The sequence below is a fragment of the Astyanax mexicanus genome, chromosome 7, assembly GCF_023375975.1.
Source record: "Astyanax mexicanus isolate ESR-SI-001 chromosome 7, AstMex3_surface, whole genome shotgun sequence".
Taxonomy (NCBI): domain Eukaryota; kingdom Metazoa; phylum Chordata; class Actinopteri; order Characiformes; family Acestrorhamphidae; genus Astyanax; species Astyanax mexicanus.
In genome coordinates this window covers 37,227,045-37,515,402 of record NC_064414.1, presented here as the reverse complement: position 1 = coordinate 37,515,402, position 288,358 = coordinate 37,227,045, and the positions used below count along the sequence as shown (strand labels likewise).

Sequence of the window (288,358 nt, the reverse complement as noted above, 5' to 3'; positions counted from 1 at the left end):
CAGAAAAAAACAAACAAAAAAAATTAACTTTAACTAAATCAGATATAGCTGCTTACCAATTCTAGTTCATCCCACATGTCTTGAAATGTGGGTGTAATCAGATGTAATGCAAAGAGCTGAGTAAAGAAGCCTAAACCCATCCAGTGATGAACTAAGAAGAAAAATCTAAAAGTAACAAAGTTATCCACTATGACAACCTTACAGGTGGTATGACATTTGCTTCCAAAATTAATTGGTATCTAACTAAATCTGTTCTTTCCGGTACCCATGAAATGAACTGGCTGCAAAACAAACTGCTTTACTCTTTCTTAACAGTTGGAGGGGTGTTCTTTTCATTATAATATGTACCCTTTTTTTCTCTAAACACACAGTGGCTTTCAAAGGTTTGGAACTGGTGGTAAAATATTCTCAGTAGAAGGTTAACTGATATCAAAGCATGTTAGTATGTCTTTTTGCAGAGTTTCAGTGTCAAATAAAAAGCGTAAAATGTGCTGTGGCCAGTTGAAAATTTCTAAATTTAAGAAATAGTCTGTCTCCTTAAACCTTGTCCCACCAATTACCAGCTATGGGCTCCTTAGAGCAATCTGATATTTTAAAATGAATATTTTTTTTTTTTCCAAAAAGCCTATTGTATTTTTGTATTTATATATTATATATGTATGTATTGCAACTTATAGTTTTTATTATTGGGAGTTCTGTTTAAAGACAGTTTATAACTACTAGTCTACAGTATGTAGGATGTAACACAAGACTTAAGCCAATATATTACAATAATAATAATAACTACAACAACAACAACAATAATAATAACTATTATTATTATTATTATTATTATTATTATTATTATTATTATTATTATTATTATATTAATGCCTCTTTTTACAATGCAAGAACACAGTACAAACTATATGAATAGAATACAAAAGCAGATATACATTTTTAATGTATATAACGTTTAATACAAACAATAAATATAAATACTGATATACTTCTGCACATTGTTGGTGATCAGCGTTATTTTAATGAATAAAAGAAAGAAAATAAAGGTTAATTAAACATACTGCACATTTGCTATCTGTGATATGTGACCACTGTTTCACACGACTCCAAGCGGAGTAAAATTTCTGGCGCTGGCAACACACTCCACTACAGAAAACCAGCAATAATAATGTATCAGGTACATGTACATGTATAAAATGTTTGATACATGTGTAGGACTTAATGACAGTGTACATGTGATACTAGTTTCAGATGCAGAACTCACGTGGAAAAGATCAAACGCACCCACGTGTGACAACAGCGTCAGAAACGCGTCTTATAGCGCATACTAAAACCAGGAGCTTCGCCCAGACTGACGCACTTGGACCGCGGTTCCTGAAGCCCAGTGCGATTAAACTGACACTGCGGGGGTTGAGGGGGCGGGTGCTGCCAGCTGCTCTGTTCTGTAAGACCCCTGGTGTTGAATATAAAAGTGAATTTTAAATGTAAGGTGTACGTGTGCCACAGACCTAAAAGCTGTGTAAAGTTCCGCAGCACTCTGTCCTTTACTTTAACTCATGAAGCCTCTAAGTTACAAACACTCAACATCCTGAGAGCATCACTACAAGACAGTGTGTGAATGTATGTTCATTCTTCTGAGCTTATTTACAGAATGTAGGAGTGCTGGGTTAGGGCTGGAGATAAAACTAGCTTATTTAAAAAGTCTATTTGCTTCTACAGTTCTGTTTTAACCATTTAACAACTCAATTGCTTAACTAATGAAATGTTTTACATTCCAAATAACCATTTCTGACCTGATTTCTAGAATAGAACGTTAGAAAGTTATGAAATTGTTGTCTTTTTATTTACGTTTGATCAGGGTTTAATCTTACAATATTTTCTGTCATTTGCCCAAAAAAAAAAAAAAAAAAAAAAACGAGCAGCTCACTTAATTTATCTGATGTAATTTTGAAATAACACATTCACATTCAGAAATGGGTCTGGGCTCTTATGGCTTAAATATATATTGCTTTAAATTCTTTGTCAATTCAGAATTCAGTTTCAAATGCCATTGGACACTTTTTTGTATTTATAATACTCAATCTAGATTTAAAATGTAACATTTCAAATTACATGACTTTACATGGGATACACACAAGTCAGAAAGAGCAATTAATTGTACATTTTCCTGCATGTAACTGAGATGTCACTATAAATGTAGTATAATTTGTCCTCCAGCAGAGGGCATGCTCTCTCTTCTGTGACCAATATTATATGATGTTTTATTTTCCACTCCCCCTTTCCATGACATTTGGAAAGCAAAACAGAAAAAAACACTGGTAATAGTTCACTAAAGTGTGTTTGTGTGTGTTGTTGTTGTGTGTCTATGCCTCATAAGCTGTTAAGCATCTTTTAGAGTTATATATATATATATATATGTATTGTTTGTATTAAAAGTTACTTACATTAAATGTTTATATATATTTTGTATAACTCATATTTCTATTATATTGTTGTCAGTTGTTTGCTGGATCAGCGTTTGCCTGAAAGCATTGTGAGTGTATTTACAGAGCCCAAACCATTCAAAGCCTTTAAATTAACGTTGATTCAATGACAGAATGTGAACACTATCCGAGGCCTATTAGGCAATAATGCTATAATAAGGGTTGTTTAAATGTTCTTTTATCATCCCTATTAAAATTATGATGTAATCAACCAAAATGAACTGTTATTCAAGGTTCTTTACTATCAAAGTCTGCTTGGGAAAATAATTTATAGACTATTTATTTATTGTAAAATAAAAGTTAAATAAGAGTTAAATTGTATGGTAAGCAGATGGTTTAGGTTTAGGCAGGTGTACTTGTTATTGTGGTTCCCCTCTGAAAGTGTGCACAGATGAAAAGCAGAAGTGAACCATGTGACCTGGGTGGAGAGAGAGAGAGAGAGAGAGAGAGACACAGAGAGAAAGAGAGTAGGAGGAGAAGGTGAAATAGTTAGTAGCCTCCATGTTGTTATTTGGATTATGGCCAGATACAGCTCTCAACTTTGACTTCCTCCTGCCACAAGCAGAGAGATAAAGATCTTTCAAGATGACACAGTGTATGTGTGTGTGTGGGTCTAGGGTCTTCAGTGACCTACGTGGATCTAGAGCATGTTGTTTGGTGTGATCGAGGGTTGTGGTTTTGTCGGGCTTGAAAATGTCAAGCTGCGTTTACACTCTCTCGCTCCCTCTGAGCCTCCCCCATCCACCGGCTCTGACGCACATATGGCTTGACCACTGCTGTCATCAGGTGAAGAGGGCAGGCACACTTTCTCAAATCCAACCAGAGGCCTGCCTGAGATACCATCTCACATGAAACAAAGTGAAACAGGGGGGCGCTGCCAGTGGGCTTTTCCTGTCACAACAGGAGGCATGCAATCTGATAAAAAATGGTGATAAAGGACCTTTAATATATAATATATATATATATATATATATATATATATATATATATATATATATATATATATATATATATTATATATATATATATATAATATATAAGATCAATATTGGGAATTAAAGAGAATAAGTATGTAAAGGATCATGAAATTCTATGACAATCCCAATATAAATGTATACGTTTACAATTACTCAGTTTTTCAAGTGTTCTTAAAGAGATTAGTAAATAGATACGTGTATATGACTGATTCAAATGTTCCACTTTCTTCTGCTCAAAAATCACCTTCAACTTACAATTACTTGATGGAAACTGAGACTAAATAAAAATATGATACATTTCAACCAGACACCACATCTTTTTACTAGATGGATTGTTTTTATTTGAGCAAAAGAATAAAATGTCATCAGTACAATAGTACAATCTCTTTCCAAACATTTTTTTTTATTATTTTTTGAGAAACTGAGAAATTGTAAAGTTTTTTAAATCTCATATTTAGAAAAAAAAAATCCTGAAATAATCTTTTATGACAGTGACCTGAATTATGCTGTAAATCATGCAGGATCAGTAAGTGTTCTTACCTGACCAAACTGATCATCTATGTCTTCTTATATCTTTGGGCCACAGGTCTCTGATAGTCAGTGATTATCATCTACTAATTGTAACTTACATGGCTCACCTATTACACATGTACAGACATTAATGTGTATCACATTACTTAAACTGATATTCTGAATATTCATAGTCAGATTTTACTTTCAAAACAAGCAAAACAAATATATTAAAACATATTACTTCGCTGTCCAATATATAAACAGTAATGTTTTGAGTTAATACGTGTCTGTACATGTGGTTTTCCATATATAGTTACCTCAGTGTACATTAATTTGGATAATAATTTGGATAGTTTGTGCTACTGTGTGTATTGAAGTGAATTTGCTTCTTTTAAGCTTTCTTTCCCTGCTCACTGCTTTACTGCTTTAACATAAGATTGTAGATTGTGTTTAATTACTGATACATTCATAAGGGAAAGAAATCATTCAAACTATTTTTACATGGTGTAAGAAGAAAAAAAAACTGTTGTACTGTAGTATGAAAAAGTGTGGGCCTCCCTAATCAAATGACATGTTTTGCTAATTTTCTAAGTACAGGAAAACAAACTCTCCAGCAAGAAATAAAAAACATGGACCCCAACTAGTTCATTTAATGAAAACAGTCAAACAAATGTCTTTAAACTGTCTTTATATGTATCATTCTATATTTATTCTCATGGGACCATGAGCTGTTCGCCAGTGATGTGCGGCCTTTGCACGTCACTCTACTGACTCACTAATACAGATTAGAATCACTATTCAAATTCTGCAAATTGTTCTTCTCAATCTTTTGAGGCTTTAGAAAAAATATTTTTCTTTGCTGGCATAATCAGCCATATTCATATTCATGTTCGCTAGAACCCTGAGACAAATTATATTTTACTATTTACAATCCTCAGTTACAGCTAGAGTTGATGTGGTTGGTATTATCCCCAAAATTTAGGTTCTAACCTTACTTTAACTTAATTCTGTTGATTTACAGATCATAGTGATTTTGAAACATACTGTTACTTAATAATATAAATAAATGTTTTTTTTTCATGTTTATTTGATTAATTGAACATAGTGTAAAAACATTTCCATTAAATGCAATATGCCGTATTTGAGCATTTTTTAACCCCTGAAAAAATGCTTTGTTCCATATATAGATGATACAAAACCCTTATTTCCTGCAGTAAAATAACTTATTTACATTCTGAAAATGTGTGGGCTTTGAAATCTCCTACAGAACACTTGGAGAAGCTGAATGTTTTCTATCTACTCCACTTAATAATTTCAGATCAGTAACAGGATTTAACCCATATTTTGCCTGTGTGAAAATAGATGTAAATCTAGAAAAACATAACAAAACTAAAAGTTTAAAGTACATGAACTGTTTGATTTGTATTCTGGAAAATATTGATTTTAAAATGAAGTTATGGAAACAGCCAATTTTATGATTTTATTAATTATGTTTTGACATTAGCAGATTTATTTAAATATTTTTCCATGTTTTCTACTACAATTACAATTATGCTTTTCAGTAATGTTCCTTATCAAACATGAAAGCTTTTTACGTAATGCTTGAATAGAAATCCTCACGATTTAGTGGTGTAATGTCAGGCAGACAACTGACAAAAATCCTGGCCTGTGTTAACCTAAATTAACAAAACTGTTACATAAGTAATATGATCTTAGAAATGCTTGACTTCCAAAACTGGATGTCAGAATCAGTAAACAAGCAATGTGCTTCAAAATTATCTGGCAAAGCTGGCACAGAAACACACGTGTGTTCTTCAGTCAGAGCCACCTGCGAGATATAGGGATTTTCCCTGGGTACTGAAATCTGAGATTCACTGTATGAGGTAAGCATTTCATCCAAACAGACAGCAAGTATGTAATTAGACAGAGCTTCAGTAAGATTACTTTCCACCAACTGTCTTTTTGGACAAGAAAAAACTATTACCAGAGCGCTGTAAGCCTCTGAGAGCTCTCATGTCTTTACAAGAAAAGAGAACTTAAAAGTCTGGTGTAATCCAGCAGTCAATAATGGCATGTACAGTACACTGCATGCAGTTCACTCTCAGTATGGTTACTAGATCAAAGTCCAAACTCGAACAGATTTTAATATCTGACCAATTAGATTGTCCACATATCATGTGTTTAAGGGGTAAAGTAATTAGCATGTTGGATTTGATTAAACTGCTGTACCTAACAACTAACACCAACATCACATACTGTAAAGTCCCAGTGCTGAGTGCAGACCTCTCATGCACAAAATTAGTGTAACCTGTATGAGTTGTAACATGATCTCCTAACTTCCTCATTCTCTTGGAGAGGCCCAAAGCACACAATGAGCAGGTTTTTTGAGAACCACCATAAACTACTGTGTGTGTGGGCCTGCGACGCAGCACATAGGAGGAGCTTGACTGGAACAGAATAGATAGAGCCGATTGAAATGCTGTTTTTGCCCTGGCAATCTTCCTATTCATGACTAGGTCACTACTCTTACAATACCGGCATGTCCTCGTAAGAGTTAATCACATTAATCACACATACCTAAATTACACTTCGTCTTGGTGCTCCTACACCTTGTAAAATGTCATCTTGTGAGATGTGTTGAAAATATATTAAAGAACAAGACTACACACTCGAAAGCATTATCTCATTCTTTTATTGCTTTTTTTACTCAGATTCTTACACTACAGTTACTTAACAAATTTATCTTGTTGGGAGTGATATTCAGTTGGGTTGTTTTGATGAAATGCAGTTGAGTTGTCAGACTTGCCTAATAAGTGCATGTTTGGTTAATGAAACATTGTGAAGTAAACTTTGTGAAGCAGCCTTTTTGTCTCTCCTTATTCTGAACATACATGGCCACACCCATAATGAATTCCACTGGCCAGTTAAGATCTTTTGATGAATAAAAATCATACCCATATTTCACATTAGCTCCTGACACCATCTATTTGAAAACTGATCATTCTCCACAACCCCCACTTACCATCAGTGTGTGGTCATTCCCTTCTAGACTACCGCATTTTATGGACTATTAGGTGCACTATTTTCTGGTCTATTTTCATGCATAAGGTACATCGGATTATAAGGTAAACAAAACTGTAATTCTTAAAAAAAAAAAAACATTTTCTTTTAAGCTCTGGATGTTAGTCTACACATATTTCTCTCCTGAAAACAGTTTGTTTGGTTAAGTAAAGCACTTCTGTTTATTTACAGTAAGTTTAGGTTTACAATATTTTTTTAACAGCAGTGCTTAGCACAAATGCCCCCCGATAGCACTACACTGAGGAACCCTGAGTGTTAGCAGTTAGCAGTTCGTCCCACGTAGCTTGTTTTAACATTGTAAACACGCAGGCTACAGTCTGATATACTCACCTCTGAACTTCGAAGGAATTAGCACTGTGGTTAGCGGCTAACGCTAATACTGCTCCAGCTTCTGTGTCGGAGAATCTTCACTGAAACTCCTTTATAATGCTGTACTTTAGCGGAGTGGCTTTACTTTTAGAATTCTAATATTAGAATTGATACATGAGCGTACCAGATTATAAGGCACACTGATGATTTTTGAGAAAATAATGAAAAATAATGTACCTTTTCTTAGATATATAGCTGTATAGCTGCTTTTATCTATTCATTGGTTATCTGCCGAGTTTCAGTGTTGTGTGCTGTAAGAACAAGTTGCCCTTTTCTGATACTCTAGGCTGCTGAATACTGCAGTGTTCACTCTTGCATTACTGCAGGATTATGTTGATCAGTTAGTTGGCTAGTCACAGAACTACAGTATTAAATAATCCAAGCTAGCAAATGAATATGATTTAATGAGATTTACTAACAACAATATGTTGTTGTAATTAATTGCATATTACACTCTAAAAAACAGAGGTACGATATGAGTACTTTTTTGTACTCAAGGGTACACTCTTCATAATTGTACCCTCAAAGGTACAATATTGTTCTTTACAGGGTCAGATTTGTTCCCTCTGAAGTACAAAGTCATTCCTAACAGCAATAAGTACAAAATTGTACCATTTAACCAGACAAAAGGTACATTCAGTATTCTGTATCACTGTACCAATAAACAATATATACTTTAATTGCACATTTTTTATTTAAAAGCCAGACAATTTTGGATCATCAAGTTCTTGACACATATTCAGTTGATGAAAATGTTTATAATGTTTATAATCTTTATTGGCACAAAAACCATGGGTACAAAAAAGGACTTTCACTGAAAGGTACTTTTTTGTACCTCAATATAAGGTACAGCCCCAGCGACAAGCTTTGTACTCTTTTAGGTACAAATCTGTACTCATATTTCTTAGAGTGTATTTCTCCAAACTAAACAACCTCTGCTTGTGAAACTGGTTGGCCTAATCAGATAAAGTAAATATAACCAGCTTAAACCTGTTCTCAGAAACTAGTAATCGTTTAGCTGGAGCTTCATATTCAACCAGACAACCTTGGATCGAGCCAGCATCTTACCTTACATAGCTTCCACTGATGGCTCTTGTTTACACCAACGTCACATTCGGCGCAGCTTATCAACTATTTCTTGTACACAGAGGCCAAGTAAAGAAAATCCTATAGTGACGCCTTCGTTAGAAGAGCAGCTTTCCGCTAATCTCCCTCTCTGTGTTTATGAACTGCACATGGCTTTTGTTTGTTGTGTGTGGTTTGCTCGACAGACAGGAAGCTACGATTTTAAGCTGAAGTCTTCTTGATAAGGCGTAAAAGGGAGACGTGTTGTCGTGTGTCTCCTGAATTCTCAGGTAATGACGTCTTTGAAGGGAAGAGACTTCTCAGTTTCTGATTCACACAGGTTAAAAAAGCACCACATTACACAGAATCCATGTAGCATATCTCTGGCATCATTTCATTCACTGTGCTATATCCTCAATTAGAATAAAATGATGAGTAACACGGATTTCTCTGCAGACACTGTTTACGGGTATTACCTTGGTAGAGACACTACGTAAAAGCATCCTATGCCTCTAAAAGGTATGTTTTACTTAAATTTCATAGTACATTAGGAATATGAAACTGAAACTTTATAAAAATATTTTTTTAGAGTCTTTTTTTGACTCCTTCCACCAACTCTTCAACCTTTACTGTGATTTGTACAATCTTGCAATGCCCTCTGAGACTGGGATTCACAAAACTGTATATTAAATGTTATAAATCTGCAGAACAGGAGACTACTACACAACATGCCGGATCCTGTTTCTGAGGCTCTGCAGATGGTGCGTCATAAAAGAACCATCAAATAGGCTGCAAGCCTTGAATGTCTAAATGAGGTGATATTTGCACATCAGAGGAAATAGCAGAAGTAAAAGCAGTCTTATGATTGGCTTACAGCATCATTGTCTGAGAATAATATAAACAATTCTGTGCAAACATCAGAAACCATGGCAAACTATTTAATATCATCTACTTCGGAGAGATAACAGAACTATGATCTTGCGTTACTTTAACAACAAGCATTTTTGAACATTTAAAAAAATCTAACAATAACACCTATAAAATACATAATAAAATACATTAAAGCAGTTGACTAAGGCCTTTCCCTGCAATTGCACAGAAACAGGCAGGGACAGGGAAAACGTCACGCTTCCAGGTTCTCCCTCTGCATTCACTGAATCCCTAAACTACATCTCCCATAGTCCATAATCCCATTACATCACAGTCACATGTTCACAACCAACCAAATGTGAATTGTTTTCACATTCCTGCTCACCAGAATACAGATTTGTTTCACCTGTTAAAAAGTTCCCAGTATGTAAATATACCTGTTCAGTTTGTATATACTGTATACCTCTTTCCAGTTTCTACCAATTTAGTTAGGCCAATTGTCACACCCATGCAGCTGCTACTCAGCTATATATCCCCCATCACATGTGTGTGAGGTAGCATTGTCAAGTAGCCAGCACGTTTGAATTAAGACGCATTGTGCTGGCCGACATCACCCTAGTAGTAATGTAGGGAAAAAACGCCATCTACCCAGAGTGAGCAAGTCCAATTGTGCTCTCTCAGGGCTCTAGCAGCTGATGGCAAACTACATGACCGGAATTCAAACCAGCGATCTCCCGATTGTGGCAGTGCTTTACACTGCTAGACCACACTGTGCCCCAGTGTGCAAACAATCCTTGCAAAGTATTGCCAACCTGTCCTATTGTGTAACATTGTGTAGCATTTTAATAACATCTTCTTAATCTGTGTATGTAAATACAAATACACTGCATCTACTTTACTCTCTGTATGATTCCAACATCAGAAGCCGATCTTAGCCAGAGTTGAATGTTTGACCAACCAGTTTGTCTGCGTTATATGTTTGAGGTGCAAGGTGTCAAAAAAGAAAAAAAAAAAAACAGAGAATTATCAGAAGAAAATATTATGAAATGTTGCAATGCAGGATAGTCTGGATAAGCAGTTTCAAAGAGTTGCAAAGCTGTCCTGCAGGCTCAGGGTGCATCAGTGTCAGTACTGAACTATCCCTCGACATTTGAATGAAATAAAACGCTATGGCAGGAGACCCTGAAGGACCCCACTGTAGACATAGAGACATAAAGAGGTTGGGGAGATGGGGCCTTTTGATGTAATATCAAATGCCTATAGGAACATGGTGAGGGTCGCATTCACCCCAACACCTCTCTCATCAGAATCAATCATCACAAGACCTCTGTCTTTTGCATATAAATCAATGAAAAAAGGAAAATACAGGGTAAAACTAAGAATGCAAGTAAAAATAAAGAATGCAAGTAAAAATAAGACTAATATTTTTCTCATTTGTAATTAACATGTTGGATTTGACTAGACCACTGCACGTAACACCTAAAAGATACTGTAAACTCTGTGCTTACCTGTTTTAACTTGATCTCCTAACTTCCTTATTCTTCTCTGTTTTGTATTTTGGTTTTTATTCTTTTGGATTAAGAGCTTTAATCTTGCTACTGGATTGGTGCTTTTGTTAACACAATGCGCAGTTTTTGTTCACCCACTCCTCTACATTAAATCAGTTTTGCAGTTTTACATCCACAGGCTACCTCAGTGCCCGAAGAGCAACTGGCAGTTACTTTACTGCACTTGCCCACACTTCTGATTCAGATCTTCCGATCCCAAGCCTGCTTCTCTAAACGTTAGGCCACAACTACCCACAAATGGTTCCCTTTACGTTGCTCAGCCTCAAAACCTGGGATTACGTGCAGAGCAAGCCATGCTACAGAACCCATGGAGAAGAAAGGATTAAGGGGCTTGTTTGAGGGCCCATGGGTACAGAATAGGGCTGCACAATATATTGTTTAAGCATTGTCATTGTAATATGGGCATGCGCAGTAGTCACATTGCTGGAAATGCAAAGTCAATCTTAATTTCATGTTAGAATGCTAATGGTGTTCAGAAGAACACTGAACAACAATTGCAGGGTGTATGGCAGGGTTGCAAAGAGAAAGTCTCTGCTCTCCAAAAAAAAAAACTTTGAAGCTTGTCTGCACTTTGCTAAAGATCACAAAGACAAGCCAGAAGTCTATTTCAAGATTTTTTGTTGTGGACGGATAAGTCCAAAGTAAAACTTTTTGTTTTAAAAGAAAGGAAAACACTGCATTCCAAAATAAGTACCTTATCGCAACTGTAAAACATGGTGGTGGTAGTATCATGGTTTGGGCCTGTTTTATTGCACCTGGTCTAGTACAGCTTGCCTTTACGGATGGAACTACGAATTCTGAATTCTGTCAGACAATTCTAAACGAAAATGTCAGAAAATCTGTCCATGAACTGAATCTCAAAATAAGATGGGTCATGCAGCAAGACAACGACCCTGAGCTCACAAGTTGATCTACCAAAGAATAATTTAAGAAGAATAAAGTTAATGTTTTGGAATGGCCAAGTCCTGACCTTATCCCAATGGAAATGTTGCGAAAGGGAATTAAGCGAGTCATTAATGTGAGCAAACCCACCATATCCTAGAGTTGAAGCTGTTCTAGACGGAGAAATGGGGTAAAATTCCTCCAAAGGGGAAATCACACCAGATACTGGAAGCAAAGATTCACCTACATTTACCACTCACAAATATGTAATATTGGATCATTTTCCTGAATAAACAATAAATAAGAAAGTATAATATTTTTGTATAATTGTTTAACTGGGTTCTCTTTACCTACTTTTTGGACATGTTTATACTAAGTCATATTTATATAGAAATAAAACAAACTTTCAAGGACTACTGTATAATGTAGAGTAAAGAACTACTACAATGTCAGTTTATTTCCAATATTGTGCAGCCCTTATACAAACCTTACAATTCTTAAAAATTCTACAGGTATCTCAGAAGGAGAGATTTAGAAATGGCTAAGCAAACACATACTAATTTCTTAGTAGCGATTTTCTGGACTACAGTAAATGTTACAGATAATAAATGCCTACTGTACTAAAAATAATTGTTTGAATAAAATGTACTCAGGTGAGTAAGACTTACAGCCCTGCACTGTAAATGAGGAACAGCCGAATGGAAACTGATATTGCTGATTGCAATGATCTTTTTGCCCTGGCGAGGTTCCAGGGCAGATCAGCTTTTCATGCTATTTACTCTTGAACTGACTGTGATTATGTTTTTGCCCTGGCGAGCTTCCAGAGCAGACATGCAATTCATTCCTCTCACAATGTTCCTAACACGAATAATGAGAAGATCACATGTGTGTTATTTGATCTTCTCTCTGAAGTGTGCTTAAAAAAAGCTGTTGTCATGAAGTTTGGGAGTGCCAGAAACCTAAAGAAATTAGACAAAAGAAACATTATTTGTACTTTATACATTATTTATAATATACTTAATATTATATATAAGAGAATATAAGAAATATTTAAGAAATATAATATATATTTCCTCAGTAATTTCTATTTTTGTTTCTTTAATTAAGTATTATTTTAAAGCTGTGTGTATTTTACTTTGAAATCAATAAAACATTTTTGTCAGTTGAATTTTTTAAGTAACAGACATACACTCATTGCTGTTTCTAGTTGATAGACTATTCTCAGTCCAGCAGTGACAGTGATGTGTTTAAAAACTCCAGCAGCACTGCTGTGTCTAATCTATTTCTATCAGCAAGACACTTACTACTAACCACCATCTTATCAGTGTCACTACAGTTTTGAGAATGACTTACCATCCAAATAATAGCTGCTCTGTGGTGCTCCTGACTATTAAAGAACAGTGTGAAAGCAGAATAATAAATTTGCAGAGAAACAGATTACTGGACTATAGTAATTAACAGTAGTAATAGTAATAGTAATTATAGAACTACAAAGTGCTGTTATATAAGACATACATTACCACTGTACTTCCTGTTTTTCATTGGAGCTTAATAAAGAATAGTTTTCTTTACAAATCTTTAAGATTTCGTTATTTATCTCTGATGAAATTGTGTCCAAGTTAATTAGATGTGGGAAAATAAATAAATAAATAGAAGGAGGGTCTGTCAACTTTTTAAATGTATGTTAAATATATTTAAATGTAGATGAATTTTACTTTCAGTCAAGTATAGGTTTATATCTTTGGCTCTGTACTTCCTCTATTTATTAAGAAATATTTTACTTTCAATTAAGTATATTCTTGCTGTACTTTTCCTACAAAGGTCACGGCAAAGCAGCAACATTTTAAAAGTTCTTAGTGGGAACTAATATGTTCCTCATATGTTCTTATTTATATGAAAATATACTACTACTTTATAATAACTACTTCTTAAGCTTTCTCGGGAAGTTTTTAATATGCTCCGAATGTGAAAGGATATCGCACAAAAGAGAAAGTGAAAGGGAAATGCACTCGGGTTGATCTAAAACTGTCATATGACAAACAATCTAGTATTGCAAAAGTGATTGGGCAACTGACCAAAACTGGTATTTTATGGTGCAATGCTACATACCATTAGATATGACTTAACTGCTGGAACAGGGAGAACACCAAACAGGATTTCTGATTACAATAGTATTTCACAGGTACCTTCTTAGAACTGCCAAACCATACTTAACTATGCAAAAACACTGATCAGCCACTGATCAGCATTCCTTGTGCTCCAAAAATTGGATTGGACTCTTTGTTCAGCACTTGTTTGTCCAGATGCTTGGTCAGATTTAGATCTAAGCTATTTGGAGTCAGACCACTGCTAAAACAATGCTTACTGTGTCCTATAGTTTGGCAGGATTAGCCACAATTACCTACTGAAAGAGGTAACTATCATAATACACAGTCCAGTTCGATCATTATGCCCACTCTTATTGTTTCTACAATTATTGTCCATTTTTTCAGCTCCACTGAGCATACGTGCGCACTTTGCAGTACTATGATATAATGTTCCATAATTTAAGACTCTAGTCTTTCTGTTTCTCTGCATACTTTATCATCCTCCTTTTACCTTGTTTTTTTACAGGACTGCCAAACAGTTATAGTGTTGAAGTGTGTTTCGCACTGGTACAGGCCACTGGCATGGTGGTGGTGTGTTAGAGTGAGTTTTGCTAATATGTGGATCAGACACAGCAGTGCTGCTGGAGTTTTTAAACACTGTTTCCACTCAATGGTGTTTAAAAACTCCATCAGCACTGCTAATATCTGATATGTGGTGGTCTACTGGGGTCCAGTTCCCTGAAGAACAGGGTAAAAAAAGTCAAGTATGCAGTGAAACAGATGGTCTACCATCTGTAATTAGAGAACTATATATATTTATATATACAGCTCTGGAAAAAATTAAGAGGCCACTGCAGCATCTAAATCAGTTTCTCTGATTTTGCTATTTATAGGTATATGTTTGAGTAAAATGGACATTGTTGTTTTTTTCCATAAACTACGGGCAGCATTTCTCCCACATTCCAAATGAAAAGAAATTGACATTTAGACCATTTATTTGCAAAAAATGAGAAATGGTTGAAACAACAAAAAGATGCAGAGCTTCAGACCTCAACTAATGTAAAGAAAAAAGTTCATATTCATAAAGATTTAAAAGCTCAGAAATTAATATTTGGTGGAATAACTTTGGTTTTTAATCACAGTTTTCATGCATCTCGGCATGTGCTCTCCTCCACCAGTCTTACACATTGCTTTTGGATTAATTTATGCCACTCCAATTGCAAAAATTCAAGCAGTTCAGCTTAATTTCATGGCTTGTGATCATCCATCGTCCTCTTGATTGTATTCCAGAGGTTTTTTAATTTGGTAAAATCAAAGAAACTCATAATTTTTAAGTTATATATAAATACAAGGGAGCTGATAAAATGGACAGAGAATGTAGAATCAAAAAAGATGATTGTAAACTCTGTACCTGCTCACTTATTAGGAAATACTGTTGCCATAAACAACAGGGTGCTTGGCCTGTAAAAAATGTTTAGCTGGGTGGTATGTGTGAAAGTAAAACCCACACAAAATTCAGATGTTTCTTTAGTAGTCCATCAGAACCGTTTACACTCTTCCACTGCCCCATGGTCCAGGTCTGATGCTCAGGTGCTCACTGTAGAATTTTAGAGGTAGACTGGGAAAAGCATGAACACTCTAAGCACTCTAACAACTGCATACCAGAAACACCACCGCTTCAATCAACTTCAACTTCAACTTTAAGACTTTTCCCTTGCTGCCTAATCAACCCCACTTTTTCACAGGTTAAAAAGAGTCAATCAGTTAATCTGTACTTCATCTGTGGTTTTAATGTTATGTCTGATGGGTGGGTATCTAACAACAGTATTGTGTTGCAATGCCATTCTTGTATCACAGAGGAAGCAATGAAACACATGTTGGCTGGTCTTATGGTTTGTGTGGTCTTATAGAGGTTTAACAGCAGTGGTCCAAAGATTTATATAAAAAAATAGGCAATGTTTTTCCTAAACTCCATTTTTATTGTATAAAAATAACCGAACATTCACAAAAAAAAGTCACAATGCATTGACAAAAATAACATGTACACATGAAAAATCATCTTCTGTTCATTGTGATGCTCAAATAAGTAAAACAGAAATAATTAAAAAAGCAACAAACTCCTCTTAATGTATATCTCTCTCAGCCAGTGAATGTAAAATAGTACAAAACATCATTTAAAGGCAAAACACAACTTTTTCTTTTTTACTTTTTTTTTTTTTCGAAAGGCCTTGTCTAAGAAACCATTTTTTTAGACATAGTATTCTGAGAACTTTCAGTGGAACATTTCTTTAACATGACATAGTCATTACCAGGGTCTGAAGACCTCTGCGAGTTCCAGAGAACACAAGTACTTCGCCACACTTAAGAAAACTTTCCAGAAATCCCAAATATGACCTTTAAATTCTATGTACATAAATGTTTATAGAAATCCTGCTGCCTTTTTGATCTGACAGTGGTTTCTTACAGTTTTTGGTCCCTCGTACTTAAACTTAATCTGTTGGTAAGGAAAAGATAAAGAAAAACATAAAAATAAACCAGAAAGCATTAAATGGAGCCTATATATTTAAAGCAGAAATTATAGATTTGGTCATCTAATGTCAAAAGAGCAAAAGAATAACCTACATATTGTGCTCCTTATGGTTCAGTGCAGTGCTAAATTTACAACCCTTTTTAAAAAAAAAAAAATCTGAATTCTGGTGTGCAGTCCTGTTACTGTCCTGGATAGTATGGCCAGTTCAGTCCATTCCCAATGCCAGTCATGGAGTAAGATGGGGTTTGTGTGTTTCTTTGCACTGGCATGTTGGTCCCGCTGGCTGCCTGCCTCATGGCCTCTTGGCCACTGCCATTGGCTGAAGGGTAGTTGAGCAGGGTGAAGACTTGTGTGCAGTCAGAAGTGACTGTGTTGGCAGGTCCCAGCATGGTCAGGTTGCTCTGGCTTTGAGGCTCTTGTTTTAAATGAACACCTAACTGAGAGCCCACCAGACTCTGTAGCATCTCACTCCCATCCTGGCTGTCTGAGTACGGGTAGCCCATCCCCATCATCCCACCTGTGCCCTGTGCCCCATTCTGCGTCCCTGACGTTCCCTGGGTTTCAAAATTATACCACATGGTGTCTCCACCATGAGCAGGCATAGCATCTTTTCTGTGGGGTGGCTGGTGTGCAGGCTGGGCATGCTGGACACTCTGGTCCTGTTGCTCTTGCCGAGGCTGGCTGGCTGAGGGGCCTTGGGGGTTCAGTATCTCCAGATCAAATGAACTCAGTAAGGGGAGACTGTTTCCACTTTCACCTGTGGTGTTGAGGGTGGGAACTGTGTTAACTGCGTTAACGGGGTTAACTGTGTTGATCTGCTGCATGCCGACCCCATTACTGGGCCCAGGGCTGTTGCTTGCTGGGTTGAAGTTAAGTGGATTGCTCCACTGAACAGGGTTATATGCTGACAGAGCTGGAGATGCTGAAGTTGATGGCATCATGGAGTGGGAAGAACAGGTGCTTTGCATCATGTTTTGATGACTTTGTCTCATAATGCCATGGCTTTGGAGCTTTCCAAAGAAATTTGTTGGTTCTGTGAAAGATAAACATTGATGAGTATGACAATTTACATGCATAGTTCTGAGAGGTGACCTTTAAGACTCAAAATAAATAGAATTGAAGCAGATCAAAAAGTCAATTTCTTACCAGTTTTAATTCTATGGCTGCCTGCTTTGGTTCTGTTCAGAGAGCTTATAGGTCCAGATGAAAAGCCAGACAGGGATTTCATTAGACTGTCTATTTTCCGCTTCTTCTCTTGACATCCGTAGGGATCTAAAAAAAAAAAGGAAAAAAGAAAAGAAAGATTTTGAGCATGGGCACAACTTTAATGCAGATAGGAAAGGTGATGTATCATATCAGACTCTAAAAGTCAGTTTTTGGACATCAAGTGTACAATGCATGTACAATGCATGTTCCTTTCGGTGAATAATATCTATTTAAAATGTAGTACAGTCTAAGATGGGGCTTAATCTTGGGAAATTGTCCCTACAAAGCAATTTTCTTTTTGGAATAAACTGTCCATCTTAATTTGAATAAATTTTAACATTACATAAGAAAAACTATCCAGTGAATTAACTGTAGGATGAAGTCACACTTTGCAGTAAATAAAATAGTAGCTTGCTCTTATGGCCTAAAACATAACAGAATTTTCAAGGAAAGGTTATCCACGTTGGAAAGACTACACACTGATGGTATGAAAATAATTGATGCCAGGAGCCAGTAGGAAAGATGTACTTTTTATCTAATGTATCTTACATTTGTTATATTTAGTTAATATTTACTCAAAATATGGGGGGACTTACAATATGCAACAAATATGTAAAACTGAATCAACACCTGGAGTGTTGAATCACGCTCTTCAACAATACTACACTGCCAAGACACTTTTTTCTCTAACACATTTTTTCTCCAGATTATCAAACTTAGTTGTATAAATGTTTAAGTAAAAGCAAAGGAAGTCATACCTTTATCATCAGGCAGGTATCTGAACTCCATGGGCTCGCTCACTTCCTGGTCAGTGGGACGGCGCAGCTGCATGTGAACAGTGACAGGAGACGTGATGGAGGTGTCATAGTAGGCCGGTGTTCGGAACACAATGGCCACCTGCCTGTGGACGTCTGCCTGAGAGAAGGAGCCTCTAGCCTCCCAGGTTTGGTTGAAGAAGCGCACCTCTATATCATCTATAGTGTTAAGCAACAGGAATGGAAGGATGAGGTGGTTTAATGAGGTGGTTTAAGATGAGTGATTTAATGAAATGTTAAGAGAAAGCATGAAAAAAGCATGTCAGTGCTTTGGTGCGTAATGACAAGATAAATGGAAGAATGAGGAAATGACCAAATGGGTGGAGGATTGAAATATTAGAATAAATATCATAAAGGGATGTATTTTTCAGACCACAAATTTTAGCAAATGCATTGAGTTCCTCTATATGAGGAAGGCAGGTATGTACCTTTCTGCACTTTATCACAAAGCAGGAAGATCTCGTCACCGCCCTTCACACTGCCGCTATTCTTGTTGACCCGGCAAATGCGCAACTCCGCGGTGTTTGGGGCCCCTGGAAAGAGGGTAAAGCGGTCAAAAGATTAAAGGTCAAATCTTTATTTGTGACATTATGAAGGCCATTAAAACACAGACAAGTATAAGTGATGATAAGCATTGATGAGAAGAGCTCATCTTTGAATTCATCTCTATCAAGCAGAAAGGTCTTCAACGCTCTAGTGCACCAGGAAGTGTGCAATGTAGCTAAATATAAGTAGGCTGGTAAGTCCTGTTTTAGAAAGTGAGGGTGGGGCCTCAATTGTGTATGTAGCTGACTATGATGGAGGGGTTTAAAGTGTCTTAAAAACAAGAAACACTTTAGGACTTTCCACACGGCTAATTCTGCCTTTTGGAATAAACTCCCTGCTAATCAAAATCAGATCATGAGTTTAAGTGTATGTGTGACTATCAAATAGATTGGCAGATTAAAGTAATTGTGTAATCCTTTTTAGAAGTTAAAACACTAAAACACTATTTAGAGTAAATTATAACTCTTAATTTCAGTTAACTTTAACATTTACAGACATTTTACCTTTACAGAGTTAGGAAAAATGATTCAAATGTACAGTATGGGGGAAATTCATCATAGCACAGAGTTTCTTTATTTAAGTTCCCAGCCAGCATGAAGTCCCACGTAGCATTAATGAAAAGTGAAACTTGCTCTTATGACCTACAACATCAAAGCCAGGTAGCCAACCATTACTTATTACTTAAATATAACTGATACCCACTGAAAGGTTGCCCTGGTGGCCAAGACTACACACTGATGATTCGTGAAGTTTGACTGGACACGTCCAAATACACAAATTATTGATTCCAGGAGCTAACAGAAATGAAGTACATGGTATGTGATGTACTAAGAAATGTTAGGCAGACATTATTATTTACTCAAAGTATTGGGTGAACTATACCCAGGGCCATTTCAAACCATTTGGGGGCCCCATACAAAATGGATACCATTACCATTGCGTCTCTGTCTTGGTCAAAAATGTAATAAATTTATTAAATAAATAAAGTCGGATCAAGCGTAGTTCAAACAGCAAAGCAATGGTATAAAACACTACAGTTTAGTTAAATAATTATTGTATATAGTTAGTATAGTTAATCAAATATTGAAGTGTTGTTTCTATGATTGGAAAGTGAAACTAATGTCAGTTAATCAGTAGCTTTATCTGTTTAAGTATTAAAGACAGTAAACAGCTGGAGTGCATGGATACTGCTGAACATGTTCCAGTTTGGTTGTGTTGTACTTTCCTGCATTGACTGTCACAGAATTTAAACAGTCTCTCACACAGTTTGTTGTTGCATTCAAGCACACTAGCCTATAAAATTGCCTGTGCAGCGGCTTCCGCTGTGCACTGTACTCACACTGCTAGCAACTTAACTCAGGAAGTGCTGAATGGGGCCATGCTCACTTCCTGTAATGTAATATGCCCCAATGACAGCAGCATGACTTCTGAAACTTCACACGTATTGTCAAGCTATGTTCTACAACATTGTCTTTATTTGGAGGCAGCCACCCTCTCTGGGTCCCTTTTTGGCCCACACTTCTGTTCCATACTCAACTACAACTTATATCACAACTTACATGTTATGTATATTTTAGTTACTGATTAATTCTACTAATAGTACTAATAGTGAACACTACATTTTAGGATTGATAAGGTAATGGGTTATATAAAGGCAATGGTTATAAATATAAATTAAACTGATTACAAACCCAGAGAAGCAGCACCCCTATCATCAGTATTCTTTCTAATATTTAGCAAATAAGGAATCCTTGTGCTTTATCCAAAAAACTGTGTTTTTGGGCACTCACTGTTGTCATAGATGGGATTAGAGATGACAGGGGTTAATCCAATGCTGTAACGTCCAGTTTCGTCCTGTAGAAAGACTTGGAAACACAGTCGCACCACGTTTAGGTCGTACTCCTCTGTCAGCAAGAGCTGGTCCCGTGGAACTGCATGGTCAAACACACAAATAGAAACAAAATATACATTAGTCTAGGCTCCTCTGGCACTGAGGTGGCTGCTCATTGCCGTATGTGTGTGTGTGTATGTGTGTGTCTCTCGAAAACTTATGTGCAATAGCTGTAAACTATTATTGCACTTTATTGTTACGTCAAATCATTATTACGAGTAAAGGATTCACTGAATATTTTACCATGATTATGATTAATGATTTAATAATTTATACATTGTATAAATTAACAAAATACAACGAGAAGTAAATGGTTAACATAGGCAAGATTACATTGGTTAGATCTCTGAATGTCGTTTTTGATTTTTTTCATAAACTTTCAAGGCAGTGTTTACATGGTTCTAATTCTGGTGCCTAATTTAAGTGGGCTTTGGAAAGGAACTATGTTTAAATTAATTTAATCTTTTTTGTCCAATATGACACTCTTTATCATGATATTTTTGTTATCATTTAAAAAAACTGCGTATTCTTAGCAAGGATAACCCATTATAATTAAAGAGAAAGTGGGGCCTATCTTACACCCAGTGCAAAGCAAGTCATGATGCTCATTGCTATCTTACACCTCTTGTGCCTGCATTGTTTTAATAGTGAAGGTGCTTGTGAATATGTCTTTGTGAAAACACAGATGTGACACTGACTGAATACAACCTAGACAGACGTCAACAATCAGACGTTCATAGCTATCTTGGTAACACAGGCACGCTGCGTGCACTCATTACAAACATATGGAAACGAAGCAGTGCACATATACTACACATATAGTACACATCTTAATATTTAATGTAGTTTGCTATTTAAAGTGTGTAAAAAAATTGCAATATTATGTCATAATATTATCATTATATGAGTGGGAAAAAAATACAATAACATTGTTTAGTGCATTCATTTCTGGGACAACATATTATCCAAAAAATGCACAATTAGCCTTTTTAAATTGAATGTACTGGTGCAAATACATAATAAAACTCGTTCTCATTAGTCATCATCATTGTTTTGAAATGATAGTTTTTAAAATATGGTACATCTAGTGCATTTGGTCTGTGTGTAAAAATATTGTGATACATTGGTAGGTATTTCGTAAGTTTTGCAATATTTAATTCATGCCACTATAAGAGCCTAATGGAACGCCATAGATGGATAGTTCAACGCAAAAAGGACAAAAACAGCCCCAAAGTCTCTATCGTCAGCAGTATGACAGCGCATGAGATTATCTAGATTTAAAAAATGACTTAATTTAAATGTGTGATTATCTCAGATATCTCTGAGTGACTCTCTCGCCTCTCTCTCTACACGTCACACCTCTGTATATACTACTCAGCGGTATCCCCTGGTATGTCACCGAAATATGCCCACACACACACTGAAAGGGAGAGAAAGAAGAAGACGTACACACAACCACACATACACAACCACACACACACTCATATCCTACGCAGAATGCTTGTGAAGACGTTTGTCAGTGCGATCGGCCCACTTTTTCTCTCTTTCAGGACTCTGTATAAGGCCATGTCGTGAACAACCCACCCACTGCTGGTGTGACGTGAGGTGAGGCCACAGGTGGAAATATCACAGCGAAGCAAGAACTTGGTGACGGGTGACGACTCTGCAGTGAAGAGGCTGCTAAACCTGATGCTCTAAACGCACTGCCTCTGCTTAAACCACAAAGCACCCGGGAGGAAAAAGAGAGGGAGCGGTGGATAGATTCTAAAATGTACTGTAAAATCAAATTTGCTGACCTTACTTTAAAAAAACAAGGTGCAAACCAATTGTCTTAAAAACATTTGAGAAAATTTCAATATTGTATTCTATGTTGCTTTAATTAATGTGTTTTAGTTAAGTTTACTTACACTTGAGTTTAGGTAACTGTATAGTATCCAAAATAATCATTTACTTTAAATGCATTTCTGACTTTGTATAGATTACTCAGAATTACTATATTGAACAACTAAATAATAGCAAAAAAAAAAAACAAATACAGGCACATCTCAAAAACATTTTGTATCATTGAAAAGTTATTTTATGTCAGTATAACACAGGACCATGGACCAACAACAGCGAATGACATGGCTCTCCAAACCATTACTGATCAGTACATTTTGCATTTTATTTGAAAATAAAGGGACCAGAATCTGGAGGAAAAGTTGAGAGGCATGCGGTCAAAGCTGCTTGAGGGTATATCAAGTATGTTATCACTGTGCTATATCAAGTCAAAATCAGTGCAATGTTTTCCCGGTAAATCTTAAAGCACTTCATGCTTCCCTTTGCTGACAACTTTTATGGAGATGTGGATTTCATTTTCCAGCAGGACTTGGCACACTGCCCAGCCTCCAAAAAGTACTAACTGGACTTATATAACATTCTAATTTTCTGAGATACTGACTTTTGGATTTTTTATTAGCTGTAAGCCATAATCATCAACAATAAAATAAATAAATGCTTAAAATCGATCACTCCATCTGTATAATATATGAGTTTCACATTTTGAACTAAATTACTAAAAATAAAGTAATTCTGCAATAACGCACAAGTGGCCTATGTAATATTGAGCCAACATAATTTCCATCCAATCATGTTTAAATCAAAGTTCAGTAATCTAACCCTCTATCTATCTTGGGCTATAATGCTAATATGTAATGAAAACACAGCGAAACGCTCATATCTGGCCATCTGCAGTTGTTATTTTGGCAACGTCAGCACTCTCTTTTTTCCTTCATCACTACACTGCCTTCTAAGTGAGAGACTGTGGGCAGCAAGGCATCAAGTCAGCTTTTCTTACATTTCAGACACAGGGAACATTACTTACTGCAGCAGGCAAATGGGCTAACTTGCTCATACAGCCCTAAACACAGAATATATGGAAATCTAAAGAGAAGACAGCTCAGAGCAACCAGCTATGCATTAATGACGAGAGGGGCAACCCCAGTATGCAAAAATGGTGCAAAAAGCCAATGGGATTTTTTTAAGCGTTTTACTCATCAGGGTTGCACTGCCCAAACATAAGGCACTCCTTGAAGATGATCATATTTAACCGAAAGTGCACAGTTCATGATACAAGACTGAATAATCCATTGGCCACTTTGTCTGTCCTCAGCTTGCACAATATGAGCATGCTCACTTCACAGTCTTTGTTTCTACTTGGTTGTTATAAGTTATCTGCACTCAAAACAATCAGTAAAGTGGTTTTTCACCCTGCAAGTAACTGGATGCTCAAAACAGCTAATATGAAGTCAGTCTTTTTGGTAACTGAGTAAAGTTTACCTATGTATTTAATTAATTCATGACAGGTATTATATTTTACAGTACAGGAGTGAGTGTTTATCTAGGGGTGTGTCATATTGTATTGTGAAACAGTAAAACTGGAATTTAAAAAATCCATATTGTAATAATTACAGTATTCTGTCTTGGAAGTAGTGAATTAATACTGTGAAACTTTAAGGTTGTTTTGTCAAACTGTTTAGGTTTGCAGTTTATATGTATGTACTAAACTGTCTGCACTTTAGTATTTTGGTCATTTTGTTGCTATATTACATTACCATATTTTTCACATTATAAAGCGCACTTAAAATCCTTTAATTTTCCCAAAAATCCACAGTGTACCTTATAATTCGGTGCACATTATGTATGAATTCAACCAGTCAGGTTGTGAGGAGCAGTAAAGCCACTCCACTGAAGTACAGCGTAATACAGAAGTTTCAGTGAAGCAGTATTAGCATAAGCTGCTAACTGCAGCGCTAGCTCTTTCAATGCTCAGAGGTGAGTATATCGGACTGTAGCCGGCATGTTTACCTTGTAAAAACAAGCTACGTGGAAGGAACCGCTAGCTAATAGCGTTCGAGCTTACCGAAACACTCAGGGTTCCTCAGTGAAGCACTGTCTGTGGCATTTACTAGCGCTAAGCTCTGCTAACTATGGCTAGCGCTGTTGCTAACCGTGCTGTTGAAAATATTGGAAATCTAAGCTTACTGTAAATAAACAAAAGCGCTTTACTCATCCAAATAAAGGAGAGGAATCTGTGTAGATTAACATCTAGTGCTCATTTGACTTTGAAAGAATTTTTTTTTTAAGAATTACAGTTTTGTTTATTTAGACACCCCCTCTAGCAACGAGACCTGCTGAATTAGAAGAAAACCTGGAAACACCCTTGTTCCTTACTATTGTCACTTAAAATACGCATTATAATCCGGTGTGCCTTATATATGAAAATAGAGCAGAAAATAGACATTAACTGATAGTAGTACACCTCATATTACGGTGCTCTTATGTTACATTATTTCTTTCATTATATTATTTCATTATTGTATAGAAATATTTACAAACATTATACTGTTTTATATTTAGATTCTGTTGCATTTTTTTAAATAATAAAATATTTTTTAATGTTTTTTTCATTTTGTCAAGAATATCATTATCACAATAATATGCTTAAAATATCATGATATCATTTTAGGGCCATATCGCAAATCCCTAGGAGAGAAGCAGACTGAGAGAAAAAAGGGCTAAGCAAACAGATAGCTGATACATAGAGAGAAGGTGGGTAGCTGTGAGTGGGTGTAGAAGATAGAGGCAGAGTGTGAAAACGAGGGGGTGGTGTGCGTGCATGCTTTTTTGCATATATATGTATGTGTGTGTGCGTGTGTGAGTGTGTGTGTACGTGAAGGGACAGAGAGGAACGCACAGAGGAACACAAGCCTTGTGGGTGTCAAGAGCATTTGGGTTAGTGTGGGCAGGTGTCGGACCAAATACAGAGAGAGGGAGTGCATGACGAGAGCTGCAGAGAGCGAGCTGAGGGAAAGGTAGATCCTCCATCCAGTGGGCACAGTGCCATTAACAGCACCTACACGCCTCTACAGACGCTGCACTCTGTACACACTTTCTCACATCACTCATGGTTCTGCTTTACCGCATAGTCTCACACCCAAACGTCATTCCTTTAAATACCGTTCAAATATTATTCAAATATCTGTAAAAAATAGCTAACTGATAAACACACACACACACTGCCACCACATGAGTCAAAAAGGCCAATAACAGTGGGACAGCATTAGTGAAAGTGAGTTCATCACTGGCTCATCCACCCTTATAAACACATGACCAAACATTACAGCTAATATCAAAAGTGTTCTCAATACAGTGACGCAGCCAGCAGAATTATGATTCATATAACTGAATTAGACACTATGGTCTAGAAATGGGTATGATATGATATGATAATATGATACATGATATAGTAAAATTCATTATTTCAATACATCACGAGTATCAACACTCATTAACTGAACATATCATAAAAATAAGGACGATAAATGAAGATTTTTTACACCAGTTACACACAGTTTTTACAATTAAAGTGATAATCGTGTGGACAGAAACTACATTTTTATTACTGAGCAAAGCAAAAATCTCTAAAATAAGTATTTTATAAAAGAAGAAGAAAACAATCTATGTAAAAAGATCTAAGTTATCCTGGATCATTTCTATTAGTCAACTCATAAAATTTGAACACAATGTTGAGAAAAACATAATGCCAGATTTGCACTGTCAAAAAATGTGAGGTGAAAAACTGCACAGTAACAAGCAGAGAAATGAATACGGAGTCCATTTAAGTATTGTCTTATTTTGAATTATACTTTACTATTTGATATTTGCTCCTGTTCGGTTTTATAGTATTTTTTTTCTGCATATACGAATTTAAAACTTTGCAAAAGTACATTTGTGATTTTAATTTTAAATAGCCAGTTAAACTACAGCATTTCCCTGCATTTTGTCTGTTAAAACCGGTTAGAAGTTAAAAAAACAACAGTATGTCATGATTGAATATGATTGCAAAAAAATCAATATTAAAAATAAAAAAATTCAGTATCACAATAGTGTCGGTTCACAGATTGATTCACAGAAGTAATGACTTCTGTAAGTAAAACCTTCTATAAAATAATGCATACATTTTAATGTAATGAAAGCATATATAACATTATAACATGTAAATATATTTTATAAATAATTGTACAATAAAATACTTGATAATATTCAACATTTTACAAAGCTGTGTACTATTTTAACCACTTTTAGTGCACACTAAGAATTCTCTAAGAACTAAGAAACCAAAGAGTTTAATGGTCTCTGTTTTTAACCTGCAGCACATCAGATAAATTTGTATTCGGGATATCCACAATTTGCTCAGATGCTCAGTTTCTCCCATCAGCAATATAACACTGTCTTCCTGGATACCCCTATATGTGATATGTTACATGTATGCCATATTTCCCGCCCTTTACAGACTCTTCTGTAAGCTGTGCATACTGTATCTGAACAGAAGCGACGAGAAGGTTTGGTTATAGGAAGGAACAGAGTAGTACATATTGCTGGTTCAGGAAGTTCTGAGGCCTCACAGCAGAAGTGAGAGCAAACACCAAGTCACCTTGGAGACTAAATGGCCAAGAGGAAGCTATAACAGGACAACATACTGTCTGTTGTGAAATGTCCTGTTGCAGAGATCAACTAACAATCAGATACTGAGACTCTGAAAGGGGTTATTAAAATATTATAGGCTTATGGATAAAATTTTTCTAACTATTAATCCTAAGTGTAGCCTGCAGTTTAAAGATATGGGTCATCAGGGCAACATTAAAGAACAGTAGATGCTGAGACATGAGCTTTAACAGTGGTAATATGTTGCTAAAGAGTCTCAAAATCCCAACTCATTTCTAGATCAAATACTTTTTTTACCTAATAAATCAGAATACATGTACATATCATTTGTAGATATTACAATACAATTCACCACTGTATTTAATCATTGTGTTCATGCATAAAATACTAATTTGCACTCAGAAAAAAGGGCGCAAGATTACAGTCTCACTCATTAGGTACCTCTCTTGTTACTGGGACGGTACCTTTAGTTAAGAAACATATCCTTATGATGTTCTGTTGTATGTTTCCCTACTTCTGAGTGACACAGTTTTATAAGACATGAAGTATCACATTGTTCTGTAGTAATTATGTAACTAAGTATGTTGAACAACATGTATTACTGTAGTACCTTCTTCTGTCTGACCGTGTGCTTAAACACAAGCTAGGGAGAGTCTATAACATCTGAGGGTTTAATGAACCCTTAAATGTGGAAAACCTACCAACGGTCATATAAATACACTACCCATGCTGTTTCACACTAAACCTTGTGTGTGAAAATATCCTATGCTGCCTATTACTGCTGCTATATGTTTTGGGTTTTATATTAGATTATATTCTATTAAATTTCTATGGTTTTAAAACTTGTTGAGTTACATTGTGTCATGTACACTAACAATAAAGCTTTATTCTATATATTTTTACACAGAACCATGTAAAAGAAATATCCATGGTTTCTACTTCCTCTGGATGTTTTCAACCAGCACAGATACAGTTTTTTTAGGAGTGGGCCTCTATTCCTGCTCTGAATAAATTCCCCCTGGTCACATGCAGTGCAACACCGCAGCCAGTTGTGCAACAGTTTTGCTTAAAAAAAAAGAGAAGTGACATTTTTGTTTCTTACACTAATGATACCACCGTAGTCTGAACACAATGACTATAGGAATAACATAAAGGAAGTCAGTCACTGGTCTGTATGGTGTAGTGATTTACAGTGAGCTTCTTGTGTCAACATGCATTTGACCTATTTACTTCTCCTAATATGAACACACTTTGTGAGACTGATTTCTGACGACTAGTAAGAGCGATATAAAAAAACTAATATGAAAATCTGATCTCACCATTGTAGGGGTTGATGCCTCTGTTTACTCTCTGCATTATGGCATCCTTAACTTCTCTTCTTCTCACACACTGGATGCCCAAGTTCTGGAAGCTGTGAAATAAATACACATTTATGGTTCCATTCATTCAAAATCCAACACGAACCACATCAAAAGCAATTATATAGATTTTCTGGGTTGTGAATCATGAGAGATGGCCAGGCAGATAATTTTGGGGGATGGACAAAACACTGCAGCTCTAAGGTACGCATTTTGCATATTAGGGGAATCCCCCTGCTGTTTCCCTTCTCTGAGATCATTTTTTTTTTATATTAAAAAAAGATGGACAGAGGTCTGTAGCAGCATGTACATAGTGTTTGTGTGTGGGTGTGGATATGTGGGTGTATGGTATTCTGACATTAAGCTCCACAAAGAGAAGAGGCAGACAGGAATGACTTTGATGTAGAGCTCAGTAATGCTTTAACTTCATTAGGAAAAAATGGCAACAAGACAAAAGGAGATTTAAAAAGAAAAAAACTGTGAATCTTTTTAGTTAACAGATTTTTTTTAAACATTGTCTACTGACTCCTTCATTTATAGTACAATTTCATCTGAGTGTAAAGTAAATATAATGTATAAAACATTACGATTCAGCATGTTTTAATTCAGCCTTCATGAGTTAGCTAACAGCTAGTGCTGACTTACGCAATCACCCTGCGTTCAGGTCCAAACTCTGCCTCGTAGTAGCCATCCTTACAGTCTTTTCCCACCAGGTCGTGTGGGTGTGGCCTGTAGGGCTCGTTTTTGGTTACCAAAGACACACGCACTTTTCCTTTTCTACAGTTATTCAAAATCTGACAAGAAATAAAGAAAGTATTTAGTAGTTAGTTAGAAAAATGGTCAATATACAGAGAAATCGTGAAGTAATGTATTGGAGAAATCTTTATTTAAAACAAAAATAATAATAATCTGTACCTGAATGCTTGGGTATGTCCTGTTATTATCAGAGCTTTTCTCTCCAGGTATACTGCCTGCTGAGCGGCCCTCACATTTATACCTGAAGCGCATGCCTCTTTGTTTGGGCTGCTCAAAGATCTGAACACAGGGCTCTCCCACTAATGAAAGACAGGGTAAGAAAGAGAACGGGAGTCAGGCAGTGAGTATTGACTGAATTAATATACAACAGTTTTAATCAGCTAATTTTAGAAGGCACAGAAACTAACTGATCCATCCATATGAATAGCCACATATCACCCCATATTCCTTTTTGCGAGTAATCTGTTTTTCTTTTTCATTATGTTCTTTTCTATTGTGTAAGTTACATTATTATAATTATTATTAAAGGTGCAATATGTAGAATTTTGCTACATGTTTGTTTGCTTTATTTTAAGCTGATGTGATGCAGACCCTATGGCTGGTAAACATTGTTTTTGTTAACATGTCTTTTTCAGAAAAACTACTTATTGTACCTTTAAGTGCCTTGACTAATAAAGAAATCTACATCGAACTAAAACATTTTATTTTTTATGTAAAAAAAAAATGAATAAGGGCAAAGATTATGATATATAGTTAATTATGGACAGGTTTTAAGCAAGCATCAAGTCAGATAAGCAGACAGCAGGCAGACAGTATAATATTGATTAGAAGAAATGTTGAGGTTGTTCGGAGACCCGCTGTATTGTAAACATCTAAACATCTGCAGACCACAGCACATTCCTCAGAATCTGCTCAAACCACTGCCAACACACAACTCACATCAAATAATTTCCCCTTCGGCTACACCTGCTAGTGTATTTCTCACAAGTGCTCCCATCTCAGTGGACCACAGTGGACCACAAAGGATGATTATGATTGTCGAAGCTCTGTTAAACACCTGTTCAGACTACACAGCTGTGTGTGGCACGAGATGACACTCAGGGCTCTCACGGCTCCTGTTGTAAGGTTCCTCTCGTCATACAGATGTGCAGATGTCTAAATAAGACAGTCTGCCTTGTGACTGCCTGTACTCACATTTCAGCACATTTCAGGCCTGTACAATTCTAAGACTGTACTTACGAGGATGAGAATGATTTGATCTGAATAAATTACACACAGACAGCCTCCTTATAGCTGTGTGTAATATCTGTGCAATATCTTCTACCTAGGAGCTAACCTCAAGCACTCACTCACTCACTTCTGCTCTTCCTGCTCTGTGTATAGCTGCGTATAGCTACGTATATACACACAGACCTTATATAGTCCTTATAACTGTGTTGTACAGCGATATATTCTACCTGAGCTGACCTCACGTACTCACTTCTGCTCTACCTGCTCTGCATGTTGCTATCTAACACACACACACACACACACATATAGACAGGAAGTGGCTGTCACTCTACTACTCTACTACCTTAACCAAGCAACCCAAACCGTGGTAGAACAAAAAAAAGAAATAAAGAAATTAAGGAAGCAGACAAAGAAAAGAAAGTTATAAAGGCAGTTATAGTTATAAGATAGTTATAAGCATGCTGGCTGTACAGAAAAGCTTTACACTTTTTTAAAAAGAATGATATGAACTTACTGTTCATTGGGGGAAAATGAGCTGTGCAAAAAAAAGAGGACAAAATATTTCAGGACATTATATAATAACAATAAGCTGAAAAATCAAGTGCAAAATCAAGGCATTTGCTGACAATACTGCAAATGGGAACTTGAAGTCAAAACCAGTAGTCTGAGGTTCCTCATTTTGATTTCCTGGTGCAGATTTAGACTAGCCTATTCGTCATGGATTTTAGTCAAATCTTTATGGCAGCTTACTTTCTACCATCAAATATTATTACTATTATTATTTATTCATGTATTTATTTATTTTTTATTTTTAATATAATTTGTCAGGAAGTTATATTTATAAACATAATATACACAACATATGCACTGATTGGTTTTCATACTGTTTCTAGTCGACACTCCCTCTGAAACATTGTGAAACAAGCAGCAATCAGTAATTTAACACATGAGAACTGGTTATTCAAGTTACAACAAGTAACAAGCTATCTAGCAACAAAACAATTACTAGAATCAAACACGTAAACACATAGAAATCTTAATCTAGCCCCATCCATTAACCTTCTGACTGAAAACTGTTTAACACCTTCATGTAATTCCATATCACATCCATTAACCAAACAAAAACAGCAGGCTATACTAGTCACAGCTCTCAGTCTGGATGATTGTGTACTCCTATTATATATAAATATATATCACAGATATTATAATTATTCTAGGAAAGCTGTTAAAAGGCGTGAATTAATTAATAGCTTGTAACTCACCATCCATTCTAGTGGAGCCCCTTGCTGCAGCGATCAGTGTGTGTACGTGAGTGTGTGTGAATGTTCAGAAGTGAATGAGTGAAGTGTTACTCCAGAGGTGAAGGGCGCTTGGGAATTCCCCCCGCCGCCTGGCTCCGCCCCCCCCGCACGTCCATAGCCAATCACACACACAGGAGACTATACGTAGCACTTCATTAAAAAAATGGATTTTATTTTGATTAAAATGTATTTGTTTTATCGCTATCACACAAAACGCATAACGTTTCTCCAAAAAAGGCAACGTAAAAGCTTAAAACTTTTAAAGGCTTGAAAAAATCAGTAGAAATCAATAAAAAATATTTTATTTTTCTATTGGTCCATTGATAAAGATCTAAATAATTAAAAAATGATGAGAACTAAACAAAATTGTCTATAAAGCTATTTATCTGATAGGTAAGCTGGGTTTAAATAAACCACGAGAAGGCCTAACAATTTTAATTCCTAATAATTTTAATATGATAATTTTAATTTCAAAAATAATTTAATTGTAAAAAATAATTTAAACAACTTCAATTCCCCCTACAACTGTGCATTTTTTAGAAGAACTGTATGCACTCGTTCACTTTACCAGTCTTAGGTTTTTAATTTTTTTTTCTCTACATTTGCACTACTGTTATAATGGTTATGTTTATACATACAGTCAAATGAAAAAGGTTGGGCACCCCTATTAATCTTAATCAGAATCAAACTTTTCATATGACTGTATCATCAATCCCTAGTTAACCCCCCCTCCCCATCACTATTGCACTATTGTCTTGTGTCTTTTGTCTCACATACGTATTTGTGCCCTTGTTGTATTGTACATCTAATGCCCCTCATTCTGTTATATTTATATTCTTATTTTCTGTACTTTCTTTACTTGTTGTAACTTTGGGAAGGAGAGTGATGTAATTTCAATTCTTTGTATGTCCTGTACAAATGCAGTTTTGACAATAAAACTACTTCATTTGACTAGACTTGAATATTTACAGTTATCCTCCACGTCCTAATTTATCCAATTTGTCCTTCACTGAAGGACCAACCAAACCAACCAAATAGTTCTTCAGCAAAGCTAATTCTTTTAAATAATTTGATACTCAGCCTATAAATAACTTTACTGACCAACAACATATCTGATTACTAACTATTGTGTATTTATATATTTTTATAATTATTCTAATGTCATACAAATGTTTTACTATGGCGCCCCTTACAGTGACATCATGTAAAAAAAATAACAAAAACTTGTGGCCACAACATATTAAGACATTCTCAGCAGTGCAGTGACACTGACCTTATGGTGGAGTATTAGTGTGTGTCACAGTTGTACAAGTGAATCAGACACAGCAGTGCCGCTGGAGATCTTATTTAGTATTCAAAGGATGCTGTCCATTGTCACTGCAATGCCGAGAATGACCCACCACCCAAATAATACCTATTCTGTGTCAGATTTTTTTATTATAGTAATTTTGGGTAGAACAACTTTTTTTATTAATAAAACACACAACTGTGCATTCTTTTGTTTTCTAACAGTGTTATATTCTCCCTATTGTTAGTTCTTGGTTACATTCACACAACCTATTGTTTGCTCCTGCTCCTTTCATTTGGGAATGATCAGTATGGTTAAATCATGTTTACAGACTGTCAGAAAGCTTGCCAAAGGGTGAAGGCTTACAGTTGATTTATGTATACGACAATATATACCATTTACTCACTACTAATGTTTGTGTTTTGCAGATTCAATTGTTGGCCTATGTGTGAGGAACCGATCAAATCTGAACTGCAGTTATCCACGCATTATCCTTACATACTTACAAAAGGGCCTTGACTGTCTGTGCCATGCCATACTAACCAACACTGTTTAATGAGTTTGGACCTTTGCTGGTCACTTTTCCTCAGAACATATGAGCAACTACACTTTTCATACCATATTTTCCCAAGAACATTTGAGTGATCTTCAAGAGTGCTGCTCTGTTTCTTAAAGATTTGCTAGTAGGATGTGTGCCCCTTCTTTGCTGCAGGAATATCCTGTATATGGATGTGGGGTGGTTTAACACTTGGGACAAGTTAACACACTGCTGGGAATATTTTGTGATTACATTCAGTGTCAAGAACAATTGAAATGCCACTTGAACTCAGATACTGGTTTAAGCAGGGCCTGTGAAAGCGCATATGCAGTATGGGTCATAAGAAATTTGAGAACATGCACAGTAATATAATACAGGATCCAATAATGAACACATGAATCAAGGATTTGACAACAATGTCTATTATCGGTTGCTGGAAATGACTTACTGTTTCAGGTAATTTAACAATTTCATGTAAAACATTTAAAATCAAAATGGAGCTTGAGCCACAATTAGGGTGAAACCACAGATTTTGTATAAATACTTATATATAAGTACAGGTCTATGGGTAAAACTTTCAAATGTAGGTTTTGTACAAGACTTCAGGGGAGAGAGAGAGATGGACTGGCTAGATGACATACAGCACATGATGTAAGTTCTAACAAGTTGCCTAAATATGTCTGAAAAAATGATTCTTTTTTTAATGTGCTTTATGTATTCATCAAGTGTGTTTTGTAAGGATACTTATAAGTAACGTTAATTATTTATTTAATAAAAATGTCAAAGTACATATTTATCTGACAACACTACAATAATGGCAACGAGGATTAGATGCAGGGCTGTTAAAAATGAGTTAATAATCAGATTTATACATTTATTTTTCATAGACTGTAACCGAGAGGGCAAATGAACATTGGATTAATCTTCATATTTTCTTCCAAACAATGTGGACCTCCAACAATTGATTTGATATTTGTGCACATTAATTTCATATTGAGCCAACATTTTGGTTTAATATGTATTGTTTACATTAAACTTACTTAAACACTTTAAATTTACATTAAATATTTATAACAATTATTTGTTATTACCTTTAAATGAATGGTGATTTAATGTAGAACTTTCAACATTAACCAATGGCAATTTGGCATTTTTTCTTCAACAACATTAAAAGATGTAATTAAACCAAAAATGAACATTTTATTTTTTTGTATGCACTTTGCCTTTTAGGATGCAGAGTTTGCATTACTTTCTTTCTTTTAATATATCTTCCTAAAATAATAGATTTTTTCCCCATGTAAACACACACACACACACAAAAAAAAAGGTTTGTTATTATTTTGAAAAAGAGCAATTAGAGGAGATTTTTCATAGAGTTGAGCACCAGAACCAAGCAGAAATAATCCTAAACATATATAAAATAAATAAATATATATTTATTGAAACGACAGAAAAAAAAGTTGTAATTTAATTATAACAGCCACGAACTGAACAGCATTTCTATCTAGCTTTATGGCCTTAGCTATGTTGCTGACTAAAATGCAGACTCAATAATAAAACACAACAGCAACGCAATATTCATAAATTTATAGCCTTTATTAAAGATGGCTCCATCTTGGAACGCTTTTACAATAGTCTTGAGGTGATAATAAAGTAGCTTAAGTAGGCCGTTATGCGAGTGGGGTAAAATCAAATGATTTGATCAACTGAGGGTCTAGGCGATTTACTAGAACTTTCTAGTTTAATATTAAGCTGTTACCTCCCTACCTCTAGTGTAATCAGCAGCTGCACCTTAATTATATGCTGTACCTCAGAATGTACATCTACAATAAAAGTGCACCATTTTAAAATGGTGCTCTTTTATTGTTGCACGTTTGCATTTTTGTCGTCTATACAGTACTGTTTGTTCCATGCTGCATCTTGGTTCATTTCACTTTGAACTTAGATGAAATGATAATAAAAGCCTCTTGAATCAAAAAAGCAAGAATATATCTGAAGAGCATTTTTCACCCGACAGTGCACGAGCCATGTGTGCAATCACCTCCTGTGCTACATTTCACATTGCGGTACCCGAATCCATCCAGGCTATTCGCTAATTGAGCGGTCTAGAGGGGGCTGTAGTAGTAGGTGTGGACCGGCTGTGGGGGACTGGATCACTGCTCTTACCCGCCGTCATAAGAAAGGGGAATCCCCTCGCCACGTCACTTGCGCACACTGGCGAATGGGAATCTCCCAGAAAGCAAACACGAACAAGGAAGTAATAAAGATCCAGCGGACTGGTCAGGTAAAGAAAATGAAAATTGGCGACTTTAAACACTTACACACCTAGAGAACTACAGCTACATAGTCAAAATCAAGGCAGAACCTTTTTCTCAGCCAATAAACAAATACAACAATCAAGTGGAGCGATGGTTTGTCCTCAAACAAGTAGCTTTAACTGAAAACTATTTTTCCCCCTTTTCTCCCGAACACGAAAAAGAAAAAAAAACATATTCAGTATTTAATTTATTACTTTTAACCTAAGAAATAAACTAAACACTAACTACTATTCTCATTTCAAAGTAATACATGGATTTACCCATCCTTTTCTCCTCCTTCCTTCACTTCCAGTAACCACAACCTCAAACTTCTTGCACCATGTGAAAGGGTTTTAATGGTTAAATCACGCTGCCAGATTAAGTACAGCTTGTCTTTTCCTCTCAGAGGCAGAGTGCCTGAGGTTTCCTTCGGCCCACTGTCCAGCGCAGGAGCAGAAAAGTATTATTCCACCAAACTTCCTATGGGGAAATATACTCTCCAATGCAACACAATGGAATTTACAGAGTTCTATAAACAGATGAGCAGTAAAGACAAACACACTGTTGATGGGGTTTTGTGAAATTTTATGGTCTCAGTTTAAAGGAGGCAGAATACATTACATACAAAAATACGTTTTGAAATACAACTTTTTGCCCTAAGAAAAAAACGAAAGAAAAAAAAAAAAAAGGAAAAGATTGGTGTGTTTACACTACTATATAATGTGTACAGATATACAGTAGTTAATCTAAAGCAAGAATATAAACAAGAATTTTCAAAACTGAGCAGTGAAAATGACATTCTGAAAAACTCCCAACTGCAATGCCTGCGATATAAAAGTTATATGGTACAAATAAGCAAATATAAATAAAAGGTTAAGGAACCCCAAAAAAATGAATAGTAAGCCTCTTTTTAAATACATATCAATGCTTCTCTGTACACCTGTGGGGCAGAACAGTGGTTTATGGAAATGTGAATGGGGAAAAAAAAGGAAAATGCAACATTTCTCAATTCGTCTCCATTTGTTCTCACTGAAATTAAGATCTGCCAAAACCAAAAATCCAAAAACCTCCATGGGAGGCGCAGGGGTGAAGCCCTAAACTCAGGGAATAAATCTGTCACTCATTCACACACGTGCACACACACACTCTGAGGTCATTCAGCAAAGCTATAAACCATTTCAGCAAAAACACAAGCCTAATAATGACCTGTTCAATAATCCCAGCCCTATAGATCAGATTATACCCAATGGCAGCCCTCATACTTTGTGACAGGCAGGGTAGATACACCTGTTATGAATCAGGAGGTTGATATCAGTAAATGGGTCATGGTTATGACAATGCAGGCCCACTAGACTGCCCCCCGGCCTGGCCTCCTTAAACCCCTTTTAGAATCAGTATATGGACAACAAAAGACTGAGGACAAAAACACTTTGACAAAACAATGGGGATTCTCTTTAACAGGAACAAAAAGGTATTTTTTTTTTCACTTTTTTCGTTAGTAAAAACTACTTTAGAATGGTATAGAAAGACGAACAATGATTTTAAAGACATTATATACAAACTACATCTACTATACAAGTTACGTTTCAAAACACTTTCAGAACAGTTTTCTCTTTGCAAGCATTTTGACACATTAAGGCTTAAAAAAAAGAAAAGAGAAGAAAAAAAAAAGGTCTCATACTTTACATTGATATTGTTTTACAAGGTCATTGCAGATTAGATGCACCCGAAAGGGCAGCCAGAATTTAAAAACACTCTTGCTGGCCACAGTAGTCAGGCTCTGTGCATACAACTGTCAGAATGAGAGTAAATTAATCCTGCAGTGGCTGTGACAATCGGCATTACCTGTAGAGAGCTCACCGCTACCGGTTGAGAGTCAGTCTGATTGAGTTCTTTATTACGCGAAGGTTGCTTGTGGGAACTGGGGAAGAGGCATCTGGCAGCTCCTTACTGGGCAGTCTCTGAAAAGACACAAAACTATGTAAGAGAATCCAGTTTACTTATTGTCCTGTATAATCAGAAATAATAGGTGAAATACCTGTGTCCTTGATGTATCAATAGTTGGAATAGGCATAGGCTTTGTCGTTGAATGAAGCTCCTAAAGATATTTAAAAAAAAATGTTTTAATTTTAGTGAATTGAGGGTATACTGACACCACAATAAAAAAAATGTTACTGTGTACTTATTTTGTATAAAAATAATATGAATGCATGGAATAACTCACTGCTGCTTGGTCATCTCCTTGATCCAGCCCATTACTGGTAGGTGGGTATGGTTCTTTAAATGCAGAATCATCTGACAGCATCTGAAGCACAAACATAACAAGAACCAGGAGATTCTTATAGGGAAGTACTTTCAGACACCACAGTTGAATGAAACTCAAATTTAAAAAGGAAACCACTTTGGTATAAGAAAAAAGGGCAAATTCTACGGGAAAATCTCCTATAGCATGGTCAAAGGTGCATAAAACTCCATTAATAAATGCACTTTAGGGAATTTATCAATGTCACACATCCTGTTTTAAAACAGCTGTTGATCGATTCAGTTACACTTACCTGCTCTGTGTCTTTGAGTTTCTTAGGAGGCTCCTCCAGAGAGGGTGAGTGGGGTCTCTTAGGGGCAGCTCCATTCAGGCCATTGGGCAGGTCAGGTGGGCTCATACGCGGAATGATGTTTCGACCAACCACCGTGGGAATAGTGCTGCCTACCGGTGCTTCTGTGGCCACCAGTGTGACTGAAGGTTCTGAAATACAAGAGAAGAGATTTGGATCAATAATATTTCATACTCCTCTCTCTCTGAGTGTGGAATGTGCCAAAAAAATGGGCATTAGGGTAACAAACACATAAAAACACTTACTTGCATCACTGGCTCCAATGACTGGTATGGACAATCCCTGCTCCTCCTTTGGAGAAGATTCACAGGCTGGGGAGGTATCCACATATAATGGCACTGGAGGCTTGGAAGGAGTAATGCTGAACAAATCAAACAAGAACATGAATCAATAACTGAAGTGAGCAGTAATCAATATGACTACATCAGTCCACAATTAGAATTTTCTAGATACAACTGCTGGAGCTACCTTTCCTCAGGGGTGGACACAGAGTTGCACGGTTTACAGACTGGGGTGGGGGAGCTGAAGGGGGTGCCTGAATCTGTATCTCTGGAACTATCAAGCTGACTGCCATCCAGCGAACAGCGTTTTGAACCCCCACCACTCGAACTGCGGTTTAGATCTCCAAGGCTCTGATAAGAAAAAAAATTATATACAATAATAAAATCATATCACGTCAATTAATGTAATTTTTCATGTCAATATTTTGATTTTATTCTTAATTTTGTTTCCTACCTTCTTCTTGCTCTTGTGCACCAGTTCAGCAGGAAGGTACTGGTGCAGCTGCTTCTTCTTCACATGTGTAGCTTCGATGGTCATCCCATCCTTCAACATGTTGATGTTGCTGGCCTGCCTGTAGACTGAATTGAAAGTAGAGCAAGTCATTGTACCTTCACCAAGATGCATTTTTTCCCCCCACCAATGGCACCTGTATAATTGTTTTTTCAACATATTGCATAAAGGAAGATAAAACAAAAGGAATTACCAGTGTCTGTAAAGGACTGGATGTCATAAGTCAGGTCAATGTTCACACAATCAGCATTCTCCAGTTTTTTGAAGTTGATTCCAATAAACCACATCGAGACAAATTCATTCCTGTAAAATCAAGTGAACAGTCAAGGAAAGAATATGCCAAAAAAGGAAACATAGCCAACTTATTATGCAGCAGTAAGACAGTTGATACATGGCATAAGCTTGAAATTATGTTTTGTGTAATCACACTTTAAATATCTGAGGTTAAAATCAAGATACTTACTCGTTGCGGTTCTCTTTTGACCAGGGGAACGACTGAGGGTTTACATGCGCAAGAGTGATGTATTCATTGCGCTCCAAATTCCCTACAAGAACTCTGATCTTCGACTCCACCAACCCAACCCTATTGAGAAAATTAACGACAAAGTTTAATGTTTCTGCATGACTGTGAGAAAGTTCTTTAAATGTCACCATACAGCAAGGTTTTGTTTTTGTCTTTGTCTTACCATTCCAAGTGGTTCTCCTCAGTGGATGCACTGGCAGTGAGGACGATATAATGTCTAAAACCAACATAAAAACAGGTCTGAGCCTCAATGTCACAGAAGGGTAGTACACTAGAACTGCAAAATTGTATAGTCAATTACTCACTTGTACTTCTGGAAGAAGTTCGGTGGCTCAAACAACTTGGACCAGTCCGCCTTACCCTGAAGGATTTCATCTGTAATTGTAAGGCCTGAAGGAGGGCAAGATGTATAACAATAATTACTACAAGTATGTGTATGTAAATTCATTAAAGCATTCTCCCAATACAAACCATATTTGAATTCCTCGCTCATGATGGTACGTGTGGAGGTGGAGACATTGTATGTGGAGTTCTGCTGGGGGTATGCTGGTGTGATGATTGGCATTAAATGGTACCTGTCTGAGGGGTTCACCTAAGAGCACACCAGATGGTAAAAGGTCACTATAAAAACACAACACTACCATTATTTAATGCAGCGCACTTATCACAAGTTAAAAACACTCACTCGCGGGTCCCAGACAGGCAGATTCAAGTTGCTGTCTTCAGGCTGTTTTAAAAGCACAGGGTTGGGCCACTCCCTGAAGCGCAAAAACACAAATTGTGTGTAGAAAACATGTTGTCACAGTTACAAAATACACAATGCATATAATTATCAGCAAGAAGTTCATTTCAAAGAACCGCACCATTTGGAAAAGACAAGGAAGAACTTGTGCACAAGGGTGGCAGCCACTGCATTCGGGTAAAGCTGGCAAGTTCTAGCCACCAGCATGGCCCAGGACACACCACCTAGGAAGCCAAGCATGTTGGAGTAGATTCCACGACCTGCAAAAGAAAAGGAGGGATGAAAACACTAATTTCCAGGAATTTGTCCTTTACTGGCTCATAGTATATTTAGATATATTTAGATACAGTAACCCAAGGGTCCTATAAAGTGTGTCCCTTGTCACAAAAATGTTGGAAGGAAATGCAAATACAGCAGAGATCTATTGCAATGGAAAGACAACAACTAATATTATTCTAGCATTACAGAGAAACATTACATTTCTTTTTGCAGATTTGCATCTGCCCTTTTAAACTTGCAATAAAAAAAGAAATATGAGCTACATTGTATAACATACAGCTGTGAACCCCTAATGACAAAACAACTGTAAACTGTGAGATTAAGAGTGTGGGTGAGATGGCAAGAAAAATGTAACATTTCTCGGGTTGTGTTGTGCAGCCCCCTAGTGGTTCTTAAAAGACATTACTACACATAGCTTTTTTTTTTGAAAACATGAAACGATACAAAAAAAAAAAGAAAAGAAAAACAGTCCAAAGAGAGGCAGAAATAAAAATGGCAGATGCATCCCTACACACACCAAAAAGTGAAGAAAGAAAGAAATAAAAGACAATAACCTCAAGACTGGACTGTGAATGCAGATTTTATAGAATTAATTTATCTGCTGCAAAGTCTCATTGCAGGATATATATATAAAATACTGTCTATACTTTTAACTGCATGTTTATTAACAACATGCTATGCTGTTCACCTGTGTTTTCTATGGTAAAATTGGTATATATTTGTACTTGTTGCACCAATTACCATGCGTTAAAAAAGATAAAATAATAAAAAGTGCAAGTTATTAATGTTAAATTCTGGGGTTACAATTAATATATGTTTAACAAAATTTAAGTTAACAAAAGGCAAGCTTAAAAACAAACAAACAAACAAAAACAAACAAAAAAAACTTACTCTTAGCCCACAGTTTGATGGCTCTCAAAGTCAGTCGGAAGTTTTCTTTATCAGGAACCAAGTGCAGGATCTCGTCAGTCACACGGCAACCTATACAAATGATCAAAAGGCGTGTCATCAGACTAATGCAGCCATTTAGAAGTAAGACACTTTTTAAACACATGCAGAGGGAAAGGAAGGGATTACCGTTTAGACTCCGAATACACCTAATGTCCAGGTTTCTAAGCAGAGAGTCTCCTCTCAGGTCCAGGTTATCAGGAATAGACTGCAGGGCAAGTCTTGCAAAAAGCAGATCAATCTGGAGAAGCAGATTAACATTTACAATTATATATATTTATATCTCTTACTGTGTAAAAGGACTGACAAAAACATGTTTTTGATACTATGAGTAAAATCACAGCACAACACAGCAACATTTAGCATTGAATCCCAAAGAAGAAGAATTCCTAATCCAAAAATTGTGATAATGAATGTGCTACATAATTATTGCATAGTAATTTCTTTAAGAATAGAAACTAATATTTAATCCTGGTCTTTTATTACTTTGATTATTAGCTGAAATAATCAAAGTTGGATTCTGAAAGTATAGAAAATTAAACTGTCATTACCTCAATACCATCAAATTTAAATTTGATCACTGGTACAAACGCATCTTCCACAGCCTGAAACAGAAATATTCAGATGACTCAAATGACATGCCTATGCACAAATGTGTAAATAGAAGAAAATAAATGGTGGAAAAAGAAATAAGGAAGACAAGTACACACCCGAAGGTCCCTGATCTCATCGTGCTGTTTCAATTTTTCAAAGAAAGATGAGAAAAAGTCACTCCTCTCAACATGACGAGGTGCTACACAAAGAGCATCTATATCCGCACCTGTAACAGAACACACAATTTCACAGTTTAATTGAGAGAGGGGGAAATTACATGTAGTGTTAATACTTGACTGTTTAGGTGTAACAATTTTGCAGATCATGACACAGCATACCTTTTGTGTGCACCCCCAGTCTGTAAGATCCAAAGGTAAAGATTTTGCCTCCAACATTCATTAAAGCTGAAGGAGGCAGATTCTGTAACAGAAAACATTAATTTAGGAACTGTTTATTGCTCATTTAAACCCAAATAAAAGGAGCAAAAATTATGTATTACCTTTGTTTCACTGATCTCTGAGATCCACTCTTTCACAAATGAATTCAGCTTTCCAAGAACAGCAAGCCTAAAAAAAGGTTAAATTTATTGCATATTTTAAAGGTCATTTTCTACTAGACTTTTCTTTGAAACTGTTATTAGCAAGGAAAGCTCTGGAGTAGCATGCATTGATACGGAAAAAACAGTGGCCATTCTTCAGGTCGGCTGAAAAGTAAAATTCTCAAAACTTATGGTCTCTCTCTTACAGGATTATTTTACCAGTGCCGTTAAGATACTTAAAGCATCTGATAAATTGTGTAAACAAGTAATTCAATGGAATACATAAGACATTCTGGAGTAATGCTCACCCCTACATAATGTCAACCACATGTTGAGCAAATTTACAAACTGCAGCGCCGACATGCAATAGCTTAATAAAAGAGATGCAACACAACACATTCTAAATGAACCAAAACCAGGGCCAGATTAAAAGGTGTTTTTCTTTAAGTCTGGTTAAGTTAGACTTGTTTTTACTCATGACACGGTTATATGGGCAGGTGTGAATACAGTAATCACACTTGGATTCAGATCACAAGATCTCTAAGAGGAGGTGGTCTTGATTCAATCCCAAACAAAAACAAGAGTGGTTTGCACATGGTGACCTTACACAGACCCAAAAAAAACAGACAAATGCACCGAGTGTGAGGTAAATGTCTGACTCCTGTAGCCACTTCTCAATTTGGAATATTGATTAAGCAAATTACATCCGACATTGGTCCATGTTAAAATGCACAAAACAGGGGCTAGACCAGAACACAATAGCTTATGTGGTTTGTGTGATGTTTTGGGTGCAAGTGAAATTTTCTTTGTTTGAACCAAACCAAGAGGGAAATGCTCCAAGTTCACATATTTGGAACATACTACTTGTTTGCTCGGATTCCAGCCAGAGCAAACAAACTGCAGGTGTGAAGTTCTGCCTGCAAATTCTGAGGTAAAACTGTCTTACACAGCATGCCATGAGCCTTCACATAACCCTCACCTGTGATTAAGCTCATCCTCATCCTCAAACACTCCAAAAGGTTTCATGGCCTCTATGAGCTTCTGAGTGTACAGGCGGTCAATCTCTCTGGGAAAGGCCAGGCTGATCGAGGATGTAATCCCATAATGTTTCTGAGGCTGCTGCCCGCTAAGCATATTGTTACTGGTTCTGATGATTGGAAACAAAACAGCACATGTTAAGACATATTTTGGTCAATCAATAAATTACCATTTACCATTTGCCTTTTGACAGAAAAACTCAATTCAATATTAAAAAAAACAAGACTGTCTAATTTCTGTTTGGGAAACTGCCCATTAGATTTAAAAAGAAGAAACAGTTAATTGTAATTTGTTTAATTAGCATTGGTCACAGACTATATTTTCCTAGTGAAAAAAGACCCTAGATGCCCATGTAGCCTAGATTGTTGAAATCTGCTTATCCAATCCTCACCTCAAAATAAATGGAATTTCCAGGAAGTATGTTCAACTTTGCTACAATAACAACAATTGTCTTGCAAATGTTGGAACACTGCTTTAAGGGTTCGACTGAAATTAGTCAGAAGAGCATTAAAGAGTTTAGGGACAGATTTTGTATGATTAGCAGTAACCATAGGCTCATGATCCACATCATTTGCATTTAGTGTTTCGCTACGAAGATTATGCAAGATGTATTTGGGCAGTTAAACACTTGTGGGAATAACAGGTCCGCCTTTAATTAATTTAATTCACATTTTTAAAAAGTGTCTATATAATTTAGGATATACATGGTTGGTATCTCAGAAAGCCTAGTCCTGAACTACAAAGCATTCTGAATGGAAATTAGACCAGAACTATGCTTCATCCTTGTCTGGGAAAATAAACCCACAGTGTATGTTGGGCACTGACTCAACTTAGACTGCAGACTATTAACAAGCAACCTATGTGCTGTTCTGTTACTTGTCACTTTTACTAAAAGCTAACATTTAGAAATAGGCAGATGAATATGGCCAGCTGTTTTAGCATAAAATGACACTCAGCTTTTACCATTCTTTAATGCAGTTTGTAGTAGTAGATAAAAGATAAATTAAATGTTAACTAGCAAAAATATCAAATCTACAGATAGAGACAATTTGATTAGCCATATTAGCAGGGCACTTGTAGAAATAGTAAAAATTTTAAGTCCAGATATCTACAAATGTAATTCCTACTAAAACATAACTATAGATATCAATATTAATAACATTAGACAAACTAGTTATAACTTGTGAAATCTACAGATACAGTTCAAATGGGTGCTTGCACTAGTTAGAATTAACTTATGAATCTACAAACCTGGACTTTTAAATAGTTTCATTTATTCGTAACTTAAATTTTTTAAATAACTGTAACTAAAAGTTATCTGCTCGGTCAAGTCAATCACCTGCATGTCAATAGGGAACAAAACACTTGTGCAAGCTAGTAAGTTAACTTGATCCTGCAATAACTTACACAACACCCTCTAACTTACTGTCTAAACGTATAAAACACCATAGTTATATGCCACAACAGCATCTTATGGGCATATGTAGCTCTAACCATAACTCTCTGTCGATGTAAGTAGAAAATTGTATAGCTAGATAGCTAACGCTTGTACACTTTTTATCCAACAAAATGTAATTATTTTTTCATCACTCTTCCATGCCTTCAAGGCAACATTTCATTACCATACGATTTTAAAACACCAGTGCAGACATGGACAATAAAACCAAACAAACTACAACTATAATCAAAAGTAACTATAGTGGATATAAAATGAATCTGAACAAAATATTGATAATCTTTAATACTAAAATGTGAGTCAGATCCTGAGAGCTCCACTGTGTAGGGCTAAATTATTGAATTGAGTTTCCAGGACTTTTCCAAAACTTCCAGGGTATTTTTATTTTTCCAAAACGTATCCAGGCTTTGAAACTGCTATTTTTTTTTTAATTCCATGACTTTTACAGGTTTTTCAACACAAACACTGCTAGTAAAGCGGCAAACGCGCTTTTATAAAACGCCAGGCTAACTTGTTGGGGTCACCAGGTGAAGTTTAGCGTTAGCTAGCCCTACGTTGCTGTGATTCAGCTAACCTTTATCCTATTTTTCACCGTATGAGTATCCACCAATTCAATCTACCTGGTGTAAAAGCAGTGATTTAGTCTGTACGCGACGCGGAAGATTTGTTGACTGGACAACGGATCGGTCCGTTAGTCCCTGTAACTTGGAGATATGATCAGTCTGGTAAACAAAGATACTGACAGGTCCAATTCAGAAATAACAGTGTGGAAGAACACCACACGATATAGATGTCATATATCTGCACTTTTACAGGCTTAAAGGACTCGCCCATATAAAAGACCGCCGTTTCAGTGACGAGCAGTTGGTTGTTGTTGTACCTCAACACGCTAACCGCTAATAAGCTAATAGCAGAGACAAACACGGTAGCTAGGTTAGCCTAGCCGCCACTATTCTCTTAACTGTTACAGCAGAGCAAGAACCGCCCAAACCCGCCAGTGCACAGGCATTGTGAGTGACTTACGCTGACATTTCTCTCATGTCCCTTCGTAGAAAATACCTAATATCTCAGACCGCAACAGTAGAAAACATAAACTCAGCCAGCAGCAGCCCCGTCCCTCTCTTTATAACAATAGTTTTACTCCAATATGGCGCCCACCGCTTCACTGTGTCCCGACACGCTTTGCGCCGAGACGGTGGTGACGTTAGAAGAGAAGCCCAGTCAGATGCTCCCTGGAGCCCTTAAAAGCGGTGGGTCAGTTTCTACTACTGAAATTAAGCCTATTCCTTTATTTGGAAGTCCCAATTCAAAATATTATGTTGCCCAGGACTAGGTTATGTTAATAACTTATGTTATGTTCCCTGTTAAGTTTTTAAAGTTTTTTTTTTATTGTAACGCTCTCAGCAGTCAACACTGAAACATATAGAGACTCCTTACTGGTCAGTGTTACATTTAGCAGGTTCATTTCCTGACTCTATAAAGCTCATTTCATTTTTCAGTTATCAAGTTTTTCATTAAAGCCTTTTGCAAATTAAATTTCAAGAAAAATGAAAAGTTGAATCTTCTCTTAATTTATTTATTTAACCACTTTTGTATCTTGTGGTATAATCTATCTTGCAAAATGTGAAAAAGCAGAAGATAAAATATTAATTTTACCTGAAATTAAAATTTTGTAGGGCAGAGATGAAAAAAACTAAAATTGAAAAATTGGATGAAAACTTATTTCTTGTACACTGCACTACATAGAAAATTAAAATCATGAGTTTTTATATTCAGTTTTAGTGTTAAGCAGTGGGTTTTGATTGGACAGTAATTACATTTCATTTTGGCATAAATACTGCACACTGCTCCTAGACGAAATGCAATCCTGTGCATTGTGACTTACTTTTGAACATTCACAGCACCCCACAGCAGAATACAATGTTATTGATCTGATTGCATTTTTAGGAGCTTTGTGTGCAATTCTGACAGGATTTCAGTGTTTCTTATTTTAAATACAAATCCACAAACACAATTTTTCTGTTAAGAGATTGGGTGACATTAAATCAGTGTACTGGAGCGTTTACTTTTTATTGTGGTATGTTTTCCTCACATCAGTGTTTTAAAGCCATCTCGGGAGTAAATTTATGTTTGAAGTATGTTATGATGAAAAAAAGCTATGCTATATTGTATTTATTCTTACACAAATTTAGCGTTTGGTTTTGAAAATGTAAATTCTGGTGTATTGTTTTTCAATAAAGAGATCATATGCAGTAAAATGTAATGCCATAGTTGTTTTGCTTTTCAATTGGGCAATTTAATTCCCTTCCATACTTATCTGATGCTCTGCAACTGCTTATATAGTGAAAGAATCCCAGCAGATTCACAGTATTTGTTGAAATTCCAGACTAAACTATACTATGTATCTATATTTACAGGAACTGGAGCATGTACAATGACTCACTGGAAAGGGGAGGTTCTATTCAATTCTAGAATAAAAAAACACAATATCTTTTTACATATTATATTGTTCTCTGCTCTTAATAAATGTCATAAGCCCATTCAGAGAATCCCAGACTAAAGAATGCAGCACCTTTCACTGCTTAGTGGGGCATTATACCCTTGTAGCCAATGCTTGGCATCCATTAGGCGCAATTGAAAATGTTTTAAAATAGAGATTCTACAGGCTATGTGTACACAATTGAACACATGTTGCTAAATGTACTAAATGGATAGGGTGCTTGAAAATTTTGGTAAGCAAAATATAATATGTTAAATATTATATGGTATGTAAAGCATATGCATTGACATCGCTTAAGACTATTCTTTTTGTTTCTTTGTATCTGCAAGGCCTGTGGCATGTGTACTCAACGTTCCTCTCTATTATCTTGTTTTAAAACAACAGTGGCCAGTTCTGTGATAAATCACACCGCTATAGATAAGGCATGGCCACAGATGACTCACTCTTCCCCCCTCTCCCTTATTGATATGCCAGTTGAGACTATACAGTAGCACTCAAGGCCTTAGTTTTGACTGAAAGTGACTTTGTTACTGAGATGCACATATTTTAGGACTGAATTTCGGCTCAAACCAATAACAGTGGTCTGGATGCAGAGTTACCATTGGAGTCATTGTAGCTATTTACAGATATCCTGTTATATTAAAAAGTTATCAGTGTCTGGATAGTGTTGACATGTGGCTTCTTCTTTGCATGATACAACATAGATCAAGGCCAGCTCAGGGTCCTTGATCTGTTTGGTTCTCACTTGTATAAAATTCTTTAAATATTAAACTATTGTAAATACTAACTCCAATGCTGTATAATTTAACCATTGTCCCAACATCTCATTCTCTGAGTATTAAAATTGCAGTTAAATAACGCCTTAAAAATTAAAACTTTACATGAGGGGGAATAAACTTTTTAAACAATAAAGTAGGACAATTATATTTTATGTTGTTAAGTAGTTTATTATAATCAGTTTTTGAACACTTCTTTTGCTCCATTCATCATAATTTTGTAAAATCTGACACTAGCTAAGGGTACATTTATACTCTGAAGAACAGAGGTACGATATTAGTACTTTTTTGTACTCAAAGGTACACTCTTCATAATTGTACCTTCAAAGGTACAATATTGGTCTTTACGGGGTCAGATTTGTTCCCTCTGAAGTACAAAGTATTTTCTAACAGCAATAAGTACAGATTTGTACCATTTAACCAGCCAAAAGGTACATTTAGTATTCTGTATCACTGTACTAATAAACAATGTATATTTAAATTGCACATTTTTTATTTGAAAGCCAGACAATTTTGGATCATCAAGTTTTTGAGCCACATTTAGTAGATGATAATGTTTATAATCTTGTACCCTTTTAGGTACAAATCTGTACTTATATTTCTTAGAGTGTACCAGATTCACATTGTGTCAAAATGTGGTTGGATGTTTTTACGTCCAGAGTTGAGATGTTATGCAGAAACCTGAGCATGTAAACCACAGTTTAAAAAAAGAATCGAGCAGCTATACCCAAAATTTCTCACACTAAAAATGTGTTATAACCCTTTGTCTTAACCTTTTCCTCCCAAGAGTGATCTAACAATGTTGTGTTTTATACAGTAAAGACCTGTTTGTCAGTAGGGAACCTTGTGTGATCTGCAGGAGTATTTTTCAAATTCTGGACACTTCTGATGTTAATAAAGATCAGTTTAAATAAAACAAACAACAGTGTTACTAAACTGTCCTCATGTGTGCCTAAAGAATGTAGTTTTACTCTGAACTTTTCAGGTTGGGTGCATTTTTACATATTTGTATGCGTTTTGTAATTAAGATTATGATTTCGGTGCACTTTTTTACACATTTTGTGCATTATTATGCATTATATATTTGTGCTGTGATATTTTGATAAACGTATGGATACATTATCATCATATCATTCAAATTAAACAAATTTCTGGACATGGTAAAATTATTTGATATACCGATATAAGCATAAGCAAACCAGTCCTACACATGTGTGTATGTTTAATGCATTTATTTTTAAAACACTGCTTTGAGATGTGCAGGTCTGTGTGCCTGTTGCTTTAGGGTGAGATGCTTGGTGTGCCATCTGCTTTAGAATGTGTTGATGGGTGTGACGGCTGCTTTAAGATGTGTGGGTTGGTGTGCTGGCTGCTTTAGGATGAGCTGGATGGTGTGCTGTCTACTTTGTAATGGGCTGATTGGTGTACCGACTGCTTTAACCCTCCTGTTATGTCACGGGTCAAATTGACCCATTTTAAAGTTTGAAGATCTAGGAAAAATAGTTAAAAGTATTTTTTTTTCAGTATGAAACTTCTTCTGCTTGCCTTAATTAGTGTAATCAACATATAATATGAAAATGGTTAACTCACATATTCGTAACAACCCCCTGCAAACACAAAAACTAAACCAAACATACAATGTTATGTTTCAATGTTATGTAATGTTATATGTTGTCTTATATAATAAGTAATAAAGTAGTGAAAAAAGTTTGAACATGTATTTTTTTATTTGAAAAACGAGTGAATTATTCTAATTGAAGCATTACCTGTTAGAGGTAAGGAACACCATTGCACTAAATATTGATAGAATAATTATTATTGGAGTTAGTAATGAAATATTCACACTGCTTTTTAGGATTTTTTTGGTTTCAGGTATTTTTCTGGATAATTAAACATGCACCTGGACAAACTGACCAGCAAACACCACTGCTGTTCATGAAAAAATGAACATAACAGGAGGGTTAAGGTGTCTGATTGGTGTACAGACTGCTTTTAGGTGTCTGAGTGGTGTACCAACTGCTTTAAACACATTTGCATAGGGTATACTGGAACCAAGGCTAGACTGTCTACAATTCATCCCAAAGTAGACCAATGTTACCAAGCCCCAGGCAGTTTATTATATCATATGTTCTGGATTTGTCCTATACTACAGACATATTGGAACTCAACATTTAGTTCACTTTCAGGCATATTGCAAGTACCTTTTCTTCCCTCTCCTATCTTTGCAATGTTTGGGGTTCTTCCAGCTACTGTCATGCTATGTAAACGCAAAACCAATTTGGTAGCGTTTCTGGCTTTTATAGGGAGGCAGCTCATTCTGTTACATATCCTCCTTTAGATGTAGATATACAGTAGATTAGGGTCTATATCTGGTTGCCATAAAGCATAGGGGGGCTTTTTTTTTTAAAAACATAGATAATGTAGAGCTCCAGGATAATCCAAATACCAATTGGGTATAATTAAAGTGACTTGTTTCAAATTTGTCTTGAGCTGTTGCCACCCGCCAATATTGTTGTTTTCCTTGTCTGTGTAAGTGTGTATGCATGTAATTTGGTTGCATACCTTAAATCAATAAATAAAGTAATATAAAAATAGATTCCTTAGGATGAGCTGGTTGGTGTGCTGGTACTGGGTAGTGGGGTGAAAAATGAAGCAACTCACTAATAAGTAAAACAAACATTTTTTGTGATTTTGTGAATGCCAGGTAATGTGTCTTTCTTTGGGTTTCAGACTTCCTAATTGAATTTCAGATCTACCTGAAAGCTTTAAAATCTTTTTTTTTTTAAAGTATCTCTAAAATGAGCTTAGATAACATGTTATCATATTTAATTACAGAAAGATGCTCAAATATGAATTTAGGAAAAGTTCACGTTCACTGAAAACGGCTTTATGCACATTCCTGTCTTTAGTGTACCTTGAGTTATGGCTCTGCTCTGCCACTGAGTGGCGCTGTAACGAACTGATTCACCCAGTTTAAACAGCTTGAGCTCTGCTTATGACTCACCTGTAGTTTAAAACAACTATAAAAACAGCAGAAGTTCACCAACGCTCAGAAGGACTACAGCCACCAAAGGTAGATTCAGAACCCTGTAAAATATGTTTCACGTGTGCGTGTCGTTCACTGAGGTGCACATATCTCGTTTAGGATTAAAATAAGTTGAAAATTCCTTGTTAACGTCCACTTTTGGTGTTGCTAGCTGCGCTTTTCCTCATGACACGCCGTGGAGGCTGTGAGCCGAGGGTAACAGCAGCCTCTGTAATACATTAAAAATTAGCATTTTAGTGTTTTTGAGATGTTCACACCTAATTAAAACATATATTTACTGCATATTTATGTTACATACTGTAATTACATACTGAGTGTCTATGTAGTGTACAAAGATATCCAGGTAACATTAAAATATTTATAAAAGCGAATGTGGAACATTTAGTTTAGTTTAACGTTTTTTTTGTTATTATTTTTTAATTTTAACCTTTTTATTTTATTTCTACCGTTTAGTTTATAATCTTAGTTTATAAACTATAAATCATGTTGCTGCTACCTGTCTACTCTCTCCATTTATATATATATATATATATATATATATATATATATATATATATATATATATATTTGGGTATTTATCTTTATCTGTTTTGTATATTTTATTTTTATTGTTCCACTTCATGTACTACATGTGATGCGAATGACAATAAAATCTCCTTGAATCCTTATTTTTAGCTATTTAATTTTTTTGCCTTCTATTCTATTTCTATTTGTTAATTTGTCTATTTTATTAATATTATTTATCTGTTTATTTGACTTATTTGTCTCAACGTTTAGCCTGTCCACCTATCCTATTATTCTGAATTATTTTATTTCTTCTTAATTAAATCATAATTGTTTGCTAGTTTTTCTTATTATTTTGCCATTTACCTTTTATTGTTTTGTTTACCAAGTTCCCTATTTAAGCTTAACCTAAGCATTTGTCTATGTTGTCATTAGCTTTTAGCATTTTAACCTGGTAAAACAGAGGGCTAAATTACTTAACTTTTAATTCAAACATGCCTGGCTGTTGAGATATTTTCTGTTAAGATTCAAATTCACTTTTTTCAGCAGCACTTTTTAAGTTTTGGACATTGTTGTTTGTTTCAAATGAACTAAGATTTGACAAAAGGCAGAACCAGATGCACCATTGCCTTGCTGCCCACACTTGCTCACTTAGAAGGCAGTGTAGTGATAACATGTCTTTATCCTGATCAGAAGGGAAAATGTATGTGTAGGTATGGACAGTTTTCTGATAGATAAATTACTGAACTTTAATTCAACTTCAGTCCTGTTTAATTGTATGATGTGCAACAAAAAATGAATAAAAATCACTGGAATCTGCATAAAAAAGTATTTAAATAACAGTCTGCCACTGCTGATGCATGTTGTCTGCATGTCAAAATATGACAAATACTGTCTATTTTTAAGGACCTTACATATTGTAATATAATAGTTTTACCGTATCATCCAGCTTTTTGAGTGTATGATTACGTACATGAAAGTGGTGGCTTTTATACAGTTCATATGGATATTGCAATTACATTGTATCGACCAAAATGAAGAAATGTATTGTGATATCAATTTTGGCCATATCGCCCAGCACTAATTGTACATTTATTTGATTTAAGTCTGTTGACTGGGACACTGACCTTACTTTATTAACTCTGTTCACATGCAAGTCCAGTCTGCTTATAATATAAAACTTATAATGCAGTCTATTATAGTAAATGATGCTATTGTAGACTAGAACAATAAAATCTGCCTTTTTAAGTTAGTCACTATTATCCACAACTAACCAGCCATGGACCATTGTTGTTTGTCTCTTGTTTCTCTCTCTCCAGTTTAGTTCTATAAGTTTTAACGATTTTGTCTTGCATTTTTTATGCATTTTATGCATATTTTCTGCACTGTAATTGGCTTTATTTTACAAACTAACAAACAAACCAAAAAAGCATTTCTTGCACCTGTATCCTTCAATTCCTCCTTGTTCAACCATGCCACCCCTGACATATAGGGATGGGGTTTATTGAAATACTTGATGATGATTGGGTTGCTTTAGTTTGAAGGCACATCATATAGTAATTAAGCCTTTTTAAAGTTTGTAAAACAAAGTTGGCTTTGCAAAGATGTGTGAGACATTCCTTATTAGCGTAATTCCTCTTGAATATGGCTTGGAATTGGTGTGAAATCCATGTAGCCACCCCATGAGATTCAGTAACAGTGACAGGTCTGCTGATTGTGTGGCGAGATTTCAGCCACTGCAGCCCTTAAAGATGCACTCCAGTGCCACATACTGTATGTTAATGACATATGTCATCATTTGAATTTTCAGCAGATGTGGAGGTGCAACCTATGTGCAGTGCAGCCAGTGTGATATAATGAGTAATATTTAAATACCCATAATAAGTCATGTAGTGGACGAGGTCCTAAAACTTGGAAAAGTGGCAAAATGTAATGGTCTGTTCTTACCTCATTATCTTACTCTAAAATAGCAGCGCATTTCAACATGCATGAACCTACCCTGTGCATGTTTGTGCCTATGACATGTGTGCAGTGATTTCACTACATTTTCATCATGGATGTAATGGAATAGTACATGTTAGCTAAATAAGATGATACCATTGGATTAATCAGGTAGAATATTACAAGTGCAGTTAAGCAATTAGTGTTTTTTTGTGTTGATAAGTCGTTAGAGCATCAGTCATTACGGACACTGTATATACAGAAACCCAGTTGTCAGTTTGCATCCATTCATTAATCTTGTTATCCGCTTCTTCCTTCCAGGGTTGTGTTGGATCTTGAACCTACCTGAATTCATGCAGGGCAAGGCAGGACACCCCCTGAACAGGGCACTAAGAAAGTGAGTACATAGTCTTTGAATTTTATTTTTGTAACTGTGTTTTCCAAAACATTACTTAAAATTCAGCAAGTTGAAAGAAAAGTCATTTTAGAATAAGTTTTTTTTTGTTATTCAGAAGGCTCTATCTACCAGTGTGTGCAAGCCTATTTTTCCCCAAAACATTATGAAACATTGGTTTCAGTGTAAGTCATGTCTACTATGAATAATGATAATAATGATAACTCTGTTATATTTTTTTGTGTAAAAGGTATGAGCACCCAGCAAAGCATAAATGAGGAGAAAATATGAAGTTATGAAGATCCCTACCACAACCTTAAAGAAGACTAGACAACAACATGGAAGCAGACCAGCGCAAAGCTAGCGCAGAGTATTATTAAACTTATGATTAAAGGTAAGATCATTACCTGACCATGTTTGTAGTAACAAATGCTCAAAATCTGAAAAATGGTCAAAAACTTGCTAAACTATCATGGTGATTTAATCGCATTTAAAATCATTTTGTATATTTTTCCAAAAATACAGATGTTTTATACACAGACTTTCCTCTTGGTACATGACTATTTACATATTTTTTCTGTCAGTTACAATCCAGGTTACTGTTATGGCTGCCTTTGAGCAGCAATTATTGAGTATGAGACTGTTGTGAGGGCATTGTAGTATTTATATTGGCTAATTAAACACGATATTGTCTCATACAAACAATGCAGCCCTACTGGATGTGGCTGAGTTTCTTGGCTGTGTTTTCTTTTCTTTTCTTTTCTTTTTTTTTAATTAATGGTAATGAAATCTGTTGCCATTTGTATCATCTTATTTTTTTACAGCACACTTTTATGTTTACCTGTATACTGTAATTGGGAACTTTACCAAGAGCAAGAGAATACCTTTTACACCCAGCAAGGCATATCCCTTCATTTATTTCAGTAAAAAAACTAGACTAAAATTCCCCTGCCATCAATGTACAGTGTAAATTGCTAAAGGAAGCATTAATATGAAAAACATTGATTCATTTATTTACTTTTTTTTTTAAACCCTAGAAATTTACTGAAGAGGGAACCTCATAAAGGCTTATTATAGAAAGAAAAGGATTATTATTATATGGTCCTTCAGTCTGAGAATTCTACTGTGCATTCAGAAAAGGCAGGAGATAAAATACTCTTATAATAATTGCACTTACAAGTACAAGCAGGAATGTATTTATGTATTCACTGCTGCAGCAAAACAAACTATGCTGAAGTTGATGAAACAGTTAATTCAAAAAGTTAAATTGTTTAACTGTAAAAAATGCATGCAGAATGTATGCAATGTAAATTATGTAGCAATAATTTGACTATTTATTTCAGTTTAATTTAACAGTTACGCAATTCAAGATATATATTTTTATTTTGCTATTAAGGGAAATTATAACCCCAAATCCAACAAAAGATGAGAAAGCATGCAAAACCCCCACTTTTATTTACAGTATGAACCCAAAATGTTATGTTCTATCTGGTCTTTTACCTTAATTTCATTTGTTAATATACACCAATTCCTGTAATTCAGCAACATATTCAAAAAAAAGTTTGGACAGTACAGCATTTACCACTTTGTAATGTTGACATTTTGTCTGTCAACATTGTTAAATACATTTTTGCACTGAATATACCAAGAGATTAAATGTTTCAGGTGATATTTTTATTGATTTCTTCCTTCAAACATGCAGCATGTGGTTTTGCATTGTCTTGTTAAAATGTATGTCACTATAAATGATGCTCCCTTAAAGTCAGCATATTTTACAATGAAATCAAGAGGGTATAAACTTCCTTAGCATAGAGCTATGGAGCAGTGGATCTGTGTTTTCTGTAAGGATAATGCTCCATCAAATACTTTTGAAATGTGTTGCGTAGTACTGGATGAGGTGTTGTGGTGATCATCCAACATCCTGGCTTTACTAATGCTCTTGTTATAAATGCAATTCAATTCTTATAGCAGTGCTTCAAAACTTACTGTACAATACCTTACTGGACAGGAAAAAGGAGAAACAGTTACTCCAAAAAAATATTTTTCTTGAGTAAATAATGAACGAGCAGGTGTCACAATACTTTTGTTCATATAGTATATGTTCCGATCACTTATTTTTATTTTATTGTCATTTTATACTTTTACACAGCCCTCTGCCCAATTTTATTCATACTCCCTATCACACACCACATCCCAATTCAACCAGGTTTTCTCTTCTTCCATACCAACATCTTTCGAACTTCCGTGAACACGCATGACAAGCACTGCACAGTACTATATGAGGAGGAGGAGGATGGCTATCCTACCACCCCAGGAAAACATCCTACCCACACAGAGAGAGCAAGGAGAATGCCAATTGTGCTCCCAAGGACTCCTGGCCACAGATAGATGTGACATCACTGAGCATCATTCTGTCAATCTTCCAGCAATAGGGCCAGTGCTTCCAGCGCTTTTTATTTTAGTCAGTTATTGCATGAACTAATTGCATAGTAGGGAACATTTGTGCTGGGTGACTTTTTTAGGGGGTATGGGGAACTGAGGACTAGATTTCGGCACGATATACTAATTGTCCTGTTCTAAAACAACTACTGAACCTGGCAATAAATACACAGGTGGAATTGTATATTCTTAAGCATGAAAGCTACACAATTGTACAGGGTCACCACCTATAACTAAAGTCGTCAAATATTGTTATCTTCTTGTTAGGTCATTTATGGAAAAATGCACTGTCTTATAATTTTTTTTTTTTATTATTATTATTTTTTTGCAACACTGTGTTCTGAAATCTACTTTGTATAATTCTGTGGTATTTTCAGGGACTGTAGCTTGTACTTGTGACACAAGGTTAAACAAACCCTGAAAGAGGATCTCAATTGATGATCAAAAAAAGGAACGTGTCAGTGATGTGAAGCTTTGAAACCTAATCAAGTACTAGCAACACCCCCTTGTGGAAATGTGTATAAATTTCAGGCCAGGCCTAGAAGTTCCTGCACATATAATGAAAATAACTGATACATTTTTTCGAAGCTTTGACTACATTTTTTTTCTTTCCAAGCTCAGTCTTGAATCTGAAGATTTTGCATGACATCTTTAAACAGCACAAAGTTAGACCAGACCAGGTCGTTTTTTATTTCTTTGAATTTGAAGACATAACGTTCAACCCCCCACCAAAACCATTCATTTGGAAAAATCCAAATGAAAAATCCAAATAAAAATAAATGTATCTTTATTTTTTATTAAATACACATATAATCATGACAGTCACACAACAGTTAACAAAGCACAGTAAGCTTATATACAATGTTTATTTTGCAATATAAATCCACCAAAACAAATTAGAATAATTAACAAAAATCATGCATAAACTCTAAAACCATACATTTGGTTATGTTTGCTTTACTGTCTGGGTTTATACTGACATGTTACTCAGAATTACAGAAATACCATTAATACAACAAGATTAAACATAGTAAAGTGTCCCCTTAATGATACAATATTGTCTTGAAGTTCCAAAGATTATTTTCATTTTCAAAGGAAAAAAAATATTTATGGCATCATCTCTTTGTCAACTTAATATAAAACATATATGGAATAAATATGGTACAATTATATTCCATAACTTAAGGAACTATTAAATATATCACTACAATAACTGTTTGGTGCTTTATTTTAAATCTGTAAAATTTAATGAATGAAAAAGTTTTGGCATTAGAGGTGAACTTGGGCTTTAATTCTTAATTTCTTGAGTCTAGCAAAAGTGAGACCTGTTAAAGTACAGCATGTATTTAGTCAAAAAAGAATGTTACAAAAATAAGAGAACACTTTAGTTGCTGAATCAGTTCTCAGATTTTGCTATTTGTATGTATATGTTTGAATAAAATGAACATGAAAATTAAAAATAAAAATGTTATTTAGAGCATTTATTTGCAGAAAATGAGAAATGGCTGAAAAAACAAAAAGATGCAGAGCTTTCAGACCTCAAATAATGCAAAGAAAACAAGTTCATATTCATAAAGTTTTAAGAGTTCAGAAATCAATATTTGGTGTAACAACCTTGGTTTTTAATCACAGCTTTCATGCATTTTGGCATGTTCTTCTCCACCAGTCTTTCACACTGCTTTTGGATAACTTTATGCCTTTACTCCAGTTCAGCTTGGTTTGATGATCATCCATCTTCCTCTTTAATATATATATATATATATATATATATATATATATATATATATTTTTTTTTTTTATTTTTTTTTTTTTTGTAAAATCAAAGAAACTCATAATTTGTAAGTGCTCTCTTATTTTATTCCCAGAGCTGTAACTATTTAAATGAATTTTGCGGTACTTTTTGAATAGCACTGTAGCACCACCACATGGATGATAATTGTAATGCACTCTTCGCGTTTTTTTTTATTTAGCAGAACTTACACTATGGCAGCGAGCCATTTTATAGAGCAAACTGCTCAATTTATATTTCTATTGATTATATGCCAAATCTAAACAGCACTTGGATTTCAGGGAGCTTCAGGTAAATTGTAGTACCGGCCACACATATTCCAGGATGATTGTGAAGCAATAAACGGCCCTGTTAGCTTACAGAAGAGTTGTTTTGACAGATTTTAACGTGGGGGATGCGAAGATATCGTCATAGCCTTAAATGTTTTTAAAGGCGAAATCTGAAGGATCTGCCAGTTCTAGAAATACCCGCAACCAACTGTTTATTTCAATCACACTTCAGAATCACAATTCAGAGACATACTGTACATATTTACTATTTTATATATATATATATATATATATATATATATATATATATATATATATATATATATATATATATATATATATATATATACATATGTCTACAAATTTAATTGTACATATATGGCATGCTGTTTTTATAATGTATACATTGTATTTTCATCGCAAATATAATGTTCGCTACACAGACAAGGGCGTGCACGCATTTTTAATATAACTTAATGACATTTTGTTTGCAATACTGAAACAACTCAAATCCCACCTTTAAAAAATATATAGATATGTAGATAGAAATATAGATATCTAACAATGAATTATCAAATAGCCTACAGTACAGCTGCCTATGAAAGTCTGACCAGGCACAAATAAAAAAACTGGTAAGAGAAATCCAAATGCAACCATCTTAAAACTGCATTTTAATGGCGTTCCACTTTTACGTACATGTTTGCGTACGTGGTTCTTTTAAGGTTTTCTGTTCAGATAAGTGTAAGTTGGAATCTTCTGAATGTATAAGGGTTGGAATGCTGTTCTGTGGTGTTTTGTACGAAAGTACTAAGCGGAGTGTTTATTCGTTTCGTGCGTTTGCGTACAGTCCGTAACTCCAGTGCTGCGCATGTTCTTTCTAGTTAGTTGATCGTTCTCTTGACATAAATGTACACGTTTCTTTATATTTAAGCTTTAACCGAAACTGTTGAGCAGCGGAACCACTGTGTAAAAACTTTGTGTACTGGCGCTGTCCGTGGTCCTGAACCTCTAAATTAATGGACGTTACAGTGGTTTAAAGTACATTCGGATCAAGCGAACATAAACTGGAAATTAAGAAATACATTTTTGAAAATAAGGTCCCCCTCCTAATATCAGTAACTCGGATTTTAGGGCGCAAAAAGAAGTATATGTTTGTTTTTCCTGGAAGATTGGTAAGTTTTAAATTTAGACTGCTTCATAGACTGCAATATTAAATACTTTAACAAGTTACGTGTAATATTTATTCGACAACGTATGTGAAACAATTGAAAAAAGCTCTGAAAGCAGATATCATTTCGCGGAAACATCACGGTTTAACTGGTTTACCTGCTCGTTTCCGAAAAAACAGCTCGCTTAAAAAAAGGTTTTACCCCTTAAAATTGAACTCTATACTAAACTTTATATGGAGCCCAATTAAACACATGGAAAAAACAAAACACAGTGTTCAATTATGATGATCAATTATAATACAATTGGTCATTAGAATTTTGGTCATTAAAATAATCATAATAAAATGTATTTAAAAGTATTAATTTGAAATAGTAATAATAACAATTATTAATCCACATATAAGCACTGCATAATTTGTTCTAACGAACTCACCCGTAACTCTTTAAATTTTTTTTCAAAGATTATGATGGACCAAAACTATCTCAACAAAAGACTGCTTAACAGTTCTATGGTCAGCAGTTGCTAAAAAAAATAATTTCGACCACCTAAAATATGCTTATAAGTTTATGAACCCCCTTAAATAATCCAAAGTACAACGTTCAACACGTTTTCAACAAGACGGCAGGCATCAGCGTGGAAGCGCTACCGGCTCTGGCTTTATTTCCAGTGTAGGAAAAAAAAGATTCTCTTGTCATACTATATTTAGGCACTAGAGGGGGCTTGGACCACGACTGATTGGTATCATGACACCACGAAACCTGCCCAACAAATCCCCATTTGCTTTTCAGAGGATAGGAGGTATAGTCCGCATAAGATTACTTATTATCCTGCCGTTAAATAAATCGATTCGTTTTGATTTAATGGACTTTAAAGGTGCGCTCCTTTTAAGATACCTTCTTAGTTCCTTTTTATACCCGATTCAAAGAGCTGGTGATTATCCCTCCTTGTCCTCTTACACACGATTATTTTCACTCCCTGGCTAAGGAGCATTGGCTTATTTCTAGATATTTGCTTATATGGAATCTTATTGTGTCTTATTTTGTGCCTTTAATAATGTACCTGAATAAAACTGTGCAGATACATTCGGTGCACCTTCCAGTTTGAAATCTGAAACCATAAAAAAGAAAGCAGGGCTGTGCGGTAGGCCTAACAGATAAACGTCCCCTGTGTGCTATCTTGGCCTCCTCATTCATCATCATAACTACCGTTTAGTGTAAAATTAACAACGACTTAACTATTATAGCAATAAACACGGGCATGCATTACCCTCTACCATAAATTGATGAGTACTTGACAGCTTCCATAACCCCGCACGTTCGATGGCCATGTGTGTGTGCTACCGATACTCGTCTGCTTGAAGACGGTCAAACGTAATCATAGTATTACAGTAGAAGTGTGCGTGGCTGGCTGTAGCACACATTTCAATTCAGACAGAACTGCGCTGTTTTTAAAACTCTATCCTCCTTTTCTCTCCAACACACACACACACGCACACACTGTGCTTTCTATATTAGAACCGGTACTCACGTTTATAATTTTTTTCCCACAGACACGTAATCCCTTTGATTATATCTAATACCTGCCAACCCCCAGATGGCATGCCCACCCATCGCTCAGTGTGATAATGCCATTGTGGAATCTACCCATTAATATTAATTTTCAGTCTCTGAATCTGTCTGAACTACTAAAGCTTGAAATTTCTTCAAAAAGGCAAGGCATGACTTACTAGGGATTTTTCAGATAATTCCTATTCCGCCTCTCTTTCTTCTTTTTGAGGTGAAATTCACATTCACTGTTTTGGCTCAAGGTGGTAAAAGGTTTCCATTTTTTTGGGTCTTTGAAAATCATGTCGAGTCCCTGTAGATTTTCGCTTTAAGTAGCCTGTTGATTAAAATGTTTATCATCGTCAAATAGCCGATTGATTTCAGGTCTGAGGACATCTCGTTTTAATGATTTCTCTACAATGGGCGTTCATTTGACTCCAGGCCTGTCACTTAAACAGACTCTGCTTAATACCACGATTGTAATCGGACGTTTGTCACGGTTTCAATGCTAAGGCTTAAGCAGTGTCTACATACAGAAGCGGAGTGAAAAGGCGAAATAACGAGCAGAATGACGTGAGATGTTCGCAGGCTGATCACGGAGATACATGACACATGATCATAATTAGATTTAGAGTGACCAGTAAGACCAGACCGAACGGTCTTTAACACCGTTCCAGGGTTGATTGGATATTTGTAGACTGTCCAACATGCACGAGCGAGCTCTTCTTCATGCATTCAAATCCACTCTATCAGGCCTTCTGTGCTCAGCGATGTCCACTAATGAACTCAAGTGTTCCGCAGGGCTCGCGCACACACACACACACACACACCTGACACACCAGAGTGTCGTTTAACAACTAAACAACTAGTCGCTGTTTTATATGCGCATTCGTTTTTTTTGGTACATTTTTTTTAATTTCTAAGTCATTTTTGTGCATATTGCGATAGATAGAAAATATGTATTTATTTTTTAGAACCGTGAAAAAAGTTTACACAGTTTACAGACAATACAACTATTCGCATACAACGTAATCAAATCCCTTACATATTGACTTAAGGCCTTTAAAAAGTTGCATTCAACCATTTAAAATGTTTTTCGAGAATTAAAATAAACATAATAATATAAATTATATTTCAACTATATTATATTATATTTAAACTATAATAATGATGTTTTTACCAATCAATGAACACAATAAATGTATGCAACAACATAATTTAAACAATAGTGGCATAAATCGCAGTGTATTAGCCTGTTTTAGTAACCATTCACGACATTGACTTTTCTTATGTGGCCTCACGGTTCTGTCGCTAGATTTAAACGATAGGAAGGTGAATTTAAGTAGTTTTCTTAACTTTTTTGTGTCGTTTTTGTTTTAATAAATTTAGTTAAAATCTCGACATTAAAAACGAACACTTCTCGTGGCGTTTGGTAGAAATGACAGGCAACTTTAAATAGTTTTGGTGAATATCTTTTCGTATCAGATTTGTTGGACACTTAAGGTAGAACTGAAAGGAAGCAAAGCAGATAGTTCGTGGTAATGCAAAATAAAAATACAAATATAATATAATAAGTTGGTGATTGAAAGGTTTTATTGACAGTTTACACGTTGACGTTGACCAAGGAAAACATATTTTAATATGCTTAAAGAACATGCAGTGAAAAGTTTTTACAGCTGGTCAATCAACTGCAACAACCACACGTTCGTGCTAAAGTCGAAGGTTTGCTGATGAGTAGAAAATAGGTAGAGAGTGGGTGAAGAGATGTATTATCGGAGTTTTGAATGCTGGTTTATGTACTGGAATGCGCCGGAAAAATCAGTCAGTCACTTTCCTATGGTGACCCAGAGGTGTTTCACTGCAAGTGTTTAGTGTTCTTTAGTGTAAATAACCATGTGTAATCTATTGATGGTTAAAAAAAAGAAGTGTAAAATATGAATTCCACTTGAGAAACAGTCATGTCTCTTTCTCTTTCTTTCTTTTCTCACTCTTTTTTTCTCTCTCACACACAATCTCTCTCTTCGCGAAAAGTGTCCCTGACTGTACGAGACACGGGTGATCCAGTATATTTGATAATGGTTGGTTCATTCCCGCTGTCGTTTACATGCAGTGCGTTCCCGCGCAGGGCTTTGTTTGCCTTATGCTCCCAGTCCCCGCAGGAGGCGTAGCGCTTCATCTGCTTTGATCAGTGTCCGCCGTAAAGGAGCAGGGCTGGCGGGAGAGGGACTGAGGACACGCGGAGAGAGTGTGAGGAGTTAGGGTTATACTTCTTCGCTTAGGCTGTACGCTTCAATACAACAGCTGACGCACTGTCGAATTTAGTCAGGTTTAAAAGTATATATATGTAATCTTAAAAGCTTTAGAAATATCTGCCTGCTCGCCAAGAGTAGTCGAGGTATAAAGTAAAAGGTCACATTTTAAAGGTTTGTAGCCTTTTCTGCGAATGGTGGGAAAAGAACTTTAAAAAATGAAAATAATTCAAAATTTACAGTATCGACGAAGTGCACAAATGCTTCAACAACAGACCATCAATAAATCATGTTCCTAAAAAAAGCTCGGGTTCTCAATACGCGAGGGTCCCGGTTGTCAGTGCACGCGGTACACTGTCCGCTCAGTTATCGACACCATCTCAAAATCACGGAATACATTAAGTAAACCAACGTATTCACATAATTCCCACCCCTCCGCTCATGAACAGTATATGTACTGTTTTAGTTAATGACCGACTTATGGGGATATTCAAACGTATTAAAACTCCATATAAGCAGGCTGATAAAACCATTAAGTATTTATTAAAGTTGACGCGTTACGCTGATTGCGTCCCTTCATCACTTCATCGCCACGACCTGGTCATCTAGAGCGCTCGATGCGCGACCCGCGTCTACTAAAAGTTTCAGACAGCTTAAAAGCAGCCCACTCCAGCATACACACACACACACGCACCGAGCAACGCCTGTCCAAAACGAAAGGAACCAAAAACAATGTAGCCTGTAAAACAATGTCACTCACTCTCTGGCCACACCTTATCTCGCAGGTTGGTCTTTCCATCCCAGCTCCTCTCACTCCCAGAGTCCCTCCTGCCTCTCTCCCTTTCCCCGCAGACTGGCGCCTATGCTCGCTCTGCCGTGGTCGTGTCGCACAGCCTCGCTAAGTCTATAGTCCTATTTCAGCTACTTGGCGAGGATGTGGCTCTTTTCCTCCCTCCTCGCTCGCGCATGTATGTGTCTGAGAGAGTGTATGTGTGTGTGTAGCCTACACGCTCCCTTGTCTCTTTACGCGGTGTTATTTGAAAATGTTTGGAGCATCTTATAGCGGAATCCGCGTGGAAAAGCCTCCATAACCCCCCCTCCCTTCCTCCCTCCCCCTGCCGCCATCCTGACCTGAACACAGCTGAAACTTGTTAAACCCCAGCCCCCTTTGTAGTGGGCTGCTCCCATCATATAGTCGTCACTGTGGTATGGGTTTTAAAACTAGGCTAGACTTGTGGAATATTTAAGTCCCACCTACATAATTCGCAAAAACATCAACAAAACCTGCGAGTGTCCACGTTTACTCTTTTTTTTACTTTTACAGGGTCCCTCGCTTAATATTTAACTCTAAGTTATTTTTGTAGTAAAGGGGTTTGTGCATGTGGCACCGCTCGGGGACACATGAGGAGCCTCCTCCGTGCCCTCGCGCGGAACCTGTCCGTCCTGTTCACGCGCAACCTGATCGTTTGTTGTTGTTTTTTTTTTTTCAGCAGCGGCACAGGTTCTCGCCCTCTCCGTCTCTCTCTCTTTTCGCGCGTCCGCGTGAACTCTGCTCTGCACTTCTGTCTGTTTGGACCACGAGCTGAACGTGTGTTTCAGCTGCTCACTAGCCCTGGTCAATGTCCACTGAAGCAGCTTCTATTAAAGGTTTCTCTCCCCCTCCCCTCGCATAGCGCATGTCCAGCCCCCCACACCACACCACACCACCCCCTCCACTCCCAGCCCCCCTGAATCTCATGGCCATTGGCTTTTCGTGGTCCGTGTTCCTACGTCCACCCCCTACACACACACATACACACTGCACGCTGCTTTCATTAAACACCCCCCCCCCCCCCACCCTCTCTCACTCTCTCTCGCTCGCTCACCCTCTCTCTCTCTCGCCTCTTGTCCGGCCCCCTGATCTTTCTGTCCATTGGCTTCTCCGGGTCTATTTTTCATGTCCAGCCCCTAATGAGTGTCCATTGGTTTTGTTATTTCCACTCCCTCCTCCCACTCCCCGGCTTTGCCCTGCCCATGTTTTGTATGTCTGTGTCCATCCATCTCCTGACGTTCAAGTTCGCAGGGACGTCACGTCCGCACTTGAACTTGCAGCTCAGGGGGGCTTTTGCCATTTTTTCATCTCTCTCTCTCTCTCTTTTCAAAAAAGCCATGACGGCTATCCCACAATTCATCTTCCCCGCGCCATCTTTGTATTATTTCTAATTTATTTTGGATGTCAAAGGCATTGATGAAGATATTTTCTCTGGAGTCTCCCTTCTAACCCGGCTCTCCCGATGTGAACCGAGCTGAAAGCCACCACCAACCACCATGTCTCGCCGCAAGCAAGGCAAACCCCAGCACTTAAGCAAACGGGATTTCTCGCGTAAGTACCGCATGTGTGTCTGTGTTGTGTCGTCCTTACCCTCTCGTTTTGTCGGTCTCGGTGTGCAATGTGCAGCAAAGAGGGGGAAAACAGCAGCTACCGTGGAGCGAAGCCCGCTGAAGGCACACTGGACAGTGGACAGCGGAGACCGCGGTCAAGTGGACTTCACTGAGGAGCGTGGCGAGTCGCTGCCGCTCGTCAAGCAGCAGCACGCGCACCTTCAGCTACTGAGAAAAGTTTCTGTTTTCGTCCGCGAGCCGCCCGCTGAAATTCCTGAGAAGTTTAGGGCTCGATTTTTCAGCGTAAGCCACGTGCGTTGGCTCCCGTGCCCCCAGTCCGTGTGTTTGGCCATCTAAGACCCGGTGTAAGGTACCGGACTGTGGTAGGTAGGTGTGCAGCTCCAGCTCTGGCTCTCAGCGCTGTGTTGTGGAGTAAACCCGTAGCACTCGACTGCGAGCGATTCTGGGCAGGATTTCCCCCCTCTCGCACTATTTTTGGAAGATTTTCAAAAAGTGGAAGTGGATTTTGATTGGGAAGGGGAAAGAAATCTCGTGTCCGACTGTTTACAAACGCGGCGTGAGCGCGCGGTGCACTACTCACCGGCAGCAGCCACGGAGAGGGTCGGTCATTGTATTGGCTATTTTAGACTCACCTCTCCAACCGAACTGGGCAAAGCTTAGATACATATAATAGGTACGCTTTTAAACTTTAAGCTGAGCTCCTTTCTCACAAAAAGCGTGATTCCTCCAGTGCTCGAGCTGATGTTGAGACTTAGCCTTATTCGTCAGGAGCAACAGGAACGCGAATGGGTCATCTACCAGTGCTTTTTCTTCCTCGTATATTTAATGTGTGTAATTTATATTTCAGTTTAATTACTAAAGAACGGTGTTGACTTAAAGATACAACAGACCGTCAGTGGCATTTAAACTACTTAAACAGACATTTTATTCAGGGATTTTTTTTCTTAATTCACCCCCCGGAAAATGCTAAACATTTGTTTTGTAAGCTCTGTTTTAACGAAACCCACGAAAAGTGTCCGAACAGGGTCGTGAATATTCTCGTTGTTGAGCAAAGTCGCCCAATTTGATATTTTATAGCTCCATAATCGTGCTCGTGAATATGACAAGTAGACTATGCAAAAGCACACCGGTTTCTTCTTATTCTCCTGACTTTTCTTCAAACGACACCGAGACCCAGAAGCATTAGGCTGCCTTTTACACGATAAACATGCTTGACACAAATCCCACGTTGTTGTAACGTTGTAACGTATCGTGTAACATTATTGGGTTCCCCCCCACACACACAGGCTGTTGGGTTTCAGTGCCGTCTCCAGGTTGCACGCCAGTCTCTCTTTCACCCAGCCGTGTGTGTCGTTCGTCGCTAGGAGGCACACTACGATCAGAAACTGGAAATGAACTTGAACCTGATCGATTTTTACCGCCACCTCTGTCTACATATTTCACGATAGGGTTGGAAGAGAGAGAAACTTGTTATGCACACCTATAGCCCGTTTCACCCCCGGAACCACGTGCTTTATTTAGGTTATACTGAGTTTTGAATGAAATCTTAAAAAGTAGGTTAAGAGAAAGTAAATCTACTATGAAGATACACACTCGTAGGCTTAATATCCAAAAACTTAACAACACCGGTACTCTGACACCGATGCTGTGTTTCAGTCGTAAACACTAATAAAGTCGTGTTTTTTTTTAGCAGTTTCACATGCAATAACTTATATTAGGAAAAAACACGGCCGGAACTCAGTACATGTTAAGATTTTTTGTTTCATTCATTTTTTTCTTTATATAAGCGATCTTCACTTTTAAATAGCTTATGTTTTTTATTTCTGAATTATTCTTAGCTATAGTTCAGTAATAAGATTCTAAAATTAAAAAAAATAGCAAGTGCTAAATTGCTCACTTTTTTAAATTTGCATTTTCAGTCCGTTTTAAGTCTCTGGATCCATTTAATTTGTTTTAGTGATGTTGAAAGTCATTTTTTTATCGCTTAAACTTAAGACTGCATGATCTTTTATTTTTATTTTTGTCAATTTATTTAGTCCACTCTTTTGCAGTTGCACTGTAAGATCTGATCTTCTTTTGAAAAAATAATAACCATATTTTTGTTTTATATAAATTGCATGAATACTTGCTTTATGATTTATCACATATTTATCATTTTTAATTACTCAGTTTAAAAGACTCCCACAAGAACCCGTGGCAGCCCATATTCTGCGTTTAGAGGATTTGTTATTTGTATGTACGTCCATTTACAGCAGCCAATTGTATACACAGATTTGCATTAAATTAATCAGAGCCTATAACTGCAATTCTCATTTCAGTGTTTGACAATCAATGGAAAAAAATGGATGTTTTTAAACCAAAGGAGCTCCTTAAACAGCCTTAAACTTTATATTCTTTAAACGTTTAGTTTAAAAAGGAGACGGTTTATTTGCTTATTGCACGGCGAGAGCTCAGGCGTGCATATGTGTTAATCCGCGCAGGTAAAACGACGCGTGGTGTTCGAAAACCCCCTGCTGTTCCCCGGAATGAGCCGAGCGTTTAAAGACGTGGGATACGGTCCAAAAGGATTTTAGTCCGCGCTATGTTTTAGTCCGCGATCACGCGCACATGTGGTAAAGGTCTGAGAGCTAAGTGTGTGCGTGTGTGTGTGTGAGAGAGATAGAGAGAGAGTGTGTGTATTTCAGCTTAAGGTAAAAAAAAAACATTTAGCCTCAAAAGATCACAAGAGCTCGATACCTTTAAAAGAGAAGAAAAAAAATCAGTATGTATCAATCTTCACTAACTAAATTGGGAATCTATTTTTTGATCCTCAGTGGTCTTAAGTCCATTAAAGTATGAGATTGGCAGCTTAGTAAAGAAGGTCAGGATGCTGTAGAGTGTTAAGGAACTCACAGACTGATGGAACTGCTTGGAGTAGTGATGAGCACTAAAAACACACTCGTTTGCTAATCTTTGCTATGTGTTACCCCCACCTTTCTGCTGCTGTAGGGAACTTTAGCACAACTTTAAAAAGTACTACAGTCACTAGTAGTGAGGCAGTGGAAGGCAGTTTGCTGGTGCCAGTTAGTAGTGAACATGGTTATAAATGAAGGGGAATAAAAGTGAGGAGTATGGTCTTGCATTGGCCTACACATATCTTTGGTTAGCCTGCACACGTGTTAACCACATCCAAATGGCCTTTTCTTCACATGTGCTTTAAAAAAAAAAATCACATCTTAACTTGGAGCAGAGGAAAGCATAAGCTGAGTAGTGTTGCACTGTGGTTGAAGCTGTCGATTCATCAAAGTTTTGGTAAAGACACATTTTATATCATTAAACTTTATCAAAATAATAAATGATGTCTAAAAGAAAATAAAATGCTGCATATTTTCCCCCATACTGGATCACTTTTAGAGATTATTTTTACTTGTAGGAATTTATAATATTTTTAAAAATAAGTATTTTATTCAAGATGTTTTACAGATGTTATCAACAAGAGAGATAATGAAAAAGAAAAAAATAATCAACACTTATTAATTTATTGCAGATGATTTCTTTGTGTAAACGACAATAACATGCAATATAAATAATTGGTTGATATAATTCTTTGCCCCAGTCACAACACTGGTTAAATTGCTTAGAAAATCTTGTAAGTTCTAATTTTTCTCTGTCTCTCTCTGTGTCTCTCTCTCAATCCTTGTGTCTCGCACGCCATCGCTTCCCACGAGCAGCCGAGCCCCTGTCATCTGTGGTCTCAGAGGAGAGGCAGGAACAGCACGGGCTGGTACAGGTCGCTCCGGAAGGGGACCAGGACCTGCTTACTTGCGGCCAGTGTCAGATGAACTTCCCTTTGGGGGATATCCTGATTTTTATTGAGCACAAAAGGAAGCAATGCAATGGCACCCCGTGCATGGACAAGGCAATGGATAAACCCCCTTCTCCGTCGTATAGCGAGCTGAGGAGAGCCTCCAACCCTGTAGAAGTGGGCGTCCAGGTCACGCCGGAGGACGACGACTGCTTGTCAACGTCTTCTCGAGGAATCTGTCCTAAACAGGAGAACGTTACAGGTAAACAAACATATAGCCCAAAAGACTATTCTATTCCAAAGGCCATGGCAGTCCATGAATGCGGAGCGATTACGTGATCTGTCGTTTGTATGTATGTATGAATGTGTATGTGTTTGTGAGGTGTGTATTAGTGTGTCTGTGTGTACTCTGGATGTAAGTGTGATACACACTTTTTTACACTGTGGACTCGTGAAGATGTGTAGGCCGCATATCGCACACATATGTTCTCTCTCCGTGGGGTTTCTCGTCCACAACTGTGGAGACACATTTCAGAGTGTTGAATATTTACGAGCTGTGGGGTTGGAGGATTGGGGGGCTTATATATCATATCATTGCATGACTCTGTTAGAGCACGAAGATGAAGAAAAAAAAAAAAACATTCTTTGTTCTGATTTATTGTCTCGAGCTCATCGCAGTTTGGAATTAGCCTGGCTCTCACTCTGCACTTTGACTGGGTGGGATTTTTTTAATTAAAATCAGTCCTACCGCATACATCATGTATCTCAGACACTGGCTCTGTGCTTGTTTTGGCACATGAGTGAGTCTAGTTTTACCTCCTTTCCTTTCAGATGTATTTGGCCTCTCTGAGCAGTTAAACAGTTAACCTTGTTCAGGTAGTACCCTGGGATTCAGTTCTGTTTTTTTGAAATTGGTACTTTCTTCTTCTATAGTAATCAAAGCCATCCTAGTGGTAAAAAAAAAAAAAAGCCCCATCCAGTCTTGACGTTATGTTGCCATTTTGTGACCGACCAAAGTAGAGCACTGAGGGTGTGTCAGGAGCACGGCACATCCACACCAAGACCAAGAGGGAATCGGGAGAGTGAGGGAGCAGCAGAGGGAGAAAGAGTAGGGACAGTTTGGGCGCTGGAGGGCTGGTTGGAGGAGATTGTGGTGTGACAGGAGAGGCCATCCCCTCAGTGTGTGTCCACAGGCCCGTGGGAAATGCCTTTCCGCGCTGCTCATACTCTCTCATGTGGTTTCCACAGATGCATCTTGATTTCAGTGTGGTTTTAACACGGCCACATCTTATCCGTGTAAATGTATGCCTACACATTTTCACTTTCTGATCAAAATAAAAAAAAAAGGAAATGAAATGAAGGGCCACTCGCTTATTTTTGGATGTGAGGGGACAGTCATTTATTTAAAGAATCTTAACACCACTAATTATTTGTTTTAGTTTTTGCGCATTTTAATTAGAGTGAGTCGAGTGTGGTTGACTTCCTGCACTAAATAAGGCATGGGAAAACATGAAATACTGCTACGGAAACAAAGAGCCAAACAAGACAGTTTATCACATTGATTGTAAACAACCTTAAAAAAGAAATGTCTGGAATTCGGTGTGTTAAAATGTGACCCAAGGTAGTCATAAGTCTCCCCGTGCCTTGAGTAGCTAACTTTAGTGAAGTAAGCCATTATTGTGCTTCATGAAACATTAGAGATGTGATCCCACTGGCCATATGAGTGTGTGTGTGTGTGTGTGTGTGTGTGTGGCTGGCTGCTGGAGGTAATTTATAGAGAGCGCTTGTTAAAAGATGAAAAAGTGTGAGTGAGCCTCTCCAGTCTGATTTTCTGCTCTGGCCTAACATTGGTTGGGCCATTCTCTGCTTTGCTATTATGGATTATGCTCTGGGTAGCGTCTTGGGCCCAGACATTACCATCCATTCATTTGGCCTCGCCCTCATTGAGGACTAATTATTGGCTATGCACTTCTATCATGGAACCATATCTATTATGGATTCTGTGGGTCTGAAGGAACAATTAAATCCCAGGTGCTGTGAAAAGACTTGGATGGGACGTGCAGTCCGCTGTGGTTCTTGTAGCCACCACATACATTAGATTGATTTAGGTTTTAATGGATCAGGGTGGTAAGGGGGGGTCAGCGGTGTCTAGTTAACCCCTTTGTTTTAAATATGTTGATGCCGTTTCAGCGCAAATTATACAACGGCTTTATATGCACAAGCTATCGCACACACGTCTCTTGTTTCTGTCAGCCGCTAAACTGGGTTATTAAACTCATTTACATCATAATGTAACAGGGTTCAGCTGATAGTGTTGGGTCACTGGTATTATGTGTGCTTCTTATGTTTTAAAACAGCTTGGTGGGAAAGACGTTAACAGCTTCTGTGTGTGTGTGTGTGTTGCTGAATGGGCTGCAGGATGACTGGTCATAAGAGATATACTGTAAATTAATTAGCCATATTGGACATTGCTTTGCAGTCAGTATCTTCAAGTGTAGGTAGAACGTAAGCAGGAACATGTAAAACAATTATAAAGTATGTGTGTGGAGAAAGCTTCTTACCTTTTATTTTATTTTATATATATATTTTTAATACTAATTAAAAATATTACGTAACTTTATTAATATTATTATTAACTAATTATACTCAGCTGCATTATATGCCTTGTATATCTATGTTCAGAATTTTTTTTTTTCAATTCATAAATTAAAAATATAACATTAAAATAATGTCAGACTCACATTTATAGCTACAAACCGCCAAATATGGAGTGCTGCATGTGTGATGTAACATCACAATTTCCATATAGAGCAGCTTAGTTAGACGAAAGGCAGTACCTGTCACAGAGGAATGGACTCTGAAAAGGGGCAGTGGTGAGGGGTGCGTTTCTCTGTGTGTATATGAGTGTGTGTGTGTGTGTGTGTGTACTGCCCCAAATAGGCCATGTATCCTGGTTGGGGGGCCCAGCCAGAAAGTATAGGGCTAATCGACTCTGCAGCCTTCTCCTCTCCTCTCCTGTCCCTCTCCTCTCGTCTCTCTCTCTTCTCTGTGGCATTTTAATGTGGACCATGGCACGTCCTGCTTAACTGTAGCGTTTTATTCTATTAATCCTTAAATGAGATTTTCTATCCAATCCCGAGATTTACTTACAAAAGAGAGGGGTGGAAAGGCGGTCAGGTTGTCAAAAACAAAAAAACAAAAAAAACAGGACAAATTTCTGTTTAGTTTCAATCAGTAATTATGTCAGATCCTCAGATTGATATGTTGACTAGAGTCTTGTCTAATGTTTCTTTTATTACTTCTCTACTTCTACTCTTTGATTACGCAATGCAAGACTGGCTAAAATGCAACAAAAAAAAAAAGTCTCCTGTTTAGAGATGCCATCATCCAAAATATGTCTACACGACAGATTGAATTTGCTTTGGCTCCGAGTCTGTGGCCATTTGGAGTGGTGAACTTTTTTTAACAGGCAGTTTTCAAGACTGTCTCCTGCCATGGTGTGCCTTTGGAAATGACGAGTGCTCTGCAATAGATCAACCGATTAGTTCAGACGAATGCTGCAGCCATGCAGAATGGACCTCAATGCAGATAATTGTTTTTTAAATGGTCTTTGCTAGGCTGGCTTTCAACGCTTCCCTCTCTCACTTACTCTCTCTCTCCCTCTCTTTCTCTCTCTCTCTCCCTCCCTCTCTTTTTTTTCTTTCTTCATACGGCTTTAGCCGTCAGTGTAAATCAGGGGCATCCAATTAATATTGAATCAATTACACTGTGTGCGATTGCCTGGTGCATGAGCTGCCAGCAATTTTCAGTGCCAAAATGTGACCTGGATGAGTGACTTAACAGAGACCCCTGCAATTTGAGCATTCCCCCCCTCTTTATTCTTTATTGTCTAGTTTTGTCTTTTTTGGAAATCGCCTACCGATTCAAACACGCTCGTCTGTCATGATCGTAATTATCATCAAAGTAGAAATCTTTGGGAAGATTGAGGGGACTGAGGAACTGGCACAGCCATTTTTGTAAGTGGGTGCAAAGTTGTCAGTACTGTTCTGTACTGTGCTATGCTGTGCTATGCTTTGCTATGTTGGTGGGCTAGAATAGTGTCCTAGCACTTTTCTGTCACAATTAATTTATGCTTCAATCTTCAGTCATTTAATATCTGCAAATCGTGCAATGCCCTTTCTGCATTTGCATGCAGTTGTGTGTTTGTTTGTTTGTGTGTGTGTGTGTGTGTGTGTGTAGGAGTGTGTGTGTGTGTGCATGTGTGAGTGCATTTGTGTGCATGGCATCTTTGTGGTGAGCGCCAGGATAAACAGCTAGGGATGTACTTGCTGTACAGGCACTTGAAAATGTGCGGAAGTGTGTGTGTGTGAGTGTATGTGCATGTGAGTCGTCTTGGCATTACAAGAGCGAAAAATCCTTTTATTTGTGGCGAGACAGGGGCACAGACGTACCCGTATGCGTGTATGTGTGTACGCCGCCGAGCTTTCACCTCTGAATACACGCAGCCACCCATACACCACATCTTCCAGCATGCCTTTTTCCCCCACTATCAGGAAAATGAATTATCAGGAAGTGGCTCGCCGCATGACAAAGAAGCATGTCTTCGCCAAGCCGCGATAGCGCACAGCGCCTGCAAAGATGCTCTTTATGAATATGCATTGAAATGGAAGGTCCCCTCTAATTTTCCAAAGAATGCCAGATTTCATTTCTTTTCACCGGCATGATTGCTCCACTGGCTCGGGCTCTCGGAGTGCTGTCTTCCTGTCTGAGAAAACTAAGGCCCTAGACCTTGCTACTGTATGTGTGTGTGTGTGTTTGTGCATGCGTATGTAGATGTATAGGCTGAAAGATGTACCTGTGTGTAACTGTGTGTGTGTGATATGCATGTATATTTCAGTATTGCAAATGCGTTACAAGCCAGGTGTGTGCATGTATGTATGTATGTATGTGATGGAGAGAGAGAGAGATAGAGAGAGATAGAGAGATAGAGATGCTTAACAGTGTCCTGTGGGATAAGGTTTAATAATGGCAGCTGATAATGTGTAATTCTCCAGTTCTGGAGCAGTTAGCTATTTGGGTGGATCTTATTTGGAGCATCGCTCACACATGCATTGTGATGTCCAGCATCCTCAGCATTGATTTGCATGATCTAGACGCCTGTGTACTGTGTGTGTGTGCGTGTGGGCATTGTTCATTTCTTGCTTGCTTTTTTTTTTTTTTTCCCTCATTTAATTGGCCATGGTGCACACATTTGTGGCTTTTTAAAGATTTATTTCTTAAAAAGGAATTAGGTGATGCACCTCTTAAAAATAAAAAACAACCCTCTCTAAAGAATTACATTCTGTAATATTCCCATTCAATTATTTTTGTGAAGAGAAATGAATACAAATGCAAGCATTTAAAAAATAATATTTTATTTTTAAGAAAAAAATCTTCTATTCACCTGGTTTCGTGGTCCAAAGCCAGCTTGCAGGAAACAAAGGTATTTAGCAGCCAGACGGGCACTGCCTGGCACAGTGCCACCCTCTCGCTCTCACCACCCAGTGACGCTTCTTCCCTGAGACCCTCCCACCACAGGACAATGGCGGCTCCTCCATCGTGAGAGGAGAAATCTCGCCGGTGTGCACCCATTCGCTTCTCCTGCATCTCCTCCAGAATGCCTGGATTTGCGTGTACTGCGTTTCTCCACTGAGCCGGGCTGTTTCAGTGGTGTTTATAGTCTTGTGCCTTTTTTTTTTTTTTTTTTTTTTTTAACAGAGGTACAGCTGGGCTATTGATTCATAGTAGTCAATAGGAAGCACTTATTGCTGTGCATGTTCATGTGCAGGCTAAGAGAGTTCGTTGCCTGTCTTTTTTTTTTTACATAAAGGAGATGGACAGGATTTGTACACCAAGCGTATATATATGTGTGTGTGTGTGTGTGTGTGTGTGTGGCTTTGCCCACTCACATGTCTGTGTATGTGTGGATGGATGTGTGTATAGACCCACCAGGTCCCGTCACAGTGTAGCTCTCAAATTATGTCAGATGTTTTAGAGAATGAGTCCGTAAAAATGTTTATGTACTACAAAGTGTATTTATAAATCCCAGTGGATTACAGAGTGGGCTTTTGGAAACACCGGTGCAGAATTACTGTGCATCATGCATATGTGTGTGTGTGTGTGTGTGTGTGTGTGTGTGTATGTTAGCTTGTGTTTGTGTGACTCTGTACTTGTGGATACTAAGAACGGTGTGTGTGTGTGTGTGTGTGTGTGTGTGTGTGTGTATATGGATGTGTATGTATATTGTATATGGAAACAAAATATAGTATAAAATGTGTGTGTGTGTCGGGTGGGACGCGCGGTACAACATGAAAGGCTACGTGAGTTGGCAGTGTTGCAACAGGACATCCCTCAGTGGATGCTGCCAGGGAAGAGTTGGCACAGAGCAGGGCTGGCGGCCTAGGGTGGGCTACAGTGAGGCCAGCTTTTACTACTGTGTTTACCTTTACTGTACACACACACACGCATACACACACACACACACACACACACACACACACACACACACACAAACATGTGTGTTCAATTACGCTGCTCTCATGTTATGTTGTGGCAGCGGCGCTGGCCTTCAGGAACATGACTGTCACCGATCTTGTCTGTTTATTCTTTATTTTCTTCTCTTTCTCTCACAGACAGACACACACACACTGCTCCCCTCTTTCTCTCTCTCTCTCTGTCTCTGTTTCTCTCTTTCTTTTCAGTTTCAAAGGGCAGCTAAAGCTGCACAGAGTGGGTGAGGTCACCTTGACCAGCGCAGTGCCACTCACTTTCAGCTTCTGCCAGCCAAGACGCTCAATGCGATCAATTCATCTGGGCTATAATGGTTACAAATGGCAGAAGCCTAGTCTCTCTGCAGACACCTTCAGGGCCGTGCTTTGTTCTTTTCTCCTTTTCCTCCAAGCCTGCTCCTCTCAATAGGCCTTCTCTTTAATATCCATAGCTTTACACACTACACAGGTAAAGGCAGGGCACTGCTTACCAACTTATTGACTGCCCTTCACACCGTTTAGCTTAACTTGTTACTGCCTTTCTTTGCCTAAACAGTCCAGAATGAGTCTTGGCCCATTTTAGCTGGATCAACATGGGTACTAATACTACTACCCATTGCTTAGGCTTTTAAAGGGCCTTGTCCACTGCACTTAGCTCAACTCCAAGTCCACAACACACCCCTCGCACACATGTGCCTGTTTAAAAGTGTGTGTGCGCCAACTGTGTGTGTGTGTGTTTCTATTTGCGTCTGAACTGGTTGATTGCCTGCTCTTGTTAGTATTGGGCAGTTGCCTAGATTGAGCAGATTTGAGTGTATATGTGTGGAAGTAAGTGCGTATTCATGGTGTGTCTGTGTTGTGGCCTGGGTACAGGAGGTAAACAGAGGCAGTGTGTCAACTGAAAACCCTGCCGAAGGAAAAGTGGTCTTGGAGCACTTGGAGAAAAAAAGCTAACAGTGGGAGAAAATGCTTTGAAAAAAGTGTACATAGTTATAATCCCTAGTAACACTTTTTTCCATTAGCATCAAATAAACACAAGCTGAATGAAGACTTTTTAACTTGGCGGTTATTCTTTACATGGTGTTAAAATAAGTATAACTGCTCAGAATTACATGAAATTAAACCTTTGTACATTGACTTCTGTTGAAATTTAATTTAGTTTTTTATTCTCCTGTATAGTTGCTGTTTTGATAAAACAAGGTTTCCAAATAACAGCAGCAACATTTTAGATGCTTGTTAGTTCACTAACTGGCCCTCTGGAAGCACACTGTAAAGAGAGAGTGAATGAGAGAGAGATAGGGGGAGCGAGAGAGAAGGAAGTCATATGTGCAGGTCCTTCCTAGATTAACTATGTTTATTGTTTCTATGATCTGCATGACATGCAAAGTCAAATCCTAGCACTCTCATACGTTTGAATAGAAACATGCACAGATATTCAAATATCATTGCAATTTAGAGAATGTTATTAGAAATTATGAGAACGAGGCAGAGCTTTCGAAATAAGTAACTGAAGTTGTGATCTATACCAGCTGATCTGTTGAATATGTAAATTAACAGGAGCATGTGTGTGTATATACATGCGCTGATTGTGGTGATTGTGACAGTTCCATGCTTAGCAAGCTTTGTTTAGTGTCTTGTTTAGAGCAGCAGCATAATCCTGCAGAGCACCGATTGGGCCTTTTGAGGGTCATGACCCCTCACCCAGCTCAGGAATGCCTGTCGCACTACCTCCCCCCTGCTCACCAATAAGTTAATTGCTTTATTTTTAGGTGATTGTAGGATGAAACAGGCCAAACCCTGCTGAAGGATAGCAATTTAATTACATTTTACATTGTAATATAATCCATGCATTTATTTATCTTTTAGTGACTTTACAGAATCTGTTTTTTTATGCCTCTGAGGAGAGTTTTTTTTTATACCCATGGTTGTAGCATGCCATTATTGCAGCATTTGCAGCATTCCTATACTGACTGACATCCTCTAGTACTCATGCTACTCCATACTGTTGTACTCGTAGTGTTTTATAATCACTGTTACGGCCACGGATGTCACTCTTGTTATATCTGCTGGACTTTACAGTAGATTATTGAATACTTTTCAGATTATCATCCGTGATGACTTTATCTCAGCACTCAGAATGTGCAGTGTTAATGAAATACCATTTCTCTAGTTTGAAAGAGCCGAAACGATAAGAGAGGGACTCTGAGTAAGGTTGATAAAGGCTGGCTTTGCAGTGTGTCTGGAGCTAATAATATGGAGATGAAGAATGGAGAATTATTGCAATGAGGAGTCTCTTAACTTACACACACTCTGGTGATTGCTGTTTTCCTGTTAAGTTGAGGAAGATGGAGCAATCTCTGCTTAGCTACACAGGAACTAATGTGTACACACACTCTTAAAACAAAGGTGCTGCCAAAGGATATGAGTGAATCCTTAAAGGAGCCTTTTTTATTTTTATTTTTTTTGAGTATGTAGAACATTTAAAGGGTTCTTTCCACACATCTCCTTTACAATTTTTTTTTCTACAGCATTGCTCAAAAACACTTTTTCTGCATCTGGTCACTTGATGCACCTTGAGTATTAGTATTGTATCTAGTTCTTTTAAAATCCTTTAAACCTTTAAAACCGTAACCTAAAAAACTGTACCTAATCCCTTACTTATTTTTTTTTTCTTTCTATGACTACATTACTAATTATTATCAACCTTACTGGCCCTACAATAGAACCCTGTGGGTCTCCACAAGATATGCTAAACCAAGGAAATAGGAATAATGGCTGAATAAAAAAGCTAGAATTCAATGAGTTAAAGGGTTCTCCACAAAAATATACCTGTTTTATATAAAAAATATATATATTCTTGGTTATGGAAGCACAAAATGATCTTTAATGGCATGATTCAAGAACCCTTTGTAGCGCCTTTATTTTTTCTGCATGCATCCACATTCACTCAGACTCACACGTGTGTACACACATGCACACACACTTACACACACACTCACATACATACACATAGAGCCGCTACTTCCTGACTGAATCTTACTGATAATTTGCTCGGGCTCATTTGAATTTTAAGCACTTCTTTAATCTTCAAAGCCTAAATTGCTTTATGAATATGCATGGTATGGGCAGACTTTAGTTCATTACCTAGTTGTAAATTCTAATGACCATTAGATCCTCTCAGTAATTGCCAATTGTTTTGCATTTTTGATTGGCCTATTACCATGTGCATTCCGAACACATCAGCACGGCCTGTCAGACCTTCTGCAGGGAGCGGTGTGTGTGTGTGTGTCTGCGTGTGTGTGTGTCTGTGTGCGCGCCCTTACACAGGGGAGGGGATACTACAAAAAAACAGAAAAGGTGGAAATTGCTTCTACTTGCTTGCATTTTTTTTCTTTTCTTCCTTTTCCCTGCAAAAATGCAGGATGTAAATGAAAGCAGCGTTTTGCACGTGAAGATTGAAAGTTCACCAGGAGATTTGACATATTTAATTTACATGATGACTCTGCACCCCTTCATTAATGCGCTTTGCATACGGTGCTGCAGTTAATCACTGCTGATCAGCCTCAACACACTCGCACACACTCTCACACACTCAAACACACACACATAGAGAGCAACGTGCCTGCCTGAGCTCTCTCATGTAGCCATTCTTCTTACAACACAAACATGCATACATGCATGTATATACACACACACACACACACACAAACACACACACATACACGCTAGGTTCTGCATTCTACATTCTCCATGGCTGGGGGATGTATATGTGTAAAGCTCAGCAGACAGCGAGACCTTTATATGTAGCCTCCTTCTTCTTCTGTGTGGAAGCAGATGTTGACCAGCCTCCACAATCTCTCTCTCTCTCACTCTCTGTCTCTTTCTCTCTCTCTCTCTCTCTCTCTCTCTCTCTCTCTCTCTCTCTCTCTCTCTCACACACACAGCATTGCTAAAGTTCTAACCTGTGTGCTATTTTTCTTAAATAATAAATAAAAACAAATAGAAGAATTAAATAATGTTTTTTTTTCTCACAGTAGCATCTAAGTAATCTTCACATAGGCATGTGTGGTGGTAATGAGACCATAGCTGAAAAAATGCAGTTGCACCGCTTGACCCACACACTCTCTCTTACACTTACACACACACACACACACACACACACACATACATACCCCCACATGCATGCCTTACTATGTATCTGCCTGAGCAGTTCCCCGAAGACAATAACTTCCATATGCAATAGCCCAACCAAAGGGGGAGGTGGGGTTAGAGGGGTAGGGAGGGGGTGTGAAAAAACCCAAAACAAAACAAAGATGTCAATCAAACGAAATTCTTGCATATTCTATAATGAGCTGAAAATATCAGAAAACTCAGCCAAACAAAACAAATAAAAAAAAAGAAACACAAAACAACAAAACAAAAACTCAAGGGGGTAATTTTTCCCTTTCATAATTTTTTTTCCTCGCTGTATATTTTGTTGTTTTTTTTATTATTATTATTCTCGCTCGTTCTCCTTAGCAGCTTTCTGTGAAGTGCTTCAAGGGAGTGCTGAAACCTACATTGTGATGAAAAGGAATTTTTAATCAGGGGAAAAAATAAGTTGTGTATGGCGCGGTGGAGCACAGTGCGTTTCTCTAATGGACACGTTGGCGGAGGGCGGGAGAGATGGAGGGAGGGGAAGCGGAGGGAGTGTGTGTGTGTTGGGGTGGAGGGTGGTGGTGGTGGTGGTGGGTGGTGTATGTGTGTGAGAGGAGGGGGGGGGGGGGCGGGGGGGTGCCTGGGCCAGGGGGACCCAGCAGGCACTGTTTCCTCAGGACTCTTTTAGCCCTACCCTGGCTGTGAGCACGCTTCAAAGTTGTTAATATTCAGCTGGGAAACCGTATCCAGAACACAAATAAATTATTAAGTGCATGAACTTTTTAGGCAGTAAGATGAACTGATGGGGCACATCTGTGAGATCCAGGGTCTTTTTTATTTGTGTGTGTGTGTGCGTGTGTGCTTGAGCATGTGTGTTTGTATATGGATGTGTTTCTGTGCCTGTGTGTGTATATGTGTGTGGTTTGCAGTGGTGTGAGTTTCTTTCTGTGAATGTACTTATGTGTGTGTTTGAGTATGTATTATACGAGTGAGTGTGTGTGTGTGTGTGTGTGTGTGTGTACATGTGTCTGTGGAGTGGATCTGCCCTCTTCGACTTCCCGGCCCTCTGGTCTCCGGCCAAGGGCATGCATAATTGATTCCACACACGCTATCATTTTCTTGATGTAATTGCCTTAGTAAGATATGATGAAATCTAATGGATAATTTATCGTTCCAAAATGGGTAAAGAAACGGTGAAATGGCGCTGGAGGTTTAGTGGGCTCAGAGAGAGTTCTGTCCAGCCTCTCTTACTCTCCACTGCTGATCTCTGTATTACAGCCTGATTAGCCTTCTGTGCTCCCTGATTAGTTGACTAGAAAATGGCTCATTCTTATTCCCTCTCTCTCTCTTATGCGCGCTCTCTCTCTCTCTTGCTTTCTGCTCCTCCTAGCTCGCTCTGTTTGTTTACTTCTCGTTAGTGTGCTTATGTCCGTCTCTTTGTTTCTTTTAGATTTTTTCTTTCTTTCTTTTTCCTTTGTGACTCCATCGTTCTTGATCTCTTTGCTGATAAACTAATCTCTTAGAAGTGTATGCATTGTGTATCTGTTTTGTTATACATTTAATTCATATTACATAATTATTTTGTTATACCCAATTACATCATTACATTGTTTGTTTTTTGATTGCATGAATTCCATATATTCCATATATTTAAACACATTGTTTTAATGAGGGTGCACTTGTGGTTTTGTACTGTAATGTTAAAATACAAATGTGACTGTAATGTTACAGTATTGTAATTGTATCATTATGTATATAATACATATATATTGAAATCATTTAAAAAAGAGTAGTTTTTTTTACCCATTTTACTTTTTTTTTTAACCTGATCGAGGTTAAATATTTCGCTCCAAAATTACTTTTTACATTGACTTACACTGAGAGTTACATTATTTTTGGAGACGAGTTCCTGAAATTAAGGCTTCTTGAAATGAAAGAAAAAATGTGACGAAAAAAAACTTCAAACATTTTAGTAACAAAACGAGGGAAAAATGGAATATAAAAAGTAAAGCAGATTTAATTGGTCTCATATGTGCTTAAAAAGATAATAAATGCTTTCTGCAAAATTGCGTTAAATTTGTAAAAAGCACAGCTTCTATTTGAGTGTGAAATGAGTGAAAAGTTATTTAAAAAATACTATTATTAAAAAACATTGTAAAAAAATATCATTTTAAAATGGAAGGGAAACCAAAACCTTCCTAAAAAAAGTCACACAAATGTAAGAATCTTTTCACTCACAAATAAAATATTTTTTCTTTAAAGAACCATTCATGCATTCTATAAGAAACAAAGCGTAGTGCTTCTATGTCTTGCGTCTTTTTGGCACCTCTATTTTGGTTATAGGAGGACTTGTGACTTGGAAGAAAGCTGTTTGTTTTTGAGTGCTGTGTCCTGCTCTGAGTCCTGGACAGACTGTACGTAGCAGGGTTGTAGCTGCAGACCATACTGTGAGTGTGTGCGTGTGTGTGTGTGTGTGTGTGTGTGTACTGTGTGCTGTGTGTGTATGTGTGTGAGCAAGACAGGTTTAGATCCTGGCGAAGACTCCGAACTGTTTGTTTCACAGCGGTGGGTTGTGAACCGTGTCTGTTTGTGCTCTGAACAGGAACCTATCCCCAAAGGACACTGCTGCCTGTAGCCTGTTCCCTGAGCTTAGAGTGTACACACACACACACACACACACACACACACACGTGCATATACACACTAACGCACACAAATGGTATGAACTTGTCCTGCACATTCTTCCTTTCAGCTCGCAGAACACACACCACCAGTCTGGAGGACGCTTTATGTTGTTGTTTAAAGTACAAGGGGTGCTTTATGTTTTTCTGCCCTAATCCTTGTTCGGTATCAGATAGCTGCCGGAACAATAGGCCCAGTGCCATGTCAGCCTCTGCTTGTTGACAGCAGCCAGTAACAATACTCAGCACCGGCGCGTCCTGTCGTGAGCAGGATCGTTTGGAGAAAGTGCTGACCTTTTGGAAAACTTGCCAATTGCTTTAACGATTATTTTTGAAAAACGAGACTGTCTTATGAAGTAATGCATTATGGAGCAAAATTCAAGAACAGGGACTTGTAGTACCGCTGTTGGTTGCCAGATGAAACAAAAAGAATTGAAATGATCCTCTTCACTTTTTAAAACTTTGTATTTCATTTTAAAACTTATTTTTTCTTTTCTTTTTCCTTCACCTCTCATTTTCTCTCCCTCCTCTCTTTCATTCTCTCTGTTGCATGTCATTCCCCGGGAAGATCCAGAAGCTGCATGTGTCTCAACACGTCTGGGGCTCATGCTAACCAACTGCTCTCACTCAACCAACTTACTTAACTCAACTCTTTCCCTCACTCTCTCTCTCTTTCTCTTGTTCTCTCTTTTTCTCACTTCCCCATCATAAAGTTGAAGTTGGTTGTGTGGGCAGAGAGACACAGAGAGACAGAAATAGATAAAGAAAGAAAGCGAGAGAGGGAAAGAGGGATATATCCAGACCTCAGAGGGACTGGTCAAGCACATCTGTGTCTGTGAAGGGCCATTGAAACGGGGGCGCTGGAGCAGAGGGGGCAGCCTCACAAAGGCAAAATTGTCCAGCGTTCCCATTAGTCTCCTCAGGCTCAGTGTGGTCAGACTGGCTCAGCCAGACAGGATGATAGATTGCTTTGTCAGGGGTCCCAGGGTGTGCCCTGAACCTGAAGCACTTTGTTTATCTTGAATAGAAAGGGAAAAGCACAGGAATAATCTATGTCTAGCTTTTTTTTTAACTGGGAGAAAAGGAGGAGAGAGAGAGAGAGTTTGGGAGAGTTGAAGAGAAAGAGAGAGAGAGAGAGGGAGGGAGGGGAGTGTGTCGGTTGGAGGGGGAGGGGTGGGGCCCTACGGTGGTTGTCCATTAACAGATGAACTTGGCTGAAGTCCAGGCATTTGATGAGACAGTGTCATAGCCTGTGCTCTCTTTCTAGCTAGCCTTTCTAGTCGCTCTTCCGCTCTTGCCCTTTTCTTGCTGTCTGTCGTTCTTTCTGTCTTTCTCAGTCTTTTTCTCCCTTCTTTCATCCCTTCTTGTGGTCATTTCTTTTCCCCTATTTTCCCACTCTCACCCCATCTCATTCTCTCTCTTCGCTCTCTCTCTTCCACTCGTACCTGCTGACGATACGTCAGCGGTTCCTTTTTTGGCTAAAGGCAAAAACGACACTATACTACTCTCTGCCAGCACCCCCCTCCATGCCAGAACCAGTTTAAACCGGTTAGCTGGCCTTGTAGCCAGGGCTCTGTCATCTTGCCTTACCTTGGAGGACTTCTGGAGAAGAAAAACAAAACGGCCTAAAAAAAAAAAAAGAGAGAAAGAAAATGAAAGCCTGGTCCCGATAACGGCAGTAACCTGTGGATCCCTGACAGTGAGTGAAAAGAGAGGAGGAAGTAACATAGGAACTCAATTTAACATGAAAAAGGGCTTATCGGGAGGGGGAAAAAGTAAAGTTACTTTGTAAAAATTACATTTCGCTCGCCAGTGCCCGAGGTGCAGCAGTTTTACTGTGAGTGTTTAAAGTCTTTAAAAACTGTCAGGCGGGAGGTTGGAGGCTGGAGCAGGCGAGCGCACAGGACACGACCGGGCTTTAGAGCCATGTGTGCTGAGCTGGAAAGGGCCACATATTGAGCGTGCCCTAGCTGGGGCATTTCCTCTTTGCTGCCTGTCACTGCCGGCTGTGCTCCAGCATGACTGGCTGCCTGGCCGGCGCTCGCTAAGCAGCGCTGGACCCCCGGACCCCTGATGTATGACCCACTTACTCCCGTCAGTTGCGGACGGCATTGATTTCTCCTCTTCCTCTGAGGAATGACCAGTGAACCCCTTGGCCAGTACTGACCCAAGCCCAGTTATTCATCACCCCGGTCCACTCCCCCTCCCTTCCCAGGTCCAGCTGGAATCTAGTTTCATGACTCAATCATTTCTTTGCAGCCCGGGCCCAGGTTTTATTTGGGATGGAAGGCGCTCAGAGGAACTCTGTGCCAGTTCAGAGTTTGGCGAAGCTCTCTGTTGCTATTGATTGAGCGGGCCCAGTTCTGTAGCATAGGCCACTTAACCTCTTCCTCTGGCCTTCCTCTTAGCTTTGCCGTTGTTGATTAACCAGGTCTGCCTCTGTCCCTCTGAGGGCCATGCTATGGTCCTAATGGCTACTCTGACTCCTCGGAATGTGTGGTGTGGTGGAGTGTCTGCGGTTGTGATCTGAGTGGAATGGAGGTCATACGGAGGGAGAAAAAAGAATAGGCAGGTTCCTGTCTTCAGGAACACAGAGTCATAAATGTGTTCCCTCTTATCACAGTCACGCCCCTCATCTCCACCTGCTGCAGAGCTGTGGATCAAAGGTGAAGTGCACAGAGAGTGCAGAGGGCAGGACTGGCCTGAATGGTGGTAAACACCTGCCTGACTGCTGTATACCTTTTGTCTTCCAGACCTCCAGAACCTACACTTATTTACAAACCCACAGTTCTGTCCACCCAGCAGATTACATATTTTGAACATTGTATTGTAAATGTGTGAAGTCTGGACACCTATCACATTATGTGTATGTGTGTGTGGTGGCTAAATGGGAGCAGTTGGTCGAGAAGACTGATAGATGGTGTGTCTTTTTTTAGCCAATCTTTTTAGAACCGGCTAAATTTAACTGCAGCATTCACCAGGGGCAAGACTCACTGACATATTAACATATTAACATATCTATGTTCAGACCAACTGTGGAATGGCTGTAACAGGGTAAGTGGTTGTGAATGTGTACATGCTGTAAGGTGGAATGGATTAATGACAGAGTAGTCGTGCTAAACATTATTCTGTATCTATATATATATTCTATATATATATAATATATATATATATAAAGACATGAAGACAGGTTTGGCAGCATTGTATTAAACGACTGCAGTACTTGCCCAATGTGAGTGTGTATGTGTTTGTATATGTGTGGGATGTATGGCAGCTGGCATTACAGTGAATGTTAATGTTGCGGTGTGAGGAGAGAGCCGCTACATGGCTGCTATACATGTAATGTGATCGGGGTCAGATACAGCTCAGCCGGCCTGGTCTGCCAGCGTACTGGACATGCAGGGCTTGTTGCACAAAGAACACTGGGTATCGGTATGCTGTGATTGACACAGAATAGAATGAAGCCTATTGTTTTTTTTTTCTCAGATTTAACTGTAAATTAGCATCACAAACTGTTAATTGGTCCATTTCTAGGCTATACCTGGACAATTTGGAAAGCAGGGATTGCTCAGCTACCCCTTTTTGTTTCTGCACTTTTTGCATCCATGGTTATTCTTCCATCCTTTTTCCCTGAGAGCATGAGCGGGAGCATGGAGGGCAGGGAGTGATCATTGTCCACCGCTCCACTGTGAGCCGGGTGTACTGCTGCTAATGCCAGGAGGGAGGCCAGGCTAATGGGGTCGGCGGCAGCAGAGGGTGATGTATGGATTATGTTTACTGTGGCATATTTGGTTGTTTCTGCATGGGGGCCAAAAGATTGGGCCTGATGATAAATGCACATGCCCTCCAGATCCACACGGCCACCTGTGGTCTCTCACTGGCCACAGTACAACCTGCCCCCCTCACCCCCTTGCTTTCCAGTGCAAGGGCATTCAATGAGGTGTAATTGGCTGGAATTACAAAGTGGCTGCTTCTATTCTTGGTTTAGTTTTGGGCTATTCTAACCTTTACGAGTTATTTACTGCCAGTATCGCCTGGCTATGTTACAGAGGTGTGTTGCTCTTGGACGGGGGCTCTCCCAGTGTTTGATGAGGTTTCTGTTTAGATAAGCGAAGATGAAGTCTCTCACTCCTAATGTACCAAATACCACATTATACCATTGCGTATTTCCATTGGAGCTGCTCTTCATTCCTGGGGAGCACTGAAGCTGTGATGGAGTGAGAGAAGTTGGAGCAGGTTTTTTGTTTATTGATCCTTTCTTTCAGTTCATTTCATTCGCGCACCCTCTCTCGCCCTTGCCTTTCTCTCTGTCTTCCTTTCTCTCTTTTTCTCTCTGAGCATTCGCTCTCGCGCTTTCTCTCGGTTTGCTTAGACGAGTTTGGGGGGAAATGCTGAAGTATTTGCAGCATGCCTGGTTTCAGCTGCTTTCAGAGGCCAGAGGATCTGTAATGTTTGCTTTGGGCTGTGTGATGTCTTGGTGAAGTGCCTTTTTATTAACAGTTTGCCCAAACGAGGGCTCTCTGGCCTCTGAGCTTGTGTGTCTGTCAGCGAGTGTGCATGGGTGCGTGTGTGTGTTTGAGCACACTTGCGTTCTTGTGGTAATCCTCTTGCAGAAGGGCTATCAGGAGTCACATCAGTGCCCTTAATGGAACCTGATAGCTTCATCACGTCTGCCAAAAAAGTCTGATCCTGCATACGAGAGTTACTTTTATGCATATTCAGATGAGTGCAGAATTTGTTCAATTTCACAGGGCTGTTTCTTTCGGTGAGTGGCTCAAAGGCAGCCTGAAAGGGCCTGAAAGGACTGGAGCTTGGGCGATATGGTTTGAATCAGAGCAGGAGCCGGTGCCAGTCTTTGTGGAGTGGTGGAGCAAGTATGTGAGTTTGATCCTGCTCCATTGTCCCCCCCACTCCCCCCTCCTTCCAGAGTGTTCTCCAGCGAGGAGTAATCAATAGCAACAGTGGCTGACTTTCTGCCTTTGTCTGCATCCCTCTGTAGCTGCTGAGACAGTTTTGACATCTTGGCGTGCCGCGGGCAACTCATCCTCCCTCCCTCTCCTTTTCTCTCTATCTCTATTTCTCTCTATCTCTTTCTCACTGTCTCTTTCTTGCCTTCTCTCTCTCTCTCTTTTTCTCACTCTATCTCTCTCTCTTTCTCTCTCACTCTCTTTTTCCTTCTCTCAGCGTGCCAGCCTGGCTGCTCTTTGTTCACTGTTTTACGGCTCCGGCTTCCCGGCGCACACACACACAGGGGCCTGTGTAGGAGTGTTTCTCCCTCTCTCACTCTCTCTCTCTTTCGCACCCTCTCTCTCACTTTTTTTTCGAAACTTTCCATTTTTATAACCGCGCACTGTTAAACGCATTACTCTGATTCCATAAGCCACACTGCTCCGCTCTCCAGAACTGACAGCGTGAACTCTGACCCCTGCCAGACTTTATAGCCTTTTAACAGAAAGTTGTTAATGCCTTTGATAACTTGCTTGTCGGTCGAATGTGCAAGGCGGCGGGCGTTGAGGGGGAGCTCTGGTTAGAAGGTGTGTGTCTGAGCGACTGTGTGTCTGTGTGTGTGTACTGGTGTGGGGAGGGGGGAATGACCTCAGTGCTGGAACTCATGCTGTATCAGTAGCTGTACAGTCACCGCTGCCTCTCCAGCTATTTTTACAGCTGCACTAATGCTTGTGCAGCGGTGCAGTGGTGCACTGGCGGCAGCGACTTTGCCTTAACTGCTCTTGCACAGCATGGCTACTACTGACAGTCAGTTCTATAACGGATTGATCTATAAACTTTAATCCGATTAGCTTGGATGATCATAAAGAGTGTAAGGGTGATCATCATGAGAGTTAGGGTTCTAGGGTAAGCAGTTTGACCAGTGGCTGCATGTAGATTCAAGTATGGTGGTGGTGACAATGCATGACTTTGCAGTATAATGTGAAATCTTCTCTAAATTTGTAAAAATCCTCCAAAATGACTTGGTTTTTGCCCGATAGTGACCTTGTAAGTTTATGGCACATCAAAACAACAGAAAGCATATCTCGTTTAGTGTTTCCTGATTTGTTTTACAAGAATGACCTTATATATCACATATTATTGCTCCCAGAACAAACCTCTGTATCTCTAAACTGGCAACTTTTTGCTGGTAGTAGTAAGGTAGTAGTAAGGCAGTGGGGTCCTATTCCAAGGAATACTGTAACATTTCTGTTGGTTAAAAAACACCCATCCCATTGACAGCCGCTGTTCTTAAATGGTGGTTTTATTATGACTGACAACATAAACATTTTATTCAGGTTCTCAAGAGGGCCTTTGTTTCTGAACTCGACTTTTCCCATACCCACCTCTGTGTATGCCTAATCAACTTTGGCGACTAATCATTGTAGTCCTACTCTCTGACTCCGGAGCTTTTCTGGCGAGGAATTGGGGAGATGGCTACGGCAGATAGGCTGAGGGGGTTCTCTCTCTCTCTCTAGGCTGGAGCTGCATGGCTGCTGTGTTCTCCAGTCCCCGGCTCTCTCTGGCCCTCTGTGGCTGGCGGCCTGTTTGTTTGCGTTGTGTGAGGCTGAATGGGGTGGCAGCAGTGATACTGGCCCCTTTCATGTCCTTAAAGGCCAACTGGTCACTGGGGCCCAGCTCTGTGCCAGAGAGAACTCTGAAAGCCTGTCTGAAACTGACACCGGCCATCGCGCTGCAGAGCGGCACACACAGGCAGACAGACATACACACATACACGCCGCACATACACTCTTTTAGCACCAATTGGGGAACCAATCGCTTACTGACCATTGTTTGGTTCGTTTTTACGAAAAACATTAAAAAACTTTCAGTTGGCTCAAATTTGAACGTCCTGTGGTTTAGGCAGGTGTACGGTCCCTTTGGGCCTTCAATATATTTGTGTTTGGATGAAACAGGCACACACACATACACACACACTTACACACACAGCTGCACAGGATGCTGTTCTGCTGTTGCACATGGTTGGTTCATGATGACCACTGGGGTTTCGCTTGCTCTGAGCTGAGCTTCTCCTCTTTTCTCTATGCTCTGTACCTCTTTCCCTCTCTCTCTCTCTCTTTTACTCTGCTCTCTCTCTCTCTCCACTCTCTCTCCTTCCTCTGTTTTGTTTTTGTTCTCCTGGCCTTTTGTAACATAAAATACCCCTGTTGCCATACACAGATGCACCTTTCTACTTGACCAGGCAGCTCTGTGTGAGCCGTGTTGGCAGAGGAGCGCTCAATTCTCTGGTGACCCTCTCTGCCCCGCAGTCTAAAGGACTGGCTAATACTCTTCCCTTGCCTTTCATCCCCCTCCACTCCTTTCTTTATTTATTTATCTCTTACACAGAAATGGGAAAAAAGAGGTTTAATCTTTGACACTGAGTCCGCCCAGGCCCTGGCGCAGGTGAGCGAGGAGGTGGGGGGTGCGGGGGGAGGGAGAAGTGATGGAGTAAGCAGGGAGAATAAAGGAAGTGTATGTGTAGTAGTGTGTGTAGAGTGGAGAAAGGCCCTGTCCGGTGAGACCAACTAACTGTTCAGCTGGCTGCCTGATCAATAGGCTGTGGGCCATGTCCCCTTTGCCCTTCAGAGAGGACTGACCTCATCCATCCATCCAGTGTGCACACACACACACACCCATAAATACACACATTCACACACCTATGCACAGGTGTGAGCAAAAGCAGTGTATACCCACTCAGCTGGGCATTCTTCATTGGCCGTCATTTAGATCTCAGAGGATGTGTGCCATCATGCAGCTTTCCAGTAGAAGCCCGGACAAAAACCGTAAGAGCTATTATGGATTCTTAGGGCAGACACAGTTCATGATTGATTTTTCTGAGAGAGAGCAAGCGAGAGACACAGGGAGAGAGAGAGAGAGAGACACAGAGAGACAGAGAAAAGTGTGAATGTGTGGATGCAGAGCGATGTGGTGGTGGTTGTAACTTTTTTTCTCAGACGCTTTTCTGTTTATGAGCCCTCTACTGTATTCATAATTTAAGTGGAGACCTTAGCCGCTCGAACGAGGGAATGCATCCCCATCATTATTCATGATCCTCATCAGATAACCGCTAATAACGGCCCTCTTTGCTGGTCGCTCTCTTCCCCCCCCTCTCCAGCAATATTCATTGTGTAATAGACCTAACCGCCTTAAGCAAATTATCTCCCATGTATACATGCCACAAGGCTAATATAGCACAACAAATTTATTGCAGGGCCGAGTAGCCCCGTGCCTTCTAATGCAAATAAATCCGGCCTGGCCGCCTCTCATTAGCCGGCGTGTAGAGCACGCTAAATCCTGCTTCTATCATGTACTCCACCCCCCCAGTGACCACGATCTGCCAAGTTGGAGAGGCAGGCTGCCAGTATTAAGCCTGTGATTCCTCTCCGCCGTCATGTGTCAGCACAGAGCGAGTGAGCGAGTGAGCGAGCGGCTGGCTCGTCCGCAGCCAGTGACACTGCTTTAGACGAGGAAGGTTAATTTGCCTAACCCGGCTCCCCCCATTCCACTGTACACTCCGCAGCACCGGCGCAAACACTCACTTCTGCTATTCTATATATACCAGACCCCAAGCCTGGCTAGTGTTACCTAGCTGAGGCCTCGGACACAGCCGAGAGATAGACAGAGATTCGTAAGACCAGTGGTTCTGCTAACGGAGGTAGCAGAGAGAGAGTCTTTATCATTAGTGTAGCCTGTGTGTACTCTTTAAGGTAAAGGTGCTACCAAAAGTTGTGTATGTGATGCCATAGAAGAGGCACTTTTGTTTCCATAAAGAGACATTTGTTTGTAAAGAAATGAGAGAGTGGTGAGGGAGGAACCTTTTAAAGCCTTCAAGAACAATGGTGTACAGGTTCTTTACCAGTTTAAACTTTGTTCACGCCATCAGTGCTTCTTTAATGGCATTGCTCGAAGTACCTTTTGTAGTACCTTAATTTTTAGGTGTGTGTGTTTGTGTAGGGGATGAGGGTAAAGTATGTAGACATGAGGCTAATGTAGAGGTGAAAATGTCTCCCTAAGACATTTATAAAGTAGTAAAGAAAGGATCTTATCTCATCTTGTCTCCTTATTTTCTTTTTTTCTCTCCTTTCTTCTCCTTTTTTCTCTTCTTCCCTCCTCTAAACTTTTTTAAAAAATTACCTTTTCTCTTTTCTTCTCATCTCATCTTGTCTCCACCCTCTCCTCTCTTCTTCTCATCTCATCTCATCTCCTCTCCTCTTTTTGTTTCTTTTCTTCTTCCCTCTTCTTCTTCTCATTCCTTCTCCTCATACCCTCTCGTCTTCTTGTCTAATCTTCTCTTATCTGCTGTTCTCTTCTCTTCTCCTGTAGCACACAGTGTTGTAAAATGTGTTCTAAGGAGCAGTGGCATGTGTATGTATGTGTGTGTGTTGGTACATGACTGAGTGTTTGTCATGCTTGTCTCATTAAAAGCCTTTACTGTTTAAGGCTGCCTGGTGTGGACACTCCTTAATTCAAAACACTCGCTTGTGCTCACTCTCGCTCTCACTCTCTCCTCCTCTCTCACTCTCATTCTCTTTTTCTCTCTCTCCTTCCCCATTCTGAAACCCATGGGGAGAGGTTTTCCTGCCAGACGCGTCCACTCCAGACGCCGCTGCTCTGAGCACCTGAGTGGCAGAAAGCAGAAAACAGGTAGTGAGAATCAAAACAGAGAGTGTGTGTGTCCTCTGCAGCCACTGAGCTGCAACCTTTTTTTCTGCCTGTTGTTTCCTCGGCCTTTTCACGGCGCGTGCGTTTATTTTTCAGTCGCTGGGTGTTTCCTCATCTCTATAAATACTGGCCTCTCTCTTTCTCTTTCTCTCTCTCTTTTTCTCCCTCTCTCCCTCTCTCTCTTTCTCTCTGTGGGAGAGAGAAACCGTGTGCATGTGTGTCTTCTGGGCATTTGGCTCTGAAACACATGGCGGTTTGTGTGTGATATGCTCTTGCTCGGGGCACAGCCCTGGACCTGCCGGGCCCTGTCTCGGATTCCCACGCTGGGCGTGTTAGGACCTTGTGTAATGACACCACACAGCAAAAAGCTGCTCAACCTGTCCCCCCCTCCCTCTCTTGCTCCTTGACCCTTTCTCCATTCCCCATAACCTCTCTGTCTGCCCCGGTCTTTCTATGCCCCTACTGTTTCTGTTCCAGATACAGATCAGATCAGCACCCAATTCATCAGACAGGTCCTCCACAGGAATTAAGGTTTTTGTATCTTAAGAGATCATAGGGCCTTCACCCAAAAGGATAGTTTTTTATATTACCTGTAAACTTCCTTGTTTACTCTCATTTACTCTTCTCCCTCCCTTCCTCCAGTCTTCTATCCCTCCCTTCTCACCCCCACCCACTTTCCCTCTGTCTAGCTCTCCTCACTCTCTCTTTTCACCCTCCGTCTCCTCCTTGCCCCCCAGACCTCCAGACAAAGGCGCACTGGGCTATTGTTGCCTGGGCGGCTGGGCCTGAAAGAAAGGGAAAGGGGGTCATTGGTGGTATTAGCGCTGGCTAATCAGGCCGGGGGGCACAGGCGGGTTTGGTTGAGGGCCTTGCGAGGGGAGCCCAGCGGCGGGGGAGCTGGGACCGTCCACTCCCCCGTTTCCCAGGCGCCCACGGTCCCCTCTACGGTTACACAAAATGTCCGCCGTGGCTCCCCTGTTGCCAGGGGTCTATTATTAGCAAGTGTCAGTCAGTTATCTGAGAGTAGTGCTTTTAGCTGCCATTTAAGTGGCTGACACTCAGGTTTTGCAGCAGATTAAATGAAATTTTAGGCGCAGTTTGGCTCGGCTGCGACTGGACAAAGGAGGCAGCTGTTGTTGGAAATGTAATCTGGCACCACCAGGGAAAAAGGGTGCCACAGCCGGCACTGCCCGTTGCCCTAGCTAGCTGTCCTGCTCTCCGCCGCCCTGCTCCTTATAGCGGAAAGTTCTCACCAAGATATGCTACTGTACGTGAAAGCTTTGGGTGACCATATTTTGAGTTTTTTTGAAAATGAGGACACTGGCGATACATGGATGTCCACTGTGGGTAGAGTGGTGAGGCCGGGGGGCTTCAAGTAGGCCCAAGTTGTAACTGATGATCAGGGAAAATGTGTATGGTCACCCTAATAAACACACCAACAAGCAGAATCATTTGTAATATTTTAGTACCTTAATAAAAATCCCAATAAACGAAATCCCACACACGAACCTTTGCTGTGTTGTAAGCGCTCATTAGCACACATTGTGTGTGTGCGTGTATTTACATATTTGTTGGCTTGATTTACTGAACTATGTCCACAAACTTTTTCGGTGTACCTTTTAATGGTTTCCTTTGTTAAAAGTATGAGCAATGGCCCACACCCTGTATAAGAGTATGAGAGTCAAGACACCTCCTCTTTTTAAAGGCAGATCCTATTATGGGCTTTATGCTGCTAATGTACAAGTGAGTGTTTTCAGTAGGCATAGGCTGGCAGTAGGAGTAGGTGTATATGTGTGTGTGTGTGTATGTGTGTGTGTGCAGCGTGGGGATTTCCTGGTCGCTTCTTCGGTACACTGCCTAGAAGAGTGTGTCACTGCGCTGTGCCCACAACTCCTAATCCACCAACATTGCATTGTCATTCACGGCACATATATTTCTCTTAAATGCTTTCCTACTCCTCTACCTCTCCCTCCTGAGTGGCATGCTGCCAGGACAGTGTGTGTTTTTCTATTTGGTATGTATGTGTTATATGTGTGTGTGTGTGTTAGAGTGAGTGTGTGTGTAGCTGTTAAAGAGGGGTCGGTAGTTAGTGGAGAGTCTTATCAGCGCTCCCGCGGCCTGCTCCAGCCCCTGCTAAAGGTGTGAAAAGTGACAGTTGTAAATGACTGTGAAGAGTGGCTGGGTTTTGAACTGCGAATGGCATCAATTTTACCCCGCGCACTTCCTCTAGCCACTGCGCGGACGAGAGTATTGATGTCAGTCGGCGTTTGAAGCCAGACTGCACTAAGTGCTCTGCTCTGTGACTGGAATTTGATTGTCTCTTTTTAATGAAATGCTTTCGTTCCACTAGTCCAGTGTGAAACGACAACGCTTTGCATCGGTTCGGAACAAGCTGGGTTCATAAGCGTGGTGTGATCCCGTATTTACCAATAGACTAGCTATGAATGCCGCAGCCTAAATATATAATATCAGTTTGACTGTCTGCCACACAGCCCGTTCTGCTCTACTTATAGGTCCACTTATATAACTGTGGATTCGGTGATGCAACACAGGGGTCGAGGATCAAATTCAAGGGTGCAGTATCTGGGCTGCAGCTCAACTGCGATCATATATGCAGATGCACACACGCACACAAAGCTTAACCTACACACACTCGAAGAGAGAGGTAAAAATAAGGTTGCCTCATTTCAAGGGGTGACATGCAGAACAGAAGCTTGTGAAGCTTGCGCTTGTGAGCCGGTTACGTCAATGAGGACAAGCGTTGGACGCATGGTTTGAGAGAATTTGAACCTTTCTGGCCTTTGTTCTTTCACAGTACACAATCCTTTGTCAGTCACTTAAGAATATTCAGACTCAAGTCTTAGAACAACAGACAGGAAGAATGTGTCCTCAGACATACTTTACATAAGTGAACTAGCTGCTTAGGCCACATCCTTCTTTTAACAGAAACACTTATTGAGACCAGTTTCTGGAACCCAGCTGAACTTCAACATTACAGGAACTTGAACATTTTTCAATTTTTGACATAAGGTGAATCAGACAGTTCTCTATTGTGTGTCCTTTTTTCTTAATGATCGGACCAAGAAAAATGTTAAAAAATGATTTGGTATAAAATATTTTCATATTAGTTAGATTCACATTCATATTAGTTACATTTACCTTTTGTTTGTTTTTAGGAAAGTAATCTTTACAGCTAGTTGCAATCTTTTTATGGCTGAACTCTAAAGACAGTTCTAGTGAGCTGGTCAGCATTTCAGAATGTTGAAAGCAATGTGTGAAAATCAGTGGGTCGTGATTGGACCATCCTTAGGGCCAGACCTTTCTCCAGTCATGGGCCTCTCATGCCAACTTATAAGAGAATCATAAGAAAATTGCCATTGCTTTTTTTGCGAGCTGAAAGCTTGTGTGGAGTCTATGGTAGTGGGAAAATGATTAGCTTCAGTTCATCATTTTGTATACACTGTGTGTCTTCACTCTTTTTCTCAATTTGTCTTAAGCATTTTTTTTTACTTTTAAACCTTGTTCTAGGGTAAAATATTTGTTTGTAATTTCTTTTTTTGTTTATGGATTTTTTTTCTTCTTTTCTAATTTTGGCATTTTTACATTCAGGTATTCAAACCTAATATTAAATTACTCTGAAAATTAAGACATTCTTTTCCTTTTTTTTCTTTAAAGTTTTAGCATCCGTTTTTTTATGGTTTAAGATTTTTATTAATGTAAAAGTTCACTATTCTTTCCATATTTAGTCATGCACATAAATTTGACACATTATTTCTCCTGATTTTAATTTCAATGTTATATTTAAAATCAGAAGACACTCTCACAGCTTCTAATGTTGCTCCAGGCGCTTGTCAAAAAAAGCTTGTGTATTTCTTTTTCTTTTCCTTCTTGGTACTTGAGATAAGAATCTGAGATATGCTCCCTCAACCCAAGTGACCTGGGGAAAAGAACGCTCGGCCCTCCCTTTCTCCGACCCTTGCGTCTCATGCTTCCCCTATAGATCGGCCCTCTGATCTATAGGGCTCTGGACACATTTTTGGCAGGGCGTGCAGGTGGCGTTCCAGCATGCTCTGAGGTCCCGCTCTTTGCCACGTTAAAACCTGATTTATTGACTTCAGCTGCCTATGAGGGCTTGCAGGTACAACCGCCTTAATTAACATTTTTATAACTGTTGTGTAAGCGCCTTGGACTGCAACGACAGTTCTCCGCTGGCTCTGTTCTCTGCTTCTCGTGTTCTCAGCTTCTGAAGAGAAAAAGAAAACAAAATGCTCTGTACGGCTCCGTGCTTGGCCTTGTGCTCTGGTCACAGTGCCTGTTTGGAGTCCGAGCGGAATACGGGGGAAGACAAAACAAATGATAGTAGTTTGTTTAGAGAGGAGCCAGACCTCTGGCGAGACGACACACTAAAGGGCAGTGTTTTGCAGCCCCATTGCTAAGCTACCACCGGTAACATATGATGGCATGATATGGATTGGAACACTTGTATTGAATTATGTGTGGGGCTGCGAGAGAATGCAGGGAGAGGCTGCAGCGTGAAGAATTAGTGCGAACAGCAGCCGCCACAGCACTGCACGCACTGCATCCATCTTACAGCCCCGTTATTGATGGTAAATGTAATACTTTAGTATTAACGGCTGCTTTCTGCACCATTTCAGTCCTGGTCCTCATTCATACACACACACACACATTTACACGCATACACACACTCACACATGCACACAATCAAATGAGATGATATTCTCCTGTCATATATAATGGGTGGCATAGGGGGAGGTTTCTTCATGTCATCACGAAATTGAGGTTTCACACTTTCTTTTGTATTTTCTGGTGCTTTCGACAGCGCATACTGTAAAAAACAAAAACAAAAAAAAAGTCAAACCAACTTAAACTAATTACACAGTGTCATTTAAGGAGTAAACTTAGATTTAGACTTAGAGTAGTCAAAAGTAAATTAAGACTCATTTGTGAGAGCCCTTCCTGTAATTAGAACTTCACATAGTCTCTTCACACTGGATGAGGAGGCAGTTAGACTGTTGTGCCACTTTAAAACTGTGAAATTACACTGTGTACAATCACAGATTAAACTAAATAAAACATATTTTTTGGCATGTAATTACACATGGTTTAACAACTTTAAAGTGGCGCAACTGTCTAACTACCTACTTGTCAAGCGACAGGGCATCATAAATCCAATAATCACATTAATATCACTGCCCTCATAATCAGGTGAATGAGAATAGGAAGGCCTCCTTCCTCCTTCCACCCATGTGATAGGTGGCAATACAATATTGTAATGATAATCTCATCAATTTAATTTACGCTGAAATTTGTTGAATAAACTGAGATGCAAAAAGAGTTAGAACATTTGACTAAACTTTGTTGAGTTGACTCAAAAACTCTCTGTAAAGTTAAAACAGAATTCTTTCCCATGTCCTCTGGGTGGCTGTGAAATACTGTGTGTGTCTCTCTCTCTCATTATCACTGTCCTCTGATTACCGTCCAGATCACTGTCCTGAGAGTATTGACACATGCGCTGGATTGTTTTATGATCAAGTGGAAGCTGTTTGTTTCCTGCCCTCTGCATTTATGCCTCTGTTATCACTTTCACACCCTTCTCCCTGTGTCCCAGTTCTTTTTTTTTTCCTCTTCCTACCTTTCCACACCTCCGTGGCCTTGACCCGAGACGAGTCTTTGGCAGGGTCAGTAAAGCTGGCCCATTCTCACGTTGTCCTCTGGACGCTCTCTCTCTCTCTCTCTCTCTCTCTCTAGCACTCTTCTTCTTCTTACTTTTCCTCGCTCGGCCAGCATTCAGCATTGTATGCTTGAAGTGAACATATATAACATAGTGGAATGCATTTCAGCCTCAGAGCACAGGCCTGAAGGAATTGGAGACGGAGGAGAAAGTGCACATAGCAGGCCTGAAAGAGAAGAGGACGAGTCTGCAGGCCTGGACTCGAAGCACCCGCTTCAGATTCTCCACAGCCGAGCGCCCGAAGGGAGGCATGAAATCGGCCTGTCTTTCGTCGCCCTTGAAACAGTGCACTTTTTGTGTGTGGCTATGTTGCTCTGCAGCACTGCTCACACACTCAAGTGCCCTCTCTTAAAGCATGGGTGTCACATGCACGAGTCACGTAGCTGAGTTTTGTCTGCTTGGCTGTTGAACTGTGGAGTGGAGAAATTCTGTTGGAGAATGTTTTATTGTGGTTTGAATTTCACTGGAAGCGATTGCTTTGCATGCTGATTATTTTTTTTTGTGAAAGAAAAAATGATTTTATTTTATTTAAAGTGAACCTAATGATACAAAATATAAAAATCAGTTGTTAATAAAACTGATTAATTACAGCTCAATACAATAACAGATATTATTGTGTAACATAACATTAGCTTCTCTACTATTGTTGTATTGTTGTTATTCGCAAAGTCATGTGGTGGTTACGCTAAATGGCACGGATGGGAGTGAAGAGTGAGTTTAGGGGAGATTTTAAGAGTGGGGAGTGTTTCTTGGACTGGCAGTGGTTGCTGGGTGGGTTTTGGCTCTCACTGGCCTAGACTGACATCACACAAAATCTCGTTCCTGCCCCGACATATCCAGCCTGCCCCGCACACTGGCTCCTGGGCCTTTATGTTTTTTTAGGAAAGCCAGGTAGGGGAGGGGTAAGCGCAACAAAGAAGAGCACATAGTAAACATGTGGATCCCGGGTGTGAGGAGAACAGTAGAAAGGAAACCTTAGCAAGGGTGGAGTGAAACGCTCCAGAGAGAATTCCACAGAAAACCGTCTTCCGGAAGTGGAGAAGTGTTGACGTTCAAGTTTGAGCCCTTAATTGTGAATCAGGACAGCGTCTTTGTGAATCGGTTAAGATGTGCTAGCCCACACACTATTAGCACTGGAGTCCAATGGAGGCTGAATTTACGTGAATAGCTATTTAATATCCCAGTTTTAATGGGATATAAAACCCCTTCCCGGACAACTGTCCTCTAATAGGTCTTAAAAGTTGTTTGTTGGCGTTTAGATGGGGGTAATTAGTGGACCCGTAGCTTTGGGAGAGGGCGTCAGTGGTTGGGTTGGGCTCTCCCATTCGGCCGGGCCATCTTTTGGGCCTGGCTAAAAGGCGCTGGCCGCTCCTCAAAGGGAAGCATTTGGAGGTCTTGCGACCGCTGCGCTGTGGCGGACGGGAGGGGGGAGATGTGTGGTGTAGCACTTAGACTCCCTCTGATGGGAACATTAGCCACATTAGGCCACTCTCAAAATGCCCTAATGGAGTACTCGCTCTCAAGCACACACACACACATGCTATGTGGACACACACTCTCTCTCACACACACACGTACTTGGACACATACACACATGAAATTGAAAAAAATGTTGGCCAATAGTTTCTGGAACTTTTAATGTGTGAATTTCTTTAATTTGCTTGCTGCCTGAACTCGCTTTCTTTTAAGTAAGATAAAAAACCCAAGCAGGACAGGAGCTCATTCCTCCCAACGCTGGAGGATAATAAGTGAAGTGGGAAGAAGGAAGTTAAGCTAATGGATCTCCAACACCTCTCAATCTCCTTACATGCCCGCGCTTTAAATCGGCTCGGGTGAAATGAACCCGTCCATGCCGCTCGAAAAAGCTCCTCGCTTCTCGCGCTCGCCTTCCCTCCTACTCTTGCCTCTGCAGGAGCGAGTGAGGGTGCAGTGGGCTGTCTTTGAAGGGCGTGTGTTTGGGGATGTTTGTTTGGTGCTGGTGGCGAGGCCTTCATGTTTGTGTAAATGTCAGAGGCTGTGTCGTTATTGACTGCTCCGCTACGGCCCTGTGCCTCTGTGTTCTGTTGCACAACTGGCCCCAGGCAGCCTTCTACTGGAAAACTGCCTTTCATCTGCTGTTGATCAAACTTCTGCTTCTCTCTCTCTCTTTTTCTCTCTTGCTCTCGCTCTCTTTCACTTTTACTCCCTCTATCCCACTCCTTTTCCCTCGTTCTCTCTCTCACATACTCACTCACTTACTCTCTCACTCTTCCTCCTAGGATGTGTTCTTTTAGGACAGAGCTCAGTAGATGGGTGGCCGTCTGTTCTGAATAATTTAAATAACTTTTTGTCCGGCTCTGTGAGACGAGCCTGGGGCAGGGGGAGTGATGGGTCTGGATGTGTTCAGGCTTGTCTTCTCCTCTCGCTGCTCAGGCCGTTCTCCAAACTGCTGTGCTGTACTTCGCGGTCTAAGCATGAACATTTACACATCTTCCTATGTAGACTTTTAAAAAATGTCTATGATTATTCTAGCAAGCATAAACCATCACACAATGGTAAATGTATGTTTATCAGTAGGTCATGTTTTAAAATCCAATAACCTCATCTGTAAAAGGCTGCTGCCTTTAAATGGCAACTGTTAATCCAACGCACTGTGTGGAACTGTTCTACTGCATGGTACCTACACTACTCGACCCTGTACTCCACTATCGAAAAAATTTGCATTACATATAATGACTATTCTCTTTGGAAAAGCATCACTATTTGAATTACTCGAAGCCACAAGCAATGAGATACCAGGTACCACATTTGTCTGTATGAAATGAGTGTAGGTACCATGTAGTGGAAAAGCACCCATAAAAAAAAAAAAAAAAAAAAAAAAACTTTTATTACTTCATATTACTTCTTGGAAAAGGTCTTATTATTGCAAAACATGAACCGTTAATATGAAAAAAGAAAGGCTGGTCATCATTCTAAAGCTTGCTAGTGTTAGCTCCATTGATATTGATCCAGGTATTAACTTGAGTTAACAGAGAAACCAGGTTTTCAAAAGGGACAGATCAGATCTACAGTAACTCTGCTACTTTAGAAGCTTGCCAACATGTTAACTCTCCTAAAACACAAATACACTCTCTCTATATCATACACACACACACACACACACATACTGCCTCTTGCTCTCCTCTTTCTCTGTCCGTCTCTCGCTCTCACACCTCTCCCCCCCATGTCTGTCAGCTCTTCAGACCTAGAGAAGAAAGGGTCAGCAGCACCAGGAGGCAGTTTGAGGCAGCGGCGCGAATAAACTCCTCTGTATCTGCTTTCCCCTTTCGCTATCAGGAGATTCACACACGGGGCCTTTTGTTATTGTTGATGTTATGCCTTTTTTCCTGTCGATGTTATAAATCTGTGTTAAAAATGTCCTTTTATCGATTGGGTGCTCTCGGATGAAAACGCTTAAAGATGGTTTCCTCATCAGAGACTCGGAGAGAGAAAGAGTGAGGGAGATGGAGTGCGAAAGGGAGAGGGAGAGAAAAGGTTTCTGGCAGGGTGAGGTTGGAGCGCCGTTGCTGCCAAAAGCACAACAACTGCAGCAGGCGCTGCTGTTTTCCTAGCAGCAGGTTCTCAATGACTCAAACCCTGATCATCTTTTTCACCTCCCTCTTTTTCCTGTCTTCTCCTATGCTGCTCTCGCGTTCTCTCTTTCTCTCTTACTCTGTTTCTCTCTTGCGACCGTGCTCTCTCTAGCTTTTTGGCTCTTAAACTCCCTCCTTTACTTATTTGTTATTTTCAACGCTCTGGACGGCAGCGAGCCAGAGAGAGAGGGGTCTCTTGGCAATGCTGAGGTGGAGAGGTGTGTGGCTGGATGTGTGTGTACAAGAGTGTGAGCGTAAACGAGTGTGGGGGGTGAGGGGTGGGGGGCTTTGGGTAGGGGGTTAGTGGAGGGGTTAGGTGGGCGAGGTCACTCTTCCCCAGGTTTCTTTCCTAAAGAGCTTCATACTCCTCTTGAGACAGCGTTGCAGAAGAGGCCTGTGGGTTAGGGGTTGAACTTCTCCTTTTGCCCCCCTCCATCTCTCTACATGTCTGTACTCTCTCTCTTGCTCTTTCTCTCTCCCTGAGGCTGAGTCAGAATGGGCCTGCTGCCTGGAAGCTGCCAACTAAAGCCTGCTTCGCTCCAAAGATAGTCAGGGTCAGGAAAAACAAACACCTGTACACAGCCTCTGATGGACAGATGGAGAGCGTTGGAGGGACGAGAGGAGAAAGCAGTGAGCGAGAGGAACAAGGGAGGAGAAAGAGAGTTGGAAAGTGGGAAAAAAAAGCGATAGGAACAACCTCTCCCAGTTTGCGACACTGAAATAAAGGGCGAGGAGATTCTATTGTTTCTTTTATTCTTTGTGTTTTTTTTTTTTTGAGAGAGAGAGGGGGGTAGAAGGGTTGTCAGATGGAAAGTATTTCTGCCGTTTGTGTGTGTGGCCAGCACCCTGTGTGTGTTTGCTCTAGGGGATGATGATGGTACACAGTGCTGTAAAGCTGATGACTGATTCCCTCTGGCCGGCAGCTGCTGGGGCTAGCCAGGTCTGCAAGTCCTTGCAGGTCCCCATTCTCTACACAGCTCTCCTTCTGCTGCCTCCTGCATGTTTTTACCTCGCCGTTTGCATGTGTGTGCTTTCTTTTAATCGACTTCTTCACAAAGCGCAGACATGTCCTTTTAATGTCCTTTTTATTCACTATGAGTGCTTGTGTAGAGAATGTGTGGTCTGAAAGGAACATATTGCTAAACATATTGCTCAAATGAAACAATAGAAAACATTAATAATTAGATACCTTTATTGATTTTATTTCTGTTCTTAACCCTCTGGGGTCCACAAACTTAACAATGTGTCAAATTTAAACGTTCTTGATGTTTAATTAAAATGTTTGCGCATGATAAGACACATTTGAGAAATCTGTAATTGTTGCGATTAAGCATCTATCTTCTATGTTTTGTGTAAAACTGACCAATGAACTGGAGAGTTTAACCAACAATATAGGCTTCCTGTGTCTAACAAACAAAGTTTAGAACAAATATATTAAGTTTAGCAGATGTTGGGTTTAAGTCTTCATATCTTCACATCAACATGACGTTGGTATTTGACATTTGCAAGATGCTTTAGTTTAGTTATTTAACCACCATCACCGCTTAAAACCAGTCAGAAAAACCCAAATATCTTCATATTTCAGTACTGTACTCAAATTGACTTTAGTATTAGATGTCACCCTACATTTGTTATTGAATTTTGTTCACCCAATATCACAGCATTCATTTAATCAGGTAACAACTACCTATTGACGCTGGTTGTCATATTTTACCAGAGTTCACATTCTTTGTCACACCCGACACTAGGACACCATAGGACAGCATAGGACAAAGGAGGAAGGGGTAGGAGAAAAGTTGTCGAGATGTACATTAGAGTAGCTTCCAGCCGCCTTTACTGCGCAGCTCCTCTCGCAGGGCACTGTTCCATTCCAGCGTTCTATAAGAAAATATATTCAAATTGAAAAAGGCCAAAAAAAAAAAAAAAAAAGCCTTAATGGAAATATGAATTGCCAAAGCTGAATGTGGAAGGGACAAAAAGGGTGAATATGCTGAGTGAAGTGCAATTATGTGAAAGCAAATGTTATGGAGCCTTGGAACTGGCTTTGGTCCTCTAATTAAAATGGCTGAAAATGTTTTGACAGTGTCTGAAGCCATGCCCCGGGCCTCGGCTCTGCGCCGCTCCAATTTCTCCCTCTTAGTGATGCAGCGATACATTTATGCAGAACGTGCCGCGAATATCTCCCTCACTCCCTCCCTCTCTCTTTCTCTCTTTTCCTCTCTGAGAGAGAGGAGCTATGATCCCTGCAGCAGGAGTGCGAGTGCTCAGGCCTCAGCTGTAGTGCAGTGTTGGTAGCTGTGTCTCTCTCTCTCTCTCTCTCTCTCTCGATCGCTCTCTCTCTCTCTCTTTGATGATAATGTAGTGCTGGTGGAATTTTTGTCTTATGTAAGACTTCTAATGTTCCATGTTTGAACAACTTAAATGAGTTGTCACACTTAATTATGGGCAGATTGTTAATGTTGACGATGGTCTGGACCTTGAATGAAATCGAGGGCCGGCCTCATAAGCAACAGCCATTCAGCTAAAATAATAATTATACCTTTTTTATCATTAATTTGTCTCCCTTTGAAAATCCTTAAGGTTGCCAAGGCCAAGTGTTTTTAAAAACTCTTTAGGCCTTACACATGCTCTCGCTTTATTACCTTTTCATGCAGTAATGGCTGAAGGTGTGGAGCTGGTGGGGTTTTTTTGGCCGAACCCGGAGCAGTGCTCTCTACATGAATAAATGAATCTCACTCTAATTAAATGAAGCATGTGGAGCAGTGTAGTTGGTGCAGTGATTAATTAGGCTATTTATGAGTAAAAATCTCTCTCTTGGATTCTCTTTTTCCTTCTAGTTTTTTTTTTCTCAGCCTCTCTTCTATTCTCTTCACTTCTATTCTGTTTTTCTTTCCTCTCCTGTCTTCCCTTTTCTCTCTTTGCATTTATCTCATTTTCTCTTATTTCTGTTTTACTTATTTTCTTCATTCATATTTCCCCTTTTTATTTCCTGTATTCTCTTGTTTTTTTCCTTCTCTTGTCTCTTGCTCCCTTTTCTCCTCCTCTTTTTACTTCTCTTCTCTTTATATCTCTTTTCCTCTCTTTTTCTTATTATCTTATCTCCATTTTTTTCATTTTTTATTATTGTCTTCTGTTATATTTTGCTATCTTCTTTAATCTTCTTCTATTTTCTCATTTTCTGTTCTTTCCTCTTCTCCTCCCATCTCCACATTTCACCTATACACATGTGTGTGTTTATATATATATTACATCTATATATATATATAAAAAACAATATCTCTATATATTACCTATATCCATTCTTCACCAGTAGTTTATCAGTAGTGTGAATGTGAGTGTGCAGGCGGATATGAAAGTGTGTGTGTGTGTGTGGGACGTTGAAGTGTATATCCTATGCAGGTGTGTGGCAGTTGTATGGGGGTATACTAGTAGTTTGAGTTATATTATATGTAGCTTTAAGGTTTGGGGAAGAAAAAATGGAAACACACACCAGCCCTTCATACTGTAATTTGCGCTCTCTGTAATTTTGACGATTTGGTTTTTAAAGCTGGCTAAAGTTCCCATCAGTAAAAAGAGAGAGAACGAGAGAGGGGAAAAAGGAAAGAGAGAGAGAGAACAAAAATGAGATGCGCACACACACACAGTGTTATACGCTCCAGCGATTATATAACGATTTGGACATTTAATTGCAATCATAAACACAGTTTAGTAGACTCTGACTGTAATATTAAAATGATGTTTACGAGCTAAGGCAGGAAGCATTTTTTCCCTCTCCTCCCTGGTGTGTGTTCAGGGTTTCGAATCTCTTTCTGTCTCCTTACATTCGCCAGTCCTTGCATCACATCAAGCAGTAGTTCATCACTCGCTTCTTCACACACAAACACAAGCACACGCGTGCATACACACTGTGTCACACACACACAGCGTAGGACCAGTGGGGCTGGAGACGTTACATTAATCCGAGTGACAGAGGCAGTGTTTTGTTCATTGTTCATGGGTGTCTCCGCCAAGCGTACTCCCCCATAAGAACCATCTGTCCCTCTCCAAGCTCCACAGCTCGGCTCCGCACGCGCTCACATGCGCATTCAGTCCATCCCCGGCCCAGTCCGGTGCGCTGGCAGAGCTCTCTACCTTTCCTCAGCATCCTCTCTCTCTCTCTCTCTCTCTCTCTCTCTCTGTATGAGTGGTGCATTCAGAACATACACTGACGTCACGCAGGGTTCTGATCTGGACTTCCTCTGTTCCATACGACCAGAGGAAGCTTCCGTTTAAAGTAGCGCTGACATTTAAACACTGCATCTAAAAAGCAGGCAGGATGATGTCTGATGAGGCTAATGAAGAAGAGGAAATTTGAAGAGAAAGGGCCACATGTCCCTTCTGGGCCAGAATACACACACACATATACACACACACACACTCATATATACACATATATACACACATTCACTGCATGTGTCCTGTATTGCTGTCAGAGCCAAGAAAGAACTAGGGAACATGGTCTGGAACACAACAGGGGGCCAAGATTATTGACATTAGTCTCCCTGGCCACACACACACATACACACACACACACAAAAAAGGAGTAAAACACACATATACATTGTTGCCACTGTCATACATAAATCCTAACATAAACCCTTTATTTTTTAATGTAATTTTATAACATTTAAAAACTCTCAAAGCTGCACTTTGTATTGTGCGAAAATAAATATACCAATAAATACACCTTTTCTCATTTTTTGATAGTTATTATTTCTTATATACATTTTTTGTTATGGCAGCAATCAAACACAATTGCTGCTGTTGCACATAAATCTTGTGTCTTCAAAATTTCATATTTACAGCTTTTTTTTAAGCTTTTAATGTAAAACCATAGTAAAAATATTTCCTTATGCATCGTTTAGTAGGATTTCTATTGGTTCATTCATCTAGAAATTCTGATGCAATGAAAAGAGCAACTGTCTAATTCATAACATAAAAACAAAAAATGAAAATTCAGTTTTTTTTAGCATGACACCGACAATATATTTCCTATAAGCTTTTTTGTATGAAACTATATTCCTCCACAAATCAAATCAGTATCTTTTTCCACATCGGGCCTGTAGCTGCGGCGAGCTAAATTGTGTTTTGTCTTCATTTGTGCACCGCAAATTGTAGTGCCGCACTTCATAACGCAGCAGAAATTAGTCTCATTGTTGCTTTAAATACTGAAATCATTTTCAAGTGTTCCACAATTACGGAGTCTGTGCTTACAGTATTCCGTTTCCTCCGAGCAAAAAGCGCAGGCCGGCTGACGCTGGGTCTGGATGCAGCTGGAGTGGGAGAGTGATGTGTGCATTGTTGCGCTGGTCTAGCGAACTCTCAACTGAACTCTGATTTCTCTGCCTATCATTAGGCAGGCGTGCACATTGCAGAGATGTGTGTGTGTGTGTGTGTGTGTGTGTGTATCTGTCTGTGTGTGTGTTTCTGTGTGTGTGTGGGAGATTAGAGGGGGCACGCATGTATCTCCTCGCTGTAATAATAAGGCAGGGGAGTCAGGTGTGTGCAAATCTCCCCTGCTCTTAATTGCATTTGTGGTGGTGCAGAAGCAGCAGCAGCAGGAGCACCCACAGAAGCATAAGTGCGAGAGAGAAAGAGCGAGAGAGTGAGATGGTGAAAGTGAGAGAGAGAGAGAGAGAGAGAAAGGGAGAGCAAGACTATATGTGCAGGATCCGGCTATTGCTGGGATTACACGCATAAGACTGGGAGGAAGCGCCACTAGGACACAGATCCTTCACTGATTTCAACCCCCATTTTCTGCCCGGACTGACTCACCCTGTTTACAATCCACAGTAATGGGTGATGCACACTGAATCACGCATTTATGTCAGAAAAACAGACCTGTAGGAGTTTGAGCTTTTAGGATGGCGTCATTCTCGGGGGGGAAAAACATCTTGCTTCTATGAAATTGTCGTTTAAAAGTGGAAGTAAAAAGTGCTTGCGATTAAACAATTCAACTTCTAGGCACTATGTCAGTATTATGATTGATAATTAATGCAATATCTTAATAGTGATTGATAATTGATAAGTACATTCAGACATTGCACATCAATGCACTAGGATGCACAAAATCTTAATTAAATTGTACAAGTTTTTATATCAATATTTTTTTTTAACCATTGTATAATTTAAAAATGTTAAAATAATTTTTGTCTTGCTTTTCTTGCAGTTTTTTTTTTTAAATAATTATTTTCGCTCAAATAATTTCACTTGACAAATATTCAGAGCATCCCTATAAATAAATACAAATATAATAAAACCCCAACTCGTAAACACAACATGTAATATAATGTAATATCATATGTAATAACTCAGCAGATCTCAATTATTTTAGGTTATGTTTATGTATTGCATATGTATTGATAAACGTTGATCATGTAATAATTGTGGCATCTCTGTAAACATCTATTAATGTTATTTTTACGATTAATATGAATCACATTAATCATGCAGCGTTCACACATTTGTTCTGAAGGGTTCTGCTGTATCTAAATGATTTTTTATTTTTTTCCCTTTGGAGGTTTTTCATATGACAGTGATGAAATGTTGCATATTCATCTTCTTGCATGTCCATCCTCCTATCCATGCACTCCTCCGTCTGCCTCCCTCCATCCCCCTCCCTCAGTCTGTTTGATATGTGTCTGTGTCTGGATTGAGTGAAAGGAGCCCGGGGTCCAGGGCTCTGAAGGTCATGAGGCGAGACACATGGGGTGGGCCAGGGTGGGCCCCAATGAGCCCCACGCCAGAATGGGACATTTCTCTCTCTCACACGTTCAGCTGGACTCATTGGCTGTGCGAATGGAAGTAGTAGAGCAGGCGCAAATGCCTGCGTTTCACGGCCGCCTTATCTGGGTTCAGCAACGTGAAAAGTAATAAGTGCGAAAGTCAGATTTTTGCCAGCCTGCCCAGGTTAATTACTGGCACGCTTGCGCCCAGGAGCGTTAGCCTCAGTTATCACAATATCTCTTTCAAGTGATTCCCCCCCCACCCTCTCTCTTTCAGCCTCTCTTGCGCTCTCTCTCTCTCTCTTTTTCTCTTTTTTTCTGTATGTGTACAGTCTATAGTTGATAGTCAGATTAAACGGCAGGGTTTGTATATTTATGTACTTGCTTTTTTGGCACAGGCTGAGAGAGAGCGTGAAAGAGAGAGGAAGAGAGAGAGAGCGCGAAAGCAAGCGCGCGAGAGATGCATAATGTTTGGATTGGGCACAGAGACGGAGATAGAAGCGATTCAGACTCTTGTGCTGGTCTTTATGGAACTTCCTCCATCCAGCTTTGTCTGCGAACAAGTGTTGGTCAAACAGGGCTTTGTTTGTGGTCAGTCACTCGGCACACCACAAAGAGTCTGGGCCAGGACAAAGAGCTGAGTGTGTGAGAGCAGCGCTGGGTCGGCTGGGCCACGGTGCTCCGGAGAATACTGATGCAAGACAGGCAGGCAGGCAGACAACACACAAACACAACTCGCACACACTCGTGTACACACATACAGAGACAGTCACACGACTGTGTGCATGGATACACACACACACACACTATACTGATCAAATGACCCGTGCGCTAATGTACACAACCTGAACATGCACATCCAGTCTTACGCAGGACCTGAGTAAAGATAAGTAAACACACACACAACACACACAAATTTATGTGGCACACACTTATTGTACATTACAGTACAAATGGGAGAGAGATTATGAGAGTGGCTGGGCATTCTTTTCATAGCTTTTTAAAGCCTAGTTGGGAATTCTATAGGAATTTTATTGGAATTCAGTGTGGAATTCTACTCTTTCTGTGTGTATCCAGTCTGTGTGAAGCGCTTGATCCCATGTGAAATAATATCAATAGCAACGTTAACATGGCCCAAACTTTTGGCCCAAACCTGTGCCACATCCTGCACTTACAAGTGGCCCACATTCAACGTGGAATGATGAATGATGAATCTTTGATTTTGAATTTTAAGTTCTTTATATATACTTTATATATACTGACCCGCCAATCGACCACAGCAATAATATATTATCTGCTAGACCAGGTTGAGATTTTTCACCACACTCATCTGGCCCACTTCTGGGCCATCATTCCAAGTGATATGTGGGCCAGAAGTAAGTACCAGATGTGGCCCAGGTTCGAGCCAGGTTAATGTTGCTTTCAGGGTATGTAAGTCCGGGAACTTCAGAGCCAGCAGGTGTGGGCTAAAGAGACAAGCCAGACACAAGCAGCATATACTACTGTACATAAGCAGCAGCTCTTGAAAGCATAAGCGTCCGCACAATTCCGAAATGATTTTACATGACATTGTCCTTTCTGCCCCTGCATTCGCTAATCCTGTTACTGCATTGTTCCATTACCTCAATAACTATTATCGCTGAGTGCTGTTGAATCTTAACACAGTTGTCAAGGACGAAACAAAAGGAGTCAGTCTGTGTGAGTGACAGCCAGATCGGTGCTGGAAAACTGCAGAGAATTTAAAAGGAGAAAAAAAAAGAATAGATCCAGAAGTGGCCTGCAACTGCCCAAATGTCCTGGACTTTTGAATAGGTGTGTGTGTGTGTATGTGTGTTTGTGTGTTTGTATGCATGTGTCCGACGCTTTTGTTTGGTGTGGATTAGATTGTGTCTATGTGGGGGTGGGTGGGGGGTGGTGGTGGTGTTGGGGTGTTGGTGTGTGTGTGTGTGTGTGTGTGTGTGAGAGGTGGGAGGCAGATGAACAATGGGTGAATCTGCATGTCGGGGATACAGGGCTGCCCAAGCCGTTTTAATCTGGCATCCATCTTAGTCTGCTGCCGCCATCGATCCAGACGGCACACACTCACACACATATACACATATATACACACACATATACACATATATACACACACACACACACACACACACACACATATACACACACTCACCCACATACACACACGCACACATGTATACAGATATATACACATACACAAATGCACCATGCTTTCACAGTGAGGCCAACTAGAGATAGGGCTCCAAATATTCACACTCTTAATTTATTTAATTTAGTCTCGCTCACACACACACACATACGTGCGTGCACATCTCCCAGAAATGTTCAGAAATCTACACAGAATGCTTTTAACACTTACACACACAAATGAAAAATGACAGTTTCAATACATTTAAAAAACAATTTTCCTTCCTCAAATGCTGTTGCATAACCAGCATGATTCCACATATCAAATCCCGGCTTTGTCTGCACACTTGTGTGCGTTTGTGTGTATATGCACGCATGTGTGTGTGTATGTGTGTGGTCTGTGTTTCTATATCAAAAGAGAATCAAATGCAGCTGATCTGTCCTGAGGCGGAGTTTACCCAGAGCACAGAGGCTACTATAAAAGTAACAGAACAAAAACAAAAAAAGGCAAACGCGCCGGATCCGGACGAACTGTTGGAAAAAAAATCGCAAGTGTCTCCACAGCTTTGAAACAGTCTGCTTTATTTTTTAAAATGATTTTTGCAGTGTAAATCTTGCTGTTTTCAGTGTGCTGCAGCTGAGAGCTGAGTGAGAGTGAGGCTTGTGATAGTGAGGGAGGGGGGTGGTATGGGATAGGATAGGATAGGGTTGGGGTGTTGTGGTGGTGGTGGTGGTGTGATGTGTGCTGGGTGCTAGTGGGCGAGGGAGGAGGCGCCTTACAGCATATTTCCTTCCTCCAAGTGTCGCGTTTCTCCGCGGGCACCCGTCGCTCTGTGCCAAGCCATCAGTGAGCTGTAACTCAGCCTCACTTTTTTTTTTTTTTTTTTGTGGAGAGCATTTATTTCAGCGTGCCTTTATCTAAAATATATCCTTGTGTGTGTGTGTGAGAGAGAGAGAGAGAGAGAGAGAGAGATGTAGCTGGATTAGTAATTCCTTTGAGTATGTGTTTGGCAGTGTATGTGAGTGGTGGTTTTGGTTGGGGGGGGGGTCTCCTGTTTAGCCATGTTTCGGTGCTGTAACATTGCTCTGACATTTCCCTGTGTTAAAAACTGGCAACAGGCAACACACACACACACACACACTCTCTCTCTCTCTCTCTCTCTCTCTCTCTCTCTCTCTCTCTCTCTCTCTCTCTCTCTCTCTCTCTCTCTCTCTCTCTCTCTCTCTCTCTCTCTCTCTCTCTCTCTCTCTCTGTCTCTATATCTATCTCTCTCTCTCCTTCATGTGTGTGTGTAAGTGTGTGTGTAAGTAGTCGGCTGCCAGTGCCTGTGGACCGGTCCAGAGACTGTCACCAGCTGCCTCAGCCTCGCAGCCTGTCCATGCTGACCTGCATTCGCCGCAAATTGGAGAGGCTTTCTAATTAACTGAGGAATCGGCAAATTAGAGCAAGCCCCGCTCTGCGACTTCCCCATAAACGCTTAAAAGTGTCAAGCCACAGATTATCATTACGTCTAACAAACTCAGCCGCTATGAGACCAAAAACAGCATGGAGGAAATCTCCATCTCTTTCTCTCTCTCTCCCTTTTCTTTTTAGCTTTCTCTCTCTCTCTCATTTTCTCCCTGTCTCTCTCACTCACTATCTCCCTCCCTCTGTCTCTCTCTCTTTTCTCGCTCCTCTCAGTCACGCATATTAAGCAGCTGGGAAGCCGACAGTGCCTCCCCTGCTTTTACTGCTCGCATGTCTCAAATGCACAGCTCTCAAATTCTCCCCTTAAAAAGACAGGAAATGACACAAAGAATATTCTTTTTTTTCTCCACCTCTCTTGAGAAAATTAAAATTAGACCAAAATCGAGGAGGAGGAGGAGGGAGAGGGGAGGTAGTGGAAGCGGGTGCTGTGGGGGGGGTGCTTAACTTCTTTGGCACATCACTGCTTTTAATTCCTGCCTGTAAAAAAAAAAAAAAAAAAAAAATGTTTAAAAAAGCTCTTCAATGCCTAATAGCAGATTATTGGAGTACCTGTCCGTGGCTAGCTGACTCGCGTCATTAAGACAGATTATGACAGTTTTGTCAGCGCAGGAAGCTGGACGCGGGTATGCCAGGCGCAGTCCCGGCATGCCGCGCGCCCTGTGTCTGCCAGAGCCGTGCCAGTCAATAATACCGCAGCCTGCACAAAGCTATCAATTATTGCCGCAATTATTTGTCTAGTTGGATATTCAAAATGTCATGTGAAAAAGATGATTACACATTCTGCCGAGCCTTGCCATGTGTAATCAAATGAAGCAAGCCCTTGTTAAACATGGCGCTGCAGTAACGCGTCCTTCAGCTGCGTCGCAGCCAGTGGCCAGCGGACTGGCAGCTTCTGTACACAGCGCACACATATATACATACCATCAGATCTTCTAAAGATTTGCACTCTTTCCATGCTGATTCTGCTTTTACAGAAAATTGCTTATTATTTGTTGCTATTGCTATTTTTTTTTTACTGCCATTGATGCACATCAGCAACTTCACGCTGTCTTTTTTTTGTTGCTTTTTTTCCCTTTTTTTATCTTTTAACAAAACAAGTAGCCTAGTACCTTTCATGAGATACAAACTAATATCATGTCGCATTAATTTTGCCATGTCTCATACATAGAAGCTGCTTTTTTACCTGTGGATAGGAGTGTTAAGGCCACTGCATGAAATGGGATGTGTAGCGTTTTTGTTAGCACTTTTTTTTGTTAGCAATTCTAGCCATATGACACCAGTGGTCCCGATCATTACTACTACCTGTTGCACTGTTCACTGTGAAAAATACAATAAAATATTCTTTATACACACATGCAACACCGTGGTTCAACGAATGTTAAATGTCTGCATTTAACTAAACAGGACAGCCCCATCCTTCTGACAACCACCATCAGGCCTTGTGCAAACTATTTGATAATTCACGTTGCTTCACTCAAAACATGGCTTGGGTGTTCCCAAGCCATTCCCTGAAGCTGTAACAATTGTTTATGATCATATCTTTACACACTGTGCTGATTATTATTATTATTTTTTTTTTTTGCATTTTGCTTTTTAATGTATTCTTTACATTGTGTCACATTTTTATTATGAATGGTGCTGATGATACTGAAATAAATCCTTATACAGAAATACCGTTTTTAGCATGATAGCATAATAGCAATGACATATTTTACCTTTACTGCTTTGTTGCCGTAGAACAAAGCAATATGCATGATTAATATTAACCGCAGTCAGACAATACTGACTTTATTCAGAAGTGAGTGAATCATTGAATAAGAACAAGCGTATGCTGTATGCGAACAGGGACCCAGCAACCCCTCAATCCCTCAACCTTTAACAAGAAACAGCCATTGTAATTTCAGTGATGCAGAATTGTGTAAAATAGCCTTTGCATGATAATAGAAAAATGTATAGTAGGTTAAACCTCTGCAGGTGGCAACAATTAACTGTAATTTCTGCAGATTGTAATGATCCATAATTTACCGTCCATAGTTGGCCTTCGCATCAACCCCCTGATATAAAGTTGTGTGCAGTCTTGATTTGGCACTGAGCTTTCAGCTGTTGGTCTTTAGTTGGATTGTCAGGAGGCAGTCGTGGGTGGCAGAGCCGTGGAGCCGAACAGTGCTGTTATTTCTCTCCGTTCAGCGGCACCACCTCTCTCTCTCTCTCTCTCTCTCTCTCTTTCTCCCTCTCTCTCTCTCTCTGTCTATCCAGTGGGTCCTTCTCTGTTCGAGCAGCTTGGATCGACTAGTGTTGATCACTTTCTCCAGGGAAAACGGGTCATTAAAATGATCTTTTTCTTCAACATATGACATTGATTCATTGACGTTCGGATCCAGAATGACTTCCTGTGAACACGGAGCAATTACACTCACTGTGTTTGCTCTGCGTTGGGTCGGAAAATGTCTGCCGGTTTCAAATAGTGTTCCTCAGTTTACCGTGGTCATTCATTTTAGTCTCAGGTTTCTCAGGCCTGTCTGGAGTTGCGGAGCGCGAGCGCTGCTCGTACGCGTTCCTTCACAGGAACAGGAAAGGCCCCAGACGCACACACACACATATACACACATATACACACACATCCAAAAAAAAAAAAAAAAAAAACGATGACAGCACAAAAGGGTGCAGGAGTGTCTGGAGGAGACTGTGTGCGCCACTGTGCAGAGCCTTCCAGAACCGCCCTTATTTGTGTGCATTAACAGGATTATCCTGCGAGCCCTCGGTGGCTCCGGCCTGCCTCCCTAACACACAGCAGCACTGCCCGCTCGCCTTGTTACATGCTTTGCTGCCTATTGAAGACTTCAGAGAAACCCCCTCTGAGGAAAACAAACGAGGAGATGAAAGAGTGCACGCTGCCTGTTCAGCTCCATTCTGCACTCGTCTCTCTCTCTCTTTTTCTCTCTTACTTTCTCTTTTCCCCTAACATCCCACCATCTACCGTTCTCTTTCTCTCTCTCTTTCTCTTTCTCTCTCCCTCCTGGGATGGGCTAGAAAACAGTGTATGATAGCAGTTTAAAGACCTCTGGCTTAGGAGGAAAGTTCAATCCTCCTTCCATGTCCATTTTTCCTCTTTGTTGTTGTCCATGTGTTGTTTTTTTTCCCCCAATCGTGTGAACAGTTTCTGTTTTTTTTTTTGACCGCTCAACCTGTGCTTTTGGGGGAAGAGCAGACAGATAGTTGTGGAAGTGAAACATAAGGTGCTCTGTTTAGCAGTGCTAATTTGCACAGTTCAAACTGCCACTCATTACCCTTTGATAAAGATCCAGTTCTCTGCTTTCCAGGAGTAAACAGAACGGCTCTATTTGACTGTGGGCATGCAGGCAGACAAAACCTCTGCTTGGTCTCTTTCAGTTCTAAAAATATAATTTTTCGTTTAGATGCTATTTGTTTTATTGTTTTGGTGTGGGAATTTGTGTGATGCTGGTTTCGGAAATTAACAGCACACTTTTCCACATTGTGGACAGAAATATACAATTAAGGTATTCAAATATAATATTAAAAAATACAATATAAAAAAGTAAATGGAGGGGAAAAAAGAATATTTACAAAAAAAAAATATATATATAAATTAAAATACAGTTTTGTCTAGTACCTTTAGTCAAATTCTATGCAAAAAATGCAAAAAGTCAGAGTAAAAAGATTTTGTCACAAGTAACTTTTCTATTTGGTATTTTTATTGGTCGATTCATTATGAATTTTGGTCACAATATGAAAAACGGCATTGTCACACAGTAAAAAAAATTAATACAGTGAAACATTGTAGATTTACAAATTTGATTTTTTTTTTGTTTAAGAATTAAAGAGTAGAAAAAGATAAGTAAAAAGGAAAATGCTTCTTTGAAGACTTCTTTTGTCTTTCCTAATCATTGTTCATATGTGAGAGATGTGGCATTCATTTCCAGACTAAACTGTGAAGAGTCTCTGTAGAGACTGATGGGGAATGAGATTGACTCCTGTGTTGAAGTTGAAGAGAATAAAGCACACCTTCTTATTCCTCACTACATCATTCTCACCTTCTCGTGATTTTACACCAGGCGTTTGTGTGTGTGTGTGTGTGTAAGTAAAAGTGTGTGAGCTAATGCGAAAAAGAGAGGGAGGGGGTGAGAGAGAGAAACACGTTTTTAGGTAGGATGAGAGGAGTAGGCCATCAGTCTCTCCACTCACTATTGAAAAATCACAAAGAATCTTTTTCATTGGCGTGCAGCTTGTGCAGTGTACAGTGCTTGGCTGGTGTAAGTGTGTGTGTGTGTCTGCGTTTAATGTTAAAACACTCCCATTCCCTACCTGCTTTATTATCTAATCTTGTAAATGAGTTGGTAGAGGAGCTGAGTACATTTAATGAGATTACAAATGAATTGTGAAGCAAATCATAGGTCATTGTCGAAGTGCCATTGAAAGTCAATTATTGTTTTAAATGTTCCTTCACTGTCACAGTTGTCTGCGTACTTCACTGTGCTGCTTCTGAGGGATGAGCTTTTTTTTATCCACCGTCTGATGCTTATAGCTTTTTATTTTGGGCCTCACAGTTTTAAAGTGATTGCAAATGAACATACTCATAACATTCAGGCTGTATTTTAATCCTCTAATTAAATGGCTTCTTTCTGATGGATAAATTATAATAAACCGCAGAGTCATTCTGCTGATGGAGCATATGGAAGTTGTGAGTTGTCTAAGTACACAGTTCCTCCCTGGTTTCAGTGGGCTGAGATGTGCCAGGGCTTCAGTAACAGTGCTGTTAACACGCTGTTATTCATGCTCTCGCTGCTCCCTCCCCGGCCCTACACTGGCACTACTACTGTAGTGTTTTTATTGTGTCGGAGCCTCGCGCTCGCCTATTTCTGTACATGAATGAAAGACAGCGCTCAGCTGGGAAGGCGCTATTGTTTGCTTTTACAGCCTTGCTACTGAGCAGCGCTGCGAGTGGAAATGCCTGCGTGCAGTGCAGGCCCGAGCAAAGCGTGGGGAGGCTCGGATTCCCCGCCGCGCACCGAGACCGTGCTAACCCTTACCGGGGCGTCTTCGGCCGCGCTGCCCGAGCTTTGTTTGGGCCTTCTGAAAAGCCGAGCTCCGCCGGGCCTTGGCCTGTGGTGCCATTCGGGAGCATGTTTTTAATAAGAGCCGTGTTTACTGCCATGTGATACTTTCATTAGACAGCGGAGCGGCTGCTGTGGGGGGGGTGTTTTTGCAGGCGGCCATGCAGGGCCCCGGGTCTTGGGCTGGAGAGGAGGGAGGGAAGCTTCATGAATGATTAAGCCCAAATCGGTAGTGCCTCTCTCTGGCCAGCGAGAGCCAGGGGGCTGATAAGAGAGGGAGTGGGAGTGGGAGCGGGAGCAGACATAAAGAGAATCTCTATGTGTGTTCAGCTTCTTAACCATTCTCTCTCTCACCGCACTTTCTACAGCCCATGGTCCTCTAATCATTTTTTTAATGGACTGCAGAAAGATTTTGCCTTCCGGTCCAGTTGGCTTATTTATTAAGTAGGGATTTTTTTTCTTTCATTTTCCACAATGAGGCATTGCACCAGATTTAACTATAATTCTCATCTACACAGTTTTACAGGTTGAACTAACTGGACTCTCTCTGTTTTTCCCCCCAAAGGTAAAGATGAGCCCAGCAGCTACACCTGCACAACCTGCAAGCAGCCGTTCAGCAGTGCCTGGTTCCTGCTGCAGCATGCCCAGAACACTCACGGCTTCCGCATCTACCTGGAGAGCGAGCGCGGGAGCCCTCTCACGCCTCGCGTGGGTGCCCCATCCGGGATCAGCGCTGAACATGCCTCCCAGCCACCCTTACATGGCATCCACCTACCCGAGGGCAGCCCCTTCAACTTGTTACGGATACCTAACTCTGCCCGTGAGGGCCCCCCTCTCCGGGAGGGGCGGTTTCCCCCGACTCCCCCGCTGTTTAGCCCTCCACCCCGCCATCACCTGGACCCGCACCGCATGGAGCACCTGAGCCCGGAGGAGTTGGCCCTGGCCACCCACCACCCGAGTGCCTTCGACAGGGTGCTGCGCCTCAACCCCATGCCCCTGGACCCCCCAGCCATGGACTTTTCTCGCAGGTTGAGGGAGCTGGCCGGCAACACCTCAGGGTCAACTCCGCCCCTCTCGCCCAACCGGCCCAGCCCTATGCAACGGCTGCTGCAACCATTCCAATCCAACGCCAAGCCGCCCTTTCTGTCCACCCCTCCGCTTCCCTCCGTGCAGTCCCCATCCGGCTCCCAATCCACTCCCACTCCGCTGCCCCAGCAGCCCAACACCCCCATGAAGTCCAAGGCCTGCGAATTCTGTGGGAAGACGTTCAAGTTCCAGAGTAACCTGATTGTGCACCGGCGCAGCCACACAGGCGAGAAACCCTACAAGTGCCACCTGTGTGACCATGCCTGCACCCAGGCAAGCAAGCTGAAGCGGCACATGAAAACGCACATGCACAAATCCTCGCCCATGACGGTCAAGTCAGATGACGGACTCTCCACGGCAAGCTCCCCTGAACCAGGGACCAGTGACCTGGTGGGCAGTGCTAGCAATGCCCTCAAGTCTGTAGTGGCCAAGTTCAAAAGTGAGAATGACCGCATGATTCCAGAGAACGGGGAGGAGGAAGAGGAAGAGGAAGAAGAGGAGGAGGAGGAAGAGGAAGAAGAAGAGGAAGAGGAGGAAGGTGAAGACGAAGAGGAGCTGGAACGAGAGAGAGGGCGCAACAGCTTTCACTTTGGCCTAAACCTGGAGGCTGCGCGGCACCACGAAAACAGCAGTGGGCGCTTAGGCGTGAACGAGGACAGTATCCCGCGATCTCTGCCTGAGGTGATGCAGGGCATGGGTTTGGCAGCCAGCATGCAGCATTACAGCGAGGCCTTCCACCAACACAAACGGGGCGCACTCAACTCAGATAGTGACGCACACAGGGACATGTGCGACGAGGACTCTGCCTTGGAGTCGGACCGCGCACAAGAAGGCTGCGGCTCGGCCATCAATGGCCGGGGCTCGTCCCCCAGCGAGTCGGCTTCTGTGGGTCTATCCAAGAAGCTGTTGCTGGGCAGTCCCAGCTCCCTCAGCCCCCTTTCCAAACGCATCAAGATGGAGAAGGACTTTGACCTCCCCACACCCACCATCCCCAACACTGAGAACGTATACTCCCAGTGGCTGGCTGGCTACGCTGCCTCTCGCCAGCTCAAGGACCCCTTTCTGAATTTCGGGGATTCCAGACAATCGCCTTTCGCCTCATCTTCAGAGCACTCCTCAGAGAACGGCAGCTTGCGCTTCTCCACGCCCCCGGGGGAGCTGGACGGTGGCGTGTCCGGCCGTAGCGGGACGGGCAGTGGAGGGAGTACGCCGCACCTCGGCGGTCACGGCCGGCCCAGTTCGAAAGACGGGCGGCGCAGCGACACTTGCGAGTATTGTGGGAAAGTGTTCAAAAACTGCAGCAACCTGACGGTGCACCGGCGTAGCCACACAGGCGAGCGGCCCTACAAGTGCGAACTCTGCAACTACGCCTGCGCCCAAAGCAGCAAGCTCACGCGGCACATGAAAACGCACGGGCAGGTGGGCAAGGACGTTTACAAATGTGATATCTGTCAGATGCCTTTTAGTGTGTATAGCACCCTGGAGAAACACATGAAAAAATGGCACAGTGATCGCGCCTTGAACAGCGAAATTAAAACTGAATAGTGCTGGAGAATGGAGGCACACCTGCCAGTAAACAGCAACCCTCCCACCCAAACCCCACCCTTGTAGATTTTCCCTGTTTGGCTAGTCCAGTGGAGGCTAAGAGAACGTGCTTGGCACCACCAGCACACCCTTCTTCATTTACCGTTGAATGCATGTTCTGTATCGGGGCAATACTATTGCATTGACGCAAACTTCGAGCCTTTCTCTTGTGCAATAATTTACATGTTGTGTATTTTTTTTCTTTTTTTCTTTCCCTTTTTTGATAATTAGACAGCATGCATGGTATGTTTTGGCTATTTTTAAAAAAATTGTCCCTGGTTGGTTAGTTGTTGAGTAAATGTGTTGCTGTTTTCTTGTTCTGTTTTTTAATTCAAAAAATGAAAAGAGAAAAGAAAAGAAAAAAACAACCATGCTGCATACATTCTGTAATACATATCATGTACAGTTTTGTGTTGTAACATGGAGGACAACAGTCTATTGCTTAAACCCTCTTTGGAGGGGCTGGGAATCGCACTTAAACTAATCTTTCAAAAAGATGTTCTGTCCACATAGGGTTAAACATAGTAATTGGCCCCTATTATGGAATATAAAGTATTGACAGCCTTTGAATTTCTTTAAAAAAAAAAAAACACACATATAGGTGATCGAGATTTGAATTTGTACTATCATTTGGTAAAACAAACAAAAAAAAGAGTGCCTTGGATCTTGAAACTTCATTGGTTAATCTTCCTATCTGCTATAAGCTTGGAATCTCAGCCAGATACTGGAAATGGATTTATTTGATTCACGTAAGGTTCTTGCATCAAGTACCTGACTTTGACAGTCTACAAGGAAAAAATGATGATAATCAAAAAGCTAAAAGCTGATTTGTAGTTAATCATCATTAGCTACCTATGACACATGCATCCTTCTATTGTGGTATTTGTACTGTGCACGGTACATCCAGTATTGTGTGGGATTCAACCATGTTTACTCTCCAGTTATGGGTACTGTACTTACTCGGTACAGGTTTTTTCAAACCACAATCATAAGCTCTCGTGAAGATTCTGTTCTCAGTAGCACAGCAGTCTTTTGTTTTCCATAGTGTGTGTGTGTGTGTGTGTGTGTGTGTGTGCAGGCGCGAGTGTGTGAGTATGTGTGTGTCCACTGCATAGGTACATTTGCGGGCCTATACGATAAAGAAATGCAGTGTTTTTTGAAAATTCCTCTTCGAAGAATGCATCTGATTATTTACACGTCTCAGTGATGATTAACTATGAATTGCCTACAGGTCTGAATCGAAATCCTCAAAAGAATATCTCTAGCAATGACTGCAGTACTTAATACCTGTGTTCCCTAAATGGTTCCATCAACCTGGGAGACAAAGAGAGAGAGAGAGAGAGGGGAGAGGAGAGGGAAAGACTTTTCGTGTGTAATTATGTGTTTGGGGAGTTGTTTTTTTCCTCTGGTGAGTTAAACATCCATCCATTTTTGACAACCATGTTTTCAGTGTTTAGTTAGCACTTGTCACTCGGCCCCTTCAGTCTGTGTCTGACGCTCTGATTGGTGGTATAGCGGTTGAGTATAAATTGAGACTGCTTGCTTATACAACATTAAGTGCACTGTTAAAAGTTTCCCAGTTTACAGGTATTCACATGAGGGAAAACTTCCTATAATGCTAAAAAAAGAAAAAGAAAATAATTTAAAAAAATAATACAGTGTCATTGTTTAACATAACACAGCCAACTCCTCCCTCCTCCCACCACCCCCCACCCCACCCTCTTACAGAAAGCCCAACTCCAGTATGATGTTCAAGCGTCGGGGCATAGACCTCCTGTCAAACAATGGACGATTGAAACTTGCTGCTTTCACTGCAAGAACATTTTTTTGTACAAAAAAAAAAACGTTTTTAAGTATGAATATAAAATGACATTTTTAAAAAAAATAGCAATTCATTATCTTAGGGGAAACTGTATTTAAGTTTGTTGATGTTTCTCTTTCCTCTTTGTCTTGGTGGTGTTCAAGACTTGATCACGATATATATAGAATTGGAAAAAAAATCTGTGATTTTTTTTTTTCCTTTTTTTTTTCCTTTTTATTTCTTCTTTTTTTCCACCGTGGCTCTTCACAGCTCTTCAGGTCAAACGTAACTTGCATTGGGGAAAGGTTTAAGATTATATATAAATATATAATAGAGAACTTAAATATAGGAAAATGCACACTCATGTTCAATTCCTATGCTAAAACACATTTATGATCTACTTTTTTTCTGTATTTCTAGAATGGTATTTGAATTAAATGTTCACCTAGTGTAGGCACTATAGTATTTATATTGAGGCTTGTATTTTTAACTGTTGCTTGTTCTCTCAAAAGGTATTATTGTACCTTTTTTGGTAGTGGAAAAAAACAACAAGCTGCCACGGTATATTTTTTTAATTTGGCAGGATAATATAGTACGAATTATTTGTATGTTTAAAAAAAAATGAACTGAAAAAAAAATTCAATAAAAAAACATCTAAAGTATGTGGCATTGTATAAAAAGGAGGCCATCTAATGGTTTCCCCGAGGAGTCTTTTGCGAATGTCCACACTAGCTAAAACAGGTGGTTGTACATATCTTTTTTTCTGTTCTTTTTTTAGACTCTCCTCTTCTGCTGCCATTCTGTATGCAGTAATGCAAGCTGATGTTGGGTTCTTCTGTAGTGTGCTTCTCTGTCTTCTCACCTATCTCACCTGACTACATTCCAGCATCTTAAAGAGAACAAACTTCATATGCAGTAAATACCAGTACATAAATGAAAATCATTCAAATAAATGAATTAAAAATAATCAAAGTTTTGCAGGTTTTTTGTTTTCATTGCCAAATACTAAATGGTGCTTTATATTTAGATTGGGATGACTTTCATATGCAAAGCATATTTAAAAATGAAATGGAAATAATGGAAAGCCCGCTTGAGTTCATACTTTTTTGTAAATGGCAATGCGGAATATTTTGTTATCAGCCTTTTCTATTCCTGTTCTGAAAGCTGTTTGTTGTAACTTGAACTTGAACTTTATCTTTTACAATGGGAGTCACTATTTATTATTACTTAAATGCTCTGTTCAGAACGGAGACATGGAATGGATCTTTTTTGGTTTTCTTTATTTTGTTTTTGTTATTGTTGTTTTTCTTTGAAAATGACCAAAGGTCATTGACAACCTTTGCTTTTATTTGCTGTATTTGTTTCTGGTCTATGTTGAGTTTTATTGGAGAAACCACTGTCTGTGTTTTCTGGCAGTTGTCTGCATTATCCTGTTCACACACCCATTTTGTCCCTTTATTGAAAACAATTAATAAAAAAATTAAAGTATCACTTTGTCGGTACAGTTTCTGTGGGGAGGTGGGTCTCGCACACGCACACACACACACATCGTTTGTTTATCTCACTAAAAGTTAATCTAAGCATGTGCACAAGCATATGTCTGAATGCAGAAGCAATATCTGGCATATAGTCACAATCACACAAAAAACTTGTATCTCCATTTTTTTTCAGTTTTTCACTTTTTTAATATACTGTGAATCTGGGGGGCAAATTACTTACAATAACATTTTCATTGCATTTCTTTTTTTTTTTGACCTTTGGTAAAGTTTCTCGGAGATATAAGGTTTTTGTGTGACAATAATATTGTTCCAGTTGTTCAATACCATCAGTGAAGCTGCTGCCAGACTTACACTATCCTACTGTGATTGTCTTTAATTTTCATCAGTATTAAAGACTGATTCATATCAGAATTTATGGCTACCACCAATGACATTTTTTTTATTAGTCATCTAAATTAATTAAAATTTTCCTCTAAAAAGTTATATTGAGACTTTTACATTTCTAGTATTTTTTTTTTTACACAAAAAACAATGAATAGTTACGGTCAGGCATATGGCATTTCTTACACAAAGAAATTTGCTTAAAATAATGGCTGGAGTAAAATAGTAAGATATGGTTTAAAAAGCCCAAAGCACCCAAACACAAACTTAACACTATTATAATGATGATGTTTAGTGGCTAAAAGATGGACGGATTTTAAAAAGCTTCCCCACTAAAGATTAACAAACATTAATAGACAATAGGTACAGTGGTTTTAACGTTTCTGATGGTCTGTTGTCCAGAATAGCACATATGGGTTTTTTTCAGGTGCTTGTGCATCATGTTAGAGCTGCTGTGGTAAACCATCAACCAACTTTGCCCAGTGTGACATTAAAAAAAAAAACCTCTGAGTTTGAGGCTAGATTTAGATTTCATGTACTCCTATTATTTACACTTTCTGTGGCTTTTGAATGTTAACATACATATTTCTGACCATAGCCAGTAATGACTGGTCTCATGCAGATAGTTTTTATAGTTCTAAAAAGCTAAATTCAGTTCAAATTCAAACAATAAACAATGTGTCTATTTAAATTTTGATGTCGATTGATATTTCAATGTCCTTATGTCAAGTAATCACTGTAGCTCTGTCAGTTTTTGGGGCAACTTGGGGCAGCAAGAAGGAAGGTGGTGTTGTGTTATCCACTACGCTGCCTTCTTTGGGTAAGACTCTTAACATTACATCTGAAATTAAGGAAGATGGTCTGTAAGTATGTAAGGGGGAAGCTAGTGATCGGTCACAAAATAATGTTACTGTATGTAGCATAAAAATCTCCTGGTAGAACTTTTCCTAGAGCTTTTATTTTGAAATTTGGTGTACATAGTCTAAAAAGTTGTGTAGCACTGCTTCTCCAGGCCACTCCACAGCCTGAACAAACTTCACAAATATATGCTCAGGATAGATAACTTTTTGTATCTGCATATACATAACAGGCCCGGGAGCGTAGTTGTCAAAACCGAAAGTCAAAAGTCGTCTTTAATTACACTTCATATGAAAACGATTATCTCTTCACTTCAGCGCAGCGCAGGACTGACAGGAAGGTAGTTACGAGAGGCTCCACACTACAGCTCTACTGCTGGGGCCTGAAATAGCCCTGCCTCACTGCCTCACTTCCACTACATTTCCACAGTCATTTCTGGCTTTGCTCTATTCATTCTGCGGTGCAGGAAGGTGAACAGGCCAAGAGCATAAAGTAAATGCGTCTTAATGGACACTGACCACTGAGTTAAAGTATGGATAATATGGCTACCGGACGTGAACACGGCTGTAGCCTCGTGCTCTGCTGGACGTTTACAGCGGAGTGGAGGAAATGGGCATTAATCATGCATTACCATTGACTGCGCTCCTTCGCAAGCACAGCCCTCACTCTCACGCTCGAGCTCTCCACTGCATCTCGGCACATGACTGGCCTGCGCAATTGGTCAGTGGGGTTAAGAGGTCAAGTGTCTTGTCATTTTTCCAATGCACTTTGGAGGAGGGCAGCATCTTTGTACTGCTGGACTCCACTCCCACCAGCACTGAAATACCTCCATTTCGTCCTGTAGATCATCAGTGTAGTAGAGCTTAGATCAGGCCCAAAATATCCAGCCCGACCTGGCCCGAGCCTGTGCACGTTCTGCCCGAGCCCAAATTAAACCCAAATGTTTGTTTTTGTGAGAAGAGCGTTAAAACTGAGCTTTTTAAAACAATTTTAGTGCTGTTTGAATAGGCAAAATCTGTTCAGAATGATGGTAATTAACAGTGCAACACTGAAGAAGCATAGACATATTATTTAAGAACAATGTTTATTAAGAACCGATCTCCTCGTCTACTCTAATATATTGTCAAATGTCTAAGAAAATAAAATACTTTCTGAACAAGCTATTTTTTCCAGTCACAATCATTGCACCCCACTGTGCTCTCTGTCCATTGTGGACTGTAAGGCCTTTCATCCACCATCAGGCCTCGCTCGAATTGCTCACATTAATTCACAGTGCCTTGCCATGGGCAGGCTGGGCAGCATGTTCAACCTCACTCACAAGATAACACCACGCAACTTATACAGTTGCGGGCATTCCCAGAGGAAATACCTTATGGCCTGTTTAATTGATCAGTGGGGGGATAAGAGGTCAAGTGTCCATCTAGCGCAAACTATCAAACCTCGCACAAATTCAAAGTTCAGTAATTCACACTCTTGCCAGTCTTGCCATGAGCATGCTGACCAGTGTTCAAACCAAAATTACATATTTATTAGGGGCAAAATTATATAAACCTCTAGGATTAGCAGTTAGTTTGAAGGTGAAATTAGAGTCGGCTGTTTTCAATCAATGGGATGACAAGCAGGTGTGAGTGAGCAGAACCCTGTTTTATTTAAACAACAGGGATCTCTCTATAAGTCTGCTCTTCACAACTTGTGTGTGGAAGTGTATCATGGTACAAACAAAGAAGATTTCTAAGGACCTCAGACAAAAAGTTGTTGATCTTCATCAGACTGGAAAAGGTTGGAAAACCATCAGACCAGTCAGACAGATTGTGCACAAATAGAATTTATTCAAGGCCACTGTTACCCTCCCAAGGAGTGATTGACCAATAAAGATCAATTCAAGAGCAAGATGTCTAATTGTCTGCGAGATCACAAAGGACCTAGGGTAACTTCTAAGCAAATGAAGGCCTTTTTCACCTTGGCTAGTGTTCATTTCCACCAGGAAAACACTGAACAACAATGGTGTCCATGGCAAGGTTGCAAGAAAAAAGCCACTGCTCTGCTAAAAGATCATTGCTGCACGTCTGCATTTTGTTAATCATCACATGGACAAGCCAGAAGGCTATCAGAGGAAGATTTGGTGGACAGCACCTTCCAAGAATCTTATACCATCTGTGAAACATGGTGGTGTTAGCATCATGCTTTTTGCTGCATCTGGGCCAGGACAGCTTGCCTTCATTGATGGAACAATCAATTCTGTATTATATCAGAGAAATATAAGGCAAATGTCAGGACATCTGTTTATGAACTTAACCTCAAGACAAGGTGAGTCATGCAGCAAGACAATGACCCTAAGCACACAAGCCATTCTTCCAAAGAATGATTTAAGAAGAATAAAGTTTTGAAATGATCTTAAACTCAATAGAAATTTTGTGGAAGGAAATGAATGAAGTGACCAGTTAAGGAAAGGTGAGAAAACCACCCAACATTTTAGAGTTGAAGCTGTTCTGTACAAAGGAATTGGCTAAAATTCCTTCAAGCTGGTGTGCAGGACTGATCAACAGTTACCAGAAATAAAAAGGGGAGGTCATCTTACTTTATAAATGAATGAGCAAGTATAATATTTTTGTATAATTGGTTTAAGTGGGTTCTCTTTATCCAATGATGATCTTTTAGGTTTTAGGAAAATTATGAAGGTAATTGTCTGTATACAGGTGTGGGAATCCTTAAGCAATTCCTTGAGGTTACACTTTATGACCTGTTCAGTTGGTCAGTAGAGTTAAGAGGTCAAGTGTCTATCATTTTGTCATTTTGTCCTTTTTTTAACGCATCTTCGAGGGCAGCGCTCTACTCCCACCCGCTCTAAACCACCTCCTTATTTTCCTGCAGATCGTTGGTGTAGTGTCTGGGAGTCATTAGAAATGGACACCTGCTTTGTGAATGGGGGTCGAGCAGTGCCACCGCAACTTGTACCCCGACTGCAATCTCATTAAAGGAGGAATCATTCTCTTCACTGTTGTGTTTTCCCCCTCAAGCACAGGACAATAGATAGATAGTTAGGAGCAACCATGTGTGTTCCATGATTAGATTTGTGAGGGATAATTAATCACAAATGGTGCAAGGGAGGAAAACACACACACACACACACACACACACATATGCAGGGCAGCAGCAGCATCATTTGAATATGTGAGTGCTTTAATAAGCTAAGTGATTGATCCCAGGTGAACACTTTGTTGTGGAGATTGCAATGCCCTTTAGGTTTGAATAAACAGAGCCTAAAGCATGCATACACACTCACACACACACACACACACTCGCACGCACACAAGCATAAAGAACTGTCTGGAGATAGCAGTCCTACGAGTCTTTTTGAAGACAGGGGGGCTGACTTCTGCTGCGGTAGTTGGTCACTTATACATAAACATGCTGCATATATGGAACAGACATAACACTCTCTCTGCCTCTGAATCCTCAGGGTCAGGAACGAAGCGCATGTATAGAGTGAAGTATGGATCATGTACTCACAGGGATGAGGATGTCAACAGAACAGCAGCGAGTCTATCACTTTGATGCATTTCTTGTCACTATATACAGTCTGTGAGCACTGAGATGCAATAAATCTCATGGGAGAGGAATCAGCGTTGTGTCCCGTGATTTTTGCCACGTCCCATGTTAGTGAAAAAATGCTGCACTGACCTGCGGGATATGTTTACATGCTCTTCTGTGTCGAATGTGAATGTGATTTCTTTAAAAAAAATTATTTCTATTTTTTTTAGTTCTCATTTTCTCCCCAGTTTACACGGCCAATTAACCAACCCACTCATTACGACTCCTCCTATCACTAGTGATGCCCCAACACACCAGGAGAGTAAAGGCTAGCACAAGCCTCCTCCGACACAGGTGAAGTCAGCCACCGCCTCTATTCGAATCTCTTTCACTTTAGGTAAACAATTTGCCTGAGAGTGTTCCCTTCCACCTTAAATTGCACCTTAAATTTGGCAAATCGACCAGCGTTTCCAAAAGCAATCCAAAGTTTAAATTTTTTTCTTACTAAATGTTATTAGAGCCTGCTAGAGTGGTTAAACAAGGCGTGTCTCATTTTTAGTAAGTTTATCTCTCACACGCATTCAGCAAATTTATGTTCCACCTTAAATCCAGCAGCAGCTCCGTTCAGAGTTCCACTCAGATGTTGCCTTGAAGTGTTATTAAATAATGATAATCATAGTAAAATTATTGTAAATCTCAGGTTAATTCTCCATGTAAACACTAATATTTTTAATAATGGTAGGTCATGTGTTCCTTATACAATTACAACATTATCTGTTCAAATATTTTAATATGTATTTGTTATATATATATATATATATATATATATATATATATATATATATATATATATATATATATATATACACATTAAATTATATTAATACATATGCTAATTATTCATCCAATCAATAACTGATTAATCAGAAAAATGATAGATTTATCGTTTATCAAAATAATGATTTGTTGCAGGGCTTCTAGTTTGGGCATTCCCACGGCAACAGATTGGATTAGCTTGACGTGCACCTCTCTGGAAATGTAACTACGCGTCTCACGATGCGGACAACTGCAGCTCTGATTGGTCCGCTGGGCCTCGTGTTCCCGCCCACACATTCCCGCCTTCGGGGTTTAAAGTGCAGAGCGACGCAGAGTCGCTGATACGTGCACGCAGAAGTATAAACACACTCTCGCTGTATCTGCGTAGGCTATGGTGTAGGTTTGACACGGAAGTATAAATTGGCTGGTAACAAACCATTTACCTGTTTTTTATTGCAGATTAATATGTGTATAAGAGCATCTACAAAAAAAAAAATCTAAAATTATATGTATAATATTCCAATTAACGTTTTATTTTTCCTAGAACTGTGTGGGATCATGAACCATTCATGAGTATTTTTATTATGACTCATGATGTCATTTGCTCTCGTTTTCATATAGTTACTCTGCATGATGAATAAGACTTGCAGACATGCAACAGAGATCATGAAGTTAATTATGGAACTAGTTTTGTGGTGAGCAGTTTGCTTACTGTACTGAACACAGACGCACACACACATACACACACACACACAGACAGACCCACGTACACAAATACTCTTGAGCACACACGTCTTGCAAGTTGAACTTGGGTTATCAGGTGCGCAGGGTGGAAGTTCAGTACCTTATCAGAGTTTCTAGCATTGCATGGTCATCTGTTGGCCACTACCATAAACCCACCCTCTCCCTTACTCCCTCCCTCCCTTTCTGTCTCTCTCTCTCTCTCTCTCTCTCTCTCTCTCTCTCTGTCTCTCCTTCTTTCACACTGTTTGACATGTCGAGCAATAGCTGGCCTTGTTCTCGACTCTAGTCTAGGCTGTTTGCAAAGCTGAAGAGTCTAAAGTCTATAGATAGACGAGAAGGCTGGAATGCAAGGTGTGGACAACTGAGATAATGTTGAGACGAAGTGGGTTGTAGGCCAAGAGGTTCATGTTTGTGTGTGAGTGTGTGTGTGTGTGTGTGTGTGTTGGGGACTAGGGGGAGGGGGCTCTGCTCTGGTTTAGAGTTTAAAGGTCAGACAGTCAGGGCTGCAGCCTGAGGAAAAGCAAGCCCTCCCTTCTTTACTCTCTCTCTCTCTCTTTCTTTCTTTTCTCCTCCTGCTGCTCTCTCCGTCTCAGATTTCAAATTCATTGTCAAAGTCTGACGGCAGTGACAGTGCTGAAAGCAGAAACACCTTCATGCCTATAGATGATTCTCATATGCCTAAGCTTTCTGTCCTCTCTTAACCACACACACACTCTCTCACACACACACACATTTCACACACACAAACTTATTCGTCTGACTCAGACCAGACAAGATAGTCAGTAGACTGGAATGGTTTGTAGATGCTGTGTGTGTGTATGTTTTGGCTATAGTGGTGTGATTTAAGGGGGTGTTATCTGTTCTTTCGTACTGCAGTGGTATCTATAGTGATACTACAGAGTTTCTCACACACCCAGCTATGCTACAGGACTGCTACCGAAAACACCGCCAAGGACTAAGCTAAGCTGGTGGTGCCAAAGGGCCTAGACCAACCCATTTGCTAGTAGTTTTCCCTTCAGATTTCTGAGAAAAATACAAAATATAAAAAAAACATGTTTTTGGTACAAAAGTTACGTCCTATGAAAAATAGTTGCTAATGTAGGATTTGCATCAGTTCAGATAGTAATGGAGATGATGTGTGAGCAAATTCAGTCCTCCATGCATGACTTCAGGAGACCTCAGGAAACTTAGGTCTCAACTTCATCTGGACTTGGACTCGTCTTGGGGTGAGGTGGACTTTGACGGAAGTCCAATGCATCTGTCTAAAGTATTGATTGATACTAAAGATCAACAATCAAAGTAAATAAAACAGATTTTTTCGTAGGTTCACAAACATCCAAACATCCAAGTCAAGACCAAAGCATTTAGTCTTGATCTTGACTTGAACTCGACTGCTGAAAGTCTTGATCTTGACTTGGACTCAACTCTAAACGTCTTGATCTTGACTTGGACTTGACTGCTAAATGTCTTTATCTTGACTTGGACTCGACTGCTAGAAGTCTTGGTATTGACCTGGCCTTGACTGCCAAAAGTCTTGGTATTGAATTGGACTTGACTTCTAAAAGTCTTGTTCTTGACTTAACTGCTAAGAGTCTTTATCTTGACTTGGAGTCGACTGCTAGAAATCTGAATCTTGACATGGAGTCGATTGCTAAGTCTTGGTCTTGACTTGGACTCAACTGCTTAATGTCTTGGTCTTAACTTGACCTCGATTGTTAAAAGTCTTTATCTTGACTTGGAGTTAACTACTAAAAGTCTTGATTTTGACTTGAACTCAACTGATAAAAGTCTTCATTTTGACTTGAACTTCACTGCTAAGTGTCTTGGTCTTGACTTGCACTCAACTGCTAAAAGTCTTGATCTTGACTTGGACTCAACTGCTAGATGTATTGGCCTTGACTCGACTGCTAAAAGTCTGGGTCTTGACTTGGACTCGACTGCTAACTGTCTTGATCTGGACTTGGAGTCAACTGGTAAAAATATTTATCTTGACTTTAACTCAACTGCTAAATGTCTTGTCCTTGACATGGACTCAACTTCTAAAAGCCATTGTCTTAACTTACCCTGACTTGCTCTAGTAGCCATACTGTTAACCACAATACTAACTAGTAGGCTAGCTGGCAGTTAGCACCCTCTCTACAGCATTGCAGCATTGTCTTTGGGACATATGATTAATCAGATGCTACAAAAGATGGTCACCCACCCTTAAAACACAGTTTGACACTCGTAGTTTACAACTTTAGCATAATACTAGAGCTAATAGACTACTAAGGCTAGTAAGTCTGCCAATGGCTGATCGTTGGATACCACTGAAGTCATGCTGGCCAAATGCTAATAGTACAATAGCTCTTCATTTTTTAAAGACTATTGCTTTAAGCTGATTGCAGCAGTGCTCTGTGTCTGAGAGATGGAGGTCCGGGTGGACCGGGGCTGATATGTAGCACAGGTAAAGCCCGTCTGCGTCCACTGCTAACACGCCTCGCTCCTGCTCAGCCGAGGGAAGGCCACAGGGCGGCCCGGGTTAATTGCTGCTGCAGAGCCGAACCGGCAGGGTCACCTTCGCTATGGAAAAGAGAGAGGGAAAAAATGGTAATCATAGAGGACAGCTGAAGTTGAGCCACAGAGGCTTTGGAGGCCGGTTGCTAATGGCTGCAGGGGGTAGAGGGAGAGGAGTTTCGTGTCCATGCTCTACATGGGAATGCAGCCCAGTGTGTTATGTCTAGTGCGCCCACTGTTTTGTGTTAAGGTGACCCCCATGCACTCTGTCTGCAGCCTCAGACTGTTTTGACACTCGCTCTCCAGTGTATGCTCTCAGGCCCAACACACACACATAGGCAAGCTTTACACACATGAAGGAATACATCACAAATGCAATGTGAACACTCTTCATGTCCTGTAATGCCTTCCAAAAAGCCATTGCCTCGTCCTTTTACAACTTCAGGGTCTTTCTCTGGGTGCCCCCTTCTTTCTCTCTTTCTCTTTCTCCCTTTCTCCTCCGCACACACATGCAAATCTCTCTGAAGCAGAGGCTACTTATGTACTTTCCTCAGTTCCTCTTCTCTCTCTCTCTGTCTCTCACCACCCCCTCTCCTTTCTCGCTCTCTCTCTCTCACTCCCGCTCTCTCTCTCTCTCTCAGACTAAAGGCAGCTGAGGTGAGAGGTCAGTGGTGGCTGGGCTGTAGATTAAGTTTCACATGACTGAACACCTTTGTTGGTGCGGCCCACTCGAAAGGAAATGTCTGAAGGAGCTTGCATGTCTGAATCTGGGGGAAGGATCATGGACCCCTTCCCCCCAGCACCACAGAACCCCACAGATACCGCCCCCCGTCCCGGATCAGCCGACCCCGGACCCCGACGTCCCCCAACCCCCCTGCCCGAGAACCACACCTGGCCTGTTTGCTCATCCGAAGGGGGTTGTTTTGAACTTGGTATGTGTCGCGATCGAGAAGATCTCCAGGGCCTCACATGCTGAAAAACATGAGGCATTGATGCAGTTTATTAGATTAACATGTGAACTAAATAGTGGAAATGACATATGACATCAGTAACTTTGCTAATCCACTGGGCTCTGTATGTGAGCCCACACTTTCAAATTTTTCAATTTAAGTCCTAAGATAGAACCTTGTGGGACTCCAAAAAATGTAAAGCTAAACCAGATGTTTAGCGAATAATTCACCAAAAAATGTTAATAACGGAATAATAATCTAAAGCAACTTATTTTACTTTAATGTGTGATGAGTTATCATTTACATTTTCATTAGAAAAAACAGAATTATATTGAAATTTCAACCAAAAGAACACTGGTTCTTGAACCAGTTCCATTCAAGCTTATAAGAACTGCAGTGCTTTTCAGAGAACCAGTTTTGTGGTACTTCCACCGTTTTTAGTGGAACCGGACAAAAGTTACATAATAAGTCATTAACAAAGAGCGTTACACAGTGGAAATGCTCCTGTACAAACAGACATGCCCACAGATGTTGTTACGGTTTGCGCTGAAGAACCTAGTATTCTTCGATTCCCGCTACGAATGAACATTCCTGGTTCCGGAACCTACTTTTTTGGTGGAAACGTGGCAAACCGCTTCAAAATTAGGTTGGCGAATCAGAACATTGCCGGTACTTATGTCCTCAACACTTTGAACTATATCAAATGTTTCAGCACCGCAGATATCAGTTTTTTATTATTTTAAACTTCGGTTATAAGGCTTTTTAACCATGCTCTACCTGTATCTCCATGATAAGCGTGCCAACCAATCAGCTCACAGTAGCAGTAATGCTTGTGCTGTACAGTTTAAAACCTGTTTTTTTTGTAGATAAACGGAAGTGTACAGGCTTTTTAGTAAAATACATTATTCTACTTTCTAAAATTAAAGAAATACTCAGAACAAGTAGTTCATTATTATTTTTAATTTAAAGTTTTCAGCTTTTATCTCCATTCACCCCATTCATACAGGACTTATGTGCGGGTTCCCTTAAGGGTTTAACAGTCATTTACTGATATAACAGGGGGGGCAGAAAGTGGTCAGACTCTTATTTCTGTGATCCCATTGACTGTATGTAGCCGCTGCTCCTGACTCCTAGTCGCAGACTGAGCCAGATGTTACACATGTTAAATATTTGTCAGGCGTCTTCGACTGATCTGTGATCAGTGAGCAACAGATTGGCAAGCATCTTTCTTCAGTAGTTCACACTACGTGACTGAGTGAGCGCCCGGTGGTACCCAATTTCCCTCTGAGCAGAGTTTTTATCGGCGATCAACGAAAAACTGTAGGCGACTGAAAAACTTGGCTAAAATCGTGTAGTGTGAACCAGGCATTAGTACATTTTTAGCAAGTTCTGCTCAGTGTTAAAAGTAGAACTCCTTAACCTCTAAAGACTGCTCAAATGCTATCATATGCTGTCATCTTAAAATATTTTAACCCCTTAATCCCCTCAAAATCCCTTGAAGGATCGAGCTGAAAGTATTGGAGGCATTCTCTAGAGGCTTCCACTGGCCACAGTGACAAAAAACAATATACAGATATGAGTAACCTTTCTCCTGAGTTCTTGCAATGCCCCTTGCCATTTCAGTGCATATTGCACCTTGCATACACACAAAGTTAATTTCTAAGGACATGAACAACTGACACAGCCACAAATGCATGCAGGATACATAAGAATGCCATTATACATACTTTAGGACATCGTTAATAACCAGTAATAGCAAGGACCAAGTAAAGGGCCCTACATTTTCCCATATATACCCCCTCCATATACCCACTCCATTTGTAGCTGTGCGTGAAAGCCTTATATATGCAAATGACCTCTGTTTTCGCTGGCCTCTGAGAAAAACAGTCACGAGCTGAAACAACTTAAACAGTGTGAATGGGTGGAGCTAAAGTGCATCAGGCTGAATAGCTGGACATATGCAAATGCAGTCATTTTTTTGTGACAAAACAATACCAATTGATTCAAAATGGACTGTTTTTGTCTAACTTAGGTCATATGGGCTGTAGGTCTAGACATAAATGAATATATCAATACATAGTGTAATGTGTACACATAGTGTAACACAAAATGCTCTAAAAATGATGATATTTCCAGTATATATTCATTTTGTAAGCATATTTTCAGTCAATAACTGTGAGCAGAGAGCCTTATGGAATGGGTTTCCATGGCTGAGCAGCTGCATCCAAGCCTTACATCACCAAACACAATGCAAAGCACCACACATAGTAGTGTAAAGCATGCCGCCACTGAAATCTAGAGCAGTGTAGACATGTTCTCTGGAGTGAAGAATCACAACTCTCGGTCTGACAATCGAATGGACGAGTCTGGTGGTTTGGTGGTTGCCAGGAGAACAGTACTTGTCTGACTGCATTGTGCCAAGTGCAAAGTTTGGTGGAGGGGGGATCATAGTGTGGGCTTGTTTTTTTTTTTTTTTAAAGTTTAGTTTGGCTCCTTGGTTCTAGTAAAAAGAACTCGTAATGCTTCATCATACCAGGAGATTTTGTACAATTACAATTAAAAGCTTCTAGCTTTTTGGAAACAGTTTGGGAAGGACCCCTTCCTGTTCTCTTCCTTCCTGTGGACCAGTGCATAAAGCAATGTCCATAAGTATGTTTGGTGTGGAAGAACTTGACTGGCCTGTACAGAGTCCTGACTTCAAATCGATAGAGGATCTTTTGGATGAATTAAAGCAGAAACTGTGAATCAGGCTTACTTTTCAGACATCAGTGTCTAATCAACATACTCCTAGACCTTGTAGAAAGCCTACCCAGAGTATCTGAAGCTTTTTTTGCTGTTAAAAATGGGTCAACATCATATTAAACCCTATGGGTTAAGAATGAAATGGCACTTTTGTTGAATACTTTTGGCAAAATATTGTATACATCACAAGTATAGTGTATGAAATTAGGAAATATAATTGTGAGTGGAACATTTTTTAGACTTAAAAGCCTAGAGTTCAAGGTAAATTACCTACTGTAGACTACCTATGGATTTTTTTTTAACCGGTCACGGTAAAAAAAAAAAAAAAAAAAAAAAAAAAAAAAAGAAGCAGTTAGTTTGAAATGTAACTGCTTATAGACGTCTGTGGTTACACATTGCTAGCTTGTGTTACATAACACAAATAATATTTCTGACAATGCATTCTATACAAGAGCCGAAGAGTTGATCATGTTACCGGGTTTGTGAAGAGGGAGGAGTTCATTTGTTCCTGGTCGGAGCCGAGCTGCCAGGAGAGTCCCCTAGCTGAAGGATTTTCTGTTTACACACACTCGCCATGACCATTGGGCCATTATGGCCGAATTAATTTGACGGATCAATACTTCCTTCGTCAACATTTTCATTTCCTTCAGTTGCTGTGGGTCAGAGGCCCATTAGTCCTGGTGTCCTCAACACTGGTGAAGCTGGTGTGCATGTTTTTTTATATTTGTGTGTGTGTGTTTGTGTGCATATATGTGTGTGTGTGTGTGTGTGCTAGCTGACATTGCCAAGGTCAGTGCGGCCAGTCGCTAGCCAGAGATCAGTGTCTGACAGGTGAGAGATATCCATCACAATGAGGGCCCCTTCCCATGGTCCTTCACAAAACACACACACACACACACATACACAAACAGAATATGGTATGAACAGTCCCCTAGGCCTAACCTGTCATGAGGTACATATTCATATGTGATGTGTTTGAGTGTGTGTACTCTACACTATGTAGGTTTTATTTCTAGTCCAGGCTGTTCTTAGCCTTATGTGCTTTTGTCTTTGTGTTTGTGCAGACTGTGTGTGTGTGTGTGTGTATGTGTGTACTCCTTGACCTCAGTGCTCCTGGGCTGCTAAGCTGTGTTTGGAGTAGCTGATTGTATCTTATAGTGCTTCCAGCCCAGAGAGGAATGCTGAGGGGTGGGCACAGGTCTCCATTACTTATCATGCTAAATGGCTCGGGTCAGCGTGGTCAACATTCCGGAACCCTGCAGGACCCAGAGGGAAAGGAGCGAAGCACCCCAATGCTAAATTCCCAAAGACCAGCTACTGTACATCTGGACAGCACAGGACATACCTGTTTGCTATTCTGAGTTAGCTGTTAAGACGGTTGAAGTTATAATAAGGATAACTACTCAATTTAATCTGAGTAGTGGTCATTTTCATGTCCAGTAATCAGACTAACAGCCTCTCTAATAGCCTTACAGAATAAATAGCTTAGATTGGCACACTGAAAGCTAGTGTAAAATTTTGGAGATTTGGAGGTACCAACCAGAAATAATGTTTATATTGTTATTTTAATGGCTATGCATCTAAAACTACCTGGTTTACTACAAGAACTGATAAACATTATGCCTAGTCAATGCTAATTGATTAGAGTCCTACAAATCCCCAAATAAAAAAAACGTTAAAAAATGCCAAAAAATTAAAACAACACAGATGGTCAACTTAATATCATTTATTAACATGCATCCATTTTTGCATTTCAGGCCTGTAAAACATTGATCACATTAGAGCCGGGAGATTTAATCAATTAATTTGATTAATTGAGTAACTGTTTTAATTATATATTATATATATAGCTTCTCTCAAAAACCTGTAAAGGACTCTCTTATGGGCAGCTATTTTCATATTTCTTAACTGAAATATTGAACCTTGTTTAATATAAAAGTTGCTTAAAAGGTTGGATGTTGTTTGCTAGTCAAGAAAAAAAATACATGAATTAAACTTTTGTTTTGTATTGGTTTCTTACAAGTTGTATTATGCTTGAATGATTTTGACCTCTTGAAAAAAATGTAAATTAAACAATATTTTGCATATTTGAATGGTGCTGTTTCACCATTCAACCACATCTTCCAATAAACAAGAGAATAAATCAGAATAAATTTAATCTTGTAACAACTACAAAAAAATCTAAATCGTAATTGACAATCGATTGAATATTGGAAAAAAAATATTGAGAATTCTCTTTTTTTCAACATCGCCCAGCCCTAGTCCACATATAGCACTTTTCCACCAAAAGAACTCTGGTCCCTGAACCAGTTCCATTCGAGCTTATAATAATCTTAGTGCTTTTCAGCAAACCAGCTCGCATATCCACCAGTTTTAGTGAAACCGTCAAAATGTCACATCATACTTGGAGAACCTAGTATTCTTTGGTTCCTGCTGTAAACAAATGTTACATTTGTTGGTAGTAACGTGCCTCGGTTCCGATACATCAGCTCACAGACGCCTTGTGCTGAGCGACATCACCCTTTGGAGCGATGCGGGGAGAGAGCACCATCTACCCACCCAGAGGGAGCAAGACCAGTTGTGCTCTCTCAGGGCTCTGGCAGCTGACTGCAAGCTACATGGTCGGGATTCGAACCAGTAATCTCCCAGAGATCTTATTTTCCCCTGGAGAATATGCTGTCTTGAATGCAGCACATGTTTCTCTAGAAGCTAAAAATATGCACAGATTTATTGAATTCTGAGGCAGTGTACCCTGTAATTATTAAAAAAGATATAAAAAGATGCATTGTTCATATAGTTTAATCATTGTATAACTTGCATTAGATTAGTTTTAACAATGTTTCCCTCGACAGAAAAAAGTGTTTTTTAATAATTTTAAGAAATTAAGTTTAACTAGGCACTTGAGGTTGTTCATTAGTGTAATATGATTTGACTATGCCTAATACCATGTTTTTTCTCCACCTTGCGTTGGTCCTAAATGCACCTTTTACTTCTAAATTTAATTCTAAAATCACTGAAATGTCTGTCCTCTAGTGGCTTCTTGCTTCCCTTTAAAGCACAGCCCTTTTTACTCCAACAAGTGACACGAGCGCAGCGTTCCTCTCTGTTTCTGGCACTGCAGCGAGTTCCTGATATCCCAACTCAGCACTCTTCCTTTTTAGAGTCTTGTTAAACTCAGGTAAGCCTTCGGGCCCTCAGCGCGGGTAATTTTTAACCTTTCTGTGGTGTGACTTTATGAGTACAATCCCTACACGTCCTAATTATTTCTGAACTGAGCGGGGGAAGAGAGGCTCTATCTGTCTCTCTTTCTCTCTCGCTCTTCCTCTCTGAGTGTGTTAGCCAGGCCAGGCTGGCATTAGGCTGGCGAGAAATGGGCCCTGATTCAGTGCTGGCAGGGCTTTGATAGGAAAGCTGAGAGAATGAAGAGCAGAGAGGAGAAGAGGAGAAATGAGAGGAGTGCTGTACTGTACAGCCCTATCATTTTAGTGCAAGTGCAGTGCAGTACAAGTGCACTTCTGATCCTGTAATAGTAGTTCTGACTTCTAACACAGGCTTCACACACGTTCCCACACACAAAGTTCTCACAAACTTCTCCAGTCAGAATGGCAGGACCACTGGTGCTGGAGGGCTGGGGTCCAGCGTGATTTAGAGTAGTTTCTGCTTATAGGAGCACTTGAGCTGGAATAGCTATGTTGGCCTTATGGAACTGAACTGGAAGGAGGTAATAATATCTGCTTATGATGCTTATAATGTTCAGAAAGCTAAGGTCATTATTTATATAATGAGCATTTAATGCCTGCAGTTGCTGAAAAAATGTCATACAAAATCACTGTGTAATAATACATTTATAAAAATGTATTCTGAATTAACATACATAATACATAACATAGAGAAATGTTTACCTTTACTTTAAAGTGCACTTTATATCATTTTCTTTTATTTGAGAGGGGTGATTTATTTGCCATATGTGGTATAATATATTTAAGTGTAATTTGTTTGTTAAAACAATTATATTTTCTTATGGTTTAAAATATATTTTAATAATGTGTTTATTTCAGTTCATTTCATAACTTGGTGACTTGGTGACACCACAGCCTTCATACTGTTTTATATATATATATATATATATATATATATATATATATATATATATATATATATATATATATATATATATATATATATATATATATATATTTTTTTTTTTTTAGGGACTGAAAGACACTTGTTGCATGTTTAACTTAATAACTTAATATTTCTTATATTGTCTCCATAATTAGCTGGGGTAAGGATTAAAAAATCAAGGTAATTAGAGAAATTTGGAAAATCCAGATGTATATCTTTGAAATAGAACAAGCTCTCCATGAACAATTCAAATGTTGATCATACACATTTTCATTAAATGGCAATTTTTGCTAAAATGATCCACCCTGTCATTGTTGCATCCATGGCAGGAAATAAAAAAGTAATCAAGGTGGGGAAATGTTTAGCTGATGCTCTTATGTAGAGCCACTTACAAGATTATTCTTATGAGAGAGGTTGGCCAATGTAGTGTTAGGAGTCTTGCCCAAGGACTCTTTTTGGTGTAGTGCAGCATAGTCACCCAGAGCAGGAACTAAACCGCAGCCTCACACATGATCTTATAAACATTTTAAATAGTCAAAAGCACTGTGTTGTGTTTGTGATTGTGTGTGTATATATCATGCTGAGTGTCTTACTCTGTGCCCAAGCAGACACTAATGAGTTAAATAGAGCAGGCAGAGTTTGTTTGCGAGGCAGAGGAACGCACCTGAGCTTGTGTGAGTGTGTGTCTATGTGTGTGTGTGTGTGTATGTGTGAGGTGTGCTACCTCTGGTCGTCTCCTCCCAGGCATACTTTGTACCTGCTTCTGGCTGAGAGCCGTTTGGCCCCTGCTCTGCTTATCTTTCTCACACTCTTCCCAGAAGCCCCAGCTCACTCCACGCCCTCTACCCTCCGGCACTGGTCACATGCTTGACCTGCTCAACTGGCCTGGACCACACCCTGCCTCACATACCTGCTCTACCACTCCTTTCCACAGCGCTCATAGCGAATCCATGGAAGGTACACACAAACACACATAGACAGACACATGCATGCATAGTGCATACACACACATACACACGTACATGCACCATGCATACACACAGAACCACATATACACTCTGAACACACACAAAGGACCCTCCACGCTTACACAAAAGACTGAAGAACAGTGTTTTTCTGGGAGCAGGGCGGTCCAGCCCAGTACGGTTTATTTACTTTGCCTCCTGTGCGGAAAGTGAGCAGATGATTGGCTCGCCTGTCATTAGAGCACGTCGGCGTTCCTGTTAAACCTTCGTCCGCTAGATTAAAAAACACGGCGAGCCCTTTTATGTCACCGAACTCGCACACTGGAAACAATTACCCAAAAATAACAAAATTATCATAACCTCAACTCCTGCCTGCCAAGGCAAAGGCCAAATAATTAGTGTGAAAGTGTGTTTTCATTGTGTAAAGCTGGAGAGCCGTCCAAATTGCCTGTATCTGCATCTCATCCAGTTGGTCAATAAACAGCGATGTCGGCGTCAAACAACTGTGAAATATTTTTTTCTCTCTCCGTCTCTTTTTCCGTATCAGTTTTTCCACCATCACTCTCTTCCTCCTTTTCTCCGGCTCCTCACGAGGCTCAATAAACTAGTCTTGTAATGAACGTTTAATGAGAAGTCTTTAAGAGAAAAGCCAAACCTGATTTTATTTATTTGCGTTTCCTCTCTCCATTCCAAACATTCTCGCGTGATTGATCCCGCGAGGGCGGCAGAGAGAGAGAGAGAGAGCTGCTGGAGGGAGAGTTCAGTTGACTGGGAAAGCCCCTCTTCACAAAAACTCAACGCATCTTCCTGCTCAGCAGATACAACCTGGGCTACACACCCTTTACACACTGCTGCTGTCACACCTGCCACAATCACAGCAGCAAAGTGCTGTCACTGCTGCCACAAATGCTGTGGCCTGACTTGTTTTACTGACAAAGATCAAGGAAATTTCACCTTGGTATGGATTTGTAATTCTGTTCAGAGACAATTATACAATCAGAATGCAGCTAAATTAGTTCCTACGCAATGGAAAGGCCTGCGGGAGATGGACTAAAGGCATTATACCAATTTAAATCAACATCACATAATGATCGTTCAGCCTGAAAATGTTTTAAAAAGCTCAGTTTTTTTTCTACTTATAAAATAAAAGTCAGGTTTAAATCGAGCTCGGGCATATAATGACAGTTTATGGGTTGGATCAGTTTTTTTTTAGGCCCAGTCTAAGCTCTAACTCTTAATAGCATTGCATAGCTCTAGCTGTAATAGTTACATTTTTACCTTGTTTAAGTAAAGATGATGTAATTTTGCTCAAGCTGTTTATTTCAGGGGCCTGATCAGTTTGGACTGATGATGAAAATATGGTAAGAAAGTCTTTAAGGTGTGAATATAAAGCTAAAATTCTTTTAAATCAAGTGAACGTTTGAGTATCACAAATGCAAGGTGGTGTAGAATGGGTTTGGGCACTGGTGCATGCTGGGAGATGGCGAGATGATTGGCACATGGGTGTGTAGTGTGGTAGGGAGGGTCAGGGGCCGGCCTGGGGCAGCGGAGGGGTTTTGGGGGTCTGCCACTGCCTCTCTCTGTCCTCCAGGCCTGGGGTTTGAATGTCAGTTTCTCTAATAACGGGATTCGGTGAAAAGGTCAGCTCCAGTTGTCTGACCACGAGAGAGAAGGAGAGAGAGTGAGGGAGAGAGAGAGAGTGTGAGCGAGAAAGAGGGAGAAAAAGAGAGAGAGAGAGAGGAACGCTATGTTATGCCGGGGGCAGAAATTGATTGTCTGGCGGAGGGAAAGGAAATGAAGAGAAAAAGAAAAATGGAAGGCTGGTGAGCGCAGGGAGAGAGAGGGAGGGTAAGAGTAAGAGAGAGAAAGAAGGAGAGAGAGAGAGAGAGAGAGAGAGGGGGAGGGGAGAGGGCTAGAGGACAGAGGGGTGTCATGGCCAGCCTCAGATATGCATGCCTGCTTTTTAAATTACCATCAGCTCTTTATTACTCTCTCCTCACTCCTTAGCTGGCCTCGACTGTCCACCACACACTGCAGAGAGAGACAACACACTCCCGCTAACACCACCACCAAATCCCTGCTAAATAAAACCAGGAGCCTCCAGTGAATTTGATTAAATCATCCATGCCCTGCGCCAGCCATGCTTTAATAGTGCGCTGCTATAGGTGAAGAGCGATGGTGTGATTCTGAAGAAGAGAGTGGGAAAGACGTATACCTTGAATAAGATGTGAAATGAACAGTTGTAGTGTATTTCATGGTAACCTCCATGACCTGTAAACTTGGTGGGAGACTCCTAAATGAAAAATGTTCCTAATTATCAGATTTGCTGAACAAAATCAGTTTCTTATGTAGCATAATAATAATAAGGGTTTCTTTGATTTTACCAGATTGAAAACATTTGGAATATAGTCATAAGGAAGATGGATGATCACAAGCCATCAAACCAAGCTGAACTGCTTGAATCCTTGCACCAGGAATGGTATAAAGTTACCCAAAAGCAGTGTGTAAGACTGGTGGAGGAGAACGTGCCAAGATGCATGAAAACTGTGATTAAAAACCAGGATTATTGCACCATATATTGATTTCTGAACTCTTAAACCTTTATGAATAGAAACTTGCTTTCTGTGCATTATTTGAGGTCTGAAAGCTCTGCATCTTATTTGTTATTTCAGCCACTTCTCATTTTCTGCAAATAAATGCTCTAAATATAACAATAGTTTTGTTTTAAATTTGGAAGAAATGTTGTCCATAGATTAAAAAAAAATAAATAAAAAATGATTTTACTCAAACATATATAAACCTATAAAAAGCAAAATCAGAGAAACTGATTCAGAAACTGAAGTGGTCTCTTCATTTTTCCTAGAGCTGTATTCACACTACATCATTAATTTTTTATTGACTGTTGTTTAAATGTTTTTAAGTATTTAGTCCTGTTTAAAGGTTAAGAGGTACACATTCTGGATTGCGCTGAGATAATTTTGATATTTGGAGCTAAAATTAGTAAGACACACAGAGTAGTATATTTAAAAAAAACATTTGAAACAATTAAAAAGTGACCAAATGGGAGCTTTTTGCTTGTATTCATGGACTCCTGTATGCATTAGTGATAGACGTCCATTTTTTGCAAACCAAGGCCATCTTTGCAGTTAGTTACAGTCACACACGTCTAGGCTCTGATCTCTGTGAATGGGAAGGGGCAAAAATACTTGAAATTGAATGTCAAATTACCATTCCAAAAAACATATTTTAAAACAGTAATTAGATCTGATATACAACCTCATGAACAGTTTGTAGCATTTGGTTTATTAACAAACATTAACAAAGATTTATTCTGCTTTCGTGTTTGTACAGTAACCCAGGAGCTAACTATTTTTTTTTGTTGCTGTCAGTCCATAAATATCCAATCATATTTCAACCATTGATAGTCTCTTACATTACATACAGATACTGTACACATCACTTACATTGATGACTTTTATTGATGAACTGTCAAATCAGATCATAGCCAATCTGTATCTGAATTATAATGTAAACACAGTATCTGAAAAGGGAATTTAGTGTTTGAATTCTGGCACCACAAACAGTTAACACCAAATTATTGTGCATATTCCGAATTCTGGCTCCTGCCAATGTCCTGCATCTCCCTCCCTTCATTTCTAATGTACGAGGCTAAACAGTCTACACACTCCCCTGCATAGCTCTGTGCTCTGTGCCAATGGCCTGCAGGATTGGCACCATGAGGTCAATTGCTCTGGCCAAGGTCACGGCCAGCAAAGCAGTGAGGGGGCAGACCTGGCAGCGAATGACTGGTTGGAGCCAAGCCTCAGTGCTGCTGTAGAAGCCAGTGATGCCAGTGGACAGATGCTCTTTATAATAACTGAGTGATAGCTCTTAATTTCTCAGTTTTAGACACCATAAAAATAACTGACTCTTTAACTATTCAATGTAAACATCCTCTCTTGATTATGTTATTGCTATAGGACATAGAGGACAGATGAATAGAGCAAAAACCGCATATGGATCATTAGTTAAGCTATGCTACATGTTATGCCTTGTATGTCATGACAGAAGATTACTGGCGATAATACCCCCCGCTATTCCACTTGTGCCCTCATGTAACATGAGCTTTAAGTGTGTTCCTTGGGCTATTAGAGACTCACAGACTCAAACTTCCTTTACCACAGCCTTTTTTTTTTTTTTTTTTTTAGATAAGTGACAAATAATTCAAATACATTTGATTTTATTGTATTACTGTGTTATATAGGGGTCTATAAACATATGAACCAAGTAACCCTTGTGTGCTGTTCGGGTCTGTAGGACCCATTTTCATTTTTCATCAAATGATACTAAAACAAATATTATTTCTAACTCAAACTCATTGCCATTGGCTCATTTTTTGTTAGAAACATACATCAAAACACCCCCCCCACACATTTATATTACATACAGTATGTTTGGCCAAGGGCTAATAAACATGGCTTCATTTGTAAATTTGACACTAAACAAATGTTCTACTCATATCTTGAGTTTAATTCATTTTCTTTTACATTTTATTAAAAACTAATAAAAAATGAGTAGCACTTTTAGGTGAAGCAAGCATGTGTAAAATATTTTAATGTAAAATTGCTTAATTTTGCTTAGTTAAATACAAGTTACAAAGTAAACGAGTAACAAAAATATGAACACCACACAAGGGTTAATTTAGGGGTTAGTTATCTACTTATTGACAAAAAAATTAAAATCACCAAGGATGAGTTGTTGGTATTAGTAATGAAACTGTATATGTGTAAATGCAATGATTATATACTAGTGCATCTAAAAAAAAATAATATCACGCAAAAAATCAGGTTAAAATGTGAAACATATATATTTTATAGATGTATTATACAAAGAGTGATCTATTTTAACCGTTTATTTTTTTAAGTGTAATGTCATCTGCTGGTGTTGGTCCACTGTGTTATAAGAAGTCCAAAGTCAGTGCAGTGTTTTCCCGGAAAATCTTACAGCACTTCATGATTCCCTCTGCTGACAACTTTTATGGACATGCAAATATGGATTTCATTTTCCAGCAGGACTTGGCACACTGCCCACATTACCAAAAGTACCAATTAGTCTTATATAATATTACATTTTTAGGAGACATTGATTTTTGGGTTTTTATTAGCTGTAAGCCATAATCAATCATCAACAATACAAGAAATAAAAACACATTTCATTACTGAAATAAAGCAACCTGTCAATGATAGTATGTTAAGATATTGTTATAAGATATGAGACTATTAGACTGAAGGAGTAAGTTTATTGAGAAAACTGTACATTATAAGATGGCTCTAGTCTTGATACAAGATTAGATATGAATGGCCTAGACAGCAAACAATTAGTCAAAATGACACTTCTGCTTCTCTCTGTCCAATGATGTGCCCACTCTCATAATCTATTAACTGGGACAAATGTATTCAAGTGCAACTTACAGGCATGTCTTGCAGTCTTGTAATCTCTTACTTTTGTGGGTATCAACACAACTTCTAAAACAGTGCTTCTCAACTTCAATCTTGGGGACCCTGTGTTCTGCACAGTTTTACATCCTCAGCCACTTCTGATGTATCTTATGATGAACTTAACAATGTATGTAATTTGTGGTTTAATTTGGGCTAACCAAACATTGTTTGAAATATTAATTCTTAAAGGTTTCTCCGGTTGAGTCAACCCTTTCTCTGTGGTATGGCCACCATGTGTTTGTTCAGTCTCTACTCTTCAATCTTGCTAAGTTTAAACCATGTCACTCTGCTGCTCTGTTCTTTACGCTGGCTTCCTGTGGTATCCCGCTTTAGATTTAAACCTCTTGACAGTGGGCTGACAATGAAAACCCTATGAAGCCCAGAATGGACCTGCACCACTCTACCTAATGGCAATGATGTAAGCTCAATTCATACCTAGAGTTTTTCAAGCACAGCTCAACTTGATCCACCATCCTTCAAGAGACGGAGATGGAGGACAAGCATTCAGCCTCTTTGCTATGCTGGAGTCCACCTGCTGTCTAAACAGCAGTGCTACTGTCTTCAAATGCCAGTTGAAGACCCAATCTTTTAGAGCAGCACTCTGAATCATGCTCTGAGTCCTACACTTAAAATAACTTGTATGATTGGCTCGTATTTCATTTATATAACTTGATCTTGTTTCTGTATCGTATGGTTTTTCATCATTGAACAATGAACAATGTGTGCATGGCAAGGAGACATGAATTATCAGGAGATGGCTTGGGAACGCTTCTGCACCTGTATAAGAGATCAAGTATTATCTTGTGTGAGTCAGGAGGATGAACAATGGCCATCGTGTTCATGGCAAGTTTGAAGGAGCCCTGATAGTCGGTGCCAGATGGATTGGACATTAATTTTCTGTTTAAAGTCCTAAAGTGTGGGTATTTAACATTCCTTGATCCACAGTGTCACTTGTGTCCTTTGAATATGTCATAGAAGCCATTACCATCACGTTATGAAGCATTACCACAGAGGATGGCTTGGGAATACCTGCACCTGTATATGTTATGAGGTGTTATCTTGTGTTAGTGAGAATGAACAATGGCCGATGTGTTAATGGCAAGGCAACATGAATGATCAGAGTTTGAATGAGGCCTCATAGTGGGTGCCAGATGGATGGGACATGGTTACTAGTTGCTAGATACTAGAATACTGGATATTAGATAACATGTAGAAATATGATTATGTTAAATGTTACATAAGCCCTGGTGACTGTGTTCTGACGCAGGCCAATGAAGAAATGAAGAAACAGCCAGTGATGCTGGATGCTCTATAGGATGCGCAGGTGACAGGACATCATGGGAGTCTGAGTCAGCAGTAAGCAGCCGGTTCATCACAGGCACCCTGCTGACCGCAGAGCCAGCGGAGGGAATGAATAAGATATGAGTGAAGAGGCGGCGAATTAAAAGTAAAGGTGTGACAAAATGACTAACACTCTCCTGTGCACGTGCTACGGACAGGATATTAGAGCGGGGAAATAATTAAACTAACAAGTGAGTGGCTCTGGCTAAGCTGTCTCCTCAGGTCCGATATCAATACATTAGCTAAGACAAGCGCAATGCATTTTGCATGGGACCCTGCGAGGATGATTGATCAGGCTATAATAGCAGCCTGCACTGCTCTTCTGTCATTAGCTGGGTCAAGCTGGCTGGCCAGGCTGTCTGCGCTCGGGTCAGAGCCACGCAGGAACGGCACAGCCGCCATTACTACTGAGCCAGTGTGAAAGACCATTAATTAGCATTACACAGTCTCTCTCTCTCTCTCATTCTCTCTCATTCTTTTCTCTGTCTCTCTCTCTCTCTCTTTCGCACACACACACATACACTCACACACATGTATTGAGCTCACTCAATGAGTACAGCACTGCCAGAGCTGTGGCCCTTCTCTCTCTGAGTGCCAAACACAGGCACACAGCCATCTTCTCATTTGGACAGAGAGAGAGCGAGAGAGAGAGAGTCGCAGTTAGGAACAGTTAGGACATAAAGAGAGAGAGAGAGAGGGTGAGAGAGCAGAGTCAGAAAGACAAACAGAGAGAGAGAGAGAGAAAGAGAATGACAGAGAGAAAGAAAGAAAAAAGAGAGACAGAGGCCCAGGGTCTGCCTGCCTGCCTGCCTGTTACTCCTGTTGATTTCACTGGCTAATTGAATTGGCTTGTCAACAAAGCCGTTGTCATTCAGTAAGTGAATTTGTTGAATTATTGCGCGTCACAGCTGCTGCAAATCGCCCGCTATTTCCTGCAGGCAAAGGCAGTCCCCATGCCCTGTCACCATACAAAAACGAGAGAGAGAGAGAGAGAGAGAGAGAGGAAGAGAGACATGACAGAAAAAAATGGAAAAAAAAATACAGATAAAAAGCTAAACAAAAACATTACTGAGAGAGAGAGAAAAAGAGAAAGAGAAAACAAACAGAAAGAAGAATCAGGGCAGCCCCTCAGCCATTGGCCATGCATGGAGGCGGGAGGCAGGCTGTGTAATTGCAGGGGTGGTCATGTTTCATGTCAGACCACCTCAGCTCACAGACCTGTCCGTACAGCTGCACACATCCCCTATTCAAACAGCTCAGTCTCTCTTATACACAAATACACACACACATAAACACCTAGACAGATAGTCCTCAAGTCTTTTAGCCAGCTTTTTTTGATCAACATTTATTAAAGATGATTAATAAACATTTATTATGATGAACATTCATCGCAAGGTCTATTATTTTTTAATATCAGGGAAATATTTGCTTCATACAATGAGGAAGGCATGATATCTTTATCGAATGTTTAAAAGCTGGTCGATAATCATATCTTTACATCTCTTATAAAATTCTATGACAAACCCATCAGGTCCCGGAGCCTTTCCTGATTTAAGTGTGGCTATAGCATCCTGTTTGGAGATTTCCCTGCATAAAGCTTCCCTATCCTCGTCCAGTAATGCAAACACACCTAGACACTAGTATGCATGCTAGAGTTTCTCCAGTTAGAGGACAGTGGCAGATAATCTAGGGGGGTTTCAAAGGGTAGGAACTAGTATCGTGTCCCATGAGTTTTGCCACGTCCCACGGAAGCTATAGAATGCTCCACTGACCTGCAGGATCTATGTGTATGGGGTATTAATTCATTCTGCAATGAAGTCAGATGCCGGATGCTGCCAGTCACAATCATTACGACCTACTGCATGTGTCTACTGTCCACTGTGCACTGTAAGGAACAAAACTTGAATCAAAATGGTTTACCTAAATGTGATTAAAAAATAAATAAATAAATAAACTGTACAATTGTTTTGTGTGCACTATAGCCATTTCTAGGAAAACCTCCACCTTTACCATTGGCTCCTGGTAACATCTCATTGCACTTCGGGTGTGTCCTCCCACCTCTCACTCACCATCAGTGTGTAGTCCTTCTCCACAAGCTGCTGCCTTCCCCAGGGATTTATATAATGTGTTATAGAATATTTAACTGCCTGGCCTCAGTGTTGAAAGCTGTAAGAGCAAGTTGCCATGTGTTACTATATGTTCACTAGGTCCAGCTGGTCACATTTGCATTACCGCCAGTTATGAGACTATAAGGCAGATATGTAATAATCATAAATTTCCAGTTCCCAGTTGCAAAAAATAAAGTGTTGCATCCCCTACAAATTAGCATAAAATAAAGTGCTCCATCCATTGCAAGTAGCAAAAAATGAATGTGTTGCATTCACCGCATGAATTTGATTAATGTAAAATGTGTAATTGAAACAGCTTAACTTTTTAGTCAGCAGAAATTACATTACACATTTCATAAAACCTAAATTAGTCCAGCTAAATACATAAAGCAAATAATCGTTTTTATACATATAAAAACATTTATCTGATCTAAAGACTTCTAGTTGTCACAATTGGTGGTCTGAGTCTGAGTTGGCCTTCAAATTAAAAAATCTAGTGCAGTAAGTTGCCTTAAAATTTGAGTTTTCTCAACTTTTTTCTCAATGTTTACAATGTAGGTGAAAATTACACTGTGGACTGAGGAATGTTAAATGCTCGCACAATTGAAATGAAATCAATCCATCTGGAACCCACTACGAGGCCTTGCCATGAGCATGTTGGACAACTTACATAGGCTTTGGCATCAAGAGGCATCTAGCCTTTTTCAGAACTAGCCAATTTGCATCATGGTCAATCAGTGACATTTTCAGATCAGTCAATCATAGTGTAAAAAGAGTAAAAACAATATCATTCTTTTATTCTCATAAACAGATTTTATTTTGTGTAAGTATTAGGTTGAGTATCAGTGTGCGTGTTTGCATGTGTAAGTAAGTGTAAGTAAGTAGCAGACGGTCAGCCTGCGGAACCCTGAGCTGTCCTCAGGTCTATGTATGTTGACCTGCAGTGCTCTGTAAAGCCATGAGGGCCTGAGTGACACGGTCAGCTGGGCTCAGATCAGTGGCCTCTCCGCTCAGGCCTCAAAACCCATTAGTAAGTAAGTATGCCTACTGCTTCGACTGCCCCACAGAGGACGAACAGAGCCTGCAAAATCTCTGGACATGTGCTCACGTCTGTTCCGGCTCAACCTCTAGGCCAGGTCATACAGGCTATGCAACCTAACTCTGCTACACGAAGGACTTACGGCACACGGATGCATCCTCTGACCTTTGTGTGTGAGAGCGTACTGATACTGGACTACACTTACAGTTAGAGTAACTGCAGCTGTGCTTGTACAGCAGGAGCACATATAGGTTTCTTTCCGTCTGTCCTTATTTAGCAGGACTTAGCGGCACAATGGTAAAATCCACCAGCATTATACATAAATCTTTTTTCAGATTTTCATATTACTTTTTAGTTGTTACAAAAACGCAGATGATTCAAATTGTCTACACCGTTGCTGTACTAAAATCGCGCCCTGCCATAGGAAATTAATGGTCATCTGTCGCTTTCCAGTGTGAATGCAGGGTTAGGCGCTCATACTCTGTCTCTCACTCGTTCTCTCTCACAATTTTTTTTTGTACAATAAGTCTTAATGTTAGAAATGAAAAAAAAAAAAATAATCACTTACAAACTGGGCTCCAGTCCAGTTTTCATGACCCGGTTAGCTTACTGTATTGGGCCCAGAGAACCATTCAGTGAAAGGGTTTTAAGACATAGAAATCCAATGATTGGCTAGTCAGACCGTATTGGATACAGCTGGTAGCAATAAGGGACGAGGCCCTAATTATAGCCAGCGTGCTAATGCTGTGGTAGCATTGCTGGGGTACTAACACAGTGGTAGCGATGCTAGAATGGATAAGACCCATTGCCAAAGTTCTAAGGTTTCACTAGTAATGTTGAACGAGGCACATAGTCAACATGCTAATGCTGCTGTAGTCATGTGCGACTTGGCCTGGTAGCTAGTGTAAATAAATACACATGGACACATCCGATTACAGCAACTGTTGCTTGCTTTTAGCATACTGATACTGGACTACACTTTTTAGCATTGGAAAAAGAGAGGTAATTGATGACTTTTGCTGTGCATTAACATTTGCTTTCTAGATATTGTTAATATCATTGTGTCTGTACGCATGTGTGTGTGTAAAAGTATGTGTGTGTGTGTCTGTGTGTGTGTGAGGTGGTGGTGATTATGTGCTGCGGGATCAGTGGGCTGCTCTGCCATGGTCACTCTCAGATGAGCCGCTTCAGCGGATGGCTTTTAAAAGGCCCGCAAGGCCATGGCACGATTACTGGCCACTCAGACACTAAGCTGCTGTGGGTGGCCACATGACACCGCTCTCCTCCACTGTCACCCCTCTCTCCCTCTCTCTCTCTCTCTCTCTCTCTCTCTCTCTCTCTCCCTCCTTCTCCTCCTCCTCCTCTTCTTTTGCTTCTTCTTCTTCCTTTCCCCCTCATCCCCCCTTCCCTCCTCTCCCTTTCTCTTTTCTCCTTCCTGCTTTTTTAGCCAGCGTACCCTTGCTCGGCCCTGACAAGGTTATGCCACTGTGTTCTGAGTATCTATTGATTTCCACCATCAAAGATCCCTGCAGCCAGAAAGGGCTTTGCTGCTTCAGATAACACTCTGTCTTTCTTCTTTAGCTCCTTCCCTGTCACACACACATCTCACTGTTGTCTCAGCTCCCTCGCTCATGTCTTGGCCTGGTCTCGGGCTTGTCTCGTTCGCTCTCTGGTGTCTAACGTCCACTGCGGACGCTCGCCGGATTCGGCCTCAGACACCGGCTCCCCTGGGGCCATGTTAACACTGGGTTCTGGGTTTTTTTTTTCCAGCTTTTTTTTCTTTCTCTCCACTTTTAGCGGTGTTTGCTTATTGCTATAAAGCGTTCAGTGTTTGTCACTGTCTGTACAAGCAAAGCGATTCTGAGGAACAAAAAGAAAAGGGACAGCAAAAGCAAAAAACGAACTCTACGCATAAATATTAAGTGAAAGGTGTGCTGTGATCACTTTTCAAAGAGCGCCACTGTCCCTGTGTGTTTGGAGCTTGCACAAAAGCGAGAGTGTTTCCATATTTAGATTTAGAAATTATTCATAAGATTTGAAGTCATGGCATCATTTGCTTTTAGGAGGCAAAATGAGATTTTATTATGCGGTTGCTTATGAGTGACTCCCATCCCAGACAGAGGAATGAATGGCTTAATGCCAAGGCCAATTGAGAGGCGCTGTTGAGAGCCAGGGGGAAGATTTTCATAAATTATTCATCATTATACAAAATAATCCTTAGCAGGATTGGGAAGGGGGCTGGGGTGTTGGTTGGGAGTGGGAGCCAGGGCTTTTTGGGCTGGGGAGTCGTGGGGGACGTTAGTTTGTGTCGGAGGATTAGGCGTAAATATGTCTTTCATAACGTTCATCACCAAACAGTCCACTCTGAATGTCTGCGCGTCTGCAGAGCTATGGGGGCGGGCAGTCACGGTGGATGATGGGTAAGGTGTTGAGGGTTGGGCTTTGCTGCAGCAGCAGAAGCAGCGTGGGGGTGTGTGGACAGACAGCAGCAGAGGCTGGGGGTGTATGTGGGTGGGTATGGCGGGGTGGGTTGGGGGGTGGTGGTGGTGGTGGTGGTTATGGTGTTGACCTGGCTAGGCTGGGTGCACTCTCTCTGGGCCAAAAAAAAAAAAAAAAAGAGCGAGAGAGAGAGAGAGACGGATGGATGGAGGTGGCGGTGCCCCCCCACGCACACACACATACAACCACCCCCACACCAGACCCAGATACAGACAGACACATCACAGCCTGAGAGACCAGACCAGACACTTCATCACGACCCCGGGTGAGACTCAGACACACCCGTCACACAATCGCACGGACACAGACGCACTCCAGGACGCACCCTGCGCACACAATCACACATGCACAGACATGCAGAAGGAGGGGTTTCCGAAAAAAATAAATAAAGAACTAAGAAGAAGAAGAAAAAAAAAACTCATGCCAATGTCTCAAGATTGGAGGCCAGCTGATAGAAAGGCAGCCCTAGACGAGGTCACCCATTAAAATCTCTTTAAGAGGGCTCGTGTTTAAGACGGAATGTTAAGGTGGAATTCTCCAGGCTGTGAATTCTCCTGTCCCCTCCCCCCAAGGACACGGAGGAAAAGTTCTTCTTATTAACACTGCAATTTAATTCAATTTAGAGCCATCTGCCACTGCAAATATGCACACCAACACGCAGCGCTGTCTCCGCGTCCCTCGACAAGTCCCCAAGTGAGGACACAAAATGATATCTTAAATGTCCTTCAGCTTTGACTCCAGAGCTAATGGACTCTATAACTCATCAATGCTGTCGACTTGGACGCAAAAAAAAAAAGAGAAAACTTTCTCAGCGGTTTATCTAAGTGGCCTGTTTGAGGACAAGGCAACAGAAGAAGAACAAGCGGCGGAAAAAAGAAGATCTTTTCTCAGGGATTTATGTGCGAGTAAAAAAGAGAAGAGTTTGCTGAGGCGGAATCATATCTATTTTACTATGCTGTCAGCGTATCCATACTCTTCATGAAATATATTTGGAAATCATGCCCCATGGTTTATGGGACATCTATAAAGGAGGCTCCATCAAATCCAGGTGCGGCCCCGGGAGAAGAATGCGGGCTAGATCCGACGGTAGCTACATCGCTAGCAAAAGTCTGTCTGAATTTCCTGAAACTCCACTCTCCCCTCTTGCTCTTGGAAGCTGGACATCTGGATTTCTACTCATCTTTGACATCTACGCTGAAATCACCGCAGCTGATAAAGAGTTTAGAGGTGAAACAATCAGTATTTTGGCTCCAAACTGATTTTTCACATTTTCTTCTCTCACTTTCTGTCTCGCAGAGTTATGATTTCTGTTCCTCATCTGAGAGAAAGAGAAAGATAGAAAAAAATAAAAAATTGGACCAATCAGCTATCCGTCCCCTGTCTGCTCAACCTTCCTCTTCTCCCTCTCTCTCTCCTTCTCCTTACAGGGAGCGAACGGACTGGGAGAATGCGGAGCTCCCGTGGCCTGCTAAAGGGCTCTTGATTTATAAAATTATTGCAAACATGATTGAGGTAGTGGCGATGATTATTATAATAATACAGGCGCTTGATGAAAAGGAGGCAAGCATCTGAAGCAAGCATACCTAATGAGGACTTTGCAGAATGGGGAGGCCTAATGTGAAAAGTGTTTAACATGAGAATGAGAGGGTCCGTGCCCCCGGCTCCCCCCTCGCTGTGAGGGAACTGGGCCGGGCCTGGTCGCTGGGGCTACAGCTGACCACCGTGCATTAATCTGTTGGGCTAGACGGGCTGCAATGTGGGAGCTTCCAGATCCCCAAAACCTTTCGCCTCCCCATCCCCCCCCCACCGTCCACAATGCCACAGCTCAGACTACCACCAGACCCTGATCCCTATGCTACCATATTTCTCTAGACCATTAACCCTGAGATGCTGAGAGTTCCTGCTGTTGTTTTTTGCTATACTATTTGTACAGTGTATAAATACATATGTAGCTCCATACGGAGTTAGATTAATAACAAATTAGTAACATGAGCATTTAATTTGCTGTTTGTATTGACAGGTTTGAATCAAAAGTGATTTATAAAGTAATGGCACAATCAAGTAATCAGGTGAGAGAGTTCAGTTTAGCGCTTGTTATGAGATATAGCAAATCAAAATGAGCTTTAAACCAATTTTAAAAAGTTGTGCAGAATGTTAAGGGCTGTCAAACATGGAAACAGTATTTATCTATTTATTTATATCATCTGCAGTACATGTTTAATGAATCTATGATAATCCATAAAAGTGTGAATAAAAAGCAAAAAAACTCTAGAAATCCATACTTTTACCAAAACTTTTAAATAATTTAAGCTGCTATGTTTCAGAATAACTAATATCTTTTTCTAGTATGGCTTGAACTTGGACCATAGTACTCATTCATATAGAACCCCATTCCTCCCAACACTGTTTTTCTGCTAATTTTACAACAAACAATCTCTTACTAAACTATCCTTTCATTTAATCCTATTTTAACTTACTTTGAAACGGCTGATCCTCCTCACACTCAACCCCCAAATCCTAAATCAAAAACTCTTCCAAAGTGAAAATCCCGGACCCCCCAAAGGGCCACCCTAGACCCTTCCCCGTAGACTGGCCCATGGCCCCTTCTCCCCAAAGCTCCAGCTCCCCCTCCTGTCCTGGCTGGCTGGGCCGGCGGTGTGTGTTAAGTGCTATTGAATAATAGTGACCTTTAATAAAGAAGGGGATCCCGAGATTCTTTCCCAGACACGCACTGACCTTTCAAACCAGACGAGGGGCCAGCGAGGGAGGGGGGGCAGCGGGGGCCTTGGGGGGGCTGGGGGGTTTCTCCAGGGTTCACACTGTGGACTTTGAACCGGCCAGTTCCCGCTGTCCTGCTGGGTGTCTCGCCCTGCCAGAGCACTCTTTTTCTCCCCCCCTCCCTTCTTTTTCCTTCCTCCTTTTTTATTGTGTCAGAGAGAGCATTCCATATGCAAAGAGGCCCAAGCTGCCAGGTCTGAACCTTTGCAAATCAATTTGTCTGTGAAGGCGAGGTCTGCGGCACGACACAAAATGCACCTCACACTTTCTGACATCATTGGCTGTGGCACTCAAGTGCGTTTAAAACAACACTAATGGAAATCCCTCCTCCATCCCCCCTTCAAAAAAAATATCGAATAAATAAAAAAACAATGAAGTTTCACACACCGCAAATTAAAATAGAGCGAGGTGGAGATACCTTCAGAGGCATGACTGCCGTTCTGCCCTTGCCATTCATTTAGAACATGCAGAAGTGGGTTGCCATGTCCCTTTGTTATCTTCCCTCTCAGACAAAACAGCCCTGCACACTGTACACTAGCGCTTAATGAATACCTATTGTCCAAACACTCCAGCCAGCGCAAACAGCTCTTTAAGATGCCCATGAAAAACTGGGCTGGAGATAAAGGCTATGGTCTGCGTGACATTCCCAGTAAAAAAAAAAAAAAAAGAAGAAGAAAAAGAAAAAAGGAAAAAGAGACCAAGCTGCTTGAGTCTAAACAGACACAGAAGGTCAGGAGAGGAATGGATTTTTGCATGATTTTACTCCACCACACAAATCAGTGCCTGAAAATAGAAAAAGTGCCACACATATGAATTTTATACTAGATTGATGATCAAATTTAATTAAATGTAGAGTGGCATCTAGAGGAGAGTGCAAACTAGAATAGGGTAAAATGCAACATGCAATGATTTTTATATGATTTATATTTTATATAATGGTTTTACATGAATTTCTGTGTGATATTGTAAAAAATATAAACATGTAAATAAACCATAACACAATATAACTTAGCTAGGCCTCTAGACTAAGTACAGCCTCTAAGATCAAGATCTAACAGAACAGCTTCTGCAAACAAACAAATAAATGCAAAAGATGCATTTATAGCAATATTAATTCATAAAGGTTACATTTTTGGACTCTTCATACACAGACTAAATAATTATGTAAACATATTTTATGCAAATGAATTAATAATGAATCAAATCAAATGTTATTATTCTATTTTTCAGTCAATCAATGGTCACCATCAGGTTTTTTCTTCTTTAGTGCCAATTTAAAATTTCAAAAGTGTTCATTTTTAGTACCTGCATTCCCACTAATATCATTGCTTTTATGTACACATTTTTTTATGTTTTGCCACTGGAAATATTGACTGGTTCATACATAAACAGCACGAAATTATACTAAATTATTTGTGTTTGCTTCATCAAATTGCGCCTCACCTTTTACTCACTGTTACAACTAGCTCAAGCTCAGGCTATTGCAATTACCCCACCTAATGTATACACTCACTCAAGTTTCAGCTAAACTCTTCATAAACGGTTGGTTCTGGAAACAAGGTTTGTTTTCATTTGTAGCAGAGATGTGTGGGTTGAGCTGCTGGTATGAAAACATTATGAATCTTGTTTAAATACTTTTTTTAACCCACACTGGGTTAGTTTGCAGCCTGCTTTCAACCCTGGTGGGAATTATGCACACAGGCTAATGTGCATCATATGCATACATGATATTACCAAGCACTGCTGTATATACTTTAGTTTCTGAATCAGTTTCTCTGATTTTTTCTATTTATAGGTTTATGTTTGAGTAAAATGAACATTGTTGTTTTATTCTATAAACTACAGACAACATTTCACCCAAATTCCAAATGAAATATTGTAATTTAGAGCATTTATTTGCAGAAAATGAGAAATGTCTGAAATAATAAAAAAGATGCAGAGCTTTCGGACCTCAAATAATGCAAAGGAAACAAGTTCATATTCATAAAGATTTAAGAGTTTAGAAATCAATATTTGGTGGAATAACCCTGGTTTTTAATGACAGTTTTCATGCATCTTGGCATGTTCTCCTCCACCAGTCTTACACACTGCTTTTGGATAACTTTATGCAATAAAGTAAAACAATAGTATGGCCAAGCTTGACAATGTTGGTTGATTAGCATGATCACACAGGTTGAACAGCAAGGCCAAGAGCTGGTTAATCAGCTTGTTTACCAGGATATGCTTATGAATGGATGAAAAGTATTTCAACCACCTTGACCATAAAAGACCAGATTAAACCATATAAAAGTAGCTACTACAAACACCTGGCCTTAAACTGGATGATTACACAAAATAAACACAAAGTGACTGTTACAAAAATATCAGAGGTGCCAAGTGAAGAAGTACAAATATTTAAGCACCTTATGTAAGTAGAAATTTAGCTTTAGTGGAGTAATTATTGTACAGACGTATATTTATTTCTTACATTTTCACATAATTATCTGTACTTCCTACTCCTTACATTAAAAAAATAACCTATCCAGATAAAACTCTCCTTCCAGATAGAATTAATCTAATTTTTGTAGGATGAGAAGTATAAAGATGTACAATTCTGACACCCTATTGGCTTATACCTGCACATCACGTCCCATCACTCTACAGTAAGAACATAGCAGATGCATGTAGCCTAGTATGAAGATGTTCTGAAAGAACTCTATCTCTCAAAACATCCCAACTAAGCTTCTTTAATATATTTACATTGTATTAAAACGCATTAAAATAAAATTTTCAGTGGGCATATATGCTATATAAGGAGCCTAGTGCATCCCATATTTATCAACATTAACAATTTTAATATAACATTACAGTCATTATGGCTTTTAGAATTACTGTATGTGTTTTGGGGAGGGAAGGTAGTGAACTAAGCTTTTGTCCTTAATCGAACTTTTGCTTTTATACTTTAAGTAGTTTTGAAACCAGTAATTTTACACTTTTACTTAAAGAGTAAAAAGCTTGAGTTGATACTTCAACTTCTGCAGAAATCATTTTAAACCCTATTATCTATATTTCTACCTGAATAATGAATGGGAATACCTTTAACAACTTTAGTAGAATTCAGTACTTTACCATGTATTTTCTTCAGTATCTTGTCAATACTGAAGACAATGGTACTGACAACTGTGATAAGTTGAATTTTTGGTGTGCCTTGTATTTAACTGTATGTATTTTGCCTTGAATGCTTCACATGCTATTTAAGCAACAGAACACGAGAAGGAGTGTGTTATTCGTGATAACACACAACCTCAGTTGTTCTATTGCTTTTATACAACAGTTGTTTTTTTTTGTTTTTTTTTACAAAATTAAAAAAATAAATAAATAAAGAAAAAATAAAAAATAAAAAAATGTTTAATGAATATGCTTTAATTTGGACTTTGCCTTCCGCCAAAAAGTAGTTCCATAACATGTGAACTGTATCAGAAATGTAACTACAAAACAGCCTATGGTTTATACGTTAGCTTGAAATCAAATTAGGGATTAAAGGGGTTAGTAAACGTTAGAACCAGGAAATAGCGCTGAAATTCTTTATATGTCGTCTTCATATGAAAACTGCATGTTTGCGAGCATTTCTGCCTGTTTTGCTGGGTGGTGTTGGTTAGATAGCCAGCTGGACTGTGGTTAGGTTAGCGTAGCTTGCTTTAGCTTAGCATTAGCTTAGCTTAGCCTAGCCTGGTCTGGCTGGTTAGCGTTCCGGATATCAAACTGCGGCTGAGGTAACCGATGGATTTTCTTTCTCTTTTTTCCACAAAAGATGAGCCAGTGCTGCAGGCAGTGGGCCAGCATGCCTTGGCTGGGTGCTAGCCTGTGCTAAGCTAATACTGCTGGTGCTGGTTTAGGCGATGCTACTTAAATGCGTGTATATGTCGTTATTCGGCAATGCGTCCGTGGAATGATACAGATTTAGTGAGAGAATGCAGTGCTGTTATCACATATATCAGCACAGTTGGAACAATTCTCAACCAATCAGATTGTGAGGTCGGAACTAACTGTTGTATAATGTGTGACATTCCACAGAATGTGCCTGTGTACATACGGTATGTCTCCTATGTGTCAGTGTGTGTCTGTGCGTGCACTGGTATTTACAAAAAAAGATCTCTGTGTTATGATATAAACTGTGAACTGTGAGCCAATGATAACTCACCTCTTACTCTTTTAGCTCTCACTCTTTCACTCTCTCTCTTTCCCTCTCTCTCTCCTCTGACCTGCCCTCTGTCACTCTGTCCTGCTGTCATCCCAAAGATCCCGTGCTCAGTTTTCTCTGCAACAAAAATCAAATGTATGGATTTATAAAAAAAAAAAAAAAAAAAAAAAAAAAAAAACAATAACAGCATCTTTCATCTGGCCCAGCTCAGACTCTTAATGGTTGGGAATCTGGCCCAGTGTCTTCACGAGGCCCGATGGCTCATTTATTTGCTTGCAGCATGACAATTGAAAGAGAGAAAGGAGAAAATCTTGGGGAGTATTGATCACATACAGTCTTCCATTTCATCAAACAGCATCCCCCTCTCTCCTGATTCTGCCCTCGTCCCCCAATTTACACCCTTAATTCAGGTTTCTCCCTCTGTGTGTGCACGTGTGTAGCCTATATTGTGTGTGTGTTGTGTGTGTGTTTGATCCCTGATCAATATCTGTCCCCTTGTGAGCCCCTGTCTAGCCAGTTTCCTCCTGCTCCTCTGGAGTCTAATGAGTGGCCTTGGTCATGGTGGGACGGGGCAGTCAGCCAGCAGCAGCCCCCTGACTGAGACACAGAGAGAGACAGACCCATGACCTTAGGCCCCATCAGCTGCAGACTCGATCAATCTGCTCCACGCTCACACAAACACACACACACACACTTACGGGCACAAACCCACACATGCCACTACCGTGACCTCCTCATCACATGCACTATGCGTCTCCATCATCAAAGAGCTGTTGTCGACACATACAGCTGACCTATGTAATGTTAAACATGTGCTATGCATCCACACTGTAAACCTGCATAGGTTAGCAGAAGTCAGGATAATTAAGGCAATCTTACACACACACACACACGCGCTCACACACACACACACACACATACATACACACACTGTCAGTGTCTCCAAAATATGAACAATGTAACCACAAATGTCAATACAAAAAAAAAAAAAAACACTCCAATCAATTTAGGACCATTTCAATTGGTCCATTCATGAAAAAAAAGTTTGTTTACTAGTTATTCTCTATGCAGGTTAGAATTCTATTCTCCTTATAATACATGAGGCCTGCCTATTCCTAAACTCCTGACCATGAAAGGCTGTGGTGATTCAAACCGCCTCTTGACAAGCAGGTAGTTAGACAGTTGCACCACCCCTAGACCTCTGAACATGAACTCATAATCATTTTTGTGAGCAAGACAATATAAGAACAGAAGAGTACCCTACCAGTCAACTGCTGTTTTTTGTTATCCAGTATCAGTAGCTGCTTTTTATTTATAAGTAATTGCTTTTTTTATCTTAGCAATGACTTTATTATTTATTACTGCACTTCTCCTATCAGACCACTTAGTCTTCTCCTCACTGCTGCTGAAACTAAGATCTAGCCCAATGATTGGCTGAGCTAAAGGCACTGTTTCTAAAGGCACTGAGTCTTCCTGAACCTGTACCAGTTTTTTTTTCAGTTTCCAAGATACTTTTATAGGTGTAGGAAACAATATTCACTACTATCTGGTTTCATCTGTAATTTCTCTAAAGAAAATATTTATACTTTTAATACTTTTTAATATGTTTCTGTGTCTCTTTCTAGTTATTATGATGATGAAAGTGTAAAAATTATGCAGTAAAGTGTTCAGTAACACAATTGGTTCCAGCACTGCTTTATTTGTAAATTGACATGTTTTTTTCCATTTAAAACAATATATGTTTTTTTTTTCAGGATTTTGCCCCATTTGGAATGCCCCATATATCTGGCACCTATCTATCAGGCCTCACACAAACTAATGTCTTGCCATGAGCATTCTGTCTAGTGTTCAAACTCACTCACAAGATAACACCTCACAAATAATACTGGTATGGGCATTCCCAAGCTGCTGATCATGATCAATTCACATTTACTGTTAGCATGTCAGTACATTTGTCTTACGACAAGTGGCTACATATAACTGAAATTCCATTGGATTCTGATACTTTAATATAGGGCTATTTAGGTCAGTCTAAAAGAACAAATGTACTCTTTAGCATTAAGATAACCTGTCATAATCCAAAATGAAGTTTATTTAAGAATAACTGATATCTCTTTCTCTCTTTTTCTGAAACCACCAGTTCATTACAAAGCCATTCCCTTCTTTAGGCAACTAGCTCGATGTTCTCTTTTTTTCTAAAAGAAAAAAAAGGAAGAAAAAAAAAAAGAAACATCTCTTGTGCCCTGGTTTGACTTTATGGTGTATCTCCTAAGCTAGTGGATTATCTCTATCCAGCTCTCTCGCTTTTTTTTCTCTCTCTTTCTCTCTCTCCCACTCTTTTTCTTTCTACCTCCTTTGGCTGAAGCAATCCAGGAATATATTTCTAATCAGACGGTGGAAAAAAGCAAAGGAGAGAGGAGAGCGAAAGGAAGAGAATGACTAATTGAAGCAGGGGATTTCTCCTGATCTGTGCTCGGGCTGCCTGTACTTACAGCTCCGTCGAGTTGCCCTTCATTTCCATGCCTTTATCTGCGAGCAGAGGCAGAGAAGCCACCAGAGAACGTTCTGCTTTTCTACTGCTCACGCTGCGACCCATTTTACTCGCACATTCTACATACGTCCTGACCAGCGGCTGCCGTTATACTGTAGGAAGGTGTTTTTTTTTTACAGGTTTTTAGGAAGAAAATAAAAATTTACTGTGTCAGGTTCTTCTGATTTAAATAGATGTAAAGTGCTTCTGACAAAAGTTATATTAATATTTCATTTTTAAAGCTGACAAGACAATTCCTTCCTTACTTACAATATTTTATTAATAGAAGTTTGAGTACTTAAACTCAACTCATTCTAACTCTTAAGCTTAACTCATTAAATTAAGCCTCTATTTGAAAACACAAAACGTTTGGTTATGATAGGGATTAAAAAATAATAATATACAGTATACAAAGCAAATTGTACTGTTTAAAGGTTTATTACTTACATTAAATATAAAGCTAACTTGGCAAAACAATATATATATATTTATATAATATACTAATATTTAGACATTCCAACAGTCATGGACAAGATCTATTATTTGCCATGCCCCATAAAACCTATAACACGCTGCACTGTGCAGGATATCGCGTGTGAGGTCCTCGGTTTGCATGAACAATTCTTGCCAGAAGCCACCAGTTATAATCATTATCCATGATTATGGCACTGCCCTGTCTACTGTGGGTGGTAATGCCTCCTATGATGTACTGATGAAGCCAGTACACACATGACAATGTTAAATTCCCACACAATTTCAGAAATGGAATGTTCAATTCAACTCTGGCCTTGCCATGTGAATGCTGGCCAGTGTTCAATCTCACTCACAAAATACCACCTCACAACTTATACATGAGTGGGCATTCCCAATCTGTGCCCTGAGGTATACTTATAGAAGTAATATATATATATATATATATATATATTTATTAATTACTATTAAATGTCTAAAATGACTGCAAAATCTAAATAGCATGAAGTATTGAGTTAATTCTTAAAGCACAAAAATAGCAAACACAATGTAAACACTGTTACTGTCTTCCTGGCGCTAAAAGCACTCCTATCTCTCTCACACTCGACTCTTCCAGGGATCGGCAGCCTTCGGACTACATTGCCCAGGATGCACCACACACTGACATTACAATCAATCTCAAACACATAAGACAGGAATTGATAATTCCAAGAAGTAGATCACCTGAGTACTAGCCAAATGGTTTAGCCCTATAAAACTGGCTCATTTTCTCTCAGTCAGTATCTCTCAATGCTGAGTATTGACGGTTCTACCCTTGTACAACGCATTGTCCTTTTTCCTGTGTTTCTCTCTCTTGTTTTGACCTTGCTTTTGTACTTAACAACCTTGATTTTTGCCTGCCCTCTGATATTGCTTTGCCCTCTGTTTGACCTCTGGCCTGTTTATCTACTCTGGTATGTTATCTCCTTGTTGCTGCTGTTATTGTTACCGATATTGTCCTTGCTTTGTCTGATCACTCCTTTATCTTATTGTGAATTGTCAATTATGACAGTCACACAAAAACCTTGTATCTCCAAATTGGGCAAGAAAAATCACTATAGTGACTATAAAAATAATTTATTCCAAGCCATTTTGTAGCATTTCTATTGGTCCGCAAATAGCATCACTATGAAACAAGCACCGGCCAGATTCACATTATGTTAATAAACAGAAAAAATAAACAAAAATTAATATTTGAGGTTTTTGCATGACAGTGATGATACGCATGACCCTGTGACCTGACATTGTACACACCAAATGTGTGTGTTGGTGTGTGTATGTATATGTGTGTATATACAGTACATGTATGTGTGTGTGTGTGTAACAAAGAGAGTTCTTTGAGCCTCCTACAGTTCTAAAGAGGAAGTTATCTAAGAGTCCTAAGGGTCAAAGAGTACTAAAGCAGAGAGATGAAGAAAAAAACGGACAAGAGAGAGAAAAAGAGAGAGAGAGAGAGAGAGAGAATGAAGAAGAAGGAGGGGTGAAGGCAAAGGTTTGGTCATTCTTGGGCTGTGTGGTGGAGGGCGGAAGGTCAGCCGGTCCTCTCAGATAAGACGTTTCGTGGAAGTCTGGGGAGTTTAGCCGTTTGCAACTTCTTCCCCCCTTTTTTTCATCATTTCCTTCAGAGCACTTACTCAAGAGGCCATGGTCAGCCATGACAGGCCGATAAGGAAATAAGGGCCTAGTTCAGAGGCCCTGATAAGAGTGCATGAGGGGGCCGCAGGGGAGGAGAAAAGGGAAGAGAGACGCGGGCGGAATAAACAAAGAGGTGCCCTGCTCTCTGTTAAAGAGATTAATTGTGGCAGTGACACCTTCGGCGCTGACAGGCACGAGGCGGGAGCAGCTCTTTGAGTTTTGCCCTCATCGCAGGGAAGAGGAAGCCATGTTAGTTCATCCAGCAGCTCCGTCCCCCTGCTCTGGGAACAGATGTCGCTTGCTGGCAGCCTTTCAAGCAATTTTAAGAAGGTTAAACTTGACTTTCAAAAGCCTGAATATCCAATCAGGACGCATTACTGAAAGTGTTTAGGGTTTCAACTTGTGCACCAGAAAAATGTAGATTTAAAGCTATTTACCTGTGCAACACATTTTTGGTTTATACAATATGAAGCATTTACACTAATATGTCTATATATATATATATATATATATATATATATATATATATATATACAATATTGTGCAAATGTTTTAAGCACCTGTGGGAATTTCAGTAAAGAAAAAGCTTCTTATCTGTGAGGTTTGTGTTAATTAGCTCAGTAAAACACTAACATTACAATAAATACAAACAGCAATTTTACAAAAAGCAGTGCTTTTACAGAACTGTTTTTCTTAAAACCTGATCTCATCTGAGTTTAATAGAGTTATTTCTAGTTCTCATCATATTAATCAGCAACTGGTTTAAATTGGTAAATTTAGTAAATCAGGTGCGCTGCTGACAGAACTGAATATATAGTGACAGATGCTGGCTGAGGAGCATCCAGAAGAAATCTGAAACTACACTTTCTTCTTCAGCTCGGCTCACAGGATATAATATACTTAGTTAAAAATGAGAATTCCTTGTTACATTTTACTGTGTGTATGTTTATTTGCATCTGTTTAAATCATATGTGGTGCTTTTTTTCAGGTTAAAACACTCATATTGCTGAGATAAATGGATTAGTGTAATTTGGATAGTATCATCGGATAGTAGTATGTAAATCATCATGATCATGAAGTGTTTTAGCTTTGGGGTGGCTAAAAAATGCCCACACCTATATAAGCTGTGAGGTGTTATCTTGTCAGTGAGAAGAAAAAGCTGAAAGCAAACTCATGGTAATGTAAATTATCAGAGTTGAAATGAGTGTATGCTGATAGTGTATGCCAGAAAAGAAGCACTGAGTGGTAATGATCATAAACCTCAGGATCTGGATAAACTGCCTATTACTGTATTTTTCACACTAATGTAGGAATATAAGACTATCAATAAACATATTTTTTCTGGTCTGTTTTCATACATAAGGTGCACTGGATTATAAGACGCATTATGCGACAATAGTAAGGATCAAGGGTGTTAGACTGTTTTCCTTCTAATTTATCAAGTCTCACCACTGGGTGGTGATGAGGGGGTAGGTTAACTAAGTTAAGCAAAGCTAAGCTAAGTAAACAAAACTGTAATTCTAAAAAAAAAAAAAAAAAGAAAGTCAAACAAGCGCTGGATGTTAATCTACACAGATTTCTCTGTGGGGTTGGTGAGTAAAGCGCTTCTGGTTACTTACAGTAAGCTTAGATTTCCAGATTTCCACAAAGGCTGCATTAGCATTAGTTGCTAACCACTAGCGCTATGGTGCCTGACAGCACTACACTGAGGAACACAGAGCATTCCAGTAAGCCAGGGCAATATTAAATAATGGTTTGTCCAGAGTAGCTTGTTTTAATATGGTTACTCATACATAAGGCACACCAGATCATAAAGCAGACTGATGATTTTTGGAAAAATTAGGATTAAGGATTTTAGATGTGCCTTAAAGTATAAAATATACGGTAAGTGAATAATCTATGTCCAAATGTCTTGTAAATGAGGAATCATTGCATTATAGCAGCATTAATGCAGAGAAGTTCATCTGTTCTTAAGATCTTAAGCAACATATGCTGCCTTCAGATTGACATTTTTCAATAATTTTTCAATGCAAAACCATATGCTGCACCCATAACAAAGATATTCTGTTTAAAAGCTACAGATGAGGCATCATGTTTGAAAACTTATGAACAAGAAATAATGTATGACGGAACAATAAGAAATCAAAATTTAGAGCAATTTATAGCAGTTATTCTCCAAAAAGCTCTAAAACAACTGTCAAACTTTTTTTTTTAAATAATGATCACATTGTTTTCTCAGACATTATGCAAAACTTTTCTAGTTTATGCATTTGCCTGATTCATTCAGTACAGAGGTGAACTGTGCTGCTGGATTCAGGTCCAGGTTTCAGGTGTGCTACTTGCCCCCTGTGGGCGGGAGCCACCCGGAACGCATCTGGCTACATCTACATTCACACTGAGGAAAAGATTGACAGGGACCCTCTGTCACCCACGACTAAATGATGCTGCACTACCAAACTGGGCTTCTGCTTCATCGCATGGCAATAGTAGGATCTTAGTGTGGTCGCACTTCTTGTATTTACAGAGTAAGGTGTCTCACAATGCTGTGTTGACTATAATTCTACACAGTGGTGCACATCCTCCAGAATAAAGGCCTGGGGGTGTTATATGAAAGAGACCACCTACTCCACGCTCCTATGTTGAGGAGAGTTTAATGCTAAATTGAAAGAAAATCTGAAGGCCCTAAAAAAGCAACGACGTCGGAACAAGATTTTCTGTTTCCTATTTGTCGAGATTTCTCGTCCATTGAAATGTCAAAATATGTCTGCTGTGTTATTTTCTCCTCGTATAATTTCACTCGGAGAGTAATGTTTGGAAAATAAACCCTCTATCCATGGGACATCCATGTATAAACAGCAGCCTGACCGGCCGAGTACAAAGAATGACTTATATTATTGAAAAGGCCTTATTTCACCCCCTGCACTTTTCAGCAGCCTCTTAAAACACTTTGCCTTCATTAAATAGTATGGAAGCTGGCCTCAGCCTGTGCTATTTATTTTCTTTTTGCAGGCATGTGAGAGCACAAGAGCGAAGAGGTCTGCTCTGAGAAACTCTGTTGGTGGGGGGTGGGAAGTTTGGGTACTGTGTCTGTGTGTGTAAGAGTGTGTGTGTGTGTGTGTGTGTGTAAAAGAGACACAGCCTTTGGCTGAGAGACTGTTTGATGGAGCCACTGGTCCTTATTTCCTTCCTTCCCTTTTCTAAGGGAGCCTGTATGGTGGCTTCGACCCAACACCTCCACCCACCCCCTCCTCCAAAATCCCACCACCACCACCACCACCTCCAGCACCATCTCTAGGGCCGGTTTCGCTCGAGCTGTCCTCTCGACACTTGACTGAACATGGTGGTCCGTGCACAGAGATCTAGTTCCTGATTCTCAGAAAAAAGGCACCTGTGTCACGCCGTGAACGTCCTAAAATAAACCTCAGGCCCTTCAGCCGTCCACCAGCTCAACACCCCCATGGTCTCACATGCAAAATAGGGCCTCAGATTAGTTTCACAGCTTCCTCTCAGCAAAAAAAAAAAAAAAAAAAAAAAGGTCATGTTTCACAAGAAGTGAATGACCTTAATAATATCTGCACCAAGAGCCTCAAAACGTCTTCCTTTGACTCTGACACATTTTGGAGTCTTTTCTGTAAGTAACCCCCTGATAAGATCTGAGAACACATAGTATGAAACCCGATCTCTCCGGGATTGGGTGCAGCAGGCGCATTTCGGGTCAGGGCGCTTTCGCGTTGCCAATCGGCTTTGCGTGTGAAGGTCCTCATCAGATTTTTGATTGCAGTTAGAATGGCTAATTAAATCAAATATGACATTATGTAGATGGTTGTGTCTTTGCCATATGGCCCTGGGCACAGTGTGTATGTGTGTGGTAGGTGTATGTGTTAGGTGTGTGTGTGTGTGTATATATGTGTGGAGAAATGCCTTAGGATAGCAAGTTTTACTTACAATAGAGGTGACTGATCTACACATCTACACAAGTATACAGTATACTGACATGCCATGTACAGTTAATAGACAGCAGCATGTAAATTGATCATAAAGTGGAACCTAAAGGGATAGGATGGGAACACATTTACAGCTGTATACATTTGGAGGTGTTCTCTTGTGAGAGAGGTTTACCATTGGTCATCATCCAGTGTTGCCTGTGCATTAGGGCTGCATGATATTGGAAAAAAATACATTGCAAATGTTCTTTTTTGACAAAATGTAATCGCAATATTAAACAATGCAGGAACCACGACTTTACTAGCCCCACCCCAACCCGTGCACTGTCTCGCACACGGACCGATCAAGAACTAAGTTAGCGCCGAAAACCACTGAAGACACTGAAAATCCAAGGAAAACAGCAAAACAACAGTGATCGTCCTTTAATCAGACATTTAAATGGCCTTTCAAAGAGAAATAAGAGCGTTTTTTGGGATTAAATGCACAAATTTAGCTGTAACTAGAAATATCTGCGCAAACTGTGCTGGAATGAGGTGTCAAACCACGTGGATGAAGGCCATGCGGTTACCTCGGGTTTACTCCTGCACCCCCCTTTGCAGCCCCCTCTACTTTGCACTTCTCAGGCAGCAGCAGCCTGTCACTCACACAGACACAGAGACAATGCTGTGTATCCACAGTACAAGAATCAAAAAATTGCAACATAATTAGTTTGATTTAATTGCCTTAAGTGATACTGCACATCCTGCGATGCGACAAATGTGCACATCGCCATGACGATGCTCAAACTATATATCATACAGCCCTAGTGTGTATTGGAAATACATAATAGAAGGCATAGAAGATGTTCTGGAATGATTGTGTCCGGCGGTGTCTGTCTAGAACTGTCCGTTTGAACAGATAAGATAAGCGTATCTGGCAGAAATCACATCCACATTCAATTCAGGAGGCCCCAGATGCATATCTCACAGGTCAGTGCAAAGTTCTTAAACTTCAAAATGGCAAACAAGGCAAAAGTCACGGGACACAATACTATAGAATATTTCGTTTTTTTGACATGTGGTATGCAATTAGATCCTACTTCTCTGATTGCATAAAAGTAAACGTATATTTAATACAGGTTTTATAGATATAATAGTGTGTTTTATACTATGACATTTTTAATTTTTTTTTATTTAAACAATTTCAATATTTCACCCTGCTTATATTATCGCAATATATCACAGTTGCCAAGTTCACAGCCAATATACAGCCCTTATATATACACACACACACACACACACACACACAAACAAGCGCACACAAACAAACACGCACACACAGATTTCCCACACTGCATGCATAAACGTGCAAGTCTTTGCACACCCCCACATACACAAAGAGACACATCCACACACACATACTCTATACTGTGTCCACACCACCCCCTCCCCCACACCATGACCAAAACATACACACATATACAGTATGTGTATACACACACACCAATACACACTACACTGCCCCCACACAAGCACATCTGGCAGTGGTCTCCCTCCTCTGGCCTAAGGAGTGTCACACACACATCATGCTCATATGTTGGCCATAAGCACTTTGAGGCTGAATCTTATCTGCTGTTATCTGCTCCTCAGACTGGCCTCTGAACACTACGCCTGCTCCACCGGGGCCCTTATCTGGCCCACCACCACTCTCCCAGCCCCTGCTCACACTGACGCAGTGCTCTCGCTCTCCCTGCTCTGTGTTGCTGTGTGTGAATGTGTGTGTGTGTGTGTGTGTGAATGTGTGTGTGTGTGTGGTGCTGTTAACTCCCAAGAAAGCTAAGGGTGATAAGATACGCAGCACAGAGCTGCATATCAGGTCCATCCGAACCGTTTCTACTGTCCTGAGAGAGAGAGAGAGAGAGAGAGAGAGAGAGAGAGAGAGAGAGGAAACTTGTAAAATATAGAATGATAAACAATAACAAAGAAAGGGACATGAAGAAAGTGAAAAGGAGAAACAGTGAGAGAAAGACAGAACATAAGCTGGATGGATGGATGGATGGATGGATGAATGGATGGAGACAGAGGGACAGAAATGTGGAGGGAGGGAGAAAAAAATTAAGAGCGAGGGATGGATGGATGGATGCATGGATGGCAGGACTGAAGGAGATGAAAACAACTTGAGAAATAAAAGGGAGGATGGAGGGAGGAAGAAAAAAAATTAGAAAGAAAAAAGACACAGTATAAGATGGATGGATGAATGAAGACTGAGGGATTGGACATGCAGAAATATGGAGATAGAAAGAGAAAAAAAATAAGATGAATGGATGGAGAAAGAGAGAGAGAGAGAGAAAAGAAAATAACATGAATGGATGGATGGAGAGAGAGGGATGGATGGAGACAGAGGGATGGACATGCAGAGATTTGGAGGTAGGGACAGAGAGAAAAAGATGAAAAAAGAAACTAAGATGGATGGATTGAAACAGAGGGACACATGTAGCAGTGTGGAAGTATAGAGAGAAGGAGAGAGAGATGGATAGATAGATGTATAGGTAGATAGATGCATTGATGGACTGAGGGGCATGCAGAAAAACTGAGGGAGGGAAGGGGAAAGAAAGAAAGAAAGAAAGAAAGAAAGAAAAAGAGAAAAAGAGAGAGAATAGAATGGATAGATGGATGGGTGAATAGATGCATGGATGGATGGATTGACGGGCTTGAAGATAACTTGAGAAAGAGAAGGAGGGAGAGAGAAAAAGAAAAATAGAAAGAGAAAACAGAAAGAATAAGATGGATGGATTGATAAAAACTGAGGGACAGACATGCAGACATTTGGAGGTAGGGAAAGAGAGAGAAAGATGAAAAAAGAAAATAAGATGAATGGAGACAGAGGAACACATGTAGCAGTGAGGAAGTATAGAGAGAGGGAGAGAGAGATGGATGCATGGATGGACATAGGGGCATGCACAAAAATAGAAAGAAAAAAAGAAAGAAAGAAAGAAATAGAAAAAGAAAAAAAGAGAGAGAGAATAGGATGTATGTATGGATATATGGATGGATGGATGAGGGACAAAGGGAGAGAGGTTGACATGCAGAAACAAGGCGGTAGGGAAAGAGAGAGACAGAGAACACAGTTGAACACAGGCAGCAGTGTGGAAATATATATATATATATACATATATATATATATATGTATATATATATATATATACATATATATATATATATGTATATATATATATATATATATAGATAGATAGATATATATACATAGGGTAAAGGTAAGGGGTAAAGGGGTTGGAGCAGAATGGGGTTCAATCCCTAGTCTGGGCAAGAAGATCTTTAGTGAACAACAGCAGAAAATCTTCAGTTAGCCTCCTAACTCTGTACTCTACTCCCTTTAATCATTACACTTTAATCATATTCACTCTGAATAAACACTGTAAATGTAGCATGATGAGAGAGGGAGAGAGAGAGAGAGAGACAGAAAGAGAGAGAAAAGGATGAGAGAGGGAGCGGTAAGAAGAGGGAGGGTGGGTCAGCTCATTAAAAAAAACAAACATCCTTCACCCTTGTCCTGTTCGCCACACTCTGTGGTTGTGCAGAGATCTTCCTGAGAGACGGCAGCAGCCTGATGATCTCCTGATGATCAGTTTCTTTCTCTCTTTCTCCCTCTCTCTCTCACGCTCTCTCTCTACATATAAAGCATTCACTTACACACTGTGTTCATCACGCAAGAATACATTACACAAGCTTCTCCCTCTCGCTCTCTCGGTTAGCCACACTCGTGCCCAGAGGGAAGCCATGCTGTCAGCTCCATGGCCCCACATCTGGGGCCTCCTGCTGGGTCTGATCGGACCCTCTGTCCCTCCATCCCTCCGTCCCCCTAGCCCCCACCTCCCCTCCCCCTGCCACTGAGCCACGGAGCTGGGCATTATCATCCTCCCCAGCCAGCTCAGAAGTGGAACCTGGCACTCCCCACCTCCTTCTTGCCAAAGTCCCTTTCATTTAAATGAGATTAAACACAAATGTGGAGTGGGGGCACACACACTGGCTGGGCTGGGAGTTGAAGTGATGTTTCAGAGCACTAATCTATTCTGCGGCCAAACAGAGAGAGAGAGGGAGAGAGGGGAGGAAGGGAGAGAGAAAGAGAGATTGAGAGAGAAAGCGAGATTGAGAGAGAGAGAAAGAGAGAGAGAAAGACAGAGAGCGCACTGTACCAGTACTGGACTGCTGATGGCTCGTCTTTCCATGGTCATACTCCACACCACTGCTGCCTATTGATCTCCACTGTTAGGAGGAATAAAAAGGGGTTGATCTTCAAGTCATAGGAAAACATCTTCAGAGTGACACAGAGGTACACAACTGCACAACGACCACAGCTCAGCTACCAGTGCTGAGCACTTAACCAACACCCAGGGCACTGACGCTAAAATAAACACTATTTTGATGGTTCCCTGTAGATGCTGTATAGTCTTTATTTTTTGGCGCACCAGGAATATTTCATAGAAGGCATTACCCGCCAGAGTGGACAGTGCAGTGCATAGTAATGATTGTGACTAGCTGCATCTGGCTAAAAATGTCCAAGCAAAGAGACAAACAACTCTGGAAATTACACAAGAAATTACACCAACATTCATTGCAGGAGGCCCCACATGCATGTCCCATGGGCCACTGTCGCATTCTTGCTCTTCAATTGTATCTGACTCTAAATCTAATCTTAACCTTAACTGCAATCCAAAATTTAAAGCTAATCCCAGACGTAATCCTGATCTGTCATACTTCAACAGCATCTGCGGATAATCTTTAGATATCATCACATTTCTGAACAGTGGGAACATATTCATTGTAACGGAAAAAATATCTCTGGTTTTGCCATTTTTTACATTTTGACACAATTCAAAGTTCTCTCTTTTTCTGTGTCAAATATAAGCTGTCATGGTCTTAATAATATTTGATAATTGTGATGACTAGTAGCTCTCCAGCCCAGAGGGTTGTTGAACCCAATTGCAGAACAGTTGATCTTAATCCAGATTAACCCAAGAAGAAAGGAATAAAAAATAAATAAATAAACAAACACTCCGCTCCTCACGCAGGATCAAATACACTACTGCTGGCCCGGCTAGTGAATTGGAACACGACTGAAAGAAAAAAAAAACACCCTTATAAGGAGATAGGGAGCCCAAGAACGGGCGGAAATGAAGTCACACCGAGCGCGGCAGAGAGACAGGGGAGGATGGTAAACAAAAGCCTGCCAGAGAAGCAATTTCAGCTATAAGTGAAAACATATATATGGTTTAGTGTTTAGTAGCTCTTTAAAATGATATGGGTGCTTTGACAGTGGCATTAAATAAAATTCTTAAAGTTTTAAAGTGACAATAAAATAGTTTATTGCAATAATTTATGGGACAATAAAAAATTTGGATCGTGACATGCCTAAACAGTGTCATGTGTTTACTGGAAATATGTCATTGTGTCCACCCACAGGTGTTTGAAGATAATGACCTGCCTGCAGTGTGTGTATACATTTGTACATGCAAAAGGACAGTCGACCCTGTCAGACAGCACATCTACATTTAATATGAATTTAATATGAATTATATGTCACAGACCCCTTTAAAACAGGTGGAAAGTTCCTTACAGGACTCTGTCCTTCACTTTAACTCATTAAGTCCCTACATAGGACTGCTGGGATAGTGCTGGAGTTAAAACTAGCAGTATAAAAAGTGTATTTTTGTGCTTCTACAGGTTTGTTCCAACACTTAACAATTCAGATTTAATGCTTTAATGAAATGTTTTGCATTCTGCATAACTAGTCCTGACGTGATTTCTAGAACAAAATGCAAAAATAAGTTTTTTTTTGGAATTGTTGTTGTGTCATTAATGTTACATATGGATTTGAACCTTAAATTATTTACAAAAACATAAGTGAATGCGCTGCTCACTGAATTTATCTTATTCAAATATAAAACTTGTGGCCTCTGTGAGATGATGGCATGCACACTTTTCGTTTCCTAACTCTGATTCCCTCTGTTTCTCTTTTACTGTTGTCTTCATTATACATATGCATAGCATGAAAGCGTCCTCACTCCCCCAAATGAAAAAAAAATAGAAGAAGAAACAAAGCAGAGATGCTGGATGATTAAAATAATTACCGCTTCCTTTACGATATGAAGCACCCTGAGCGAAGCCGGCCCTGCTCCCAGCGGACGAGGCCTCGCTCTGCATATTCTGCATGCGAAATGGTGCATCCTAAAGTAAGCAAACAATGCGCAGTGGCGCCCTGATGCTAATGATGGAGGGGTCAGCGGGAGCAGGCGTGAGCGCTGCGAGATTCTGGATGACCCGGGTCAGGAGCAGAGGGCTCTGGCTGCAGGGCCGCTCCCGCTAACTCCCCAGAGGACTGCAGACAGCGCTGATTTGCATGGTCATGTCCGAGCGTGCGAGTGCGCGCGTGTGCGTGCGCGCTGCAGCCCAGGGTGCAGGAGGTTATTCTAATAAGCCTGCGGACGAGGGATGCATGCGAAGGCCGCACTGCCCTGGTCATCATCATGCTCATTAGAATTATTAATATTTCAGACGGAGGCAGAGAGGCGGTTTGATGTGGCCATCTCTCCTCATACGTTGTGACAATGGCCGTCCCCCTGTCTGCGGCCCCACGTCCAGTCCCATCCACTCTCTGTGAGCCTCTGTGTGTGGCTTTAGATGAAGCATCAGCCGGAGCTGATGAGGATGCACAGCTTAATTAATTCATTTAGAGGCGAGTGTATAACTCTATAATACACTATAATCTGTATACTGCGGAAAGGCGGTACTCGTATTTGTATTAATGTTACTCACTGCTGGTAGAGAAAAGGGTGACCATATTTTGGTTAACAAAAAAGAATACAGGGGAGGGACAGGTGCACACTGTGGTTAGGATATGGTGGCTTGTGGACCTCAAGCAGGCCAAAATTATAGAACCAATGGAGTGTGTGTGTAAATATATATATATATATATATATATATATATATATATATAGGTGCATCTCAAAAAAATGTAAAAATCTTTCAAAAAACATTTTTTTTAGTCATTTAGTTCAAAATATGTTGGATCTGTTTTAAGTGTTTATTTCTTATATTGTTGCTGATTATGGCTTAGAGCCAATAAAAAAAAAAAAAAAAAAAATTACATTATTATATGAGACCAATTGGTACTTTTGACAGTGTGTGCCAAGTCCTGCTGAAAAATGAAATCCGCATCTCCATAAAAGTTGTCAGCAGACGGAAACATGAAGGGTTGTAAGATTTTCTGGGAAAAAAAAAAAAACGCTGCACTGATTTTAGACTTGATAAAACATAGTGGATAAACACCAGCAGATGACTTGGCTCTCTATATAGCTGTAATCCATAAGCCTCAACAATATAAGAAATAAACGCTTAAAATAGATCCATAATAGACACATTTTGAATGACTAAAATAGAGTAACATTTTTTTAAAGATTCATGATTGATTTACATACTACTGTGACTCCCATGAAGTTTTGTAATTTGAATCTGGTAGTTTACATTGTATCATTACTTTATATTAAAAAGTCATAATCAGTGGACCAATAGAACATAGATAAAGAATGAAATATTTTTACATTGGTCTCAAATACATAACTCAAATACAGCTCTGGAAAAAGTTAATAGACTACTTCTGTTTCTGAATTAGTTTTTTTTTCTGATTTTGCTATTTATAGATATATGTTTAAGTAAAAAGAACATTGTTGTTTTACTCTATAAACTACAGACAACTCTCCCAAATTTCAAATAAAAATATTGCCATTTAGAGCATTTATTTGCAGAAAATGAGAAATGACAGAAATAACCAAAAAGATGCAGAGCTCAAATATTCAGACCTCAAATAATGTAAAGAAAACAAGTCCATATTCATAAAGTTTTAAGAGTTCACAGTTTTTTAATCACAGTTCAAATGCATCTTGGCATCATGTTCTCCTCCACCAGTCTTACACACTGCTTTTGGATAACTTTATGCCACTCTTGGTGCAAAAATTGAAGCAGTTCAACTTGGATTGATGGCTTGAGATCATCACCCATCTTCCTCTTGATTAAATTCCAGAAGTTTTCAACTTGGTATAGTTAAAGAATCTCATCATTTTTAAGTGCTCTCTTATTTTTTTCCAGAGCTGTAAGTTTAAAACTTTCTTTTACACAAGTATCTCTCTCTTTTTTTTTTTTTTAGATTTCTATACAGGCTGCTGGCCCCAAACTTGTGATCTGACAAAATAAAATAAAGTCCATAAAATCTCCACTGCAGTGTGGGTCAGAGCCTGCAGCCCGCAGCACTGGCTAAAGGATAGGACAAACTCCTTTCATTTCCACAATAGAAAGCATGCATTGTATTTGCATTAATAAGTAGCTCGCCATGCATGGGTTTTACATGTCATCTCTGCAGATAACAATATTCATGTGGAAGAGAGGAAGAAGAAAGAAATGTTTGCACTCTTAATTGCTCAACACAAAAAGCAGCAGCTTTCCAAACAAACCTAGACTGGGTGATATATTTGCATTTTCATGCAGATGAAAGTTTTTTTTTTCTCTCTCTCTCTCTCAGTAGGCAATGGGGTGTGAAGTTATTTATTCCCGTTGACAGCGCACATCTTTCAGGAAGAGGCCACCTTATATTGTTTTTGCTCATTTATTACGCACGCAGACACAAACTTTTTTTAATCAAGGCATTTCTTGTTCTTTTTTTTTTCTTTTTTTAAAACTTTGATTCTACTCAACAGCTTTATTCACCAACTGCCTTGTAGCTACTTCATAAACACACACACAAACACACACACACACACACAAGCTTCCCCATGCCTGCTGCTGTACACACACACTTCACGAACACACACAATTACTACAAACAGCCCAGTGAAACCTCTTTCACTGCTGCATCTGTAGTGTGTCAGTGTGTCCACTAGGGTGTGTGTAAGCAGATCTATCTATCTGTGTGTGTGATCATCACTCTATCAGCACGCGGGGTTTTGTATCTGCAGATGCCAAAGGTCATCATCATTTACAAGAGAATGAGAGAAAGAAAAAAAAAAAGAGAGAGAGAGAGAGACAGAGAGAGAGAGAGAGAGAGATAAATACTACGTAAATCTAAAGTCTAAAGAAATTATACACACTGTGAATAAACAGTCAGAAAAATAAACTGTGCTGTGAACTCAGCATGATGTACATATTATAAAATATCTAACTCAACACAGTGTAAGTAATATACAGCACAAGTCAAAAGTTTAGATACACCTTCTCATTCTCATCTCATTGTTTTATTTATTTCTATTTTTAATTCATAATTTACATTGTAGATTAATATGAAATAATAATTAATAATAATTAATATGAATATTAAATAAATATTAAATGCAGAGCCGGACACATCTCCTGGTTCCATAAATAGTGCTCCTTTGATATTCTTGCAGTGTGTGGGCGAGTATTATCTTGCTGAAAAATGCCTATTGAAAGCCCTGCCATGAGAGATAACACTATTGTTTAGCAACTACTGTTCAGCACCTCCTGGAGCTCCTTCAAGATGCTAAGAAAACTGTACCTCATGAAGCTACTGGAAATACCAAGAATGTGCAAATCTGTCCTCAAAGCTAACTGTGGCTACTTAGAAGAATCTAAAATCTAAAATATATTTTGGTTTGTTTTTACACTTTTTGTTTACAAAATAATCATGCATGTGTATAGTTTTAAAGTCTTCAGTATTAAATTAACAATGTAAAAAATCATAAAAAGAAAGAAAACCTTTGACTGGTACTGTTATGCACTCCATAATATTTGGGACAAATATTGGAACATTTTGTATTGATATATTTCTACTCCACATGTTACAATTTCAAATCAGATATTATTTAAATACATTTCTCTTTTACCAAGTCAAACCACAGCCCCCTTTTTTCAGGGTATCATAATGTTTTGGACATTTATTTCTTGACATTTATAGCTGTCAAACAAGTCATAGTAGTTGCTATTATGCATTGTTAGGACATGTGATGTGCTAGCGAAAGTTAAAAAAGCTATTATGAAGCTAAAAACATGAATAATGTAAGGAAAGTATGAGGAAATATGAGAAAAAAATGCACTGCTGAGCTTATTTATTACAAAGGGACTAGTATGTTGAGAAAAATTTTTTCACTACCGCGACAGTTGCGAGGTGTTAGGGCAGTTGTATATATAGACTGACTGACCAAAAGTACCAAACCAAAAGGTAGTAGTTACAATAGAATTAAACTTTATATGTGTAACTGTAATGATAACATACAGTATGTAAGTGATTGCAATGTTAGAGGAAGAGATTAAAGGAGAACTCTGGTGTAAAATGGACTTTCGTTGTAGTAAAACATGATAAAAAGTACTTACCTTTGATGAATAGCACACCTCCGTTGTCCCACAGCGTTCCGAGGTCCAGAAATTAACATAGACATATATATACATAGACTCCGCATAGCGAAGCATCCAGTGCCAGAAGACAGGCTATATGGGGTCTATGTATATATGTCAGTTATTTTCAGTTCACTAGTGGCGCCGCTCAGAGCTGAAGCTAGTGTTATAGAATGTAAACAGTGGTTTTTAATAAGCTTCTTGTGCACTTTTTAAGTTATTAATGCCTCATTTTAAATGTCAGGACTCTTCGGATTCTAGCAAGGAGGTGTGGAGCTACTTTGAGCTGGATAACCGTGGAAAAGGCAATTTATCAGGGCAAATTATGCTCCATGTCACCCAGTCTGAAGGGTGTTTGAACAAAGTGTTAAAATTTCTGGATCTCGGAACACAGTGGGAGAATGGAGGTGTGCTATTCATCAAAGGTAAGTACTTTTTATCATGTTTTACTACACCAAAAGTCCTTTTTATACAGGAGATCTCCTTTAAGTTGAGGATCCTGAACCCACATTTGCCTACAGATGTTGCAGCTGGGCATGTAGATGCTGCACACTACACTGTAAACCCAGAAGTTGTTTGAACTCAAATAAATTAAGTCTGTTTTACATTAAATTGGAGATTTCTAAACAATACTCAACTATTTTGAGTTAGTTGAACATTTGTGGGCACATAAACACTTTAACTGAGATCTTTGAGTTGAATCAACTTATAATAACTGAGTTTAGTCTGTTGCCATTAACAGCCATTCCATTGGCTTCTGTCACAATCTATTTGCATACAGGGTGTGTCCAACAGTTCCTGACTAACACTCACCATCAGTGTGTAGTGATTCACCCGGGGCTACCTTAGGTAAACTTGTAGATCACATGTTATGATTAAATACTTGGTCTCTGTGTTGTAGATGTAGAACGAGCATCATTTCCTGAGCTGCAGTAACTCTGTGTTCTCTCTGTGCTCTCAGTACTTTTAATTCTTTACTGTTTTCTTTCATCTACTTTTCTATGAGTATTTAAAAAAATAGTTGAATGAAACCAGAAGAAGACTAAATAAAATATTAATTTTAAATATATATGTATATGTATTTGTTAAGTTCATTGTACTTAAAAATGATATTACATGAACTTAAAATTTATTAGGTAATCGGTTACAACAAAAGTTTTGAGTTCAGTCAACTTATCGGGTTTTACAGTGTAGTACAGAAGCTTTACAGAAGCTGGCAGAAGCTAACTGGTCCCATAAATGGTGTTCTTTGGAAGTTCTTTCATTGTGAGGATGAGCATTATCCTGTTGAAAAAAATGACGGTTGAAAGCCTTGCCATGAGAGTCAACACATTAGACTGCATGAAGTCTAACTACCAGAAAGATGCCTGTGGGAGCCTTTATATTGGGTAGCGGGGGAAGAACTTTTACACCCTCTTGCACCAAACCAGTGTCCAGTCTGACCACACCTGCATTTATTTACATATCTGCCTGAAAGGTAAATGCAAGATGAGTTTCACATGAATCCAGAGGAATCCAGAGTTTATTTCTTTTGTCGGTACGTAAAAACATCGATTTTATAAACTAGTCTCTGGTCTGTTAACTACTTTAATTTTAGTTAACTCTTATTCTTAACCATCCACCATCTATGCACACTGACACACAATTCTCTCTCTCTCTCTTTCTCTCTCTCTCTCTCTCTCTCTCTTTCTCTCACACACAGATGTACACATGATTATTTATTGTTATTTACAAGGCCTTTGTTGGTGTTTCGGAGGATCAGGCCAGTCTGCTCCAACAGAAGGGAGTGGAGACTAACACACACACACTCACCCACATTACAAACTTCTCTGGACTGTTGTCCAATTACCATGTGGACTTTCCAGACCAGCCCCCACAGCCCCCCTCATATCCTCTCTCTCTCTCTCTCTCTCTCTCTCGCTTTCTGTCTCTCCTTCTGTTAAGCTTGTATCCTCCCCTTTCCTTACTCCTTTTTACTCCCCTTTTCTTTTATGTTAGTATGGTGGTATGGCGACACACACACACACACACACACACACACACACACACACACACACACACACACACACACACACACACACACACACACACACACACATACACACAAACACACACACACACACACACACACCAGTAAGCCACTCAAGTTCAGACACATCACAGACTTGCTGTAAAATAGCCCAGACTCACGAAAATGCATGGTTCCTTGGAGTGATGCCAAGTGTACTAGTGAGGCTTGTTTGGAAAGCTTTCAGTTAAAAAGCCACTTTTTGGCGGGAGTGGGGGTGGCAAAGCCACTGCAGCAGGTCAGAGCTGCTAAAATAAATAATGGTGTAGAGAGAGGGAACCACTCCTGTAATTATATCTGTCAGACGACACTGAGCCACCCTGACGGCCCGTCTCTCTTGCTCTCTCTTACTCTCTCTCTCTCTCTCTCTCTCTCTCTCTCTCTCTCTCTCTCCTCAGTTCACTAATTTCTTATTGGCACAAATGTCACAGGTTACTTCAGTGCCAATACAATCACCATTAAAACAAATGAAACATTAATAGGCACATTAATGTGAAAGGACAGTTTGTCTGTACTGATGTCATGTATTTAGTACATGATAGTTATAGCATTAAGGTCAGGCTGTAAAAGACCCAAAAACAGAATTAAGGTCAGGCACAAAATGAAAAGTCTTTGCTTTTTATATGGCAGCCATTAGAGCATAATCCACACTCACTATAGCAATAGCCTAGTAGCCTAGTTAACCAGTAAATCACAACACAAGACAAATTGTTGCCAAATGAATTGCCAATCAAGCATTTGTGGGATAATCTGAAATTGCCAGCTTTGGTAACCTACACTTATGCAGATCTACAGGCCCAACTACAGGCGTAAAATTTCTTGATTAACGGACCAATAGAAACTTCTAAGAATTACCTGAAATAAACTCTTTTTACATCGACTTCCATTGAAAGTTTACAAGGTTTTCTCTCTCTCCTGTAAAGTTGCTGTTTTGGAGATAAGTGTTTTTCATTGGACAGTGAGGATATAAAGTTTTATTAAATTCCAACCACTCCTTCAACAACAATAAAAAATAGAATTAAGGTCAGGCACAAAATAAAAAGTATTTTCTTTTTATATGGCAGCCATTAGATCATAATCCACACTCACTATAGCAATAGCCTAGTAGCCTAGCTAACCAGTAAATCACAACATAGCTAAAATATATATTTTTTTCAGCAGGATAATGCTCACCCACACAGCATGCATTTTTCAGGAATGTCTCCACCAGGTTGTAAAGACAATCTGTTGACAAATGAATTGCCAATAGAGCATTTATGAAATCCTCTGAAATTGCCAGTTTTGGTAACCTACACTTATGCAGATCTACAGGCCCAGCTGTATTATCTTTGGGCAAACAAGCTGCAGGATGCCATGCGGAACCTGGCCAACTGTATCCCATCTTCCATATATCCAAGCTCAAAGCAGTTTTACCCAAAAACATATCCTTTTCCTCTAATATTGTAATCACTAACATATATCATCATTACATTCACACATACAGTATAAAGTTGTATTCAATTCCAACCACTCTTTCAACAACAATGAAAAATAGAATTAAAGTCAGGCACAAAATGAAAAGTCTTTGTTTTCATATGGCGGCCATTAGAGTATAATCTGTGCTCAGAGTAGCAATAGCCAACTAGTAAATCATCAACAACATAGCTGAAAAAACTACAACTGCAACAACAGAACAGGCAAAATGCAACAGCAGCAAAAAAAAAACAAAGTAAAAACAAAGCAGGGCCTCATTATTAATGGCTTTTTACTGGAGTGTTTATTTTCCACACATGAGCTTGTTAGACTTACAAACACACTTTGTGTCGTACAGCAGAAACAACATTACACTTAGAGAGCAAAGAGTGTGAAAACCAACGTGTTTTCTTTTTCCTCTTCTTTTTTTTTCTTAAATGTACTGGATATGTAGACACGAGGAACACTGAGGAAGCACACACACGCGCTTATTGATTCCAGGTTGCTTTGAAATGAAGAAAAAAGACTAAAGGAGGAAAAAGCAAGAGGGAAAGTAGAATTTTGTTTAACAAGATCCAGGAGGAGCAAGGAGAGGGTGCTGCTGATGAGAACGACAAGAAAGACGGGAGGAGAGACTGCAGCTTTCATGTAAAGTTGATTAGGCCAGCATTTAGGTGGGCTCAACAATGTGTTTCAGAGTGTGTGTGTGCGTGTGTGTGTGTGTGTGTGTGTGTATATGTGTGTGTGTAGTGTCCTACCCTCATTCCTTCATTCCCTTACTCACTTTATCCATCCTATCCTCGTTTACCTACTCATCCCCTCGCTCACTCAATGTATCCATTCTTTCATCACTCAATTTTCCATCTCATCCAAACCTCATTTACTTACTCATCCCAATACTCACTCACTTTATCAATCCTTTTCTCATTTACTTACTTATCCACTCACTCACCCACTCAACCCACCCTGTCCTCACTTACTTTATTCATCCTTTTCTCATTTACTCACTTACCCCTCACTTACTCAACCCATCATATCCTCACTTACTTGTCCATCCTTTTCTCATTTAATCACTCACCCCTCACTTACTCAACCCATCATATCCTCACTTACTTGTCCATCCTTTTCTCATTTAATCACTCACCCCTCACTTACTCAACCCATCAGATCCTCGCTCACTTTATCAATCCTTTTCTAATTTAATCACTTACCCTCACTCACTCAACCATCATATCCTTACTCACTTCATCATTCTTTTCTCAATCACTCGCCCCTCACTTACTCAACCCATCATATCCTCACTCACTTTATCATCCTTTTCCGATTTACTCAATTATCCCTTCATTTACTTACTTTCCCCATCCTATCCTCCTTACTTTATCCATCCATTTGTCACTCATTCACTTACTCAACCTATCATATCCTCACTCATTTTATCCAATTACTCACCCTCTCACTTATCCCCTTACCTACCTACTCATTCCCTCACTCATCCCCTTACCAACCTTCTCATCCCCTCACCCATCCCCTTACTGACTTACTCATCCCCTTACTCATCCCCTTACCAACTTTCCCATCCCCTACTGACTTACTCATCCCCTTACCTACTTTCTCATCCCCTCACTCATCCCCTCACCTACTTACTCATCCCCTCACTTATCCCTTTACATACTTACTCATCCCCTAATTCACCCCCTTACATACTTACTCATCCCCTTACTTATTTACTCATCCCCTTGTTCACCACCTTACATACTTACGCATCCCCTTACCTACTTTCTCATCCCCTCACTTATCCCCTTGACAACTTACTTATCCCCTTAACAACTTATTCATTCCCTCATTTATTCCCTCAACAACTTGTTCATTCCCTTACTCATCCCCTTAACAACTTACTCATTCCCTCACTCATCCACTTAACAACTTACTCGTTCCCTCATTCATTCTCTTACATACTTACTCATCCCCTTACTTACTTAATCATCCCATTGCCTGCTTACTCACCATTTACTCATCCCCTTACCTACTTTCCTATCCCTTCACTCATACCCTTCCTATTTACCTCCTCACTATCATCCCCTTACCTCATTACTCACCCCTCACTTATCTCCTTACCTACTTACTCGTCCCCTCACTCATCCCCTTACCTACTTACTCATACCCCTACTCATCCCCATACCTACTTACTTATACCCTCACTCATTTCCTTACCATCTTACTCACCTCCTCACTCATTCCCTTACCTGCTTACTCACCCCCTCACTCATCCCCTTACCATCTTACTCACCTCCTCACTCATTCCCTTACCTGCTTACTCACCTGCTCACTTTCATCCTAAATCACTTTCACTGATTCTCTCACTTGTCCCCTTACTTACTGAAATACTCACTCATCCCATTACAAACTCTCTAATTAATTTACTTATCTGCTCACTCAATTCACCACTCACTTACCTACTCACTCACTCACTTACATCCTCTCAATCACTCATCATTTACCATCTGACTAACTGACTTCCTCACTTACTCACTCATTATATCAACCTCTTCCTTCTTCCCTCACTCACTTATGCACTTACCACCTTCCTCCCTCATTTACTCACTCGCTCACACTCTCTCTGCCTCCCTTCAATACACTCACTCACTCCCTTCAACTCTCCCTCACTCACTTGTTCACTCCCTCACTCTCTCTCACTTGCAGCCGGTCCATCTGAGGTAGGGTCCCCGGTGAGAGAGCGGAGGGGGCAAGATTAAACAGGGGGGAAGAGTTTTAAGCCTTATCACTGTTTATTCTTAGATTTGAAAACATGCGGGGAGAGGGAGGCTGTAGTGAGACCCAAATCCCTGCTGTGTGTTCCCCTCAGGGTCTTACTCCTGCTTCCCTCCACCTGCCAATCACTCCTCTGCCCACAGGGCCACAGCACTCCGCTCCAAAGGGCTAGCATTAGAAATCTTACTCCAGCTCGCCTCTTCCCACTTGTTTGTTCCTGTCTGACGCAAACTGATGCATTTTAATACGATGGGTTTTTTTTCGCAATCTATTTTGCCCTTCAAACACTCCTTTTTAGAGTCTGTGTTTTTTTTTTCTCTCGTGCAAGAAGGCTGTAATGTCCTTGGTTGAAGTGTTCTCTTTTCCAACTTTTGATTGGTTCTATAGTGACCTATAGAGACCCTCTGAGTTTGACTTCCAAAAGGCCTAAAAGGCACATGCAAATGTGCGCGTCTGTGTGTGTGCGTGCATGTGTGCGCGTGCGCGTGTGTTATGTACTACTGTTGTCCAGATTTACTCTTTGAAATCAGAAGCAAGTGGCAAGCCCTTTCTTGGTTCCCTATTTTTTTTTCCTTAAGGATGCTTTCGTAGCTCAGCTAGTTTCCTGTGAAGCCTATTCCTCTTCATGAGCATTCTCCACATCATTCACTTCACATCAGCACAAACTATTTTATTTTGGTGCACATATTTTTTTACAATCCAACAAAATATCCTGAAAAATATTTATTTTATCTCACACTGCCAACTTTTCATATCAGATTTGAGTCACTTTCATGTGTGATTCTTGATTGGGAACACATCCAATTCCTAGTCTTTTTAATATGAATGTGAACGGTTAATTCAGATCTTTTTGTCTGTATGCATAAATGTATCAATGTGCAAATGTGTCCCATTTAAGGAGCAGATTTGTTAACATTACAGACAGATACAGGTCACTTACTTTTAATAATGTGAATCATCAAGACTATCAAACCCAATCTGAGAAAAAAGGAATTCATTAATGAGGCTTGCAATGTGAACACAGCCTTAGATGCCTAGTTGTAACTGTTAATCTATTTACTCCTTTACCAAGCAACTATCAACATCAGTTACCATAATTTACTAGTATAACTTTAAACTGGTACCCAGCAAACAGAGACTTTTATAAGAATGTTTAGCAAAATTCTGAAAAAGTTTCAGGAATGTTTGCCATACATTAACATAACAGAAATAACATTAACATAACAGAAATAAGGTTTCAGAATCGTTCTTAAGATGTGTGACATAATATTGATTTGTACCACAACGTTATAAGAATGTTTCTCACATAACATTTCCAACTAGATGAATACTACCATTCCAAAACCAACAAAGAAGACATTAACACAAGTGATGTTGCAGCGATGTAACTAGACCATTTAAAATAGTGTTAAATAAAAACCATAAATAAGAACATCCAGAAAGCAGTTCTACGAATGTTCATTGGTATGTTCAAAAAACATTCTACTAACCAAAAATTGGTAGCTGGATAAGGATGTATATACTGTATGACCCAGTCTAGTAGATCAGTGGTAGATAAGTTGAATAGAATTTAATGTCTAAATGCTTTCCTTACATAAATAGTATTTTCAATTTTTAATAAAAAGAAATTATTTGGATTTGGATTTCCACCATCTCTCGATATTGTTCTACAATAATTAGATCACATCTATGTTACTGTAACTATATATTAATGGTGGTGAAAAAACTGCAATAGTATATATGCACTGTGGCAAGAGAAAACCATATGCCATACATATTGCCATGGTCATATGGCTTTCTCTTGCCACATGACCATGGCAGTGTGCCAAGTGAGCCAAGAGATCAAACCAGAAGCCATGACACAACAACTTCTTCCATTGCAGTTAAGTAACTACCACAAAACACAAATACTGGGATGTTTATTGCTGCCTACACGTAGCCATACTTGCAGAAAAAAGGACTTAAAAAAAGCATGGTAAACTGACCCAATATCAGGAGTACCAAGAGTATAATAGCATTCTGTTATAGCACGCTACAGCCCTGTCCAGCACACTTGACTTATAAGCAGAATATAGCTTCTGCACTGTAAACCACTCTAACTGAAGCTGTTTGGAAAGGAAATGCGGGGTAGAGGAACTGTTTCTAGAACTGTCTTAAGCTGACAGTGGTGTTCGTGTGGGATAGAGAGCAGATGCTGCAGTGCGTTGACTCTGTTTCTGCAGGTGCTGCAGGTGAGTCAGTGCGCCGGCGGACAGCTGAGTGGCATTCCTAGTGTTTAGAGTTTACTGGTGTTCCACCAGTGGTGATCCCCCGGTTTCATGGAGCTGTAGGCGTGCTGGAAAAGCTGAGTTTTAATCTCTCTCTCTCTCTCTCTCTCTCTCTCTCTCTCTCTCTCTCTTTTTCTCTTTCTCTCTTGCCCCCTCCTCTCACCTCAGCCCCGGCTAAAATAGCAGCATGGAGGAATGGACTGTGACCTCTTCACCCCACAGTGTTAGTCTCGGTTATGGTGCAGATGCCTTTTTCCCCCTTCAAAGGTTTGCTAATGCTTCCCTGAGGATCAGGGCCAAAGTGTGTGGAGAGTGTCCTTTCTCTCTCTCTCTCTCTCTCTCTCTCTCTCTCTTTCTCTCTACCTCTCTTTTCCTCTTACTCTTTTTACGCTCTCTCTCCCCCTCTCCAGACCTTTTACATTCTATGTAACCTCCCAACCTCCTCTCTCTCTCTCTTTCTCTCCCTCTCTTCCCCCCTCTCGCTCTCTATGGCAGCCAGGGGGAAGAGAAATAATTTAAACTCAATGCATATTGCAAGCGCTTTGGTCAGTGCTTCAGCCGGCGAGTAATGACACATTAGTTTTTGCGGAGTGACCCAGGCCGCCTCACACTCCATGGTAAATAGCCCGGACCTGAGACAAACTTCGTGTGGGCCCTGCTATGCATGCCTTCAGAGCACAGCCTGCGAGTCTGCTTTAAAGAAATTTTCAGTACAAAGAGAAAAAATGGGGGAGAGAGAGAGCGATAGAGAGAGCGAGAGAGGAAGGGGAAAAAGAAGAAAAAGAAATAGCATCCCTTTAGGTAACAGAATTTCTGCATTGTTTAATATTTAATCACTTTGCCTTCCAACATTTTGATTTCTTTTTGCATATTCTATATATAAATATATAATTAATGTCAGAGAAGCACATAAAAGAAAACAAAATTCTCACAAGAGCTGGAAAAATCATTTGTTGTTCTGGAGAACAAATTAATGCAGCTGATAAAAGGAGATGCTGAGGCGATGTGTTATTTTTTTTTTTTTTGCCCCCCTTCTTCCTCGCCTGCTTTTTTTCAGATCAGAGATTTTTTGGTTTGAAAAGAGAGATTGTTGGTCATTTGGCTGTGTTTTGACGCCGCTTTTCCTCTAGGTGTATCATTCCGTCTAGGTGGTCCCCAGGACTCTATTAGTTTTCGAGCCCATTCAGTATCGTATCAGGACAAGGCTTCCAAGCACCTGCCTGCTTCTGCCTTTTTCTCAGTTTTTTCCTCTTTTTTTTTTTTTGGTTTAACACATAAAACACACACACCCACACACTCCACGACTGCTGCTTCTGTTATTACCTGGATGAAAAAAACAGGCCCAAACCCCACTCAGAAAAACTGTACCCCACTGTACACACTGGCAGAGAATGCAATTGAGTGCTCATTGTTCCGATAGCCAGCGTAACTTTACTGCAGCTGAATTACTGAGCCGTAATCCTCTTCCCTCTCGATTGTCTATGGTCATCCCAGTCTGCACCGAAAGCATCCGCTCCATCCCCGCTACCTCCACACAGTGCCCTACTCTCAGGGATAGCAGCAGTCTTTGCTAATCGCCCCCTATAAAGATTAATCTCCCTCCCTCACCCCGCTCCTGTAATGTTGTCACAGCTGCCCGGCTCAGATTTTAATAGGTTTTTTAGCACGGCTCCATATTCCATTTAGCACCGGTCACTAATAACCCACTGTGCGCGCACAGCATTGACCCCCCCCGAGCGGTCCCTCGTCCTCAAAACGCCGGCCCTCCAATTATCCCCAGCATGCCCCCTGGCACAGGCCAGCGGCCCCTCCACTGCTGCTGCAGAGGCACACTGCCGCACTGCCCCCCGGCTCCGCTGGCACTCACTAGTGCCCAGAAAGCCGGCATCTGACAAGACTGTGGGCTCATTTTCTGTCGCCTCCTGGTCTCTCACCGCAGTCAAACCCCTGTGGAACCGGCCGCGGTTACACTGTCCAGAACATACAGGCTGTACTTGTACAATATGTGCACACAACAGCGATCAACAACAAAAGAACAAAGAGCTAATAAACACTCCTTACTAACATTATAATAAGATCAAGTTTAATAGATCAGTATCACATTGACTTTAATGGTAGTGAAAGCTATATTAAGCTTGATCCAATTATGCTACTTCGTGAAAGGTTATTTAAACTCATCACCATCAATTCATGCCCCCATTGTAGGTGTGACATGTGAACAGACAGATAACAAGCAGCAAAACTGTTTATAGTATTGAACTATTTAAAAATGAAAGAATGAAAACATTGTTTGTCAAAACATGGTTAAGCTTTCTGTATGTTATATTTGAGCACACAGCTGTAACACACTTAACAGGAGTGGGTAATAAATATAGATAGATAGAGTAACTAGAAATAAGAGAAAAATCACATTTTCTATAGAAACAGCACGGGCATCATCACTGACTTTCAAAAGCCAGAGTTTGATTCTTGAACTGAGCAAAGCTTTGCAGAGCTTCATAAAATAATTTATGTTTGGCTTATTTTTAAAAAGAACAAACAGAACTGACAAATGTAGAATACATACGTAGTGTTGCAGTTTGCTTATTTAATGTTCTTTATGTTCTTTTGTTGAACAATACAAATAAATAAAGGTTTATTAAACATGATTATGATATAAATGTCAAAAATATTACATATACTGCATATATCACCTGTTTCATAGTAACAAAAAAAAGTAATGCTATGCCATAATAAGTATGCTTAATTTGTTAATTTAGCTAATTTAATTAGTCAAAAGCTAAATGTAGCTACAACATTGGTTTATCTTGTTAATGTAATTAGCTAGCTAGCTAACTGTAGCTGCTGTAGCTTTATATGCTGTAAATTGATTTGTGGATGCAATTAGCTAGCAAGCTTACTGTAGCTGCTGAATTATTATTTTTAGGCTTATATAATTAGTTAACTAGCGTTAGCTAGCTTAAATTAGCTACAGTATTGTTTCATCTTGTTAATGTAATTAGCTAGCTAGCTAACTAACTGCTGTAAATATGCTGTAAATTGATGTGTGGGTGTAATTAGTTAGATAGGGAGCTTACTGTAGCTGCTGTATTGGCTTATTTTGCTGATGTAAGCTAATTAGCTAACTAGTAAACTGTAACTAATGCATTGCTAGCTAACTGTACCTGCTGTACTACTTCAATTTGTTGATTCAGTTAGCTATCTTGAAGACTATCTGCTGTATTGTTTTATTTTGTTGGTGTAATTAACTACCTTGCTAACTGTAGTTGCTTTGTTAGTTGGTAAATCAGGAATTACAGGAATGTTCTAGCTAAAAAAAAACATGTTCTACCTAAAAACATTCTACCTTAAAAACATTTCTTTTTTGTATTGACACTCATTCTATATATTATTTGCAGCATTAAAGCAGAATGATCTGTTGCTCTGAACTAATCAAAAGTGTATATATGTGCAGTATGCACTGACAGTGCTGTTGAAAGCACAGCATGTTCAGTTTCTGTCTTGAAGTTATATAGGTCTGCTAAGAATCTCTTTTCAACTGTGGAGTGTGTTGACTTATAGAGATGTAAAAATTGATTCTGCTGCTGCTGAGGATTTATCCTTAAATGCTTATTTAGAGTTGTTAGGTTTGATAAATATTTGTCGTAGTGTGTTCATTAAGAGGCTATTTTTTTTAGAAGTTATTATTATTTTACTGGTAGAAAAGTTCAAGTTACTCAACTTAGTTCTTAGATCTAACTCACATTTTTAGTTTAGCAATTTAAAACAAAGCGGTAAATGTGCTACAACTGAAATATTTGATCAATATTTCATTCCACGTTCCTTTGATTTGTTTTTCTCCCTCAGAACTCACTCTATCACATGAGTGGAAGGGATTCTATTCTCACATTTTTGATCGTGGTGTCTTGACAAGCAGACAATTAGACAGTTGTGCCATCCAACAAATGTAAAACCATGTCCAGTATATGTCCAAAACGTTGGTGGTCCAGCATTCTAATGAATGCAAATAACTTCTTTAAATTGTGTTCATTACTGACACATTACTGAAGAGAAGTATTTTTTTTTAATATAATATGACTCGGTGTTGTCTAGAGCAGACAAACATTAACTTATTGGCACCAGGCCTAATGGCAGGTGTGAACCAGAATACTTTATATCTCTCAGGAATGAAAGTGTTCCATCCAGTACTTTTGGGATGAGTTGAGAAGTTGGAGAAAAAGTGATGTGAAAATCCTTAAACTTCCTACATCTCGTACTGTAATTTCATAGCTCCAGAGTGGCACAACAGTCTAACTTCCTGTTCATTAATTGTAATCAGATTATTTGACATTAAAGATCAAAATAACTCTGAACAGTTGTCTTTTTTATATTGTCAAACTACTAAATTTAATTTGTAATCTACCAAATGTTGCTGACATCAGGATAGTTTTACTAACTTTAATGCATATAATGTGTGCACTGCATAGCTGTTTGACCACAAATACAAATACTGGATTCTCACATAGTTTAAGTAGCTCAATATTAAAGGACTTGGATAAGGATCAGGGGTAAAAAAAAAAAAAAAAAACTCAATATCCTTCCCTACTTATTATATTTCTCTTTTAAACTTCTTCATGAGTCAGCTCAGCATGAGGCAGGCTATGGGAGTGTGTGCTTGTGTGTGTATGTTGCTACCCAAAGACTTTGGTATAGCATATCTGAAAGACATTTAAATAATCTTGACCATGAGGTAGACAGATAAATCTAAATTTTGTGGCGGGAGCACCGGCATCTAGGCGGGCATCTCGTGTAGGAGAAACACAGAGAAAGTGCCAGGCAACTCTCGGTCCACCCAAAGAGGCCCGTCCTTCCAGTGCCTGCAAATGGCCTGACGATCTGTTCTTCCTCTTTTTCATCCTCTTTTCCCTCTCTTTGAAGCTCGGAGGAGGAAGAGCTCATAGCAGGTAGCAGGGAATTTGTCCGGCTTTGACATTGCAAATGCATTTCTTAGCCCTCCTTTGAGCGCTGCCTTATCGATATGAACACTAAGCTGTGACTGCTCTGAACTCCTGCTCTTTAGAACTGGGCCCACACTGATGCTGCCAGATGCAAATTTGACCAAAACAGCCGCCTGATAATACTATTGACATTTGGGGCTTGCAGACACTACGGCTATGTGAAAGATGGATGTGAGAGCACGGACGCACAACACGTCCACCCCCCTACACACACACACACACACACACACACACACCGCATATGCAAGTAGACTCACTACATTAATGTGTATCATGGTATTCCGTCCAATACCGAGACCGTATCCTTGGGGAAAATTGTCCAATTACACAATGTAAACCCCCGTAGCGCATCCCTGCTCCGAAAGCCATGCCTGTCAGGTGTGTTATGATCCAGGTACCCAACTCTTCTACACTTCTCCTAAGAAGAAGATTCATTCGTTTTCAGACATCATGAAAAGCAGATTTTTTTTTATATATATATATATATACTACTGGCTACGGAGCCCGTGTGATACAATGTGTGAAGTGGCTAAAGCAGCCTTTTCTGCTCCTCTGTAATCTTTAGTGTGGGCAGTGGGAGAATCCAGAGCTTTTGCCTAGGGCTTTAGCCTGTACTGAAACGGCTAGCCATGGCTGCATAGGGCTAATTGTGTCTGGGATTAAAGTGCTCTACTAAAGCAGATTAAACTCAAGGCTGAAGTCAAAGACAGCGCTAAAACATCAGTTATAAAAAGACTGAGATTTATAAAAGGGGTAGGTGAAGAAAGATATCCCAAGGCTTATGGGAGACCACTGCCGGGGGAAAGCGTGTTAAATTTATCTGTTGGAACCGCGCTGGGCTAAAAATGTATGGACGAGGTGCAGAATATTCAGAGGAGAACACATCAGGATCAGGCACCGAATGTGATGATTGGTAGGTAGCTCCAGTTCAATTTCAAATGATCTGTTTGTGTTAGCAGATACTCTTTTTTACTAAACTATCTGGCCTGAGAAAATATCCAGCAATGTAACTGGAGTGCAGCTTCTGATCCTGTAACCAGCTAAACCAGTGGAACGAAGACTGAGAGTCGCCTATGTCAGGATGGACGGTCGTTTTTGAAGATTTCTGGAGAATAACTTGCAGGGAAACAAAATACACCTCAGCTTGTGTCTCCGAAGAGTTAAATGAGACAACATACACTTTGCATCCATTTGATGATTTTTTTTTTATGATTTAAATTTGTGTGTTTGTTTAAAAAAAAATCACAGACCTCTAAGACACAGGTTTACAACATAGACAGAATGAGAGCCCTATGAGTCTAAGATACAGTATTTCCAGACAGATGTGTGCAGTAAAATGTGCAGTTTCACTATGATTATCAGCAATTTTACACTTTTTCTGTCATGCTTAAGGCTTCATTTTTGTAAAATATACAATCTGAAAAGTTACATATAAAGGTGTAAAGTAGGTGACAAACCAGGATGTAGATGGAGATTATTAGCATACATATTCAATATACAGTATTTTTAAAATCTTAGTGTTATAAGTTTCCTTAGCATTTTATTTTTTTAACAGAATGAAAAGTGAACACATGACTAATATGATAGACAGATAGTAAATAAAAAATAGATCTGTGGTACATATAAAACACACTCCCTGTTCATGTTGGAAAACATTTTCTGATGCTGCAGAGTATTAAAAAGGTGTGACAGTTTCTGATGTACCATCACTGTATGCAGTGCTAGTTAAGAAGGACCTTAAGTCTCTACAGTGCAACCAAAATTCTGCACACCACTGCTTTTACACTAATTACATCCAATGTGTGGTTTAGGATAGACTCATGTTCAGCTGATGCAACTAGCTGCTGGTCCTGCAGACCAGAAGTGAGACAGAGTGAGAGTGAGCGAGAAAGGGAGTGCATGAGTAAGAGAGAGAGAGAGAGAGAGAGAGAGAGAGAGAGAAAAAAGAAACAGACACTCTCCCAATCTCACCAATCTGACACTGACCCTTTTCATTAAAAGCTGATTAAAACTTTTAAAAATGCTGTTTGCCCTTAGTAGATGATAACCTCTACAACAGCAGACATTAAAGAATAATGGCCAGCTAAAAAAAAGGGACAAAGAAATTCTTGCCTAAGCTAGAAATACCCAATTGGAACATTTTAGAAAATTAATGAAATTTTAGATCAAATGAATAATAAATTAAGGGAGGAATGAATTATAAATGAGAAAAAAGTGCTCCGACTATAAAACAGCACTAAAAGAACATGTAATCCTCAACAAGCTTGAAGAAACAAGGTCAGGTTCAAGCCATGCTAGTTGTGAGTAAAAAACAAAGGTTTCTGCACTGCTCCGCTTTGAAGATAATTGAAGCGACTGTACTTGAAAGGACTGCGGTCCCACTGCCTACTGCGCCGGCCACTTTTGCTTGTTGTTTTTATTTTTGCCAAACAACAATGGGATTTATTCGTGTGGGAATGCTCCTTTTTTTCGCCAAAAAAATCAACACATCAAATGCACACTTGCACTCAAGTTCCTTGGTAATTAATGAAGTTCGCTAAAGCTCCATTAAAAATAAAACTGTTGAGGAAATATGCAAAGCAACTCACGCCACGGAAAGTTGGACCATTAAAAGTTGGGCTGGGTGTTAATAAACTGTGAAACAAACTTAGACCGTCTCTGTAGTCACACGACATCAATCCCAAACTTAAAATGGGCAATTTTATTAATAATCCAGAAAACATCTATATTCATCTCAGCAGGTTCTCGTTCTAAAGGGTGTACGATTGCTATGGGAGATTAATATTAATTTTTAATTATTAATATCTTAATGTTTTACAGCTGAATAATACATGACAAGAGAAATAAGCAGAAATAGGGCTGGAAAATAAAATTGAAAGGTACTCAGTAGTGTATCTGAAGGAGTCACTGAGGTCAGGGATGATGAAAAAAAAAGGAGCACTTTTACTTTTACTATGTGTATATAAATAAAAGCTTCCCATACTGATTACAATTATTAATCGGTATATGGACGTCATCCTCTGCTTTTATCAATTTATCATAAAAGTATTGTTCTCAGAAAGCTCTCTCTCTCTCTCTTTCTCTTACTCAGACATGGCCGGTGAGATATCGCTGGACTGTTATCTGTTCTTGTCTGGGGAACATAGAGTTTTATTGGACCCAATAAACGGCGCCCTTTGAGGGTGGGGCAGCCGATGGCTGGTGGTCTTATTGGAGGGTGTTAAACGGCCTATTGGCGTGCTGCTACGGATGTGTCAAACGATTGTCTCTGCTCTTGCTAAGGGTCAAAGGTCAGCGGCCAAAAGTAAACAAATCACATGGTAATCAAAGGCCACTCGCCCGGTTTCTAAAGGACTCCTTTGGGGAAAAGCTTTACAGGAGCCCAATGATGTGGTTTTGAGTTACAAACAAGGAAAGCTAAACCAGTGCCAGCTCATCTAACACAATAGCTCAGGACTTGTTTAATCCTTCGGCAAACGACCACAAAGCCATTCACTGGCAGTGATTGGTCAGTGCAGGCCTTTAAATTCTAGGAGACTGCAGGGAAAGGAAAGGTCAGAACATAGCATATGTTCACACTGCAATGTACATGAAGTTTCGGTTTCATCCTTGCCAGAATCACAGGAGCTCCCATCATAATCCTATGACCTCCTCATGGACTTTTTCATTCTCCTTGACATTAAAGCATTTTAATCTGGCTATGTAGACAGAGTCACATTGCCTCAAATCAGATATGTATCATTTTGTAATATCACATATTGAATTGGCCCAAATTTGTGCTGATTTAACCTGCTGTGAGAACATAGCCATTGTGCTGAATGATGCAGAATCTGTTCTTGAGAACACTAGATGATTTAAATGTAATTTTCAAACCGTCTTGGACATTGTGAGCTACATACAGTATATTACACAAACACAAAGCGATCTCTGGAACGTAACAGTTCAGGAATGAGTGCCTGTTGGTGTGTTGTGAGTGACTGTAAGCTGTTGTGACTATGGCTGATAATCAATGGATCGTCCAAGTGCCTGAGATGCTTCAGAAAACATCAGGAATGCTGCAATCAGACATCACGATATGCGACAAGCTCATCAAAATAAAATTCAATGCATGAACAGACCAGACATTCATGCACACACTCAAACTGTCAATACACATACTGTACAGTACTGTACTGTACGCTTGCTTGCTGGAACACACACACAAACACACAGCATGCATTAACTCAGTCATGTTGTGGTCAGATTGGTTTGTGTGCGTGTGTGTGGGCTGCTGCAAAAGAGGGTTAAAAGTAGACAACTGGAAACAGGAGGAAGTCGTCCTTACAATAGGCATCCACCGACTCACAGCTTGTTACCAAAAGGGCTTTAATAATTAATGTAGTTCCCTTCCCTGTTCGACACTCTGTCTTTGATATAAGGTTACTGTGCTCGGGGTCCTGCTAAAGGAGCAGGCTATGCAGTTGAACCTTTTCAAGTCCTTCTCCTTTTTCTTCAGTGCCCAAACATGTGCCCTGCCCAGTGCCTTTTCAACAGCAATAGCAATCAAGCGCAGAAAACACCGGTTCTTCCTCTTTTTTCTTTTTTTGGCAGCATCAGCACATTCGTATTTTTTAAGTCTGATAATTGGCTCTGCTCAGCCACTTATTCTTTAAGTTTCTTGTGCTTGTGGTAAATTGCGAGTGGAGAGGCTGGCTCAGGGGTCAGAAGTATGGAATGTTGGGCCATCATTAGCTGAATATAAGCGTACACTGCTCTGAATGTGTACATACTGTACTGTGGCCCTCAGTAGGAGGTCTACGCAGTGCTGATTGAGAAACCCAGCCATAAATATTTGCATTCAGAGACGCATCTCGTCTTATGATTCCGAGAGTTCAATGAGGATCAAGAGTGTTGCAGGGTTGTATGGTTAGCTCGCCAGTTCAAAAGACCTTGGTGGTGTGGTTGGAGAAGTTTACAGCTCTTTTGACTTGCTTCACCCATACAAGATTTCATTTTTATTCATAAATGCTAAACACTGGTGTACTGCTAACCCAGAACGTACCTCCTAGAGTTCTACAAAATGCACTCTTAACAAAGAAACATTTCTAAACCATTCTTGGCTTTGTTATACAAACCAAATGGCATTTACTTTGAGGTTTTTTGATTGCAGACAGTATGCACCAAAGATATTTTATGTTTTGTCTGGTCAGCTTAATTCTCTTCAGTTTCTGAATTGGTGTCTCTGATTTTGCTATTTATAGGTCTATGTTTGAGTAAAATGAACATTGGTGTTTTATTCTTTAAACTAAAGACAACATTTCTCCCAAATTCCCAAAAATACAAATATTGTCATTTAGAGAATTTATTTGCAGAAAATTAGAAATGGCTGATAACAATAAAATAACAAAAAAAGTATATAAGTATATAAGTAAAATAATGCAAAGAAAACAAGTTCATATTCATAAAGTTTTAACAGTTCCTAGATCAATATTTGGTGGAATAACCCTGGTTTTCATGCATATATCTGTTTCAGCTGTATATCTATGCCTAAGCATTTTAGACCTACAGCACATTGCAAAGACAAAAAAAAGGCATAAAGTCGATCAAAAAAAGAAAAAGAATATAATAATAAATAATAATAATAATAAAATATTCACAAAAGACTGTCTATGAGAAGAGACGATGGGCAGCATTACAACAAGTGTTGACTTCTTTCGGTTAAGAGGTATTTAAGATGGAGTATTACACAGTGGATACGTGAAATGTGGTCAAATCAATAGTATTCCACATCTTTTTTGAAAGAAATGGATGCTGTGTGTTCAGGACCCTAGAAAAATCCAAGTATCCAGACTTTTATCCAGCAATAAGTCCAAAAGTCAGGGTCTACCACAATATGCACAGTATGGGATTGTGCCAGTAGAATTCTGTTATGGCAGCCTTGATTTAAAAAAATACATTGCAACTTTGGAACAATATATATTGCATTTAAGGTGACATCTTTTCCAGGAATATGCATAAACAGTGATAAAACACATGGAAAATAGTACAGGCACTGGCATAGCCTGCCTGCAGTCCCTTCAAGAAGAGTAGCACATACACTTCACACTCTTTACATCTCATTTATATCATTAACAACAATGATTCTTTACAGAATCTTCCATTGCAAGGAACAGTAAAGAACCAAAAGTGGTTCTTTTATGTCTTCACACCAAAGAATTCCAGTTTGTGCCTTTCTTTCTACGGTTGTACAGCCTATTCAATGAATGAACTACTTCAGATAAAATACGTGTGCTTTGTTCTTGTACTTTTTGAAAGAAAGCCGCCAATACAAACATGGCATCAAGTTGTGTTTTTTTTTTTTTTTAGCTATGAGTTTTACCTTTCTGAAATGTGTTGATAAGCTCTACCTGGCCTGATGTGGCTCACCAAGCCCAGTCCGGTCGGGTATGATGTGCCGCTGTATGCATGCTGCAGTGCAGGGGGATTTCAAAGGCTTGTGCCCATGCTGGGCTGGAGGTGTTGTTGTGGGCGCTAAGTTGTATGCAGGTCCATGCACGGGGGCCTTGTCAGTCAAGGTGGGGCTCAGCTGTGACCAGGCATGGGAGCATTAGCCCCCTGCTGAGCCCCCTCTCCCCACCCTCCCTGCCGGCCCCCGGTGCGCGGCCATGCTCTTACCTGTCCGCCTAATCTGGGATTTTCTCAAGATAATGCCGTTATTTCAGACCAGAGACAGGATTCCCACAAGAAAAACCCAGTTCAGCCCTTTTCTCCCCTCCAACTAAATGTCATTCTATTGTGGGGAGATATAGCGGGGATTTTTGGGGGGTATGCGGTGCATGCATAGAATTTTGACAGCATCTTAATATCGGTTATGATTGTCGTGAGAGATTTCCGTTTTTTTTCTTTCAACTCGTCAGGAAGAGTCCTACATGAAATTCTGTATTTACAAAGAGCAGAAAAGTTGGGACCAGAGACTGAAGCAGGGAAAAAGGTTGAACACTGCAGGCCTCGAACTAAATAGCCATCTCTAAACACCACGGATTGGGATGTGTGTCATTGTGTGTGTACTGGATTAGGGCTACACTAGATTAGAGGCTGGGGATTAAATTAGAGCAACAGATCTGTCTGGATGGCCCAAAAAATATGTAACATGGCCACAATGATCTCTCTCTCTTTTTCTCTCTCTCTCTCAATTTTATTTTCCCAGATTTTGTGCCACTTAAATTATCCAGGCCTGTATACAGCTTTTTAATAAGATGCACCATTTGTGTAACCTCACTATAATCCATTTTTCTCTTTATTTCTTTTTTTTTTTATCATTTAATTCCTGAATTTTCCTATTGTCTTCCTAATTTACACAGCCAATTACCCAACCCACTCATTAGGCCTCCCCCTATCACCAGGAGGGTGAAGACTAGCACATGCCTCCTCCGACACATGTAAAGTCAGCCACCTCCTCTTTTTGAACGGCTCCTGATGCAGCATTGCTGAGTAGCATCACAGCATGTTTGAAGGAAAGCACATTGATTCTGTTCTGATACATCAGCTCACAGACGCCTTGTGCTGAGCGACATCACCCTTTGGAGCGATGTGGGGAGAGAGTACCATCTACCCACCAGGAGAGCAAGGCCAATTGTGCTCTCTCAGGGCTCTGGTAGCCGATGGCAAGCTACATGAAGAGGATTCAAACCGGCAATTTCCTGATCATAGTGGCAGCGTTAAAGCCTGCTGGACAACTATGAGCCATTCTCTTTATTTCTTTATCTATTGTACTTCTGTTTGACTGATATATCTGACACACAATTTCAGATATACTATTCACATACACAAATTCAGTGTTATTCTGACCTGCACTCATTTATTTGTAGTTTTATTTTTTTCTTGTTACTCCCATTCATTTTTGTCCATAGCCAAGATTTTTTTGTTTGTTGTTGCCAATAGTCACCAAACTGCATGTACTTCCTCAGGGCAGGACCTAAAGTTTTAGTTTGCATTCATTTTAAGTTGCACTCCTCTGTTTGTCAGTCATTGTATCATCCTTCGCTCCTTGAATTTACTCCCATTCATTTTTTTTTGCACATGCCTGAGCCATAGAGTTTCTATCTTTTTATAGCCACTGCAACTGCTAGTACTTTATCAGAGCAGGTCCACAGACATAATAGCCAGCACTCATATATTTTTTTCATTGCTTGTTCTTCTCAATTTAGGAATTCATTTTTTTTTATTTAGATATGTTTTTTAAAATAGTTTTCAAATATATTCGAAATCCACTTCCCAACATCATCTCGTGTGAGCATTTATACTTGTTTTTCAATGTGCCTACAATGTTATTTAGTGCTCAGTGGTCAAGTTACACTTCTTGTGAAGATGTGCATCAGATGTATGGTGCACACATAGGCAGTGCACAGATTATATGCATAAGCATGAATTGTCATTTAACCTGGGGAAATGAGTGCAGCCAAGCAAAGTGTCGAAAAATCTTAATCTTAAAATAATTCAGGATATACTACAGCTGTATCCCACATCAGTCTTTTCCCCCCATATTGAGCACCTCTACACAACCGGCTTCCCTTTAAAGCACTATACATTACAGGCAATATACTGCCTTAAGCTTGCGCTTAAGACAGGGTGCACGTGTGTGCATACGCATAGTAGCGTGCATGTAGGTCCTCCGATACTGAGGCTGATTGTATTTCTTTATGAATGAAAAGCTTTCTTTCATGTTTGTCCTTTTGCCACATGTTTGACCACAAACCATCGCCCTCAAATCTTTAAAATAAACAGAGAGATTGCAGCCCAGCAGTTTCCTTTGAAATGGTTTTGGATCCCAAATCCAGCCATAAGGTCTTATTGAAGTTACAGGCCTTAATAGGCTATAGTTTTGGCTAGCTGATTATTGCACGTTTTTTTTATATACCTTCGTTTGGGAAAAAAAAAAAAAGTCCTCAGGCTAAATCAGAGGGGGAATGTAAGAAAACCCAAACAGATTACCACATAATGACAGCCAAGGGCTTTCAAAGACAGACCACACTGAGGCCATAATGTTAAAAAGAGGCAGAAGAAGAAAAAAGCAGGAGAAAGTCCAGCAGAAATGTGGAGGTTTCTCCTTAAATTGTAAAATATAAGAGACATTAATGATAATTCAGATTCATGCTAGGCTCCAGTCCTGCATATGCAGTATTACTTACAGTAGAAACCCATAAAGGAACGTGAAACAGCTCTGAGGAAAAAAAAAACTCTGGCTAAGTCTCTCTGGCTATTCAGGGCTGAGCGCATACCGTCTGTCCGTGCTAATCGTAAATTACACACTAGTCCTTGATGCCGCTGATGTATTTTTTTTTCTCTCTCGTCACACGGCTCTTGGTGCACGGCCCACTCGTGGTTTCGTCATTTGTCATTACTGGGCGGGACAGGCCTCCATAATCTTAGTCCAGATTTAAGGCGATATTTGGAGACAATCCTTGATCATGAAAAGCCAATTTCCTCCAGATGTTAGAGGGAAAAATCTGTTCCAAGATTTACACAGAACTTAACCTCATGGTTCGCCGTACTAAAAATGTTCTGAGAATTAACTGCGAAAAAACAACAACAGGAATAACTCATGGATGTCTGTATTTGCTTGTACTTGCTGTGACACACAGCCTGCAGGTTAGCATTGTGTCCAGTGCACTGAAAAAAACACTTAAAATGGGGTATTAAAGCGAAAATGTTGGTTGTGCTTTGAAATTTTGACTACAGTGACCTTTACAATCAGTTAACATTTGAGTTTCTTATTATAATAAATTGTGTAAATTGTGCTATTTCTCCATTTTAATTACTTTAAATTGTAAGTGATCTATATCGTCACTGTCCTATAAAAAAATCAATACATAATTTAAACACACAATTAGAACACTTACACTGTGTCTGTGTCTTAATTTCCAAAGGAATGGACCAATGGAAATCAACTTTTTACACTGACTTCAACTGAAAGTTAAGAAATCTTTTATCTCTTTCCTGTAAAGTATTCGTACAGTGTGGCTATGATACCTCATACACATTCCCTATATTCATTAGACATACATTTCACATTATAAACAAGCATGAGATAACGCTTGAAAAGCTTAGTTAGCCAGTTAAATAGTCAATTGATAAACATACTGTTTACCGCTAGTGTTTTATTAGTATGGAAAGATCCCAATATGAACAAAAGTGTTGGGAGACCTGCAACTTAACCTACAACAGATTTAAAGCATCCCATTCTAAACACATTAGCATTAATATGGAGATGGTCCCCTTTTTGCAGCTACAACAGATTACACTTACCATAAGATTTTGGAGGGTGTTTGTGGGAAGTTTGTCCATTTATCCAGAGAAGTATTTGTGATACTGCCTGCATCTCCACAACATCCTGTCTTATGAGTTATCTCCATTCAAGTTCATGTCAAATGTGTTTAATGGGGTTTGAGGTCATGGCTCTCGCCAGTTTAATCAAGGTATTCCAAAAAAAACCTTAGTCAGTCCATGCTGAAAGGAAAACAATTAATCAACTAATCAAATAATTTACTGCATGGGGCGGCGTTTTGGTTGCACTGGGTGGACTTTAGTTTGTTGAATGTCTTTTGCAGAGAAAGATGTGGCTCAAAAACATCTCAAACCCCCTCCTGAAGTGATTAGACTTGATTAGAATAGATGATGTGTATGTTTAAAATGTCTCTTGTGTGCGTTTACACTTTTTACATTGTTGTATAGCTTGGCCTTATCCAGATATAATCCTGATACACAATACACATGAAGTGACCAGCTGTAACTGGGATCTAAGAGGTTACGGCATCTTGCCATCTATGACTGAAGAAAAGATCCATTAGGCTTCCTTCAATGTTGATTGTACTCTTTGTATTTTTTTCAGAGCTTGTGCTGAATGAGCGAAAGCTCATCCAGAGCTCAGTTCAGAGTGGTAAGCATGCATTAATGTTTTATTCAAAGCCGCAATAAAACTAGAGTGATTTGTAAGGTATATTTCTATTCATATCCGAATGGTTTGAACATTTATTTGTGTAACAAACCATATATAATCTATAGAGAGGTGATTTTGTTAATTCACAGTTTTTTTAATATAAAAAACACAGAAAGAAGAATTAAGACATTTGGATTACTAAAGGGGACAAGGCAATTACACACCTGAAACAGCCCAGTTTGTGGAGGTTTTACAGAAAAAAAACTGCAGAAACATGCAGTATCCATTCATAACTAATTAGACGATGCAGAGATAAGCTAGTTCACAACTTTTACGCTAGAAGAAATTCTGACGTTCTGACATCTTGCCATGCTACTATGCCGAGTTCCTCTAGTTTATGATTAAATTAGCCAGTGAATGATTTAATAAAAACGTGAAGGCAGCTTTGAGTTTAAATATCAGAAGCAAACATTAAATAATAAAATTAATAAAACCTTTTGTTTAGTAAAAAAAAAACAAAAAAAAAAACACCTCATTTGATATCAGTCCCCCCAACTGCTCCCTGCCCACGAGAGACAGATTGCACCAAACCAATTAGTGCTCCTTTTGTTCGTCCCGAGTCAAACGTGGAGTCGTCCAAAGAAAGCCAGCGTCTTTTGATTTCTTTGAGCACTATTGAAGATGGTCGCGGAAGCCTCCTCGCACAAAGCTGGGCTTGGTGACGTCGCACCAGGATTTGCCCAGATGGCTCGGAGGCACTGTGACCTTGTGAGCACCTGCTCTGGAGGCCCTTTGTGTGGGCATGGCCACGGGCACCGAGACGGGCACGCGCTGGAGCCTGCACTCCACCCAGCCGCCATCAGCCTTAATGAAGCAGCATTCTGCCCGTCATTACCCCGCCTCGCCGCTCGCCCCCTCGCACTGCGCCTGGACAGCCCCCAAAACAGGCAAACGGCAGAGACACGAATTAAAATGAATCAACCATCACCGGTTGGGCCCCCTGAAATGTCATTATAATTAGATATGTAAATCTCCTTATCATCCCCCAGTGCCATGTATTAGAATGGCTGCCGTAAGCCCTAAGGTTGCACTAAAAATATACAATTAATAAATGAATGGGTTTTGATGAACTTTGATTATTTTGGGCTGTCTTCCAAGTTTACCTTATCAGGAAATGTCACCTTGATCCAGGCCTCAGTGGTCTGTTAAATGGTGTCAACCCATCCGCCCCTATCTTCTTTATTTCTGTTTTAAAGAGCTCTCTGTATCACCGGGCCTCGTGTGAGACGGTGGGACGGCCGTGTTTACGCCAGATTAAGTGCCTCTCCACGACACGCACTCGTTTGCCTGCGAAAAGCAATAAATCATTTAGGTTTTATTAAACTCAAATCAAAGCGCTTCTGCGTGTGATGGAATTAGCGCATTTAAAAAATGTTACGCACGGATCCCGTACGCAATTCGCCTCCCTGCGGACTTCCTCTCTGTTTCTCTCTTTCCTCTAACATTATCTCCTTCTTCTATGTCACAGACATGTGGGCCAACTGTACAGTACATTTAAAATGAGCACATGAGAACATGAGCATATGAGCACATGTACTACCCGCATATAATATGTGCAGTATTCATATATATATATATGTATGTATGACCTCTCCCGCTCTGATACACAACCAGAGACAGACAGACCAAAACAGACAAAAGAAGAGCCCCGTGTCTCTTTAAGAGGCAAAAAAAAAAGGAAACAATCAGCGGCTAAGAAAGTAACAAATGAAAGCTCAGAATGCTGGAGCTAATGTGCAAACTTGTTTCTGTCCTCTACGGCTCCATCATTTATTCAGGAGGAAGGAGCACAAGACGGCCGACTCGCATTTGCTTGATACTCAATTATACATTAGTGTACATCACTTGGCAATCTGTTCATATCAATTTAATTGGATTTTAATATTGCCTCTGATCTTGTTGTCCAATTAACAGTACTGGCTGGCAATAAAGCAGAACCACACACTATGTGACACCTTTGATCCCCACCATATGGAGCGCCTCCATTGATTACCACATTTTCAGAAATTTCACTCTCTCAATATGGCCCGTGATGAATGGGAGGAAAAGCGCATCCCCGACGTGATAAAAATTTCACTTCCACTCGCAACTTCATTTATTTTGTTGACATTCTGCACTGATTAAAAACAATAAAAAAAGGAGCGTCATGCCCTGAATATGGTATGCAAATAGAACCCTGGGCAGGCATCTTGTGATGCCAGGGGACTGTAGCAGTCACTGGCTTGGCTTCGCCTCAAGAATTCCCTTAAAGCGACAGCACCTTTTTTATTCGCCATCCATTTCTCCATCCATCCATCCCTTCTTTGCTCTCTCTCTCCCTTTCTCTCTTTTTCTCTCTCTCTATTTCACTGTGTTTCTCTATCTCTCTCTCTCATTCTCTCTAGAGAAAGAGAGAGAAAGAGAGGGAGAGATGCTTTGCTTGTAATGGCTGTCACAACACAGCGCTGGTGGGGAGGAGAAGAAAAAAGGTTTGCAGATCATTTTCCCTTTTCATGAGGGGGCAGAAAGAGTAAGAGAGAGAGAGGAAAAAAGAAATGTTCACATTCATTTTTCATAGCGGCTTACATGATTTCAGAACTGCGTCACACGCAAGATAAAAAAAAAGTAAAGGAGGGGAAAATGGCTCCTGTAGCAACTGTTTAGAGCGCTCTCAGATTACCATAGAGAGACAGCTGCCATAAAGCAGGAGCAGTTGTGGCAAATTTCACACTACACTTCGCCGGCTCGGGCCGAGTGGGTGGGTGGGTGCGGTGTGTGTGTGTGTGTGTGTGTGTGTGCAGAGACTGAGTGAGTGTGTAGCGGACGCTCCGAGGCGCTGAAACAGAGAAGAGGAGCTGCTAAAGCGCTGACCCAGTTCAGGTTCACAACTCACTGCAACCACCCAGACAACCACCACCACTCACACCCTGTCCATCTCTTCTCTCCTCTGTTCTTTCTTCTCTTCTCTCTTCCTTTCTTCTGTTCTCTTCTGTTCTTTCTTCTCTTCTTGTCGCTCAACTCCTCTTATTGTTTCTCATATCCTTTATTTTTTTTACTTTACTCCCTTTTCTTTAACTTTCTTCTCGTTTCTCTTTTTTACCTTTACTCCATTTTCCTCTTTTTTTCCTCTGTGCATCTCTTCTACTCTTTTTTGTTCTCTTCTTTCCTTAGACTTCTTCTTTATTTACTCCCTTATTTTTTCTGTTTTCTTTTCTTTTATCTTCTCTCTACATTTCTTTTCTTTTCTCGTCTCTACTCCTCTCATCTCCTCTCTTCTGTCTGCTCATTTTCATTGCTTCAGAATTTTTATCTTCTCTTTTCTCATTTTTTCTCCTTCATTTCTTTCTTTAATTTCCTTAACTTACATTTTCTGTACTGTATTGTCTACCTCTCGGATTTCAGTTACTTCTCTTCCTTTTTCCTCTTTCGTGTGCTTTTCTTATCCTATTTTTTGTCATTTTCTCTTTTCTAATTTTATTTTATTTTTACTTATCTCTTCCTTAATCCTTTACCTTCCCTTCTTTTCTCCCTTTATTTCCTGCTGTTCTGTATATTTTTCATTCTTTTTCTTATTCCCTTTACTTCACTTCTCTTTCTTGTCTCTTAAAATTTCCTTTTTTCCTCTATTTTCCTTCTATTTTTTTATTTACTTTTTATTTTCTCCTTTATTTTACATTCCTCCTCATCTCCCCTTCACTTTCCGTCTCTTTTTTTTTACTTTCCTTTTCTCTTTTCCTTTTTCTCCAAACAGTTGAAGTCTAGCCATAATTTGACAGTCGTCCCATCACTTCTTCAGATCAGTGTTTTTGCTACGCTTCAGACTGAGCACATCTGGATTTGGTTTAGTCGCAGACCCTGAACACAAACAGGGCCTGACTGGAGAGAACCCTGGCTGATGGAGGAGCAGCTCTGACTCAGGGATGTTAAATATGAAATCAGTGCTGTAAAATCACATGTATGATGCGAGGAACGCACTGCTGAATGAACTCTGGTGATGAAATCTGGAGATCTTGTGTCTGAACAGCTCAAGTGTGGTGTGTAGGATTGATGTGAGATGGAGGCCTGGGTGAATGTGTGTTTGTGTTTCTGCTGCTGTTGCTGCTGTGTGACACACTTTTGTCTTTGTTAGCAGCTCCCCTAGTTCTGATCACCTCTCTCTCTCTCTCTCTCTCTCTCTCTCTCTCTCTCACACACACACACTGAACATATCTGTGTCACTTCTAAAACCACAGGATTTGACTGTACTCTCCCTCTTTCCCTCTCTCTCTCTCTCATACTTCCACCCTAGTCTAAAAACACTGTTGAATGCTGGCCTATCATTAGAATAATTAATTGTTCAGTGAAGTGGCATTTTCACAGGGAAGTGCTCCAGCTGATGCTGTACTACGGGCATTAGCAGCAGCCAAGTCATCTGTGAGAGACACTGAAGCTCAATTTGTTCCACTGGTGCAATTAAAAAGAAAAGGGAAGATAAAGGCAAAACAAACAAACGGGAGAAAAAAAAGAGGAATAAAAACGCATCAACAACAAAAAGAGGTCTTTTCCGCTACAGTGCTTTCTTTAAAATAGAATACAGTTAAACTGGTTCCAGACTGTAACCAGCAACACGTCCCGTCACTATATTAAATAAATAACCGAACCCTGCTGTACGGCCAGCCTTTTTCCGTCTGGCCTCAGTGGCATCAAAAAATGCTTAGCCTATCTATTACTCATGTGGTGTATGATTTCTTGACCATTAGCACTTTTTCTGCATCATAGCTGTTCCTGGGGCATATTAATTCAGCGTGTGTGTGTGTGCGCGAGTGTGTGTGCGAGACAGAGGGAAGGGGGGCACGGTAGGACATCTGCGCCTGCCAGATAATTCAGTTAATTTCTATTCCCTTGAACCTGGAGGTGTTAATTTGGAAGCGAGGCAGCCGAGTCTGAAGAATGCCAATACGTCATTTGAATGATTAATGCAGATGTGGGAATTGGGGCTCTTTGTTTACTCTTTCATTCTGACATGGCACAGCGAGGAGGAGGCGCCGCACACGCCGCGCAAACTTAAGGGCAACTTCTGCAGCCGTTCCGCAGCCGCAGCAGTGTGTGTGTGTGTGAGAATGTACAGTGAGGGATGAGTGTGAACATGTCCACACTGATCAACTGCATTATAAGTCCGTCTTCTTCAGAACTGAGAAACTGTTTTTATCATTGCTGTCATACAAAAACCTTATGTCTCCAAAAAAGCAAAGTGTAGGTAAAAAATATAATTTCTTTTTGGAGTCATTTTGGAGAATTTCCATTGATCCAGGCATCATAAAATGTTGAAATTATATTAAAACAATAAGTGCCAGTGAATATAAAAGCTAAAAAAAAATGGGATGATTAGATGATAAATGAAATATATAATGCAGTTGGTGCAAAAGTAAAATCATGTCATGTGTTTAATTAAGTTTATTATATTTTGAATATGCTAAATTCTTCAAATCAGTAGAATATTTGTTCAGAAAAAAAGAAAAATGTATATTTTTTTTTACCTGAGATATTCAGCAATTTTTTATTTATTAATTAAGTTATAAATTATTTTAAAACTTATGATACATAAATAAAAGAGGTATTTGATTCACAATCTTATTTAAACTCTCATGTTAATTTGTCAAATTAAAACACACACACACAAAATGTTTTTATGATATATAATTGTTTGTGTACTATTAAATGAATATAAACTTTTTGCTAGAAAAAAATCCATTTGGTATGTTGTTATTATTATTTTTATTATTATTATTATTATTATTAGTCAACATTGTTGAAGAATAAACCTGTCGCAATAATAATTTACAATATGCTGAATATTTCGTTATTCGTACAATATATGAATATGACTTAATAATATAAATAATAATTGTTAAATCATTTTTATTTACTTGATTATTGCCCATTGTGTTTACTTAGATGTGTGTTCATGAATGGGAATGATACTTAAGGCAAAATAAATAACTTAATATATAATTAAATAAAAATAATTAGATAAAACAACATTCATAAATAGGTGGCATTCATATTCATATTTTCCAGACTATTATTAATTACATCTATAAAACTTACTTATTATGTTATCAATACATCAGTGGAATAACAGGCTGTAAAAATTACAATAATATCATTTATCACAAACATTTGTGGGACAATATATTTTCAAATGCATAATTTATTAGTAGTAACTATGCATGTTTTAAATCTACATTCATTGTTAAAATAATAATACATACTAATAATGACTACTGTGATTAATTCATTTTTATTCTGCTCGATTTAGATGATGTAATGATGTCAGCTAATGATGGTTAATATAATCTAGAGGACAAATTGTAATTGATAATCAGATTTGTCATCTCTATTATAATTATGGTGTGTTATTAACTGTGATGCTGCATTATCTCTCGTATTCTTTTCAGCACTGGAGCTCAGAACTGCATGCTAAATATCCACAGACTGGAGCCGGTGCTGTACAGAGAGAGAAGAGAGAGGAATCGCTGACTCATGTTGCTGCATTTATCTGAATGTTTATTTGACAAATGAGAGCATCGCAGGGGGAAGAAAAAAAGGAGAAGAACACACTGCCATGGTAATTGCCTTTGTAGTGTGAGTAGGAAATGAGTGTGTTCTGAGCAGGGCCTCTGCAGCCCGTTGCCAGGCAGTTAGCGGGCAGGGCGTGCCAGGCAGCGCCGAGTCCCTGAGAGACGGCTGTTGGCTGGTCCGCTGCTGCCGTGCCCTGCCCTGCCAGATGAACTCATCCTGTGAGCCTGACTGGCATCTGCATGCTCTGCTGACCAGAGAATGGCCAGGTGATCTTGAATCTTGTGCGCGCACACACACACACACACATACACACGACACACACACTTCACACATATACCTCCTGGCCTTCTCATGCCCGACAGAGTGGAGAAGGCACTGACAGATTTCCTGTTTTCTCTTCCTCTGAACTCTCTCTCTCTCTCTCTCTCTCTCTCTCTCTCTCTCTCTCTCCATCTCTCTCTCTTTTTCTCTCTCGCACCAGTACTCTTCCCATCCCTTTCGCGTCCCCATCACTTATTCATGGAACAGGTTCAACCCCCTCCACTGATGTCAGGGAACGACACATGGGCCCAAAAGTGACAGTGGGTGGTTTCAGTAGTCACCGGCCTGGCATGCAGAAGTCAGCCCGGAGATCAGCAGTGGATCACTGCTTGCTGAGCAGCTCAGGGTTAATTATCTGAAAGAACACTGTGATATATAGATCAAAACACTTTACCGAGAGTTCAGCGCAGTTCAGATGTTTGACATCACTAATAAACTATGCTGAAACTATTATTTTATAATGTTTTATATATATATATATATATATATATATATATATATATATATATATATATATATATATATATATATATATATATATATATACATATACACTACCGTTCAAAAGTTTGGGGTCACTCAAACAATTTTGTGTTTTCCATGAAAGGTCACACTTATTCACCACCATACGTTGTGAAATGAATAGAAAATAGAGTCAAGACATTGACAAGGTTAGAAATAATGATTTGTATTTGAAATAACATTGTTTTCACATCAAACTTTGCTTTCATCAAAGAATCCTCAATTCGCAGCAATTACAGCATTGCACACCTTTGGCATTCTAGCTGTTAATTTGTTGAGGTAAGCTGGAGAAATTGCACCCCACGCTTCTAGAAGCAGCTCCCACAAGTTGGATTGGTTGGATGGGCACTTCTGGCGTACCATACGGTCAAGCTGCTCCCACAACAGCTCAATGGGGTTCAGATCTGGTGACTGCGCTGGCCACTCCATTACCAATAGAATACCAGCTGCCTGCTTCTGCTGTAAATAGTTCTTGCACAATTTGGAGGTGTGTTTAGGGTCATTGTCCTGTTGTAGGACGAAATTGGCTCCGATCAGGCGCTGTCCACTGGGTATGGCATGGCGTTGCAAAATGGAGTGATAGCCTTCCTTATTCAGATTCCCTTTTACCCTGTACAAATCTCCCACCTTACCAGCACCAAAGCAACCCCAGACCATCACATTACCTCCACCATGCTTAACAGATGGCGTCAGGCATTCTTCCAGCATCTTTTCATTTGTTCTGCGTCTCACAAACGTTCTTCTTTGTGATCCAAACACCTCAAACTTGGATTCATCCGTCCACAACACTTTTTTCCAGTCTTCCTCTGTCCAATGTCTGTGTTCTTTTGTCCATCTTAATCTTTTTCTTTTATTAGCCAGTCTCAGATATGGCTTTTTCTTTGCCACTCTGCCCTGAAGCCCAAAATCCCGCAGCCGCCTCTTCACTGTAGATGTTGACACTGGTGTTTTGCGGGTACTATTTAATGAAGATGCCAGTTGGGGACCTGTGAGGCGTCTGTTTCTCAAACTAGAGACTCTAATGTACTTATCTTCTTGCTTAGTTGTGCAACGCGGCCTCCCACTTCTTTTTCTACTCTGGTTAGAGCCTGTTTGTGCTGTACTCTGAAGGGAGTAGTACACACCGTTGTATGAAATCTTCAATTTCTTAGCAATTTCTCGCATGGAATAGCCTTCATTTCTAAGAACAAGAATAGACTGTCGAGTTTCAGATGAAAGTTCTCTTTTTCTGGCCATTTTGAGCGTTTAATTGACCCCACAAATGTGATGCTCCAGAAACTCAATCTGCTCAAAGGAAGGTCAGTTTTGTAGCTTCTGTAATGAGCTAGACTGTTTTCAGGTGTGTGAACATGATTGCACAAGGGTTTTCTAATCATCAATTAGCCTTCTGAGCCAATGAGCAAACACATTGTACCATTAGAACACTGGAGTGATAGTTGCTGGAAATGGGCCTCTATACACCTATGTAGATATTGCACCAAAACCAGACATTTGCAGCTATAATAGTCATTTACCACATTAGCAATGTACAGAGTGTAGTTGTTTAAAGTTAGGACTAGTTTAAAGTTATCTTCATTAAAAAGTACAGTGCTTTTCCTTCAAAAATAAGGACGTTTCAATGTGACCCCAAACTTTTGAACGGTAGTGTATATATATATATATATATATATATATATATATAAACTCTAGTCTCAAATTAAATCAATAAAACCAATTTTAGTTGAATTTTTGACATCAATTTTTAAAAAGACATGCAGCTTGCACTGGAGCTGGCATGGACTCCGCATGAACTCATTTGGGGAAAAGCCTCAGAAGGCTAGATCCAATCCACCTGAGAGTTGCCTTAATACAAGCTACAGTGGAAGAGACAGGACTAAAAAAATAAACAAGATCTAATACAAATATAAAAACTAACCTTTTTTATGCACCAGAATTATTATACTCTGTATTTGAACACTGACCTAGAAATACTATATAATCTTGCATATTTTCATTTATCATACTGTTTTTTTGTTTTAATATTCTCAAATTGCATTCAGAAATTCGCTTCAAGCTATTCAACACTGTTCAGAAAATCTGAAACTTTTTTGTGCATCTTTTCAAATTAGTTTTCTAAAGTAGGGGTGGGCAGTATGTCCCTAAAATAATATCACAACATTTTATGGTATTTTTGCCATAACTCTGCCATACACTTGGTAATTTGACAAAACACTGAATAAAAAAAATGCTTTCAAGAATACACTACTGCAACAAAAAGTAAATTAAATGTTATTATTGCATAAGACATGATATGGCACACCAGTAACTGAGATATATCAAAAATACAAGAATTTTATTAGATTTGTAGCAGAAGTCAATGATCCAGAATCTCATGATACTAATAATACTAATAATGCACTGTAATCTTCATATATTTAGGATTAAAGTAAAATCAATTATACTAGATATATAATGGGAAATAAGAACAGTGTGATTTTTTTCTTTTGCTAAAAACTGAAAAAAGTAGTACCCTGGTGTGATAATTAGGGGTGGGTGATGGCACGATATTTCAGAGTATAATATCGCTCACGATATTGAAAAATGTTGGTGATATTTTTGCGTTCGATACGATATGGCACACCCCTATTCTAAAGTATCTTATAAATTTCTCTTCCTTTTTTCTTTATGAAATCATAATGAGCACACCATTCAGTGCTTCAGGATCTTGTATAGCATAGCACATAGCCATGGTGGAGAATTGGCAGACAGCACAGTTTGATGATTTCCCCAGTCTAACCCACCTGTTCCTCAACCCTGTTGCTTTCTGCCATCTGATTGATATTTTGCACATTTTACATTAATCTTGCACTTTTTCTTCCCACTGTCTCAAAATGCATAATTAATAAACCAATAAAAATCCTTGGAAATAAATAATTTGAAAATAACTGCTTTCCAAAGCCTAGGCTGAAGCTATGGATGGGCAACTTTTCTTGGCCACTACATCATACAAGGATATTTTAAAGTAAAGTTCCTTTATATACAGTCTTTAAAAAGCAGGCTGAAATTCAGAGCAATTTCGAGGATGCAAATAACATATCCATTCTGGCCCATAAATACCCCAAATTCTCTGTTAATCTATTGCGCAAAAGGCACCTCAAAATAACAGCAACACGAAGATGGCGAAAATCCACCACTCAAAATCAAGAGGCAGTGAAATTACCACAGTTCAACATCTTCATCAGACTCTTCTTTTTTTTTATATAACCAATAAGATACTAAAAAGAAGTCCTTAGAACACCTTGGAACGCAGCAATTGACTTCTATTGAATGTTACGAAACTTAAGGAAGTATCGTTATATAGATATAAGCTTGTTTGCATGATAGCAATGGTATGGTTAAAGGACAATAAAGCATTCTGAATTTAATTCAAAAAGATAAGAATGCTGCTTTGTTTTTATGTAAATTGTTCCCCATTTGATTAGATTTTTATGTAATTCAGAATGTCAATCTAGTAAAACCTTTTTCTTTAAAGCATCTTGTTTCCCTTTCTTTAAAAAAAAAACAAAAAAACACTTTAAATGAAATTACGAAAGCAAGCAGCTCAGTGTAGAAACAGCGCAGTGCTCCAGGATTACACTGAGCTCTCTCCTGCAGTGCATGGGGCTGATTCCAAATGTGCATTTGGCCTTATTCAGTAAAAAAAAGAAGATCTACACTGCTAATTCAACCCCTTTTTTGCCTGGTGTTGATGTGCTATGTTTTGATATAATAATCTTTTTAATCCTTTCTTGATGAGGCACATTTTAATGAACAATCCTATAATCCAGAATTTGGTAAATAAATCTAAATGGCGACAGGATGATTTGCTCTCAGTCTAGGACCAATGTGGAGTATTATCTGTTGGCTCAGTGACAGTGTGCCTCTGTATGTGTGTGTGTGTATGTGTGTGTTCGCGCCTGTGTGTGTGCCTGTGTGGGTGGGTGGGTGTTTATTAAAGAGGAGGGCTGGGGGATGTGCTTCTCCGCCTCCTTTATCAGTAATGTCTTTCGATCAATAAGTAGGACATCTAGATAAGGCAGACACACACTCACACAGCCATTACTGTAGAAACGGAAGGGCACACACACACACTCGATATGTGCACTGGGCTCACAGTGCAGAGGGGCTAAGGGCTAAAGCAATAGGAATAAAATCTAAAGCATATTATGAAAGAGTATAAAACATTCCGATCAAATTAAAACCCTTAGGAATGGAGCGTAACCAGGCTGTTTAATACGTTTAAACATCTCTAAGTAACATAAAAAGCTCCGTACTGAATCTGTATAACACTTTCTTTTAAGGGATACTGAATCCCAGCAATGGAATTGATGTCAAACTACATCTTAATACAGTGGGATGATGCAAATCCTCAAACGCTCACTTTATTAGCACATGTCTCGCAGGAATTTCACACTACATGGAATGATTACTAAAAATAGAGGGCTAAGCAATGGAGTCCTGCGCTGGTTAATCCATGATAGAGCTACTCGCGTGTCAGTTTATACACTGCCATTATGTTTACAGAGAATAGCTGATCTCTCCACCGCTGTTTCCGTCACAAGAGCGACCACATCTGTTTTGCACATTCCTGGCCACTTTAAAGACCCTCCCGGTGTAGTTAAATTAGAACCAGCGCAGATTTATAAATGTTAAATCCTCCAATAATCTACGGCTTGACATGACCTTAAACATATCCAGCACTGGCCGACATTATTGGTCTAATATGAGGCAACAGTTTGGCTAGAAATAGTTCGAGGTGATTTGTATACAGTGTGCGAATTTTTAGCACTCACGTAACTCTGTCTTGTAATGATATAGTGTGTGAGAGAGAGAGAGAGAGAGTGTGTGTGTGAGAGAGAGAGAGAGAGAGTGAGAGCGTGTGAATGTGTGTGTGTGTCTGTGTGTGTGTGTGTGTATTTGTAACCATGCTCCACACTCCAGGGACAGAGCTAGGCGTTAACTGCAAATCCAGCATGAAGAGCAGGCTCTACTCTTGGCCTCAGAGTTGCCTGATCAATGGCCCTGCTCTTTTGAAAAGCCAAACCCAGCTGAACTCAGAAAGCCTCGGAATCATCACACAGCCACCCCAGGCAAGCAAGGTGTAAGGAGAAAGGCTAGCATGATAAAAAAACTAAAACCCAACCCCACCCATGCCCTCATGAAAAAATGACTGTCCTCCTGTTTTTCAACTCTTGTTCTTCAAAGGGGAATTGCACAGACAAATCATGTCAAATCATGGTAGGGTGTCCAGAGTCTGGTTGGTATGGAGTTGGTGCTGGCTAATATAGATATTCTTTATGAGAAATCAAAATGTATATAACTCATAATTGCCAAAATAGTAATATTTGGTTGCTTGTGCTGCCATCTTGTTTTGAGAGTGCCTCTAAAAATCTCTATTTGAAGGGTTTTGATGTGTTGATGTTGGGCTTTTACTCCCAACACATACCCCTACCCCTCAAGCCTAACAAGAATCCAGGTGCACTCTCACAAAACAGAGAGGGGAAGGGCTAAGTGGTAGGGCCTAGGGGGTAAAATGTGATTGGGCCTAGAATTGGTAGAAAAAAATATAAACTATAAAACTATAATTTTCTGACAGAATTCGATCTACAGATATGCCCTATAGCATGTTGAAAATGTAAGGATCTCGGTTATCTCATTTTGAAAATTGAATAAAACAGTATATTGATTAACCAAATGATTCAAGGCTTAGATGTAGGGTGAAGTGTTAGGGCCACATGGCCTTCCAAACAGATATTTTTCCCAGGCACACTCCAAACAGAGGGTTATGGGAAATCACTGACAATATGGCTCAGCAAGTGACCAAAGACAGCCAAATATTGTTGCTCTCCAATGAAAAACATGTGTCTTCAAAACAGCAGCTTTACAAGAGCTATCTGACAGGGCCAGAGGAAAGTGGTGAGAAATCTGGGCCAGATCAGGCCCGAGTTTGGGATGACAATCTAAATTCTAGTCCGGATTTTATATATATTTACTCTGCGTTTAGAACTATACTCCACACTGCAAGAGAGGGCCAATGTAAATCCTGCCCACAGAGAAAACACTGATGCCAATCAGAATGTTAATCCCACCCACTGAGGACACTGATTGGTCTACTGAGCAAAAGTAGAGGCCAATTCGGATACTCTGTTTGTCACATTCATTACGTTCGTCATTCACTGTCCTGATTTTCCGAATATTGTAGACGACCTGCAGGCATCAGGGAGTCTCTATCAATAGTAGTAAAATTCCATCGACTCGAGGGAGAAAACCAGACTCAAACCCGGGTTTCTAAGCATTCCACACCAAACTGTGTCAATGTAAAAAAAAAAAAAAAAAACTAACCTTCCCTTTTCTTAAAATACTCAATAAGTGCAATCTTAGGTACCTTTGCAAAGGGCAAATGTCTCTTTAAGAACAGCTCAGAACCTCTTTAGTCAATTTCATTATCACCATAATCTCTTTCTCATAAGCTTAGTCCAAATTCAGGGTTAGGATGTCAAATTTATTAATTCAAAAAAAGACAGAAAGTGAAAGATCTCTAATAACCCTAATTAGTGAACCAAGGGCACGCAACCTCCACAAGAACCTGAGGAGGAAACCTGGATGCATGATTTTCCTCTGATTGACAGCAAGGGCTCAGATTAAGGGGAAAAACAAATAAATGACATTCTCTCTAAATATAGAGTTTTTTTTTCTATTATCATTAAACAATTGGTGGAACATGAAAATAATATTATGGTACACAAATTCAAAATTATGATTAAAGTAAAGCACACAGATTATGCAGAGAATGAGACAAGCCAGTATCCGATGTTGCTTGAGATCTGATGGGCTATTGATTGTGCTGGAACTCCAGTAAACAGCATGTTAGACAGGAGATCATGGTAGGTAGCAACTTGACTAGATCACGATAAGTTAGAACCGCTGTGGAAATATCACAGTGGGTGCCCTTAAAGAGCTCTACAAACATCCCGTTTTATCTCTTTGGCAAGATGCAGTATTTAACCCTATGCAGACCTCTGCAATGAAGTAGCTTGTTGGCAGATTGATGCCAAAATGCATCATTGGCAGCGAGCAGCCTCTGGTGAGTGTCTGTAGCTCTTCTCATTTATTGACATATTGTGGTGGACAGATGCAAGCGGCAGCACCAACGTTGATACATGTTTTTGCTGCAATCAGTACATTTATGCCCCTTGTGCTAACCCTCATTATATACCATAAAACAGCTGGAAACACACATGGCCATTGATTTCCGCCTGGGGCATCATTGTGTGAACTCAACAGGAAGCTTTTGTAGAGTTTCTGAATCTGGAAAAAAAAAAAGAAAAAGGAAAAATAACTGTTTGACAAACAAGTTGCCGATATAACCTTTGATATTTGACACTCTTGAAACTGTGTTGGAAAGTTGCCTGGGAATGCCAGCAAAAAACACATGAACAGGAAGAATAAATGGAGATATGCACTACATACATAGTGCCACACTCTTTGTACAGTATAATACTTCTTATAATACTCTTTTGCCACAGCTGCTATGAATCCTTTGTGTCCATTGTACACAGTTAACCCATCTTTCCTCTCGCGCTGGGTGTGAGTTTCTAGCTAACACAAGGCACACTTCCCTCTGTGTGTTTGACCTGTTTAGCAGCACCATATTCGTGGCTCTTTACAGCAGTGCAAACAAAGAACGGAGCGAGAACAAAGACAGGCGTAATTACGTTCGCTGAGGGGTAAGGTGGCCAAAACTGCATCGTGCTCATCTTACACTGGTGGGGAAAGCATTCAGCCCACCAGGAGCCTTTCACAGGAAACAGGACAAGGAATGCCAAACAAAAGGGGGGCAAGTTGATTCCTGCACACACACACACACACACACCAGAGCACTGCCTCAAAAACTGTGGTCACTGCACTATCCTGAGACTTATGACCTATTTCCTGTATCCTATCCATTTATCTTGCATTTTCTTAGTTTTTCTTAGTTATTAATAATTGTCTTATAATGACTTATAATGTTAAATAAAAACATATATAATATATATATATATATATATATATATATATATATATATATATATATATATATATATATATATTTGTTTTTTGCATATTTAATTATTTCTACATTTCAAATTATTTTTATCCATTCCTATTAAATTATTAAATATTTTTGTTAACCCATAAGAACCTAGACCCATTTCTGAATATTGACTGGCATTTCTGAATTCAGTATTTAGTTCATTCATGTTTTTTTCTTTCTGTGAAAACATGACTGAAAATATGAACACAAATGACAACAATTTCATAACCAGTAGTTTAACATTTTGTTCTAGAAATGAATTCGGAAATAGTTCTATAGAATTTCTATAGAAAACCTTTAAAGCATTTGAATGGTTAAATGGTTGGAACAGACCTGTAGAATCTAAAGCACACTTTTAAAAGGAGCTAGTTTAGTTTTATCTCAAGCACTCCTCAACTCAATACTCCTATGAACTGTAAATAAGGTCAGATGAACCAACACATATTCACACACTGTGCTGTGCTCATGCTCGCATGATATTATAGTGTATGTCAATTAGGGGCTTCATATGTGAAAATGATGGTCAGAACGATGAAACACAAAGAACATACTTCACTCTTATGGATATGTACAGTATGTTTACATTAAAGATGCACTGAATGTTTGGCAACCTAAAAAATGGCAAAAAAAAGCTGCTAAAACCTGCTAAAACCTGCATAAAACATAAAAATAAAAAATACAGTGCATCAAAAGAAATATAAGGTGCACTTAAAATTATTACCTTATAATCCAGTGTATTCACGTGTTATACAGGAGTTACAGTGCAGTTTCTCCAGCAGTATTAGCATTAGCCGCTAACCACGGCGCTAGTTCTTTCAGAGGCGTTCAGAGGTGAGTATTATTCGACTGTAGTCTGCATGTTTACCGTGTTAAAACAAGCTATGTGGGATGAACCACTAGCTGATAGCACCCTGTCTTACTGGAACACTCCGGGTTCCTCAGTGTAGCACTGTTTTACTAGTGCTAAGCACTGCTAACTGTGCCTAGCACTGCTGCTAACTGCCTTAAAAAAATGGAAAGTGGAGCTTACTGTAAGTAAGTACTGTAACAGAAGTGATTTACTCACCCAAATTAACAGTTTTTAGGAGAGAAATCTGTGTAGATTAACATCCAGCCCATGTTTGACTTGAAAATGCTGTTTTTTTTTTATTTTTTTTTTTTATTACAGTTACAGTTTTGTTTGCGCCCCCAGCAGCAAGACTTGCTAAAATTAGAAGGGAAACATGGCGACACCTTGTTTGTTCCTTACTATTGTCACTTAAAATGTGCCTTATAATCTGGTGCGCTTTATAATCTGTAAAATACGGTATGAACTACATTAAGCTCGTGGAGTAAGCAAATGTAACTTTTCCATGACCGGATATACATTCCCACACCTTTATCCATTCCACATTTGCATAACCTCTCCCCTGTTTTCCACTGAGCCGCTGAATTAGAAGCCTTAGGACGTGGATGTCCATGAAGTGTAAATGGTTAAATAAACTCTGTGGCTCGTCTTCATTACCTTGTATGAGCATTTATTACTGAATACTTGAGCACTGTACTCTGACACTGTGGGAGAAGTCAGCGTTGGCTTCGGAGAGTCCTGAGAGCCCTCTGTGGTGTCATACTCCACAATAACACTGTAATGTCATTCTGAAATAAAGAAGTTTTGCACATGAGTGGCTCTGGTTTCGTCCTCAGGGTTACTTTCTGAAATTAAAATAGAGTGAATGAGCTTCCCTTTGAAGGCCAGGCAGATAGAGCAACGGATGAGAGAGAGAGAAAGTGAGAGAGAAAAAGAGAGAGAGAGAGAGAGAGAGAGAGTGGGTGGGAGAAAGAAAGGGGCTGGGGGCAAGCAATAGGAGCGCAATTAAAATTGCACACACTGGCGAAATCTCCCTCTTTTAAAGCACAAGTCCTACCCCTCTTTTGGGAGCTCATCAACCCTGGCGCCTTTTGAAGATTTCGCCGCTTTTTATGCTCTGGTTTAAGGCACACAACGAGGTACTGGACACTCCATTATGGCTTTGTTTGCCCTTTATATACTGTATCAACCGCATAATAACAAAGAAACGCTAAACTTTTGCAATATTCTTAGCACAGGCTTCTGCTCCCTCCTAATATCTCGGCTCCTGATGAGCAGAAAGCACATCCTGGTGAGAGAGAAGACACTGGCAACTGCAGTGCGGGTGTTCATGATGATTTGCTGCTGTTAACTGGAGTACTGTACTTATTGAATACTGTAGTCATTAAGAATGAAACAAGAAAACATATCGTACTGTATCATATTGTATCATTGTACTATGACAACATTAAAGTCACACATTAGCATGTTAGCTTGTAGCTAGTTTGTGTATGCATGTGGCAAGTTCCTACAGTAACAGATCATAGCCCTGTTGAAATTGTTGAATGCTCTTATATACTGAAATATATATTTCAGCATTAACACACACTATATAACTAATGAAAAATAGAATAGGACACTCTGGAGCAGATAAACATGAACCTATTGGCACCATGTGTAATGCCAGATGTGAGCTAGAGAAGTATAAATCCTCTCAGCATTAAACTTTGAAGCAGTAGAACTGTGGAAATTCTTGGAATGATGGTGCTCTATAAGGCTATCCTAAACTACGGACAACATATCTCCCAAATTCCAAATAAAAATATTGTAATTTAGACCATTTACTTGCAAAAAATGAGAAATCGATCAAATAAAAAAAAATCGATAAAAAAAAAGATGCAGAGCTTTCTGACCTTAAATAATGCAAAGAAAACAAGTTCATATTAATAAAGTTTTCAATTAATATTTGGTGGAATAATCCTGATTTTTATGCAGTGTTCATGCATCTTGGCATGTTCTCCTCCACCAGACTTACACACTGCTTTTGATAACTTTATGCCACTGCTGGTACAAGAAATTAAGCAGTTCAGCTTGGGTTGATGGCTTTTGATCATTCATCTTCCTCTTGATTATATTCCAGAGGTTTTCAATTTGGTAAAATCAAAGAAACTCATCATTTTTAAGTACTCTCTTGTTTTTTTTTTTTTTTTCCCAGAGCTGCATATGTTTTTAATATCAAAGTTGAAATATGTGATTGAAAGAGTTGTATTTGACTCAAACTCACCAAATGCAAAACTGCAGATGAATTTTAAAATATTTTGCAAGCAATTGTCTTGTAATAGAATAAACTAAATAATAATGCATTACTGATTCCAAATTAATCATGTGTGTTAACACTTTAACGCTTTCAGACCTACATAAAAATTCAGTAACGAACTGATTAACATAAAATGCAGTCCTTCTGTAAAGAATCCTCGGTAACACTTTCTATGAATCAGGTATCTATAAAGCATTATAAATGCATTCATAAAGCTTCATGAACCATTCATAATGCTTTATAACACTTGACATAAACCTTTCTAACTATACGTAATTGTTTATAATCTCAAACATAAAACGTTTTAACACCACAGTATAAAGCTTTATATCACAAAGAAATATAATGCATTATAATATATTGTTCGGTAAATGGACATAGGTAAAGTGATTTATTGACTTATTCCACATTACAGAACAATTTTCATTAAAACATATAGCAGTTAGAGGGAAGGCATCACTGTGGACCTTGATAAAGCAGTATGCGAATGAACTCAACATCTATTAAGCTTTATGAAACAGGTCTCACCAATAATATAAAGAACAGCAAATGCAAATATATTATAATGCATTATATCGCTTTGTGATATAAAGCTTTATACTGTGGTGTTATAACGTTTTAAGTTTGAGATTATAAACGTTTATGTATAGTTAGAAAGGCTTATGTTAAGTGTTATGAAGCATTATGAATGGTTTATGAAGCTTTATGAATGCATTTATTATGCTTTATAGATACCTGATTCCTAGAAAGTGTTACCGAATCCTCTACGGTGTGGTTGAAGATGAATGTGTGTGTTACTGTGTGCGTCTGTGAGTGTGAAGTTGAGCACAGCATTGAGTGTAATCCTCTGTCTAATACTGAGGACTGCAGTGTAGTGTAATGCTGGGTGTAAGACAGTATATTAGCGGAGTGTAGTCCATCCTGACAAACTGACTGGGTGCAGCTGTGGCGGGCAGTGAGCGGCAGTGTCGCCTCGCGCTGTGGAGTGCTCTAATGGAGGGTGATGAATCACCAGCCTGACACTTCTAATTGCGTTCCTTTTTTTACTTCTCTGTAATGACAGCTGTTCTGAGGACAATCTTAAACGCTTCCTGTGTCAAACCTGCCATATCCACAACACGTTTCACTACTGGAAGTGTGTCTGTGTTGTTAGTGTGAACACGTACACACGTGTTTGCGTGGGTTTGTGCTACTGGCCCCAATACATGTAGCAGCGTGGTGCAGTCATGTGTTTTGTGTGTGTGTGGGGTGGGTTTTTGTTCAACTTTTTAAAAATGAAATCACGCTATTGCAAGAAACTGTCTACAACAATAGAACAAATACAGGGGTTTGACAATTAAAAACTGAAACACCTGGTTTTTAAGATACATCACAAAGACTTGCTGTCTTGGTCACAGATGCGCCAGCAAGACGTGCACCAACAATTTGTCCTCTTTTCAACTCTGGTATGTCACCCATAATGTTGTGTGCATTGCAATATTTTGAGCAAAACTGTGCTCTTACCCTGCTAATTGAACCTTCACACTCTGCTCTTACTGGTGCAATGTGCAATTAATGAAGATTGGCCACCAGACTGGTCCAATTTAGCCATGAAACCTCCCGCACTAAAATGACAGGTGTTTCAGTTTCATTGTCCAACCCATGTAGAAACACCCTGTGTACATCTCATGAAAAAGTGAGGTCTTCTAATGGTAGATAATATATTTGGACGTCAACTGTAGCAAGAGCCACCTGATCATTCTATGATGACATTTTAGGATCTTTTGGAGACTCCATTCCACGTCTTGTGGTCTATTCTTGGGCTGCTAGGACAACCTGACTCGACCGATTGGGCAGTTGCTTTAATTGTCCTCCACTTTTAAATTCCTTTATGGACAGTGGAATGGCTTAACTATAATAGTTCTGCAGTATTTTTAATTTCATCCTCATCCAAAACTCATTGGTATCTACAATCAGCAGGGATATTACTCTCAAAAAAAATATTTCTTCAGTTTTCTTACAATTTAATTATATTACATTATATTATTACTATATAATGTATAATTACATGTAATTATATTCTCTCAATTCTATTAAAATGAATATTGAATGTCCATATGTTTAAATATGTTAAAATGACAACGCTGTTTGTGGGGTGTCTCAAATTCTTCACACAATCCTATAATAGGGATGTATGCAATATGCTCTCGGTTCAATATACGTCCATGGATAAACACCTTGCACACAGAAGCCATCAAGCTGCTTTGTCTTTCTAATGGCTCTGGGACATCACAACAGGGTATTATGGTTTCATAAATGATAATTTATGCGGCCATGTAAAAATCTGGCCACAAAGCTTCATCACCCAGCCTCTTCCTTGCATCTTCTGGAGCTAATTACTAGGTCAAAAAAGCCATTTGTAGCATCCAAGAACAACCCCCTTTCCAAACACCTCACACATTATGCAAAAATGCCAGATGCTGGCAACACCTTCTGAAAAAAGTTGGTGCAAGGGTGAGAGACTGTAGACGGAGGAGAGCAGCTGAATGCACTCGCTTTATTTGATTAATTTGTCGACCTTAAAAGAGGGAAAACCAGATGTTTTCGTCCTGCAGGAAGGTGAAAATCTCTCACTGATGGTAAGCATATATTGCTGCGAAATGCGTTGGTCAACGCTGGCCTAGCGTAGCCGCTGCTAGCTTTCGCACCCTTTGTTTACGTATATATTTACGCATTTATTTACGTATATATTTTACTTAATCTTATTTATTCTTAACTTTTTTTATTATTATTTTAGTTCTTCTCTAAGTTCTTTATTTTCTTTTTATTTCTTTCCTTATTTTATTATTATTATTATTATCTTTTTTACAGTTTTGTATTATTACTTTTTAACTTATTTTGATTTTCTTTTATTATTACTATTATTATTTTTATTATTGCTTTTATTTTTTTAGTTCATTTATTTATTTGTTTATTTGTATTTTTATTGTATTATGTGAAAGTAAGTTTTAGCTTAATTTTAATATTTTTTTTGTTGTATGAATCTTATCTTCTTTTGATCTTAATTTCTTATCAATTAAACCAAGTTTTACTATAATAATATTTTTTACAATTCTAATTCTATTTTTTTTTTTTAAATTTTGTAAATGCTCAACTACATTGAAAATGAGGGTTGCCCTTAATGTACTTTCTGAGTGAAAATAAAGGTTGATTGATTGATTGATTGAATAATGTAAGGAGCTGTAAGAAGAGTGATGACTGTGGAGATATGTGCTGGTAAAGTGTGCTGAAAGTTAAGTGTGCTGAAAGTGGATTCTGAAGCAGAACAGAAGCAAAGAGAGATGATGGACAGGGCCACTAGACCCAACCAGACTATGGAAGCCGAAAAATCTCTGTGAGTGCTTGGTAAGTTATTCTCTTAAGACCAAAACACAGGAGCTGACATCCCAAACATCAGATCTGATAGCCTCATATGCGAGTTACAGAGCTACAAAGGCACACACAAAGACGCAAGCACACACACAAAGTGCTTTTAGCAGTACTGGGCATGAAGCTTTTCACGGGCATGCTGTACTGGATGCTCCTGCAGAGAAGATGGACTGGAGAGAATGCCTGCTGTGTGTTTGCGTGTTGACTACACGACTCCAAGTCTGGAGGCCACAGAGGGGACAGGCCACTGCTTTCAGAGACATGTCAACCGGACACATTAACTCATAAAATATCTTCTGACCGCATGAAAAATGCAGGCCGACTTCAGGAGCAGCATATGTATAATTGATTCAAATGAGGAGCTCTTCCCCGGCTCGATTCGTGCGCATGGCTTCCCGGAGCTACTGTGCACGGGACGTAAAATATAGGGCAGAGGAGGAGAGTTCCCCTGCCACGACCTGACCCCGCCTGGGCTGCGGCAGAGCTGAACGACAGAGTCGCACGACAGAGCAAGCAAGTGAGCGACAGGACAACACGCAAGACAAGCGTGGTAGAAAGCTTGAAGAGATTTCACTCTCTTCATGCACCATTAGGAAAATGAGCCACGGCTGATGAGAGAGGACTTGTGAACACAGGCGGTGATGTCAAAGTTTAGAAAGAGGACGTCGCATGCGCCCGTACTTCACACAGCCTGACAGCGTGTTTGCCGAGCAGAAAGGAGAAAAACGACGGACGCGTCTAGGCTCCATCAGACTCAAATTGAAATATTCCTTATTGCCCTGTATAAATTGATAACACGCACACCTTTAATAATGTATGGAATCCCTTCTGTTTAAATGTCTGTCAAGTAACAGTTTCAGTTGAGCGGACTCGAAACTGGATGAATTTTTCACAAAGCATAACCACGGCTTTCTTTTAGCATCAACATCTCAGTCATGCAAACGAAGGCTGCTGCCACCAGCCTAACAGAGAGCGCTCACTCTGCTCTGCAGGACGCGCCTTTCAGAGATACAAATGCGATCACTTTTTATTAATCAATATGCAAAACAAGCTGCTCACCACAGAACTATTACAACGTATTTTTTTGCACTATAAGGCGTATATAAAATCCTTCGATATTCCCAAAAATCAACAGTGCATCTTATAATCTGGTATGCCTTCAGCATTATAAGGCTCCAGCATTATAAAGGAGTTTCAGTGAAGTTTCTCCAGCACTGAGGCTGGAGCAGTATTAGCATTAGCCGCTAACCTCAGCGCTAGCTCTTTCACCGTTCACAGGTCAGTATATTGGACTGTAGCCTGCGAATATGCTAAAACAAGCTACGTGGAACGAACCACTAACTGGTATTGCCCTAGGTTACCGGAACACTCATTCCACTGTTTACTAGCGGCTAGCTCTGCTGCTAACCATGCTAAAATACTGGAAATCTAAGCTTACTATAAGTAAACAGACGCGCTTTACTCACCCAAATAAACAAATAAAGTTTTTAGGAGAGATATCTGTGTAGATTAACATCCAGCACTCGTTTGACTTTGAAATAGTTTTTTTTAAGAATTTTGTTTACTGCTGAATAAGAAGAGGAACATGATGACACTCTTGTTCCTTACTAGTTTCACTTAAAATGCGCCTTATAATCCAGTGCGCCTTATGTATTAAAATAGACCAGAAAATAGACGTATATTTATAGTTCACCTTACACTCTGTAAAATACGGTTTACATAAACCTCAATAATTTTTGCTGAACTTGTATTTTAAAATGATTACATTTTTTTCTGTCATTTAAATGGGTGTAATTGTATTATTATGCAATTTTATGTTATATACTGGGACAATATATTGTGCAAAAAATAGTCAAAGTAATAGGCCTAGCCCCAAACTGATAAATATAATGTATGAACAAATCACACCTAGAACAGTTTGCAACTGTGAGTATGTGTAGTTTAAGCCTGTTACAGCACTGGTTCTCAATGCTGATCATGAAGGACCTTTTGTACTCCCCTGAGGAACTTTAAGGAACATTTTCCTTGTTCCCACACAACACACATTCAGCTAATCAGCTAGCTAGTTAACCAAACACCACCAGCTAACAAACCACAGAAACAAACACAAACCTGTACACTGTATAAATACCACACAACACTGCAATTCAAGTGCTTAGATGAACAACAACAGAGAGAATACCATGGCAGGTATATGCTAATTAACCAGAGACCTACCTGTGACAGCAGTAGGTGCAGATGTCTGGATTGACTGGTGAAGGAGGTGATCTTTACTTGTTAGCTAACGCTAGTTAGGTTAGCATCTCCAGCATGCAGCACTCCCCAAAACAGACACTCTGGCCTGTTGAAGCTTTTGAAATTTCAATAAAACTACTTTTTACTTTATAAACTCCTGACAAACAAATGAACAGACATTTATTTATTGTTAGTATTGAGAGTTAACTTTCCTTGTTTTTGTTTTGTTTTTGTGAGCAAAGTCATTCACTGCTGCCTCATTCCTCAACAAACATGGAAGCTCTTAAGCCCCGCCTTATTTTCTTAACCCTCCAATCACTGCTCAGCTCAGCCTGTCATTCTGTGTTCGGATTGGTTAACTCATTTACAATGTAGTATTTACTATATCGTGAACTGACTAGTGCTGCCTTTAAATTCCTACTTAAAATGTTTTTATGTTTATATAATATAGTATGTGTGAAGTATGTTGTTAAAAAATAATCCAGACAGTTTAAGTATATTTTTTGTATGTTTTTCTTCACGTTTTAGGGGGGGAAAATCTGCAATGTGTCCATCCAATAGTAGTAGGTTTCGTTGAAATACTTTTATTTAAAATAAAATAAAAAACTAAAAGCTTATATGTCTGTCATACTTTAAACACTTGTAGTAAATAAAATAAAATAAAATAAAAAACGAATAAATGAAAGGCAACCCTAATTTTTTCATTGTTTAAATCCACAAGGAACTGATTTTTTTTAAAGGGAAGACATTGACTGTGACACTCAAAATGGCTACCAGGTAAGCAGCTCCTTTCATATCTCTCTAGAGAAATATGAACCTTATAACACACCTTTCTGCTTCTCATTACCCATATATTACTTTTAAAGTTAATCTTAAGTCATCAAGAAGAAAATTGATCTTTAAATGCCCAATAAATACAGATTTTGTGAGAATGACCCATATAACCTAGTTCACTATTTGTGTAACAGAGAGTGATTCTAAATACAGCTTCAGTTTACAGTTGTGCAGGGGGGGGCGTGTGGATGTATTTAAATGCTTTTATGGTAACAGCAACCAAAAAATGTAAATTGTTTTTAAAGGTAAGATATAAATATAAATTCTATAAATAGTTTTTTTTTAATCAAGTTATATTTAATAAATCCCTTTAACATACCCCCTTCCAGTTTGCATAAAGAGAAGTGTGCCACAGTTTAATAAACCCATTTTGTTGTAAAGAAATATAGGACTGCATATGGAAGGAAAAAAATATGCTGTTATTTAAGTGTAGTCAGTTACTAGAATATATTGCTGGTTAGCTAGGTGTCAGCTAGGGCAAGCTTGACAAACTAATTGGCCAAGGACAATTTTATACTGTTTATATATACATGCATTGTTTGGTTAATCAGATTTTTTAAGGCTAAATGTCCTCTATTCTGTTTTCTAATTTCATCAAATGATAGCGCTTTTGTTTACTTAATTATCTAGGTGGTTATGTGAGTTGAACATGAAAGGCCGAACAGCTATGCTATCAAACGATTTTCAGCTAAAATACTGTAATATTTTTGTAGTTAGCTTATCTTTCTGGCCACAGAAAGCTGCAGTTTCTTGTGCAACCACATGATGGAACTCTGGAACACATATGCAGACACTACTCGCTCGTCAGCAGCCAATCAGGGCTGGAACAGCCAATCAAAGAAAATATCCAGCTCTGGCTCAGCCAGTCTGGAATTCCTGACCTTCACATTTGTGGAGCGTTTAGCTAAAACTTATGGAGGAAAGACAATTTAAGATTTTAACCCCACTAACTGGATAATATCACTGTCAACAGAGCAGCTTTCAGTCAATACTGTGAGTAGCAGAGCTAACGAACACCACTAACCACAGCAAACGGCAAATAATGCACTTTTAGTGTTGGATAAGCAGCTCCTTTTGGTAGTTTTTCTACTCCAAGCCTCACAGTGCTGTATCTACAAGGTTTTACATATTCTGTCAGCTGGAATTTCACAGTGTTTTTTTTAATGTGGTTGATTGTAAAAAGTAAAGAACATAGCATGCACAGAAGCCCTTCATTAATGCAGTGTTAGCATCTAAGTAAAAACATTTCTGAAAACCTCTTTTGAAAACCATTTATTTGGGTGAGTAAAGCCCTTTAAAGCGTTTATTTACAGCCTAAATCAAAATTCCCAGTGTTTGTTTAGAGGTGGCCAAAATTATGTGAAATTACCAAATTTGCCCAAAAAAAGGTTAACAAAACTGAGATACTGAGTTGCTCAACAGATTAACATAACAAAGTCTGGCATGTTGGTGTTGTGGATCCAGTAGGCTATTGGCTCTAGAAACTGTAAGAGGGTTGCTCCTCTGTTTTTAACCAAAGCGGCTTCTCTCTTGCTATATAATATTACATGTTGAATGTGTATGAGCTTTAATCTCAGTGGAGGAAGTGGAGCTTCGTTAGGCCTTTTAGTCTCCTCCTCCCCATCAGGACAAAGGTCCTGCCAGAAGCCTTCACGTGCAGCAATTACCTGGACCAAATCAATGGCAATTGTTTTCCGCCTTTAACCTTGCGAATAAATCAGGCTTCTGCTTGAAAGTAGTTAACACTACCACTCTTGCGGCTTAGACTTCAAGGTCATTATCTGATTTAGGCGAGGGTGGTGGGGGGCAGCATTTTTCCTCCTCTCATTTTCTTTTTCTTTTCTATCTCTTTTTTTTTTTCCTCTCTCTCTCTCGCCTTGCCGTTGAATGGCAACCCCTAATCAAGTCTTGACTGAAGCCCGATTTTAATCACTCTTCACACAGAGCTGCCAAATTCCTACAGGCAAATAGCCATGAAAAATTTACCAGCAGTTCTTCACCTTGTGGTGCGCCGCTATTTGTTGTCCTGCTTAAATGTATAAAATAATATATTATTGAGTGGCGGGCGAGGAGGATGGGAGCAAAGAGGAAAGCATTGAGGGATTCCAAGGTCAGCTTTATGTGCCTCAGGACTAACCGATCAATATGATTTGGTCAATAAGTTCTTTATTACTACACTATCACTGCGAGCAAAATAATTTTGGAGTTGAAACGCATTTTTGTAGAACCAGCACTCGGAATATCGAGCGGTGTGCCATAAAGTAATATAAAGTAATAACTCTCTGAGGAAATGTGTGTGTCTTTTTTGCAATTCAAATGCGAATTCCTTTTTATCATATTCTACAATTAAAATGTACTTTTGGCACAACTTGTGTTATTTGGCAACAATTAATTCAAATCTCTGAAACACGCACACACACAAACAAACAAACACAAAACAATACGTTTCAAGGCACCCCACACTTTGAAGTAGTTGAAGAAGTTTTGGAACCAGGTCTTTACCAGGCATTTACAGTAGTAACTCTTTCAGTTGCTCCTCAGCAGCGGCTAACGGGGCTAGCAGAACTCCTCTCTCCCCTCTCTCGCAGGCTCACAGTTCACTCTTTAGACTCTCACTGGGGGCCAATTATATGATGGAGTAAGCACACAAATGTGTGTGCCAGTGGCCCTAGTGACGGTAGGTGTCCTCCTGTCCCAACGGCACGTCCGCGTACGGCTTTTACAATGCAGCCCCTGCCCACTGTAACTGCGGCGCCGCGGGTGAAGGACACCAAGACGCAATAAATATGGATGCAAAACAAAAATAATATTATAATAGTACATAAAAAGGCACCGCCATCTTTTCCTATCCGGCAGCATAGAAGTGGAGCTTTACTACAGCTTGTAAAACTGCTTTATCACCTGCCACTGCAGCCACAGAGGAGAGAGGAAAGGCACACTATACTACCTCCATGCATTAGGGGCATTGCATCTCTTTAAAGACAAGGCAGAGCGCTGGCCTTTCTCTGTAGCTTTCTTTCAGATGTTTTTTTGTTTTTTTTTCCCAAAGACACATTTAACCTTTCTTGCTCTTTCGCTTCTTGGGCTGACTCTGCTCAAGGTTTTCCGAATGAAGAAGCCGCTATTGAAAAGATGCATTCTTCACGTAGCGTGAAGCCTATTATTTGCTAGATGATGTACGTCGTCGATTCCGATGTTGTATCAATAAATCAACCTTTTATATCACCCTGTCGAAACCATATGTAAGGAGACGGCTCCTGGAATTCCCAAAATAAACACAGACTCTCCATATTTCTAACTCTGATGGCTGTGACATGCAGTACTTCAGCAGAAGCGTGGGGTAATCTCAGCACTCAGTTGCACAGGCCCAGGTGAGACCTCTTTTCAGCAGAACTGTCCAGGAAGAAAAGGAACAAACACAGCCCTACTCTGACAAATGGCTCTGCGGTCAGTTACACTTTGGACTTGGCCCAGATAAAGAGAGAGAGAACCAACCACAATATCACTGATTCTTGCCATGGAAAATTCTTCCCTCAAAGAATGACTTGGGGGAAATAGCTATATATTTTATTGTTCTTCACGGAGGAATGCTTTTCTTTGGAAGTATTTTCTTCTCAAATCATGTTTGGTCAGTTCAGTAATTTCTCCTTTCCTACTAAATCAGTCACCGGCATGGAAGACGGCACTTCATCTCTCCCACTTTTTTATTGTGGACTGAAATTCCTGCCGTTTGCTTGCTGAGCACGAGGGCCTGCAGACTCAAAAAAAGCTTTGACTAGAAAAGATCAGGGCGTTCTGCTCCTCTCTGACCACACGCCAGACACAATAACACTCTCTGACCCCAACTGTTGTTCTGTTGCTTAACCTTTGACCCAGTTTATGGCTAACTGGTAGAGAGACAACACTGTTAACCCTAATGAGTTCAACTACTCAAAAGGAACAACAGATGTTTAACATATGAGTTAACAAATGTGTAATGGCATCACTCATAACTACTATTCATTGGCAAAAAAAATAACAAATGAAGATCATGCAAGGAAAGTGAACTAATTAAAAATATATTAGACAGATTCACAGTTTTAAAGCAGTTTCTTTAACTTAAGTAGTTAAGCTAAGCGCACATGTTACTTCTGAGCCCCTTGCAATTCGTAAACGATTTAACCTATTGAATTAAATCTCAATCACATCTCATTTGTTTCATTTCAGATCCAGTATGGTGGCAGGAAGATCCCAAACCACGAAGATTTTGTCACTGTCCAAATATTTATGGGCCTAACTGTAAGTAAATAAGGAAAATTACTATATTTGAGTCTAGCTTACTCAGAATAAATGGATGTCTTTAAATCTGGACGTTTAAATTCCATATCCAGTCCTGGATGTGTAACCTTTGTGGCCAATTGATTACATTGCCTTTTCTCTAAATTTCCAGCGAAAAACAAACTCTAGAACTGTAGGAAACTGGATTCAAGGTCCAGATTTGCTTTGGTGCTTCTACTTAAGACACACTTCCAATAACTTTTTCATTAACAACTGCCATTTCTGAAAATTAGTTATGAGTAGTTTCTATAACATTAACAGTTAACAAAAGGCCATGCAAGTACAATACACTGTAGATTACTGAAGACATAGGTGAAGGTAGCCTTGGGGGTCTGACTACAAACTGATGGTGAAGTACAGGTTGGAAGATATACGCAGCACACAATTAGATGGTGCCAAGAACCAGTGGGAAGGGTGTAGGTTTTACTCATCAAGGTTGGACAACCCAAATGTAAGGCAAATCCTAAAAAGCACCATATTTCATTAAAACAGTCACTTAACCTAATTGCATGAATTCAGAAATACAGAAATTACTAAAAGTGAATCAAATATTCTTTTTTTAGTTTTTAGGTTTAGTTTCTCTTAATCGTCTATAGTGATTCCAGCGTTCTGTAGATTTTAAGATATTTACTTTGAAACTCATCATGGCCAAAATATGGTTGTGCTTGTGTTTTTACTTGAACCATGACTTAAAATCTCAAAGTCGTAGTCTTATAAGCAATATTTAGGTTTGTAATAATGTTTTTACATGACTTGTACACTTGTAGAAAGTACCCACACACACATGCATGTTGTGCTAAGGGTCCTAAGGGTTTGTTGTAGGCCTCCTTGTAGTGAGGTTTGGAGAGGGAATGAGCTGCACATGGGGTAAATAGCGTGAGGAATTTGGGGCTACTCTGTGTGGTAGTCCGGCCTTGGCGAGTGTGGTCAGGGTCACACAATGTGAGTGTTGTTCCAGCGAGCAGAGCATAGACCAGGGCATATTGCTTTAATGGTGGCCATTTCCTCCAGACGAAGGGGTTTGACTCTGATCCCCCAATAGCCTGGGCTTGATTGTGTGCAGAGCTGCTGGAGTCTTCTAAGACTTTCCTGGAAAAAAAAATGCAGCTGAATGAAACATATTGACATTATTAGCTTGGATTAGATTGCGTGAGGCAGTGCTAGCCACCAAGTTATCTCAACTGCACACTGTAAACAAGCATGGCTTATGTAACATGTTGTGAGTCCAGTCATTGCAAGAAACACTGGGACTACCTTTGAGGAATAGTGTAACCCAAGGTGAATTAACAGGGTTTATCATTTAGCTCAGATGCAGTGAGTCATATTTAGCTTCTTTGGGTTACAATGGGACCTGCTAGGCTAATGTTGCTGATTAATAGTGAATAGCATTCCAATTTTACACTAACATGCTAAGAAATGCTGCATTGACCTGTGGGATATGCATGTGGGGCTTCCCGCACTGACTCTGATTTTTGCTTAAGCTGCTCGTCTGTTCACATGGGCAATTCTAGCCAGATGTTGCTGGTCACTATCATTATCACCTACTACATTGCATGACCACTGCATGGCACATTCTGAGTAAACACATGACATTACAGACTGAGGAAAGTTAAAGACCACCACTATGAGACCAGTGTTCAGCCTCCCTTACAAGATAACCCCTCACAACTTACAGTTAGGCCCAAAAATGTTTGCAAAGTGACACAATCTTCATAATTTGGGTTCTTTATGCTTTTACACTGCGATTGAACAAAACAATTCTAAATAAAGTTCACCATAAATAAAATGCATATTTTTAATACTTTGTCGAGAATCATTTGCAGGTTATGGCTCCCTGAAGTCTGAAACCCATGGACATTACTAAAACCCTGGGTTTCATTCTTTATCCTTTATGCTTTGCCAGAACTTTACCGCAGTTGTTGCTGGTTTGTGGGTCTTTCTACCTTAAGTTTTGGTCCACGCAAATGCAATATATGATGACTCAACACATTATTTTGGCTTAAAAATAACTCCTAGATTGCTTTTGCAGTGTTTTGCAGTTTTGTGTTGTTATCCATATTTACTGTTAATTGCCATCCAATCCTAGCATTGGAGCCCATAAAATAAACTTTTGAGAAACTCTTTCAAATTACTTTTGAGCTCCTGAAACAAGGAGGATTGTTTTGTTAACCGCTTGAATTAAACCTGGAAGTCTATACTCAGAAACCAAATGATGAAGATTGTGTCACTGTCCACATTTTTTCTGACTTAACTGTATTAAAAAAGGGTGGGTTTTCTGAATCTGTCCCGCAAGGGAACACTTAATTTAAATAAAATGTAAAAAATATTTTCAGTAATTTGAAGCAAATCTTATTAATTATTATAATTTTTAAAGTGTTTTCTAAGATTGATTACTGTCCATGTAGGATCTCCCACATCTCCCACATTAAAAGCAAATACTAAGCAGCAGCCTTACAGTGGGCATGGCTAGAATAAAGAGAATTTGAAGGGGAGTTAAAGGGTGGTCCTTAAGTGTGAACACAAACATTAAGCTCACCAGTCTTAATCTAACAAATCAAAAGTTACATGAGTAATTTTTATTAAAGCTGTTATGAGCATATCACCTGGCTGAAAGCATGCTAATGACTCTTCCAAGGTAAGGCTGATCTCTGAACTGTCAGTATAGCTAATCTTTGGAAATATTTTACAAATGAAATATATATTACAATATATTGTAAAACGTACTATTTACCAATATTCAATTACAGTTAAGAATACGAATCTTTTGGTTTCTACTTGCCACTTTAATTAATCCTCAGTTCTTAACCTTCACCTCACAGCTTGTGTTCACCAGTCAAATGAGATTACGAGAGACAGCTGCATTGACATTGAGAGAGAGAGAGAGAGAGGGGGAGGATTTTCAGCTCTGTTGGTAATTTAAAATATGTTGTTAATGAGGTGATGAGTGTATATAAAAGCACTAGATATAGTCTTTAAATTCAGACATTCAGCTAGAGTGTTAATCAAGGTATTAACTAATACATTAAGGTTGTAATTCAAGGTTTTCCATTTTCTTAGTTTTTTATGCGATTTGCAATAATTAAAGCACTTGTCTTAGTCAAATTTATATGTAGATCCCAGCAATTTGACTAACATATTTTCATAGACTAATAAAATATCTTCATTTGAAAAGGAAGTTTTGAGGCTAGTTTGCCAGTATGTCCCTGTTCTAACACACCTCCAAAACCTGATAATTAACAGATGAGTTGACACAGGTGTGTTTGAACAGGAAATCACCAAACTGTGCTGGACTCTGGCCCTCCAGGACCGAAACTGATTATTTCCGCTCTCTATAGAATGCTTTGAAATTAAGGATTGATGTCACGCTGTTCTATAAAAAGGTAGGCAGCCATTTTTAATAACAAATTTAATAAATGTGCACTGAACTAACTTACAAAAAAATGAAAAAAGTTTATACTCCTTAAAAGATGATACTCCTAAATTGTATATTATATTTATTTATTAGTTAAATCAAATCTATAATTTTGATTTGAAGTAAATCTAAATACAACAGATTATGCAACATGTACAGCCAAACTTTTCAGACTCATTGAGTTAGAATACTATATTGAGTTAGAATAACATAAAGTCTTAATACTTCACAATCAGACTTACATATTCTTTTAATTATAATGTCTTGTAATTTTCAGAACATTGTTCTGTTACATGTCTTAAATTTAATCTTATACTCCAATTACATTCATTTTAGTTCTTTTAGAAATTTCTTTTTCAAACTGTAATGGCACTTCTATTCTAATTCATTGTTGTATTACCTTCTTTTAAATATATAGCTTTAATCATATTTGAATAATGTTTTATTCTTAATATATGTTTAATTCTATTTTTATTATTATTCTCTCACATGTATATGTGACTCTCTTTGTACAATATTTTCTAGTGTGTAAAGCACTTTGAATGACTGTTGTGTGTAAAAGGTGCTATATAAAAAAAAACTGCCTTGCCTTAACTCGAATGTGCAAACATATAACAACTCTTTATTTATTTATTATTATTATTTTTTTTTAACTAGCCTAATCTGTACAAAACACACTGCAATTTGTCTAAAAGAGTTCTCATTTGGCCACTAGCAAAATCAGTTGACTAGGAGTGATCTGTTGTGACATGATGAGGTAGTAGGATAATAAAACTTCAGCTTGAAGAAAAAATTAATAAGGATTAAAGAAAAATATAGTAATCAAATTATTTAAGAGTTTTCTTTGATTGGACCAATGTAAAAATGTAAGTACAAAAAAGCTTTACTTTTGAATGATCATTTCAAATACACCTACTAAATTACAACTCATATCAAGTTGATCCATTGGGTACTGGTGACTAGAAAAAAAATAAAACACACACAGTATCGGTGTGTAAGAAGCACCTCAGCATTGTCTGGTCGTTTGTCTGACGGAGACAGTCTCTCCCTCTCTCAGCTGTCACACAAAACAATATTAAATAAATAAATAAAATAAAAATCAGACAGACTGGCAGCCAAACCCTCACAGACTGCGTATACCCTCACTCGGGTCCTAATGGAAATCACAGTATCAGTCTGAGCATCTCGTACGTATATAAAGCAGCTCCAGTCAACATGACGACGGCTACATTTACATATAGTGATATAGCGCTGCATGCCGTGTGGACCGTGTGATTATATATGCCAACCACTGCCATGCCTACCCAACCCCCCCCCCCTCCACACTTCTGCGTGAAGCAGCCACATTTTCTCTTTCTTTATCTGCTGCTGATGGCCAGTGGCCTCTGTGTACATGGAGGACTATAATAATACTGTAGGACACAACAAAGATCTTTAATAATGAAAGATGCCACCCTGAGCACGGACCGAATTAGCCCCCTTTTGCGTCCACGTCTGTTTTTTTTTTTTTTTCCTCGTGTTCTTCAAGAAGAGATTAGCTTAAAAAATTGTGCGTTGCGTAGATGACACATGTAATAAGCCTGGCACAATCAGAAAAATATATATATATTTCTCTCTCTCTCTTTTTCTCTTTCTCTCTCCCTCCCTCCCTCCCTTCTCTTCAGAGACATCCAGAATACATTTGCGCATTGACACAATGCTTCCCCGGCTTAACGTTTCAACATAGCGGCGATGAATCATTGGAGGACTAATGTATTCAGGACAGGCGAGGACCAACTGCTGCTATCAAAGGACTTGCTTGAATAACTGTAATAACTGGAAAATTATTTTGATAGCCTGAAACAATCTTATATATCACAGAACTTTATTAAAATAATATCAAATCAAATTAGCCTGTATCCCCATAATGAATTAAGTAACAGGTTACGCTGATATTAATCTCGACTAGCTCGCAGGCATTGCAGCAGGAGCATTTAATAAGCCGGTCCCTGTTGCTCTGAAGGGCTAGAAATCCTCGAGTACCGGTGCTTATTCAGGGAAAAATACATCAAAAGCCTCTCTCCCTCTCTAAATAATGTGCCCGTTTTCTCTGCCTTTGGTGAAATTATTCATAAGGAGAGAAAAATCTTGGCGAAATCTCGTGAGGGTTCTGATTAGCAGCTGACCCGTGGGGACGCTACGTATCCTAATCCCCTAAATGCCTTGCCGTCTCCCTCCCACCCATGCGCCAAGGAGCAGACCGCACGGGCCCTGAAATAATAATATAATCATGTTTTCTTATGGCGGCGTGGAGCAGCCGGGCCGGGCTGGAGCCGCAGCGGGCCTTCCCAGCCCTTCCCGGTGCAGCTGTCTGGGCTTGCGCTCGCTGCTCGGGCCCCGGCCTGACTCTCCAGCCCCCCAGCTCTTCTGCCTCCCTTTCTCTCTCGCTCTTTCTCTCTTTCCCTCTCTCCCTCTCGCTCGCTCGTTCTCTCTCTCTCCCTTTGCCACTTGGATACTGTCCATTTTCAGGGCTAAGAACCTGCTGGAGGCTCTTTAAATTTTTTAATAGAGCCCAGATGAAGCAGTGCTGGGGAGAGGAGAAGACAGCTCGTGTCAGTTTTTCCCCCGGCTCCCAGAGGGCCAGTAGCCCTGTAATGATCTGGTAAGGCTACAGATTAAAGTCGAGCTGGAGTCCAAGAAAGAAGGGGGGGAAAGAGAGCTGCCAGTTGCTCTTCACTCGCTTTCTGTAGCTCCCTTTCTCTCTCCCTCCCTCTGTCTTTCTCTGTCTCTCTTTTGTCTCTCTGTCCTTACCTCCCTCTCTCTCTCTTTCTCTCCCTCGCTCTGTCTTTCCCACACTGCACCACCACCAGTGTTGTTTGCTCTGCTCTACATGGTGGGGAGGTGGGCGAGGGGGAAGCTGAGAGGAGGATGAGGGTACGGTGAGTGCCGGAGAGCCTGGTCACAATGCCACCGCCATACTTTTCTGTCCCTCTGTTTTCATTCCTTTTTTTTCTCTCTTACTGTCTACTTCCCCTAGCAGTTTTTGTTCGCTTTTCGTTCTGTTATCTTCTTCTTCTTTCCTCTGCTATCGCCACCTCCTTGCCTCTACCCCCCCCCCCTTCTCATCTTTCCTTCCCCACAACCCACCACCCCTCTTCCCCTCTTCGCCTCTCGTTCCCCCTGGTCTGCCTGGCTTGTTGTGTTGCCCTGCAAACCGCGCTACATAACCATCCTCCAGGGTGGACACTAAATCTTTTGATGCAGGCGGAGTAGTGATAACATCTGAACTAGGGGAGTCTTCTCAGGGCATGCTTGACAGATGTAGCGGGGCCTTTTAGGATTTAGTGCTAGAGCGTATCTATTACAGGCGCTGCGGCAGGGCTTGGCAGGCCCGCCTGGTAATCTCCCATGAATTTCTGTCCAACTTATCGCAGACCTGGGACAGGTTTCTGCAGGAAGTGGAATCGCTGGATCTCCTCTCCCAAAGACACAGCAGACAGGCCAGGCCTTTGAACTCTACATTACCACCGCAGATAGCACGGACACGGACATCGCTCAGGCACAAGCCAGATCAACAGGATTCACGTTCAAATGACGTTCCACGTGATGCATAACCGACCACCTCGAACCGCCCCCCATTCGGACTCAGATTCTTGATTCTCGGCTACGGACAAAAACACAAAAATACACATCATTCCAGTTCACCTTTAGGCTGAGAGACACGAGAGAGTGGCTTGTTTCCTGTCGTCTAATGACTCTCGCCCTCTTAGAGTGAATTACAGCGAACTAAAGACAAATAGACAGAATCCCTTAATCTCCCAAGTGTCCCCAAGACCTGGAAACTGATGGACTATAAACAAAAAAATGCTGTAATTATGATAATATATTCAAAACGGATAATCATAAACATCCTAGAGAAATAATATACAGACGCGCTCTGAAATATGAATATCAAGTAGATAAAGTAGAAACGCTGCCATAGGCTACACAGAGCAGAGCAGATTTGGTATGGACGGCTTTTTCATGTGGGCACGGGGGAAATGGGCTATGGGTTTTGTCTGTGCTCAAGAGTGCATGAGTGTGTGTATGTATGTGTGTGTGTATGAGAGAGACTGTATATATATGGCCTTCCATTTAATATAGAAAGTAGAGGGAAAAAAAGACGAAAGGCATAAAGGCAGAGATATCATGTGTTTGTAGCTAAGTGTGCATGTATGTAAGTGTTTGTATGTACTTTTATATGTGTGTGAGTATACGTTTGTGTCTGTGTGTGTGTGTGTGTGTCTGTGTGCGCGCATCAGTGCAGGATGCGAGTAAATGTTTGTGTTTGTTCCATCCCTCTGGAGGGTTTGATCCCGTGCCATCTGGCAGCTCGGGGCGATGGGGGCCGTCATCTTCCTCATCTGATGGTTTCTCTGCCCCCCGTGCCCTCCCCTCCACACCTCCGCATCCCCTCTTCCCCTCTCAAGACACCACCCCTCCTTTCTTGCGTCTTCTGTTTCCCCCTTCTCCACCCCTGTCATCCCAGGCTTTGACACCGCCGTCTCCCACACACTAGCAGTCAAAAATGCCTGCACCCAAACAAAGATCGCCAGAAGTCCCACCCCAAAAGTGTGAAAAAGATAAACGTGGCTGGATTTTAGGGAGTTTGCTTATATGGCTTAAATTGATAGTTGGAAAAAAAATACATTGCAATGTTCATTTTTCGACGATATATAATCGCGATATTAAACAATGCAGGGCCCAAGACGTCACCAGCCCAGCCCCCTCCTGCTCTCTGTCTCGCGTCCGGACCGATCAGGAGCTGAGTCAACGCCGAGCACTCAAACCCCAAAGAAAACAGCAAAACAACAGTAATCTGCTCTTTAATCAGGCATTTAAATGGCGTTTTAAAAGGTAACTAAGAGCGTTTTTTTCTGGTATTAAAAGAGTAAATGCAGATGTAACTGGAAAAATCTGTGCAAAACTGTGCTGGACTGTGGTGCACAGCTTTCAACACGTGCGTTTACAAGCACGTGCTCAGCCATGCGGATGGAGACCATGCGGTTACCTCATGTTTACTCCTTCCCCCCTTCCCTCGTGCTCCCTGTCCCTTGTACTTCTCAGGCAGCAGCAGCCTGTCACTCACACAGACACAGAGACAGCGCTGTGTATCTACTTCTTGTGTCAAAAATCAAAAGATTGCAACATGGCGTGTTTGATTTAATTGCCCTAATTGACATCGCACGTCCTGCCATGTGACTATTGTGCATGCGCACATCACGATAACGATGCTTACACGATATATTGCGCCACCCAAGTTGGGAGTCAAAGGTATTTCTGATAAACTTTCTCGGAATAACCAATGCTTTGGTGTAGGTGATGGTCATTTTATTATTATTTTTTTTTTATTTAATAACTGTAGCAGACTACAAACTTTTTCTTGCTTGGGCGCCATATGGGTTGGCATATGTGCTCACTTCCTGTATGCTACACATTTGACTGTTAATAAAAAAACATTAAAATGTGGAAAAGTACTTTTAAAACATGCATTGTTGTGGTGTCTCTAGTTACAGTGGATGATTGTGATTTAAGCGAAGATTCTTTTGCACTCCCTTTTTAGCTAGACAGCTCTCTTAATTTCAATTTCAACATTTGATTATGAGCAGATGGAGACATTTTTGCCAGTTTGCTTTTCAGGCATCTCCATGTTCGAAGTAGCTTTTGTATCAGCATCATTAGCAGCGCCACATTTGCTTAGGTAAACAGGAAAAGCTGTTGTGGCCACAAAACCCCAGGGAAAACCTACCAGACCACTCTACACTGTATTTAGAGGGGTATATATAGCTTTGCAGGAACAGTAGCAAAATCACATAAATGGCATTTTCCTTTTTTTTTTTTAGAATAGTCTGTCACTTCCTGACTCAGAAATACTACTGCTTATTATATTTTAAACAAAGCACAAAATCTTAAAGACTGCTGCCTTAAACACAAGGCAGTTTTTTTTTTTTTACAGTGACTACTTACAGTGGCCACAAGGGTGAAGAAGAGAGTATTGCAATAATAATAGTCATGTAGTGCATTTTCAGGAGTTGTTAGCGAATACGACTAATTAAATAAATGGTAATAAAAAGATAGGACAGAAAGAACAATCAGTGATCGATGATGCATATTTGGATAAGTGACTTAGCATCCAATTACTTCTGATTCACTCTCCAGCCCAGTGGAGGGGCTCTCGAGCTGCTGGATATTTGACCATTATGGCTTATTTTACTTTGTGACTTCAGGCAATTATTTCCCTACTGGCCCATTTAACTCATTCAGCTCTTTCCCCACAGCTCCCTCATTGTGCGCAGGAAAGAGTGCGAAAATAATCCTGTGCTCACTTGTCACTTCTCCCAGTTTGATGTGAGTGGAGATTGTGAGGGTGCGTGTGTGTGTGTGTGTGTGTGTGTGTGTGTGTGCATTTCCTGTCCTTCGTTTAACTGTGTACAGGTTTGAATTCCCCATGAGAGAAGGATAGAGAGTGAGCAAGAGAGGGTGTGTGTGTGTGTGTGTGTGTGTGTGTGTGTGTGTGTGTGTGTGCGCGCGCGTGTGTGTGTTTTTGCTTGGGGGCAGGTAAAGTAAGACTGAGGTAGAGTTTAAGGAGACCTGGGTTCTGTGACTACCTCCACTGTACACTGACTCACCTCGGGCTAAACACTGTCCATGAGCGTCTGCACCACTTCCTACAGCTGTGACCTCGCTTCTACACACACACACACACACACTCACAAACAACCACTCACACACACACACACACACACACACACAAACAACCACACTCGCTCACATACACACACATACACACTATTTAGTGTGCATTGAAATGACTCTGACATAATAGTAGCACTGTATCAGCAGTAAAGGTCTTCTGTATAGAATAATATGTTACAGCTGTTGCTCAGGTCCTGATAGTGGGGATTCAAATATATTAAAATATATTCTGTATAGAAGAATATGATGAGCTGTTGCTCAGGTCCTCAGTGCTCAGGTACTGATAGTGGGAGTTAGAATATGTTCTGTATACAAAAATAGGTAATCAGTGCTTGGGTACTGATAGTGGGAATTAGAATATATTCTGTATAGTAAAATATGATGAGCTGTTGCTCAGGTACTCAGTGCTCAGGTACTGATAAGGGGAATTAGAATATGTTCTCTACAGAAAAATATATTGCAGCTGTTGCTCAGGTTTTAATAGTGGGAGTTAGAAAATGTTCTTTATAGAAGAATATGTTACAGCTATGTTCAGGTACTGATAGTGGAAATTAGACTATGTTCTGCATACAAACATATATGTTACAGCTGTTGTTCAGGTAATCAGTGCTTAGGTACTGATAGTGGAAATTAGAATATGTTCTGTATAGGAGAATATATTGCAGTTGTTGTTCAGGTACTCAGTGCTCAGGTACTGATAGTGGAAATTAGAATATGTTCTGTATATAAGAATATATTGCAGTTGTTGCTCAGGTACTGTTAGGTGGGAATTAGAATATGTTCTGTACAGCAGAATATATTGCAGCTGTTGCTCAGGTACTCAGTGCTCAGGTACTGATAGTGGGATTTAAAATATGTTTTGTATAGAAGAATATATTGCAGCTGTTGCTCAGGTACTGATAGTGGGAATTAGAATATGTTCTGTCTCAAAGAAAATGATGCAGCTGTTACTCAGGTATTCAGAGCTCAGGTACTGATAATGGGAATTAGAATATGTTCTGTATAAAATAATATATTGCAGCTGTTGCTCAGGTACTCAGCGCTCAGGTACTAATAGTGGGGATTAGAATATGTTTTGTAAAGAAGAATATATTGCAGCTGTTGCTCAGGTACTCAGAGCTCAGGTACTGATAGTGGGAGTTAGAATACATTCCGTACAGAAGAATATATTGCAGCTGTTGCTCAGGTACTCAGAGCTCAGGTACTGATAGTAAGAATTAGAATATGTTCTGTATAGAAGAATATATTGCAGCTGTTGCTCAGGTACTCAGAGCTCAGGTACTGATAGTAAGAATTAGAATATGTTCTGTATAGAAGAATATATTGCAGCTGTTGCTTAGGTACTCAGTGCTCAGGTACTGATAGTAAGAATTAGAATATGTTCTGTATAGAAGAATATATTGCAGCTGTTGCTTAGGTACTCAGTGCTCAGGTACTGATAGTAAGAATTAGAATATATTCTGTATAGAAGAATATATTGCAGCTGTCGCTCAGGCACTCAGAGCTCAGGTACTGATAGTAAGAATTAGAATATGTTTTGTATAGAAGAATATATTGCAGCTGTTGCTCAGGTACTCAGAGCTCAGGTACTGATAATGGGAGTTAGAATATGTTCTGTATAGAAGAATATATTGCAGCTGTTTCTCAGGTACTCAGAGCTCAGGTACTGATAATGGGAGTTAGAATACATTCCGTACAGAAGAATATATTGCAGCTGTTTCTCAGGTACTCAGAGCTCAGGTACTGATAGTGTGAATTATAATGGAATGTTATAGATTAAGTTGTGTCACATTCATTCACAACTCTAATTATATTAGAAGACTCTGCGCATGACGAGTGAACTGAATGAAGAGTTCATTTAGACAGCTGTGATAGAGCTTTAATCCACTGAGATATCTGCATACTGCCCACACATATATGATATCTCTATATATTACACTCTGACAGCTCACTAGGACATTGAAGGAATAGATCATTAGCTCATGATTATGAACGCAATTGGAATATGATTGATGTGTAGCAATAGTGATGATGATGAAAACCAATTGAGCATTATTATTATTATTATTATTATTATTATTATTATTATTATTATTATTATTATTATTATTTATCCCATCCATTACTCAACCTCTTGTGCACCTTTTCCAGAACCTTTAGATGGAATCACTGGGCACAGGGCAGGAACACCCTGGGCAGCACATCAGTCCACCTACACACTCATAAAAAAAAAATCATAATACAGGTGGTGGTGATGATTATTATTATTATTTTTAGCAGCAGTAGTAGTACAGCCATGATGGTGATTTTTATTATTATCCATACATTGATCCAACCATATTTATATTCAACCAAATACATAAATCACTTCTTCCAGGTCAGGATTAAGTTGGGCCTGGAACTTACTGTACACCCAGTATCAATAAGCACAGAGCAGAAATACCCTCTGGACAGGGTACCAGTCCAACACATGATATCACAAATGCCCTACAAATAAATTAATTACTTTAATTAAAAAATAATTATAATAACCGTGATGCTGATTTATAATTATAATACATTGACTGTGATTCTTCTTCTTCTTCTAATTCTTCTTCTTCTTCTTCTTCAAATTTTTCTTATTCTTATTCTTCTTCTTATCATTATCCAGTTCATCCTGGTCAGAGTCATGGATGCAGGACAGGAATCACCAGTTCATTGCAAGGTACAAGGTGCACACAAACATACAAGTTATAAAAAATAAAAAAATAAATAATAATAATAATAATAATAATGGTGGATACCTCCACACACACACACACACACACACACACACACACACACACACATTTGTCAGTCATAACAATAAATTTAATAATAAGGAAACACAATAAGGGCCACAGATTACAGTACTTGCAATAATAATAATAATAATAATAATAATAAACATTGTTAAATGATTAAATAATGTCTCAACTAATTATTTATTCTTTATTCACACTTGATAACATAGTTAAGCCATTATAAAATATATGTAAATTATAATAATTAATTGGGACATTAGTTAAAAGATGATTAATAAAGTCTTAACTGTTGAGAGTTAATTGATTAGTTTAGACATTCTGTTGTAAGTATTGTTAATTAATGTTCCCCTTTTGTAAAGTGTTACCAATCATAACAATAATAACAATCTTTATTATATTATATTATATTATATTATATTATATTATATTAATACATAAGTGTACTGTTTTCTTCCCACCCTCCTCTCTGACTGTTTCTGCCTGGACTGCTCTCAGCATGCTGGAGAGGTGTGTTTTCTAGGCCAGGGTGTAAAAGTGTGTGTGCTTGTGTGTGTTTATGTGTGTGTGTGTGTGAGGTACAGTGCCCTGGGTGCTGTGCTGCCTGTGGAAACATATGGCTAATCTTTCCCGGTCACCATTGCCACTTTTATCTTCTCCCACCCTGACTCTCCGCCGTTTGATGTCAAATTAGTCCAGGAATAACTAATTCTTTATTCTCCTGAATCTGGCACACTGAAGAACTTTGTTGTAGTCCTGGGAGGCAAACAATGCTTCAAGGAGTTAAACCTAATGAAAGCCTTTGATCCTGAAAGATATTAGAGAAAGAGAGAGAGAGAGAGAGAGAGAGAGAGAGAGGGAGAGTGAGAGGGGGAAAACAGTCAACTTGCTAAAAATCCAACTCCAAATCAAAATGCAAATTAAATGTGAAGGGTTTTCTTTTCTTTCTTTTTTTTAAATATATTATTATTATTATTCTTTTCTTTCTTCTAGTTTTTAATTAATGATCACAGCTTTGTTTGCATCAGTCTTAACCTACTAAAGTATGAAATCTTCTTCTCTTTGGCACATCATTCCTTATTTATATCGTTGGGAATGAAAGTGCTATTTTTCCAAGTTGTTACAACAGATTAAAGTGTCAGAACGCTAAAGGAGAAACACGGGGACCGACAATGCAGAGAGGAGGAGAGGGGGAGAAAAAAAAGAGAGATGGGGAACAGAAATAGATTTGTGTAAGTAGTTTTCCTTTTGGGCGTTTTAGCATTGTTAATTTTCCTCAGCTTTTCTCTGCTTAGTATATTATGATAGCTCTCCCTAGAGCAAATAAAGTGAAATTGTCTAGTGCGCGGCAGTGCTTAATGACTGCTTTGTTGGGATGTCAGTGCCGTCGCTGACGAGATGGGAGCGTGGCTGACCCAGGCTTTTAAGATGTGACAGTGAACATGTGTAATTGAAAAGAGCTGAAGGTGAAAGCGGCTCCTCCTGCTTTGTTCGAGGAGCGGGATGAGTCTCCACACAAATTCCTTCACCATCTCTCGTGTAAAGCTGCTGTCTTAGGGAAAACTAGCACCTCCAGAAAAGTAGATTAATAATGAAAAGGAAGCATTTCTGAGCCCCACTTTATATTAAGTGTATTAAAGCTGGTAATCTATTCACATAAAAAAAAATATATATATATATATTTGTTTTATCTTGGTATGTCCCCTTCTCCCAGATCAAGTGTCTCAGACCACCATCATTGAGCTTACTCCACAGCCTTAACAAAGTAAAGAAGCAAAGCAGATTTTTCCACATGATATCCAGTTTTTTCTAGTAAATCTAATATTTTTACAGTAAAGGTGCCATTCACGTTTCATTTTTTCATTCTATTATTTACATTTGCTTCAAACTGCAGTGCCGTAGCTCAGTTCGGTTTGCTTTTTACTGTTTTATCACCAAAACGAACCATAGCTACTACAGTCCAGTTTAACCCCCAGTTGCTGTGACAGAGTCTATTTCTATATAGTTACACTATCAAATATCCGTCCATCAAATGTGTAAATAATGGTGATGGTAGTTATTGAAAGAAATATATTATAGTAGTACAGCTTGAGTTATTACAAATGTGTATCAACTATACTTTTTTACAAGCCCTTCTCAATAGTTGTAAGCAGAAACAGTAGCTTTTTATATAAATATTATATATACATTTATTGTATATAGCGCACGAGCTACTGAGATTGCACTTGTGTGATGACATACTGCAGCTCTGAATCAGTTTCTCTGGTTTTGCTATTTATAGGTACATGTTTGAGTAGAATAAACATTGTTGTTTATTCTATGAACTACGGACAACATTTCTCCCAAATTTCTAATAAAAAGATTGTCATTTAGAGCATTTATTTGCAGAACTAACTGACTAAAATAACAAAAAGATGCAGTTCATATTTATAAAGTTGTAAGAAATCAGAACTCAATATTTGGTGGAATAACCCTGGTTTCTAATCAAAGTTTTCATGCATCTTGGCATGTTCTCCGCCACCAGTCTTACACACTGCTTTTGAATAACTGTATGCCTTTACTCCTGGTGCAACAATTCAAGCAGTTCAGCTTGGTTTGGTGGCTTATGATCCTCCATCTTCCTCTTGATTATATTCCAGAGGTTTTTATTTTAGTAAAATCAAAGAAACTCATCATTTTTAAGTGGTCTTTTATTTTTTTTCTAAACTAAAGCAAAAACGTGTATTTCCCAAAAGTGGACCACTGTCATCTGTAAGTCTGAATTCTTGTCACTTGGATAATTAATATGTGTTACACAATGATTAAAAGTTGAAACAATTTATGTTAAAACATAGAAATAATGTTTTTTTTTTAACATTCTATTTGTCTGTTTTTCTTGAAGTAAGCCAGTGGTGGCTTAGTGATTAAAGCACCTGGTTATTGATGACAGGGTTGTGGGTCTGATAGCCCGTGTTTGGCAAGCTGCCACTGCACTGTTGGGCCCTTGAGCGAGGCTCTTAACTCACTGTGTTGCATCCACTGCATGGATGGGTTAAAGGTGGAGGCCACATTCCAGGTGTGTGTCCTGGCCTCCATCTTGTCTTGTCTTGTCGTGTCTTGTCTTGTCTAAGCAGTGTAAATAGCAGCTGGTGTTTTGTAGAATGTAGGAAAACAACAAAAACCAGTTGTAAAACCCTTTTTTTTTTGTTTAATAAAAATGTGAAGCTGTATAAAATAGCCCTTGCTTGGAAACGAATAAACTAAAATACAGAAAATACAGAATTCTTATTCTAATTCTTATAGAATGTCTCAAAGACATTAGAGAGTAGAGAAATTTGCGGAGAGCATCCTCAGCCTCACACAGGTTCACACAGACGTCCCAAAGACTCAGCTGCAACTGGATGAGGATGATGTGTGCCCTTCATAAGCCTTAACCAAAAGCGAAATCTCTATAGTTCACGTTATTGTGTCTTCCTCCTTTGTGTTTATATAGAGCTGCACTTCCTCTTCTTGTGTGTGTGTGTGTTGTTCTGTGTGTGTGTGTGTGTGTGTGTGTGGGAGTGTATGCGTGCACTCCCCAGCTGCGAGTGGTCAGGCCTGGCCTGAGGGCTTGGCTCACTGGACTGATGAACTGCAGGCTTGTTGCCCCGGGGGGCGGTTGAGAACGGGCCGCATTGGCGGCGGTGGCCTCCTCCTCCTCCTCTTCTCTTTCTTTTCTCTTTTTCCTTCCCTTTCTTGCAATTTCTCCGCCTCGGCCCGGGCGAAAGCAAATAAAGAGATCTTGAGGAAGGTGGCAGAGTGGCAGGTCGCCGAAATGTAAAGTGTGCGCAATCACTCAGATACAAGTGGCACCGCTAAAAATTGCCTTCATATATCAGCTTATGGTTTACAGGCACTGGCAGAAAGGACGCCGAAAGGTCAGGGGGAGAAACATATAGATGTGTCAAGCCTGGCGCTCAGGGCGGCAGGACCGCAGGATGATGGGATGTGATATGGGCTCTGGAGGGACTGAAGAAGTGCTTGATGGGGCAGTATTCTTCCCTTTCCTTCTCTCTCTTTCTCTCTCTCTCTCTCGCCCCCTCCTCGCCCCCTTCGCTTCTCCGGTGGAGAGAGAAGCAGGCGTGCAGGCGTCAGCACCGGAGACCAGGTACACCAGGGCTGTAACCTCTTCTGCCGACCCCCAGTGACAAGACAGATAGCTCCATTCATCTGCGGCTGAGCAGCGGCGCGCGCCCGCATTTTTCACCCTAAGCCCAGGATGGATCTGCTCGCTGGGAGGAATGTCAGCGGCCTGAATGCCCTGATCTGTCATGTGCCCACCATCTTCACACATATCGCACAGCGACTCTGACACAGAGAGAGACACACCTTCGCCAGCCAGAGAGAGAGAGAGAGAGAGAAACAGAAACACAGTAAGAGAGAGAGGGAGAGAGAGAGAGAGAGACAGAAACACAGTAAGAGAGAGAGAGAGAGAGAGGGGGGGGGTTGAGAGACGGCCACATCAACCACATCAAGAGAAAAAGTCGTGTAAAAGTGAGAGAGTAACAAGCACCCACCGTCCAAACTTTACCAAAAAAAAAAAAAAAAAACAACAGGAAAAAAGTCCTTTTTCCAAGACAGCACTTTGTGTTTATTACCATAAAATAGGGGTTTTACTAATCGTCTGCAGCAGCACTGTGCAATTAACCGAGCCTTAATTTGTTTTGCTCCTGTTAATTATGCTGTAGAGTTTTCCTGCAGCCCTGATCATATCCACCTGATCCTTAACGTTCACGAGCTTCGCAAAGGCTTGATTTACTGAATCAGGTGTGTTCAGCGGGGAGTTGCTTAGTAATTTGAAGGGCTCATATCTACTCATATCTATTTCTCTTGTATCTTGTGTTTTTATTCAGTTGAGGTGCAGTCATTACATTTATATACAGCATTTTATATACAGCACAAATATAGGGCTTATTTACGTATTTATGTGTTTCTTGAATTTTGCCCTTTTCTTTTCTTGAGGTGCACATAAAGGCTTTTTGTGCAGCTGTACACTAATATTGAGTAGCAGTAGTAAGTAAATTCTAAAAAGATTATAATCATATAAAGTTCATTTACTAGGTTGTATGATTGGAAATTTCACTCACAGTAGACAATGCAGTGGGTGGTAATGATGGTGACCGATGGTATCTAGCTAGAATTGTCCATGTGTGTAGAGACAAGCTACACAGGCAGAACACACATCCACATTCAGGATCCATTAAATATGGCAAAAGTCATGGGACATGACACAATACTCGTTTCTGTCCCATGTGGCATGTCATTGTATATGTAAATGAGCTCTATTTTATGGTTGCCCTCATTGTGCATTATTCAGAAAGCACTCTGAGCTAAAACTCTCCTGAGGCTTGCAGTGTGAAGGGTGGGGCTAAACTGTGGTAGGCTGATTAGGTGCGCCTGTGCATATTTTTTTTTTTTTGTAATACAGAGAAACCACAGAGTGGTTAGGGAGTCAACAGTATGATTGATAAAGTTTAAAACTCTCAATCCTTTTACTTTAGTAAAGTGAGTAAGATGGCATGGTGGCTTAGTGGTAAGCACGTTTGCCTAACAGCGCTGGGGTTCCCTGGTTCAAGTCCCCATTGGGGTTTCCATTTTCGCCGCATTTCTGTGTGGGTTTCCTCCAGGTACTCTGGTTTCATCCCACCGTCCAGTGTATGTATTGTGATGTAAGTAAGTATGTATGTTTGTGTGACTGTATGCACAGATATATGGATTGGCACTGTGCTGTGTCAATTTCTCTCTTTTAGGTGGATGGTTGTTTCTGGTTGAGAGTACGCTGTGCACTATTGGCTTCTGCTTTTGACTGGTGTGATTTGAAGAGTGTAAGTGATTGTGTGTAGAATGTAATTGTAAGTGTGCTTGGGTGCCTAGACATTGACACATTTATATACAGCTCTGGAAAAAATTAAGAGAACACTTTAGTTTCTAAATCAGTTTCTCTGATTTTGCTATTTATTGGTATATGTTTGAATAAAATGAACATTGTTGTTTTATTCTATAAACTACAGACAACATTTCTCCCAAATTCCAAATTAAGATTTTGTCATTTAGAGAGAGAAATGGCTGAATTAACAAAAAATAGAAGCAGATCTCAAATAATACAAAGAAAAAATGATCATATTCATAAACTTTTAAGAGTTCAGAAATCAATATTTAGTGGAATAACCCTGGTTTATAATCACAGTTCTCCTTCACCAGTCTTACACACTGCTTTTGGATAACTTTATGCCTGCACTCCTGGTGCAAGTATTCAAGCAGTTCAGCTTGGTTTGTTGGCTTGTGATCCTCCATCTTCCTCTTGATTATATTACAGAGGTTTTAAGTGGGCAAAAAAATGAAAGAAGAAGAAATGTAGTGCTTCTTAAAAACTGCTATAATGAAGCAGGACAGTGCTGGTACTGCAGCTACAGTCAGGAGTTCCCAGGAAGAGTTCAGTCCCTGCCATAACCTGCACGAGTAGAACTGTATTGATCAGTGTGTACAGATATAATCACTTTTAAATTCAGGCTTCATCTTCATCTTCTATGGCCTTATGTATCGACTGGGTTTTACTTCTCTCTCTCGGCAATGCAAGCTGTGTGTGTGTGTGGTGGGTGAAACGACCTGTAATGCTGTGATGTTTTACGAGGTGTCATCCTTTGTTTCCTCTTCAGTGTTTTATCATTGCTGGTGGGAGTGAGCGCTCGTGCTAAATCCAGCAGAGGGCTGTGCAGCAGAGAATGAGAGTGAAAAGTGAGAGAGAGAGAGAGAGAGAGAGAGAGAGAGAGAGAGAGAGAGAGAGAGAGAGAGATAGATAGCGGAGAACATCTCTCCCAACACAATCCAGCTCAGAATTAGGCAGTAAAAGGCAATGGTGAGTATTATCATGAGTGTAGATTAAAAATGTCAGCGTTACAAATTAGAACACACACACACACACAGAGCGTACCCAGAGAGAAGCAAGAGCATTTGGTACCTACCAAATTGGTGCTCTTCCAGTCTCAGGCTCAGCCAGTCTGTGATTTCCTGATTGGCTCAATGTGGGTCCTGCAGTGGTACTACAAATTGGAGAAAGTTTGAGTCACCAACATTTAAAATATAATATATAAAGTTCTCAGTCAGTTTCTAGCCCTAACATTTCACTATACAATGCCATTGAACAGGAACTAGTATATGTATGTGGGGGCCTGTCGGTTTGTACAGACAATTCTAGATGCCAGATCCAGATGCCATTGGTCCCATTGCCATGTCATGACCTGTGTTCAACATCTATCACAAGATAACACCTCATAACTCACACAGTGTAAGTGTTTCCATGTTGTCATGAGGTAACACTTCATAGATCTATTGAATTAAAAATGAACTCGTCGCTCACCCATCCATATCATTGAACTCAAGTTCCAATCACTTCCATGGCCTTAGGTGTATAAAACCAAGCAGACTGCTTCTACTAACATTAGTGAAAGAATGGAGCCGTTTCTCAATACAGAGTACACAAGTTTGCACTCTTGTACTTGACAAGAACAAACTAGGTTTGGCTAGCGAGGACGGGAGGACGCGGGGCTTTTATTCTGTAATTAGAACAGCTGCGTACTTGATTAAATACCTTTCTCAGGGCACGGAAAGTGTAGTTTTGAAAACGGAGATATCCATTTTCCCATAGTCATTTTTTAAATAAATAAACCACATATCTGCAGTCTAAATCACTACATTCTCGCCTGAAATTAACTTCAAACTTTATTTTATCACAAAGCAGTACTGTTTTCAAAACGTATACCTGAAGTGCATTCTGGGATATCGGACTATAAGGAGTCCACACAAGTCACCTTCTGTGCAACCTCTATAATGAGGGAGCATCAAGAACACAACCGGGTCTTTGTTGTGTACTTGGCTAACTGCGATCTTCTAAATGGAAAAGTACTTGGGCTGCGACTGATGATGTTACAGACAAGAACGCAGATTGAGAAACGGCCTGGGTCACTATCAGGAGCTCAGTGATAGGATCCCAACTGTGCAACAAGTACAGTCGTGAAATTTTCCTACCAGTAAATAGTCCACAGCTTACTGTCAACTCACGCTGTCAACGTAAAATGTCAGGGTGCGGTCAGCTGAGGGATTCTAAGGAGCATAGTGCACAGTGGTTGCCAACTTTCTACAGTCAAACTCTACAGACCTCCAAACTTCATTTGGCCTTTAGATTAGCTCAAGAACAGTAGAGTGTAGAGAGCTTCATGGAATGGGTTTCCATGGTCGACAGCGGCATCCAAGCCTTACATCACCAAATGCAAAGCGAAATGCGAATGAAGACTTTAGGCAATGTTGTGTACAATTACACTGCTAGTGTAAAATCAGATGTTTTGGTGTGTGTATATACAATCAACAAATACATTTAGTTCGGTAGGACCACACAGGTAGTGTGTGTGATTTACAGTTCCAGGGGTCTAGGCTCATGGGTTCAATTCAGTTTTGGTCACAATCTCCTCATGTCCCTGTGGGATTCATCTAGCTACTCCAATATCTTCCCATCTCCCAAAAACTCTCAAAAAAGGCTCATCTCTGCTTAATGTATAGAGTGTTGCTGCTTATCACTTAATGTCCCATTGTCCATTTCCCTGTGGACTGCCTCTGTCATTAAACACTTTTTAAGGTCTACCTGGTTTTGGGTTTGATTGAAGTGGGTCAGCTCTCGCAGTCAGGGAGTATTGGGTATGTGTGCGTGTGTGTGTGTGTAAGCACTGAGCATTGTATGAAGCTGAAATAATGATGATTTAAATCAGAAATCCAAAAAGGTGTTCAGGCCGCATCTGGTGTGAGGCACAGTGGCAGCGGCTGCGGTGCTCACACACAGCTTCACCGGACCACTAGCAGATGCCAATTTTCTGCCCCGTTGAGGCCTCCTGGAGGAACACTGCCCTGCCTGCCTCGTGCCCTACTCTCAGCCCTAGCATTTCAGCAGAACACACACACACACACACACACATACATACACACACACTCGTGACTGCTCCTGCTCATCCCATGGCCACTTCAGAGCACATCTCTGCCCTGGAGTTAGCTCAGTCTGTAGACTCTGTGTGTTTGTGTTTATATGTGTGTGTGTGTGTGTGTGTGTGTGAAAACACACAGCAGTGGCCTGATTTCCTCTCAGCTCTGAGGCTGATGCCTCACATCAAGCTGTGGTGTCTTATGTATGCTGATGTTGACCATTCAACACATGCTTTTAGCGCAAGAATTCTAGCAGGCCGCTGACAGTCCAGACTTCCTCTGTACCTTGGATGCACACATTTGTTGCTCGGGACTGTGTTGACATCTAAATGTTAATGAAGGTCAATGTAAAATATTTTTGGGATTCTTTGGACTATTTCTTTTGGCCCATTCTGTATCATAATTTTATGTATCATAATATTATAGTTGGAAATAATCGTGAGATCAAATTTGCTGATAGCCTATGGTTGTTTCTTAATTTAATTGGTAATTTTGGAGCATTTTTATGCATCCATTAATCAGGCATCAATTGAACACTTTAAAACTGATAGACAGTAGAAGAGAGAGGTCACTTGAAAATTCTGCCCACAAATAAAAATTATAAGGCTGGTTTGCACCAAAATAGAGCAATCAGAGTGCCGTCCCTCTCTCTCTCATAACAACTGACACTTTCTCTCTTTACAATATTACCAGGATATTGTTTATATATTTTGACCGGCCCCAGGGTTTAGGGGCGTGGCCACTGTGACCCGATAGCAGGAAGCACACAGAGATACACAGACACGGGGAGTAAATGAACTCAAATGTACCTTTATTTGGTTATAAATGCCCTCCACCACACCCAAAAGAACTTAAAAGAACATAAATACGGCCCAGTGGGGCTCTAGAGTTCACTAGTTCACTTAGTCTTTGTTTTTAGGTCCGTGCAGCCTCAGCTCTCAACTCACCAGTGAAGTCCCTCATGAATGAGGGCTGAGGCTGGGTTTTTATGCCTGTCCCTGCTGGTGGCTTAAACAGTCCTGATGCCGTTCAGCTGGGACAGACAGGGCTGGGCGTTCTGGCGTGGGGCGGACCCAGAGCTCCCCCGCCTCCTCACGCCACAATATACAGTACAGGCCAAAAGTTTGGACGCACCTTCTCTTTTTTAATGCGTTTCTTTATTTTCATGACTATTTACATTGTAGATTCTCACTGATAGCATCAAAACTATGTGGAGTTTTATGTACTTAACAAAAAAAGGTGAAATAACTGAAAACATGTTTTCTATTGTAGATTCACTATTTGGCGCAGAAACGAGAGACAGAGAAAGAGGGGGAGAGAGAAACAAAGAAAGAGAAAAATAAAGAGAGAGAAACCAAACAAAGCTCTCCAACCGGGTCGGAGCTGGAAGTCTGAACTGGAGTGTTACTGCTGGACACCGTAAGAGCGTTCTGTTCAATCGTTCAGCCAGAAAACAAATCAGTGCGTCGGGTGGGGGCGGGGCAGATTATGGTGGAAGTAGGTTTCAAACTTGGTGCCTTAATTAACTTGCATTAAAAAAAGTAACGCGTAACTGATTCCAAATTAACAGCCCGTTTTAACGTTGACAACCCCAATACATATTGCCCCTATGAATAAGTGGGTGACTCCCAGGACTTCCTGGAGTGGTGGGATGCCTGGAGATCTACACCCCAAAGTAGTGGTAGTTTTAAATTAAGTGGAAAAAAAAGTGAAACTTGTCAGTGAAGCGTCAGTGAATATAGACACTATAGACACTATAGACTATAACTATCCAAACAGGTATGCATTCATAGCAGTCTAGAACAGCACCATGAACTACACATGTTAATAATTGCCTAATTGGTGGTTAAAGCTAAAAATCCTTCATTTATCACCACTACAGCCAATAAGCAAAGTGCTGTAATTCCCTTTGAGCTCCCAAGATTAATCGCTGCACACGCGGTAGATGGTCTGGGAGTGATTGTTTGAAATATAAACTTTGCCGTGACTTTTTTTTTTGCGAGTGTTTGTTATGGCGGCGCGGGGAGAGGAGGGTGGGGGGTGGGGGGGGTTTATTTATTTGGCTTGATTTTCACTTCTAATCTCATCCTGCTCATGCAAATGGAGCGAGCGAGGAAGGTGCCGTGGTTATCTTTCTTTACATCAATAAATAAAAGGCTCCAGTGGACCACAGGGCCCTGCTAATTTTCCAAACCAGTGAAGAGGCTTTTTATATGGGGAACACCTCTTCCATTCCACCTCTCTCACTCACTCTCTCGCTCTCTCTCTCTCTCTCTCTCTACCCCTCCACTCTCTCACACACACTCTCCTTGTGTCTCACTCTGCAGCCCCAGCCTCTTTCATTTCCGTCACTATTTCTTCTTGTCTTTACAGTAGCTGTGGTTGACGCAGGCGGCGTGCCTGTGCGCCTGTCCGTGTGTGTGTCCATGCGGGTGTGTGCGTGCCAGGCCGAGAGGTGGCTCGGCCACTCCGGGGCCGGATTTGCATCAGGTTCCTGTGAGGTAAGAAGACGGAGCATTAAAGGCCAAGCCGTAATCTCTCCATGTCATCTAATCTCCTCGTATTAAGTTTCTCCAGAACGATAAGACGCCGGGTGGCCACCTTGGCCGGACAGCTGACTGTACGGTCCAGAGACAGTTCAGGGCAAGCAGGACACACACACACACACACACACACACACACATCCTCAAACACAAACACATCCCTGGGGGAGATTAATTGCTCCCAGTTGAAGCCGGTCTTTGGGCCCTGAGCTGTGGGGTCACTCTGGCAGAGGATGATGAAGCGCTCTGACCGCTGCTTTAGCCCTGACCCAACTCCACCTCCGACTCCTCACGCCATCTGCAGAATGAAACAGCTGCACAGGCTGCCTTGAACAGGCTGGAGAGTAAAGTGTAGGGACTAAGAGAGAGAGAGAGAGAGAGAGATTGTGAGTGTTGTCGAGTCACGATTAAAACCTTTGTGTAACATCCGGTCGGTACTGGATCACACAGTATAAGTAAGTGACCAAGATATAGACTGCTGACAGGCCCGTTGCAACATGGCAAGCAAACCAATCAATTTCCCAGGGGCCCCTATACAATAGAGGGATTTCCATCCACCAAGTTTTATAATTGTACCCTGCTCTACCCTATAATACATTTAATTAGACAGCAGTGCGACACCACTAGCCTCAAAACCCAACAGCAGAGAAGTGACTCCCTGGAATCAGAAGTCTCATGAAGATTCTCTCTCTCTCTCTTTCAGCGTCTCCAGAGTGTGAGCCTATATTCACTTCCAGCGCCCATTTATTACCCATTTTCACAGAGTTTTCCTCAGCTTGCTCCCGTGCCAGGACCATCCATGAGGCTGGGAGCCACACCAGAGCCCCGTTCTCCCGCTGAGGAGCAGACAGGACACCCCGCTGTCCAGAAAAAGAGAGAAACAGAGAGAGAGAGTATACAGGCTAGGAGCCGAGACGGCCAGACCACGGCCAGATCACACCCACAAACGCACACGCGCTTAATAAACGTATATGTCGCTACACGAGGGTCATTTAATCCAGCTCTAGTTTTCCATTTTTTGAGCAACCTCTGGACTTGAACTACCACCCACTCCAATAAGGGCTCCCGCGGCCCTCGCTTTTATGTGTTTTGCAACTGGATTCCTGCGAAGGCAACCCAAGAATGTGATGAAATGCGCAGATCTCTGGCCAGGCCACATGCATGCAGACATAAACAGAGTGCCTAATGGCGCTCAGGCCTCTGCGCCGGTCCGCTTTCAGCCGGGCCCTAACCACTCGCAGCTGAGCTGGGCTGGCACCAGCCATGTTTATTGGGGGGCTTTAGCCCATCAACTTATTGTCAACAGTTCAAGAGCCTGTCAGCGGACCCTCCAGATGTGGCTGGAGAGAGAGAGGGAGGGAGGAGAAGAAAGTCGGAGGGAGAGGGACAGACAGAAGTAAAGGGTGAAAAAGAAAAAGGGAGGGGAAAAAATGACTGGATCTGGTGCAGGCTTTGGTGTGGGTGTTTATTTAGGAGGAAAGATAATAATAACAATAAAAACAATAATATTAATAATAACATGAATTATCTATTAATTATAAATAGTTTTTATTGTTATAGTTAGTCTAACTACACTGCGCTCCAAATTATTATGCAAATTATATTTTTCCCTGATTTTCCTAAAAGTTCGATGCAAATGACAGTCAGTATAATAAAAGTCATCACCTATTAAGAGTATATATCAAACTGTATTGAACAAACCTCACGATGATAACATTATATTCTTCAAAAAAAATGCCTTGGTTAGGGTTGGCCGAATAGTAGCTTTATGCACCACAACAACAAGCCTTTGAAGGATCCTACACCTTCAAATACCTGTTTGCTTTTTTTTAGCCTCTCTTTTAATCCGATGAACTTGCCTGGCAGAAACCTTCCTCATTTTGCCTTTATGTGCATGAACCCATCTGTGCTTTAAATCAGCCACAAATCTCTTCACAGTACGGTGATCACAGTTAAGTTTTCGTGAAATATCTAGAGTTTTTATACCTTTTCCAAAGCATTGCACTATTTGACGCTTTTCGGGAGCGGAGAAATCCTTTTTTCTTTCCCATGTTGCTTGAAACCTGTGGCCTGCTTAAGTAGTTTTCCTTTAATTGGGCTCACCTGGCAAACTATTTATCACAGGTGTATGAGATTGATTTCAGTGATCCAAAGAGCCCTGAGACACAATACCATCCATGAGTTTAACTGAGAAACAAAAAAAAATAATCTGTATGACACTTAAATCAAATTTGCATAATAATTTGGTATGCGGTGTACACTTAAAAAAAATCAAGCTGTTTAATTGGATATAATTGAAAATAATTACAGTACCTTCCCATCAACACCTCTGTTTAATCCTACGCCAGTCATAATTACAGACATACTGTAAATCCTGATGTTTCTTTGCATACTTTATTATTACTATTATTATTCTCTTTTCCACCGGTTCTGGGTCATTTTTAGCTCTGCATTGATTCTGGCATGGTGGTGGTGTGTAAGTGTCTTGCACTGGTATGAGTGGATCAGACACAGCAGTGCTGCTGGAGTTTTTAAACACTAGTGTTCACTCACTGTTCACTCTATTAGACACTCCTTCCTACCAATCTGGTCCACCATGTACTCTGTAGATGTAAAGTCAGAGATGGAAGACTATTTGTGTTGGTCATCCTTGGTCAGTACTTCACCAATGTTCACGAGACGTTGCCCACAAGACACAAGAAAACAAGACAAATTTGTGGACTATTCTCAATAAAGCACACAGAGCAGCGACAGTGAGATGTTTAAAAACTCCAGCAGCACTGCTGTGTCTGGTCCACTCCTTACAACACCACACACACCAACACACACCAACAACTATGTCAATGTCACTGCAGTGCTGAGAATGAATGACCCTCGCCCACACAAATAATACCTGTTTTCTGTAAATGGAAATGGGCATAAGGTATTGAAACAAAGAGGTGGTTATTATAATAATATAATAATAATATGCTTGATCTGTGTATGTATTTCTTACACACATGCAGGTTAGGTTCTCACAGCTCTCTCGCTCTCTCTCTTTCTCACAGCTTTATACACATTCTTGTTTGCAATGGGGCGGGGGGGTCAGATTGACTATCTCTCTCTAGATTTGCCTGTTGTGTCTCTTCTCCTGCCCCATAACCCCCCCCCCCCCACAAGCCCCCTCCCCTCACAGCCAATGTTTTGCAACAGTGGCCAATGTTTACCAAAGTTTAGATAAGCTCATTTCCATATTAGATGTGATTAGCACAGTTCATTGTTGGGATTATGCTTATTGGGTGACATCCTCGCTGAGCATCAGCCGATGGATTGAGCTCTGCTTTCGCTGCGCAGGGGCCGGTAGCATTTTCAGCTATGCTAATGAGCGTACCTATGTAAATGAGCTAAAGCTTAAGCGTGGGTAAAACAATCTTCTCTTTCTTTGCGCCGGGGATTCGTGAGTGTCTGCATGTGTGCGTGTCCTTATGTGTGATTCATAAGGCTATACACACACACACAAACACACACACACACACACACACACAAACGTCCTCAGGACACTCTGAGGGCTAGATTTGCCCATTTATGATTTTCCCATCTTAAGACTGTGTCTTTTCCCCACGTTGTCTCATATGCATAAAGATACAAGTAAAAAGACACGCATTAAAAAAAAGGAAGCTTGCTGGAAACACAGAAAGAGCTTTTCAAGGCAGCAGTGCCGTTTTTCTTTTCTTTTCTTTCTTTTTCTTTTTTTTTTTTGCTCTGGGAGAGCCGTTTTATAATTCAAAGTCGCGGTCCAACTAAAACACATCTAATTTATGGGCCAAGAGTTTGCAGGCTAATGTTTTGCGCACATGTTGGTCTCTTTGCAGTGATGTCTTCACTCGAACTGTTGACTTTGCAACTGACCCGTGATCTGCTAACGGACATGAGGCAGGACTGCAGCACTGGCCCACAGCAGAGAGCCCGCCCGACTGCCGAGCCTGGACTTCCTGCCTTTTCTGTGTAAGTGGGCACAGGGTTGACCTCCGTAAGTGTGTGTGTGTGTGGTGGGGTGTGCATATATTTCTGTTTTTTTTTTTTTTTTTTTTTACATTTTTAGGACGAGAAATAGTCAAAATTTACAGGCAACCCAGAGAAAAACAGGTGCAAGCCTATGAAACTTTAAAAAAGAATATGAAGAAGCCATATATATTTCAGAAACACTATTCAGATTTGGAATCAGGCCACTTTCTAGCACTGCCAAATGAACCAGAGCACATTGGCTATACAGGTGCATCTTAAGAAATCTTAAAAAAAAAAAAAAAACTTTATTTCAGTAATTCGGTTCAAAATGGAAAACTCATATCGCATAGATGTATTACACACACAGAGTGATCTATTTTATGCATTAATTTATTTTACTTTTGATGATTATGGCTTACAGCCAATGAAAACTCAAAAATCAGACCAATTGGTATTTTTGGCAGTGTGGGCAGTGTGCCAAGTCCTGCTGGAAAATGAAATCCACATCTCCATAAAAGTTGTCAGCAGAAGGAAGCATGAAGTGCTGTAGGATTTTCCAGGAAAACAAAACACTGCACTGACTTTGGACTTGATATAACACAGTGGACCAACACCAGCAGATGATTTGGCTCTCTAAACCGTCAAAAATGCGAATTTAATTTTTTCAGCAGGACATGGCACCAAGTTCTAGTATGAATGGCCTTTAACAATCATTTTCTAAAACCTTTTTTTAATCCTTTTTGGGGGAAGGGGAGTTGATAGTCTGTTTCAGAGGGGTGTCCTATTTAAATGTATCACACTTACTTATTACAATGTACATTTTTTGCATAAAAATTAGAATTATGATGTAGATGTGGACTTACCTTATCAGTTAAAATGAATATATAATTAATTTATATCTTTAATTTATATCTACTGATGCATGCATCATATTAATTAAATTTAATTTAATTTTTTTGAATACAGCCATTGCCATCCACATTGTTTGAACACTATATAATGAATGGAATAATAGAAATGCTCCTAAATTAAAACACAAAATTCACTTTGATGAAGACAGGGTCATGTGTCAGACCATGTGTGTGTATGTGTGTGTGTCAGTGTGTTTCCTGTCCTCCTTTAGCCATGTACGGCCCTACCTCTGATCTAAGAGACACTGAAAGTGTGTGTATGTGTGTGTGTGTGTGTCTGTCTGTGTGTGAGGGCCACAGCTGTGGCCGCTTCCCTGGCGACCCTGCGGCCCTCTGTCCCCCACGCCGGCGTTCCTCTTACATCTGCTGCAGCTGGAGAGCAGCATTTCACACACTCTGCACCTGAAGGCATTCACACACACACACACACTCTCACGGTTGACCCCGGGTCTCCCAAGCCCTGTGCTCTACGCCACACTGAGCCCATGTGTCAGCTCTGGACTGGCTCAGGAGCCCTGCTACCTTCTGTTACACAATATGTGTTTGTGCTTGTGTGAGTGTGTGTGAGTGTGTGAGTGTATACCCTCTTTCTATAGTAAAATGTGTTTTTTCACATTAGTACGATCAGATCAGCCTTTTTTTTATTGTAACAGAAATACCACTGTCTAGAGTCAGAGCCAAACACTGCCTAGGAAATTAGGGATTAGAGATTATAACACCTCAAACCCCCACAGTGGAGTGAGTGGCACATAAAGCTTAAATAATAAACATTAGCCAGACATGTTTTGTTAAGAATAATGTACAGCTGTATCTAAAAAAAATTAAAACATTTACTGTATTATGAGTTCTTTATAGTAAAATGTACGTAAAAGTTTCACAACTTTCTGCATTTGCTTTTTTTTTAAGTAAATTTAATTTCAGATAAATTAAAAAAACTTCAACTCTGTTTCAAGACTTAAATGTTACATAGAGTAAATAAGTGAACTGAACTTTAGTCAATCCTTTCTTTTAGTAAACTTTACTTAATTTATGCATACACTATTAACTAACTACAATAGCTTTATTTGTATAATATTACTTAAATAATTTATGATACATAATATATTATAATTCCTGAAATTTAAAGTCAAAACACATTTCAAATATTTACATAATCTCAAAGATTTATTTTGTAAACAGACCAAGTCCCACTGTCTCAACACATGGATGGCATGTAATACATTTTTTTTAGTATACTAAAAATTGTGTATTACATGCCATCCATGTGTTGAGTCAGTGTAATATGTGTGTTTTGACTAAAAATATAAAAATTTCCAGAATCCTGGAATTTTAATCCTGCATTCCATTTCTTAGTGCATTGCCAGCACTTTGTCACACTTAACAGTGCAGAAGATGGTAACTTGCTCTTATAGCCAACAACACATCAGCTATGCAAAAAAAAAAAAAACATTTTTAAAAACATTTTTTAATATCATCATAAAATACCCCATGAAAGGAGCCCTGGTGGTCAAGACTTCACACTGATGGTAAACTGGGATTGGGGGACACGCCCATTAGAGAGTTCAGTCATGCTCCTCAACACCTTGGAATAAAGTCTACTACACCACCAAAGAGTTCCCCTCAACTCTACTTGTAGTTTAAATGGGAGAATAGACTCACACAACTTAACACTTTCTCACATTTTTGTTTAACTCTAGATTTTTGAACCTGGAATTTGCTTTGTAATGAGGGAGTAAGGAGCCATTTCAGTCACAGCTTTCAATGTTAATATGCCAAAAATAATAAATACAAATACTCCCAAAACATCCAAGTTCGAGTTGAGTCTGAAGTCTTTCAGCATCAGTCCAGGTCAAGTTTTAAGTCTGTGTCTGCGACTTAAGTGTGTCTCGCGAGTTTATTCAAAGGATTTGACCAGTTGATCTCCTACTAAAGTAAGAATATTTGCATATTCAGTTTAAAGATCGCGGAAACCACACCACAGTAACTTTCAGCTTTATTGCTCTTTTTCCTAACCTGCCAGTTTTGTTAGCCTCCCACAAAGAGATAAGTAATTAGTAAGACTTGTAAGCAGTGATCTGTAAACTTTACTAAACTTTATTCAGTGTCTCTGTCAGCGCGCGACATTTACTATAAATACAGCAAGCTATTAAACAAGCTGTAAAACAACACTGCAAGAAAGTGCATTCAAACACCGACTGTAAACGCAGTCAACTCTTGAGGGATCTGTGGCCTGCTGTGATGTGGGCCATGCACATACAGTTGTTTATTTTTCATACCGCAGCCATATTAATCACTCCCCTTGTGTCTCCTGGTGGCAAGTTGTTTTTGTTTAGCTACAAAATGTCTAAATTTGAATGGGGAAACGGTCCAAAAAAAAGTTTGTAATTGCTGAGCTTAGAATTAAAGTTTATTTATGTTCTGGTGCTCCATTTTCAGAACTCCACGCCACCAGGGGTCACTCTTAAAAAAGGGCCAAACTACAGTACTTAAATAAGAGTCAAGCTTTCTCCTTTTCTTGTATTAATTTAGCTGTGTCTAAAGCTGTATCAATTCCCTACATGTGAAAATTTAAATCACTATATAGAGCACTATTTATAGTGAACGTACTGTAATTCGACACAAGATAGTGAACGATTGCATAGATATGTCGTAATACGTGTGAGCTTATTGTTGCGTGACAGCAGATTGCATCAAAAAAACAAAAAAGTGTGAAGGTAGGTCATCCTCAGGGATGCTGCAAATCAAACAACGAAATGAATTATGAGTATGAGTATTCCATGTGCAATACTCTACATTATTTGTACACTATATATTATGATGCTCCAGAAAAAAAACATAAAATTTGAGCTAAAAATAAACATCACATTAATCAACATTATTTTCAGACCCACATTTTGCATCTGGTTAAAGTTTCAGCTCTAGAAAAAAAATAAGAGAGCACTTGATCACAAAATGATGAGTTTCTTTTGATTTTACCAAATTGAAAACCTCTGGAATATAATCAAGAAGAAGATGGATAATCACAAGCCATCAAACCAAGCTAAACTGCTTGAATTTCTGTACCAGGTGTGGCATAAAGTTATCCAAAAGCAGTGTGTAAGACCGGTGGAGGAGAACATGCCAAGATGCATGAAAACTGTGATTAAAAAACAGGGTTATTTCACCAAATATTGATTTCTGAACTCTGTATCTCTTTTGCTATTGCAGCCATTTCTCATTTTCTACAAAATAAATGCTCTAAATGACAATATTTTTATTTGGAATTTGGGAGATATAATACATTCATAAATGGAAACTGATTCAGAAACTGAAGTGATTCTTTCTATTTTTTTTTCCAGAGCTGTATAATTCTTATCGCTCAATCGGGCCCAAATACATACATACATACAGGTGTACAGGTAGATAGTGAACGCTCCCACTATAGAGAACTGGTTGAAACAAGCGCCTTATTCCTCCCATAAGCCCCGGTGCTAGACTGCCACATTAACCCCTCTTGACCCTCTATTCTCACCTGTAATAAAGCAGAGGACAAGCAGTGCGCACACACACACACACACACACACACACATACATACACACACACACAAACACACAAACTCCAACCCCAACACAGAGCAGAGCAATGGGCCTTAGAGTGCTCATGCTCATTAGCCCAGCTTCAGTACCCCATGGAGGAGGGGAGTGTGTGTGCGGACCAGGCGGTTATTAGTCGACTGGGTGAAATCTCTGGTGGCACACAGTCAGATGAAAGAGAAGAAAAGAGAAAGTAAGATGTGTGACAATGCGGCGGTGGTGTGGGGGCCAGCTGCTCAGGTTCTGTGAGTGTGTGTGTGTGTGTGTGTGTGTGTGTGTAAGCGAGTGAAGGTGGACGGAGAGGGGCCATCAGTTCACAGCCTGTGAACCCCTCATTAGGCTCTTTCCCACCGAGACGGGGCTGAGTGAGGAGGGTGGGGGGCAGCTGTCAGTACGCATGATCACAGTGCCCGTCTTTATACACACCCTCCACACACACACGCTCATCACACACACACCCTCACGGACGTCACACTCATTACACGCGACTGCCACAGACAGACACACACTGGCGTGTGCGTAGCTGGCACTCCCGAAATGCCTCGTTTTTGAAGACTCTCTCACTCCCGCTCTCGGCCAGTGTCTCTCGCCCTCTCTCTCCCGGCCGGAGTGTCAGTGGCTATGGGAGTTTGGTGCTGAAGTGAAATCTGATAATCAGGAGTGACAGGGCTGATAGAATACGAGTGTGCTTGAGTGAAAGTGAGAGAGGCGGACAGACGGGTGGAAGGGTGGAGAAAGAAAGAGAGAGAGAGAGAGATTGAGAGGGACACTGTTTGCTGATAAACTAAGGACTTCTTGAATGCAGACACTTTCACTGATAGATGGATAGAGTTGTAATTTGTAAATATTGCATGTCAATATCCTACAGACTGCAGCCTAGCAGTATTATCAATGGTGCCACAGAGGTGTAGTAAAAAAGGTCATAGTAAAATTTAATAATATAAAAAAAGTCACATTTAGTAATTTTAACTCATTTTAACTTAAACTCATTTGAACCACTGATGGTCCCTGGCTTTTCTCCCTAACTTTGCCAATTGACATTACTTTGCATGCACAACTGTTATCATTTAGTAATCCTTAGGGTAAAACATCAATGCATTAATTAATAGGTTAATGCATCCCCCCCAAAAAATAGGATATAAAACAAATATATAAAAATATATTAACACGGCAAAATTAATAGATGTTTACTGGGTATAAAGGTGTCAAAATAATTTACATTCATTACACAGGTGAAGTATAGATACTAGGGTTTAAAACAATTCTCTAAAAGTATTAAAAAAGTATCAAGTCAAGCTTTTTACTCAATTAAAGTGTAAAAGTAAAAAAGCTTAACCCTTTCAGACCTGAATTATCTCCAATGGAAAAAAATGTAAGAATGCTGTTTTCTGTCTGTGATACACAGAAAAGAAGACTGTAATATTTTACTATAAAATCTATATAGCAAATAAATCCATTTACTAAAATATTTTATAGTTTTTTTTTGCATTGGAAGCCTGTGTGTAATGTTTTATATTTCTAATTAACCTTTTTATTTAATAAATCATCCCTAAAGATGAGAAAATACATTATTAAAAAAATCCTGTGTTCTAAATCTAAACATAAAATTATTCAAAACTAGCTGTTACTTTGCCTCAATGGCTATAGTACTACTGTTTTTTTCAGTGCAGTGGGCGAGGCCGAATTACTGTTTTTGATTAGTTTATTAACTAGTCCATGATGGACAACAACTCTCAAATAGTGTTATGTGCAAAAAAAACATTTTACATGTTCATTGTAATGGATGCAGGGCCTGAAGGGGTTAAGCTGCGCCACAGGGCCCAATAGTGCACTACCCCACTTCCTCCCAAAAAAAGAAAAAATCTAAAACCATGATAAGATAAGATGAGATAAGATGCTTTAATAATAATATAACATTATATTAAAATATTAATGTTGATAAATTTGGGATGCACTAGACTCGCAAATATATGCAGATGTATTAAGGAAGCTTGTTGGGGATGAGTCTCTTGAGAAGCAGGCTGTTGCCCCACTCTACAGTTCAGTTTAATTACATTACATTACATTACATTACATTACATTTGGCAGATGCTTTTGTCCAAAGCGACTTACAATATTGAAGTGCAAATAATAGAAGAGGTTAAGTACAAAAATAAAAGTATTAAAAATAAAGCATCTATAGATAGGGCCTTAAGGAGGTCAGAGGGAAATAATGGGATAGAGGAGTAGAGAAGAGGAAGAAGGAGATGAGGTTAGAATTAGTTAGTTTGTTAGAGGTGTTAGGAGAGTAAGTGCTCTTTGAAGAGCTCTGTCTTCAGGAGTTTCTTAAAGATAGCGAGAGATTCTCCTGATCTGGTAGTGGAAGGTAGTTAGTTCCACCATTGGGGAAGAACTCTGTATGAGAACAGTCTGGATTGCTTTGTGTGAGTGTTTGGCAAAGCGAGGCGACGTTCATTGGAGGAGCGCAGCGGCCGGGAGGTAGCGTAAGCCTTCAGGAGTGAGTGCAGGTAGGAAGGAGCCTGTACTGTCATCACCTTGTAGGCGATTGTAAGCACTTTGTATTTGATGCGAGCAGCAACCGGTAGCCAGTGGAGCTCAATGAGCAGCGGAGTGACATGTGCCCGTTTTGGTTGGTTGAAGACCAAACGTGCTGCTGCATTCTGAATCATCTGTAAGTGGTTTTACTACACAGGCCGGGAGGCCAGTTAGTACGGCATTGCAGTAGTCGAGGCGTGAGATTACCACAGCTTGTCCAGGAGTTGGGTGGCCTGTTGCGTCAGAAACGGTCGAATTTTTCCGATGTTGTAAAGCGCAAAGCGTCAGGATCGAGCAACTGAGGCCACATGGTGACTCATTAATATGTACATATTGTTGCTCTTTCATAAATATACACATAGATTGTTGATTCTTGCTAGGCAGCAGGGAAATGTATTGTGATGATGTAACAAATTAGCTCTTTACTTCATATAGCAACATCTGGCAACACATCTCTACAGTGGCTCGTCTAGTGTGAGGAAGTCATACATTTATATCCCAGCTACAGCCTGGTGCTTCAGTGTTAAAAATTCCAATCTGCAGTTATATACAGCAGATATATGCAGGAATATATGTATCAATAAGCAATTAGTGAGGGTGGGGGGTACAGACAAAATCATATAAAAAATTTAAGCAGTTTTAGCTAAAGCACGTGTATACTTACTAGGTTTTGTCTTGGCTCACCTTTATATGTAATTATTAATTATTTAATGAAGTTACACTTATATAGTGCCTTTCTAGAAACCCAAGGATGCTTTACAATTTACACATATTACACACAACCAACTTAGCACTCATCCACTCACCGGTGAGAAGCGGCAGCCAATAGCGCACAGCGTACTCTCAACCGGAAAAGACCTTACACCTGGAGCACTGCATAAGGCACTACAGCATTTATACATTTATCCATATCTGGGCACACAGTCATACATATTTTTATACACACACACAATCATACACAATACACACATATATACAAATCAATTTAGAGTATTACATTTTTTGGCCAACTTACCTAATCTCCATGTTTTTTAGACTGTGGGAGGAAACCCATGCAGACACAGGGAGAACATGAAAACTTCACCCAGATAGGGACTCGAACCCAAGACCCCAGTGCTGGGAGGCGAACGTGCAAACCACTAAGCCACTGTGTAAGGATATAAACTAACAGGGATAGAAATATGTAAACGACGCCAGTTAGGAGAGTGTGTGACTAATTAATTTAAGCTACCTCAAAAAAAAAAAAAAAAAAAAAAAAAAAACTCCCTATAAATCCAATTCGTTAATTTATCTCTAAGTTAGACGGCTTTGACATTTTTTCCCACAGTGCATAATTATTCCATACACATCATGTCCTGACAGGCAGATGTCATGCTCATGTCACAGGTTGTCATAACAGATTATGCGCAGTAATAAACGAGCTACATGTAGCTATCTTGGTACATGCAACAATATGTGATGAAATGGCTATTTAGGCTATTATCTTAGCGTGTGTCATGATATTAATCGTTGCAACACATGTCATAACAGTACAGGTATTGGTTACTGGTAACATTATTGTTAATGGAATTAATCTGTCATGACATCTGCCTGCCTTGACATGTTAATGACATGGATATGTCAATGATGTTGAGTTGTGGGCTTTAAGTACAGAGTTACTGACTTGTTTTTTGGGGTATAACCAAGAAGATAACTGTAAGAGCGTCCTTCCATCTTTTGGAAGCGGTGAGAATTTTTGGCTAGAGCAAGAGTGTGTATGTAAGCAGATGTGTGTAAAGAGCAGCAGGGGCTCACTCTCCTTCTTTCTCTCTCTCTCTCTCTCTCTCGCTCTGTTTCTGTGTATGTGTGTGTTTTGGAATAGAGATGTCTGGACCCTCTCTCTGTTATTGATCGCCCAGCGCTTTGAGAACAAAGAGTTAATCCCTGAAAGGCGAAATAGCACAGATTTCGTCTCAGTCATGAAAGTTTAAAATGTCTTCTTTTTTTTTTGTTTGGCCCTGTGAGACATGTTCTCAGTGTAGCTGGCTGTGTGACCTGGGGCACATTGGAGATCTAATACCGAACCCTATTCATCCTACATTGAACCAGTCAATACCTATTATTAGCTACTGTTGGCCTATCCGCTCAGCTATGGAGGAGAAAAAGTAGGTTTCGAGATTGGCCGGCAGAGGAGAGGAGCGCTGAAAACCCCACCCAATCCCTCCCTCTTTCTCTCTTTTTCTCTCTTTTTCTCTCTCTTTTATTCACACAGTCTTTCTTTCTTTTACTCGCTCTCATCACAGTATGGAAATGCTTTAGTTAAACATGCTTTAATTGCACAGGATAAAAAGAAGAAGAAAAAGAAGAAGCTAAATAACAAATAATTCATGGAAATAATTGATGCAACCCCAATCGCACGTAACACTCTCATCATATACATCTGGGATGGATCTGTATAATAAGAAAAGAACAATGCTGATAATGAGAACTGATGATGGGGGGAGATAATAATGATGGTGATTATATGTTTATGTTAATGAAATCATGCTGTAATTAAACTCATCATATTATTCTCTATTAGAGTGGCGTTTAAATGTTGTAGTTGTTTCGTAGCAGATTTATTCCTATATTAGCCATATTGTGTGTTGTTTAAGAGTTTTCGCCTGGTGTTTAGTTGTATAAGAATTGTGTGGTGTAGTTTGGTGAGGTGGCTAGCCTGCTAGCCTCTCTCTCTCTCTCTCTCTCTCTCTCTCTCTCTCTTTCTCTCTTTCGCTCTCTCTCTCTCTCGGGTGCTGCTCCTCTGGGCGGTGTAACACACTAAAGCCCAGTGTGATGAGTTATGCAGCTCCGGCCACTCCGGTGACAGTATTGGGCCAGAGCTAAGGCTCAGACGGAGAGGAAGGAGCCTGTTTGCTAATAGGTAATAAATTGTGGTTTTAATTATAACAGCAAGGTAATTACAATAAAGGAAACACCCAAACCTCAGAGGGGAATAAAGACAGGAGAAATCCCCCTTAAAGAAACAATCACACCTGTGCTAGGCGGCACCAGACTACAAAGGCGCAACAGAGACGGGCGGAAACTGAACTCGCCGTGAACTTGCTGTAATTTAGGTTGCTTTTTCGCGTGTTATATCTTAGTAACGTCCTTTAAAAACCAACAGGGCCCGAGGGAGGGCAAAGAGCACAGGCGGTGATGTAGGCCTGTGCTGAAGGACAATTCTCGCTGCCTCTGTGGGTTCCCTGCGAGTGTGGCATCAGAGGGAGGGAGGGAGTAAGAGGGCCATGGCCGGGTCTTTCTGTCTCCTTCTCTTCCTCTCTGACTTTCATTTGCTAAATCTCATTGTTTAGGTGGCCTGCAGTGTCTGGCTAACTTCAGTCGTCCCTTAAAACCGAAATCATTGTTGACTGTCCAATTCGTACACACATACACATACACACAACACACACATATGCACACATTGACTGGATTTTGCAAATTGAGCACAGCATCTGTTCAACAAAATTCCGAAAACAAAACCAGCATTCAGCGCACTGGTTCTGCACTGTCACTGTCTGAGAACATAGTAGTCTCAGAATAGTAGCATCATTATAGCAAAGAGTGTACATATGCAGTAATATAATGTATCTAGGTATAGTTTATTGTAAAAAAAAAAAAAAGAGGTTTTCCCAACCAGCTTGACAGGTAGCTAATATGCTAACACAGTGCACAATTACTGTAGTGTGTTATCAAATGTTTAAAGAATCACAAAAAAAAAAAAAAAACAACATATACACTGACACGCCATGTGTATGAAGTCATGCGCGACCAGTATGTGAATTGAGCATGAAGTGCTTTCTCAGGAAATGGTCTGGGAATGTCCTGTATAAGTTGTGAGGTGCTATCTTATGATTGAGGTTGATAACTGAATCGTTTTTTACTTCGACATTTAATGCTAAAAAAAAATCCATGCAAAGAAGGTGATGACTCTAGATACTAAGAGTGTTCAAAGATCTCATGCCACGGTATCTCGCGAGATTAAATCAGCCCGGGATTAACAAGTTGTTCCATGTTCCAGGTCTGTATAGAAGCTTCAGGTAGGTTGTCACAAAATATTGTTTAACTCCGAGTCTCTAACCACCTTCAGACAGCCTGCTACTGTTATAGTAGAGTTGTTTTTTATTGTTTTTTGGTCATAGTTAATTTTTTTGGTAAACTTTTTACATTTTGCTTTGTTTTAGGTTATTCTATTATTATTTTATTTATAAATGAAGGCCACCTTCAATCTACTCTGAGTTTAAATAAAGATTAATTGATTGATTGATGTTTTTATTCACAGTTTTCATGCATCTTGGCAAGGTCTCCTCCACCAATCTTACACACTGCTTTTGGATAACTTTGTGCCACTCCTGGTGCAAAATTTCAAGCAGTTCAATTTGGTTTGATGGCTTGTGATCATCCATCTTCCTCTTGATTATATTCCAGAGGTTTTAAATTTGGCAAAATCAAAGAAACTCATCATTTTTAAGTTGTCTATTTTTTTTCCTGAGCTGTTTATCTGTTACATGCTGCGGTCATTATTTACAAAGCTACTAATGTTACAGTTAATGTAACAGTTGCCTGTTGTAACAGGTTTGTTCCTTTTTTTTGGCAGCTGCTTGAATTCTAGTGTGTTTGACAACAAACACAGATGTTGGAAGGAGCTGAACATCAAGCTGCAGCGATATGTATTTTTTATTTGTTGAGAAACTCAGGAATTATACACAGACACTTTTTATTCATTTATTTATTTATTGTTTATTGATCGATTTCTGCGATTTGTATCATAATGCCTGGACAACTACAGCGCTCCTCGGCTCTGTTTATCACACTCGTACATGAAGGCCTGTTAAGCGAAAGCCGCTGGCGATCTGAAACAGTGTGTGATAATGTGACTTTAACGTGTGATAATCTGATTTCTATAAGCATTTTCATCTGCGGCTCGCTGCCGAACTTAGCCTGAAAGATTGGGAACTCTTACGACAAATCAGTCGAAACGCGTCTTTGCACAAGGCCGCAATTACTGCGCTGCTGATGTGTGTGAGAGTGACCCTGCCCTCAGTACGCATACAGTCAGGAGTGTGTGTGTGTGCTTGTGCGTGAGTGTGTGTGAGTGTGTGTGTGAGAGAGAGAGAGAGTAAGTACAGGGACTGAAATGGTTCAGTGTCACGTCGGTGCGCAGTGACATGGCACCTGAAGCGCTCTGCAGTGAGAATAGATTAGAGGAGGAGTCTTCAGTGCCAGGTCAGTTCTCCCACCCCCCTCCACACACATTCCCTCCCCACTCCTTCCCACTCCTCTGCTGGCCGCTTTTAATTGTGCGAGCGGGCCTAGCAGGACTCAGCAGGGGGTCATCAATCATATGTCTATCTTGTGCGCCGTCTTGCACGGCCTAAGTGGCGGCCTGCGCAGCATATGCTTTTAAACTCGCCCCGTTTGGGTGCGCCGCGAGCGGCGGCTGCTTTGCGCAATGTGAGGACGGAGGGATGAAGAGGCTGGCAGGCACCTCTGTTTGTCAGCACCGCTCGCCTTCAAATGCTCGCCGCTGGTCTCAGCCCGCGCTTCTGCTCAAGCCAGGCCAAATCCATCGCTGTGACAAGGGGCCAACAGTGTGTGTGTGTGTGTGATTGGGAGTGTGTGTGTGTGTGTAGGATAAAGTGCCCAGTGACTGAAAACTGTGAGCAGGGAGCATGGAAATAACCTTTGCATATAGAGATAGAGATAAACTGGTCTATACAGGGGTTGGACAATGAAACTGAAACACCTGGTTTTAGACCACAATAATTTATTGTCCCGACGGACAGTTCTGGTGGAAACGGGAGAGTTGAGGTGCACATTGAATTCTGCCGTGATTTGGGCAGCCGTGGTTTTATGTTTTTTTTTTTTTGGATACAATCCGGGTTAGCACCCGAACATCCCTTTCAGACAGCTTTTTTCTTGCGTCCACAGTTAATCCTGTTGGATGTGGTTGGTCCTTCTTGGTGGTATGCTGACATTACCCTGGATACCGTGGCACTTGATCCATCACAAAGACTTGCTGTCTTGGTCACAGATGCGCCAGCAAGACGTGCGCCAACAACTTAATAGTTTTACAGTGGTTTCTAATGTTTAGTATTATTTTTTTTTAAAGTGCTCCAATGCTCCTGTTTCAGGCTGTTTTAGTTCAGTGGAGAAGTGGGCAGGGAAGAATGGGAACAGGATTTTGGCTCTTACTAATCAGTACTAATGAATATTCATGACGTACCTCCTCTGATTGACTAACAGCACTGTCACTCTCCCTCAATGGCTCTGCAGTGGACGATTGCAAGTCAAAATGGACACGGCCATGAATTCTAATTAACGGGTTGACGTTAGTTCGAGGGATTTTCCTCATTTGCTCGTTTTTCAGTCTATTTTCTTTTATTGGCTAATGCAGGCAATTATAGGTAGAAGAACAGTTTCACACGTAACATGCATATTGGAGCTTGGAGTGGAATGTAACAAAAAAATAAAAATTGTCCCCTAATGCAATTTTTTCACTGTTCGACTCCCAGGAATGATTATGGGTTAGTTTGGTGAAGAGGCTCATTATTGCTGGTCCAAAAAGTGGACAAAAGTTTTTTGGCAAATCTTTTTGGCAAAGTATTAGGTCTTGTAGGTCCATTCATTGCTGTTCAATATTTGCATAAAGTGCCGGAAGCACCAGAATCCAAATGAAGTGAACCCTAGAACAATCTTTTTTCAGAGAGACAAGACATCAGTTTTTTGGACCTCTACTAAGCTTGAAAACAGCCTTCACACCTGACCCAATAAACAGAACTCTCAGACTTAGTGCTCCCAGATCTGGACAACAATCCTAGAGTTAAAACTGATTTCATTTCTTTTGAATAAAATTTGTGCACTTACTTTATTAGGCAATCAATAAAAACATGTCATTTAAACCCATACATTTGCATACGCTAAAGAAAAGTAGGATGAGACAAAGGCTTCTTTGAGCATTACCATCAAAGAATAAAAAAGGTTCCATAATAAAGAAATAAGTAACCCAAAATGGGATGGACAACAAACAAATCATACATTTCTTTGGGTGTGTCCAAACTTTCGTCCAAAGTTTTGGGTCCATGATGTTACAAAGAAGCTTAATTTGATAGTATAGAGCATCCTTTTTTCTAGGAATATTTTTTTTTTCATCAGGTCTATATGTATACAGTATAGCTCAACTTTTTTTTTGTCATAAAGCACCATTTCCAAGATCAGTGTCTGACACCCTAACCTAATGAGCAAGCCAGAAAAGACCATAGCAAAGGAAACCTCACTTGAGGAAGAAACCTGAAGATTAACAAAGACTCAAAAAGTGAACTCATCTCTCCCAACTCTGAATAGCAAAAGGCAAAAACACAGCAAAAGCCTACAGTATAGCAAATGTATATATTTTCATATTCCTAACATAAATTATCCATATTTCAGAGACAGTGAGACAGATTTCATGGTGCTCATCAGTGTTGCTGCTCCTGCAATGGTCTGAGACAGGCCTGAGAGGAGATGTTTCACTGGGCAGCTGACACTATTGGACTCAGAAGCTCATGAGTATCTGCTGTGGGGTACGGTTCTTAATCCCATCATCTCCGCTCCGCTATGACTCCACCAACGCCTCCCCCGCCCTGTCGGCAGTCATTACCCCGACCAGAGGCGCTGCACCCAGCCCCGGCGCTAGACAGGAGAAACAGGGTTGGAGAACAGTTCCACGTGGAACAGATATACACTTCCTTTATTGGCATTTTTTAGGGTCATAAATATTGGTAGGGGAATGTATTTACCCCCATTTTAGCCTTGAGAACGCGTCAAGATTCAAGCTCATAAAATTTGTGCTCCCACAAGGGGCACTAAAAAAGACTCGAGGAATCGATGGAAATGCCGTTAAAACATGAAACATTCAAGTACACTGACTTGAATACAGCAATAAAGGACAAATAAACATAAATACTGCAGCCAGTCATGCAGCTTGCTGGGATTGTATTGTGTGTTTTTTTTGTTGCTGTTGTGTGGGTTGAAAAGTTATCAGAAGTGAAGAAGTATATAAACTTATCTTCAAATAAATAAAAAAAAGTTTAAAAATAGTTGCAGCCGGCGGGAAGCGTTGGATTTTTATGCTGTTTGAAAGGACAGGAAGGGTCAGTAGAAACAATAATTGATTAGAAATTTAGATTCCAGTGTAAAGCAGGTGTAAAGCAACATGCCAGATGTCTAATTATGGATTTTTAGAGGTTCCTATTGGTGTCCCACTATAAATATGGTGCATTGATAATACAGTAATTCTCACTAGGGCTGTGCGATACTGCAAAATCTGGTATCGATCCAATACCAAGTAAATACAGGGCCAGTGTCTGACTGCAACAATTCTTTTTTTTAGACTACACAGCACATTTCTGGAGTTCAAAAATCTGGAGTCAAACAAAAATGTGTGAAAGTGTTAAATTTAGTGTGAGTTTATTCTCCAAATTAAATTACAAGTTGAGTTGAGGGGAGCTCTTTGGTGGTAGTGGTAGTATTTCAGAGTTTATTCCAAGGTGTAGAGGAGCGTGACTGAACTTTTTAATGGGCGTGTCCCCCAATCCCAGCTTACCATCAGTGTGAAGTCTTGCCCACCAGAGCTTCTTCCATGGGGTGTTTTATGATATTTTATATAGTGTTTGTTTGTCTAGCTGATGTGTTGTTGGCTATAAGAGCAAGTTACCATCTTCTGCACTGTTATGTTTGACAAAGTGCTGCAATGCATATTTTTACACTTGTAATAATATACACTTGTTGATTATGAAATTGTCATTGTAATCAGTAATGGTGCTTTTTGTTGTCATTTTTACTCCTAAATGTTCCAGCGTTTTAAAATATTCCAATGTTTTTAAATAATATTAGTTTAATAACACCGTGTGAAGGAGTTTATGGTCAGTCCAGCTGAGAGCTGTATTTTACTGTAGATGGGATAAATATTTTTAACTCCCACAACAGGTCAGATTTAACTCTTTCTGAACAGAGTTAAAAGGCCAAATCCCAGAAAATAGTTATTTTAACTCTTTCTTTCATAGAGTGTATTCAATGGTCATGCATATACACTTAAAATGAGTTGATTTTAACTCTCAGGGAGTTGTTTTCCCCCAAAAAAACAGAGTATGCTGTGTAGGGTGTCTTAAAAGGAGAAGCATCATACTTGATACAGACCTGCAACATTGAACCCTTGACCCTTTATCATTCTAAAACACCTCAGTTGGGTTTCTCAGAGTCCCGCCACGGTCCCAGGCTCTTTACCCAGTATAATGAGAGCGTGTCAGTGTGATACACATTATTTGTTAAAAGATATTACCCTTGATGCAGCCTCTCCCGGCCAGACCTTGACAGGAAGTAATGGGCCACTTTTGATAAACAAAGACACCAGAGTGCACATGCCCTTCTCTGACAGTGACTGAATGGGGGCAAGATGTACAGTGACAAGCACCGGCACATAGGTGCTCAGATACACACGTATACACACACACACACACAGACACACGCCGAGCGGTGTCCGCACACATGCTGATGGAGGCATTGTGACATGGACAGTGCAACAGACTGTCACTTCAGCTTCACCTGTGAGCAGCTTTTTTGACCACGATGAAATGCTCACCGCTGCTCTTTCGCGCCGCTGCCCTGGGAGAACATCACACTCTCCGACACGGCCGAGGCGAGAGAGCCTGTCAGCGCGGCTCACGAGCCGATAGAGCTAACAGCCAAGCCGTCCGGCCAGGGAAACTCGGCATAAACAGATGATTTAGTAGCGGCCTGGCTCGGTTCGTGCACGCTGTTTGCTAGATAGCCACCACTGCCAGGTCCAAGCACAGAGAGGACTATGCCAGCTACTGAATTTTATCAAGATTATCAAGATTGGCATGACTTATATATATATATATATATATATATATATATATATATATATATATATCATGTCTCATGACTTTGCACTGTCCCAAGGGAGCTAATAATTGCTGCTGCACTAACATGTAAGCACTGTAAGCCGGGATAGGTTGAATTTTTAAAAAAAATCTTAAGGCAACCAATAATTTGCTCCAATATTTAAAGTAATATTTACTGAAAATGTAAGTTAGTTAGACAAAAAACTTTTAGTTGTTATTCCAACACTATATTTTTTTTCATTGATCTTTATTTTTTATCAAGTGCTTTGCATGTTATGGTCCGGTAAACAGTATAGCATACAGCCAACACAAAGATAGTGTCACGCCCCCACACACAGCTCTATCTGCGATTCTGCACCACAAGACTACAATACCCAGAACACACCACAAAGAGACTCTGGCGATCATGTGACTCTACCAGGAAGTATTTCCCCTAATTACTGACACCTGTTTTACCGGATACTTAAGCTCACTCAGAACTCTCACTCCCAGCTGAGTATTGTTCGGTTTGTCCTGCATTACGACGCATTTTTCTGATCTCCATTTTGTTACTCCGTGTATTACCTTTTTTCCGTGTACCCCGACTTCGATTTTTGCCTGCCCTTTTTTCCGCTCTATTCGTGTTTTTCTGACTATTGGACCGTTTATACTACTTTGATTTTTGCCTTATCTCTGATATTGCCCTGCCCGTGTTAGACCCTGGACTGTGTACCCCTTTACGGTATGTTTGTCCCTGTATGCATCTGTTTTTCGGTATATACCCTGTTTTTTTCGACTACTCGCTGTACTGCCCCTTTTGCTATTAAACACTGTTGTTTACGTCTGCATGAGTTCTGGGTAAATATGACAGTTAGAATCTCAGAAAACAGTGCTTGTTCTTACAGCCTACAACATAGAGGCCAGGCAGTGAATCATAATATATGATCTACAAGTTTATACTGTAAAAATGAAAAAAAAAAACAAACAAACAAATCTTTAACTCAGAAAATTCATTTTTCATATGTATAAAAACTTCAAATCTTCGGTATCACCAACTTAAAAATTCACTTAATGTTTTTAGTTTTTAACTTAGGTTTTATGAAATGTGTATTGTGCGTTCTGCTGACTATCTTTTAGGATCAACAAAAAAAAAGTATGTTGTGTCATCGACATGTTTTACATTAATCAAACTCCATTAATCCAAACACTATATATTGTGCTACTTTAAATTAGCAACTGGGAACTGAGGATTTATGATGGTGAATAGAAGGTGGGAGGACACGCCCAATACGCAAATAGTGTCACCAACATCAGGTGAAAACCCCTGCAGAATTACTCAGTAGACCCCGTTCAGAGTAGTTGGCTTGGCCTCAACTAAAGTTCAACTACAGTATGTAAATTTTGCTAAAATAGTTTATTTATTCGAGCACATTTTAACAAGAAACTTAATAAAGTTAGTTGAGGTGATTAGTTTACTATAGTTTAAGGCAGAATTCGATATATTTGATCAGCTGACTTAAAAAAACACATTAAGGAGTACTTTAAGAATTTTAAGTTTTGTTGTTAAAGTGTACCTAAGGTAGCCAGGGGGAAATCACTTTACACTGAAGGTGATTCCTGCAGTGAATGTGGATGTGGTTTCGCTTGTGAGTTGCCTGTCTGTTTGCAAGGACAATTCCAGCCAGACACCACCGGTCACAATCATTCCCAATCACTATGGATGGTAATAATGCCTTCTGTGACACATTTCACTTAAACATGTGACACTTTGTATTAAGGAATGATTAATATCTGCTTTGGAAATACAGTGTCACGTCTGTCTAGCATACATTCTCAGGTTTCACTTAAAGTAAAAAATGTCAATAATACCCTTCGCCTTGCCATGAGCATTGTGGCCAAGATAACACCTCACAACTTATACAACTGTGGGCGATCCCAACCCGTCCCCTGAGATCACGCTTAATAATCAATTCACATACTGCTGTGGCAGGTCATTGTAAGTAATAAATAATATAAGTAAAAGCTCCAACAAGAGTTCTACAAGGAGACTTTAATGCTACATAATTTTTACCTATAAGCACTTTTAACCAAATGCCAGCTTCCATCCATCTTTATATTACCTCCTTTTACATGCCATGCTGCTGCTTTCAGTCACTGAGGTTTCAGGTGTTCCCCCCTTTTCCCTGTTGCCACCAGGTTGGTCCCATTTGATTGCCCAGGAAGTTGGCTTTTCCCCCAACCTTCTATGTATAATAGAATCTGAGAGGGTCCAATACTTTACTTCAAATCAGAGACGTTTTCTTCAGACATTGTTTCCTATCAAACATTTCAGTTTTAAACTTTTTTTGTCTTTTGTTTTCTTGCCTCTGGAGTGTTCTGGTACAACTAAGGTTTCCGATATTCTTTCTTAAGATAAAGGGAAGCATGACGTGTGTAGCAGAAGAAATACAGTAGCTTAGCGTGATAGCTGCTAGCATTCTCCTGCTTTATCTTAGTGATCTCCATAGGCAGAGTGCTCACTGTGGAGCCTTGGCCTTCTTATTTAATGTAGATTTATAGCTGGCCGTGCCGAGATCAATAGCAGAACAATGTGGAAAGATAGAGGAGAACAAGGACTCTCGTCGAGGTTCTGGACAGTAATGGCAGCCTCCCGCTAGGTACAAAGGACGGTGAAAAAATGCCTCGTGACAAAGTAAGGGGCATTCATCTGAAGCAGTTTGACAATTAGGGAAAAGAAAAAAAGGAGCAAAACAAAATTTTCTCTCGGAGGGAGGACGTTTTTCCGTATTTTTCCGAACCCCTCTTTCGGAAAAAAAAGAGGGATTGTCTGTCTGTCTGTCTGTTTTCAGGAAAATGCTTGTGGATTTGTGACAAAAAATACAGTAATCTGAGTAGAAAATAGTTTTATGCCAAATACGTATATATAACATTAAAACTAAAAACAGAAGCTAGGGGAGATTTTAATTGAAGAACGAGTGGGAGGGAGGGAGAGGGAGAGAAAGTGAAGAGGGAAAGAGAGGCTGAGCCAGACTGCACAGGGTTCTTTTGTCACCTGGGGACGCGTATTTGCCCATTAGATGTTGACCCGATTTAGAAGCGCAGCTGTGAAGGAACGCTATGTCAGACCCTTCCAGCATCTCCAGCCTTGCTCAAGCTTGCTCTCTTGCTATCTCTCTTTCGCTCTCTCTCTTTCCCTCACTCTTTGTGTGTGTCCCTCTCTTTTTTTTCTATGTTCTTCCTTCTTTCTTTCTTTCTTTCTTTCTCTCTCTCTCTCTTGCTCTTGTTGGACAGGCTGCTGTTGACACTGTAAGACTCTTGTTAAAAGTCAGAGTGCTCTTCTTTCTCGTCCTGTGTTGCTTCATCTCTCTCTCTCTCTCTCTCTCTCTCTCTCTTTCTCTCTCTCTCAAACACGCACTCACACATAATCTCTCTCTCTCACACAGACACACACTCTTTCTCTTTCTCTCACTCTCTCTCTCTCTCTCTCTCTCTCTCTCTCTAGGGTTGTGCCTTGCGTTCTGTCAAAAAGATGTTTGTCTGCCGTGCTTAGCATCAGGCTAAGAGGCTAAGGTGCCGTGGCCCAGTTGGGCTTCATTAGGACTGGGCCGTCTCCTCACGTCTTGAGGCACCGACGCCGTGCCACTCAAAATTAGGCTTATTAATGCCCCCTTCGCAACCCCCACCACCCCCCCAGCAACAGCAGCAGCCGCCCACCCCTTTATTTATGGCTGTGCGCAGAGCCATCCCCGTCGGTGGCCACTGAGGGACAAATCGGTTTGAGCACACAGCACAAGTCCAAAGCCATCCACGTTTGGGCAAACAATCTCTGGAGGAGGTGAAAGTGGACAGAACACCACAGCTTCCCTCTCTCTTTCTCTTTTTTCTTGCCCTCTCTGGCAAAGTGCTGCACTATTTCATCCCAGCACATATAATACAAGGCCGTCTGACGTCTGCGTTTGTTCAGAAAAAAAAGTTGGCACTCGGTTTCCTCCAGTAGTCATAATCCTCATCTTGCTCGATAAATCTTTCCTTTCCACTTTAAAAAACTGACAACAGACAGTGGAACACCTCTGAACCTTTTGTCGTAGTTTTCCACTTATTTTTCACTCTTTTCTCCTTTTTTCTTCACTGTTTTCTTCATATCCTTGACCTCAGCCTCTCCAGCGCTCATGCTGGTGTCCAGGGCTGGGGCACTGTAGTGAATAACACCGCTAAAATGTTTGGACATGAAACGTTAAACAGACGGCGATATGTGCCGCTCCCCCAAGGCTTTGCTCTCAGCCTACAATATAAAGTAAGTAAGTAACTATGTGTGTGTGCGTAAGTGTGTAAGTGTGTGTATGTGTGCCGAGAGGCCCTTCGACTCCCCAGGCTGCTCTCGCCACTGAGCCCCCTTTTAATCAACCGCGAGCGAAGCAGCATTCAGCGCCTTTCCACACCTTCTTACAGTAAGCCCACGCAAATCCCAGGCTAACTTTCACACATGTGGCGGGCTGAGCTGCAGGACTGTCGGGAGGGCTGCAGGGGACGTAACTTTAGCCCCACAGTGTGAGCACCACCTCACCACATCAAGCCAGTGGAATCAGTGGGCACTGCCATCTCCAATGCGGCCTTCTCGTGTGACGCGAGAGGAAAAACTCCAGCAACCAGGCGAGTGCTGGCTTTAATAGGGGATAGGGAAGGAATCGGCGGATTTCATTTCTTTCCGCAGGGCCGCAGGACGGAGCGGCTCCGGGTGATGGAAGCTGAAGCGAGACAGGCAGACTCGCGGAGGCCAGTGGAGCTGAACTTTCTTACGGAAAAGTGTCAGGCTCGTCTCGAGCACATCTCGCTCTTTTATGGAGATGTATTCCGCGTAAATGCGTCTCATGGGTGGGAGAAGGAAACAGCCAGTTGCGGAAAGCGGCGTCCTATTTTATTTCTCCTCCTCCCTCAGATGTTTCTATAAGACGGCTGTGTTTTATTAATCAAAGGAAGATCTTTTTTTGAAATATAAAGCCACTCATATAAACGCTCTTAGCTTCAAGCCGTTCACCACAGGATAAAGGGCGGTCAGAGCCGTAGCAGGGAGCAGCGAGATTTTTATTATTCTTTTTTTTTTTTTCTTCGGACTGAAGCGTCTTCTGGTTTGCATCAAAACACTATTGCCCTCTCACAGTCGAGGCGGTAACGCTAGAAAAGTAGCTGTTTTCTCTCTCGTTGGGGAGCGCCAACTCAAAGCAGTAACATTAGACCGGTGTGTCAGGAGCTCAAGGCCAAGCGCGGGAGCCTGCTAACCTCCAGTGTGTTCAGATATCACACATACATAAAAAAAATCACACACACACAGACACACACATATTGTGTTCCATTACTTTTGCAAAAGCTAAAGCACTAAAGTGGACTGACCTGCAGTCAGTTATGCATAAATTAATGTTGAATCTAGATGTGAATCTTTTGTCTGTTCACATGGACAATTCTAGACAGATGTCACTGGTCACAGTACAACTAGCCACAGATACTACTATCCATGGTACAACTGACTACAGAACTTTAACATAGGGAATATCCTATTCATCTGGCACCCACTATCAGTACCTGTAGGTGATTCCAAGCCGTCTCCTAAGGTAACACCTTATGATCAATTTACATGCTGTTTTACATATATCCCATGACTTTTGGCATGGGATATATGAATAGTATACAAGAATACAAGAATAGTATACTAGGACAGTTAACAGCTACAGAATATTTACATTAGGTTCTAGCAATTAGCATACTTTGTCCAGTCACTACACAATATACTATTAAATGTAATGGTGTGTTTACTCAACTGGCCTTAACTGAACTGTTACCTTAACCAGCCAAGTTGTATCCATTAATAGTTGATAGTTTTGATCACAAGAAAAGAAAAACCTTTTGTTTGATATTTTACATGCTTGCAAAATTAATATGGACATTGAATAATTGGTCATTGATTATGCACTTTCATTAAGTGTGCAAACAAACATGCATTTTTCGTTTACATTTACTATGAGACTGTATGGAAGCAAGATATTTAATATATTTCTGGTCAGCTTCATTTAATTTTTTTAAGGCATGCAAAACATTACAAAAAACATGGAACAGGGTAGTTACAGACTATAATGAAAAGATATTTTAAATATTTGGTACCACTTCAAAATAAGGCTACCTTTATAAAGTGTTTATAAATGGTTTACAATTCGTTTATTAATGGTTACTAATTAGGTTGTAAATGCCTTAAAAAACATCAATAATCAGTTATAACACATACGTAGAAAAGGCAACAATATAGATGGCTGTGTAATATAGTTTACTATTTGGCAAACAACAGGTCATTGTTGCCCTTTCTATGTATGTGTTATAACTGATTATTAATGATTTTAAGGCATTTACAACCTAATTAGTAACTATTAATAAACTAATTTTAAACCATTTATAAACCCTTTATAAAGGGAGTCTTATTTTAAAGTGGTACCCAATAATTAATTAATAACCAAAGAAAGAGTTTGCAGGTTTTTCCATCTATTGTGCATTGTATAGTTAAAGATTAACATCTTTATCAAGTACTGCAATGCAGAGCAAAACAGAAGCTTAAAGTTTATATTGTGTGTTGAATTCTGTGAGCTTGGTGCACTCTGGGATGGATCTTCACATAATAGAAACGTGTGTTTTAAACATATTGTGTTTAATGCCAAAATAGTAGCTATACAAGTGGGTTTTTTATTAAAATCAATGTAAAAAGGTTTTATTGAAAGTCTTTTTTCAATCAATCAATCAATCAACCTTTATTTTCACTCAGTAAATACATTGAGGGTAACCCTCATTTTCAATGTAGCCAAGCTTACATAAAGTTACAGGGATTGAAAATTAAGTTCAAATTATAAAAACAAGCAAACAATGTAAGATTTAATTAAGGAAAAATAAAATAATTCGAAATAAAAGGATATGCAAACAGGCTAAAATGTAGAGCAATAAAACAAAGAGATAAATACGTAGAATAATAACATTTAAGCACAGAAAAAATATATAGTAATAAAACATTAAAAAATAAAGGACTAAAATTACCACAATTATAGAAATGTAAATGATGGAACTAAAATGAATAATAATAATAATAATAATAATAATAATAATAATAATAATAAGTAAAAAATATATTAAGAAAACATAAAAGGAAGAAAATAAATGAAATAAAATAAAATAAAAACGTAAAGGTCAAAAGTAAAAGCAGTAACAAAAAAAATTAATAAAATAAATAAAATAAAAGGGCTAAAAGGTAAAACATAAAATTAGATTAAAAAAAAAAAATTATTAAATAAATAATTAAAATCTGACCAAGTGTAAAGAACCTCTGACAGATATACGTAAAATATGTCAAAATGCTCAAATAAAATCAAAACTGGATATAGCACGTTTTGTCCTGACAGTCACAATATGCTCCATAATGACAGTGACGCACGTGAGATGATGAAATATGGTGCGCACAGGATGATCAGGGTGATCTAGTGGGCTGTGGCGTGGGTCAGCGTAGAGTAGAAAGAGTCTGGAGATGTGAGTGGAAGACCAGTCAGAGCTAGTGTGTAGCAGTGGAGGAAAGAAAGAGAGAGAGAGAGAAGGCAGGGCTGCAAACAGCGGGCCGAAAGCCCCCTAGGCCCTTGATCATGCGGCCTCTTCAGATGAATTACTTATTAGGGAATATGTGCAGAATGTGGGGCTCCTTCCAGGCTGTGATCTCCCTGCCAGTTTAGCCAAAGTTCCTCTCCTCGACTCAGCCCGACTCTTTATCTGGCATGACTCTGAGCCCCGAGCTGTCCACCAGACCAACCCAGAGAGAGAGATAGAGAAAGAAAGAAAGAAAGAAAGAAAGAAAGAAAGAAAGAAAGAGAAATTAGAGATTAGAATGACAGAAAGAGAAAGAATAAAAAACAGAGAATAAAAAGAGAGAGAAAGAAAAAAAGTTAAGAAAGAGAGAAACTTTGGCAAACTATCGTCAATCACTATAATATGGAGCTACATTAATAAAAGCCACTAAAATTATTATGGTGTAAAACAGAAGCCTTATGATAACCATGTCCAGAGGCTAAGTTGTCCTCGCTGGGCTCAGATGCATCTGGGATGGATAACCACTTATTGGTGAAAGTATTGTAGTGACAAATCAGACAAAATCTAGATCTTTAAATAGATTTTTGAATTATTTTTGCACTGCCGACCAGAGAAGAAAAGGACAATCCAGACTGTTATCAGCAAGAAGTCCAAAAGCCATGGTTTCCCATGGTACAGGTTTGCATCAGTGGACTTCCTATAGCAGAATAATGCAGAAGAGTACATTGAGAACATGAGAGTAATATATTCTGCTTTTACAGGGACATCTATGGATCTGTTTTTCCACAAGACAACGCAAAACCACACGCTGCATACATTACAAAGGGATTTTGGATTGGCCTCTCTGCAGTCCTGACCTATCCCAAAAGAAACTGTGGATAATAAAAAAAGCTTCCTCATAATAGTGTTGTAGTTCTTGAGTCCAGGCTCGGTCTCGAGATCATAAACGACCAGTCTCGGTCTCGTCTCAGAATCAACCTTGTTTGGAATCGGTCTTGTCTTGTCTTGGTCGGACTCCAACACTGTGGATGACACCGGCCGAGACCAAGTCCTCTCTCTGAGGTGAAGTTCATTCAAAAAACCTAATCAGTTCTTTCTCTATGTGCCTAAAATCTGCACACAGATTGGCTAACAGTGAAAAACAAGCGACTCACGCCCTCGGCCAGTATCCAATCAATGAACACC

General features: G+C 39.8%; 3 protein-coding genes and 3 long non-coding RNA genes across 8 annotated transcripts; 3 read left to right on the top strand and 3 right to left on the bottom strand.

The window, feature by feature from the left end:
• Positions 1-15,853: 15,853 nt before the first annotated feature.
• On the bottom strand, positions 15,854-32,061 carry rel (v-rel avian reticuloendotheliosis viral oncogene homolog). Its single transcript, XM_007252238.4, has 10 exons — positions 31,976-32,061; positions 31,228-31,248; positions 29,643-29,782; positions 29,373-29,521; positions 28,689-28,780; positions 20,783-20,923; positions 18,875-18,979; positions 18,390-18,605; positions 17,572-17,697; positions 15,854-17,458 (listed from the first exon to the last, which is right to left on the bottom strand). The coding sequence occupies exons 1-10, from the start codon at positions 31,980-31,982 to the stop codon at positions 16,605-16,607; spliced, it is 1,851 nt and encodes a 616-aa protein (XP_007252300.3). The 5' UTR covers positions 31,983-32,061; the 3' UTR covers positions 15,854-16,604.
• A 4,644-nt stretch (positions 32,062-36,705) lies between these two features.
• On the bottom strand, positions 36,706-46,839 carry papolg (poly(A) polymerase gamma). 2 transcript variants are annotated; one of them, XM_007252239.4, is made up of 22 exons: positions 46,683-46,839; positions 44,145-44,312; positions 43,127-43,193; positions 42,966-43,047; positions 42,744-42,853; positions 42,585-42,638; positions 42,163-42,274; positions 41,977-42,066; positions 40,928-41,066; positions 40,750-40,822; positions 40,536-40,656; positions 40,370-40,454; positions 40,228-40,281; positions 40,005-40,124; positions 39,735-39,844; positions 39,485-39,609; positions 39,218-39,381; positions 38,995-39,110; positions 38,693-38,880; positions 38,362-38,442; positions 38,176-38,235; positions 36,706-38,098 (listed from the first exon to the last, which is right to left on the bottom strand). In XM_007252239.4, the coding sequence occupies exons 1-22, from the start codon at positions 46,697-46,699 to the stop codon at positions 38,000-38,002; spliced, it is 2,235 nt and encodes a 744-aa protein (XP_007252301.2). In that variant the 5' UTR covers positions 46,700-46,839; the 3' UTR covers positions 36,706-37,999. The 2 variants fall into 2 exon arrangements, with proteins under 2 accessions (XP_007252301.2, XP_049337613.1); XM_049481656.1 differs by having other exon boundaries at positions 40,370-40,656.
• Positions 46,840-51,934: 5,095 nt separating this feature from the next.
• LOC125802999 (uncharacterized) lies at positions 51,935-56,692 on the top strand. Its single transcript, XR_007440051.1, has 3 exons — positions 51,935-52,008; positions 54,748-54,823; positions 55,071-56,692. It is a non-coding gene; the product is annotated as an uncharacterized LOC125802999 (long non-coding RNA).
• A 9,467-nt stretch (positions 56,693-66,159) lies between these two features.
• Positions 66,160-124,213, top strand: bcl11aa (BAF chromatin remodeling complex subunit BCL11A a). Its single transcript, XM_007252237.4, has 3 exons — positions 66,160-66,642; positions 70,373-70,708; positions 118,820-124,213. Exons 1-3 carry the CDS (start codon positions 66,588-66,590, stop codon positions 120,883-120,885), a joined length of 2,457 nt encoding a protein of 818 aa, XP_007252299.3. The 5' UTR covers positions 66,160-66,587; the 3' UTR covers positions 120,886-124,213.
• On the bottom strand, positions 104,378-229,297 carry LOC125803000 (uncharacterized). 2 transcript variants are annotated; one of them, XR_007440052.1, is made up of 3 exons: positions 229,064-229,297; positions 161,276-161,392; positions 104,378-104,683 (listed from the first exon to the last, which is right to left on the bottom strand). It is a non-coding gene; the product is annotated as an uncharacterized LOC125803000 (long non-coding RNA). The 2 variants fall into 2 exon arrangements; XR_007440053.1 differs by lacking the exon at positions 229,064-229,297 and adding an exon at positions 163,768-163,851.
• Positions 229,298-234,118: 4,821 nt separating this feature from the next.
• Positions 234,119-253,939, top strand: LOC111195976 (uncharacterized). The gene is made up of 3 exons (XR_002651914.2): positions 234,119-234,193; positions 247,009-247,062; positions 253,813-253,939. It is a non-coding gene; the product is annotated as an uncharacterized LOC111195976 (long non-coding RNA).
• Positions 253,940-288,358: the final 34,419 nt, after the last annotated feature.

Bases quoted from the DNA above. Each gene is read 5' to 3' on its own strand.
- rel (XM_007252238.4), bottom strand. The intron at 29,522-29,642 runs GTACAGATTATT...ATTTCTTGTCAG, and splicing joins GGACATACCCAAGCATTCAG to ATTTTGAATAACTGTAGAAA. The intron at 17,698-18,389 runs GTATGACTTCCT...TTTTTTTTTTAG, and splicing joins ATACCTGCCTGATGATAAAG to ATCCCTACGGATGTCAAGAG.
- papolg (XM_049481656.1), bottom strand. The intron at 40,657-40,749 runs GTGAGTGTTTTT...GTGTGCTCTTAG, and splicing joins TGCCTGTCTGGGACCCGCGA to GTGAACCCCTCAGACAGGTA. The intron at 40,125-40,227 runs GTAAGACAAAGA...TTTTCTCAATAG, and splicing joins GAGGAGAACCACTTGGAATG to GGTTGGGTTGGTGGAGTCGA.
- bcl11aa (XM_007252237.4), top strand. From the start codon at position 66,588: ATGTCTCGCCGCAAGCAAGGCAAACCCCAGCACTTAAGCAAACGGGAT. The intron at 66,643-70,372 runs GTAAGTACCGCA...TCCCACGAGCAG, and splicing joins AAGCAAACGGGATTTCTCGC to CCGAGCCCCTGTCATCTGTG. The intron at 70,709-118,819 runs GTAAACAAACAT...TTCCCCCCAAAG, and splicing joins TAAACAGGAGAACGTTACAG to GTAAAGATGAGCCCAGCAGC.